The sequence below is a fragment of the Acomys minous genome (assembly GCF_964271855.1).
Source record: "Acomys minous genome assembly, chromosome: 6".
Classification (NCBI taxonomy): domain Eukaryota; kingdom Metazoa; phylum Chordata; class Mammalia; order Rodentia; family Muridae; genus Acomys; species Acomys minous.
The window spans coordinates 50,990,758-51,277,571 of NC_140487.1; the positions used below are offsets into that span (position 1 = coordinate 50,990,758).

At 39.5% G+C, this 286,814-nt stretch overlaps 7 protein-coding genes and 1 pseudogene across 12 annotated transcripts; 3 read left to right on the forward strand and 5 right to left on the reverse strand.

Moving 5' to 3' along the window:
• The first annotated feature begins 3,101 nt into the window (after positions 1–3,101).
• HERC6 (HECT and RLD domain containing E3 ubiquitin protein ligase family member 6) lies at positions 3,102–76,706 on the forward strand. Of its 3 annotated transcripts, none has more exons than XM_084784989.1 (23): positions 3,102–3,593; positions 6,097–6,256; positions 7,452–7,528; positions 11,816–12,043; positions 14,372–14,469; positions 16,943–17,070; positions 19,416–19,552; positions 19,976–20,061; positions 23,979–24,097; positions 24,966–25,025; positions 30,868–30,961; positions 33,897–34,086; positions 36,597–36,751; positions 50,378–50,482; positions 51,341–51,445; positions 57,027–57,161; positions 59,183–59,326; positions 61,169–61,335; positions 63,285–63,348; positions 63,994–64,064; positions 65,852–66,035; positions 66,130–66,232; positions 67,762–76,706. In XM_084784989.1, exons 1-23 carry the CDS (start codon positions 3,401–3,403, stop codon positions 67,974–67,976), a joined length of 3,018 nt encoding a protein of 1,005 aa, XP_084641115.1. In that variant the 5' UTR covers positions 3,102–3,400; the 3' UTR covers positions 67,977–76,706. The 3 variants fall into 3 exon arrangements, with proteins under 3 accessions (XP_084641115.1, XP_084641117.1, XP_084641116.1); XM_084784991.1 differs by having other exon boundaries at positions 14,375–14,469; XM_084784990.1 differs by having other exon boundaries at positions 3,103–3,593; positions 23,982–24,097.
• A 1,579-nt stretch (positions 76,707–78,285) lies between these two features.
• Positions 78,286–83,404, reverse strand: PYURF (PIGY upstream open reading frame). The gene is made up of 2 exons (XM_084784992.1): positions 83,110–83,404; positions 78,286–81,575 (listed from the first exon to the last, which is right to left on the reverse strand). The coding sequence occupies exons 1-2, from the start codon at positions 83,304–83,306 to the stop codon at positions 81,437–81,439; spliced, it is 336 nt and encodes a 111-aa protein (XP_084641118.1). The 5' UTR covers positions 83,307–83,404; the 3' UTR covers positions 78,286–81,436.
• A 17,920-nt stretch (positions 83,405–101,324) lies between these two features.
• Positions 101,325–139,317, forward strand: LANCL2 (LanC like glutathione S-transferase 2). Its single transcript, XM_084784993.1, has 9 exons — positions 101,325–103,242; positions 112,313–112,430; positions 118,777–118,984; positions 119,753–119,900; positions 121,491–121,637; positions 125,823–126,005; positions 132,273–132,449; positions 135,213–135,285; positions 137,029–139,317. The coding sequence occupies exons 1-9, from the start codon at positions 103,039–103,041 to the stop codon at positions 137,121–137,123; spliced, it is 1,353 nt and encodes a 450-aa protein (XP_084641119.1). The 5' UTR covers positions 101,325–103,038; the 3' UTR covers positions 137,124–139,317.
• LOC311599446 (PRELI domain containing protein 3B-like) lies at positions 123,995–125,477 on the forward strand (annotated as a pseudogene). The gene has a single exon. The product of its transcript is annotated as a PRELI domain containing protein 3B-like (transcript).
• Positions 139,318–146,496: 7,179 nt separating the features above from the next.
• On the reverse strand, positions 146,497–210,309 carry VOPP1 (VOPP1 WW domain binding protein). Of its 2 annotated transcripts, XM_084787324.1 has the most exons (6): positions 210,085–210,309; positions 199,267–199,423; positions 181,726–181,784; positions 171,171–171,248; positions 155,772–155,908; positions 146,497–148,900 (listed from the first exon to the last, which is right to left on the reverse strand). In XM_084787324.1, the coding sequence occupies exons 5-6, from the start codon at positions 155,896–155,898 to the stop codon at positions 148,710–148,712; spliced, it is 318 nt and encodes a 105-aa protein (XP_084643450.1). In that variant the 5' UTR covers positions 155,899–155,908; positions 171,171–171,248; positions 181,726–181,784; positions 199,267–199,423; positions 210,085–210,309; the 3' UTR covers positions 146,497–148,709. The 2 variants fall into 2 exon arrangements, with proteins under 2 accessions (XP_084643450.1, XP_084643449.1); XM_084787323.1 differs by lacking the exon at positions 199,267–199,423.
• A 9,648-nt stretch (positions 210,310–219,957) lies between these two features.
• LOC311600535 (putative vomeronasal receptor-like protein 4) lies at positions 219,958–237,248 on the reverse strand (the record flags this gene model as incomplete). 2 transcript variants are annotated; one of them, XM_084787316.1, is made up of 2 exons in its annotated part: positions 219,958–220,888; positions 237,042–237,248. In XM_084787316.1, 2 exons carry the CDS (start codon positions 237,246–237,248, stop codon positions 220,187–220,189), a joined length of 909 nt encoding a protein of 302 aa, XP_084643442.1. The 2 variants fall into 2 exon arrangements, with proteins under 2 accessions (XP_084643442.1, XP_084643441.1); XM_084787315.1 differs by lacking the exon at positions 219,958–220,888 and having other exon boundaries at positions 236,349–237,248.
• Positions 237,249–254,344: 17,096 nt separating this feature from the next.
• Positions 254,345–255,244, reverse strand: LOC311600538 (vomeronasal type-1 receptor 100-like; the record flags this gene model as incomplete). The annotated part of the gene is made up of 1 exon (XM_084787320.1): positions 254,345–255,244. The coding sequence occupies one exon, from the start codon at positions 255,242–255,244 to the stop codon at positions 254,345–254,347; it is 900 nt and encodes a 299-aa protein (XP_084643446.1).
• A 19,876-nt stretch (positions 255,245–275,120) lies between these two features.
• LOC311600539 (vomeronasal type-1 receptor 90-like) lies at positions 275,121–276,005 on the reverse strand (the record flags this gene model as incomplete). The annotated part of the gene is made up of 1 exon (XM_084787321.1): positions 275,121–276,005. The coding sequence occupies one exon, from the start codon at positions 276,003–276,005 to the stop codon at positions 275,121–275,123; it is 885 nt and encodes a 294-aa protein (XP_084643447.1).
• Between the last annotated feature and the right edge of the window lie 10,809 nt (positions 276,006–286,814).

Genomic DNA, 286,814 nt, shown 5'->3' on the forward strand with positions numbered 1-286,814 from the left:
ATAGACTTATAACCCTTAGTAAAATAGAAGCAGTCATTAAAAGTCTCCCAACTAAAAGAATCCCAGAGCCAGACGGTCTTAGCACAGAAGTCTACCAGACTTTCAAAGAAGAATTACCATCAGTACTCCTCAAATTATTCTACAGACTAGAAACAGAAGGAATATTGTCCAATTCATTTTATGAGTCCATAGTCACCCTGCCACCAAAACAGAATAAAGACCCAACGAAGAAAGAGAATTACAGACAAATTTCCCTTATGTACATAGATGTAAAAATAATCAAGAAAGTACTTGCAAACAGATTCTAAAAATAAATTTTTAAAAATCTACCATGATACCATGATCAAGTAGATTTCATCCTAGAGATGCAGGATGGTTCAATATATGAAAATAAATAAGCCATATAAACAAATAGAAAAACCACATGATGATCATCTCATTAGTTGTAGAAAAGGCTTTTGACAAAATCCAACACCCTTTCTTGATGAAAGTCCTGAAGAGATTGTGGGTACAAGGAACATACCTCAATATAATAAAGGCAGTATACAGCAAGCTTATAATAAATACAAAATTAAATGAAGAGAAATTAAAAGCATATCCACTAGAATCAAGAACAAGACAAGGTTGTCCTCTCTCTTCATATCTAGTCAATAATAGCACTGGAAGTCTTAGCTAAAGCAATATGACCACTGAAAGCAATCAAAGGAATACAAATTAGAAAGGAAGTATCAAAGTATTGATATTTGCAGATGATATGATAGTATATATAAGTGACTCTAAATATTCCACAATGAAACTTCTACAGCTGATAATTTCAGCAAAGTAGCTGGATACAAAATTAACTCACTAAAAATCAGTAGCTCCCTATATTTAAATGAGAGACTAAGAAAGAAATCCAGGAAATAACACACTTCACAATAGCCTCAAATAATACAAACTATCTTGGGGTGACTCTAACCAAGTAAGTGAAAGACTTGTATGGCAAAACTTCACGTATTTGAAGAAAGAAATTTAAGAAGATATCAGAAGGTGGAAAGCTCTGTTATGGATCTGCAGGATTAACATAGTAAAAATGGCCATCCTACAAAAGCAATCTACAGATTCAGTGCAATCCTCACCAAAATTCCAAACACAATTCTTCACAGAGGTTGAAATGACAATTCTCAACTTCATATGCAAACATAAAAAACCCATGATAGCTAAAACAATCTTAAACAATTAAAAAAATGTGTGAGGTCTCTATTTATACCACAAAACTATGGTAATAGTTTTGGACTGGAAGAGGGGAAAGGATGGGAATGGGAGGATCTGGTGGGAAGGAGGAAGGAAGATGGAATTTAGAGAAGAAATGTGGGGAGGGACAGATAGAATTGAAGAGCATTTAAGGAGCGGTATGGAAACCTAATACAACGGAAACTTCCTAAAATATATAAAGACAATCCTAATGAAGTCTCTAAATAATGAGGGAGATGCAACCTCAACTAGCCACCTCTTGTCCCCAAAGGAAGCTTCCGGTCTGGCACTGAGTTTCATCTAATTGAGTTGTTGCCTGAAAAGGGTCCCTATGAAATTCCCAAGCAACCCAGTCTTTGCCAAGAAAATAGGTTGCTCTCAACAAACTGACATCGAGTCCCCATTGCTGAAGACAACACCAATACAACACCGTGAACATGGAGAGGTGGAGCTGGTGCCTACATAGGACCTTTACCCCATATTCTAATGTCTACAACAGGCAATGGCACTCTGCAGGCCACCAAAAGAAAAGGTAAACCAACCCAATCACAAAACCCGTTGATAGTCTGTCCTGCTTGCAGAATATGCTAGGGGAATGACAGTACAAAGCATGTGGGAGTAACCATCTGATCTCTGATTTGACTTAAGGCCTGCTCCTTGAGATGGAACCCATACCTCAAACTTCTTAGGTGTCCAAGAATCAGAATTTAGATAGCCCAGAGAGCCTAGGGCAAAACCAAATACTACTGGTCTTTAAAAAAAGGAAACAAAAAAATGAGTCTGTGATACTCTGCTGTATTCGTAGGTCAGTGTCTTATTCAGCCATAATCACAGAGGCTTCATTCTGCAGTAGATGGGAACAAATACAGAGGCCCACAGCCATACTTTATGCAGAGGGAGAGAGAGAGGGGAGGAGAGGAGAGGGAGAGGAAGAGAGAGAGAGAGAGAGAGAGAGAGAGAGAGAGAGAGAGAGAGAGAGAGAACACAAACCTTGAAACACACAGCTCTAAAGAAAATGTCTCCATCAAATCCCTCCCTTCAGAGCTCAGCAAATACTGCAGAAGAGATTAGGAGTGGTTGAGTCAGAGGGGATGGAGGACACACACACACACACACACACACACACACACACACACACACGCGCGCGCGCACGCGCACACACACACACACACACACACACACACCCAAGGCCCTCTAAGTCAACTGAGCAAAACTCCTCTGAACTCACAGAGACTGAAGCAGCATATCACAGGGCCTTCTCAGGTCCTGTGCATCTGGACTATAGCTTTCAGTTTCATATTTTTATGGGACTTCTGATTGTGTAAGTGAGTGGGTCTCTGATTCTTATGCCTTCACTTTGGGCTTTTTCATTTTTCTCTTGGCGTACCTTATCCAACTTTCATCTGAAGGTATTTACTTCTCTGCAGCTGGACCTTGCCCTCCGCCTCTGCAGTGGGGCTCGGTTGAATAACAGCTTCTTCCTTGCAGCTTAGTTGGGGTCCATTACTGCATCTCTACAGGGTTTCCAGCTTAGGCTTTCCAGGCCTCTTTGAAACTCCTTTAACACTCTGTACACATTCCATAATCTATATATTATACAATTAGCTATAGATAGATAGATAAATAGCTGATAGACAGATAGATGATAGATAGATAATTAGATAGATAGATAGATAGATAGATAGATAGATTCACTATGTGATGATTAATGTGGGATATGAAATTAATAATCAAGACTAGAACAAAAGAACCTCAGCCAAAGTTGCCAAGGAAAGCAGATTCCCTGGTAACTGTCTGCCACTGAAACTGCTATGCCCTGTGAATTTATTGCCACTTAATAAATATTTCACAAACCTAGCAATTTGCCCAGAGCAGCAGGACTCACAAGCGGCTTACTTATGATGGAGATAGTTTCTTCTTCCCTGTGTCCTTTGTTATTCAGCACTTGAAACTCAAACAGCTAGGTTAAGATGACATGCATGGGAAGCCCGTGGGAAAGCTATTAGTGACACCAGACAAGTGAGCACTTCCACGAAAGAAAAGGACCATGACGTAAGAGACAGCGCAGTGCCTCTGGGAGGAGTTAGGAAGCTTAGGTCACTTGCATTTGGGAACCCATCTGACCAAGCTGCCACACCAGAGCCCCAGGTGAGTGAGCTCCGCAAAGATGTACTTTTGCTGGGTTGCGGGGAGCCCTCAGCCTCGGCGCCTAGAGGCCGGAGCTGGCTTTGAGCTCCTGCAGGCGGCTAGTGGGGAGCGCCACTCGCTGCTACTGTTCAGCAACCACCGAGTACACTCCTGCGGGGACAACAGCTGGGGCCAGCTGGGCCAGAGGAGAGAGCATTGTACCGAACTGCCAGGTAAGTACCCAGCCCAAAAGCAGGTGCTCCGGGCGGGATGGGATGTGGGCGCCTTGGATCGCTGGAACAGGTGATCAGAGATAAAGGGCGGCTGGAACAGGGATACATAAAAGCCGGTAACCCTGCTTTACGATGCGTGTGTCAATGGTTTCGTTTCCCAGAGCTCTAGAGTTTGCGTTTGTTTCGGTTTCCAGTTTCTTTTCATTGAGAAACTGAGAACCGCGTTCCTAAGGACAGAAATAAGGCCCCTCCCCCTTGACTTTCCGGCTCAAGCTAAGCCTGAGCCAACTTTCTGAGGGAGTTCTTTCTCCCAAACCGACTGGGTTGTGCACCTCTAACTACTTAGCAATACCTTGGGGCATCTTTTATCCTAAGTTAAAAAAAAAGTTTAATAGCAGTTTTGGGCATTACGGTTGTTGTAGGAACATAGAAAAGAAGCCATCTGTAAAGTCTAAAGAGATGGCTCATGTAGATAAGAGTTCGGTTCCTAGCATCTGTATGCCGTTTACAATCATCTGTAATTTCAGGTCCAGGGGATCTGATGCTTCTGTGGGCAACAGCACACACATATGCACACAGTCACTCTCTCATACACACATAAATAAAAGTATCAAAATATTTTTCAGAAAAGCCACTTGTAATCACACCAACAGGCAGCTCTAACAACAAAGCAGAGCTCTTGTCTTATTTTCTGTGTACGTATTTAATCCTTATAGAAATTGTGTCATACATCATTGTATTTGTTTTAAACAAGTTGTTTTTACCAAAACATATTAATCTACGGGTTTTTATATGTGATACTGACTCACATTCTTATGGATTTAACTAATATTCTAGTTTGTTTTTCTTTTTGTCTTTTCTTTCTTTCTTTCTTTCTTTCTTTCTTCTTTCTTTTTCTTCCCATTTTATATACAAGCAAGCACTCTATCACTGGCTATATTACATTCCTAGCCCTTGCCTGTATGTGATTATGTGCTTAGAATAATTTGTAGAACTGTGTTGAAAATGAAAACTATTCCTGTGTCCTTTTAGATTGAGTTCCTAGAAGCCGCAAAGTTAACAGAAAAAAAAATTAACAGGCAAAAAACAGTATGCAAATTTATTAATCTCTCTCTTAGAGAGTAATTTTTGTGTATACCAATTCACAGAAAGTAAATGAAAAGAGATGCTTAGATTCAGGAACTTGTGTACTGTATTTAGCAAAAGAAAAGAAGTTGGGACTTTAATGGATAATAAATTGTGGGGAGCCATCTTAGAAAAAATGGTAAAGCACTTGCCAGACACGAATGAGGCCCCGGAGTCAGGCCCTAGTATTGTAAAAACAAAAGAGAACAAAAAATAAGCAGAAGGAAATAAAAAAGATTTAGTGGCCTAAATCGCTAATTGCAGCATTTAGTCACTTGAGGATAAACTAACACTAGAGTTCAAGGGCTCAGGCCAGACTGAGGGGTATCAGCAGATTCTAGGTGAAAACTGTCACAAATTGTACAGACCAAGACAAAGTAATTCTCTCGGTTAAAGTGGTCAGGCCTTAGTTAAAGTTAGTGAGAAGTTTGTATTCTCTGTGTGGAGATAAGCTGGGCACATTTCAGTTTCGTTTCTCTAGGCTGTGACCATCATTTTGATCTGGGGTTCAGTTTGCTTCTGTAGGAACTCAAGGTGCTCAAACCTTGTGAGCCAAGTTGTGTCCAGGTAGTCAATATAACAGAAATGTGTTTTCACACATGTAGTATGAACATATTGGATTTGTTTCCTACCAATGTTTAGTAAGGACTTTAGATTTGATTTAACAGACACTGAAGGAGACAAAAAAAATCTAGATAACTTTATTTTTTTGAGGTTATTATTGTCTTAAATTTAGAAGTGTATACTCCTTTTTTTCTTCTGAAATCTTTATTGTCTTAGGCTTATATTTGCATTTACTTCCCTTTGACATTTACTTTTGGATGTGCTGCCAGATAAGTTTGGCTACTTTCTTCCCTAAGTTAATGTTGCAATTCATTTACTTCTTTCTTTCTTTCTTTCTCTCTTTCTTCTTTGTTTCTTTGTTTCTTTGTTTCTTTCTTTCCTTCACATCCTGATTGTGTCCCCCTCCCTCCTCTTCTCCAAGTCCCACCCTCCCTTCCTCTTCCCCCATCTCCCTTCCTTACTCCTCAGGAGAGGAGCGCTCCCTCCCTACTAGCCCACCCTGACACATTAAGTCACATCCTCTTCCACTGAAGCGAGGCAAGGCAGCCCCACCAGAGAGAAGTCACAGAAAAGCGGGCAACTGAGTCCATGTCAGAGACAGGCCTTGCTCCCCTTAGTAGGGGACCCATATGAAGCCTGAGCTGCCCATCTACTACATAAGTGTAGGGTGCCCATGTCTAGTCCATGCATGGTCCTTGCTTGGCTCTTGGCTTCAGTGTCCGTACCCTTCCCCACCACCCCACCCCCAACCCTGGGCCAAGGTTGGTTGACGACTCTGTATGGGACAATTTTTTCTTCTTCTTTGTTTCCAAAGAACCAATTCAGGCATTGAATAACCTCCACATTGACCACGTGAGCTGTGGGAAGGAGCACTCTCTGGCTGTCTGCCACAAAGGAAAGGTCTTTGCTTGGGGAGCCGGTTCTCATGGGCAGCTGGGAATTGGAGAATTTAAGGAAATAAACATTATGCCTACGTAAGTGTTTTAATTCACTACTTTTTCACTATTTTTGAATGGTAGGGACTCAAATGCCAGGATACAGTGATGGCTATGACCATGAAGCTATCCCTAGCCTCAAGGGTTAAAAGACGGTGAGAGAAATGGTCAGGAAATTGTATGTACAGCTAGTTGATTAGCTAGAGAACCCCTGAAGAAAAAAGTGAGAATGAAATGATATGCTGTAGTCCTAATTTTATTTATTATAGTATATTCATGGGAACCCACTCGGATTCCTACAGTAAATTAAACAACAACAACAACAACAACAAAAACGTATCTTAAGTACAAACTATCAAGGTACCAAGGATTCAAAAACAAATCTTACTTGATGATCTTGTATCCAAGTAAAGTAGAGCGTCTCACATTAAGTGCACCCCAAATATTCAAGCTCCTATATCATAGACTACACAATACTATTTATTATGATGAAAAGGCCCAAGAGGACCTGCCATACTCTCCTCTTGAAGCTCTAAAGTACATAGACCGTCACAGAGGCAGAGACAGGAGAATCAGAAGTTTAAGGTCCTTCTCAGTTGCATAGGGAGTCAGAGACCAGCCAGACCTACCTGAGACCTTTTCTCACCCTAAAATACAAACACACACACACACACACACACACACACACACACACACACACACAACCAAAACCAAACAAAACCAAAGGATGCAATGCAATTCTGGCCCTTTCTAACTAAAGGGATTGAATTAAAGAGGAATGTGAGGAGAGGCCTGTGGTCCTGGTCAGGCAGTCAGACGCCTTGTGTCTTAGTGACACACTTGGTTAGATGAGTGTGCTTCCTACTGTCTCCCTACACTGTCCAGTGAAACTACAGCCATGGTGGTGCCATTAGCAGGGTCAGTGTGGGAAAGAAAACGCTGGCCTGATAAAGAGATATGAGATGTGCGGAATAAACAGAAAAACCTCCGTGCTACTCTGTCTTCAGTTCTCGGAGGCTGGGAGCACACCCCTTCCTCTAAGTAGCTAAAATCATAAAAAGAAGGAAAGAAGCAGATTGACAGTTTGGGATAATGGTATTACAGATTCATATGAGAATAAAATTGTCCCCTGACATCTAATGTATTATCTAAAATACTTTTAAAGGTCTGTAATTTCTTTAATAACTCATCCTAAACAAAGTTAACAGATTTTTGTGACTTTTTTTAATTATAGGAAAATAAAAGCTCTGGGTGGCATAAAAATAATCCAAGTTTCCTGTGGACACTACCACTCTTTGGCATTATCAGAAGGTAAAGAACACTTTGGGGACCTCTGTCCTTAAGAAATATTTTTAAATAATGTTGTGGAGATTTTTGATTAGGATTGCACCAAACTGGAAATTGTATGATGATCATTTTCACAATATTATTTCTACCTGTTCATGAGCATAGGAGTTTTTGTTTTTGTTTTTCATTTTCTAATTTCTCCAATCTCTTCAGAGATTTCAAGTTTTTATTATTGAGGTGATTTACCTCGTTGGTTAGGTTTATTCCTAGATATTTATTTTCTTTGAGGCTATTGTGAATGGGCATGTATCTTATTATTTCTTTCTCCGATTTTTTATTGTGAGTTTTCAGAAAGGCTATTGATTTTCATAAATTGATTTTTGTATAAATGTCACTTTGCTCAAATTATTGATTCTTTCTAGAAGTTTTCTGATGGAATATTTAGAGTCTATTATGTCTAATATGTCATCTGAAAATAAAGATTATTTTAATTATTTTTTATTTGGGACTCTTTAATTTCCTTTTATTGCCTTTTACTCTAGATAGTGCTTTGAGCACTATATTGGAAAAGAGTGAGGATAGTAGACAGTACTGCCTCAACCCTGATTTTAGTGTGAGTGATTCAAGTTTTTCTCCATTTAGGATAATGTGTGTCATATATTAATTTTTAAAATTTTAAATTAATTTTATTAATTATTAACTTGAGTTTTTTTTCCCTCCAGTCCTACTCTCTCTAGGACTTTATTATGAAAGTATGTTGGATTTTTTCAAGGACATTTGCATTTATTGAGATATTCATCTTATATTTAAGTCTATATTAGCTAGAAGATTTTTTATTATTTTATAGATTATGAATTTACAGAATTGAATATAATACATATTCAAATATTAGAGATTATGTTTTGTTCCCTATTTTGTTAGTATGATTATGGTGCTAATTTCTTCTTGATATGACTTTACTGGTTTGGATGCACTAGAAACTTATACATTTCTTTTAGATTTTCCAACTTAATGGAGTATGAGTTTTCTTTTAAAACATCAATTCCTCTTTAATGTTCTGATTTTTTTTTTGGCATGTATTGTAATGATTCAATGTTAACTTCTCATTCTGTTTATTTCAGACATGTCTTTCTTTCTTTTGATTAATTGGCCTAAAGGTCTGTGAATTTTGTTTATCTTGCAAAGAGCCAGTAGATGAGTTAATTCTATTGTTCATTTACTTCAGGATTGCTTTGGCTTTCCAGGGTCTTCTGTAGTTCCAAAATGAATGTTAGAATGCTTTGGGTTTTTCTGTTTCTGTGAAGAATGCTGTGGAGATTCTGATTGAAGTTTTGTTGAGTCCATAAGTATTTTTTGATAAAACATTTCTTTTCACAATGATAATTCTGCCCATCCATGACCATGAACAGGCTTTCTATTTTGTGTCTTCCTCAATCTTTTTCTTCAGTGATTTAAAATTTTCATCATAGACACATTTAATTTCCTTGGATAGGCTTATTCATAGATATTTTATTTTCATTGAGGCAGTTGTGAATGGAATTGTATCAATGACCTCTTTCTCAGAAAATTTGTTGTTGTTATATAGAAAGGCTGATGAGTTTTGCAAGTTGATTTTGTTTCCCCCCATTTTTCTGAAATTGTTGATCATTTCTAAAAGCTTTCTGGCACAAATTTTGTGATCTCATATGTCTAATATCCTAGCTTCTGCAAATAGAAATAACTTGATTTTTTTTCTACTTGCATCCCTTTCATTTTTTTCTTGTCTTATTGCTGTAGCTAGTGCTAGAGCACTAAGACTATATTGAAAAAGAAAGGGGATAGTGAATATCCCTTTCTCTTTCCTGATTTTAATGATTGCTTCAAGTTTTTCTTCATTTAGAATAATGTTAGCCATGAGTTTGTCATATTTAGCATTTATCATGTTGAGGTATGTTCCTTCCAGTCCTCCTGACTCTAGATTTTCTACTGTGAGAGCATATTGGATTTTGTCAAAGTCTTTTTATTTAATCTATTGAGATAATCATGTGAATTTTCCCTTAAGCTTATTTATATTCTTACTTATTGAGTTACATATTTTGATTGATCCTTCCATCTTTGGAATATAGCCAACTTCAATGACCTTTTTGACATATTCCTGCATAGTTTGAAAGTATTTCACTGAACATTTTAAATCTGTGTTCATAAGGGATATTTGCCTGTACTTCAGGTTTATTGATTGTGCCCTTATTGAGTTTTGGTATAGAGTGACCCTAGTTTCATAAAGGAGTTTGGAAGTGTTTTTTCTGTTTCTTTTGAATGATTTAAGGAGTATTGTGTAGTGGAAGTTTTGGCTTCTTTAAAAACTCAGTTATGCTATGTAAATATGTTTTTGTTTAATCCCAAGTGTGGAATATGGAATTGCTTTTAGTCTATCCACAGCTAATAATTGCCTCATGTGAGATGTGCTCTATGCCACCTGGTAACAGCGTTGTGTGGCTTTGAGAGGGGCATGGCCTTTACCAACTGTAGTTAGTGGGATTCCAAGGACTTTGGGAGAGTATAAATATCAGAGCCCAGAGAGGGAGGAGAAAGCTTCGAGGAGACAGATAGAGGAGGAAGAAGGATGCCTGTTCTTCCTTCTGCTGTTGCCATTTGCAGGTTCTGCTGGACTGCTGGATATCCTCCCAGCTGAGTTTGATATTTCTCCAAGGAATCCAACAACCCTAACAAGCTGGAACTAAGTCGAAAGAGGTCTAAGTCTAACTTTCTAACCTTTCTAACTTTCTTTCTTGCCTACCTAGGGGTGGAGGGTTGTAAGAGAAGTAGAGGCATTAAGAAAGCCCAAACAAAATGGAGTTAAAACATAGAGTCTACAGTATTGGCTGTAAATCTTTGAAAGTCTGGCAAAACTTTGCTGTGAATTCATCTGGCCTGGGATTGCTTTAGTTGGTAGGGTTCTTATTATAATTTCCATCTCCTTTATTTCTCATGTGTTTATTCAGATTGTTTTTCACTTCTTGAATTAACTTTGGTGGTTTGGATGAGTCATGAAATTTATCCACTTCTTTTAGATTTTTCTAACTTAGTGCAGTATAGATCGTTTAAGTATCCCCTTATAATATTCTAAATTTCTTTTATATCTATTGCACTGTTTCTATGTTCCTTTCTGATTCTGTTAATTTAGAATATGTCTTTTTTCTTTTTATTTGTTGGGTAAATGCTGTGTCTTATTTATCTTCTCAAAAAGCCAGCTCTAAGGTTAGTTGATACTTTGGATTTTATTTTGTTTGTTTCCATTTCACCTATTTTTGCACTGATTTTTGTTGTATCTTGTCATCTACTAGATTTTGGTATTGGTTTGCTCTTGTTTCTGCAAGTTCTTCAGTTGCTATCGTGAAGTCATTGATTTGCAATGTTTCTAGTTTTTAATGTAAGAGCTTATAGCTATACATTTTCTCTAAGAATTGGTTTTTAGTGATTACCAAGAGGTTTGTATGGGTTGTTTTTATTTTAATTTTTTTCCAGAAATTTTACAATTGTTTTCTTGGTTTATTATTTGACTATTCATCACCAAGTAATGAGTTGTTTAATGTCATTGAGTTTGTACACCGATAGAGATTTGTTTGCAGATATTTTGTTTTATTTCATTATGATCAGATAGGATTCTGAGTTGCCTGAATTTTTATGAACTTGTTAAGAATTGTTTGGTGTGCCTTAGAGGAATTCCTATGGGCTGCTGAGTATTCTTTGGAGTTTGAGTGAATATTCTTTTAGGTTCATTTGAAGTATGATATTCTTATACATCATATACATAAACAACAAATCCTGTTGTTTCTCTGCATAGTTTTTCTTTAGGCAGCAATTCTATTGAAGAAAATGAGGTATCAACACTTTCTGCTATTATTAAGTTGGCATTAGTCTATGTCTTGAATTCTTATCCTAGAGTTGCTATGAAGTTGTGTGTGCTAGAGTTTGGTCACTATATGTTTAGAAATCTAATGTTTATTGATTAGCTATTCTCATGATGATAATGAAGAAAACACTTCTACTTTTGAATCTTGATAATCTCTACTGATTAGTTTCAGTTCAAAGTCAGTTTGGTCAAATATTAGAATAACAATGCTTGCTTGTTTGCTTCTTCCCATTTGTTTGGAATATTTTTTTCTATCTTCTCATTTTGGAGTGATTCTTTTTTTTTTAAAGCTAAGATTATTTTCTTATAGATAACAGAAATATGGAGTTTTTTTTTAATCCAGCCTCTCTGACTTTTAATTAAATAGTTAAGGCAATTAATACTTAAAGTTACTATTTAAATGTTCTTTATTTTTATAGATGGACAAGTGTTTTCATGGGGGAATAACAGTCAAGGTCAGCTGGGCCTTGGGTCGAAGTTCTGTTCCCAAGCCAGCCCACAGAGGGTGAAGTCCCTGGAGGGGATCCCATTGGCTCAGGTTGCTGCCGGTGGCAATCACAGCTTTGCTCTGTCTCTCAAGGGGACTTCATATGGCTGGGGAAGCAATAGTGCTGGGCAGCTGGCCCTCAGTGGGGAAAATATTGAAGGTAAGAAAATAATTTTGTCCCTGCACCAAGTTTTATTCCTTGTTTCTGCAAAGCCTGTGGTGGCAGAGTGAATCTTTCTCACTATTTTAATGTCAGCTGGTCATCATCTTTAATTCTATTGGCTTCCTCCTTGCCTCTTTGCCAGGTAAGCTATCATTTTCAAGCTCCGGCATTGGGGTATAAATTATTTGTCTACCACGAGATGTCTTTAAAGCTGTTGATGTCCAGGTTGTGCTCCATGAGAATGAGATCAGAATGTCTATGAGCAACAGTTGGGTTTCAGCCATTGTTATGCATTCCCATGTTGTTCTCCTTTGCCAGCTTTGGGAATCACTTATTAGATTGATAGTGTCAGAGGAGATGACTAGTTGGGCTGTTAAAAAGAAGTGTCTGGGCAACTGTCCCTCTTTGTCCCTCTAAAATATAATACATTAAGAAGTCTTCTGCAAGAACTCCATCCTCCTCTGTTCATGTCTTTGCATTTGGCTGATATATATCAGCATCTAGTATGCCAGTACTGTGGAGAGCACAGCCCATCCAACCCTCTTAAGGTTGGTTCTCTTATTCTCATTCTGGTACTTAGTGTGCATCTGAAATGAATACAGACTATGAAAATGGGTTGGGAGACTGATACTGGAGCTTAATACTGAAGCTTAGTACTCCAGGCCAGATGTTTCAGATGTTCTAGAAAGTTAAAGGTTTCCAGGAATAAGTATTAGAGTGCATATTTTTCCCCTCAGAGCATAGTTTTTCATACTTCTGAATGTTCACTTTTAAAATTATGTAGAGTCATACGACAGAAATATAGAAGCTAAAAAGGTATGAAATTCTAAGACTGTCTCCCCCACACACTCTAAAGTCTCACTTTGTAGCCTATGCTGCTCTCAAAGATACAACCCTGTCCCTGAGTCTTTTTCTTTCTTTTTTTTTTTTTGTCTTATTTTTACTAAATATTTTTTTTAATTTTTACATATGCATTTATATTATTACACCTATATACAATAAACTACCTATAGCAAAGAGAACCATGACACAATCAGGAATTATATAAATGTTACATTCTTAGTGTTTTGGCTATTTGTATTTGACAGCCTCGAAGAAGACATCTTTCCTATCTTGGCTTGGCTAAATTCTGAATGTAAATCAATATCTATCATATCTTGTCATTATCAACATAAAACATCTATCTAGACCTAAGGACATCCTAATCCCTAAACAGTTAAGCCTCATTGTAAAGCTAAGCTACCTGGTCTTCAGCTCCATCAGAGACTTGAGAAGGAAATAAATTGATTACTTGAGTATGCTGGGAGTGCAGGTTAGTAGCTTTCCAAATGAGAAGAGGGCAGAGACAGCTTTCTATCTGAATTGTCACCTGAAACTCTCTATAGTGTTGGGGCATCATCTTCAGCCTTCTGGCCCAGTATATCTGACAGACATATTTGTGAGGCAGGAACTATTGAGGACTTGCCTACCCTGTCTTGGCAGAGTTTGGCCGTTGACTCTGTCTGCATCAGAATTTACCCTGTTTTAGGCAGAATTCTGTCTGTGGTAGAAATGAGGACATTTTGTCCAGTGGCTTGTTTGTCACATTTCAAGCCATCTCCATAAGGATTTTCTTTCATCCTCTTTGAGGTAGGTTGGATGTTGCCAGGAGTTAGCCTGTCTCATTGCTAGTGAATCTTTAAAATAATAAAAACATGCCTTTAATCCCAGCACTCTGCAGGCAGAGGCAGGTGGATCTCTGTGCATTCGAGGCCAGCCTGGTCTACAAAGTGAGTCTAGGACAGCCAAGGCTACACAGAGAGACCTGACTTTCACATGTACTCTGGTGCCTCGTATTTGTCCATGTCCCCTGGAGGGGGAGACCTGGTGGCACTCAGAGGAAGGATAGCAGGTTACCAAGAAGATACTTGATACCCTATGAGCATATACAGGGGGAGGTAATCCCCCCCAGGAACAGTCATAGGGGAGAGGAATAAGGGGAAAATGGGAAGGAGGGAAGAATGGGAGGATACAAGGGATGGGATAACCATTGAGATGTAACAAGAATAAATTTTTAAAAAAATTAAAATGCCATATTCTGTATGTCTCTGTTTTTGAAGACTTTATCTATTTTACCTTATCTTTCTATAGAATGATTATGTATCTGGTGTACCCAGGATGTATATTCTTGTAATAAAAATAGACTAGTAATTGATATGACCATGGTTTGATCAACTAACAATTAACCTGTATAACTTATTTGTCCTAAATAGCCTGCAAAAGCACTTTCAAAGTATTGGAAGTAAGCCCTCTGTTACATAGTCTAGAATGTCTGCTTTCTTTCAACAGTGCAGAAGTACAAGCCTTGTTCAATTGGCACCCTAAAGAATCTGGGTGTGGTTTATATTAGCTGTGGTTATGAGCACACTGCAGTACTTACCCAGGTAATTTAAACATGCTTCTCCCTTTTAAATGTTGCAGAAATATATATATATATATATATATATATATATATATATATATATATATATATATATATATGCTGTTTATTGTTGAAAGCAAGCAATCTTACTCTGCCCAGGTTACTGTAACAAAATCCCAGGAATTGTGCAGCTTAGAGACACCAGAAGTATACTTCTCATAGCTCCAGAAACTGGCACATCTCAGCACACACACACACACACACACACACACACACACACACACACACTGTTCATGGAGGCTAGAAGAGAGACCAGATCCCCTGGAACTGACATTACAGAGCTGTTAGGCCCTTTATGGGTGCCATGAAAAACCTAAGGCTCTCTGCAGAAACAACAGTGTTCTTAACTGTTCAGCCGTCTTTCCAGACCCCAGAAGTTAGGATTTCTATAAACAAATTTTAAAACAGTACAATTGTTCAGATAAGAAATAATATGACTTTCAATATCTAAACATACCTATTTAATGTAAAAATATCTAAAGTGGAAAACTGAACTACATATAAATCAGGAGATGTTTGAAGATAGTATAATAAAAGCTAATCTTTTAGACAAGTATTTATTGGCAATGTATGTAGGTCCACAGTTTTATCAATTTCAAGAACCCACTCCACAGACAAGAACACACTTTGTTACATTCCTGACTTAGTACAAAGGTAAGCCAGTGTTATCAGTGTTTTCTTTTGCCTCTTATCTTGGCTGTCCAATGTATTCCAGTAGGATGGATTCTTCCATTATCATAAGGAGTGGGCTTGAAAATGATTTCTATTATTTAAATGTTTGTTTAAAAATTGCATTCTGAAGGACCAGGTAATGTATCAGTGCTAGAATGCTTGCCTGGGTGTTGGAGTTGATTCTCAGACCTCAAAAAATATTATACCTCAAAAGCTTTTTATATATATTTTTATTATTATTATTATTATTATTATTATTATTATTATTATTATTTACTACTATTATTTTCAGTAAACAAAATGCAAGACCTTAGGAATACTAGATAACTGCTATACCACTGAACTACATTCCTAGTCCATCAAATTATTTTTATTTTCTTATTTTTATTATTTATGACCATGACTTCAATTAGGAACCCTCAATTGTTTTTATTATTTTAATCTTAGTTGTCAAGAGAAATTTAGAAGTGTGTGTGTGTGTGCACGTGCACGCGCTTGCTTGTGGATGTCAGAGGTTAACATTTTGGCATTGCACCTCAGGAGCTATCTACCTTGTTTTTTTTGAGGCAGGGTTTCTCTCATTTGCCTGGGCTCACTGATTCCATGAATCCAACAGACAAGGAAACCCAATCCTTTATTCCATCGTTCTGGCACTAGAATTACAAGCACACAGCACAATGACTTGCTTTTTATGTGAATGCAGGGGATTGAATTCAGCTCCCATGCTTATGTGACCAACACTTTATCAACTAAGTTATTCCCACTCCCCTAGAGTTGTTTTTTAAAAAAGAATCATCTTTTGAAGAAAGACTATTTTCAGGAAATACTGAAATAAATAAAGCAGGCCAGCCAATACGTAAATGTTGGTGTTAGAGGGGCTGGAGAGATGGCTCAGTGGCTAAGAGACGGTGAGCTCTTTCATAGGTCCTGAGTTCAATTCCTCTAACCTCTATGGTGGCTTATGACCATCTATAATGTGATCTGATTCCCTCTTCTGGCATGCAGTTGTACATGCAGATAGAGCCCTCATATACATAAAATAAATAAAGCCTTTAAAAATGTTGGTGTTAGTGTTTAAGGAGTTAAATTACCATTGGTTTATTCAACAAACATCCATTAAGTATATAGGTCTTTTTTCCTAGTCATATTGGAACAAAATTCACAAAATTATAGATATACCTGGTGTATATAGTATATGTGTGGAAAAGGTAGCTTTCTCTTCCTTAAATAATGGAGAGAGGAGAGGAGAGAAGAGGAGAGAGAGAGGAGAGAGAGAGAGAGAGAGAGAGAGAGAGAGAGAGAGAGAAGAGAAGAGAGAAAGAAGAGAAGAGAAGAGAGAGAGAGAGAGAGAGAGAGAGAGAGAGAGAGAGAGAGAGAGAGAGAGAGACAGCACTCAGTCTGACATGCGTGGTGGAATCAAACCTGGTCCTCTCCAAAGCAGTGAGTGTGCTCAGTACTGATCCGTCTTTCCAGCCCACTCTCTTAGCAATTTTAAGTGCGTAATACATTCTTAACATCTTTAAAGTACATAGTTTTAAAGGAAAGTGCGCAAATAAGTTTACAAACAAGTTTTGGAATAATAATAAACAATTTTGAAATAAGTTTCTGAAAATTTATAAATAAATAGAAATAATTTTGGAATACATTTATAAAATTTATAAATCAATTTATAAAAGGTACACATTTCACATATTGATTTCATACTAACACCTTCTGGTAGTTACTTTTTAAAATTAACCTAATTTCTTTTTTTTTTAAAACAGGATGGACAAGTTTTTATATTTGGAGGCAATAGCTCTGGACAGCTTCAGCACAGTCCTGGGAGTGAGAGAAGAGGCCCGCAACTCGTAGAAGGAATTGGTGGCTGTGTTTCACAGATAGAATGTGGAAGGTATCAGGTCTTTTAAAAAGTTTGGATAGAAAGTGTTATGCTTATTACTTAGAAATTCCAAAAAATATGGCTACACTTTCTTTTCTTGAAAATTTACTTCTTTAAAATACATTTTCATGAAAATTTTATTTCTATTACTAATTATATAACAAATAATTATTAGAAATTTACTATATATAGACCACCTTACTTTGACTACAGGGTGGGAGAGAATTAAATAGCAAAGGTGGTAGTGTTTGCCTGCTAAGTTGATAAGACAAATTAATCTCATGCATGCAGAACATAATGACTATTAGCATATATCCAGGGTTTTAGAAAACCTGATTATGAGAGCATTTTGAATATTTGCGTATCTAACCTATGTTAAAAAAAATCTCGCATTTAGAACACACAGACTAGAATATGGGAACCAGAAATAAATATACATAGAGAGGGCTACCTAGTATTTGATTGGGAAATGAAACAAAAAACAAAACAATCTGTTTATTCAACAAATGGTGGTAGTAAAGATGAATATTCACCTGTATAAAAATGAAATTAGATCCATATCTCTCACCCTGCACAAAAATTAATCCAGAGTTAGTCTGGAAGATGGTTCTGTGATTAAAGTGCTCTCCACATAAGCATGAGTGGAGACCAGAGATTCTATGCCAAGAAACCATGTAAATGGTGGGTACATGAAAAAAAAAAACAATTTGAACAGATTAAAGAATCTGAAAGTGCTAGAGGGAGACACAAGGAAAAGCCTTCAATACACAGGCATGATAGAACTTTCCAAACAGGACTCCAATAGGACAGGAACAGCTCCAAGAGTTAACAAATTGAATTGCATGAGTTTAAAAGCTCATACAAAGCAAGAAAATCTACTGACAGAGTGAACAGACAGCCTACAGTGGGAGAAAGTCCTTACCAGCTACTTCACACAGAAGGCTAAGATCTAGAACATACAAGAACCCCAAACTGTTAATAAATGGGGCACGAAATGAGCAGGTGGTCCTCACAATGAGCAGCACATGTGACCCATGAACATTTTTAGACATGTTTAATACCCATAGCATTCAGGGAAATTAATACTGAAACTAATCTGTGATTCCACCTCACCTGTGTCAGAACAGCTGTCACCAAGGAAAAAAGCACTAGGAATCCTGGTGAAGGTGAGAAAAAGCCAGTGCTGGTGGGAGTGTAAATCAGTGCAGTCACCATGGAAATCAGGACATAGATTTCTCAAACAATTAAAAGTAGAACTACCATTTAAAAAAAAAAGTAGAGCTATCATTTGATGCAGCTGTACCACTCCTGGACACCCAAAGGACTCCAATATCTTACCAGAGAGATTTGCACTCTAGTCACAAAAGCCAGGAAATGGAATCAGCCTAGGTATTTCTTGATAGATGAGTAGGTAATGAAAATGTGATATACAAATACAATGGACTTTTCTCCAGCTATCAAGAAAAATGGAATATGAAAATTTCAGGAAAATGAGTAGCTCTGTAAATTACTATATTAAGAGAGGTGACTCAGACTTAGAAAGATAAATGCATGCTCTGTCTCGTGCAGATCTTTGCTATTACTGTTTGTCTCTATGTACACATGTGGGTGATAGCGTGATAGTTCATAAAACTCTAAAGGGGACCAAAAAGAGAGGAAAGTCATATTGAAGAAGGCAGGGAATGGAACACACGTGACATGAATGCAGAGAGGAGGCTACCAGGGTGGAACCATAAGGGAGGAGGGCACAGAGAGACATGAGCAAACATGGCAAAGAGGATCCAGAAAAACAGACATTGACAGCATCATGATAAAGCCTGTTATTTTTGTATGCTACATTTAAAAATTAACAATAAATACATAAAATACATGATACGTAGTGCAACTGCTAGAGTGCTTACCTAGCACTCACAAAGTTCTAGAGCAGATCCTTAGAACTGCATACACTGTGGCAGTGGTCCCACGTGTGGTGATGGTGGTAAACTATGCCTCCTACCTACCCCAGCACTAGGAAGGTAAAGGCAAAAGGATCAAAAAGTCAACACTAATCTTTGCCATACAGAGAGATAGTGGCAAGCCTGGTCTGTATGATACTCTGTCACAAAACAAAAACAAAAACAAGAAATACCGCATGATAGGAACCATAGCATCATCTCCATCACTAAAACTATCTTTAGTATTACTAGTAAGTTAATACCACTTCTTCAGGGTTATCACCTAGCACTCTGCAACACTAATACTGTAATGAGACAACTGGATGCATGGTGAAGGTAAACCTGTCATTTGTCTTTTTGAAATCATGAGTGCCTGGTTCTTTGAAATATCATATTATCATTGCATTGTATTTTATGTTGTAGTTATCACACCATTGCGTATGTCTACACCACTGGTCAGGTGGTATCTTTAGGCCGTGGACCAAATCACACAAGCAACCTGACTCTTCAAGAGGCTCCAGCAGAAAACTCTGACATTACCTGCCTGCTATCTGCAGAGGGTATGAGTGCTTACACTAGCTCATCGCTGATTTTGCAGGATCCCAATGAACCCTGATTACGGTTCTTAGTACTTTTATTTTAAAGTGTTAATTTTTTTCTGGAGTAATGGGTAATCATTTCTAAGGATTTAAGCAATACAAAAGGAGACATCAAATTAATTACTTAATTATATTAACAATACAATTTGATATATTTTAGCAAATACCTAAGCATGCCAAATCTGATTCACTATGCAAGTGCCTAGACAACTAAAACATTTATTGAGTGAATAAATAATATTTGATCTGGTCAAAATTATTTTTATGCTATTTGTAGTCAAATTTTAGGAGAGCATAAAATTCCAACAAATGGATAGATTTGACTGAATTTATGTTTAGATTTATTTTTTTCCCGGTAAAACTCAGGACGTCTTGCCTTTTTAGAACTTGTGGATAATGAAGTCAAACACATTTTTGCTGGAGCACATGGCAACTTTGTGACAACTCGTCGTCGTTGTCATCGGGTATCGGTAGGTGTTATTTCTTTTAAAACTTATTTTTCAGGAATTATTCCTTTTTCTGGTCCTGGGGGACCAAAGCCAGGTCCTTATACATGCTAAGCAAGCATTCTTTCCTGAGCTAGACCCTCCTTTCCTTAAATTTCAGACTGGCATTTGAGACAATATGTTATTATTTATGCTTTTAGATTTCATACTAAAGTAATGCATTCCTTTTTAAAATGATGGATAATTTAATGAGACCTTGTCTCAAAAAAAAAAAATGAATAGAAGGCTGGGGATGTGGTTATGTGGGAGACTACTTGCCAAGCATACAAAAGCCCTGGGTTTGATCCCAGAGTGAGGAGGGTAGGAGAAGGGTGGGGGTAATGAGAGGAGCTCTTTTTTAAAAAACTTTTTAATTTATTATAATGTATTCAGATTACATCCCAATTGTTACTCCTTATTCCCCCTTGTTCCCTCCTTGTTCCACCCTATTCCCCTCCCCTAGACCTCTGACTGAAGGGGACCTCCTTCCCCTACCATATGGCCACAGCCTATGTCAGATCTCATCCGGATAGCCTGCTTCCCTTTCCTCTGTGTGCCTCCCTACTCTGCCTCCCCACCAAGGAGAAGTGATCAAGTCAGGGGCACCAGAGTTCATGTCAGGGGCAGTCTCTGCTCCCCCCTTGGACAATGAGCTGTCCACTGACTGTATCTGAACAGGGCATCTAGGTTTACTGTATACATTGTCCATGGTCGGTGAAACAGTTTGTGCAGGGTGATAAATATGGAGAGGAGCTCTTAAGATGAGAGAGAGAGAGAGAGAGAGAGAGAGAGAGAGAGAGAGAGAGAGAGAGAGAGAAGATGGGACAGGGGAGATGCCTGAGATGGGGGGGGGGGCGGTGGAGGGAGAGGTACAAAATCAGGCTGTGGGGTAAAGTTTAGCCAGCAGAGAAGGAACCAATAAGAAGATAAGAGAGAGTGGATTGTGACATGGAAACTATGAGGTGGCTTTCCCAGAGAGGCAACAGTGCAGGAACGTCAAGTCAAACAGGCACAGAGTAGTTTACTTTTGGGAGGGTCAATTGTGTGGTTTTCGTAGACAACGATGAACTTGCCTGGGGGTGGGGTCAGCACAAGGGGAGGAAAGGAATTGAAACAAGGTTTTTGTTTTGTTTTGTTTTGACAACTGAGACATTTTGACAAGAATATAAATTAGAATATCCTGGGAGGGTTTCTCATTGGGTGAGAGAAGAAGGTACCAGAGCAGGAGAGAGAAAACAGAATCCAGTGCTCTATGAGTTTGTGTCTCTGTGGCTGTGATGAAACACTGTGACCAAGAGCAAATTGGAGATGAAAGGGTGGTACTCAAGACAGGAACCCGGAGGCAGGAACTGAAGTAGAGACCATGGAGGAACACTGCTTACTGTCCTGCTCTGTCTTGTTCTGCTACTTTTCTTACGTACCCCCAGACTGGGTCCTCACGTGTCAATCATTTAGCAGGACAAAACCCACAGGCCAATCTGAAAGGGTCCACTCAGCTGAGATTCCCTAAGTTTTATGTCAAGTTGACAAAAGGCTATGATAAATGTAGACCTGAGATGCCTAAGCAAAGATCTAGCACACAGGAACTACAGATGAGGGTGGGTGGTGGTTAGCTATTGCGTGATGACCAAGGCTAACATGAGAGTGAGAGAAGCAGAGGAATGTGAGTAAAGGCAAAAAGAGATGTGCAACAGTGTGTGTGTGTGTGTGTGTGAGAGAGAGAGAGAGAGAGAGAGAGAGAGAGAGAGAGAGGGAGGGAGGGAGGGAGGGAGGGAGGGAGGGAGAGAGAGAGAGAGAGAGAGAGAGAGAGAGAGAGAGAGAGAGAGAGAGAAGTAACTGCCTTTGGAAATGCTCATCTGAAATTTTTGATCAGAGACTGAGTAGAGTTGCTCAGTGCTCAGCACGCTGGACAGTTGTCTTCAGTGATGAGAGGCATTTGGAGTCAACGGAGTGATCCAGACTTGAACATAATGAAAGATGGAATTTCACAGTCCAGGGAGGCAAAAAGGAGCTGTGGAAGTGACTAGAGTAGCGAATCACAGGAGCCAAGCCAGTTGAAGAGTAAGCTGATGATCACAGAGCATGAGACCTGAGTACACCAAAGAATTCTGCCCTGGGGCTGCACTCGAAAGAAAATGGCATGTGATGGTCAGAGAGACTGTTCCTAGCTGATGCTTAAAAATGGAGCAACTGTTAATGATAAAAACCCAGTTTGTGCCCTAGACATAAGGTGATGCTGTTCAAATAAGGGTGATTTTGCATTCTAACAATCATTTGATGGTGACTCTGGACAATTTAGGTTAGGAAACTGACAGTGACTACCGCTGGCATCTCGTGACTAGGAGCGAGGAACAGTGAGTACTATGTGCAGGATCCTTCACAACAAAGAATTAGCTAATCCCAGGGATCAATTGTTTCAGTTTAGAAACCTTATCCATGTCTTGAATAGCTAAAACAAGGAGAGAAGAAAGTCGAGGTAAGTTTAGGAACTAAGACATTGGAGTGGAAGATAAACGGCTGTCCTCAACTTTGACGTTTCCAAGAATGAGGACTGGAAGCCCGATGACAGGAGCAGTCGTATGCACAGAAGTGACACAGTGCTTAGTAAGTTTTCACAGAGAAGTTAGGGACTTCGGGGAAGAAAACAAACGATACGTAAGTGCCAGTAGGATGCAAGGGAAAATAAACCTTGTTATGAGTAGACTGCAAAGTCACTGGGATTCAGATCAAAGAGCTCAGGTAGGGGTTGGAGGTGTGGTTCAGGGGAGCCTCTGTTCTCTGTGAGCAAGGCCCTGGCACAGAGCCTCATCACCAGCAAAGTGGGTGGGGGGACACTTGAAACATTGTGTTTACACATAGTTTTCAAGAGGATTTTATTTTTGAGTCTTGTTTGTTTGTTTGTCTTTTGAGACAGGGTTTCTCTGTGTAGCCTTGGCTGTCCTAGACCCACGTTTTCATAGACTAGGATGGCTTCGAACTCACAGCTATCTGCTTGCCTCTGCCTCACTTAGTGCTGAGATAAAGCCTGAGTGCTGAGACACAGCTGTGTGCCACCATGCCTGGCTTTATTTGATTTTTTAAGAAAAGTGCTGAAATGATAAACATGTGCCACTATGTCTAGCCCATTTTCACTTTTACTGTTTTAAATATATATATATATATATAAAAGACACCACACACCCAGTATTAGGGAACCTGGGGCAGGAAGATCTCAAGTTTCAGGGCAGTCTGGTCTATATAGTGAGACCCTATCTCAAATTACATATAAATTCTGTGTATGAGGTGTGTGTTAACATTTAAAACATATTGCCTACAGTGTTCTGTGGCATTAATTGCATCCATAATGCCATCAACTATTGTCACTGTCTTGTATACCTTTTTAACTACTCCAAACAGACACCTGGCATCTATGAAACAATAATTCCTCATTCTCCCACTTCCTCATTCCTGGACATGTTATATAAGTGAAATCATATAATGACTTCTATTTTTTATTTATTTCACTTAGCATGCTTTTGGAATGCACCTATCTTTTATTAGAGTATCATTTTTAATGCTAAATAATATTTCACTGTATATTATGTGTATCACATTATAAATACATTCATCTGTTGATTGACAATCTAGTTCTATCTTATGGCCATGTGAACAATGGTAAGATAAATATTGATTTATAAGCACCCATTTCAGTCTCTATTTTTAACGTTTAAAAAATGAAGACCAAGCAAAATGGCCCCGAGTTAGGAATCAGAATGTTTAGGCCATCTCTGATGCCAAAGCTCAACCCACCAAACACCTTCCTAAGAGGGCAGGACTGGCAAGTCCCAGGTGCTCTGTTGATTGTTACTCAGTGTGTGTGTGCATTTCCTTGGTCATTTTTGCCTTCCTTTTATTCCTTAAAGCAGACTGCGTCCACAAGCAGTTCAGTGAAAATCCTGCCAGAAATAATCCGAATCAATCAGCGACTGGTAAAGAAATGGACAGCAGCAAAAAATGGGAAAGAGCGTGAAGAGGCCAAAAGGTGACCCAGATTGATGACTTAGAGCCACTTCTGTGTTTGAAATGCTGATCCATTTGCTCTAGCTGTAAGAAAGAACATTTGGCCTGGTTGTAATAGAATTTACATTTTGGATGTGGTTCTCTTTTACGACCTTTTGGTTGTATCAGTCACTGAGGTGCACAGTAATTAATCTTCTATTTAACATAAGAGCTACAGGGAGAATGTATATGCCATGTACTTTTCTAAGTAGGGGAGATCTATGAATGAATCTTAACAGGAGGTTGTACTGCTCTCAGATCTTCATAGTTGACTCACCAGCATTTCGGAATTTTGGCCTTCAGAATGAAGGGTTCTATTTGAATGCAAATGCATGGAAAATCGGCCATAAAAAGTTGGTGAGACTATGTAGTAACATCTAAAAGCAGTATACTCATACTCTGGATACTAATAAAGACTCTAGGGCTTTATTATTTATTTATATATAAGATAAAGGAAGCTATCGGTATAACTAGCCTACAGTCTACAGGTTACATGATCCTAGGCTACCTGTAAGTACTGCTCAATACTTTTGTATTATATATGACAGTGGCTCCCAAACTTCTTAACCTGCAATTCTTTAATACAATTTCTCATGTTGTGGTGATCTACAGCCATAACATTATTTTTACTGGTACTGCATAACTTATTTTGCCACTATTGTGAATCATAAGGTAAATATCTGGTGTTTTCAATGGTCTTCAATCACCCTTATAAAAGGATCATTTGACCCACTAAGGGTTTGCAGCCCACAGATTGAGAAGCACTGTTATATGACAATACCACCTCCCAATGTCAAAAGGTTGTCCACTGCTGCACAGTTATGACTTTGTGCTTGTTATTATGTTTGCAGAGAAATCAGCTTGATATTTTCATCTTCTGCTTGTTTGACTGCAAGCTTTTTGAAGACAAGGTAAAACATCAATGAAAATTACTTTTATTTAAAATACTGGGGGCTATCTAAAATGAAAATTATAGAACCAGGTTAAGTGTGAATTTTGTCAGCACACACATTTCAAAATAGAGAACTCTAGTTGATAAAGAATTCCTTCATTCTATAAACTACCTTCCTCTATTGTTTTATATATTCAGCCTCTTTATACCTACAACTAAACAGATATGCCTAATATTGCTTTACTAGTTAAAAACCAGGAATTTGTTTTACAGTTTCTACTGAGTCAGTAAAGGTGGTTCCTGGGTGTATGGAGGACAAGAAATGTCGAGGGTCTTAGGCTCTTCTCTGTCTCTTCTGGAAACTGCCACACTACTGATCTGTCTGTTGTTGCTGTATAATTTTTTCTGACACTTCTTCATGTAGATACATCTTCTGCTGCTCTTTTGAACTTGCTTACAGTTGGCTCATGAGTTTAGAAGATGGTAATGTGCATGCTGTGTCATCCCCCTTCTGCCCCTGAGTTTCTAGGTGACATTTGCTCATTGATTCTACTCATACTGCAGCAACTCCAATAATGCTTTTTTTCTTTCTTTGGATGTATCTTACTTAGGGTTACTATTGATATAATGAAACAACAGGGCCAAAAGCAACTTGGAGATAAAAGGGTTTGTGTGTATGCTTCCAAATCACTGTTTATCATCAAAGCAAGTCAGGGCAGGAACTCAAGCAAGGAAGGAATCTGGAGGTGTAACCTGATGCAGAGACCATGGATGAGTGCTACTTTTTGGCTTGTTCCCCCATGACTTTCTCAGCCTTCTTTCTTATAGAATTTGGGATCACAAACCCAGGGATGGCCCAAACCATCAACCACTAATGAAGAAAATGCCCTACAGGCTTTCCTATAGCCTGATCGTATGGAAACATTTTGTCAATTGAAGCTCCTTCCTCTCTGATGACTCTAGCTTGTGTCAAGTTGATGTAAAACTAGCCTTCTCTCTCTCTCTCTCTCTCTCTCTCTCTCTCTCTCTCTCTCTCTCTCTCTCTCTCTCTCTGTGTGTGTGTGTGTGTGTGTGTGTGTGTGTGTGTGTGATGCTTGTGTATATACAGATGAAAGCTAGCAAAGGATGTCGGGTGTCTCTGAGTGCTATAAAGCTTATATTTCATTTTATTTTTTAATAAGAGAAAGCCATCACTAGAACTAGATGATAAAACTCAGTTGTTGAAGACCACATGCCTTCGTTGCATGATATTGAGAAATCAGGTTGAAACAGACATATGATCCCAGATGGCTAGTTTCAGAGTGCCACAGGGGCAATGTAGGCATCTAGGAAGAAAAGAAACATCTGTGTACCCTACAGGCTATAATGCCTTGCAAGGTATTCCCATTTGTGTAGTAGTGCACTATTGTTAATGGCATAACCAACTGCTCTCATGACTGGATTTGAGACCCACTCCATAGAAGCAAAGTCATGCCTACTACTGTAAAGCAGGTCAAAATACTGGGGGATGTCATAGAGCCTATAGAGGAATGGAAACTGTTGTTTAGCAAAAGTGGAATATTATCAAACTGCTTTTTGAATATTTACAATTATATTCAGAAACAAATGCTATTATCAGCCTTAACAAAGGAATGTTTTGTTTTGTTCTGTTTTCCACTGTGATTGGTTGTAAGTGTAGAGACTCATGGGTGCACAAGGCCCCTAAAATAAGGGATAGATGAGTGTTCAGTTTTAAAGAAGTCATGTCATTCCATGTAAACTCAGGAAACATTGCACAAGATGGAGCAGAAAAAAAAATGTACACGGGTAAAAGGTCTTCAAAATGCTGTTCTGAGCAGACACAGCTATTACAACCACAAACTCCACACAGCTGTGGATATCTGAATTGGGTCTAGATGAGAATGGGTCCATCAATACTCAGGCACAAAAGGAGGTTAGAGTCCAGAAGTTCTATCCATGATCGATGAAATATTTGCTGCAGATTGATTCAGGAAGAGTGAGCATCAGTGTCTTCAGCTGCAATCCATGGATGGCTCCGCAAGGATAGTTATAATGAATAGTTGTAAACCCATGGTGGGCCCACAAGGATACTTGTAATGGATAATTGTAATCCCATACTCATCTGGACATCTCAGGTTAGAGTGGGTCACAAAGCAAAACTAAAAGTCATGAGTCTGGGAAAGGTATTGATAGGGGTGAAATGGGTATTGATGAAAGGAGATAATAGAAGACAATGGGGCAAGATTAACTGGCGTACATCAAATAGTTGTATCAAACTGTCAATGAACAAAACTAAGAAGTAAAAATGTAGAAATAAAGGCAAACAGATAAGGTTTGTTGAGAGGTGGCAAGATCGTTCCCTACAGCAGCGAAGGGATTCGCAGTTTCCATCTGCCTTAGTTTTTGAGACAAAGCTTCTCACTTAACCTGAGACTCCTGTGACTGTGACTAGGCTTGATGGCCAGCAAGGTCCCTGGATATCATCCTCCACCTCCCAACTCGGGTTACAGGCACCCAGGCACCACTGTTGCACAGCTTTTCATGTGGGTGCTGGGGATTTTAAGCCATATCCTCCTGCTTTACAAAATTCATGCTCTCCTCCTGAACCATCTCCCCGGCCCTATTTTTCTTTTTCTTTTTTTTAATGTATTTTATTAGCACATATTAGTTATACCTAATAATGAATTTTGATATGCTATCTCACACATTGTATGTTTTAATCATTTTCCCTCCCCTCATTACCATCTCTTGTCTCCTCATTCTCTAATTGATCCTCTTCCTCTTCATGTGCATTGTGATGTTTTGCCGGCATGTATGTCTTTGTGAGCGCGTTGGGCAACCTGGGACTAGAGTTATAGACAGTTGTGAGCTGTCCGTTTGGGTGCTGGAATTGAACCTTGGTCCTCTGGAACAGGAGCCAGTGCTCTTTACTGCTGAACTATCTCTCCAGGTCTGACAAATGAGTTTCATTAGGATTGTTTACTGGGGCCTAGAGCACATTAGCAGTGGCTACAACACTGAAGAAAACATCTCTCCTGTCTCCAGCAACCACCACCAACTTACAAATCTTTAGGAAGGGTTGGGGTCCCATGAGCTCACTGCTCCACGACAGGGTCTAGTCTTGTGCAAATCTTCAGCAGGAAATGGTGGCTGCTATGAGTTCAAGAGCATAACAAATGTATTGCACTTATTAGCCAGAGTTTCACACCACTACCACATCCTTTCCCTGGCACTTACAATTTGTCCATTCTCTTCCACAATATTCCCTAAACCTTGGACAGAGGCAGTCCACTTATGGGTGAGCATTCAGCAGACACTTATTCTCAGTATTTTGAGTCTTTGTAGTTACCGCTGAGCACTGGAACAAGAAAGTTCTCTGATCAAAGCTGACACCTGCACCATTCTCTGGGTATAAACATAATAATTCAGAAGGAAAACCAGTGGGTACATCATATCCATTTAACAAAACAAGACTAGTAGTTTTACTACTAGGGCTTGTAAGCTAGTTAGCTATAGGCTTTTGACCAGGTCTGTAGTATCAGGTGTGAATTCCCTCCTGTGCAGGAAGCCTCAAGTCCAATCAGAAAGTGGTTGATGACCCCTACAGAGGATTTGCCACTATTGCACCAGTGAGCTCATCTTTCCTGGCTGGTGAGCACTGTTGTATGGAGGATCCATGGTTGAGTAAGACTGTTATGGAAAATTCTCCCAAAGCAGCTTTCCTAGCACTTTCTGTCAATGTGAGGACTATCCGGAGCAAAGAAGATTCTATCCCAGTCCCAGATTTTCTCTATGTCCTGGGAACAAAGTGTGAGTCTCACTGATTCGTATTATCCAGCCTCATTCTAAGTCATCTTGGGATACAAGACACTGTTGAACTTCAAAGAATTCTCTAGGAACTAGAGAAGCTTAGGAAAGATAAATGTCATGACTTCTGGTTGACAGTTCATTAGGCATCATCTTTTGAGATTCTGTAAAATATCTGTGTATCTCTATTTACCCAGCCAAAGGCAGCCAAGAAATCTGGATGTTGTTTGCATTGCCCTCTGGCATTTTTCCCAATTTCTCTTTCCAGTTTGGAAGGGAAAAACTATCCAGGACATGGTATCCCATTTCTTCTTTATGCTAGCCAGAGACTCATGCTTATTGCATGTAGAGGAATCTTCTATATTAATATTTCAGGAGTTAAAGTCATACCAGTTCAAAATATGCCAACTAGGTATATTGATTATTTTCAGCTGAAAGCACCTAAGGCATGACATTATGGGAACAGATTATCTGGCTTGATTTTTTTTTCTACATGCATCAATCAATAAAAAAGCTAAGCACTGAGGGAAAGGTGTCACCCTAGATCAAAGTGAGAAAGTATAATTAGTAAGTGAAGTTATGAGGAACCCATGTGAATACTCATTGGAGTAACCCTTTTAGCTACACACACACACACACACACACACACACACACACACACACACACCTCCTACTCTTAGCATTAAGAGTTACTATCTTAGGCTACTCACCCATTTTCTTATTATTCCTTTATGAATGTGTTATTTGTCTAAAAAGTATAAAGCATCATGCTTTTGACATTTCTTTGTCCTTATCTTGTTTCTATATACCATATAATTTTAATAAAGCTTATAAAACTTTCTCACATATGTGTGTCTTTCTTATGCTTATTGCATATAGGAGAATATTCTATGCTTACTGAGTTTTTAGGCTCACCAAAAGATTCCAGAGGGCCAGCAGCAAGGCAGAAGTGATCTGTTCCTCTCCTATAATACTGCCTTTTAAAGAAAAAAATATTCATGACCACTTTTTGCAAGTTTTAAGCTTTCAGGAGAAGTTTGCAAAGGAGAAAGACATTTGGAAACATATTTACAGTTATAAATTGTATAAGTTCGAGTTCTAATATCAATATTGATACTTAATTCAGCAAGCACAAATATTTATTGATTATTTTTTTTAAAGTTCTTAGACTTGTGGATGCTGGTCACCAAATCAACCTTCTAAGTAGACAGTAGGGCAGTATTTCAATGTGGGGTCAGGTTGAGAAGAGTTGGGTAAACATGCAAGGATCTAGGACTGGTGCAAATAGCTAGGACAGGATTTTCAGGTAAGAGATTCAAAGACTCTCACCACACAAATTGTGTGTTAATTAGTTAATATGTCTTTCAAAAAGTTTCTAAATTGAACAATCAAACTTCTGTGCTGACAAAGTCTCTGGGGATAGGAAAACCACTGTTAATCACTCCGTCTAATATAACTGTGGAAATATAACACTTAAATAGAAATGGTGGCTGTACATAGTGGTGAGCATACCTGTAATCATAGCACTTGGAATCTGAGGCAGGAAGATCACAAATTCAAGACCAGCTTGGGAATAGGAAGAATTTGTTTTATAAATAAAAAAAATGAACAAAACAAACAGAAATGGCACCATATGTGGAGAGCAGGCAACTCCAGTCTGTTGACTAGACTGTCAGAATTGATAGTTCCTTAGAGTTTATAAACTCTTGGTAGGGATCAACTTGTAACTTTGTGGTAGAGTATGGTTTACCTTATGTGAGGCCCTAGGTCAGAGGCCATGGACTCAATCTTAGTACCATAAAATAAATAAAATAAGGTAAAGTGGAATAAAATAAAATCATGCTAAAATTGCAGCCCATGCTTGATGTTACTGATTTTGAGAGCAAACTGTGGTTTATTCCTTTTTAACAAGAACACATCTATACTTTTCTGTTTTGTTCTACTCTTATTTTGAAAAGAGACATGCTTCAAATGAAGTTAATAGTTTGTGTGTGGTAATGTTATTTTCCCACTGTTTATGATATATATATCATATATATATATTCTATTTGTAGAGATACTGGAGAGAATAATTTCATTGAAGTGGACTTAGAACTGGCAAGGAGTGTCTTCAAGAAGTTAACATCAAAGAAATGGATTTCCTCCTTGGTAAGAGCCACTATATATTTGACTTACTTGAGATTCAGCACAATCACACTGTGTTATAGGAATAAATAGAAGAATATCTTAGTTTTCAAGGGAGGTGGGTGACAAGGATCTGTGACTGGGGCTGAGCAGATGGCTAGTCTCCATTATAAAGGTACTATAGTCTGTACTGTGATAGGTAGTAAGATTTAATTTTTTATTAAACCATTAAATGCACAGTATATATAGTATTTGTTTTCAATATGAAGAGAATAATACTGAGATATAAAGCTTCTATCTAACAATGTACAAGAAAGAGCAGTGGTTTGGGAAGTAGGGTGCCCTCTGTGGTGAATGGTTAAAAAGCTCAATATCTGTTTTGAGATAAATCATGGGTGTATTTTGGATGAATCTCTGCTAATGATTTATTCCTTCTCTTCTTTGGGTTTACTATTTTCTTTACCTATGACTTCCATTTGTTCTTAAGGTTTATTATTCTGGACAGCATAGAAAGGAAGCTACAAATTTTGGTTGTGACTACACGAAGCTGTATTAATAATAGACAGATATCAAGATGTCTTAGTTGCTTGGGGCTACCAAACATAGTGTAACATGGTGGTCTTATAAACAGAGGAAAGAGACTTTTTATAGTTTTGGAGCTGGAATATATGGAAGTTCTAATATTAAGGCATTAACATAGCGAGTATCTGTTAAAGCTGAACTTTCTGAAGACTATGTCTTCATTGTGTCTTCATGTAGTAGAAAGCGCTAGAAGTCTTGTGTATAAGGCCACCAATCCCCTTGTTGAGGGTTATATTTTTATGACCTAATCATCAACAACATTCTTCTTAATACCATTGCACTGAAGGGTAGGATTTCAACATATGAATTTTGGGGAGACAACAGACAATCTGTAGCACAGAAGAAAGGAAGACAAGATGCATTCACCTGCACTAAAAACTAGAGGCAGGGTTTATGTACTAATTTGCCAGTGTAAGGAAAGTGAAAGAAGGGGCATCTATGGATGGAACAAATGGGCTTCCACAGAGATAGATGCAATGAATGTCTATCTGTGATATTTTTGTGAAAGCAACGTTTATTTGCCTGTTTCAATTGTTGTCTCAAAGGCTTACTGCCTCCTTCTGCTAACCTAGGCCTAGTTCTGGAAGCTTCTAGCCTCCATACAATCTAACCTACACCTAGAATGCTTTCAGCCTCTGAGACTTGCTGCTCAATAAGCTCACTCTTTATTGTCTTACTGAACTCTGGGCTGGTTCAACACAGCTGTTCTGGCTCAAACTCCTCTCCCAGTGGACATATTCAGTCTTGCTTCTCTCTCTGTCCTTGAAATGCTCTGCTTGGCCTCAAACCAACTCCAACAACCTTTTCTAATCTTCTGGATCCTTCTAATTCTGTGGCTCATTTGGTCTTCACCTGAGTTTGGTTTGTTCTTTTTCTGCAACCTGTGTCTCTATAACTGTCCCAGTAAAACCTCTCTCTCTCTCTCTCTCTCTCTCTCTCTCTCTCTCTCTCTCTCTCTCTCTCTCTCTCTCTCTCTCTCTCTCTCTCTTTCCCATTAAGTAGCTTCCCTTTCCTCTTCATTCTCATGAGAGTTCGACATATCCTATTCTGTCAAATCTTTCTGTTTGTCACTTTCTTTTTCTGCCACTCAATTAAACAACACTTTCAAACATGGGTGCTTCCTTCTACACACTAACTTTACTTTCATTGTTTTGGATTAAAGGCATGTACCACCACACCTGTACCTAAGATTTTCTTTACCTGGTCTTGAACTCAGATATACTTGCCCCTGTCTCCTGGATTAAAAGCATGTTTGTATTCCAGCTGGATCATACAGACCTAGAAAGTCTTTGGATATGATCTCTTGCCAGATCATCCATGTTCTGAATTAAAATACCTTTACATATTCCTTTATACAGTTCCTCGTTTACGTACTTGTGGTCTGAGTGCTCAGTCTCCTTCTTGGTAATGATGCTACCCAAAAGTAGTTTATGACAGTTCTACCTTGATCAGACTTAAGAAAAGCTCCGATATTTCTGCTTTCTGCATAGCTATACCTCAATTGACCTCAGTTTAAAGTAATATTTGTAGCTGATGTAACCAGCCTGTGGTTCATGCAAAGATATGTTTTGTTTTGTTCTGTCTTCCAAAATAAAAAACAATCTACCATCACCATACCACAAATTAGTTATACTATAATTTTTCATATATGTTGTATGTTAAAGGTCTGTTTTGAATTAAATAAGTATTCAGTAATTTTGGCTCTGAAGAAAATAAGGACAAAAGCAGATTGTGTGTGTATGTGTGTGTGTATGTGTGTGTATGAGAGAGGTTAATAGCTTTTCTTCTTTTCATTTTACCTCTTTTTACTTTTCTTGCCATGGTCTTTGTAACACAGACTGGCCAGCATCTCTTTAGGGTGACATTGAATTTCTGATCCTGTTTGCCTAGTTCTTGACTGTTGCATAGCTATACTTGATTTATGCAGTGCTTATGGGGCAAAGACAGGACTCTGTGCAGTCAAGGGAGGCTTTTACCAATCAAGCTACTTTTCAGGCTTTCCTTTCTTTTCTGAGTCACCCAAACTGGTTTTGAAGTTACAAATCAGTTGCAGTCTCTGAGTAATGAACTCCACATGTGTGCCACTGTGACTATCTTACAGAATTGTTTCTGGAGAACGTCACATTAGTTTCAAACCATCTCTTTACCATGCACATCCATTTACTTCATCTCCTTGATATGCCATAATATAAAATAGGCAGGTGGCTCACACAAAGGGGAGCCTAAAGAGTGCGTGGACTATAAATGTTGACAACACTTCATCAACAGCCTCCAGAAGGACTTTCTAATCGAAAGATCATGGAATGAAACCTGTAGTCATTCACAACACCATGTCTTTTGTAACTCAGCTTTGTTCTTTGCCCTCTTTTGACCACAGATAACTACATGCCTTGAGGAGAATCTCCTCAGGGGCCTCCCATACAGTTCTCCACACCAAGAAGCTCTGTTGGTTTTTCTTTTGCTCCCAGAATGCCCAATGATGCAGGAGCCTAAGAACTGGAAAAGCCTGACGGTGGAATTTTTAAAGGCCCTTTATAAAGTGAATCCGAAATCATTAGCATTTCTGAGTAAGTTTTATATCATTTTACAAATATATCCAGTAGGATCACTTTTGAAGTAAAAATTGTAGCAAACATTGGATACATTTCATACTTCATACTTGAGTAGATGGTATACGAAGCTTTGCAAAGATCGGCCCCAATCATTATGACCACTGCTCTTGTCACACAAAGCCAGTGTTCTCAGCCTCAGCTAGGCCTCTGGCATGAGACTTCGCTAACCATATAGTGCCCAGTCAAGATAAATCATAGTTTTTGTTCACATTTTGGAAACTTCAAACATTTGATCAGGAGTGATAAAAAGCAAGGTTAAACTTATCATTGTTATTTTATTCAAATTATGGAATTTTTCATAGTTTTAAGTGAATGTGGAAGGTCTGATGCTTAAGCAACACAAAGGTACATACAAGTGAATTACACCCCGTGCCATCTTAGGAGGAGTTATGGACTCGATTTTTTTTTGTGTAAACATCTCAGGCTTCTTTTATGGATGTTTCAATGATGGCTAAGTGGGTAAGTGCCCTTGTTCCAAACTCAGCACCCTCATGAAAAGCTGGCACAGCTGTGTAATCTATAACCCCAGTACTGCAAGGAACAAAGAGAGAAAGGCTGAGGCGTGCTGCCTATCAGACTAGCTCCGGGTTCAGTGAAAAAACCCTCTGTCAAAGGAGCAAGGCATGGGATGATAAGACACTGGACATCCTGCTGTGTCCTGCACATGCACATATGTATAACACACACACACACACACACACACACACACACACACACACACACACACACACACACTTTTATAACAGCCCTCTCTCAAGAACTACCAAATGTTGCTTAAGAACTGTGTTAAGCCGTCACTTAAAGTCCCCACCACTTGAGCAGCTGATCCAGAACACAGAATGTGCTATGGACAGTTGCTTCCAATCTTCTGCTGCTATAATATTAGTGACATGTATTTCTTCAATGTATTAAGGATACACATGCAAGAAAAATGCAAGGAAGTATAGTTACGGGATTAAAGTATTAAATTGTATGTCCATTTTATTGGTTGAACTATCAGTGTGTGCCAGAGCAGGTGAAGCCCAGAAGAGAATATCAGATGCCCTGGAACTGGAGTTATAGACAATTGTGAACTATCATGTGGGTGCTGGGAACTGAACCTGGGTTCTCTGCAAGAGCAGATCAAAGATACTAAGATATATGTCATCTCAAGAATTTATTATTTATTTATAATAAGAACATTCAAAAGTCTCTTTACTGGCTGTTTTTAAACAATAAGTTGCTGTTGTTTAAAAAAGTTAACTTCTTTACAGTGTTGGGGTGTTAGAAGTTTCTCCAGCTTCACACTTGGACCAGCTAACCACCTCCTTCCATGGCTGCTGCCCCTTCCCCTGCCTTTATGAGATTAATATTTTTAGTTTACACATAAGAAAACATCTCATGTTACTGGCTTATTTAACAAGTTATTGAGTTCCATATATCTTTGTAAAAATGTCAGATTTCATTTTTATTATAATTTCTATGTGTAAATCTTTGATCCATAAGGTTGATCTAGGAGAGATTTCATTTTTTTCTACTGAGTTTTCATTTATCCTTGCACCATTGCTGAATGATATGTTTTCTTTTCAGAAGATGCAATATACTAAAATGTCTTGTATACTTCAGCCCATGGTCTGCACAGCATGCATCTGCACAGTATTTAATTTCATTATGTTGATAATTTATTTTAACCTTTATGGTTGTTGTTTTTTGAGATGGAGTTTCTTGGAACACAAAATGGCCTTTGATGCTTCATCTTCCTGCCTCTGGCTTCTGAGCACTGGGATTTTAATATTTACTAAGGTTATTTACTGAGAACTCCTTTTTAAATGTACCAAAATCCAATGCAATCTCAGAAATGTTAAAAATGTGTTGTTGGTATTTAAAATAACTGTATGTCTATAGGTGACAGCTATTTATGGAATCGGAAAAGAAGATTACTTAGATTTTTTAGGTAAAAATGTCAAGACTGTTGCAACTATATTCATCTGTATATTTTTAGACTTTTGTAGCTATTTGACAAAATTGCTGGTTTGAAAGTAATGAAGTCAGCACATGATTTTAACCTCATCATCCAGATGATGAGGCAGGAAGCTTGGCAGAAGTTCAGGGCCACCCTGGGCTACATATTAAAGACTATATAAGAAAACAATATGACCAGAAACATCAAATCAAATAAAGAGAACAAAACCAATGAAAACCATGGCCAATCAGTTAATCACAAGTAAGAGCCATTAGTAAGTTTCTTCAAATCCTGAATTTGAGATTTTTTAATTTTAATGATATTTTTCAGAATAAAGCTTTCCCCTGCATCTGTTAATTAGTATGCTGCTGTGATAATATCCATAGAAGTGTTGTTTTATGGTAATGATGGTAGATGTGGAAAGTATTGTCTATTTCTTGTCTTAAATATCCCAGCAGAAACTGTGGGGGTTAAGGGATGAGAAGAGAAATATATTGATCATATTTGATTTTCACACCCTCAGGGAAGTGTTGGACTTCTTTGGAAGTTTCTTCTCTGAACATACTAGTGCAGATGCTAAAGAATGCCATCATCCCTCAGCTGCATGATATAGTTACAGAGAAGCAGTATGTCTCTAATATTACACCTTTATTTAAAATAATGAAAGAAGTGCATAAGGTAAGGTTTCCTCTAAAGGAATTTCCTCTAAACCAATTTATTTTTTAAATTTATTTATTTATTATTATTTTATTAATTTATTCAGATTACAACTCAATGGTTTTCCCCTCACTTGTATCCTCCCGTCTTTCCCTCCCTCTTTCACCTTATTGCAATTTATTTTATTTTTTAAAATTTATTATAATTTATTCAGATTACATCCTGAATGTTATCCCCTCACTTATATCTTCCCATTCCCACCCTTCCTCCCTCTTCCATACTTTTCCCTTCCCTTAGACCTCTGACAGTAGGGGACCTCCTCCTCACCATGTGGCCACAGCATATCAGGTCTCAATCTGATAGGCTGCTTCCCCCTCCTCTGTGTGCCCTCCAGGCCTTCCCACAGAGGGATGGTGATCAAATCTCAGGCAATAGAGTTCATGTAAGAGACAGTGCCCACTTTCTCCACAACCATGGAAAATGAGCTGTCCATTGCCTATATCTGAACAGGGAGTCCAGGTTTATTTCGTGCATTGTCCTTGGTTGGTGCAACAGCTGGTTCCACCCTCTCCATATCCTCCAGCCTTGATGGTCTCCTTGTGGGGCTCCTGAACCCTCTGTGTCCTTCTGTCCCCCTATTCTTCAACTTTCTCCACCTGAGGTCCAGCAGGTAGTCCTAGCATCTGTCCCTATCCTCTGCTGGATCAAGTCTCCCAGAGGACATCTATGTGGGCTAAAATCCACTTATAAGTGAGTCTATACCATGGGTCTGGGTTACCTCACTCAGGATGATCATTTCTAGTTCCATCCAATTGCCTGCCTTTTTCAAGATTTCCTTGTTTCTAACAGTAGAATAGTATTACATTGTACAAACGTACGACATTAAAAAAAAAAACCCATTCTTCAGTTGAGGTTGTTTCCAGCCTACTACAAATAAGGCTGCTATGAACACAGTTGACAAAATGTCCTTGTTGCATGTGGAGCAGCTTTCTGGTATATGCTCAGGAGTGGTATGGCTGGCTCTTGAAGTGGAACTCTTCCCAATTTTCTGAGAAAGCACCAGATTGATTTCCAAATTATTGTACAAGTTTGCACTCCCACCAACAATGGAGGAGTGCTCCCCTTTCTCCACATCCTCACCAACATGTGCTGTCACTTGAGTTTTTGACCTTAGCCACTCTGACAGGTGTAATATGGAATCTCAGAGTTAATTTGATTTGTATTTCTCTGCTGACTGTCTTTGAGCATTTCTTTAAGTGTTTCTCAGCGATTCGGTGGTCCTCTATTGAAAATTCTCTGTTTAGCTCTGTACCCCATTTTTCAATTGGGTTATTTGGTTTGGTGCTGTTTAGCTTCTTGAGTTCTTTATATGTTTTGGATATTAGCCCTTTATCAGCTCTAGGGTTGGTGAAGATCCTTTCCCAGTCGGTAGGCTGATGTTTTGTTCTGTTGACAGTGTCTGTTGCCTTACAGAAGCTTTTCAGCTTCATGAGGTCCCATTTATTAATTGACCTTGGAGCCTGAGCTATTGGTGTTCTATTCAGGAAGTTGTCTCTTACGCCAATGAGTTTTAGGCTCTTTTGCACTTTCTCTTCTAACAGATTTAGTGTCTCTGGCTTTATTTGAGGTCTTTAATCCACTTGAACTTTAGTTTTATGCAGTTTGATAATATATAGATCTATTTGCATTTTTCTACATGTAGACATCCAGTTAGTCCAGCACCATTTGTTGAAGATGCTATCTTTTTTCCATTGTATTGATTTGGCATCTTTGTCAAAAATCAAGTCTCCATAGGTGTGTGGATCTATTTCTGGGTCTTCATGGTTCCATTGATAAGCCAGCCTATCTCTGTGGCAGTACTATGGTGTTCTTATTACTGTTGCTTTATAGTACAGCTTGAGATCAGGGATGAGCATTCCTCCAGAAGATCTTTTATTGTGCAGGATTGTTTTAGCTATTCTGGTTTTTTTTTTCTGTGTGTGTGTTTTTCTTTCTTCCTTTCTTTCTTTGTTTTTCCATCTGGAGTTGAGAATTGATCTTTCTAGGTTTGTAAAGAATTTAGTAGGTATTTTGATAGGGATTGCATTGACCTGTAGATTTCTTTTGGTAAGATGCCCACCTTTACAATGTTTATCCTCCTGAACCATGCACATGGAGATCTTTCCATCTTGTGATATCTTCTTCAGTTTCTTTCTTTAGAAACTTGAAATTTTTTTCATACATGTCTTTTACTTGCTTGATTAGAGTTAGAATGAGATATTTTATATTATTTTTGGCTATTGTGAAGGGTGTAGTTTTCCTAATTAATTTCTCTGACTTTTTGATATTTGTATGCAGGAAGGCTACTGTCTTTTTAATTAATCCCATATCCAGCCATATTAATAAATGTATTTTTCAGCTGTAGGAGATTTTATGGGTGGAATTTTTATGGGTCATTTATGTATACCATTATATCATTTGCAAATAATGATACTTTGACTTGCTCCCTTCTGATATGGATTCCTTTTTTCTCCTTTTGTTCTCTTATTGCTCTCACTAGAACTTTAATCACTATATTTAAGAGATATGTGGAGAGTGGGCAGCCTTGTCTAGTCCCTGATTTTAGTGGAATTTCCTTGAGTTTCTCTCCATTTAGTTTGATGTTCACTATCAGCTTACTGTATATAGCCTTTATTATGTTTGGGTATGTGCCGTGTATCCCTGATCTCTACAAAACTTTAAACATGAATGGATGTTGGAATTAGGCAAGTTCTTTTTCATGTGTTTTTTTTTCCCTTCAGCTTATTTATATGATGAATTACATTGATGGATTTCTGTATGTTGAACCATCCCTACATGCCTGGGATGAAGCCTACTTGGTCATAGTGAATGATATTTTTGATATGTTCTTATATTCAGTTTGTGAGTATTTTATTTATTTTTTCATCAATGTTCACAAGAGAAATCGGTCTGAATTTCTCTTTCTTTGCTGAGTCTTTTTGAGGTTTAGGTATCAAAGTGACTGTGGCTTCACAGATGAATTTGGTAATATTCCTTTGGTATCTATTTTGTGGAATAGTTTGAAGAGTATTGGTATTAGCTCTTCTTTGAAGATCTGGTAGAATTCTGTGTTGAAACCATCTGGCTCTGGGCTTTTCTTTGGTTGGGAGACTTTTAATGATTGTTCTATTTCCTCAGGAGACATTGGACTATTTAATTTATTTACTGATCTTTGGCAAATGTGGCAAGTGGAATCTATCAAGAAAAACCATCCATTTCATTTGATTTTCAAATTTTGTGGCATATGAGCTTTTGAAGTAAGACCTAAAGATTCTTTGGATTTCTTCATTGACTGTTGTTATGTTTCCCTTTTCATTTCTTATTTTGTTGATTTGGACAGTGTCTCTCTGCCTTTTAGTTAGTTTGGCTAAGGGTTTGTCTATCTTGTTGATTTTCTTGGAGACTCAACTCGTGGTTTCATTGATTCTTTGAATTGCACTCTTTGTCTCTGTTTTACTGATTTCAGCCCTGAGTTTGTTTATTTCCATCCATCTACTCCTCTTGGGTATGTCTCCTTTTTTTCTAGGGCTTCCAGATGTATCGTTAAGTTGTGTGTATGAGATGTTTACAATCTCTTTATGAAAGCACTTAGTGATGTGAACTTTCCTCTTATCCCTGCTTTCAATGTGTCCCATGAATTTGGGTATGTTGTTCCTTAATTTTAACTGAATTTTAGGAAGTCTCTAATTATTTCTTTATTTCTTTCTTGACCCAGTGGTCATTAAGTAAAGAGTTGTTCAGTTTCCATGTATGTATCCTTTTTGTCATTTCTGTTTCTGTTGAGTTCCAGCTTTAATCCATAGTGGTCTGGTAGGATATAAGGTACTACTTCAATCTTCTTGTATTTGTTCAGGCTTGCTTTGTGACCTAATGTATGGTTATTTTTGAAGAAGGTTACATGAGGTGCTAAGAAGAAGGTATAATCTTTTGTGTTTGGGTAAAACATTCTGTAGATATCTGTTAGGTCCATTTGATTCATGATGTTGGTTAATGATGTTATTTCTCAGCTTAATTTCTGTTTCAATGACCTATTCTTCAGTGAAAGTGGGGTGTTGAAGTCTCCCACTATTAATGTGTGGGGATCAATGTGGTGTTTAAGCTTTACTAATGTTTCTTTTACAAATGTGGGTGCTCTTGTATTTGATTCTTAGATGTTAAGAATTCGATGTCATCTTTGTCATGTTTCCCCTTGTTGAGTATGAAGTGTCCTTCCTTGACTCTTTCGATTAATTCTTGTTAAAGTCTATTTTATTAGATATTACAATGACTATTCCAGCTTATTTCTTGTGTCCATTTGCTTGGAAGAGCTTCTTCCCAACCTTTACTCTCAGGTATTGTCTGTTTTTGAGGCTTAGGTGTATATCTTGTATGCAGCAGAATGTTGGGTCCTGTTTATACATTCATTCTGTTAGTCTGTGTCCCTTTACTGGAGAGTTGAGCCCACCGATGTTGAGAGAGATTAATGACCAGTGAGTGTTAGGTCTTTTTATTTTGATGCTGCTATGGTAGTGTGTCTGTGTACTTGTCTAATTCTTGTTTTGCTAAGGTGAAGTTATCTATTTCCTGTGCTTTCCTGAGTGCAGTTAGCATCCTTAGGTTGGCGTTTTCCTTTTAATATCTTCTGTAGGACTCAATTTGTGAATAGGTCATTGAAAGTTATGGTGGATATATTAGTCTGCACTGGCATCTATGATCACTTAGGGGTTGCATGACCTCTGCCCAGGCCCACCTGGCTTTTATTGTCTCTACTGAAAAGTCGGGTGTGATTCTGATAGGTTTCCCACTTTATGTTACTTGTCCTTTTTTCCTTTCTGCTTTTAATATTTTTTTGTTCTGTACATTTTGTGTTTTGATTCATGTGGCAGGAGGATTTTATTTCATGGTCCACTCAATTTGGTATTCTTTAGGCCTCTTATATGTTTTATGCATGTTTTTATGTTATTTTTAATTCAATGGTATTGGATTTTGTATATTGATGAAAATCATGGTCATGTCAAATACTAGTGTAATTTTATCACAAGAATATATATTCTAGGTCTAATAGTTAGATATGATTCTATAGATATATAAGGTTAAATAAGGTCTTCAAAAGCCCCAGGGACCTACAGAATATGGCATTTAAAGAATTTTTTATTAATTTATTCATATTACATCTCAGTTGTTAGCCCATCCCTTGTATCTTCCCATTCCTCCCTTCCTCCCACTTCCCCCCTACTCCCCTCCCCTATGTCTGTGTCTGAGGGAGACCTCCTCCCCCTGTATATGCTCATAGGATATCAAGTCTCTCCTTGGTGACCTATTATCCTTCCTCTGAGTGCCACCAGGAGTCTCCATTCAAGGGACATGGTCAAATATGGGGCACGAGAGTTTCTGTGAAAGTCAGATCTCCTTCTCCACTCAACAGTGGAGAATGCCCTGTCCATCGGCATGTTTTTTTAATTGGGAAATTTTTCTTCCATGATTTTGTTGAAAACATTTTCTGGGCCTTGGAGTGGAGCATCTTCTTTTTCCTCAATTCCTATTATTCTTAAGTTTTGTCTTTTTATAGTGTCCTTGAATTCTTGGATGTTTTGTACCATGAATTCTTTAGATTTAACATTTTCTTGATGGTTGCATCAAATTCTTCCATTGTATCTTCTACACCTAGGATTCTTTCCTCCATGTTTTGAATTCTGTCAGTGATACTTACCTCTGCAGTTCCTGTTTTCTTCTCTAAGTTCTCTCTTTCTAGGTTTTCCTTAATTTCTGTTTTATTATTGTTTCCATTTTCATCTTCAGATCTTGAACGGTTTTATTGATTTCCCTCATCTGATTGCATTTTCCTGAAATTCATTCAGTGATTTCTGTGTTCCTCTGTATAAGCCTCTGTCATGGCCTTTCTAAAGGCCTCAATCTGTTTGGTTGTATCTTCTTGTATTTGCTTACAGATTTTATTCTTTTTTTTTTTACTTTTTTTCTCCTTTATTAATTTATTCTTGTTACATCTCAATGGTTATCCCATCCCTTGTATCCTCCCATTCTTCCCTCCCTCCCATTTTCCCCTTATTCCCCTCCCCTATGACTGTTCCTGAGGGGGATTACCTCCCCCTGTATATGTTCATAGGGTATCAAGTCTCTTCTTGGTAACCTGCTGTCCTTCCTCTGAGTGCCACCAGGTCTCCCCCTCCAGGGGACATGGTCAAAGGTGAGGCACCAGAGTATGTGAGAAAGTCATATCCCACTCTCCACTCTATTGTGGAGAGTGTTCTGTCCATTGGCTAGATCTGAGTACGGGTTTAAGGTTTACCGCCTGTATTGTCCTTGGCTGGTACAGATTTTATTCTTTCCCTCCATTATCATCTTCATTATGAAGGATTTGAGGTTTTTTTCTTGTGTTTCAGTTGTGAGTGAGTTTTGAGGAATAATTGCTTTGGAATAACTGGAAATACCATATTATTTAGGCTTTTGTTGTTTGTGGTTTTACACTGGCCTTTAGTCATGTTATTGTCTATGACACTGGGTGGTACTTTCTGGTGTCCTCCACTGGCTGTTGAGAGCAGCTCATAGGTGAGTGGCTACAAGTTGAGACCCTTCACCTATGGGAATCAGGGAACCCTTCAGTGGATCATGAGAGTGACCTGGGTTCAGATCTGGGAATTTTTGGTCAATTGGTGGGGTGACCTGAAGTCAGATCCACCACTGTTCCACACTGTGGGGCCTCCTCTGAGCTAGGAGGCCCATACCCTGGTGTTTATGGCCCACTACTTGATCCAAGACAAGAGCAAGTGTGTTGCATACCAACTGTCATATGTTATCACACAACACACACTATCTATTTCATTGTAATTTAATTATGTGATCATAGGTTAATATAAAAGAAAATGATTCCTTATGCCTTTTTCAAACATTCTTAATGCAGTTTTCCCTGTTCTTGGGCATTCTTTCATTGTTGATTTCCTGCCCCCTCCCTAATTATAGTCAATCCAGTTTTCTCATTTTCTCTCTCATATCGCTCGTATACTATTATTCTCCTTTCAGGCAGTTCTTCTGTCTCACTCTATCCTCATCCTTTCTTTTACTATCTTGGGTTCTGTGGTTTTCTCTGTGTTGTATACTCACACTTGAAGATTTGGAGGAGCCAGGATATGGGTGAGATACAACATGTGATATGTATGGTCTTTCTGGTTCTGGATTACCTCACTCAGTATAATTTTTTCCAGCTTTATTTATCTGAATTTTTCAAGATTTCATTTTTCCTTAGATCTGAGTAATATTCCTGAGTGCATATGTACCACATTTCATTATTCATTCATCAGTTGAAAGACATTTAGGTCTTTTCCATTTCCTAGCTCATGAGGTTACGGTGGCAATGAAAAGAGCAAAGGAAATATCTGTTTAATAGGATACAGTGATATTTTAAATGAAAATGCTGCCCCCAGGCTTATATGTTTGAATACTTGGCCTCCAGTTGGTGATTATTTGGCAAGGATTATGAAGTATGACCTTGTTGAAAAAGTATGTCGCTTGGATAAATATGCCATTGACATCAAGCTTTGAGGCTTCAAAGATTTGTGCTATTTTGGTTACCTCTCTCTACTTCCTACTTGTGATAGAGATGCATGATCGCAGCTATTCCTGTTGTCATGCTTTTGCTCCGCCACCATAGACTCCAACCATCTGAAACAATAATCACAATTAAACACTTTTATGCTATCTTGGCCATTATAGCAGTATAGGGCTACTGATTTTTTTTTAGTTGATTTTGTATCCAGCCATTTTGCTGAAGGTGTTTATTGGCTGAAAGAGTTCCTTGATAGAATTTTTTTGGGGTCACTTATGTACACTATTATATCATCCATGAATAGTGATAGTTTGACTTCTTCCTTTCCAATTTGTATCCCCATGATCTCCTTTAGTTGCCTTGTTGCTCTAGCTAGGACTTTATGTACTATATTGAAGAGATACAGAAAGAGTGGACATCCTTGTCTTGTCCCTGATGTCATTTTCTCTCTGTTTAGTGTGATGTTGGCTATAGGCTTGTTGAATACTGCTTTTATTATGTATAGGTATGTACTTTGTATCCCTGCTCTGCCCAGGACTTTTGACATGAATGGGTGTTAGATTTTGTCAAATACTTTTTCAGCATCTAAAAAGATGATTATATGGGTTTTTTTCTTTTAGTTAGTGCATATGATGAAGTACATTGATGGATTTCTGTATATTGACCCACCTCTGTATGCCTGGGATGAAGCCTTCTTGGTCATGGAGAATGATATTTTTGATGTGCTCTTGAGTTTGGTTTACAAGTATTTTATTGAGTATTTTTGCATCAATGTTCATAAGAAAAATTGGTCTGAAATTCTTTCATTGTTGAGTCTTTATCAATGTGACTGTGGCCTCATAGAATGAGTTTTGTAATGTTCTTTCTGATTCTATTTTGTGGAATTGTTTGATGAGACTTGGTATAGCTGTCCTCTGAAAGTCTGGTAGAATTCTGTGTTGAATCCATCTGGTTCTGGGCTATTTTTTATTGTTGTTGGGAGAATTTTGATGACTGCCTCTATTTCCTTAGGTGTCATAGAACTATTCAATTTGTTTGCCTGATCTTGTTACAGTTTTATTAATTGATAGCTATCAAGAAAACTGTCCATTTCATGTAGGTTTTCAAATTTTGTGGCATATAGGCTTTTGAAGTAACACTTGATGATTCTTTGGATTTCCTCAGTGTCTGTCATTATGTCGCCCTTTTCATTTCTAATTTTGTTGATTTGAATATTCTCCCTCTGCCTTTTAGTTAGTTTTGCTAAAGGTTTGTCTATCTTGTTGATTTTCTCAAAGAATCATTTCGTGGTTTCATCGATTCTTTGAATTGTTTCCTTTGATTCTAATTTATTGATTTCAGCCTTGAGTTTGATGATTTCTAGCCTCTACTTGTCTTGGGTGTATCTCCTTCTCTTGTAGCTTTCAATATTCTTTCTTTGTTCTATACATTTAGTGTTTTGATTATTATGTATTGGGAAGATTTTCTTTTCTGGTCCAATCTATTTGGAGCTCTATAAGCTTCTTGTATATTTATGGGCATTTCTTCTTTAGATTAGGGAAGCTTTCTTCCATAATTTTTTGAAAATATTTTCTGGGTCTTGCAGTTGGGAGTCTTCATTTTCTTCTATCCCTGATTCTTTGGTTTGGTCTTTTCATAGTGTCCCAGACTTCTTGGATATTCTGTGTCAGGGGCTTCTTAGATTTACCATTTTCTTTGGCTGCTATATCCATTTCTTCAGTCATATCTTCTAGCTCTGATATTCTCTCTTCCATCTCTTGAATTCTGTTGCTAATGCTAGTGTGTGTGTAGATCCGGTTCTCTTCTCTATGTTTCCCTTTTCCAGGATTATCTCTGATTGAGTTTTCTTTATTGCTTCTATTTCAATTTTTAGGTTTTGAAACCTTTTATTCATTTCTTTCTCCTGTTTGGTTGTAGTTTCCTGCCCTTTGCTAAGCTTTTTGTTCAATTCTTTCATCTCTTTCTTTATGTATTCCTGCTCTAGTTTCAGGGGATCTTCCTTCAAGGCCTCTATCATTTCCATACCCTCAGCTCTGAAATCCTACTCTTGTGCCTTGGATGCCATAGTATCTCTTTGGCTTGTTGTAGTAGTGGAACTGCTGGTTTCTGGTGGTATCAGGTAGTCCTGAGGATTGTCGTTTGTGTTTTTAAGCTGACTTTTTTCCATTGTGATGCCTCTGGTTTGAGCATGTGCCTGGTGCCTATTTGGACACCCAGAGCTTTTGGTGGGTTTCCTGAGTGACCAGCGGTCAGATCCACTTGTGTTCCAGACTGTGGTGTCTGTTCAGGGTTGGAACCCACAGATGCTGGTGTTTTTGTGGGTCAAGGCTCACTTGCACCCTGGGAATTCAGAAGCTGCCTGCTACCACTGGGCATAGGTCATGCACCCAGGCGTCCTGTGGCACCAGGATCTTTCTGTGGGTGCATTTTCAGAGTGACCTGAAGTCAGATCCACTTGTGATCCAGACTGTGGTGTCTGGTCAGTGTTAGACACTGATATTTTTGCTAGCCAAGGCTTGCTGTGCATGCCAGGATTTTGGAGGCTGCAAGTCCATTTCAATGGGGACTCAGGACTTTTCTGTATTTTTGCCGGGTGGCCAGAGCCTGGACTGAACTTTTCTCCACACGATTTGTACCCCTCTTACCTGTGGGATACTCATAATGGTTTTTTATGATTCTCCTATTGGTCCTTATGTTGCTGAATAGTCATTGCTGTCCTGCTGACCAAACAAGGCATGTGTTAGGCACTGCCATCTTGGATCCTGTGGTCTTCAGTTTAAACATCTGCCTCCCTGTGCCTTCGAAGTGTTGGAATAAATGGTTTACAACACCACATCACTTTGAAGATACTGCTTATTAAGTCTAACCTTTCTCTTATAGCTTAGCTTTCCTTGTTAATTAACTACCTCCCTCCTTGGTGAGTTTTACAATTCCATTTGTAGAAAGTCAGAAAATCACCCAATCAGACCTGCCTGTTTATCTGTCTTCTACCAATATCAAAGTGTCCCATCCAGGCATAGTGGCATATCCTATAATTCCTGCATTTGGTAGCAGAAGAAGGAGAACCAGAAGTTTAAGCTCATCCTAGGCTATCCATAAATAGGCAGAGATGTGTGCATGTGTGCACATTTCTGTGTGGGTCTGTATAAGTGTGTGTATATGTCTGTGTGTCTGTATGTATGTGTACACACACAGAGAGAGAGATAGAGAGATAGATAACATTTTGAGGCCAATCTGAGCTACCTGAGACTCTTCCACAAACAAAACCAAAAAACTGTTGTAGTTACTTATTTTTATAACAAATATTGCTATGTGGTAGAGAGGTCAAGGTTTTTATTCTTTAGGATTGTTGATTTAATATAATATTTGAATCAACTTTGTTATTTTCCAAAGTCTGTCTATTGGGTTTTTGTTTTGTTTCATTTTTTATTTTTAGTGGAAAAGATATTTTTGTTTCCCAGATGACCACCGCCTCAGTCTCCCAAGTGTGCAGACTATACCATCACACATAGTCTGTTGGGTTGTTAGCCATGTTTCTCACTTGGCATTGATTTCAATGTATAGAATATTTATAAAGAGAATAGATGATATTACAAAATTGATGTCTGCTCATCTGCATCTCTCCATTTACTCAAATCTTCTTTAATTGATTATACTATTACATATTTTATAGATTTCTCATTCATTGTGTAAATATGCTATATTTTTGTCTTTTTAGCATCTGATGGGTATTTGCTTTATTTCCATTTATTGATCATTTACATTTGTATACAAGTTTTTCTGTAAATAAATGTTTTAATTTCTTTGCAACACACAGGTAAGAGTAGTATTGTCGAGCCATAGGAAAGCTATCTCATGGGAGGTACTAGTAGCTTATTTTCCAAAGACCAGCACAATTTTGTTTTCATATTTTAAAAGTCTGAAAATTATGTTTTCATATTCTTCTCAACTACTTATTACCTGATATTTTGATTATTCTCCAGTAATAGGTGATAAATGGTATGTCATTATGATTTTGATTTGCAATTTCCTGGTAACTAATAGTTAATAAAGTTGAACATCTTTTTATATAGTTATTGGCTGATATATCTTATTTAAATAGTTTGGCATATTTTAAAGTTAATTTGTATTTGTTTGTATTACTGAATTATAATTATATGTGTGTGCTTATATGTATATAGTTGTATATGTGCATATTCTTTTTTAAAGATTTATTTCTTTATTATTATGTATATAATGTTCTTCCTGCATGTACACCTGCATGCCAGAAGAGGGGACCAGATCACATTATAGATGGTTGTGAGCCACCACGTCATTGCTAGGAACTGAATTCACGAGCTTTGGAAGAACAGTCAGTGTTCTTAACCTCCGAGCCATCTCTCTAGCCCTGCATATTCTTTTAATCATACGTTTCTTTTACTCTATGGATATATTTTACCTTCTCAGTGGTATCCTTTAAAGCATTGTTGCCTCCATCAATCCACCCATCCTTCCTCCTCTCTGTCTCTCTGTCCCTCTCTTGCTCATCTATCTACCTCTATCTCTATCTCTATCTCTATCTCTATCTCTATCTCTATCTCTATCTCTATCTCTATCTCTATCTCTATCTCTATCTCTCTCCTGGTGCTGGAGATGTAACCTACAGCTTCACAGATATGAGTCAAGCACTCTATCATAAAGCTAAGATGCATCACACATAACACTTTGGTTGTTGCTGCTGTTGTTGTTTGGGGACCAGGGTTTTGCTATCAAGTTAATGCTGGCCCAGAACATTTGGTCTTTTTGCCTTAGCCTCCAAAGTACTAAGGTTATAGGCATTTGCCTTTATACCCATCTCACAATTTTTAGTTTGGGTAAAATATCTCTGTCTTTCTGTGTGTCTTTTCATCTTTTCATCACAGTGTCTGTACTTCTCTGTCAGGGCATCTGGTCCCTTGGCTGCCTAAATTCACAATGTAACTGAAAATAACCTTGCACCTCTCTCTATCTCCCAGTTGCTGAGATTATTGACTGGTTTGTCTGTTGGTTGTATGTGGGGCTGAGAATTGACTCACACAGTGGGCTTCAATCGTGCTAGCAAACATTACTAACTAAGCTACATCTTCCAGTTCTACCTTTTCATCTGAAAGTTAAATTTCTAACTATTTGTTATTAGTTTGTAAACATCTTGCTAAATTTAACCATTAATACTAAACTTTAGTTCTATCTTTTAGTTTTAGTGCATATAATCCTATAATTTAAGAATAATAAAATTTCTGTTAATATATATATATATTTGCATGTAGTACATGTAAGTTGTGCATGCATGCTTACGAAATGATTGATTGTAAGCACTGTGTCTTCTTGGAACCCAGGTCATGCCCCTTACAAACATAGCTAATCAGAAGCCATTTCCTAGATGTGTAGTCACTTTCTGATTGCCTACAAGTGGGCAATCCATACTTGCAGACAACCTCTTGTTTTTTGCAAATAAACTTTTATTTTTAATGTATGTGTATGGGTGTTTTGCTTGCATGTATGTCTGTGCACCACTTGTGTGCAAATATCTGCAGAAGCCAGAAAAGGTTGCTAGATCCCACATAACTGGAATTACAGATGGAACTAGAAAAGACATCTTGGAAAAGCCAGGATTCTTTTCAATGACCACTAGGTACCAGGTGGATGGAAATTTGTTGCTGCTGTTGTTGCTGTTTTCTGGTTTGGATGGTTCTTTTTGTCTCTCAGTTTGTTTTGTTTTGTTTTGTTTTGAGACAGAGTTTCTCTGTGTACCTTGGCTGTCCTGGAAGTGACTCTGTAGACCAGGCTCACTTTTAACTCAAAGATGCACTTGCTACTGTCTCACCAGTGCTGGGATTAAATATGGACCACCACCACCTGACAGATGGAAAATACTTGAGTGACAGATTTTGATTTTTCCACTGAAGGTTATCCCATCCAACTCAACTAGCCTAAAACACACTTACTTCATCACTGACAAATGCATATTCAGATGTGCATATAAATCTAGTTATCACAGGTTATAAAATTTATTAATATAAAATGAAATTCTACGTTATGTTCTCTTTAAGGCTAACTGTCAACTTCCAGAAAGTACTTTCATCTTAAGTGAGCTTTCTGACATCTTCCAATTCACTGACATGGGAAACAAAATATTATTATTTTATAAAAATTGGGTAAGTATAACATAACTCCTTGTAAGGGCATGTTAGTAACTGTGTTATTCTAGATCAGAAAGTATCCTTATTATAATGCTAAATTTGCTAAATTGCATGGCCATTGAAAACTTAAGCATTTAGCTTGTGAAACAATCTTTTTTTCTTATAAATATGCCTCTTAGGGCTAGATATGTAGCTCATTTAGTAGAGTGCCTGTTTAACATGAACAGAGGCCTGAGTTCTTGATCTCCAGTTTGCATAAATCAGGTATGACAGTGTATGCATATAGTCTCTACACTTTGGTAGAGAGGACAGAGGATCAAAAGTGTAAGGTCAGGGCTGGAGAGATGGCTCACTGGTTGAAAGAATTGGATGCTTTTCCAGGGGATCTGGTTCCCATTCCTAGAATGGTTTAGAGTTACAACTGTCTGTAACTCCAGTTCAATGGGATCAGATGTTGTCTTCTGGCATTTTGGATGCTACAGACCCTCTATGTGTATGGTACACAAACGTTCATGCAGTAATAAAACACTTGTACACTTGAAACAATAAATAATTTAACATTTAAAAAATAATTAAAAAAAAAAGAAATGCAAGCTCATCCTCTAGTACATAGTGAGTTTGAGGTCAATCTGGGATATATGACATTTTGTCTCAAAAACAAAGAAGGAAAGACAGATGGAAGGAAGGAAGGAAGGAAGGAAGGAAGGAAGGAAGAAGGAAGGAAGGGGGTTTGTTTGATATAATTAGATGTTTAAAAATAGACTCAAAACATCCTAGCATTAAATAAAGTGATGAAGTTAAGGACAAGAGTAAATGTTTTTTTTTCTTTAATTGTCAAAATTGATGTTTGCTTATTTTTCTTTCTTTTTTTAGTTACCTATAGGATTCTCTGATGTTGCTCTCAGTGATATTATATTTATGTTTGATTTGACACTCAAAATTAACTTAATGAAATGTGACTCGTCTGCAAAACTGGTGGTATGTATGTTCTCTTTATAAAGAGATTTATTTAGCTCAAAGTGTTAGAGGTTCAGCAACACGAAGTAGGAATCGTGAGGAGGCCGTTCCCATTTCTTCACTACCTTATCTCCTACCACCAGGATTAAAACATGAGGAGAACCGAAAAAGAATTTTGCCATGGGCTAAAAAGGCCAACTTTGTGGGATGGCCTCACTTTATAACAACCTGTTCTCACAAGAAATAACCCATTCTGTGAGGCTGATAGTAAGCCCTCCCCCCAAGGATAGTGTCCCATAACCTAATTACCTTCCAGGAGGTCCAATTTAAAAGCTAATTAATAGAAGTCTCACAAAGAGACCATCAAGGCTGGTGGATCTGGACCCGGGTGGAGGGCAGCTGCACAAATTGCTGTACCAACCAAGAACAATGCGTGCAGTGAACTTAGACATCCTGATTAGATCTAGCAAGCTGTTCTTTTTCTCTCCACTTTTTCTCTATTTGATTTCATATACTGCTATATTCTTAGTGTTAGTCTTTAGATTTTTTAGTTTCTCAGAGCTTGACTTACAAGCATAAACACATTTAGTACTATTTTACTAATTCTTTGAGAATATCATAAAGTGTATTTTTATTATATAAAGTACTCATCAAACATCTCCTAGATCCACCTTCACCTCTCTGCCTCGCTAATTTAGTGTTTTTTTTTCTCTCTCCAGCCAACCTCCTGTTTTTAAACCCTAATCCAATTTGTGTTGCTCAAATACTCGTGGGTGTAGAGCCTACGAGGGGTCACGTCTCTCCCAGCAGTCATGACACAGAAATATCTCTTCAGGCAGGGTTGTGATTTAGTACTACATTTCACCCATGACTTCATTCTGGGGTCACGTGTGGACTGAGCTTGCTGTCAGAATCACTGTGAGTTCATGGGTTATTGTATTCAGAAACACTTTCCTTGTAGTCATTCGCTGATTCTGGATCTTACAATATTTCCAACTCCTCTTCTGTGAGGTTCCCTGAGCCCATTGGGAAAGGGTATGATTTCAACCATATCACTGAAAACACTGAACACTTGGCTCATTAGAACATGGAATGAATCAATCAGGTTCTGACTGGGAAGCTTTTTATTCCTACTGGCTAGCTTTTATGGTCCTAGAAAGTGCTGTGCACACTGAGACAAGAGAAAAGTAACCATCAGTCTGGCCTAGCAATACTCCTGCAAGTGGCAGTAATTACATCCCGACAAGACATGCTAGCTGATGCAATATTGGCATGAGTGTTATGGAAATAACCAACCATTTCCTGATTCAGTTTAAAGCTCAGTCTATGAGATTAAACCTGGCACCATTATCAAGGCCAAGAAATTTGTGCCTAGGTAGTCAGAAGTCCCAGAGAACAGCTTACTCTTATTATTCTGCCAAATGGCTATAGTATTAAAACAAATACTAGTGACTTATTGCTATATCCATAGACTATTAGTGAATTCTCAAATTTCATCAAAGAATCTACTTACAATACATGTCAATTAACACATGGATCCATAACTGCTCAACATGCAACTAATAACAGATTATAGAGTACACAGACCTTATATGACATATATATCCTATATATCGAAATATATTTCCTAATTTTTAGATGATGGCTGATTTCATTACAGAACTTACTTGCTTCTCTGATCCTCCTCACAATTGTATTATTATCACACATTATATATAACATATACATATATATATGTATACATATTATATACGGATAAACAATGTGTACATAGTATATAATATATTGACACACAGATATATTTATATGTGTAATTCCCTAGACACTATATTAAGGATTTTTCCAAACATTTTCTAGGTCATTTCTTAGGAAAGGTCATATTGATTTATGACATCTAGATTTTAATAATTTACTGGAATGCAGCATCATATACATTATTGTATATATTGTAAAGTCAAACAGCATTGGCCATATGTATAAAACAAAAATGTCTAGGGCACCATGTCTACAAAAGAAACCATTTCAACAGCAAAATATTCCCTTTTTATGCTTCACTAATTACATATGACTTTTGCAAATGCACTAGGCCATAAATTCCAGGTAATTACAATAAGCAATCAAGAAACAAGGAATATTCTTGCAATAATATTCCAAGGATAAAGAGTCTCCTTCCATTGTTACCAGGCCCTTTTAATCACTGTGTCATCAGTCAGTTTGAACAAGCCATATCTATTTTCATCTGCCAGACATTGTGGCAAAGGGAAAAAAGTGAAGTCTTTTCTTCCCAAGTATAACCTTCTCATAAAATTCCTTTAAACAATTACTTCCATATGTAGTATTTTCCTCTATAGAAAGGTATAGTCTATCATGCTAATGAGTAGATACGTGAACTTTTACAAGTTATACATCATGAAGGACTAGGAGACCATTTCAAATAGTAATTCTCATGGGCACTTGGGAAGCAAACTTCACAGTTCTGTTCTCCAAAGTGTTTGATGTACAAAGTCAAAACTGTATGCTCCAAACTCATCTAACTAATTCAAATTAACCAATTCAAAAGCAATAATGCAGAAATGGAAGACTCATATATAATGAACAGTTGGAGATAATGTAGACAGTAGAATAAGATGGAGATTTTCAAGCTAAGTCTTCACTAAACAAAAGAAATCACAGGTATTTCTGCCTGCTATAATCAGTGGCCACTGTGTGTGGCTCAGAACCATGGGGAAAGTTGTCTAGCAGTCAGTGTTGCTGAAGCATCTGAGAACTACAGATTCCTGAACACAGGAATCAGTAAAGGACAGGCGTGGAAAGGGGGGGAAGAAGCACAAGGAATAAAAGAACAATATCCCAGAATTATATAAATGTTTCAGTATGTGGCAGTAGCAGAGATCTGGAGTAGGGTTCCCAACCCCGAGTCGCATATTACCTTACCTAAGATGGTAGGAAGCTTATATGGGCAAACATACCTGGCTTAGATTATCTATTAATCAAACTGTCATTGTTGTAAGGTAGACAATAAGGAAACTGTCTTAACTCATGATTCCTAAATATTGATTTATTGTCCATGTGATAGACCTGAAGGTTCAGAGCTGTGCTGAAGGGTAAATCAAAGGCAGCCAAGTCTGCTGTATTCTAATCCAAAAGAGTTTAGCAGAAACAAGACCAATGCCTATGGTAGTGAAGGAGTAATGACAATTTAGGAAAACTCAAGACACTCCCATTTAGAATGCTCAGAACAATGCCCCGTTGCGGTGTGACCTACTGAGATGCTGTTTTTGAGACTTCCAAAGTGGATGGCTATAATTTACAGAAACCGTCTTCTCAGAGAATGTCTTCCCTCTTGCCAACAGTTCTTATCTCTTCTACAGCCTTTATGGTTAATTTCTGAACTTTATATGCTCATACTAGGCTTCAAAAGGCTGATGGTAAATTGTGCTCTTACCATGTTTGATCCCAACATTAATGATGAGTACTATAGTAAGGGATCAATTTAAAATTACTTAACAGTTCATTCCAAGTTGCTAATTTTTGCACATGAACGCAAAGTGGCACAGTTTGTCTGATCCTGCAAATGTAAAGATTCCACAACATCTTTCTTAGATTATAAGTATGTAGAAGGATGGCATCAAGATACAAAAGATAATAAATATAAATCAAGCCTGATGCTTTGTACCTATGATTCCAGCATTCAGGAGGTTGACAGGCTGTATTAGGAGTTAGAGGAAATTTATGGTGAGATCTTTTGTAAGAGCAAAACCAAAGAAGTAAATAATAAAGAAGTACTAAAAATCTATAGGATATATTTTTTGTAAAAAAAAAGGGGGGGAGGGGCACCAGGTAGCCTGTGCTGGCCTTGAATTTGAACATGATATATGTCACAGATGGCCTTGAAATTCTTTCTTTAAAAAAAATTATTTATTTAGATTACATCTCAATTGTTATCCGCACACTTGTATCTTCCTGTTACCCCCTCCCTATTTCACCCTATTCCCCTCACCTAGGCCTGTGACAGAACCTTATCCCCCACCATATGATCACAGCCTATCAGTTCTCATCCAGGTAGCCTGCTTACCCTTCTTCTGAGTGCCACCAGGCCTCCCCTCCAAGGGGAACTAGTTAAATAGGGGGCACCAGAGTTCATGTCAGAATGAGCTCCCCCTCTCCACACACATGTGGAGAAATCACTGTCCATAGGCTAAATCTGATTAGGGGGAGGGTCTAGGTTTCCTGTATGCATTGTCATTGCTTGGTACAGTAGTTTGTGCACGTCCCCCTGGATCCAGATCCACCAGCCTTGATGCTCTTCTTGTGGGGTTTCAGTTCCAGGGGGCTTTCCTTCACACCCTGGGCTCACCACTAGGCCAGCAGGTGCTTGTGCTCTACAGCCCAAGATTTGGTCTGAGGTAGTGAAGGTACAGTTGGTTATCCTGCCTTTGGCTGGCTTTGGAAACTCTGCCCTTGGGCACTGGGGCTTTGGGTCCTAGGTTCAGTCTGCCTGAGAGTGTAGGAACCACCCGCTGGTTGGTTGGGGGGTGTTTGGCTAAGTTTCTACCCATCTGCTCAAGTGTTCAAGTCATGGCACCTTAGTTGAGTCCCACCAGAGCACAGGGACCACACCCTGGGTTGTGGCAGTTAGCTAGGTTTCTGCCCAATCTGTTCAGGCTGTTGCGCCATGTTTCAGTCCCTCCAGAGAGTACAGCTACCACACCATAGTCAGAGAATGTGTCCACAGCTGCATCCCTCCCCCTCCCCCACTCTGTGTGGGTCCTGTTTGCCTCTGTGGACTGTAAGGGTGATCTGAAACCAGATCAATCCCAGATCCATACTCTGGGCTTCCCCCTGGTGTTCTGTAACCCACAGTTCCGTGAGATAGTGCCCCCAATAGGCTGCAGGACCGACCATAAGGATTTCTCTGGACTGGTGGGGTGGTCTGAGGTCAGATCCACCCTCTTTTTTTGGGTTCTCTCCAGGCCAGAAGATCCAGATGTTGGTGTTTCACCACCCCTAGTTCAGTCCCAGATACCGAGTCAGTGATATAGAGCGCAGATGCAGCTATCAGATGAGTATGTGGCCAGTGTCTGGTTACTGGGCATCTGTGTTCCATGGGCCAGTTCGATGGCCTGAGACCAGACCCACCTGTGCTCTGCACTGTGTAGACCCCTCTCACCTAGGGCTCTCCAGGTCTTGTAGTCTGTTGCTCCCAGCCAGGTCCCTAGGATCTGTCCTGCAGATCAGATACTGTGCGTGGTCAGTGCCACCATCTTGGATCGCTTGAATTTCTTTCTAAAGCTGTTTTACGTTTATGTTCTGTAATTGTGTAAGCTACCATCTCATCTGCACATGGAGTTCAGAGGACAACCTGTTTCAGTCAATTCTCTCCCTTCAGCATGTATGCTCCAGAGAAGTAATTGAAGTTTGGAGGTTAGGCAGCAAGCTCCTTTGCCTGCCAAGCCATCTCAACAGCCCCAGATCTTGAATTTTCAAACTTCCAGCATTCACCCCCCGGGACTCTAGGCATGCTTCACCACTCTCAGTTTAATCCCTGATATAGTCTTAAGATCCAAAAGAGAACGAACTAAAATTTTTCTTCTTCCAAAAGTCTGAAGCTATGGCATCTCCAGAAATCATGATACCCCCATTCTTTATACTGAAAGTCAGACGAAGTCACCTGATTGAAGACACCATGCGTCAATTAAGACAAGCTGAAGTCTCAAACTTTAGAAAACCACTAACGGTAAAGAAAAATGTCTCACTGGATTTGTGCGTGCATGTGTGCATGTGTGCGTGTGTGCGCGCATGTGTGTGTGTGTGTGTGTGTGTGTGTGTGTGTGTGTGTAAGAGGCAATTGTAACTAAGAAGCTGCATTCATTTTTAAGTTTTCCAGAAATGTCCCCTTTCCCTTGAGAGAATGGAATGAATGTTTAATTACATATTGAATTTCAGGTTAACTCATTTATTGATTATTATAATGACATAAAAACAATTTATTTTATAAATCTTCTAGTCCAGCTGAACCTCTAGGTGTCTTTTTTTTTTTTTAATGAATATGTGTTTGTATGTATGATCGTAGGATTAAGACCAGGGTTTCTGCAGATGCTAAGCAAGTGCTTTGCCACTAAGCTACATTCCCCAGCCATATGTATTTTTGTTTGAGTTTGTTCACATATCTAAAAGCTAGATAGATATTGGCTATGCTATGGTATTACTGGCTGAGGACATTGCGTTATGCTTTATATACCCTTCCTTCTTTTGGGACCAACAAGCATGTTCTGCTCACAGCAGTGCTGGAGATGCAAGCTAGTAATTGTTAAGTATTGTTTGAGCCAAAGAAGGCTCATGAATGAACCCAAGCCAAAGGCTGGGAAAATATACTAACCTCTCAATGGGAGGAATTGCAAAATCACATTCAAAAGAATTCAATCAAGAACCAGTGAAGAACTGGAACTGTTCATGCACTCAGAAGGTAACAAGTGTAGCAGGCACTTTCCCCTGCTGAGGATCTAGACTTTCTACAATGTAGGTTTCAATTCCAGCCACTCCTCATTTAATCCTTTGTGGATGCCTGTAGCGTGTTTACTGTGTGGCACCTCAGGCCATTTGCCATATTGAATACAAACAGAATACTAACTAATGGGGGTAAGAGCTGAATCCTGGAGTCCAAAGGGGAGTGGATTTTCCTGATAACCAGCTGAGAGGGTAAGGTGGTAAACTCCAAAAGAAAACAGATCCTGGAGGATAGTACTCAGACCAGAAAGGACTAGATCTCAGCATGTGATTAAAATAGAAAACAAATAAGTAATTTTATTTTAGAAACCAGACTCACTTTGTATCTAGTTTTCTCATACTTTGTCTGTGAGGTTATCAGTAGAAAATTCTTTCCTCTGGAGGAAATGACTTTCCCTTAAGGAAGATTTTAACTTCAAGACAGATACAAAATAGACTAAGCATGACAAGACTGTCCTTCCTAACACTTGACTTCACCATGAATCCTGACCAGGCCAAAGAATTTTATCAAACATCAGAAGGAATATTTTCTGAGACAGAACAGAAGAGCAAAAACTGGAGAAATAAAACTCAAGGATGTGCATATTGAAAAATACAAGGCCTGGGACTGGTAGAGTGTTTGCTTAGCATGCCCGTGGGCCCAATTCAATCCCCAGCACCAAAAATTAGATATACAAATAAATGAAAGAAATTAAATTATCCAGAAAAGGAATTATCAGACCGGGCAGGGTAAAGTCAAGTCAGCACTAGGCCATCAGATCCAGAGGTATGGAGTACTGTTAAAAAAGAGAAAGACTTTGAGTAGAGGCTGGAGATCCCAGCTCATGAGAGCCAAGTTGCTCAGTCTGAAAGATAAGACAAAGACAGACAACAAGGTGAAATAACAGGAGAATTTCATGGCTCAGGGGTTTGAGGCATATCAAAATTTATATCAAGGTATTGTTTCTTCTTCTGTGGTAAATGATCCAAGCACTCACTATCTTAATGACCTGAGAATAAATAGGCTTCTGGCTTTCACTGCTTGGCAGCAAAAACTGAGGGGAGACAGAGTGTGAGAAGGTAAATCTGTGTGTAGATCTGGCAGTTCTAATGAACTTGCGAGTGTCAGAACAGGCTAACGGCTTTCCCATAAAGAGCAAAAAGCTGAGTTTTAAATAAGAGCCTTAAAGTAAAGTAAATTCTCTCTCTCTCTCTCTCTCTCTCTCTCTCTCTCTCTCTCTCTCTCTCTCTCTCTCTCTCTCTCTCTCGTAGGTTAATTTTGTTAATGAAATTCAACCTGAGAGTGGAGGGGTGAGTTCAGAGTTCTTCCACTGTATATTTGAAGAGATGACAGACCCCAAATATGAAATGTTCATGTATCCTGAAAATGGTTCCAGCATGTGGTTTCCAGTCAATGTAAGTTATATCTTTCTCATAAAACATTATGTTGCTGCAATATGAAAGCCATAGACAATAGTGTAACATCAAGACTATACAATGTGGCTTCTCTGTGCTGAGTATTAACACATCACCCACAGAGCAGCAGCTATGTGTTGACATGATCTGGTAGCATGTAGGAAACCATGTCCTGCTGTGTGTCCATAATTCATGAATTTTTTTTAACTGTGGAAAGATACTATATGTCATGGATATCCTAAAATTTTTTTACATAATCTCTAAGGGATAGTTATTTTGGATATGCCCTTAATTATGAGAGTTATAATACAGAATTATTAGTAGAAACTGTTGGTGAACTACCAGAGAAAGCTGCTAATTCTGAAAATTTGGCTGATTTCTTTGACTATAATATTTTTTTTCATTTTTATACATTATCTTATTCAGTGTTCTACTATGCATTCCAAGCTAGACTTGAACTTACAGTCTTCCTAGCTCCACTTTCTAAGTATTTGGATTAAAGGGGTCTACCACACTCAGCAAAGCCCTCACTTTTAAGCATAGTTCTGCTTAGGAGAACACAGACAGACAGACAGACAGACATGCATGCACACGCATGCACACACATACACAATTGTATTTTAATTTGTATATGGCTTGATAAAACAGCAAAATCAAGTTGAACCAAAGTATATATTACAAAGTATAGGCTAGAAAACTGACTAGGAGAGGCCACTGAAAATTGTACTGTATTTTTAACTCATTTCAGAAGCTTACCTACGGAGTGAGTAAGGCAAGGAGAGCGGGAATAATAAAGAATCTGTGAGTTACTGAACCTCATTAGCCTGCTAACAGCAAGAATGGCACTGGCGTTCCACACTAGGGACACTCCCTACATTGGGTTAAAGTTTAGGCCTGGAAAGTTTTTTTTTTTTATGGTTTTGTTTTGTTTTTCTAACCAGGACAGAAAGATTCAGAGAAGACAAGTAACAGCAGCTGCATTAGTCTGTCTTTGTTGGCATCTCTTTAATGAACCCCCCTGAGTACTTTGTTAAGGAGAGTAAGCCTATTCAGTGCAGAGTTCTAGAAGTCCAGGGGCATGGTGCTGACGTCCATTAGCTCTCATAGTCTCCTGGCACAAGGCATCAAGGCAGGATCTCTGCAGGGGAAGAAGCCACACAGTGAGACCGGATGCCAGAGTGAGAAAGAGGCCCCATGTGGGAGCTACTCCAGTGCTAAGCCCCATGTGGGCTGCACTGCTAAAAGGAGACACCATGGACATCCCACTCATCTGGCATTCATTCTGCTAAATTAATGTGTCAGTACAGAACACTCTTCCTTCCTCAGCCTCACTTTTCTCTATGAATTGGAAGGTCAGGACCTTAAAGTTTCTCATGAAAACTTTGTAATTCCACCTGAGTGTATGTTTCTACATTTCAAATACACTATCAGTAGCCAAAAACTCATTTACTTAATGTTTTGTATTGTTAATAACAATACAATATATTGAAAATTATACAAGAAGCTGAGCAAGGTAGCACATGGCTATAATTCCTCACTTACGAGGTACAAGCAAGAGGAGTCCAAGGTCTCCCTCAGCTGTATAGTGAGTTTTGAGAACATCCTACATGTCTTAAACCAACAAACATAAACAACAGAAATAAGATTATGGAAGAAACTTACATTGTATTATGGCTTATAAAAGAGTAGGAATTTTTTATTCCTTTGAAACCCAATTTGTGCCTAACTCATGATGTTAAGTAGAAAAGGGAGATAAACTTTGTTATTTATTAGTCTAATTGTGCCTTTGTAGATCTGATTACTTATAATAGCTTAGGGATCATTTTCAACTTTGTTTTACAGCCTAAGTTTGAGAAGAAGAACTATTTCTTATTTGGAATCTTATGTGGACTCTCCCTACTCAATTTAAAGGCTATCAACCTTCCTTTTCCACTTGCTTTATACAAAAAACTTCTGAACCAAAAGCCATCTTTGGAAGATTTAAAAAAACTCAATTTTCTCTTGGGAAAGTAAGTACATATAATTTGCTTTTTAAGAACAACATTTAAGCCTCAGCTTTTTTAAATATAAAAAATATGACACACTAAGAGACACAGGAAAGGTCTTCAGTCTTAATATTGTAGGCCCTTTACATGAGCTTCCATTAGTATGACTTGCAATAGAGCAAGCCTTCAGAAATGAGAAAAGTCAGGTGGTCCTCTAATCATAAGAATTAACACAACAAAGACTTTGAACCTGGGCTCCTTTTGTTTGTTTGTTTGTTCGGGTTTTTTGTTTGTTTTGTTTTGTTTTGTTTATTTTTTGAGACAGGGTTTCTCTGTGTATCCTTCGCTTCCCTGGACTCTTTTGTAGACCAGGCTGGCCTCGAACTCACAGAGATCCACCTGCCTCTGCCTCCCAAGTGCTGAGATTAAAGGCGTGCGCCACCACACCTGCCTTGGACCTGGGCTCTTTATCCAGGTGGAACATACTTAGGGGAGTTCTCAGGATATGTGTGGGTCATCTGTCTTGTTCTATAAATACATATACTGCTATAAGTGAATACACACATGTGGCTTACAAACATCTGTAGTGTATGAGTGTATATGTATATTGTTTATAAATAGGTACAGTGCTTTAAGTTCATATATATGTGGTTTAAGTGCATATATGTATAGATAGATGGTTTTTAAATAGACAGTGTTATTACTTCATATATACATAAATATAGTGCAATAAGAGAATATACATAGATGTGGTTTATAAATTGATATGGTGCTATAAGTATTTAGATAGATGATTTATAAATATAATGTGATAGGTACATATATATAGATGGGGTCTATAAATAAATATAGTACATTAGTATGTATATATACAGAGATATAATTTATAAATATAGTATTATAAGTACATTATATTGGTGTGGTTTATAAATAAAGTGCTATGAGTACATATATGTGGCTTATACATTGATTTAATTCCATAAATGTGTATACATATGATTTATAGAGATCTAGTGCTGTAAGTGCATATATATGTATATATGTGTATATATATATATATATATATATATATATATATATATATATATTCACACACACACATATATAGATATCAAAATTTTTATCAAAAATGAAAGCATGCTCAGGTTAACCAGTATGTGAATGGATGTACATGAAATGCCGCTTTTCTGCCAACAAATTTTTCTTAAATTGTTGACAACAAATGGAACAAAATCATTCCTTTTTTTCATGGACCATTAATGGTAACTTTTTATTAGAGCAGAGTTTCTCAACATTAGCAATTTTTACATTTTGGAGTTTTCTGTTTTGAACATTTTGGTTGGAGATCCAACCCTGGGTCTCTCCCTCTTAGACAAGAGCATCCATTGAGCTATCACCTTAGGTATCTGGTTGGGTTTTTGTTGTTTGTTGTTGTTGTTTGTTTTCTGCTTTTTGAGACAGCGTTTCTCTGTGTAGCTTTGGCTGTCCTAGATTTGCTTGGTTGACCAGGCTGGCCTCAAACTCACAGCAATCCACCTGCCTCTGATTCCCGAGTCCTGGGATTAAAGGCGTGCGCCACCACACCTGGCAGGTATCTGGTTGTTTTAATTCTTGTTGTGGGAGGTTATGCTGGACGTGGGACGTGTTTAATAGTGTTTGCAGTCATTACTCACTAGATGAAAACCTATACTTGTGACAACTAAAGACTTTCAAAAATAAATCCCCCCACCTTAGTCATTGAATGCTCCTTTCTATAATCATTTATATAATATACAATGGTCTCAATGAGGTAGAGCAGACTAACAAATCAAATTCTAAATTGAGATTTTCTAGGAAGATGAATGGGAGAGAGTAAGAAAGGAAATTTATACTGAATTTTGTTCATGTCTACATTACTTACTTATTGAATGATTATCACTTTGAAATTTCATAATTTCAAATGTATCATATTTTAAATTGCATCTTTTCAATAGGAATCTGCAAGAGGTTCTAAATTGTGAGGCTGGTGACATTGAAGAACTTAACATGTATTTTTCTGTGAGTAGCAAGAAATTCAGATTACAGGTTGTCTTTAATCTGCTTGTTTTGGGTAGGAAGGGGAAGTTGGTGATGATTGAACCCATGCTAAGAAAATATTATACTGCTAAGATATATCACCAGGCATTATCTATTATTTTAAAAACAATTTTATAGAACCTTTAATATGTAATATCCATATTTTAAAAGATAATTTATGTATTAAGGAAGACATAAATTTTTTATTTGCGAGGTCATCGTAGCTTAAGCCTTGTCAAGGCCAGTGAATTCAAGGCCAGTCTGACGTAGATAGCAAGCTCCAGCTCAGCCAGGACATCATAAAGATACCATGTCTCAAACAGCTCAAAAACAAAAAGCCATAAGAGTGTGTGTGTGTGTGTGTGTGTGTGTGTGTGTGTGTGTGTGTGTGTGTGTGTGTTTGAGGTTTGGAGCTGAATGTGGTGGTACATCATAGGATGTGGAGGCAAGGCAATAGCAAGTTGGAGGCCACCTTGGGCTACATAAATAGACTAACACAGTAAACAAAAGGCTGAACTGAAAAGTGATTATCCATCTCTAGCCATTTTAAGTTGTATGGGGAAGATGTATGGACAGTAATAGCAGACCTATATTTATGATTATCAGTCAATTACATTTTGGTTACAGATATACTGGGATCAAAAAGATGTTCCTTTAATTCCAAATGGGATCTCTGTACCTGTGAAGGAAGCCAACAAGTAAGATTACAGACCCAAATATATATATATTGTTAATAGGCATAAAGTATTTATATTGATACAATTTAAAATATATTTGAGCTTCTTGGATATTTGTTTTAGTTATTTGTCTTTTATATGGATAAATGTCTGTGTCATCTAAGATATCTTTTAGTCCCTATTCTATGCCATACACTATTTAAATATTGGTGGTGGAGCTGTGAAAAAGACAAAATATATAACTTATATCCTAGTACGCAGAAAGCTGATATTCAAATAGACCATCATATAGTGTGTTAAGTAAACCAGCTGGTACCAGCTTATGAGATCTGACTGCAAAATTTTCATCACTATCTACAGGTTATTACTAAAAGTACCAGTAGTTTGAAGTCAGCCATGGCAGGCATATTAGAGCACAAAAATTTGGCAAACATTAAAATGGGATTTTTCTTTCTGTCTTTTCTGGTTTTCTTTCCTCTGTCTTTTTTCCGTTTTTCTTTTCCTTTCTGTCTCCTTACATCCCACCCTTCCTCTCCTTCCTTTTGGAAAACTGGTTACTGAACATTTAGCAGCATATGGTTAGCTATAGGTACAACAGAGAGAGGTGATTTAAATAAGCTGTTTAAAGGGAATTGGGGGAGTTACCATGTTTCTAGTGGCAACCCCACTTAGTCTACTTTCATTACTATAATGAAATATCAAATACTGGGCAACATAATAAAGAAAAGAGTTTTAGTTATCTCACCATCCTGCAAATTCAAGGACCATATCAGTGAGTGGTTCTCTTGTGGCCAGCATCTTGAGTGTGAGAGGGAAGTACCTGACAGTCATAAGGAGTGTGAGCATGTGTCACTTTTGGTCTTTCTCCCTCACCATAAAAGGCTACCAGAGTTTAATTATGGGGTTCTACTGTGATGATTTTGTGTAACTCTAATCACTTTACAAAGGCCTCACCATAACATTATAGTTAGATCAAGTTTTTATTTTCTTACTACCCAACAGTGGAAGAAATAATTTTCAACACATAAATTGCTTGCAGGACAGAGTCAATCCACACTCACACTTTACCAAGTGTCACTGGGAAATCTAGCACACTGTGGAATGTGTGGATTATACTGCAAGGCCATTCTTTATTTCCACAAATGTTCTGATGAAAGAAAGATGTGTGGAGAAAAAGAAGGGCCAGCCCTTCTGTTTCCATTTCATTTCATTTTCATATGAAAATCTGATGATGGGATAGAAATTGCCAGCAAAGAGGAAGCATGATATGCTGGAGAAAAGGATTTCTGCATGGCTCCCAAGAGGAAGGAAGACCAGTGTGAAATATGTCGAGGCAAAGAAGCTTCCTATGATGTGAAGGCACATGACATTCCATAGTCATCACACTCCACAAATTTTGGATTTTATTTTGACCATTCTCTATGTGGCATAGTACTTCCTTATGATGCTGGAAAGCAGCCAGTAAGGGAAATGGCTAAGCTATAGGCTAGATGTATCAAATGCATTTTCCATGTCTAATGAGCTCATTGGGACATATCCCAATTGAAAGTCAAGGAGCACCTTATTCAGATTGGAGTTACAATTCCTCTCGTAGGAAGTTGAGAACACTCTAAAGTCTGAATCCTTCTCTTATATTCTCTAAGGACCTTTGTCCTAGTTGGTCACGTTTCACTTCCCTGTGTTGCATAGACTTGTGGGCTACACAAAAGAAATAATACTTTTCTTTCTCAATAGAGTAAAAAGAGCAGAACAGATAATATTATGTCACTGATGAGGTATATCATTGTTTTTACTTTTCTTCCCTCAAGGAAAGACTATGTTTCTAAGTGTGTTGATTACATTTTTAACATCTCTATAAAGACAATTTATGAGGAATTTCATAGAGGATTTTATAAGGTGTGTAACTGGGATATAATCAAGTATTTCCAGCCTGAAGAACTAATGACAGCAATAATCGGGAATGATAATTATGACTGGAAAAAATTTGAAAATGTAAGTGACAACCTAAGTGCCCTCTAACTTTTCCAAATAATTGATCCACATCACTCCAGAAGTTTCTGTAACTCTTTTGTCTCTTGTTCTCAAGGACTCACAGTATGGCAATGGATATGAAAAATCACATCCAACTATTCTACTGTTTTGGAAGGCTTTCCATGAATTAACTTTGGATGAAAAGAAAAAATTCCTCTGTAAGTACTATAATGGATATTAATTTTTTCATTCATTCATTATTTTTTTAAGATCCCACTAGAATGTTCCCCTCCCTCATCTTCTCCTAGTTCCCCCTTCCCTTTCTTCTCAGAGAATGGAAGACTTCCAATGGGTATCAACCCACCTTGTCATATCAAGTAGGTCTGGGCATATCTTCTTCAACTGAATCTAGGAAAGACTATCCGGTTATAGGAAAGGGATCCAAAGGCAGGCAACAGAGTCAGAGGCAGCCCCTGCTCCTGCTGTTAGAGTTCCACATGAGGACCCAGCTCTGCATCTGTTACATGTGTGGAGGGCCTAGAACTATACCATGGATGCTCTCCGGTTGGTGGTTCCATCTCTGTGTGCCCCTAGGTGTCCATGTTATCTGATTTTGTAGGTTTTCTTGAACCTCTCAAGCTCTTTCAGTCCTTCCCCTGCCTCTTCCATAAGATTCCCTGAACTCCAACTAATGTTTCGCTCTGTGTCTCTATATCTGTTTTCAAAAGCCTCTATGTGAAGCCACTCAAATGACTGTTATGCCAGCTTTCTATCCGCAAGAATAGAAGAATATCATTATTAGGGTCAGTGGTGGGCTCTGTCAGTTGAGTTGGTCATTGATTGGCTAGGTCAAAGGTTTTGTGTGTGGGTTAGTGTCCCCACCCCTCCACTGGAAATTCAACCTGGCTATAGGAGGTGGCAATTTCTTGCTCCATATATCCTGCTGGTAGGCATCCAACCTAGGGTCACAGTCATAGACTCCCTGGAGTTTCTTTCTGTCCCACAGATGCCCTGCTACTGATTTTAGTTCTCTCTCCCGGCCCTCCACCCTGTTCCCCACACCTGAGCCCCACTCCAGTCTCCTCCCTACATCCTCTTTCACCCAGTTCCCTCCTTCCATCTACTTTATGTCTATTTTTATCTCCTGTTCTGAGTGATATTTACTGGGGTGTAGGGGTCTCACCTGTCTGTCCTGGGAGGCAGCAGGCCTCTGTGAATGCAGATTAAGCTGTGGGCAGAGAATGGGGTACATAGAGGACTGGACAGGGCTTTACTGCTCCAGGGTTTGCTGGGAGGACAAGTCAGGCTAGGAATTGTGGGTAGAGTGGTTGTACCTGGTAGTCTCTGATGGCTGCAGACCTCTGAGAATGCAGATAAGGCTATGGTCTTGCCTTTCCTGTGTGGCAACAGGCCTCCAGGGATGCTGGCTGAGATGTTGTCTGGGAATGGGGTGGATAGGGCACATATATATGCTCATTCTTAATGTAAAAGATCATTCTTAAAGGCAAAGCACATATATTCATGGCATGAATTTATAGAGGACAAAACCCAAATGTTATGACTTTTCTAGGCTTTGCCTGCCCTTGTGAAGTTTTCTCTGAACTACAACACAAATGTGAGCTCAATATTTATTAAATGTTATCATTAATATATACATATATATATATATATATATATATATATATATATATATATACCCTGAGTTATCATAGATGAAAAATCTCAACTAAATTGTATTCCTTTATAGTTTTTCTTACAGGACGTGAGAGGCTACATGTGAAAGGCCTGCAGTATGAAGGAATACTATTCCGTTGTCCTCAAATCTTCAGTGAAAAAGATAACCTAAGATCATTGACATGTCACAATATTCTAGACCTGCCTAAATATTCTACAATGAAAAGGATGAAGGAAGCACTTCAAGTTGCAATCAACTCTAACAAGGGATTTATCTCACAGGAGTGATGCTGAAATAATCACCTCTCATCAATTCAAATGGCCTTTGGAATTAGGTCTTTCATTTTTGGAAGGAAAATGTCTTCTGTCTTTCCTTAATCTAATTAATGAAAGAGGTCAAAGGATTTTACTTGCAATTAATTGGACATTTTTTGAGAATAAATAAGTTCTAAATATTTTAGTGAAACAAAATTCTGTAAAATGATTTCTGTATTCCTAAGTTTGCTATTTTAGAATGTTTTGGCTGAAATATTTTCTGAACAACAATTATCATTTAATAGTATATTAGTATTTAAAATATTCAGTATTGGGGACTAAAGAGAAATCTCAGTGCTTAAGATCACTGGCTGCTATTCCAAAGGATCAGAGTGTAATTCCCAGCACCCACATGGCTATTCCCACCTGTAACTCCAGTCCTAGGTGATCCAACACCCTTTTCTGGCCTCTCAGGCACTGCATGAATATAGTACACTGCCACACATGCAGACAAAACACTCATATATGTAAATTAAAAATAAACTGGACAATAAACAAAATGGTAATTATTTAAAATGTTATTGTATAAATATTAAGCTATTAATTTAAAGAATTCACAAGTTTAGACATATAAACAAAAATATACCCAGCTTTCAACATGTTTTTGAAGCATATAGATGTATATTTTGTATTAAGGAATATATTCAGAGTTCTGATTTTAGTAAATGCTAAATAATTTATTTTCAATATCTAAGTTTACAGTCCTTGGAAAATATTTATACTTAGTATAATGTTCCAGAAGTCATTTTAAGTGTAGATGCTGTTATTTTGGTAAAATACTGAGCACAATAAGGGAATCATACCTAGTTGTACTCAGAAAAGTGTGAAGAAATTGATACAGTCTTAGTATGAGGCTATAGGGTAAATTAATGGAGCAACATAACCACTATAGGAAATGACCAATTCACATTGTATACTGGCTCTATTTATTGTTAAAACTTAAATTGCATTATACAGCTTTTAAATGATTTCATAAGGTCATATAATTTGCCCTAAGACTGGAACATACATATGCTGCTATGTCAGGCCCTCATCATCAGGCCCCTTTCCTGTAAGGATGCTGTGTAACATTTTATCAGACTTCACAGGCGAGTTGATTTCTGGACTCAAAGGAAACCACATAAACTATAGATATACATCTTTAAATGTTATAAAGTGATTGTCATCAACAGCGACAACAAAATCCAACAAGTCCTTAGAATAAGGGATACTCTTCAATTAATTCTCTGAGCCCAGCATTGCTCCAGTACCAAAGATGTCACAACAAAACCATAGATATGGTATGTAAACAGACATAAAAATCCTTCACTACCTTTTAATGTACTGATCACATCCAATAAAACGAAGAGATAATACCTTACAATCAAATAGGAAGTAAGACAGAAATGCCCTAGAAATCAACTAAATATACCACATTAATAGGAAAGAATGCCTACATAATACCTCAGAATAGGCAGGAAAAAAAACTGGGCAAAACTTAACACCTAGTCATGTAAAAAGCAAAGCAGGGCTAAAGGAAACTGCCAACTTGATAAATACATACAGAATAATGTAATGTATTCTTAATGGCAACAAACTGAGTGTTTTCCACTGCCCAGGAGACAAGAAGACCTATCATGTCCATGTAACATTGTATTCTGGGTATGAATTTATATGATAAAATAAAATAAGACATTAATGCAAAAACAAAGAACTGTCTGATTTTTATATTATATTAACTATGTAGAAGAGTCTACAAAAAAAGATAGACTAAGAAAATTTAGAAAGAGCTCAGGAAATAAGATCACAAACATACATTGAAAAAAAAAAAGCATCATTTACAATATAAAAAATAGAAAATGCCAGAGGATAATTTTTAAAAGGTTTTTAAAAACATATTTTTACAATAAAAATAATATTGTTGAAAGAAACTAAAAAGTCATAAATTAATATGCACAGAAGAGATCATATTTACTGATAGCAACATGCCATTTTTGTAGGTTTCTTTGATGTGTGTATGGTGTGTGTCTGTGTAATATGGTGTATATTTGTCTGTGTGTGTGTATGTGTGTGTGTGTGTGTGTGTGTGTGTGTGTGTGTGTCTATCTGTGTGTGAGTGCTTGCATGTGCATGCACCTGTGTGTCTGTCTGTCTGTCTGTGTCTGCGTGTGAGACTTGCTGTGTTGCTTACTGTTTTGAATGATTGTTTGGTCTGCAACCCAGAAAAGCTGAGACTACCGACTAGCACATGTGGTCATTTAATTTAATTCCAGCATTTTATCCTGAAAAAAATGATAAACTGATTCTCAGATGTATTATGCAAAGGGCTCAGACTAACCAAGACATAATTTAAAAGAGCAATGTTGAAGGAGATGGTGGTTTTAATGAAAATGGCCCAATGGGGCTTAGGTATTTGAATATTTGGTTCCCAGTTGGTGGCCCTGGTTGGGTAGGCTTGGAAAGTGTCGCCTTGCTGAAGGAAGTACGTCATTTGGGGGTGGATTATGGGGTTTCAAAAGCCATGCACCATTCTCAGTTTGCATGGTCTGCTTTCTGCTTATAAATCAAAGTCCAAGCTTCTAGCTTCAGGCACCACACTTGCCTGCTTGTCTGCTGCCACACTTCCCCATTGTGACTAGGATGGACTCTCATCCCTCTGGAAATATAGCTCCAAATAAATTTATCCTTCTGTATGTTTCCTTGTTCATGACGTTTTATCCTAGCAATAAAAAAGTAACTAATACAGGGGGCTCATATATTCTAATTTTGCGACTCACTTTGAGTATAGAGTGAAAAAGATTGTAAATTGGAGTGCATGGGTGGGGGGTACAGGTCAGTAGATTACATAGAACAGAACTGAAAAGTCAGAAGTAAATCCAACAACATATGGCCAACCAAGAACTTCTTTCCTTCTAGCTGGGAGTAGACTCTAGAACTCCGTACATGCTAGACAAGTATTCTGCCACAGAATTATATAACCTTGTCCTGGATAAGAGCAGAGGCCTGTACCCTTCAGCCAGATCCTACAGCCTAAATCAGGCCATGCCTCATGACAGTGCTTTCCGGGACATGGAGAGTACAAAATAATTAATGCTAGCAGGAAATTATAGCCCTTCTCCATTCGGTTCCCCTAGCTTGCTCTCTGATAGTACAGACAGGTAAGAGAGTAACACTGCTTTCCTTTCTACAGCCTGTACTGTAGCCTAACAGAAACTCTTCATGATGATGCTAACCAGTGCCTGGCTTCTCCACACCTTTTCTCACATACACTATGCTAAACTGAAGTCCTGCTACCCCTAGGAGATTATTTAAAAGTCAGATGTTTCCTTTCTTCTGGTGATTGAGCTGAGATGCCTCAAGAAGATATTTTGGAAAAGGTGCCCCCCAAAGATGATCTGTGAAGAGGTTCCTTTGGCCTTTCCCATGATCACACTCATGTCCCCTGCCTCATCCCATTTTGTTAATAAAGTTCCTCTCCCATCCTTTGAATTTAACTATTTCTTTTTTTCCCTTATGTTGTGTGTGTGTATGTGTGTGTGTGTGTGCATGTGCGTGTGCATGTGTGTGTGTGATGCATGTGGGTATGTGGGTGTATTTGAATGTATATGTCTGTGTAGGCCAGAGGTTGAGCTTTAGTATCTTCCTGTCCTTTCTGAACCTGGACTTCTTTGTTTTGTCTAGACTGGCTGTGCAGTGGACCTCCAGAACCCGCTTCTCCGTGTTTCTCCAGTAGGCTTTAAGGCATGCACCACTGTGCCTGGCTCTTATGTGGGAGGTGGGGATCCAAGCACAAGGTCTCATACTTACACAGCAAACAATGCACCTGAAGCCATCTTCCCAACCCTGACTTTAAGTATTTCTATATATTTACATATAAGGTCTGTCTATTATCAACAGCATATGGCAGATGGGTTGTTTTTGTTTTAGATTATAACAAACTTTATAGAGCATTTACTGGATTTTTTTTCCTTTGAGACAGAGTCCCGTCCCCCCCCCCATACTGTCCCTAGATTTATGGGTTCAAGAGATTCTATTACCTCAGTGCCTGGGTATCTGGCTCTAGATGTGTGTTACCAACAGATCTTGATTCTTTTTAAATAAAATGACTTTATTCTAGGAAACTTTGGAAGTTTTCCCCTTAGTTTTTAATTTTCTGGTAGTTTTACTATAATGAACTTTAATTTTATTTCTTTCTGTCTGTCTTTGTTTATTTGTTTGTTTGTTTTGTTTTCCGAGGCAGGATTTCCTGTGTAAAAGAGTCCTGACTACCCTGGGCTCTCTTTGTAGATCACGCTGGCCTTGAACTCACAGAGATCTGCCTGTCTCCAAGAAACACACTCTATCATCAAGGATAGACATTACTTCAATATAAAAGGAAGGAAAAGATATTCCAAGCAATTAGACACAAGAAGCAAGCAGTTACTGCTATCTTAACTCTGACCAAAAAACAAAAAAACAAAACAAAACAAAAAAAACTTCAAACCAAAACTAATCAAGAAGACAGGGACAGTCACTACACACTACTCTAGGAAGAGTCCACAAGGGCATGTTGCAACCCTAAACATTTATGCACCCAAGTTCGTAAAAGGAAGACTGCTATAACTAAAATTACATATTGATCCTCACACAGTGATAGTAGGTGACCTTATTAATCCACTCTCACCATAGACATGTCATTCAGACAAACTAAACATAGAAGTTCTGGAGTTAAATAACATCATAAAACAAATGCACCTATCAGATACAGTACATTCTAGCTAAACACAAAAGAATATGCTCTCATCAAAGCAGCTCAGGGAACTGTCTTCACAATTGATCACATACTTGGACATGAAACAAGATTCAACAGATATAAAAACTGAATAACATCCCACATCTTACCCCAATCATAATGGATTGGGTGGATATCAACAGCAACAAAAACAACAGAAATCCTACAAATTGATAGACACAGAACAACTCACCATTGAATGGAAAATGAGTCAAGATGAAAAATTAAGGAGAATAGTAAACCTTTTTAGAATTGAGCAAAAATAAAAACACAACAAACCAAAACCTATATGACACAATGAAGGCAGCTCTAAGAGGCAAGTTCATAGCTAAGTACCTATATAAAAATATTACAGAGATTTCATATTAGTAATTTAGCGATGCACCTGAAAGCTGTAGAACTTCAAGAAGAAATAAGGTCCCAAGTAACTAGATGGCAAGAAATAATCAAACTCAGGGCTGAAATCAACAAAAATGATGGCAGGGAGTCAATGAAACAAAGAGTTGGCTCTTTGAGAAAATCAACAAGCTTGATGAATCCAAAGCCAAACTTAGAAATAAAAAGAGGCCATTACAACAGAGACCAAGGAAATCCAGAGAACCAGAAAGGCATACTTTAAAAACCTGTAATCCACCGAACTAGAAAACCTAAAAGAAAATGGATAGCTATATTGATATATGTGATTTACTAAAGTTAAATTAAGATCAGATAAAAATTTCAACAGATCTGTAACCATTAGTGGAATAAAAACAGTCCCTAATCATAAAAAGCACAGGAGAGGATAGATTCCTGGAGAACTCTACCAGGTCTTCAAAGAAAAATTAACACTGATAAACCTCAAATTGTTCTGTAAAATAGAGATTGAAGGGAAATTTCATAGTTCTTTCTTATGAAGCACCAATTACTCTATACCAAAACCACAGAGACTTTAAAAAATGAAACAAAGAAAATTATAGATCAATATCCCTTATGTATTAGTCAGGATTCTCTGGAGAAATGGAAAATCCCTCACAGGCGTGTCTAGTCATTTGGGTTCTAGTTAATCCCAGATGTAGTGAAACTGACAAGTAAGAGTAGCTATTACACTTTATGAATATATATGCAAAACTTCTCAGTGGTCATCTCATTAGATTCAGAAGAGGCCTTTGATGAAATCCAATATCCCTTCATGATAAAAAGTTCCAGAGAGGGAGGAATGGGGACTGCCTTTTACATGAACTCTGGTGCCCATGATTTGATCACTTCCTCTTAGAGGGGCCCTGTGTGCACACAGAGGAAGGGGATGCAGGCTATCCTGATGAGACCTGATAAACTGTGGTCAGATGGTGGGGGAGGAGCATTCCCCCCCCCCATGCCAGAGGGCCAGAGGACCAGAAGAGGGGAATAAGGTGGAAGAGGGAAAGAGGGTAGAAACAGGAAAATATGAGCTATGGGGTAGGTAACAGTCAGGATGTAATGTGAATAAATTATAAAAAATAAATTTAAAAAATATTCTGGAGAGACTAGGGATACAGGAAACGCACCTCAACATACACTCCACGAGATAGAATCCATACTTGACACTGCTAACGTGGCCAAGAACCTAACATGGGCTTAGGGGAAGACCTAATACTATTATTCTGCTAAAGGAACTATTAAATGACTTCTAATGATATGCCGTTATACACATAGATCAGTGCCTCTCTGAGTCCAGATCAGAGAAATTTCTTTCAGAAGATGGGAACTAACACAGAAATTCAAATATGGTCAGCATACAAAAAGTGATATGCTTTGAAGCACTCAATCCTAAACAGAATACCTTCATCAAATTCCTCTCTCAAGGCTCAAGGATATATGCAGAAGATGAGTGGACTGATTATACAATGCAGACATGATGGATGACTTCAAGGAAACAGTGTCTTCCAGACACATCAGGTCTATGCACATATGAACTCACAGGGACTGTGAGCACACATAAAACCTGCACAAATTCAAGACAGTCAGGGTGCCAGCACTGACAGAAGAAAGTAGGCACAGGCTACTTCCACAATCAGAAAGCTATCTGTAAGTCATATCCAGTGGCAAAGGTAAAATCAGTTTTTCCCAAGGGAGTCTCACTGGGCATAATAATTAATCAAATTTTAGGTCAAGCCTCATGCCCAAAACTAATTCAATGATATTTTTCTAGGTTTTCTAAAAAGCAAGTATGTTTATAGAATCAATTAGACTAATTTTATGGTTTCTGATTCTCTTCTGTGTCACTGTGAATTCAAGTGACAATCTGGTATCATTTGTTTGCTCTAATTACAGCTTTGCTCAAATCTACTCCCCCTCCACAGTTAATAACAAGAGTGTTATGTGAAGTTGTAGCTTCTCATTAGAGTTACATCTAGTTTTCTACAATTTCTCTATAATTAGAGAAATATATGTATATACTCTTTAAAAATTATATAATTATTCTGGTGACCTGATCTTCCCAGGAGCTACTTTACCTTTTACCTGAGCACTCTTAGGGAAGGAGCCCTGGGTTGTTAGCTATGTCCTTCTGTAGTGGCCATTGCTCTGAACAGGGAGGGGAAAAGAAAATTGTTGGTGGTCCAGGCACTAGGGTTCACTGTTCTGGCTGAGGTTTTCTTAAATGTTTCCAGTGCATCCTGTCCATGGGACAATTTAGGTTTTATACTTTTAAATGTGTGCACTTGTATCCCTGGAGAACTGGTTTGTGGAGTTCCACACACAATTTTTACATGAGTCAGCAAAATGTATCTGTCTGTCTGTCTGTCTATCTATCTATCTATCTATCTATCTATCTATCTATTATCTATCTAGGAGGCAGAATCTCTCAACATAAGCTTGCCTATCCTGGAACTCACTATGCAGATCAAGCTGGCCTCATACTCACTAGCGTCTGCCTCCCGTGTGCCAGGAATAAAGGCATGTGCCACCATGGTTAGCTCATTTAATTCTTTACAAAGAACTTTCACATGTAAATTTCAGCTTGATCCTCACAGTTTTTAGAACCATTTGTGTATATGTGCGTGTGCCTCGAAGCTGAGATCATTGTATGACCTATTCTTTCATGGCGCTACTCTACTGGGGCAGTCTCCACTGAGTCTGGAGCTAGGATGCCAGGCAATAAGACCTAGGTAACTTTCTGCAGTGCTCTCAAGTGCTGGGGCTACAGAGGTTTGTGTACCAACATCCATTTTTAAAAATGCAGGTTGTAGGCATTTGAAATGAGGCCTTTGTGCTTGAGAAGGTATGCACTACGCCATCTTTACAAGCTTGATTCTCCCAACTTCATGTGAACAAAGATTTTCTGGCTTTCAAGATGAACCTGAGATGTTAACTGGGCTAAAATGAGAAGACTTGCTGGTAGGCTTCCTGTGCTTATTCAGACAGCACTAATTGAATTTACTGGGTTATTAAAATAAAAAAAAAAAAAAGATATGAAGGTGGGAAGGCCATGTGTTGGGGAGAAAACTGGGGGCACATATGATCAAGGTACACTGTGAATATATGTATGCAATTGTCTAAAATTAAATAAAAACACTAAAAATTAGTAAGACTTGTCTGAGTCATGTATTCACTCAAGAAGTAACTGTCTGCTTTGTACTGAGCATTATTTTAGGAATGTCGTGACAGCCAGGCGTGATGGCTCATGAGTGCAATCCCAGCACCCAGGAGGCAGGAGAGTGTACATGAACTTTAGCCTGAGCTTAGAGATCCTGACTCAAACAAACAAAGGGCAGGAAGTAAGAACACTTACTGCTCTATCGGAGGATAAGATTTAGGTTCCAACACCCACAAATACCTGGAACTCCAGATCTAGGGGATCCAATGTGCCTTTTGCGCCTCCATGTCACCTGCACATATATGTGAGCATATACACACAGACATGCATAAAATAAAAATAAAAAGACAAATAAAAACATTGTGATGTAATCTACCACACACAAAGTTCTAGGGCTCAATCAAGCACCCAAAAGAAAGCAAACACACACACACACACACAAAAACAGGTAACTATAATACAGTATAAGATACAAAAGTATGTCTTTTAAATTGACACAAAATTATACATACTCAAGGGGCATGACACATGTATACAATTACTATGATTAAATATGGAAACTAACCACCTCTCCATAAACATTTTGCTGTTGTGGATATTCCTTGTACTTTATAAAATATCATGAAGTTTAGTCACCCTATTTTGCTAAGGAGCATTAAAATGTACTGTTCTTAACTAAAGCATATGGTACTTTAGACAGTAAAAATTCTTACCCTAAGGAATTAGAATCTAATTGAATCTCTGTATTTTGTTTCCTGTTTTATTTGTAAACTGGTATTTGCTCTAAATGAGGAGAAATGTTCTACAGTAGCAAAGAAAACTGACTTAGGCTAACTTTTTGCATTATTGCATTTCAGTCTAATGAATAGATGCTATTTTGATTAAGCCAGGTTTCGGGTTTTGGTTTTTTGCCAATAAGCAAAATTTTTATCTCACACACACACACACACACACACACACACACACACACACACACACACACACAGAGAGAGAGAGAGAGAGAGAGAGAGAGAGAGAGAGAGAGAGAGAGAGAGAGACAGAGACAGAGACAGAGACAGAGACAGAGACAGATAGACAGACAGACAGACAGACAGACAGACAGACAGACAGACAGAGACAGGAAAGAAGGTAGGCAACATTTTTAGACTTCCAGTTTTAGTCACGAAGCCATGCTACTTGAAATCATTTATATTTCCTCCCCTGAGATCAGCTATGACACCCAGAAGCCTGAATTAAGCATCCTTCATGTGATTCTTGTCATAAAATGTAAGAGAAATCCTGAACTTTGTCTGAGCCAGATTTGAAAGCAGAAAGGACACGTTAGAGTTCCCTGTTAATGCTGACACCAAACAGTGTCTATAGCTAAGAACAGTGGTTCTCGACCTTCCTAATGCTGTGATCCTTTAAGACAGTTTATGTTGGTGACCCCCAACCATAAAATTATTTCATTGCTACTTCATAGCTGTAATTTTGATGCCGTTATGAATTGTAATGTAGATCACAACCCATAGGTTGAGAACCACTGGATAAGAATAAACACTTCGTGTATTAGCTTCAGTGTGGCAACCCAGATACTATGTACACATAAGTCTGCTGTCCTGATGACTGTCATTTTGCAAAACTTATTTTCTGAAACTGAATCCCCTGTGGATATATTCAGTATGTTTATGAGAATTTAAATATATCTCTTACATTGAGAATTTTGAAGCAATAAGATTCTCATTAAAGACAAACAAGGATTACCAATAATGAGACAGCAGCCGTATTTCCTGGAGCTAAATTATAGAATATTCTCCCCAGTGCACACAGGTAGAACACCAAGTACTTTTTTTAGCTTGTGAGGGCAGAACTTCTTCTAGCTTGTTTATGAGTTCACCATATCATCTGTTCCAGAGTGGGTGCTCAACATTTGATGGAAAAAAAAAAAAAAACCCTCAAGAATTCCCACAGCTTCCCCAATGCAATGACCAAATGGTATGTGTACTTGCATCATATTTTATTTCTAGCAGCATTTTTGCTTCAGCAAATACTTCCAAAGGACTAATGGTGAAAATAAAAACTTAAATTTAATGACCATCATAGAATAAAATCATATGCTCACACATGGTATACATTACATGGATTCTTCAGCCTTTTAAATTTCTACACCAGGGATCACTGAGGTCGTGTCGAACAATGATCCCTGGTTCCTGACAACTTCAGAGGTCTTTCTATCAAAGATCCTGAATACCAGTGACGAAAGGAGCTAGTTGGCTTTGAGAATAATTGGTAAGGAAGCCCCATATTATTTCCTTGTAGATTCAAAGTATGAAAGAATATTCAGGATTATTAGCTCATGGGATATACTGTGTAACACTGACCACCTCTTAGTCAACATTTACAATAATGAATAAGATATTACAAATAATTTTAAAGAACTTACTACTAGGGCAATAAAACCATTATTTTAAAAAAAACAGTATTATTTAGAAAATTTACTGAAGCCTGATGTAGATTGTATAACACATTTTTATTACTTGAACATGAAGGCAACATGTTACTGCGCTCAGCAATTATCTTAACTAGGCTAGCTTAAATCTTTACTCTTGGGGAAGGGTCATGTTCTGCTAAGAAAACAAAAGATGGGTAGCTACATGTGTCTGGTTAGTTCACCCTTGTGCTGGGTAGTGTTATGTCGACTTGACACAAGCTACAATCATCAGAGTAGGGAGCCTAAACTGAGAAAATGTGTCAGTAAGATTGGGCTGTAGGACAGCAAGCCTATAGGGCATTTTCTTAATTAGTGAATGATGGGGAAAGCCTTGCCCAACCCACTGTGAATGGTTCCTGGGTTCTGTAAGAAAGCAGTCTGAACAAGCCATGGGAACCAAGCCAGGAAGCAGCACCCTTCCATGACCTCTGTACCAACTACCCCCTCCAGGTTCCTGCCCTGTTTGAGTTTCTGTCCTGACTTTCTTTGATGATGAACAGTGATGTGGAAATATAAGCCAAATAAACCCTTTCCTCCCCAACTTAATTTTGGTCATGGTATTTCAAGGCAGCAATAGAAACCCCAACTAGGACACACCTACCAACTATTATTTTCTGAGTAAACTAAGGCATATTAATTATGTGAAAGACTTCATATTTTCATCCATGTATATAATGTATTTTGATCATGTTTATCCCAGTACCCTCTTAACACCCTCTCTGACTGACCCCTGTCTCTCTTCTATTGCTTGTCTTCTTTGTTCACTCAATAAGCTTAATTAGGGTTTTGATAAATGGTTTTCTAGGTCAAGATGTAGTTGACTTACTTCCTGATCTTGTCTGGGTTTCAGAGGAACTCCCTGGCTCAGGTCAATACTGGTACACTCGTTTTCCCATCTCTAAATGGTGCTATTACCTCCTAAGTTTTGAGATTAAAGGCTGTGTTCTATGCCAATACCCACACCTGGGTACTTTGTACAAGTAGATTCTATAACCAGAGAAGAGTTAACCACTGAGTTCCCTCAGAGACAACTTGTCAGCTTCCTAAAATGACTAGTTCAAAAAGCTGCAACTGCCTTATTAACACTAGTTTATCAGCAAAATTGTTCTTTTATATTTTCCAGTTTTCAGTAGGTTAAATGTGAAATGTGGATGATATAAAAAATATAACTTATACTTAATTATATGGACAATATAATAGGAAACATGTATGGCAGGTTTTTAATTTTCTTTTCCACAGGGAGAATCACTGTCAACCTTTTATTAACTACTTTAGGAGGCTGGCTCAGTACGAATCCATTAGGGGGCCAGTGAATGACTTGCATGATGAAAGCCACCACCAAGCCTGACCACCTGAACTGAAGCTCCAGGGCACGGAGAGAATCAATTCCAAACCTTGTCCTGTGACTTCCCCATGAATGCCTCTACCCAAATATTCCTACACAAATAGAAAGTAGGTTAAAAAGTGTAGGATTTCAGTGACTACACACTTGCCTAGAATGCGTAAGACCCTAGCCTAGTGTGTGTATAACCAACTAAATTTATAACCAATTCTTGTTTCTTTGGGGGAAGGATTGGAACATTCATACTATGCTTCTAAGATAGATACTGCGCCATCCTCAGTCAGTCCTGTTACAGTTCTAGAACAGTTCTTGGCTCAAGAGTTTAGGATGTATCAAATTTCCCAGGGCAAGAAAAACCAGAGTGTCCCTTGGAACATGGCTCTAAACTAAAAAAGAAGTAACCAGCTTTCCCTTCTGACCTCACCTACAAAAGGTACCTTTCGATTTCCCGGGAAATTATTCTACTTTGAATATTAAAAACAAATGTAAAAATCTATAAGCAAATGTTACATAAAGCACTTTCACATTTTCTTTTACTATCAGACTCTTGAGACAAAAACATCCCTTCAAAATGGATATCCTCTTGCCCCAGCAAACTGAGTTTGGTGGTACATTGTGAGCATCTTGTTTTATTATTGATATAAACATGGTGCTACAGTAATGAAGGTAATTTTACAAACTCAGAATGTTCTTAGTACTTAAACTCTCTTGACACTGAAGCTAAACAGTGTTTCAAATTACTAACCTTTAAATGAATGGGATGAAAAACAGGCCTTAGTGGACCGGCAGTGTTAATCTCCACAGAGACAGTTCATTGAAATGCTTCTTCTGACATAGGAGTAGTAAGCGAAAATCTTGAAAAATAAGGATAGAACATGTACAAAAAAAGTTTCTGCAGCTTGTTTCCTAGTCCTAAGCCTGAGAGAAACAAGACAGATAAATATTTTTTTTAAACCAAATGGGCTTGTGTACAGTTTTCACATCTGTAGACCTCTTACTTGTGTATCCAGGCTGCAGTTGGATTAACTATGCTTGACGAGTTGAGACCCATCTGGGTGCAAAGGTAGAAGCATACACACACTGGCATGGTAGGTGGCAGAGGCACACTATAAAAGCAAAGCATGGCTGTGCTGGTGCAGCCCACGGGAAACTCCCCTCTGCAAAGGCAGACCAGAACACTCCTGCTTTATAAGAGCAGTGGATCAGTCCAGCAGGCAGTGGAGAAGTCACTGTTCTTCCCCAGCAAAACCCTTCCCCCCTACACTCCATTTTAAAGGCACACAGCGTGAGAGAACTCTGTAGTTATAACCATCAAGGTCTAGTGCTGCTCAGCTTCTTGCTTCTTATCCTGACGTGTTGTCCTTGCTGCCTGTGGTATCATATTAGGGATCCCATCAATGATTGGATACGCTATTCCCAACTCATCATTAATTAATTCATTTGTTGATGCTTCATATCTGAGGGAGAAAAGGAATAAAATGAAGTGTGGAAAATTAAAGATCAGAAGGGCTTGATGCTGACTAAACAGCACAGTCTATGCAGCTTTTGATACAGAGTTACTCCTCCAATGGCCTTATTGTTTTGTTTTGTTTTTTTTTTAACGGCCTGATCCCAGCCCCTCCCCTTTCTCCTCCCAGTCTCATCCTCATGATCCCTCCCCCATCTCTCCCTCCTTCTCAGTGCCCCTGCATATATGTAACAGATGTACAACAGCTTTAGTCTTAAAAGCAGAAGCCAATCCAACCATTTCTCTTAGAAAACCATCTTATAATGGCTTTCAGATTAGATTCTGTATTTCTCATATTATCTTTTTTGACTTTATTTCCAATTTATGCCTTAACTTCTACACAATTAGCTAGACAGTAAAGAAAAGGTGTTTTCAAGAAACCAAATAATCTTTTTATTATAGAGAAACTAATCTAGAAAAGTGAAAATGAGAATAATCTGTAATAAGCAGTAACCTGCTACCCCAAAACAACCACATTTTGGCATTTACTCCTTTAGTAATACTAATGGACCACCATTGCTCTGTGAGTCTGGAACTGTGGTTTGTATTTTCCCCCAAATCAGCTGAAGGTTAAAAATTTAATAAAACCCAGACAGCCCACACAACTGAAAGCAATGGACAATGCAGTCAGATTAACACTGCCAGGCATCAGGTGTACGGGGCTAGCACTTCACAAGACTCTGGAAGCTACAACGTTTTTTATTTTCTCTTAGTAAATTGCTCTGGATTTGAGTGTCTGTGGCTCATACACGTGGCAGTATCCTGGCAACAAGAGACGTTTTAAGAAGGTTGAAGCCAGTAGTGGCATTTTACTCCCTTAATCTCCTGCTCTAAGGAGGCTGAGGCAGGAAAAGTATCACAACTTCGAGGCTAGCCTGGCCTACATAAGAGTTCCAGAGAGGATCAATCCAAACAGGGAAACTTGTCTCAAAACAAAACAAAGACAAAGAGCAGGCCTGGGAAGATTCGTAAGTTAATAAAGTGTTTGCCCTGTAAATGCAAGGACCTGAGTGCTGATCCTCAGTTAAGTAATATAAACTCCCAGCTCTATTTGCTCCAGGTTCTATGATTCCCTTCCCCACCCCCACGCCCAGAAAAAACAAAACAAACAAACAAACAAACAAAAACCGGGAGTGATTGAAGAAGACAGTGCACCGGTGACCGCCTTTGATGTCACGCATGTTCTCTCTCACACACACATACATACAAGCAACAACAACAACAACAAAAAAAACAGAGTAGAAAAAGTACAGATGCTGGCCCTGGGCCAACAGGATCTAGCTACTAGCCACGCTGAGAAAACACACCTTGTTTTAAAGCCTCCAGGATTGACTGTTAAGAGCAGCCAATGGAGAGCCCGAGAAAAGCTCAGCTCCCGTTAAGGGCCGGACTGACCCCAGCAGGGGAGTGTCCTGGTGGGGACCGGTTGGGTATGGCCACTGGCCACCACCCTCCCCCTGGGAAAAGTGGCAGGTGAATCTCACCTAAGCGGCTTCTTGGAGAGAGGACACACCAAAACCCGCAGCAGCGCCGGGTGGAACGTGCGGGGCTCTCCAGCCTTCTCGCTCTGGCCCGCGCAGGACCTGGCCCCGGGCACCAGCAGACACCTCCAGGCGACCCTAGATGGTGCGCGTGGCCTCCGCAGCACCTTGGCGAGCCCGTGGCACGCGGCGCTCAGCATGGCGGCTCAGACAGCGAGGAGGTCCCGCTCCGCACTCTTCGTCTTCAGGGCTCCTACCCGCCGGGTCACCCTGGCCCGGCCCCGCCCCTCAGTGCTCCGTTGAACTCAGCCCCAGCACAGCCCAGGATTCGCGTTGTGGTTCCGGGAGCTGAACCGACGTTCCCGGATCGGGAAACTGTAAACTAAACCAGTCCTCATGCAGGCGTCCAACTTTTCAGCATTGCTAATGACAGATGTGCCAAGAAGTCAGGGACCGGACTCCAGCCACACAATGCGAGGCTTCGACTTGAATCTTCTAAGAGTCTTCAAACACAGGCATTCAGTACTGGTTTCATACACTCAATAGTGTGTTAGAAGCAACAGCTTGTTTAATATTAATCGTACAGTATCACATTCTGTGTCACCCTGTGTGGATTCCACCCCCAATCAAAAATGTAAGAACCTGAAAGAATAGCTTTTTCCTCTTACTCTGTAAACTGTGAAGGCTTTTTACAAGTTAAGGGTTAGAGTTGTGACTGCTATGATAAAGCACAACCAATTCATGCCTGTAAATGAGCTGTTTTCAACCTGTGGGTCACAACCCCTTTGGGGGTGGAATGGCCCTTTCATAGGGGCTGCCTAAGATCATTGAAAAACAGATAGTTATGCTACGATTCATAACAGTATAGAAAGATTAATAACTGTCCCTCCTATAACTGAAGTTACAGTGGGCATGGGAAGGGGAACTTACCTATTTATAATTCTACGACTCATAACAGTATAAATAAGGTAAATAATAATTAATGGTTAATAATTAATAATAAATAAGATTAATAATTGTCCCTATTATAAAGTGAAATTGAAGTGGGTATGGGAACGGAAGCTTATCTAAGAGTTTACAAGGCTAGCCTGGTGTGGTAGTACCCACCTTTAATCCCAGCAGTCTGGAAGCAGAGGCTGGCAGATCTCTTGAGTTTGAGGCTAGCCTGGGCTACAGACTAAGTTCTAGGACACCCAGGGCTACACAAAGAAACCTTGTCTCAAAAGCCCCGCCCCCAATCCACAAGGCTGATTGACAGATTGTACAGAATTGGAATGTGGCAGGGCCAGAGCCAGATTGTCTTCAGCTATCTTTAGGTGCCTTAATAGCCATTCATTGACTACTTCTGTGTCTGACCTAATTTTTTTGTGTGGACTATTGATAATTCTTTTGAGAATGTACTAACAGCCCACTATCAGCTAATGTGAAAGAGAATTCCTGGAAAGAAGCTGTGTCTGCATAGACTGCTTGACTGGCTTGAGCTTGGTGATGTGGAGAAGTTGAAAGGCCTCAACTTTAGCCCTTAATAGCCATGTATTACCCTCCTATGTACATGATCTGGCACCTTTGTGGCCAATAAGTGAGTCCTTTGGAATATGTGAACGGACCCCTAGTTTCCACCAATCATAAGGATGCTATCAGCAGCAAGGCACACCTACCTGATGTGCCTACTAATATATTTTAAGTGATATTTTTTGACCTTCTTAAAAATTATAAAAACTACTGAGGTATAATTAGAGGGACATAGGTAGGCAGGAAATGTGAAAATGGCTCCCTAAGACAGAGACTTCTTGGTGCTAGACAAGCAGGGAAGGCATAAAGACCATGTATCTAAACTGGACCATAAGAAAAAAGGGAAGGATCCAGGGGCCTTATAAAACACCCAACTGAGTGTCTGCTTAGCAAATCCCCAATTTGGGGGGCTTCTCCCATCACAAAGGGAACTGTTTGAAATAAAGCTGTTACTTTGTTTTATCCACAACTCGGTCATTTCTTTCCCTGACAGTCAATTCCTTGTTGCCCAGTGAAATGAACTCATAACTCTTCTCAGTGACTCCCAGCATCCCATTACATCTTCTTGAGGTTCACCTGTGATTTGATAAGATACTCAAGATAGGTAGAACTTACCAATAATCACAAAGGACTCAGAAGTGGCCATGATCTTCTGGCACTCTGAGGGCCGCAGCAGAGTAAGGGGACCCTGTGATTGTGACCAACATAGTTTGAACCCCCAAGTCAGCCTCCACCTCTACTAGAAGTAAGGAGAGTAGGAATGCCGGGCTCTGATAGAAGCAGCATGCTTTGAACTCCTACCGCTAAATGGAAAATTCTTCTTCAAAAACTAGGACAGATGCTACATCACACTTAAGTCAAGTGCCACTGCGAACTCGACCTCCCCTTCCCCCAAACCAAATGTCTCTTCAGAGAGGGAAGGTGGGAGAGGGCCAATTTCTTAGTTGATGGACCTGGAAAGGTCCATGGGGAAAGTCAGTTCTCTGCTTGGTTGATTCACATGTGGACACCTGGGGACAGGGTGGCTATAGGAAGGAAAGACTCAATTTTCTCTGCTTCCTGAGCTGCTCTAGGACATAAGCGAAACCTGAAGTAGTCTTGAAAATTCTTAATGTGGAAGAAGAAGAAGAAGAAGAAGAAGAAGAAGAAGAAGAGGAGGAGGAGGAGGAGGAGGAGGAGGAGGAGGAGGAAGAGGAAGAGGAGGAGGAAGAGAAGGAAGAGGAGGAAGAGGAGGGGGAGGAGGAGGAGGGGAGGAGGAGGAGGAGGAGGAGGGGAAGGAGGAGGTCTCAGTGTAGCCTGAGAGCCAACTGGGCTGGGTTTTTTTCTGGATGAAGCTTACATGGATCCTACAGGTCAATGTGTTTCCTAACTTTTGTCAGTAAGGAAAACAATTTCAGAGCAGCCCCCAGAAGCAATGGGGGATGGGGTACATCAGTTATGACAGGAACCTCTTACTTCTGAGGGTTAAATACTGGCATTAAGCACTTTGAAGTCAAACTGCCGTATTCAGGGTCCCTGGAATGATTCTCTTTCTGTGTTCTCCCCTACCATGGTTAAGTGGGTGAGGGTGGGGTAGGGTGATACATCACCACAACAAAAGCAATTCCTAGGAGGAGAAGTTTATTTGTGCTTATGGTTCTAAGGGAAAAAGAGTTCATCATGGCAGGGAAGGAAGCTAATAAGCAGCTTTGCTATGTGGCTCCTGCTTCTGCTACTGCTTGAGTCCCCGCTCTGATCTCCCTTCTCAGTGGAGTGTGATGGGGCGTGTAGCCAAATGAACCCTTTGCTCTCCATGTTGATTTTGGTCATCGTGTTTATTGCAGAAATGGAAAGCAAACCAATACATATGTGTATTTGGTACTGCACACTCATGCAGCTGTCTGAAAGGGAATACATTTTATTAAGAATCCCTGTGAATGATAAAATATTTTAAGAAAATTAAATATAGGCAGTTCTGCTGCATGTTTCCTAGTCAAAGATTTGGGGCCCCAAGGCTTCTCTGACCAGGAAGCAGTCTATTGTGTGTCAGGATTCTAGCCGATTAGTATCCAAATGCCAGGGCTCTGAAAGTTACAGGAGTGAGCATTTTACACATTTTTGCTTCTTTGTCTTCTATACATGCCTATGAACATCCTCTTTGAATGTTTTAAGGTACTAGGCAGTAATTGCTAGAGTGATGAGGGACAAGCGAGAGGGCTGCAGAAGATAAATGGTCAGTTTACTTAAAGCAACTGGCCAACCTGAACTCACCCAAGGACACTGGCCAGCTTCCACGTCTGTTTCCTGTTTCTTTCTACTTAGTCCTCAGAGGTTTTCTATCCCCCCTACCAATTCCCTCCTTTGATGCTGAAACCCATCTTACTATCAAGGAGCATCATTTTGGATTGTGTTTTAAAATAATCTAGTGGGTGGCTGTCTTCTCCCTCCACCTCCCGCCCCCAAGCCTCTATAAGGCCGGAGAGAAACCTTGTGTCTAGGGAAACTATGTAAGGTAAAATCAAGCATCCTTACAGAATTGAAATTGCAACACGGGGGTTTTAAATCCTTTAAAAGTGTTTCTAAATAAACTGTCTGGGTTTTACACATTTTAGACCTGACCTTGTATGTGGGCAGTTTTTGCTTAGCTTGTGATCTCTTCTATGATCTTTTATCATTTATTTGCAACAGGTAGTTGTTTAGGTGTTATTGATGCCCTTACATCCATCAAAAGACAGTGATTTTGATTGTCCAGGTTAATGATTTGTGTTGAGAGTGTGATCACCCTCCTTTCTGTGGGTCCTCTAGACTCCTTGATATTTTATTTGAGAGGTATTGTGGGTCAAAACATATATATATATATATATATATATATATATATATATATATATATATAGAGAGAGAGAGAGAGAGAGAGAGAGAGAGAGAGAGAGAGAGAGTTATTCTTTGTTGTTGTTGTGGCATGCAGAATACATGATTTTATTAAGTCTGTTTTAGGATCATTTCCTCATAAGAAAACTGAGTATGGTGAATCCGGTCCTAAGAGAGTGATGAATGCATGAAGGATAGGAGGAAGACACTGAAATCACAGAAGGGACATACTCTGTTCATGTGTAAGGCCCTGTTGCTGGACAAATCACTTCTTCCCTTTCCCATCACTCCCACATGCCAGCTCGCAGCCATATGTATACTCACAAGACTAGCTCCTAAGGTCACAGACCCTAGGCTTGTGGCTGCTCTTTTATTGTGAATCAACTTTTCTGGGCAAGTCACTTCTTGCCTTTCCTGTACTCCCTTTCATGTTGCTATCTCTATACCCATAGGCTTATCTCCTGAGCCAAAGCCCAAGTGCCAGGTAAATCATTTTTCCTTCCCCATCCTTTACCTCATTAGTTGGCATCCCCACACCCACAGGCTTAGCTCAAGATTATACTGTACAATCCCATCAAAATAGGTAAGTATTCTCTGTCGGGGGAATGGTATGTCCCATGAGGCTTTGCTATTCTGGAATCCAAAACATTGACTGATTTTTATGACTTCACTCTGTAAGTGGGGGGGCGATACGTTAGATAAGACAGGTGCACCTTGCTTGTTCATTCTGCTTCTGTGCAGTGTCAAGCGGCAATACGACTCAAAGTAAAGGAGACAAACAGAAAATAAAGGCAAATAAGGGCAGAGATACTGGGCTCTCGCTTTTCGTTACCTTGTGGGCAAAAGTGAAGAATCAATATTTTTAGCAAAAGCAGTTTCAAATGTATAATAGCATCTCCATCATTCCTCCCTTAGTTTTTTGTTTGTTTTTATCCACTAATTAATTTATTCACTCACTTTACCTCCTGATCATAGTGCCCCTCCTCTCTGCTCGGTAATCCCCAAACTCTCCCTTATCTTCCCTCCTCCCTTTCTCCTAAAAGAAAAGGGAGGTCCCCCATGGGAACCAACCTGCCTTGTCCCATTAAGTCGCTCCAAGAATAGACACTTCCTCTCCCACTGAGGCCAGACATGGCAGCCCAGTTAGGGGAAGGGGATTCAAAGAGAGGCATCAGAGTCAGAGACAGGCCCTGCTGCAGTTGTTGGGGGATCCACATGAAGACCAAGCTGTGCATCTGCTACATATATGTAGGGGGCCTAGGACCAGCCCATGCATGCTCTTACATTGGTGGTTCAGTCTCTGTGATGCCCCCATGAGCCCAGGTTAGTTGACTTTTAGGTCTTCTTGTTGGAGTCCTTGACCCCTCCAACTCCCTCAATCATTCTCCCAATCTTCCTTAGGACTCCCCGAGATCTACTGTTTGGGTGTGGGTCTCTGCAGCTGTTTCTATCTCTGCATCTCTTTCCATCTCCTGCTGGGCGAATCCTCTCAGAGGAGTTATGCTAGGCTCCTGTCTACAAGCATAGCAGAGTAACATTAATAGTGTCAGAGACTGGTTCTCTTGGGATGGGTCTCATGTAGGGCTCGTCTTTGGTTAGCTTCAATCTTGTTTGTTTGTTTGTTCATTTTGGGGGCTTTTTTCCAAGACAAGATTTTTCTGGGTAGCCTTGGCTGTCATGGAACTTTCTATGTAGACAAGGCTGTCGTTACACTCAACAGTACCTCCATCTTACAATTTGGATCTTAAATATCCCCTAAGGGCTATGTATAGAGGGCTTGGTTGACAGATGAAGGGTTTATTGGGAAGAAGTAGGACCTGAGAGGATATCATTAGGTGATTAGGGGTGTATTTCAACAGCGGTATTGAGATCACATCTCTTCCCTCTCTCTTTGCTTCCTGATTGCCATATTTTGAGCAGTTTTGTATCTGTGTAAACTCACTGTCACAGTATTCTGCCTGCCATGGGCCCAAGGAGATAGGGGCTAGTGGCCATGGAAACAATCTCTGAAAGTGTGAGCCAAAATTATATCTGATTTAAATGCAGGTGTTTTGTCACAGCATTGAAATATTTCTTCATGCATGTGAAATGTATTTGAGGTATAATTTGTATGTTGTGTAATTTAATCATTTAAATCATACCATTTTATATTTTTAAGATAGATTTAAAAATTTATACAAGTGTCACTACAACTAGTTCTAGAACATTTTTTTCACCCTGTACTTCCTAGACATCAGTACTCAACACTTTCTCCCTATAGCTCCAAACAGTGACTAATTCTTCCTATATTGATTAGTCTATTTAAATAGAACATTTCATACAAATGGAATCATACTACTGGGTTCTTCTGTGACTGGCTTCTTTCGAATATCACAACATTTTCAAGGCTCCTTTATATTATAGCACAGGTTAATATTTTATTTCCTTTGGTGTAGTGAAATTAATGTAACATATAATTCATCATCTTCATGATTTTGAAATATTCAAATGCATTTGCATTGAATTCTTTCTTATTTTTTACTATGCAAGTATTGTCTCCATCATCCTAAAGGAAACCCCTTAGCCATTAATCATGTTGTCTGAGATTCTTTTGACTTCTCTTGGGGGGCACTTTTCCTTCTGTTGGTTTGCCTTGTCCAACTTTGATGTGATGGCTTTTGTTTTATTATATTTCGCTGTGTTTTGTTGTTATCCCTCCCTCTCTCCCTCTCTCCCTCCCTCCCTCCCTCTCTCTTTCTTTGGTTTTTTGAGACAGGGTTTCTCTGTGTAGCCTTGGCTGTCCTGGGCTTGCTTTGTAGACCAGGCTGGCCTCAAATTCACAGTGATCCACCCACCTCTGCTTCCCAAGCGCTGGGATTAAAGGTGTGCACCATCATCACCTGGCGTTGAAGCCTGTTCTTTTCTAATGAGACACAGAAAGGGAGTGGATCCAGATAGGAGCGAAAGGTGGGAGGAATTAAGGGGAGTAGAGGTGGAGAAAACTGTAATCGGGATATATATTATGAAAAAAGAATTTTATTTTTGTTTTTGTTTCTTTGTTTTTCAAGACAGGGTTTCTTTATATGTAGCCCTGGCTGTCCTGGAATTTCTCTGAAGACCAGGCTGGTCTTGAATGCACAGAGATCCGCCTGCTTCTGCCTCCTGAATGCTAAGATTAAAGGTGCACAGCACCACTGCTCAGTAAAAAAAAAAATAATTTTATTTATTAAGGGAAAAATTGTGTGCATGTACATGTGAATGTGGGGGATGGGGGTGGGGGTCTGTGCACGTGTGAGTATGGTTGTTCATGGAGTCTGGAAGAGATCATCAGATTACCTGGAAGTGCAGTTATAGGCCCTTGAGTTGATATCAGTGCTGGGAGCTAAACTTGGTCCCCTGGAAGAGCAGTAAGTGCTTTTAACTGCTAATTCATCTCTCTAGCTTCACAGATGATAATTTTTATAATGCTATTTGTCCTCTCTTAGACTGGTCATTGATGATAAAGTGCCAGGGACATTAGGAATTGGTCTCTAGTTGTACATATAAAATATCATGCATCATGTATCATTGTATCACTGATGTGAGCAATTAGGGACTGATTGTTAGGATGGGGGATTTTGCTTTTTTTGTTTGCTTGTTACGTCTCTTGGAAATAAGGCTTTGCTCACAAGCAAGGTGCTTTACCTGTTTTCACAGGGAAAGGGGGAAAATCCTTTTAAATAGGCTGGCTCTGGGTCCGCATACAAGTCACCATACCATCTCAGAACCTCCTGGTTTGGCTAAGCCCTGCTGTAGCACAGATTTCCCATTTGAATGTCTTAACCTCCCTTATGCTTTGGGGCACTAAGATGAAGTGTGTCCTATGAATATGCTGTGTCACCCCTCTCCGGTAGACTCTGTGTGACAAAAATAACACAGGCCTGAGACTAAGACCCCCAGAGGGGAGGGTCTCCTGGACTGGGGTCAATGTTCTCACCAGCAGAAACTGCAGTTTCAAAACTCTCTTTGCTGGGAGCTACCTCCTATTCTCTCTAACTCTAACTGCATTTCACTCCCAAAGTGGGACTCCTCAAGCATAGCAGTGGTTGTTATGAGACCCTGGCCTGGGACTCCAGGCAGGGACTGTCCATGCCTGAAGTAGGTCTGCTTCATTTCCACTCATTAAAAGAGACATGACTAGAAGTTAATCATTAGTTAATAAGTTATACTATGGCCTACAAAGAAACGGAGTGCTTCAAAGATTCCAGGTAGCAGGAACAAGAAGAATAGAATAGGGAAAAAAGTCCTGGCACACAGGTGCTGGGCACAAGTTTCGTTAGGGAGAGGACATTGGCCCAGGACAAAGAGAGCACATACATATTGATACTAAGCCAATAACTTAGAAGTGATGACATCTTTTTACTATGTACTCTGTACCTTGAATTGTTTCAATTCAAAGTTGTAATTCAAATTATAACAAAACTATCTGTGTCTATCTATACATGCTTGATTGCTCATTGACTTTTGCGAATCTGCTCTGTGGGAAAATGTAACCAAAAAAACTCCCTGCTTTCAAGAAATGTATATAATGGTAGACTGTTTGGCTAGAAAAATACACTCAGATGGAAACTCAAACTTGAGTCACCTCTGTTTGTCACTTCGCTTTATCTCTGTTCACCTATGCTCCAAGAACCTCCAATCCCAAGGACTGATCCTCGACTGAGTTAGTGGTCCATGGCAATGCTGCTTTTCCATGTGAACTTCCTAAGTCAGGATTAGGAAGGCAGTGGAGGAACTCAGCCCTCCAGACTCAAAGATAGGAAAGTGGAGGAGAGACACTTAAGTTATCGCACATCATGTGTGATAACATCACATACATATCACATATCATAGCCCACAATGTTGTTATAAAAAAATTCATAGTGTTCAAGTTTTGAAGACTCAGGAGCCAGATGCTGTGGTGAAAACTTACTATCTCAGAGCAGCAGAGAAACACCCAGATGACCTTCCTTCTCAGCTCACATCCTGAAGGAAAAGCCAAAAAGCCCAAGGCCAAAAGCTTGCTGGCTCACCTGACAGCCCAGGAGGAAAAAGCCAAAAGGTCAGATCCAAATAGCTAAAGAGCTTCTTCCTCTTCTCTGTGCTGTATTAAATGCCCTTCTCTCAAAGTCCTTCCTCATAGTGGAATTTTAATTTAGAACATGCCTGCACTGTCAAGAGATCACACCCAAAGACCTGTGTCCGTGTGATTCAGCTGGAAAACAAACAGGCCTTTAATCAAGGAGACAGAGGCAGACACATCTGAGTTCAAGGCCAGCCTGGTATAGAGCAAGTTTCAGGTAAAGAAAAGCTTAGGTCCAGGTGTGGTCATACATACCTTTAATCCCAAACAATAAAGGTAAAGTTTATTTGTAGAAGGATGCACCCATGTTTCGATGAGCTGTTTAATTGGGTGTCAGAAAAAGTTACGAATCAGAGAAAGACTTGACAGAACTCTCATGAGAACAGAGAGGAAAGGGAAGCTAAAGGGAGCAACACAGAGAAGACAGAGAGAGAGAGAGAGAGAGAGAGAGAGAGAGAGAGAGAGAGAGAGACAGAGACAGAGACAGAGAGACAGAGAGAGACAGAGAGACAGAGAGGGAGACAGGAAGCATTTTTATGGAAGAGCAGTAGAGAGACAGGTTACGAAAGAAAGAAAGAAAGAAAGAAAGAAAGAAAGAAAGAAAGAAAGAAAGAAAGAACAAGCCAGACAGAGGTGAAGACAGGAGCCAGAGAATGAGGAACCAGATTAGAGCAGGTTGCTTCAGTTAGTTTGAAGCCAAGATGAACAATTCAGGACCTAAGAGAGAAGCCACATTGAATAAGTCCGGTAGGAGAAGAATTTGAGCCAGAACAGTTGTGCTTAACCTGCCAGCCCAGAGCTGAGTAAGAACAAGAAAAGGTGAGCTGATTAAGCAGTAAGTCTCAGAGGCTGAAAACACTGTAGGCCTAGGTTAGATTGTGCGGAAGCTAGAGGCTTCCAGGACTAGGCTTAAATTAGCAGACAGAGGCAGTAATCCTCCGAGACAATAGATGAATAAACATTCATTTTATGCATCCTATTTACTTAATCCCTGACAAGTGGTTTTTTGCTCCCTCTCTTGACTTAGGTTTAACTTTATTAAATCCCATGTAAAGAAAATTCCTGGATTAAAGGTGTGTATTAGGTCTTCATTCATGCCATAAGAAGAGTGACATCTAAGAATGAACCACAGGGATTCTGAAATCAACAATAAGCATTGTCTATGCATAGACATTCATGTCTCAGCCAGTCTCAGAGCTATTCCCATATGTGGGATTAGCAATATAAGTTACCTGCTTGATCTCCAGTCTGATTGTAGCCCCCTCCCTCACTGCCTCCTGATCCCACCCTCTCTCCCTCATCTCCTCTCCCTCCCTCCCCAAGTCCTCAGAAAGTGGAGCCCTCCTCCCCTAACATTTGACCTCAGCCTATCAAGTCTTATCTGTACTACCTGTATCCTCTTCCTCTCTGGCCTGGCAAGGCCATCCTGTCAGGGGGAAGTGATCAATGTTGGGGGGCCAGATCCATGTCAGAAGTAGTCCCTATTCCCCATATTGTGGGACCCACAAGGAGATGGTTCTGGCTATGTACTACAGCTGAGCAGAGGGTCTAGGTCCACATCATACATGGTGTTTGGTTGATGCATCAGTCTCTGTATTGTAGTGTGGTTATCCTGTACTACATGGTTAATATCCACTTACAAGTAAGTATATACCATGTGTGTCTTTCTGGGTCTGGGTTACCTGACTCAGGATGATCTTTTCTAGTTCTATCCATTTGCCTGAAAATGTCAAGATTTCCTTGTTTTTAATAGCTGAGTAGTATTCCATTGTACCATAGTTTCTTTATCCATTCTTTGGGTGGTTATAAGTTATTATTGGTCTTATTCAGAGAGAAAACAAGGTTGGACTCAGGCATGTCTCTCTTTTCCTTTATCTTTCTTTCTTAGGTTTGGAGATAAGGGTTGAAAAGAAAGAAGGGGGAATATAGAAATATATAAGGATGATAAGACAAAAAGTAGATCATTGAATCTACTCCTTAACTTAAGGCCTTAATTGATATTGACAAGGTTATTTTTAATTCACTGGTATAGAATTTTGTATATTGCTGCAAAATAAGCTTAATTTTGATACATTGGTATAGAATTAAAATTTAAGATTATTCTTCACACAGATTATATATGTTTTTACTCTAATATGAGGTATTGTACCCATACAACTCAATTATAATAGAAGGTTTACTTCCAATACATTGAAAGTGTTATTGCAGGATGTTTAGGATAATTAAGTAACTGAAGTTAATTGTTAGTTGATAAGACTTAACAGATAAGACATGATCATATAGAAAGATAAGGTAAAATAGATAAGGTCTTCAAACGCCTCAGAGACCTACAGAATATGGCATTTAAGGGTTTTTTTTTAATTCTCTTAAAGATTCTTTGAGAATAATACAAGTTAACTCCTGGCAACATCCAGCCTAGCTCCAAGAAGATGATGAGCATCAATGAACCTCCTTATGGAGATGGCTTCAAGTGTGGCAAACCAGCAACTGGGCAAAATGTCCTTGTTTCGGCCACAGACAGAATTCAGCCTAAAAATAGGCAAGTGTGGATGCAGACTGAGTTGACAGCCAAACTCTGCCAAGACAGGGTAAGCAAGTCCTCAATAGTTCCTGCCTCACAAATATGTCTGTCATATATACTGGGCCAGAAGGCTGAAGATGATGCTCCACTGTTATAGAGTGTTGGATGAGTGCTCAGGCAGCAAACTGTCTTTGTCAATTTTCTTTTTCACTTTAAAAGCTTCTAACCTGCACTTCCACTTTACTCAGGTAATTCATTTTCATTCCTTCTCAAGTCTCTGATGGGGTTGAAGGCCAGATAATTTAGTTCTATAATTAAGCTTAGTCATTTAGGGGTTAAGATGTTTTTAGGTCTAGAAAAATGTTTTAAGTTAATGGAGATGAGATATGATATTGATTTACATTCAGAATTTTAGACTCATTAAGACAGGAAAGATGTTTTCTTCAAGACTGCCAAATTCAAATAGCCAAAACACTATGAATGTAACATTTACGTACTTTCCGATTGTGTCATGATTCTTCTTGGTGTATGTAGTTTATTGTATACATGTATAATAATATAAATGTATAGGTAAAAAAAGAAAAAAAAGGGTATGTATTAGGGCTTGCTGAGCCACACCATAATCACCTGTTTACATCAGTCAGAAATTTCTTGGGTTACAGGTGTGTGTTAGGGCTGAACCACACCACACAAGAAACAGGATTTTACAGTTCCTAATCTGAGGGTTCACGATGGGATCAGGTATCACCATGAGGTCAGTTTCTGTATTTACGGAGAGCTTCAAGGAGGGAGAATGGCTCTTGGAGAAAGTTACTGTCAATAGTTAGCATATGAGGCTCCTCACTTTGCAGGCGCCGAAAATTTGAACATTGGGGATATTTCCTTTGCTGAAGGTGAGAGAAAGATGGATCACAGAGATGAAAATAGGGGAAGTACAGTAGGCAGATATGCTTCTGTAATGTCCACCCTGTTAGGACAGTACTGTTTCTTTGGCTCGGTTTGTCAAGTGCTCTGTGCTTTATTTGAGTTGGGGCTTTCTCCTGCACTGTGTGTTGTGATCTGCGTGTGCCCCATTCTAAGTTACTTCACATCATGTAAAAGAATGGCTTGTAAGGCTGTTCTTTATTCTGCAGGACTCCATTTTAAAGGTAGTTTTCACTCCATTTTGAGGGTGAGGGATAACAGTGCTCCTGAGAGGACAAGAAAACAACTCAATCCACCCATCCCACCTGTGCAGCATAGGCCAACAAATGCTGTATTCCTCGGAGTAGAGAAAGTGCTACCCTATGTATTTATGGGGCAAACTGAGACTGTAGGGGAACACGGGTATATTAAAATCATACCAAGGAAACACAGGCCCAAGAATTTGTAAGACATGTGAGACCAAAGAGAAGTCTCTACTGGCACCTACAAAGTGGTGAACACCCATCATTGTGATGGCACTTGCCCCCCCCACCCCCCCACCCCCACCCCCCACCCCACTATCACTAATACTTGGTGTGTGCATCACGGACCAACAGGCAGAGGGCTCCTGACTGTCTCTGGGTCTTCAGATGTCACATGCCTATCCACCTGTTCACCCAGCTTGGCCCTAAACTATTTCCAGTCCCAACTTGGTTCTTTCCTCTTGTCCCTGCAGCTGACTAAATCTCCACTCGCCATCCTGACTTCCTGGCAGCCTGACCTCCAGCTGCAGCTTCTTCATGATGGCTGTTTTGAAGTCTGTTATCTTATCAATAAGACTCATTTGCAGTAAAAGAACAAGCATTTGCTTTTTCATTATTATTACCAAAGTAGTTGGGATCATCTGGCACGTACTGTTATTGGATCCACTAAAACTTGTGAATTTATTGTTTGAAACGCATGAATGTTTTCATTTATCTAATTTTCTGACATAGCAGGCTCACCATTAGTATAGGTGGCAGAATTCCATTCCTTAAAGAAGGAATCCAACGAATAAGCAGCTGACAAAAGAACTGGAAACATACAACTTTTTCAAAGAAATTAAACCATCTGGCGATATTAATAACATATTACAGCCCCAGCAAGGATTCGTGACCGGAGATGAAGCTTACTGTGCTGCAGCATACTGACAAAAATCCTGACTCACAATGCAGCAGGATCTCACAGTTCTCAGTGTAGCACCTGGCTCAGTGCTGAAGGAGGGCACCCTCTGCTCCATGCAAAGGGCCAGAGGTAGGAGAGCTAGAACTCACGAAAACTTGGTTATCAAAACAAAAACAAAAGCAAAAAACCCCCCCAAACAAACAAACAAACAAAACAGAAACAACAAAGCATAGGGAGGAAGAAGAAGAGGAGAAAGAGAGTGAAACGAGCCTCAGATCACACCCCTTTGGTTATTCATATATCAAGTGGACTAGAAAGGAGACAAAGGGTATACTTGTGGAACAGATTGTCCACACTATAGCTTCCACAATGGGATTTTTTTTCCTTTTTCTTTATTTGAGAGGTGGATGCAGGGATGGAGGGTAGCTATGAGGGGATGGAGAGATTAGTGAATGGGGGGGGGCATAATGTGAAATTCACAAAGAGCCAATAAAAAAAAAACCTTAAGTTATATGCCAAATTCCAATGTTCATCATTAGATCTAAAAACGTTATTCACACAGGTGGTGTGAAGCGGGAAAGGAAATAATGGAACAGGAAGAATTAAGTGGGGTGGGGCATAGGAGGGCAGGGTAGAGAACAGTATGAGAAAAACTAACACTAAGGACCTTTTCAATGGAAACATACTACTTCAGAGATTTCCTAATATACATAGTCTTTGTGTAGAAGCAGTTTAAATGGAGTTACCCTATGATTATGGGGTCAATGCTTCCCCTTGTAGAACACTGCTTATCATTTCCCCTTCTCTCCCCCCTCCCGCCCCCCAAAGAGCCCAGTGCCAGGTATGGGTTATCTTTTTTGGACCTGTTGGTCAGTGTGATTCTATACACATGCCTCCTCCAAATAGTACAGCCTGTTGATATTGCTCTTGATTGCCCTCCAGAACTTGATGGTAAGATACCACTGATGAAGACACCACATATTTGAGTCATGATCAAGCTGGTACCTAACTGTTGGATTCATTTGTGCTGGCTAGCTTTTATAATACTCTGCATGTTACTGGGGGAGTAAAACAAAAACAACAACAAAACAAAACAAAAAAACCAAAACCAACAACAAAAACATTAGGATTGCCTAATTGTGAATTCTGGGAACTACGATAAGGACTGGGCTGGCAAGATATATGCACTTGTGCAATAGTATCACCAATGTTATGAGAATAACCTTTCTTATTAGATTTAGTGCCCACTCTCTAAGGTCTAACTCATGTCACACATTGTTTGGTAATGGAGTCCAAACCCAAGATTCGCTAGGTCATAGGCCCTAGGGGGAAACCCAGTATTATTATTCTGCTAAATGGACATAATTATAAGCTGTCTTTATCTTTATATTCATAGATTGCTGCATCTCTCAAGCTATATCAGTAGATGGTGTGGTAATGCCCAGCTGCTGCTCTGAAGAGGTCCAGGGTGGGGTCTCTGGGGCTGGATGAGGATGCCCTTCCAGTTCGTTTCCTCTCTTGGCAACTGATGAGGATTGAAAGAAGAAAGAGAAAAGGGAGGCCAGGGTTTCTTCTCTAGGGACTGGCTATACTGTGGCCGAGGAGGAAAACCTACAGTGACCAAAATTTTCCTAAGGCTGAGGGCTGTAAAAGTGGCTTCTAGCTAGAGACTGCACGGGGGTCTTAAAAGGAGGCTCTTTGATCTGTAGATAGGCCTCTTTGCGGAGATCTCCAGTAAGCTGATTTAAACTTAGGTTTGGGTAAAAAAAAAAAAGGGGGGGCGGGCACTGAATCTGCTAACTATTTTGGGAATCTACAGGGAAATAAGAAATATGAGAGAGATGGAAAATAAATCACTCACACACATGCATTCAAGAGAAAAGGTGGATGAAATTAGACATCTCGACTTCAACTGAAGTCAGGTTTCCCAATCTCAACACCATTTATTTATTTATTTATTTTTTGTTTTTAAAAATTTTTAAAGTTTATTTATTTTTATTTTATTGATTTATTCATATTACATCTCAATGGTTATCTCATCCCTTGTATCCTCCCATTCCACCCTCCCTCCCATTTTCCCCTTACTCCCCTCCCCTATGACTGTGACTGAGGGGCACTTCCACATCCTCTGGATGGGGAGGCCTTGTGGCACTCAGAGGAAAGATAGCAGGCTACCAAGAAGAGACTTGGTACCCTATCAATACCGTTTATTGTTGGTGATGTACTTATACTTCTGAGAAAAGGGAATTACCTCATAGTCAAAAAAGGACAATTACAAAAACAGATGAATTCTAAAATACAACAGGTTACATGGTTTAAAGCTAAACATTTCTTATCTATGTATCCATTACATAAGTTCATAGTGAGTTCAGAATGATGAAGGATAACAGGGTCTAAGGTTAATAGTGTCTGAAATTTACAAGAATATATGACTTAACGATTAGGACAGACCTAACTATACGTTATCCAGTGATCTCTTAGTTCATAATGAGTTCAGGACAATACTTTTATCTGTCTTTCATTCTAAGAAACAGAGTAAATTCAAACATCTCTAGGTAGTTTTATTCCAACTTGGGATCATGGGAAGTTTAAACCAACTTGCCTATATTTATGGTGAAATACCAGCATTCCTGGTGCTATCTGGAGTGGAGGCTTATCTGAAGCCACAATTCTGCTACAAGGCTATCCTTAGTGAGGCATATGGAGGTACACAAAGATATTTATTGCAGCCATAAGCTCTTTAAAATTGTTTTAGAAGACCTAAAACAATTTAACTTTTAAAACTATTTGAATCAAATAAGAGATTCTATAATTAGGGATTAATTCATCTGAATAACAAACAGTGCATCTTCAACAAGATCTTATTGGAAGTTTGTTCAATTAGAACTGGTCAATACCCAGAAAGTAACAGTTCACACCAATGCCAGATGTTTTTTTCTTTTTAGTTTTTCGAGACAGGGTTTCTCTGTGTTATCTTGGCTATCCTGGACTCGCTTTGTAGACCAAGTTGGCATTAGACTCAGTGAACCTCTGCCTCCCTGGGTGCTGGGATTAAAGGCATGTGCCACTATCCCGGCTCCAATGCCAGGTTTTAGAGAGATGTAACAAAGCACAATTGACATGGTAGTCAGAGGTTGGAAGCAATTCTGGGGTACATCATGATACAGACCTTGCAAAATACCAGATCCCTTCCAGAGATCTCTCATGCCTACTGAACTTCCCGAAATCAATGGCTCCTGATAGTGTGTCAGAGGCTGGAAGCAGTTCTGGGGGTGCATCATGGTTCAGGCCTTGAGAATACTGGATCACCTCCTAGACAGCCCACATGCCCAGTGAGCTCCCTTAACAGGGTGGCTTTCAGCAATGGTGATTAATATATAGATCTACAATTAAGCAGTGTGCAGAGAATAGACTCTGATTATCTCTAAATGGGACACTTACGTCACACCCCTCTCCATAAGGCTCAAGGGAGAGGGGGTGAAAGAGAGAAAGGGCCACAGGTATTGGATGTCTGCAACAGAGTAGTTTTTGCCATATATGACAGCAGCATCGCACACACAAACTCACAGAAGTTGGACTGTAAGTATAAGACCTGCACAAGATCCATCCAGGTAAAACTCTAGCATGGAAGGGGATTACAAAATCCCATCTCTCAGCAATGTTGGAAACTGATGGGTCCTGAAGAAGGAAAGTATCATTTTCTTCAGGGATGGGGTCTGGATCCTGCTCCAATAGACAGTCCTATACCCATGCACATAGGGGCAGCACTAAAATGAACTCAGTGGATTTAAAACAACAACAACAACAACAACTCCACATGAACTTGAAAGGGAAAAGTGCAGGAGGGTTTGGAGCAAAGGGAGGATATGCCACCTTCATGTTGAAGGACAAATTATCCATTTGTAAGATCCCCACAGGGATATTTAAATAGTCTAATGATAATATATTCAATCTTGTTCTCCCAAATTAATCAAACAAATTGTGATTCTTTAATCATATCCTATAGAAATAATATAAGTAATGATAAAAATTAAATTAAAGACAACAGACATTCATGAAAACTGAAAACATACAATAATGAGGAAGAAAACCTCACTCACTACCTGTAAGCCCTGGGGCTGTGCCATGATTAGATGGGAGATACCCAGACAGTGATAAACTAAGTGATGACAACTAGGGGTACTTACATCTAAACGGCAACTACAAAAGAGGATAGGGTCTTCTTAATATTGGAGCAAACACATGCTTTATTTAAATATTATTCTGAGAATAAACAGTATAAGCTACATGCAATGTGAGGACTCTCCCCATGAGTCACATAACTGAAGGAGTTGTGAGGACTTGTCAGATCACCTTGCAGAAGATAAAGAAGCAGACATTATGATGGGCCAGGCCACACCTGAACCTAGGCTGCTTAACAAGGCATACAAATCCCTGGCTTACCTAATCCTTGGGTCAGGATCTGAAGATAAGTTCGGTAGGGATTAGGGGTGTGTGTGTCTGCTTGTTTGTGTTTGTCACTGGTTCTTTGTCTCACTTCCCAATGTAAGTACATTGAATAGGAATCTTTTTTCTGTTTTTCACTGTTGTCTCTTAATTGTTTATGAAGACTAGTGTCAGAGTTAGGGCTTCCAAGAAATAGTGTCTTAACTCTTAAAACCCTGATCTACACTTGCACCATCATGCTCTGGGGCTTGGGGGTTGTATATACAACAAAGAACAGACATGAAAACGTCATCTTTCTCCATTTACTCCATTCTGAGGTTAAAGGTGAGAATAACTGAAGTCATGGCTGTTTGATAGTGTTCCATCACGTCACCTTTGGCATTATATTAACAAGTACTTTCCTTGGGCTCAGGAAATCACATACATTATGCTGTTCTGTGATTCTTGGCTTTCTTGCCTACTAATCTGGTACCCCCAGGAGGCAGAAACATTTTGTCACCAAGTACTAATGTTTATTAAATGAAAGAAAACTGAAATATGATATTACACAGATTTGGTTCTAGGTAAGCAGTGAAAAAACACAGAGCCAATGAAGTCTGTGAAGTTATATATTGTGACTACATAAATTTAAAGATCTATTTGTTTCTGTTGTCTTTGCCATCCATGTTAGTATGCTGGCCAGTTTGGTTAATCTCGTCATCATGGGATTCTCTGGACTATAAAATACTTAGATTAATAATAAGCATTCTTCCATACTATTTCTCTTTACCAAAGATGTGCTCTTACTCAAAACAAAGAGAATGAAAATAAAACATTAACAACACAAAACAAAACAAAGGCCTGTGGCTCCTCCTCCAAGCAATCCCCCTCCCAGTGGTGATGACTGGGAGGGACTGCATGCCCCCCTCCCGAGGGAGGCTATCTTTTCACTGTTTTAGGCCGTTTTGAAATTCTTTTCTTTAGAAGAGATATTTTTAATCAAACAAAGCAGCTGCTGTTTCTGTGATTGGCGCAGGACCAGGGGCCGAAGAACACGGACGGGCGGCAGGGCTGGGCTGGGCTGGTGAAAAGGCAGTCGACTTGATGATGGAGCGCCTGAAGATGCGCTTTTTCCCTGGTCTGCGAACTGCTCACCCTTGAATGAACCCATCTTTATAGGTTTTCCCTACCGCAACGTGAGCTTCGCGTGCCTGCGGTTTTCCCTAGACCCTCTCGGAAGAACACGGCCACGGGAGAGGCGAAGGTAGGAGACTGGGAGACTCTGCGTTCCCGCGGGCCGGGCCGGCAGCCGCTGCTGGGAGGGCGTGACTGGCTTCTTCGCGCCAGCTGCATCCAGATGTGCCAGCCACCGTCCTCCAAGAAAGCTTCGCCGCGCAGCCCCGGCCTAAACGCCTTCCAGGAGGTTTGTCCCTGCCTGCGCGCCGTGCTCTGAGCTCTCAGGCAGGGAAAGCGCGCGGACATGGGCGAGACCATGTCAAAGAGACTCAAGTTGCACCTAGGAGAGGCGGAGATGGAGGAGCGGTCGTTCCCCAATCCCTTCCCGGACTATGAGGCCGCCGCCTCCGCCGCGGGGTTGGCCGCTGGAGCCGCGGAGGAGACGGGCCGTGTTTGCCCTCTCCCCACCACAGAGGACCCAGGCCTCCCTTTCCTCCCCAGCGGGAAGGTGAGTTGGCTGCCAGGGCCCGGAACAGCGGTTGGGTGGGTGAGGCCACCTCCGCTAATGGTAGCGTCCGGCGGTCACGCCCTGGGGTGCGCTGACGTCATCGGCGTGCGTCCCGCCCAGTGTAGGTCCTGCCCGAGCAGCTGGAAAAAAGCAGCAGGGCTGTGCGTTACCTGTGTGATAAGACACTGAAACACTCCGATGGAGCGTTTTTTAATGTTTCTTGGTACTAAAAAGTGAATTTGCTGTTAGCTAGGCAGATTTTATCACACCTGTCTAGGGGCACACCCTTGCTTGGAGAATAGGCTAAAGTCACAGCCTATTAATTTTTTTTTTCTTTTTCACTTATTTTGTTCTTTAACAACGTTATACAAGTATTTAATGTATTCTGGTTGCTCCCACCCCACTGTCTTTCATCTTCCCAGGGCTTGACCAGGATCGACTCTTTGAATTAACTGTTGGACCCCTAGGGTACCCAACTGAAGACAATGGCTACCCTTCTTCCAGAGTCAGTCTGTAGCTAATAGTTAAGCATTAAGGGATAGGGTCGCATAAGCCCTTCCTCATCCGTGACTGACTAGTGGGAGGCCTGTCTGGTGAATATCCAGTCCAGACAATTACAGCAATTCTAAGCTCATGGTTACATTAGCTGTGTCGTATTTTAAGAGTCTAGAACATTTCTGTTCTTATTCGTTATCTTTTGGCTCTTACTGCCCCCCCACCAACTCTTCTTCAGTGCTCTCAGATCTTAGAGGGTATAGAACAAAGCCTCATTGAGGGCCAAGTCGTCATGTTATCATCCAAATTAGCTGCACCAGATTACACTCTCACCAACAGTGTAAAAAGATACCCCTTTCCCTACAACCGTAAAAGTATTTGTTATTTTTATTCTTGATGATGGCCATTCTGACTGGGGTGAAATAGAATTTTAAGGTAATTTTAGTCTGCATCTCACTCACTGCTCAGGATGTTGAACATTTTTTAAAATGTTTACTGTTTGTAGTACCTCTTTTGAGAGCGATTTTAGCAGTTGAATAGCCCCCTCCACCATAAAAAAAATCATTTTATAGGAGTGTTTTTCCTGCCTGTGTATAACATGTACATGCCTAGCACTTGGGGAGGTCAGAAGATGGTGCTAGATCCTCTGTAAATGTAGTTGTGGACGGTTGTGAGCAACTGTGTGGGGCTAGGTACCAAACCTTGATCCTCTGCAAGAGCATCAAATGCTCTTAATTGGTGAACTCTCATGCCAGTCTTACTTAGCCCATTTAAAAACAGACAAACAAACAAACAAAACCCAAAAAACTGTTGTGTTTTCTTGGTGCTTACAGTGGTTTTTCTGTGTGTGGGTCTTTGTTGTTGTTGTTGTTGTTTGTTTGTTTGTTTTTTAAGTCTTTGTCTACTCCAGACATTAAACAATAATCTTCTGTTCAATGTGTAGCTTTAAAAGATTTTCTCCTATTTTGTGGGCTTTGAGATTCACCCCACTTGTTGACTGTTGGTCATATTGCCTGTGCTTTGCCTCTGCTACTGGAATCCTACTTAAAAAGTACGTATTTAAACATACCCCCTACTTTTTCCTCTAGTAGTTTTAGAGTATCATCTTATGTTGAAGTCCTCCATTATTTTGGACTTGAGTTTTGTGCAGGATGACAGTTTGAAGAAATGTCTTCTTTATGTCGTTACCTGATGTTTCCAGCACTGCCATGACCTGCACAGCTTTTGGGATTGACCTGATGGGGCAGTGGGGCAAAGAAGAAACAGATATGCTCCCAGAAAAGCTGGTGTTTGGTGAGCTCTCCTCGGCAGCCCAAACTCGGTGCATCAATCACAGAGTTGAGTGAGGAGCTTGTTATATAGAGCTGAGTGAGGAGGTGGGTTGGTTAGTTTTTGTAGGGAGTCTCTGCAAGGGAGCAAGGGCTGCAGTCATTCAGGGAGGAATGTGTGATTGATGCCTTGCAAACACCGTCAGCATCCATATTCGGAACAGGGATGGCTTTGCTGTTCCCTGATCCTGACCCGGCGGGGAAGGCTGTGCAGTTTGCATGGTCTGAGGCATTGGGATCCTTGATATGGCCACGTTCATGTCAATGATACACATTCGATCAAGACTTCATCCTCTCTCTCACATGTTGTAAAAAAAATAAAGAGCGTTAATATTTACTATTAATCCATGTAATTATCAGAGCACTTATTATTTAACCCACTACGATATCAACAAAAGATACAGATACTTGTTAAATTTTTAATAAGCCTGATTTCACTTGGGGCTGGGCAGATATTAACCCCCTAAACTACTTTGTTATCGCCCAGTCCACATCCCATGCAGTTGCTCTAATCATTGCTATCGGGGCTACTCCCCATCCAGAATAGGATAATTAGTTGCACATGCTTTCCATCTGGGCTGCTTCTCTCCATGTAGATCCGCAGAGCTAGTCCTCCTGGCCGCCTGGTTCTTCTTCAGGCTAACCCATGGTGGCTTTGCCTTCTCCTCTCCTCTCTCCCCTTCCTGTGATCCTTCTGTCCTCTCTACCAGTGAACCTAAGCCCTGCCAACCTTGCTTCTGCTTTGTCAAGTAAGGCATTTTATTCAGCCAATCCAGGGCACTTTTGGAGGCAAGGTTCACAAATGTCATATTACAACTGATAGTCTGCCTCGTAAAAGACGACAGGCAGACCTCAGGGAGCAAAATAATTAACGTTCAGATACGAAGCACCACAACATGCTGTAGCGCACACACACCACCACCTCTTAAACACATTTAAAAAGCCCTCTTTTCTCCAGTGAGGTTTTTGGAATTTTTTTTCAAAAATCAAACAAAACCACATAGCTATAGCGGCACGGACTTATACCCGAGTCTCTGTTATATTCCATTGATCTAAATGTCTGTTTTTGTTCCAACACCATGGTGTCTTTTATTAATCATGCATGGTGTTCTCTCCAACAGTCCTTGTTTTATTCAGGATTGGGTTTGGCTGTCCTGGGTATGTTTCTATATTAATTTTTACATTACATTTTCCATTTCTGTAAAGTGTTGCTTGAAGTTTTGGTGAGGATGGCATTGAATCTGTAGGTTGCTTTTGATAGGATGGTTATATTTACAATGTTTATTTACTTTCCAAGTCTATGGGCATGAGAGCTATTCCCATTTTCTAGTTAGCATCTTTTTCGGTTTCTCTGGGGTCTTAAAGTTTTCACTGTAGACATCTTTAGTGGCCTTAGCTAGATTTATTCCTGGGTATTTTATGTGTGCATTCTTCGTGTGTGTGTGTGTGTGTGTGTGTGTGTGTGTGTGTGTGTGTGTGTATTGGTATATAGAAAGGCTACTGATTTTTGTGTGTTAAGTTAGTATACTGCCATATTGTGGGAAGTGCTCATCAGCTCCAAAAGGTTTCTTTCTTTCTTTCTTTCTTTTTTCTTTCTTTTTCTTTCTTCCTTTCTTTCTTTTTTTTTTTTTTTTGTGAAGTCTCTAGGGTCATTGATCATTGATCATTTTGACTTTTCTCATTGATATCCCTTTGTTTCCTTCTTTGTCTTATTCCCCTAGCTAAGAACTCAAGCACCCTGTTGAAAAGGAGTGTATAACACGGAAACCTTTGTCATACTCATAATTTTTGCTGAATTGTCTTGAATTTTTCCCATTTGGTTTGATATTGGCTGTAGGGTTATCATGTGTAGCTTTACTGTGATGAGTATACTCTCTGCATTCTTTAGCCTATGATTTTTATCGTGAGAGGGTGTTAGATTTTGTTAAAAGATAGACCATCCTTTGATTTCCATCTTCATATGATGAATTACATTTATTTATGTATGATGAGCAACTGTATATCTGTGGAATGAAACCAACTTGACCATGGTGACTGTCTTTTTTTTTTAAATCAGAACTTTAGTTTACAAATATTTTATTGAGACTTCACATCTATGTTCATCAGAGAGTTGGGTCTGTAATTTTCTCTTTCTTGTGTACTTTTATTCATGACTTAATGTTGAAATTTGTTTTACAACTAAAGTCTATGATGAAGTTAAAAATCTATTGTTCATATTTAATAATCACTGTTCTTTTAATATATCTCTGGGGAAAGATGGCTGCTACAAAGTGAAGTACACTGTCAGCTGATTGGTGGAGTTACTGTATCCATGAGAATAGTAAATACTGCCTTGATATGGAGAGCAGGTAACTTTCATTTTCAGCATCACGCAAAGGAGAACTGGTCCAATTCAAAGAAAAGGACTAAAATTGAGTATTTTTCTTTTTGTCTTTTATCTCCAAGTAAATGTGATTTTTATATGAAAATCTATCAAATAACTTGTTTTTAAGAGAAAAATCCACAAATCGATAATGAGGTGTGTGATATCTCTAAACAGTTAAGTGGTAAATTGGTTAGTATCTGTGGTGGTTTGAAAGATAATCACCCCTATAGGCTCATATATTTGAATGTTTGCTTGTTTAGAATGCTTGAATGTTTAGGATGGATTGGAAGGTATGGCCTTGTTGGAGGAGTTATATCACTGGGTGTGCTTTGAGGTTTCAAAAATCCAGACCAGGCCCAGTTTCACTCTCTCTGACTCCTGCCTACGGATTAAGGTATAAGCTCTGGGCGACTGCTGTAGTACCATGCCTGCCTGCCATGCTCTCTGCCTTAATAGCAAATGGACTGACCCTCTGAAACTGTAAACAAACCCTCAGTTAAAAGCTTTTCTAAGTGGCCTTAGTCATGCTGTCTCTGCACAGCAACAGAACAGCAATAAAGACAGCATCATTCCAATGTTGTGGTTATGAGCTAAAGGTGAAATGGATAGTGTCGTCCTTGAAACGGACATGAGACCATTAAAAGAAAAAGTATAACAGATACTCTTATTACTGATTTTCACAGCCCTTTATTGTGAATTGCTTGTGTCCAGTATTGAGTTCAGAGTGAAGTGTATATATACTTTTTGTTTAGTTTGTTTTTGTATTTGTTTTTGTTTTTTAACTAGCAGCATCTGTTTTATGTGGTAGTTTTTGAGGATTCATTCAGGCACAGAAAACTGCACCGAATTTGATAGAGGAAAATTAATGTAAGGAATTGTTATTAACTAAAACGAGATTGGTGTACTGACAAATGTCTCATAAGAAGTTAAGAGAACTCTAGAGAATATAGGAATATTCAGCTGCACGGAACAGCCTGTTCGGTGAGGACTGAGAGAGCACATAAGGACAAGGCTCTGGGTAGTAGCTGTCTGACACTGCCCTGAATCTAGCAATCTTTAAACACATACCTCACACAGTGTCTGAGGGTAAGGAATCCAGATTGTCAGACTATTGTAGTTTGCTGTGTGGGTCTGACTCAGGGTTCACCGTGAAGATGCAGGCAAGCTAAAGCTCCATAAGGTAAAGGTAATCTCACGTCTTTGTCCTGGTGGTTGGCAGGCCCAACTAGCTATTGGCTGGTAGATTTAGTTAACAATATTTTACACACACACACACACACACACACACACACACACACACACACTGTGCATGTGTGCATATGTGCATGCGTTGTGTGTGTGTGCATCTCTATGTAATTCTTATGTTTGTTTGCTTTTTTTCTTGTTAGGTCATTTTGTCCTACTCTGATTTATTTTTGTTTTATTCTATTCTATTCCAGTACTGCTCCTTAGATGCCTGTTTATTTTCTAACAAGAGATAGAAAACCACTGGCTCCAAGTAGGAGGGGAAATGGGACAAAACTGAGAGGAGTTAGGGGAGGAGAAGCTAATCAGAATATATTAAATAAAGAAAAAAATCCGTTTTCAATAAAATACACAAAGAGAAAAGAGTGACCCAATTAAGAATGAGGTACAGATACAAACAGTAGTCCCAAAAGAAGAAACATATGGCTGAGAAACACTTAATGAAATGTTCAACATCCTTAGTCATCAGGGAAATGCAAATCAAAAGTACATTGCGATTTCAACTTATACCAGTCAGAATAGACAAGATCAGTTTTAAAAAATGACAGCTCATGATGGGAAGGAAGTAGAGCAAGGGAAACACTCATCCATCACTGTTAGGAATGGAAACCTGTGCAACCAGCACGGAATCAACATGGCAGTTCTTTCAAGAAGTTGAGAATACATCTACCTCAAGATCCAGTTGTGCCACTCCTGGGCCTATACCCAAAGGACTGTGTTTTCTGCTACAGAGACACTTGCTCAACCATGTTCATTGCTGTTATATCCATAATAGCTAGAAATTGGAAACAGAAGGGTGGATAAAGAAACTGTGGTATACTTACACAATGCAGTATTACTCAGGTGTTAAAAAATGGAATTATGAAATTTACATGTAAATGGGTGCAGGTAGACAAAAACATCTGAGCAAAGTAATTCATATCATGAAAGATGAAGATGGTATGTATTCAGTTGTGTGTTGATGTGAGCTGTTAAGTCTTTGATAAACAGGGTATAATCCATGTACCCACAGAGGACTTAGGGGAAAACTTAATACTAAAATTTTGCTAAAGGAATCTAGCAACAAGATGAACTCTGGTGCCCCATATTTGACCACATCCCCTTGATGGGAAGGCCTGGTGACACTCAGAGGAAGGATAGCAGGCTGCCAAGAAGAGACTTGATATCCTATGAGCATATACATGGGGAGGAGGTCCCTCTCAGTCACAGTCATAGGGGAGGGGAGTGGGGGAAAGTGGGAGGGAGGGAGGGAGGAATGCGAGGATAGAAGGAATGGGATAACAATTTAGATGTAATATGAATAAATTAATAAATATATATTTTAAAAAAGAGTACATAAATAAATACACTTAAACTTCAAAAAAAAAAAAAAGAAACTAATGTCTGTATATAACTGGTCTATCAAAGGTTACCTATCAAAGGTAACCAAGAAAATATTGATAATTTAAATGGATGTAAAATAAAAATTAAAGTGTTAATAAACATTTTACTGCTAAAGAACAAAAGATCCTTAACAACATGATCCTACACTCATAAATCAATGTCATCAAAACCATTATCAGAGAAGCTTCCTTCTTCAGTAGATGGGAATAAATACAAAGACTCACAGCCAGACAATGTGTAGAGAGTGAGAGACCTTAGAACACTTGGTCTTAAATGAATGTTGCCATCCATTTCCTTCCCTCAGAGCTTAGGGGACTCTGCAGAAGAGGAAGCAGAAAGCATGTAAGAGCCAGAAGGTGAGAGGCCATCAAGAAAACAAAGCTTTTGTTCCTGTGTTGCTTGCCTTCCTCTCATTCCTTGGAATATACCCAGAAGATGCTCCAGCACACAACAAGAACATTTGCTCAATCATGTTCATAGCAGCCTTATTCATAATAGCCAGAACATGGAAACAGCCTAAGTGTCCCTCAGTAGAAGAATGGATAAAGAAACTGTGGTACATTTACACTATGGAATACTACTCAGCTATTAAAAACAAGGAATTCCCAAAATTTGTGGACAAATGGATTGAACTAGAAATTATCATAATGAGTGAGTTAACCCAGAAGCAGAGTCAAATGGTATATACTCACTTATATCTGGACACTAGCCCAAGGGTCATGTCCCATGAAAGTCTTCACTTACCAGGAAAGTGGGACGGAGGGGAGGACATCCTTTTGGGAGTCTAGGTGAGAGAAGCATGGGAGAATGGGAAAATAGAAGGATCCAGAAGGTCCTAGAAACTTACAAGTAGAACATTATGATGGGCAGATCTGGGCCCAGAAGTCCTGCTCAAATTATGGCACCAGCCAAGGACAATACATACAGTAAACTCCAAACCCCTACCCAGATCTAGCCAATGGGTAGGACATTCTCCACAGTTGAGTGGAGAGTGAGGTCTGACTTTCACACGAACTCTGGTGCCCCATATTTGACCATGTCCCCTGGATGGGGAGGCCTGGTGGCACTCAGAGGAAGGATAGCAGGCTACCAAGAAGAGACTTGATACCCTATGAACATATACAGGGGGAGGAGGGCCCCTCAGTCACAGTCATAGGGGAGGGGAATAAGGGGAAAATGGGAAGGAGGGAGGAATGGGAGGATAGAAGGGATGGGATAACAATTGAGATGTATTATGAATAAATTAATAAGCTATATTAAAAAGAAAAGAAAAGGCAGAGTGCACCCAGGCCACACTCCTTGAACTTGGATCCATGCAAACACCTGGCCAAGTACAATCAATTTGGGAAACCCCTCCTTCCTTCACCAATTACAGATGCTCAGATGCTGTGGCCTAAGTAACTCAGAAGTCATAGGTAAATAAAAATAAGTTCATTCCTGTGGCTTTTTCAAGCATCCTTTGTGTTGTTTCTCTTTAAATCCTCTTCTTCTGTATTGGCCTTCTCAAATTCACTGCCCACCCCCCAATCCCCTTTCATGTCACTGTAGCCTACAGTTCCCTTCTGTGCTCCTCCCACCCGACTCCATGCTACATGTTTTGCATTTCTGGTGTCTGTCTTTACTCCAGACTATATACTTGACACAAGCTAGAGTCATTTGGGAAAAAGGATTATTAACTGAAAAACTTCTCCGTGGGAGAATGAGAGTTTGAGATGGCTTGTCACATGGAGTCTTCAGTCACAGAGAAGCATGCCGACACTCAGTTGGCGCCTCTTATCCCTTTTTAACTTAGTCATGGAACCTGGTTCATGAGTTGATGCCACCACACTTAGGCTAAGTTTCTTTTCAGTTAAACCTATTTAGGATTGTCCTCACAGACATACTCATTGGCATCTCTTCTAGGTGATTCTAAATCAAGTCAGGTTGACAATCTAAAGTAACTACCACCCAAGTTTTCCTATGTTCCTTATAAGGATGAAAAATGTTTGTATAATCAAATAATCTTTTGTTTCTTCACTTTTCTTTTGTTCCTTGTTCTTGATTTCTGCAAATTACTCTTTGTGATACTACTTATGAATTGTAATCCATGTAAGGCGTTGTTTCATTAAAACATTAGCTCTAAAAAGCCAGCATAGGCCATAGCTACCTGAGCTGTGACAAATAAGGTCACTCTCTGTGTGGTCAGCGTGCTTTCCATTGCTTCCATGCTGTTCTCTTCTTGTGCAATTTAAGTATTTCTTCCTTTGGCGTTTAGATTGTCCCTAACTTCACAAAGCGCATCCAGACCAAAATCAAAGATCTTCTGCAGCAAATGGAAGAAGGACTGAAGACAGCTGATCCTCATGACTGCTCTGCGTATACTGGTTGGACAGGTGGAGTAGTAACTTGTGTATTCCATTCCTACTATATAAGCTCAGATTTTGACATTTTCTCCTATTTTAAAATGGTGACATTTATATCCCTGAAGCATTAGACAGTTTTATTATGAGGTGTTTTATAGTTTTTTCCTGAAGAAATACTGTCTGAAGGTTTGATCTTTAATATATAAATTTTTATGACATTATTTATTTAACCTAATATGTAGCAGTGCAAATGTGTGGTTAAAAAAAAAAAGACCTACTTTATGATTTATTTTGTTGGTTTTGGTTTTGCTGTTATATTTTCTTGCTTCTTACTTACACTTGCTTTTAAGAACAGAGGTCCAGTCTCTTTAAAACAGAGTGAAAGCAGACCAGACCTGCACGTCTTTTTCCATCCTTTTACCAACTAGGTAGTGTCTGTCATCAAAAGTGAGATATTTTTAATGGAGGCCAGAAAACTGGAACATCATAATCTAGTAAACCAATCTCTTTTCTTTTGGGAGTGGAATGAGCATAGAAGTTATACTTGAAGAATGAGTATTAATTCCTGCCATTTTGTTGATTTTATACTTTTTTTTCCCTTTTTTACTCCTCCTTAGATTTACTGTTCTGGTACTGTTTATCCCCTGAGGCTCTTGAGTATACTTATCTCATCAGACCAAACCAATCCTTCCATGATGTATTGTAGAGCTGGGTCAAGAGTGATAAATTCCTTTACTCTATTTTTTTTTAATCATGGAAAGTTTTTATTTCTCCTAAATTTTTGAGGGACCAGTTTTTATTTCAAAACAACACCTGTCAACATTTAGTATCAAAACACTTGCACTGCAGGGTTCTCTTTCCCTTAACTGGCCCTAAAGAGCCCACAGCAAAGGAGAGTACTAATGAGCCTGGGAACTGCCACGTGTCCACCTATGGGACCTCAAAGAAACTACCCAAAGGGGCCAAATGGATGGGGGCCTTGAAAGAGCAGCACACACCAGCGCACAGACTGCAAAGAATTCCCACAACCATTGGTGTGACTAAAGTAACTTAGCCTCCCAAAAGCAAAATTTCAAAGTCATAAAATTTAAAAATTTTGTAATAATCTATTCAAGATTTCTTTAGCACTGACTGACACAAAGGACAGTAAGATGGAACGTTAGAGATGGCAGTTTCAGGAAAGGGCGGTGAGAGGAACTATGAAACTCATAACTTCTCTTTCTCCCTGGGGTTAGGGGCGGGGCAGGTGAACACTAAGAAGCCACCTCAACACTAAGGGCTTACACCATCCATTTTGTGAGCCATCGGTACTGGGGTAGAGGTGAGATCAGTCTGGTCTCAGGGCTGGGGCTGAATAGTACAAGCTTCAGTAACATGCACAGGGCCCTGGGAAGCGGGAGTGTCTCAGACATCTCACTGCCTTAATCTGGTGACATTGATGAAAAAAGCACAAAACACACATAAGGACAAAGTTTTTCAAAGTTACCAAAGCTGGAAATCTCCAGGGCCGGGAACACTTCTCTGTTTTTGGCCTACTTCTTAGAATCTGGTGGTGTTTGGGTAGGACTTGGTGCAGAGCACTAAGGATTTCCAGACTGGAGCTTTTGCCTGGTCGCTGCTGGCTCTCAGTAAAGCGGCTCATTCCTGTGTCCGCCTCTGTGCCAAGAGTAGAACCCATTCTGCTGCAAGGTCACCTTCAACCGTGAGAAAGAACGGGACTGCTGCTTCCAGCCTGTGGAAGAGCTTGCAATGTTACAACGAAAGAGTAATCTACTCCCTCAGCATGTTAGCCAAAGTGCTGAGCAAGCACCTCCCAGCTGGAGCTCTAGGAAGATTCATGGAAAAGACCTGAGGAGGGGAGAGGGTGGAATAAGCAGCCTTCACTTGATCAGCCTCAGGTGGAGTCAGGGTCAGAGGGAGGAGAGGCAGGGACTGCGGAGCTGTGGGTCTCCTTCAGGCCCGACATTCTTGGCATACAGAGATGCACCGTGGTCTTCTAAGACATCAGCACGGGTCTCTGCCTTCTTGAGTTTATCACTAGGAATCCTTATTTCTTCTTCATGCTTGTCTCCTTTTTGAGAGAGGGTTTCTTCAGCAGCACTGGACACCTGGGGTTCTGCTCCATCGGTCTGAGCTGCTCATCCAGCTCTCAAAACAGGCCTCTGCCAGCCCCGCTCCTTCCTCTGTGTGCCCAAGTCTCCTTCAGTGATCTGCAGCTTACGTTGCCTCCTCACGCTTCCTGCCTGCGTCGTCTTCAGCGTGCTTAGCTTCCTCTAGCTGGATTTCCTGGAGGTCCCCCTTCATCTTTTTAAGCCTGGTTTTCAATCACCTACACAAAGCTCTCACATCTGCAGCTTTTCCTGCACTCTCTGGCTTCTGCAGAGCAGTGGCCAGGCACAGCTGAGCATGCTCCAGCTCTCCTTCTAGTGGCAGGATCCTAGGTTAAAGGAGGCTACCTTAGTTTCAGCCCGCTCCCGGGTCCACCTTTCTCCCTCTGTGCGCTAGAAGAGCTTGGCCCTGTCTTCTCCACCATCAGCTTACTGCTGCCGAGGCTGATCTCATGTTCACCATCTCACTGGCAATGATTCTGGCCATGATACCCTCCCGTCAGCCTCTCTGCTTGGTATTGCAGCGCTGCTCCTCCTGCAAATTTTATAGATAGTTTTGTTGAGTAGTCTGTGCTATAGTTCTGGTGTTTCAGTATTAAGAATAGCCATTTCTTACACCTAGGATATATATATTATTGTGATAAAAATAGACTAGTAATTGACATGACCATGATTTGATCAACCAACATTGTTGTTAGTTGTATAACTTGTATAATTTACTATCCTAAGCAGCCTGCAATAGCACTTTCAAAGTATTGGAGGGAAGCCTTATATTCTATTTGAGTTGTATGAGTACAATATATCCTATTAGGGTAGAAATATACATATACATATACATATACACACACACACACACACACACACACACATATATATATATATATACTGTGTGTGAAGAATAATCTTAAATTTGAATTCTATACCAATGTATCAAAATTAAACTTATTTTGTACCAATATACAAAATTCTATACCAAGGAATTAAAAATAACCTTGTGAGCAACAGTTAAGCCCTTAAATTGAAGAGTAGACTCAATAGTCTACTTTTTGTCCTATCAACCCTATATATTTCTATTTTCTCCCCTTTTTTCTTTTCAGCAAATATCTATACACCTAAGGAAGAAAAGATAAAGGAAAAGAGAGACTCAGGAAATTAATTTTATTCCTTCTCAAGTCTCTGATGGGGTTGAAGACCAGATAGTTTAGTTTTACAATTAAGCTTAGTTGTTTTGGGGTTAAGATGTTTTTAGGTCTAGATAGATGTTTTAAGTTGATAGAGATGAGATATGATAGATATTAATTTACTTTCAGAATTTTGATCTCACCAAGATAGGAAAAATGTTTTCTTCAAGGTTGCCAAATACAAATAGCCAAAACATTATGAATGTAACATTAATATAATTCCTGATTGTTTTGTGGTTCTTCTTGCTGTATATAGTTTATTTTATTTTTGTGTAATAATATAAATGTATGTGTAAAAAAAAAACTAAAAAACTAAAAGAATACATCATCCCAGGCCCTTCTGGCTTTAACTTTTTTTTAAACTTAAACTTTTCTGACCAATAATCAGGTATTACTTTATGGGTCACCTATATAAAAGCACCTTGACCTTGCCCTCATCCAGTTTTCAATGCCCTTTCTTTGTGTTTTAAATGTTTAAAATAATGAGTCATGAGGAAGTTTGTCTTGTTTTGTTTTCTGGTCCTGTCTATTTGGTGTTCTATGTGTATGTTGTGTCGGAATAGACATATTTTTATATTTTTGGGGGCATTTTCTTCTCTTATTTTATCAAAATTAATTTCTAGGGCTTTGGTATGTATACTCCTTCTGTGCTCATAATTCTGAACATTCAATGGTGTCCCAAAGTTCTCCTATATCCATTCACATATTAAAAAAAAAAGATTGACCTTTACTGAGTAATCCAGTTTCTCTACCTAGTCTTCCAGCACCAATACCGTATTTTCCACATGATCTGTCCTTTTAGTGGAACTTTCCACTGCGCTTTTTAATTATTGTATTTTTAATTTCCTACTCATTTCAATTTGATTTTTCTCCAACCATTCTATTTCCTTATTGAACTCTGTTTTCATATCATGGAGTGACTTCCCCATTTTATTGGCTTTGTTTTTGTTCTCCTGGAGTGTGTTCCCATCCTTTGTGAGTTGTTCAAGCATAGCAGTGCTCATTCTTTTGAATTCTTTGTTAGAACGTCTTCCAGTTCAATCTCACTGGGACTCATTACTGTCTGCTTAGTATGTTTTTAAGGTAACGTGTTGTCTCAGTCTTTCTTGTCAGGTTTGTTTTGGTCTTGGAGTTGGAGTCATTTCTTGTTACAGGTTTTCTTTTCCTTTCTTCCTCTCCCTTCCTTCCTCCCTCCCTCCCCCTCCTTCCTTCCTCCCTTCATCCCTTCCTCTGCTCTTTCTTTAAAATCACCCTCTTTCTATGGAGGCTTCTACAATGTTCAGAAACTGGGTTATGTTGTATATGAGTTGGGATATTTACTTCTGCACCTAACACTCCCCTCCCAAGAAAGGAGTTATTCCTGGAAGGAATGGTATCCCCTGAGAAGGGCCTTTTATGAGTGAAAAGCTGGCGAAATAATGCTAGGAGAGGCAGAGAAGAAAAGGCAAGAAAGTGTGTGAAGAGCAGCATATAGACCTCTTTAAAAGGCATTACTAAACGGGGGAGGTTGACCAATGAGGAGAAGTGGTATTGTAAGCCAACCACCTCAGATTCCCTGCTTTCCATAGGAATGAATTAACTCACAGAAACTGGTAAAACAAAATGGAGTATTTTACTGCTTGAGCAAGGTTGGTGGTCAATTGTTTTCTCCACTCCCCATATCTGTGGCCACCTTACATTTATAGAAAGCAATGAGACAAGGGTTAGAACTATGTCTCTTCGTCTTTAACTGGTTCTTTCTTAGACGTAATGGGACGTGGACACCCACACTGCCCTTGTCTCCATCTTGTTATAGAGTTAGCTCTTCTGTGAAGCCTGGGTGAAGAAAATGGAGGTCTTACGGATCCCCTAGGTTTTAAAGTGGCATACATTCATTGTAATTTTAAAGTATGTTGAAGATTAACTTGAAGATGTGAAATGCCCCGAGTTTACTACTTAGAGAAATAAGCAGCCGGATATTTAGAGACATTAAAATAAAGAATAAAAATCAGATTATTAGGTATACTAGATGAAGTCTAGACTGTTGAAGAGCCTCAATTTTACATTAAATGGATGTTTTATTTGACCCAGTGCTGTCATAATGCTTATTTCAGTACTATCTTGTGCAGTGTGCTTCAATTACATGGATTCCTTTTTACTAACTGTCATGCTGACTTCTTTTCTTATTAACACATATTAATTGTCCATATTAATGGGGTTCATGTGATCCAGAGCATGTGTTGGTAAAACCTAAGTACCGTTCTCCCACAATCTCATAACTCAGGAGTTAGAGTATTCTTTCAAAGGAAGAGTTTCTGCGAAGCAGTAGAACTCCTGGTTCTCGTCCTTGGTGAGGGAAGACTTTGAAGGACAGTCTCAGTGTGGCCCATTCTGGCTGCAGAGTGACTGTCGTGTAGCTGAGAGTGTCTTTGAACTCCTGATGCTGCTGTGTCCATCTGCTAGCTGCTGAGGTTGCACGCCTGAGCCTCCACACCTCACTTTGCATCTCTATTTCTGTATTTAAAAAGAGATTCGTGACAGGCTGCTCCCTCTGTCCCAGTTTTGTCGCATCATATGGTGTTTCCTAAGTGGGGATCTGACTCACTGGTTAGATGCTCTGTTGCTTGATGAGGGGGGGGAAAAACAATGAAGAATTGTAGAAATTTAGAAAGGAGGCATAAAATCCAGAAAAGTAATCACTTACTGTGGGATCACATAGAAGGAAATGCTTTGAGGAGAAGCATAAGAACAGGGCTTCCATTAGCTTGAGGTACAGAGAGGGTAGACTGGGTGTGATCGGGAACCAGGAGCAACTGCAGCAGTAGTGTGTCTTGTGCCTTTCAATGTAACTCACTGTGTCAGGACAGTTAACACAATGATAAATTTCAATCCGTTTTATGGATTTTTCCACCTTAATTTTTGTGTCTTTTTGTTTTCAGCAGTTTCAATTTTCTGAAATAAATTATATTTTTTCATTGTTATTGTTTCTGTTGTCCATTTCAAAATTCAGGGTCTTTGTAGAAGAAGATGCTATGTATAATTACAAATAACTCCCTGAAGGTAAAAAGGAGGATAGTAATGCTTTTCTCTGGTTGGGAATCATTGCAGGAATAGCACTTTTGTACCTGCAGCTGTACCGGGTCACTGGTGACCAGACCTACCTGCTCCGATCCCTGGATTATGTGAAGAGAACACTCCGAAATTTGAGTGGTCGCAGAGTCACTTTCCTTTGTGGAGATGCTGGGCCCCTTGCTGTGGGTGCTGTGATATACCATAAACTCAAAAGTGACTGCGAGTCCCAAGAATGTATCACAAAGTGAGTTTTAGAAATTGGAAATGTCTCCAAATGTTTTGTTGAAGAATTACTGTGTAAAGATGTCCCACTATTAAGCTATTTTCCAATCTGCAATTGCAAACAGGTCTCTCTGAAAAGTGAAGCATGTTAGTCTTCTTTGTGGGATCCTGTGTTTCTTTTGTATATGTGCACGGGTGTGTCTTAATTCCAGGGGGACTTTAATAATCACTTCTAAATATTTCTAAAGTGAGTTCACATCTGTGAGAATAGCTTGGAATAGTAATCATGAGATCACTCTTTAGCTCTCAGTTATGATGATGAGGGAATGATGAAGGGCTGCGAAGGTTTTGCAGTGGTTTAGTTGATGTTCTCCTTGAACAAGCAGAAAGCAAGGAAGGTCCTTTCCTTCACCTGGTGGAGTATCTGGCATGTGTGGACATGTGATTTAGCCTTGCCTAAGCAGTAACCACAGCCCAGCTTATCTTTACTTAGATTTTACATTACTTTGTTCTAACACTAGATTTTAAAGTGTGAACTCTGTTTTCACTGCATGGCTTAGAATAATAGAAAGGTGGAAATTTGGGGCTGAAAGAATTTTTTTCAGAGCTCGATATTGAGTTCATGACCTCATACACCTAATTTTGTTCTTAAATATTTTTTCTTAATTTGTTATTTGAAACAGGAATTAGTAGAGAGGTAATTGTTTCATGAACTTGGGGTTATTTTTCTAAGTCATAACTGAGAGATTTTCAGACGTTTTCTGGGATAATCCTTTGTCCTGTTGCTTAGGCTTCTACAGATGCACAGAACCATTGTCTGTCAAGAATCTGAGCTTCCTGATGAGCTGCTGTATGGACGGGCAGGCTACCTCTATGCCTTACTGTACCTGAACACAGAAATTGGCCCCGGCACTGTTGGTGAGGCAGCTATTAAAGAGGTATTGTGGGCCAGCTGGACCGACCAATACTAAAAACTATCTGTTAGCATACAGTTATGAAGCTTCTGCTTCTAGGTGGGACTAATTTTTATTTTATTTTACCTATTTATTTTGGTTTTTCAAGACTGGGTTTTTCTGGGTAGCCCTGGGTATCCTGGCAGTCACCCTGTAGACCAGGCTGGCCTCGAACTCACAGAGATCCACTTGCCTCTGCCTCCGGAGTGCTAAGATTAAAGGTGTATGGCACCACCACCCGGGGGGATTAATATTTTTTAAAGGTATCTCATAAATTTTTTTTTTTTTGAAAGAGCTACATTTCTTCTCAAACATCATTTTAAAAGTCTGTGATCTTTGTTGGTTAGGTTGGGTTTCATTGGAACTATACAATTCAACTTCAGAAAAGTAAAATGAGGTGACCATGATTGGGCGCCGTGCTCATACTATCTTTTGTTATCCTGTTCTTCACAGACACCCTTAGGTACATGACCAAATATAGCCGGCACTCTTAGTCGCTTGGAAAGGGAAAAGAATCAGCTTCCTCTGTCAGGGTTCCCTTTACAGGGCCCCCACCTTATGTCTGCTCCCATCTCATTCCAACAACTTAGAGGTCTGGCTAGAAGGCCAGATGCGCATCTGAAACCTGCAGCACTTTACTAAAGTGAGTCTTTAATTGCAGACAGTAGACCATAACACAGACCACATTTCTCTAGCCCCTCCCTCATCAGTGAAGCTAATGTGTGTACCCTGTCTTGAAAATGTATTTGCTGTATTTTAGGGAAAATGTTACATCTATGAAGTGAAGGAGAGATAAACATGTTTTTTGTTTAGATCACAAGTGTGGGATGGGAAAAGACTTGTGAGAGAGCAGGTGATGTTTATCCCATTAGAAGACAAACCACCATGTGGGGGAGATTGGTTATTAACCAGCTGCAAAACATCCTTAGACAAATTCTGAGAGGAGATATAAATGTGAGCCAAAAAACAAGAGAGGAGGCCCTTGGAGAATTGGGATAGTTCATAGCTCCACTTCTAGATGCTCCTAGAGAGAACCGCTTGAGGGAAGGCTTAGGAGCTCCAGGCTCTGGCTGAGGTTCTGGGTTCTGGTTGCTCCAGGTTCCAGCAGAAGATATCCAGCTGATTACGCCAGGAGAATCATTCCTTGGAAATGATATCCTTACGGTTTCATTATTGTATTCTTTAATCTTCTTTTCCTATTGTTTAGGTTAGTCGGGTTATAACTGAGGTACTCTCAGTTAATAAGTTTGTAATAAAATATATTTGTTAAGAAAATTGAGCCTACAATGAAGCAAATAACAAGTTTATTGTAGTTCTTAATAGGAAGGCTCAATAAAATTTAGTCAACTTTTCATACTAGAACTTCAGTTCCATAGGTAAATTTTTTAAAAATGTTTTTCTCAAATATTATTTCCTGATTTCTCTTTCTGATTTTATTAAATAAAAATAATTGTTAAATAATGGCTGCTTAAAATATTTTTAATATTCTGTGCTCTCCTACACATTAATGTTAATTAGAGTAGATGACGGTGCTTCTAAGATGTTCTGATTTCTGATGTCTCCTTGTCTTGGTAGGTAGTCACTGCTATTATTGAGTCAGGAAAGACTCTGTCAAGGGAAGAAAGGAAAACCGAGCGCTGCCCCCTGTTATATCAGTGGCACAGGAAGCAATATGTTGGAGCAGCCCATGGGATGGCTGGAATCTACTACATGTTAATGCAGGTACCTGACAATTCTCTGGGATAATAAATAAATAACCATAGAACAAAATATTAGACTAATATGAATGAGGGATTAAATTCTTCATAGAAAACAAATAGGCTGAATTAAAGGTTCCTACTTTGACTCACAGATAATTAACTTGGCTTTATAGCAGTGACTTTCTAAAAGTACATTCTGTATATAATTATCACCCAAAGCCTCCCTCTGTTCTTGTCCTGTTGATTGAAGTAGGGACTCCTTAATGGAGATTATGTGCTTTAGATGCAGATGCTTAGGGTGGTTTTGTTCTTTAAGAAAAATACAAATTATGAAAACTTTACTTCTTTGCTTTTATGATGAAGTACACATAGCATTGTTTAGTAATTGCTATATTTAGAAACATGCCAGCTTTTACAGACTAAGTAAGAGTGATGTAGCCGGCTAGCCCCCTCTGCAGAGGAGGCAAAGTGGTGTGCTGAAGCCTGTGTTGGGAGATGTGTGTAAATATTCTCTGTCCTATGCTGCATGCCCTGTGGCCTCTGTACCCTGCCACATGTCCTGTGGTCATGCTGTCTCTTGGTTATCATTTAGAAGGCTGTCAATATAGTCTATATGAAAATTTTTCCAATTCTACTTGAAAAATGGAAGTCCAGTTTTGCAATGGCAGGAAAAAGACAAAGTTCTCTTACAAATCCTTTCAAAATAACAAGAAAAACAAAAACCAGAAGTTTTAATTCTTTGAATTAAACTGGGAAGACATATAGAAACCCAAGATAAAAAGATGTAAACTGGAAATAAGTTTTAAAAAATGGCAAATGACCTAACAGGACAGAAAATCACACAGAAATGCCTGAGAGAGCTGTCAACAAGAAAGCAGCCTGTTTCCCGGCAGAACCATAGAGCTGGGGGAAGTTAAGTGACATCTACCATAGAAGCTGCATCAGACATATATCTGGGTTGAGATGAAGGCAGGGTAGTGGATAAAGGATCTTCTTCAAATATTTCTAAAGAGCCTTTGGATATGTTAAGCTTTTCCTTCCAGTAATTCCTAGGAGAAACAAAAGGAATTGGGGCTTGACAAAAAGAAAGCATCTCTTGATGAGAAAAGGCCAGGCATAGAGGAGAGCAAAGGGAGCTGAATTCCACATGTCACAGTGGATCACTATGCTACACTGTTGGCCTCAGACACTTCCACCTCTGTCACAACAATGGGCAGTACAGCCTCCACCCCAGAAAAGAGACTGTCACCTGCTTTTGGAGACACTGATTTAATAATTTGTTGTTGTTGCTTGTCACTGACCTCTCACTTGGGTCTTTCCTCCCTTCTGAAAGTCTTTGTGATCTATTGAAAACCTTGAGATCAGACACATTCAGAATGTAGTATGGATACATTGTTTCAGAGATAAGGATGCACTCAAGTTGTAAAGTGGTAACAGGCAGAGGGGCCAACTTCATTTTAGGACCTTCCTGTATAATTGATAATAGCCTTGTACCCCTGATCTTTCTGCCTCCATCTCTGTACCCCTGATCTTTCTGCCTCTACCTCTGAGTGTTAGAATTAAATGCATGCATACTTCAGATAAGAATTTATATAAATAATTTTCTAAGCATAATTTACTATTCTGAATATATATTTCATGAACTATAGTTAAAAAAACCCTAGCCTATTAGTATATCTCAGGAAATCATCTAAAGGCTTTCTATTATGTATTTTTAAATATTAAGCTAACTTTACTTCATCAAGTTTAGAAGCAAGTGTATTCCTTAAGTTGTCTTTTACTCCATGCTAAACAGTCTTTTTGTTGGGAGAGAGAAGGTTTTATTGTATTTAAGAGTTATATTGTTGTTTTAGTATGATAATATACATTTTAAAGGAGTATTGTTCTTTAATTATGAGTAATACTTATACCTCATTTGGAATCTTGTTCTCTGAATCAAATGGAAATTAACTCACTGGACAGAGAGTGAGCCTTTACCCCAGATTTTACCAATAATCTAGATTTGTGAGGGCTTGCTAACATATCACAATAGAAGAAATTTAATTAGCCTAACTTGCAATTTGTTATCACCAATTTTTTCTTGAGAATCTGCAGAGTATCTTGAAATCCTTAGAATGTTTTATATTTCAGTACTTAAAAAACAAAACAAAACAAAACCCCATCAAACAGTCCCTCAAAAGAGTAAATATTTCCCAGTTGTTTGTATTCTTAACACTTGAGTAAAACTTTAAAGCAAATTTGGTTCATTCTAGGAGGAAACAGCTAGTGAATGTTTTCAGTAAGTAATGCCTATTATTATACAAATCACTGCATGCCAGAGACAAACATATATTGTTCAATTGGAGCTAATTATTCTGATTACCTTAAAGAAAGGGAAGTTAAATAATTTGCCTGGCAGGTGTCCTCTGCGCCAGGCCCTCACTGCAATGTCAGCCGGCAGGGACATGGAGGGGCCAGTGAAGTTGTGTGCCTCATCGTCCCCCGATGCTGAGGGACACCCAGAGGCTGGCACCATGAAGATCTGGTCTTTGGAGCACATCTTGGACCCCCCCTCCCCCCTCATGGGAAACAGTTAGGACTGTTGCAATGCAGAAATACCCAAACCCCATGAACCCGAGCATGGTTGGTATTGATGTGCTGGACAGACATGTCGATCCCTCAGGAAAGGGGCACAGCCTCAGACACAGTACAGAGTGGGGCCTGCCTTCCATTGTGAAGTCTCTTATTGGTGCAGCAAGAAAGAAAACATACATGCAGCAACATTGTGTAATTGACCCGGTGAAGAGGACTGTGGAGCTCCAGTCTGCTAACACCTCATTACACATATGGTCTCAGTAGACAGAGGCTCACATACAAGCCGCACTCCCAGGACCCAGAGAGACTGTCCTGACCCAGGAAGCCATCGTCACTGTGAAAGGGGTCAGCCTCAGCAGCTACCGTAGGAGACTCATGGCAAGCACCGTCTCTTCCATTGTGAACAAAGGCTGAGAAGCCATAGAATGGGTGATACATAAACTGAACCCCGAGACTGAAGACTTGACAGCATCAGGAAGAGGAAGCCCAAGGACACCAATGGCAGCAGCGGTGGAGAAACGGCAGTGGAAATCGGTGTGCAGCACCAGGGCCCCAGGGCTCAAGCTGACAGCATACTCAGTTGCTCTTTAAAAGATACAACTATTTTAGGTAGATTTTATTTATTTTTTAATGAGCTGAGGAAAGCTGTGACTTGATCAAAACAAAAGGTCAGAGCTTCTAAATCAAAGGGATTCTCTGACGTTGAAGGGCTTGAAAAGACTGACAGGAAAGTCTTGTGTTGATGTGAACAATTAATGGCTTTGTTGTTATTTAAGTACTTGGAAGAAACTGATGTTGACTTGGAGTCTTCTTAGGTAGACTCTTAATGCTTCAGACACTGGAATATTCCAGGCTGTGGACCAACCCACACAGCCCAGCTGCCCGTGTGTCCACACAGGAGCCGCCACTGTGAACCAGAACCGCCTGCATGAGGAACTCACTTTACAAAGAGAAATTGTACGATTTCAAATGACATTGATTTGTATAAAATAACCTGTGCTGCTGGAAACCAGTGTTTGGATTTGGTACTTAAATGATATTTTTTGGAGTAAAAATTAGCACTAAGGTAATATATGACTCCAGAAGAAATAATATTTTATTGTGTTAACGGTACTGTATTGATTTATCAAATTTGTGACTTAGTAAAGCCATTCCCTTCCTTGAAAAAAAATTGCCTGAAGTAAAAAAGTAAGTTGATTTGAGAGGTGAGTTGTACTTGACCTTTAGGAGGAGGAAGAGCCACATAGGAAGAAAGAAAAGAATTCTTTTTAGACAACACACACACACACACACACACACACACACACACACACACACATCTTTCGTCGTTCAGGGTTCCTTACAGAGCCCCTCAGCTCACTACTCTGTAGGATGGTTTTATTTCAATTGTTAGTCTCAATTCATCAGTCAGTTCAACACATTGGAACACAAATCCATTCAGGATTTCAAAGAATCGAACCAAACAAAAAAAGCTTAAGTGTAGGGGGTAAAAAAAAAAAACCTCACATGATTGAATTCTAATTTTGTATCTTTCTTGGTGTTATAAATAATAAGAGTTATAAGACTAGCCATGCTACAGTAGTTAAAAAAAAAAAAAACTTTAGAAAAAAATTTTCTTTTTGTGCCTTTAAAGCCGGAAGCAAAAGTGGACCAAGAAACCTTAACAGAAATGGTGAAGCCCAGCATCGATTATGTGCGCCACAAAAAATTCCGATCTGGAAATTACCCATCTTCATTAAGCAATGAAACAGACCGATTGGTCCACTGGTGCCATGGTGCTCCAGGCGTCATCCACATGCTCTTACATGCCTACCAGGTTAGTGCTTCTCTAGTATTCTAAATGTTTGGGCACAGTTTTTACCACCCAGCTTCCAGGTTGCTTCTGGAAAGCCCATTCAACTGTACACTGAAACTGGTTTTAAATTTTACTCTTTCTAGCCACGCTTGGTGGCACATGCCTTTGATCCTAGTGCTTGGGAGGCAGAGGCAGGTGGACCTCTGTGAGTTCAAGGATAGCCTGGTCTACAAAGTGAGTTCCAGGAAGGCAAGGTTACACACAGAGTAACCTTGTTTTGAAAAAAAAAAAATCTTTGTGTTAGTGTGACTACACATGCCATATGGATGGAGCTCAGGGGACAATCTTTGGTGTTGGTCTTTGCCTTCCATCATGTTTGAACAGGATTATAAGTACATGCCAGCAAATCTGACTTACTTTTAAAAATCACACACACACACACACACACACACACACACACACACACACACACACATATATTGAGATTATAAAATAACGATATTATTTTCCCCTTCATTTTCCTCCCTCTAACTGCTCCCATGTATCCCCAAACTTTCTTTTAAATATATGACTTCTTTTTTAAAATTGTTGATATTTGTGTATATATTCCCAAATATATAAATAACAATGTGTTCAGTTTATATAATACTGCTTATATACATGATATTGGGGCTGGCTATTTTGTTTTGGATAACCAACAGCTCTGCTCTTCCCTGAGGAAGACAAGTTTTCCCAGTCTCAGCATTCCTTAGTTTAAAGTCAGGAACAAAGCTGGCATGGTAGTATACTCTTTGAATCCTAGTACTTGGGAGGCAGAGGTCAACAGATCTCTATGAATTTAAGGTCTACATACTAAGTTTCAGGCCAGCCAGGGCTACATAGAGATTCTCACAAACAAAACTAACTAACTAACAAACTAACTACTAACTAACTAATCAAATCAAATCAAATCAAATCAGTACTGAGACAGAGCTGTCCACTATTCCCAGTTATTTCCAATTTAGTGTTCAAGTCACTATAAAGCAGTAAGACAAGAAAAAGAAAGTAAAGAGACAGAGGTCCAAAAAGAATAATTCAAACTATCCATATTTGCAGAGGACATGATCTTATACATAAGCTATCCCAAATATTCTACTAGAAAGCTTCCAGAAAAGATCAACCCTTTGAGCAAATTGGCAGGACACAAAATTACCTTGCAAAAATTAATAGCTTCTCAAAACAGAAACAACAGATACACCTAGGAAGAGATCATGGAAATGATACTATTCTCAATAGCCTGAAAAAACAAAACAAAACAAAACAAACCTAATTAAGGATGTAAACGACCTCTACAGTAAAAACTTACCTCTGAAGAAAGAGAGTAAGAAAGATATTAGAAGATGGAAAAACCTCTTATACTCACAGATTGGTAGAATAAGAATAAATAACGTGAAAATGACCATCCTATCAAAACCAACATATGAGGAAACAAGTGTATACAGATGAATGCATGAGTGGGTATAAAAATAAAATTATTTTTTTCTACTTCCACTCTAGCTGACAAATAATGACATGAAACCTATTATATTTATTAATAATCTTTAAAGCCCTATAGTTGGACAGAACTCATCTATTCTAAGCCTTCTACACTGGTCTGGACTATTTCTAAGCCATGTGCCCTATTACTTACCATCTAGTCTTGACCTGCCCACTCTTGCTCTGTATGTGTCCTCATGGCGACTCCCCCATGGTGACCTCTTCATGGCCACCTTCTCCTCTACCTTCTTCCACCAAGGACCATCCTCCTGGGATTCCAAGTCCTGGCACAACTCTCTTACCCAGTTATTGTCTGTTCAGCTCTTTATTAACCAATCACAGATGTTGGAGACTAATTTTTATACAACATTGAGACAGGAGATTCTTCAATAATAATGACATTGCCCATGTTTGGACTACAACCAGATTTCTGGGCACAAAAATCAGCGTCTGAATTCACAGGGCACAAAATCATTCCCCAACATCTCCCCCCTTAAGTCCAATAAAAGGCTCTTTGTCTTATAATAATAAACTACATACAATAAGAATAATTGTGAAAACTATCAGGTAGGAATTACATTCACGATGTCTAGTCCATTTGTATTTGGCAATCATGGAAAAAGTATTCTACTATCTGTCCTATCTTGGTGAGTTCACAGTTCTGTACTTTCTACCATAACTTTCATTTATCCACCTAAAATATCTTCTTAGACCTTAAAACAAATTTTTAATGCTAAACACCCTAGTTTATATGGGAGACTATAGTTATCTAGTCTTCAATCCCATCAGAGACCTGAGAAGGATGACTAGACATGACGTATAGAGCAAGAAGCTTCCAAAACTACAGAAATGACAGACATTTGGCTGTTTGCACAGTCACCCAAGGTTCCTCTGAAACATTGGGGAATCAACTTTGGCCTTCTGGCCCAGTATATGACAGACTTTTTTCTGTAATTATGAAGAACTGTTTACTTTGTCTTGGCAAAGCTCACCAGTTGACTTGCTTGCATCCAGTTTGTCCAATTTGGACAGCATACTGTCTGCAGTTGAGGATAGGACAGTTTCTTGCCCAGTGGCTAGCCTGCCATTTAGTTTACTGCTAATAAACAAACTCCATATGGAGGTTCTTCAATGGTCATCTTGTTCTTTGAGGTAGAATGGAGGTGCTACCAAGGTCTGACATTTCTTGCTGTCAAGAAGGCCTTTTATTAAGAAAACATTTTTGAAAGCCATATTTTGTACATCTCTATGGTTTTTGAAGACCAGCTATCTATCTACAGTATATCTGAATAGGCAGACATTGCCTGTTTCTAGCTATTTACTATCTGATTAACTTTGAAAACATCTATTGGAGACTAAATAAAGCTCATTTCTGTCAAAAACTAAACTAGTACCTAATATGAATATAAGTTTGATTGACTTTTAACTTGCATTTCTTAATTATCCTAAACAGTTTGTAATAGCAGCTTAAGAAGGACTAGAACTTTATATTGCACTAAAATGAGTTGCATAGGTACAATACCTTAAACAAGAGTTGAAACATACACAATATGTTGTATCAAAAATAACCTTGTATTTTTCAATGTACAAAGATCCATAGCAATGTAAAAATTTTCATTTGTTAATGCTTTCTAGTTTAAAAGTAGATTCAATAATCTATCCTTTTATATGATCATTTCTATATCTTCCCTTTTTTTTTCATCCCTTTTCCCTTTGTTAGCCCCCAAACAGTAGATAGGCGAGAAAGACAAGAGGAAAGAAAAAGAAAGAGAGAAAGAAATCCCTGTATATAACCTTCTTTACTTTGTTTTCTCCCTGACTAAGACCATTAACAACTTGTAACCAGTCCCCCTTAAATGATGACAAACATCCATCACCCACTAAATGGCCAAAAACCACCCATCCCTCTTTTTGGCAATGGGGCGTCATTCTCTTAAAATTGCTTTCTGCTGTCTTGGGGTGACATTTTTGGATACTGGCCATATTCTAAGAGAACTAGCTGTGTCATTTGTTGTCCAGTCTCTGTATGATGGGAAAGTGCAGGCTTAACTGAATTTTTGCCTGGAACAATGTATGATGCTGGACAATCTTAACGAACTGTTTAGAAGTTTTCTGGATGCAGATTTTTGAGGAAACAGCTATTGAGGCAATCTATGAGGCTGAATCACCTGGACTTCTTGTCTTTGATGTCTGGTCCTTTTGCTCTGTAAACATATAAACTTTTAAAGTTAATATACATTTTTGCATTAACACATGTATGGAATGTATAGAATGTACAATTCACCTAAAGATGATTCTCTGCTCTTTGAGCAGGAAACATATCTGTCTTTCTTTATTAGTCAGCGTGTACCGTATAAACAAATTAATATAAATTTTCGTCCACTCCATATGAAAGGATGGCATGATGAGTCCTGAAGACTCTGTACCCAGCACGATTTATTGGCTATGCAGAGACATGTTCACATGTTTCAGCCAGTCTTGGAGCCTTTCCCAAGTAGAAGGATCAGCAATTTATGTTATGTGTTTTCTTGTTTTTCTCAGTTTCTTTCTTCATGTCTGCAGTCAGGTCTTTAGGAGGTCTCTCCTGGTCAGATCTAATCTATTAATTTTTTATGGAATCAGCAGCTTTTCTTCCTCTCCTTTGAATGGATGGATGGATGGATAGATGATAGCTATGTAGACAGATAGATAGAGCATTATACTAGTATGTAGATAGATAGTATATATCTTAGGGGCTCTTGCCCTCTCATGGCGTTCACACAGGGACTCCCTGTCACACATTGTCTGGTCTTAGTGGCTCTGAAACTGTGGAGGAAGATTCAGAAACTTCTTAATAATCCTTCACTGCAACATTGTTTCCTCATGCTCTTTTGATCATGAAACAACATTTGTATTGCTTGTTGCCCCACTTACTCTTGTTTACTGTAGAGCTGCATAATAGAACATACCACATGCCGTAATGATCATACCACAGGGTTAGTATTATGCTGGCTTTAAACTGCCTCTGTCACAGAAATGGTTTACTACTTATAGATTTAGCCTCAGGTAAGTTGTTGAGAAAAGGGCAAAAAGTAGCCAGCTTCTTTACCAAATTGTCATATGAATGGGCAATTAACTAGGAACCAAACAAGTGTATACATATTTCCTAGTGTATATATAGATGGATGGGTAGACAGAGAGGTAGAAAGACAGATGATAGATACATGGATGATAGGTTATAGATAGATGGATGCTAGGTGATAAGCAGATGGATGTTAGATGATAGATAGATAGATAGACAGACAGACAGATAGTTAAATCAATGATAATTAGACAGACAGATAGGTGATACTAGATATACTTGTATGTATCTGGCCCAGTTGCTGTTAAAGTTCTTCTTTCCTCTTGAGACTTGAACTTTACTGCTACAATCTGTGTTTCTCTCCACAGTCTTTCAGTCTCCTAGTAGGACAGCCTATTAAGCCCTGCTTACAGAATTCAACCACTTTTCTAGTTCAGATTACAAGTTGATTCTGTCTCCTGCCATACTGCTGAATTGTATTGTTTCTAGTAAGGACCTTGGACTCTCTAATGTATTTGTCCTGGCAGGTGGAATAGTTTGACTTGGTTTTGTACTTGATTCCCTCTAATTTCACTCTCATGTGTTTCAGCTAGTTGCATGGAGCACGGTATTGAAAGGGAACTGGGATAGTGAACATCCCTGTCTTGTTTCTGGCTTCACTAGGATAGGATTGCTTCAAGTTTTTCTCTATTTAGGATGATGTTGGCTGTGAGTTTCTCATATATAGCTTTTATTATGTTGAGGTATGTTCCCTATATTCCTGTGTTATCTAGGACTTTTATCATGGAGTCATGTTGAATTTTGTCAGAGGTCTTTCCTAAATAAATTGAGAAGATCATGTGATTTTTCTACTTAAGTCAGTTTATGTTGTCTGCTACATTGATTGACTTATGAATGCTGAACTGTCCTGGATTTCAAGGACCAAGCCAACTTGGTCATGCTGGATAATCTTTTCGATATATGTCTATCTGTATTGCAAGTATTTTGTTTCTATTCTTGTGTCTTCTTTAAGATCATTTAATTCTTTGAAAAAAATCTATGATTGTTCCTTTAAATTCTGTGTCTTGTGGTTCAACTAGGTATTTCTTTAGCAAACATATCTACAGGGCTGGTAGGTTTTGGAGAGAGAATGCTGAGTGACCTTTCATATTGTTTGTATTTTTGCAATGAGATCTGGGCGTGGGGACCTCTTTTGTTAGTTCTGTGTCTGGTATGGGTAGAGCAGGTTGGAACAGAGGAGATAATGTGGGAGTGAGTTTAAGCCTGAAGGTTGGAAATAACTCCGGTGGAATGAAGTCAGTTGAACAGGGTAGCCTGGGTTGGTGTGCAGGGTATGTGCCCTGATCCAAGTCTCTAGTGTAGGGTAGATCTGGCTGGGTAGAGAGGTTGCATGTGTTGTTCCAGGGTCTTGTGGGTTCCAGGCAGGCAGGGCCAGGTCCTGATGGAAGCTTAGAGGTTGGTTGCCACATAGGCACAGATGGCCAGACAAGGCCTGGACACTGGATCTTAGATCTGGCAGATTTAGGATGATGTGGTAAGATTCTGGAGAAGGGCATACAGATCTGCCTGCCTTGGTGAAGAGGCTCTTGTGCTTGTTAAAACCTAATGCTGTATCAGTTTTCATAGTGTACATTTTTCTAATCAGTGAGGAAGCGTTTTTCTGACTCTTACTCAAAACATTTTGCTAATTGTTTTGCTTTCTTACTCTCCAGGTTTTTAAGGAGGAAAAATACTTGAAAGAGGCCATGGAGTGCAGTGATGTGATTTGGCAGCGAGGTCTGCTCCGGAAAGGCTATGGAATCTGCCATGGGACCTCTGGAAATGGTTATTCCTTTTTGTCCCTTTACCATCTGACCCAGGATAAGAAGTACCTCTATCGAGCTTGCAAGGTGAGGGCACCTCTACCCACACAGCTCTGAACTTCCCAGAACAGAGCCTAAAAGCACAACTCCTCTTCTGTCTTAGAACCTACTCCTCCCAATCTGTGGTTTAATCTATTTCTTCTGGCACAGCCTTGTCCTTGGCCCTCTGTGTCTCAGTCTATGAGATAAAGCTCGCAAACATCAGTGTTACTCCAAAGAGCACAAGTTCTGGAATCATGGTGCTATATATTGACATTATTTTTTGTTTTTTTTTTGTTGTTGTTGTTTTTTTTTTTTTTTTTTTTGAGAAAAGGTCTCAACTTGCACAGATAGGCCTTGGTTTTGCTGTTGCCAAGCATGACCATGAACTCTGACCTTCCTGCTCCACCCCCGAAGTTCTAGAGTCACAGATCTTTGACATCATACTTGGCTTATAAAAATGTTTTATTGTCTTAAAGTATATTTATTCTTCAAGCCTTTATTTCTTCATTTGAAAAAATGGGGTGAAGATGACTATGTACCCAGGATGTTTCAAGAGTTAATTGATACAACACTGAGACTATTTACAGTTGTTTCTAGTTAAGTCCTTCATTGGTTCCCATTAAACCGCTTGTCAAACCTTCCCCCTTTCTCTGAGAGACTGTAGTGCTGCAGGCCTTGACCCTTCCTAGTCCACTAATTCTTCTTCTCATCTTATGCCATTTTTAGGCACACCACACTAGAGAGCAACAGTGTCTAAACTGTTGTTAACTATTTCCTTCACCAAAAATGCACTTCCCCTTGTGATTTGCATAGCACCTCTTTGCCATTTCAGTGTTAAGTTTAACTATGACATTCCTCAGAGTCTTTAAGACTGCCCATGGAAGGATCACCCAGTCATTTATTCAATGTTTTGTTTATTGCTTGGCTCAAACTGGTGAAACATAAGATCCATGTTAGTCCTTATCTAGGGTACTTCCTTATAATATGTACATCAATAGCACAAGGCCCCAAATATACTTTGAGTGCATTTTCATGAATAGCATGAAGCCAAACATGGTAAATGGTTGCTTGTATGTTTATTACCCTGCATGTTTCACATGGTGTAATTACATATATACTCTAAAATGATTAACGATTGATGAATACACCAAAATGTTTGCAGTAGCCCTTGACAGATGAAACATTATGGTTACCGTATTTTTAATACCATTTGGACAGTGAACCCTACTACCATTATGATTTTTTTTTGTCAACCCAAATAGAACAGGCCTCCCCATTTTGGAATCCCTCAGAATGCATTTATCTGTATGGTGCCCACACTCATAGAATGATTACTGGGTGCTATAGAAGAACAAGAGAGCAGTGCTCAGTTTAGTCCTGGGAGGTCAGAAAATGGTGGGTAGGCCAAAACTAGAAGGATTCATGAAAGTTATTCAAAGGAGGATGAGGAAAGTTGTAAAGAGAGGACATTGCCTGCCTAATGGCCTGGAGGTTGAAGGATCTAAGAGAATGATGTAAAGTTCCTGGTCAGTAGATCATGGGGTCAGGACAGGCAGGAGCTAGAGGCAAAGGTAAGTATAATGCTGGATGGTTAAATAAGTAGGGAGATCTTTTTCTTAAAGATGGTACTTTGTAGGTCAGTTAGGAAGGGAGTAGCCTGGGTAAGTGGCATACTTTCCTTTTATAATAGCTAATACAAAGCTACAGAGTCAGGAAACACCTCAGTGTATATGGAGAGAGAGCACGCCAGAGCTGTGGGATGCCACGGGAGGGGAGATGTTAGGACCTGAAGTCAGAGATGCACAGAGCAGTTCTCAACCTTGATTTACACCTGAGATTCATTGTGACCCACTCCTGACTATTTAAATAAAGAATCTCTCTTACTAGTGATTTTCAGGACCTAAGGGTTAATTTTAATAACCAGCCAGACTGAACACTGATTTGGAAAATGGATGGCCCATGTTAAGACTCTTCTTTAGAAAAATCACTGTGAATCTGGTGGGGAAGAACCAAGATGACCTTGGGTTTCCACATTGGTGTTTGTCGAATCATTAGTGGAGAAGTGATGAGTTACACACCAAGGCAAAGTCGTGATGTAAGAAGGAAGGCACTAACTTACTTAGGATGCAAAACCCGTAGAGTAGAGAGCTAAGGCTAGGTATTTCCACAGTGAAGAATTGTTCCAGCAACAGCTTAGAGGTGAGGACAGCAAGGTCGGGAAGCATCCCAAGCATGTTCTCTTGGAGCATGGCTGCAGGCCACGGAGAGCCAGTAACCAAGTCTGAGAGCAGGTTCATAGCCAGGGATTTTATTCAGATGAAGCTGGTGCTTGGAAGGAACAGGGTGCTGCTGAGTTAGTGCGCATTTCTTCTCCAGGTGTCCCTACAGTGCTTTAAGGTAGCTGTAATCTACAGAAGAGACACAGGCAATGAAAGGTCCCTCATTCTCATCCTGTAGGGTTTTTGGCCATACATTCCAGTCCAGAGCCCTGGAACCACTACTGACCAAACTGGACTCTTTAATTATTTTTTCAACATTTGTTTTTTTAAATTTTAAGTTATATATCTCTGTGTGTCTGTAGGAATGAGCATGGAAATGCAGGTGCCCCAAGAGGTCAAAGACGTCGGTTCCTATGAAGGCTGGAATTTCAGATGTTTGTGAGCCACCTGCTGTGTGTGGGTGCTTAGAACTGAACTATATGCTCTTAACCACTGAGCCCACTCTTTAGTTCTTATAAATTCATTAAAGTGTCCCATTCATTGCCTCTGACAAAATTCTATTCTTAAAAAGAACTGTCTTTCTTTTTAGTTTGCAGAATGGTGTCTAGATTACGGAGCACACGGGTGCCGCATTCCTGACAGACCCTATTCCCTCTTTGAAGGTATGAGTATAAAAAAATAAAATAAATCTATATATTTAAATATTTGGGCTAGTGAAATTGTTCTCTCTGTTCTGAGGACTAGCACTAGTACATTTGCTATTGCTTCAGGAAAACTTCAGAATTTTTGCGCTTGCAAGCACTCCAAAACGTTTAGAATTTCTGTGAAATAAGCACAAGGACATACCCTGGAAGGCTTACTGGATGGGGGGAGATGTTAAGTTTACTCTTCTGAATTTGCTTTGTAGTATTTTTTTTCTAGAGTCCTCTCAAAGGTATTTAGGGCTACTATTTGTTTCTGTTGGATTCTAATAGGTTCCTGATTTTTCTCTATTCTTTAAAATAAGCTTCTAGAACCCTTTCATCAAATAAAAACTTGTAGAGAAAGCTTGGACCAACACAAATATTCTTCAGTAGCAAAACAAAGAAACAGCCTCTGATATAGTACTCAGTAGACTACTAGCAGCCACCAACCAGACATGAACTGCAGGAACCTAAGAGAAGAATCTGGTCCCCGGAGGCTGTGTACAGATTCCATCCAGGTCAAGTTCTGAAACAGACAAAACTCAAGTGTGGCAGTCACCTCTAATGATGGAATGTAGAATGCAGGGACACATGGAACCACTCTAGGGTGATAAATCCTGATTGTGATGAAGGTTTGTTTGATACAGGTTGTACAGTTTGTCCAAAGGAAAAAAAGAACACTGAGGATTTATGTATTTGTTTGTGGGTGAATTTTATGGCAGAAGAAAACTAACTAAGCAAACTGAAGTTGTGAGGGGAGACACAGGAGGACAAGAAGCCCCCACCCAACTCCCAGTTCCTGTCAGTCAATTTCAAAAGCTGTTGTTTAATCAGCCCCCTGCTTAGGGGGAGGGATTTTGACATAAACAAAACACACTTCTTTGAAATTTACTTTCTCAGAAGCTAAAGAAGAGATAAAGTTGGATGGAGACTGTAAAATTTCTGAGAGGAAAGTTTCCTTTATTGACAAACACTTGGCAACATTCTTAAATTCCTCAGAGGCTTTTGTTTGCTTTTTAAAACCATACATGCTGATGATGGTGCTCAAGCCTTTACACCAATTAGATAAGCATCGTAGCACTGAGCTGCATCCGAGATCTGCATCCAGAGATGCTGCAGTATCATCTTACTTACTGCTGAGCCATCTCTCCAGCCCCACAGGGTCATCTTAACATCTCAAATGCAAGATAAGAACCCAAAAGCCACTTCAGACACTGAGGAGAGCTCAGTAGGAAAATGTGCTCATCACACAAGTGTAAGAATATGAGTTTCGGCTCCCAGAACCCAGATGTACAGAGGCAAAGCTCAAGTGTATAATCTCAGCATCTTAGAGAGGACCTGGGAAGCGAGACAGGGGGACTTCAGGAACTTGCCAGCCAGCCACACTGGTGTGCATGCAGTCGAAGACAATGGAGACCCTGTCTCAGCCAAAGTGGAAGGCAAGGACTGACACCTGAAGTTGTCTGCTAAAGTCTATACTCACACTGTGGCATGCACATGCCTGAATTCACACACACACACACATACACATGTATGCTCAATAGTAAAGAAAAGATGGTCTACTTTTCTGTTGGGTGCTGTTGGTAATAATGTCATTTTTAATTTATGATGGTACTTTCTCTTACGTCCTTAACAGCCCCTGGTAGAGGAAGGGATTAAATGTCACTTTGTCTTATCCACTAACCTGTGTGGTTCTTAAATGCTGCACATTTTCATTTGCAGGTATGGCTGGTGCTGTTCACTTTCTCTCTGACATGTTGGTACCAGAGACATCACGCTTTCCGGCATTTGAACTTGGGGTTTTGCAGAAGGATTAAAAAGGTGCAAAAAGACCACTAACATACCTGTTGGACCAAAAACCACTGACTGATTAGTGCCTGACACAGAACCTACTGGAAATCCTAAAAGAGGAAGAAAGAAGGGCAGAAACCTTCACAAGCCCCTTTTGTTGCAAAGACCCCCAAATTAGAGCATGAGTGATAGAAACCATGTCATCAGCACTCTGTGACAGCGTTTCCCTTAAAGGTGTGAAATATGAATTCTTCATCTCTAGGCCCCTTGTAGTGTGCATGTCTCTTGGTGCTTGTCTATAGGTGTAAACTGACTAACTAGAAAAGCCTCACTCATCACATGAACTCTCAGCTGAGCATGTGTGAGTGCTTAAGGCCGACAGCCACACATTTTTGTATATAGTATCTAAAATTAGGGTGTCATACAGCCGTGTGATGTCTGTCTTAAACATCAGCTAGCAAATCTAGATATCCTGTGAGAATACTATGTTAGCATTTTCCATGGGCACTTTTCCCAACGGCATGAGTGAGAGACAGCTTCCCAAACCAGAGGAAAGTAGGCAAGTCAGTGTGCATTTCAGAGCTCAGGAAGACACAGTTGACACTGCTCCCCTCTTTGTATGTTGTGGTCAACACAATTAATGACTAAACATTAAGAATTCTCGGACATTTACCCAAATACATATTATTAAAACAGACTCCACCTTACTGTTACTGAAATGGCTTACTAATATAAAACAGAGTAGCTATAATGCCAAATGGTTCCATCCATATCCCTTCCAATGATTAATTCACATTTTGGTAAATTATTAAAAGTATGAATTTTAAACTGATACATTCTTTATTTTTCATCCAGTTTGGGATGATAAATTCTAGGCTGAATTTATACATATAAAGATCAAAATAATCTAACCACGACAGTTATTTCTGGGTGATTTTAAAAATTATTTCTAAGGGCATTAAGTTCAATTCTTGTGCAGTTAGTAGTCAGTCCTTCACATGTTTCAGAGTTTGGTTGCTGTTTGTGGTGCAAGTGGGCTAGATTTCCTAAGTATGTTTTGTTTTGGAGGTAAAATGTTATTAAAAAAAAAAAACAAGTGGGACTGTGTAATAATCTGGACCTTAACACTTCCTAAGTGTCAGCCCTAGTTTCTACTTCTTTTATAAAGTAGGAAGAATGGTGACAATGTGAAAGAGAAGGCTTCTTCATGCACATACCATGGTGAGTGTGGAATCTTGCTGGTGGGGCTGGTACCCTGAACAACTGGCCTTCAGTGTCCTGATGGTGCCTCCTAGGTCTCTTCAGTGCAGGTCCTCCTGGCTCTGTGTCATGACCCTTCTCTTTCACCTTGGGTTGATGACATCTGTGTGTATAAATCCTGAAGGTCATCCTTCAGCTCACCTGCCGAGCTGGATAATGGGCTTCTCAGGGCCATCTAAGACCACTTCCTGAAGGCAGGGCAAACCATCACAAATAGGCTAAGGGGAAGCTGTTCTTTAGACCCCACGTACTGTCTATTCTCATTGAAACAACACATGGTTCATCCTTTTACCCATTTCATAAAAAACAATACAAGGCGGAGCTTATGTTTGGGATTCTTCTTGTTTAGTTTCTTGAAAGAAGCTTCTGGGGCTATCTCATAAGCCATTTTCTGCATCATGGTGTAGCTTGTGGGGCCTGGATATTGCCCAAGGGCCTTAAGAGCAGCAGTAGCAGGGTGACTCTCCCCAGTTTGACAGATACTAATATCTTTCTGACCAATATGCTGAGGGAAAAATAAAATACCCATAGAATAAATGATGAACATTTGGGTTACATATTTCCCTTTTAAGACAGGTGGGTTGGTACCTCCACTGTGTACCAACAGATGTGTATCTCAAGTGACAACATAGATGTTTTTCCTCATATCTGCTACACATGCTGCCCTGCTACAAAGGCTGTAGCATCATCCCATAAAGCAAAGGAGAAGTAACTTGTTAACCAGGACCGAGGGTTCACATGTGGCCATTTAAGAGTTGTTCGAAATCAAAATAAAGACCATCTCACTTTTGTTTCATAGGCTTGTTTATGTCAACAACTATATTCTAAATTGTTGAAAAAAATCTTAAAATATGTACACACAGAATACCATTTTGAAATCTGGAGGGGAAAAGTTAATGTCCACAAAAAGTGTTTGGGGTTCTTTGGTATTATTAATAAAAGACAGTTTTGTGGTGATGACTTATGGAGTCTTCATAATTCTCTCTTTTCTGTCTCAGTGGGTAGTTCTGTGATTCTCTTGGTCTTTATCTCTTGGCCACAGTCTAGTTTATACACTTATAATGGTCAAAAACAATGTGAATAGGCATGTGGCAGTACCAGCAATTTCAGTGCTACTTATGAGAAAGACAAATCTTTCTGAAAGCCCCTAGAGTAGTGTTCTACGAATCTTTCATTAGCCAGAATTTGTCATATTGCTTACTCTCACCTTAAGGAAGACTGAGTAAATTAAAATATGCAACTTACTCTGATTATGTAAAAGGCAAGACAGGGGTTAGATATATCAAGTAACCAAAGAGTTCAAATAAGTGAGCATTTAAGAATGGTAGTATATAGCAGGTGGCAGCACTGCTTAACTGAGTTGTTTTTTAGTGTCTTGGTTACTTTTCTATTGCTGTGACAAATCAGGCAAGGATAAAAGAAAACATTTAATTTGGGGGCTCTTAGCACAAGGAAGAGAGAGTTAACTTGTGAGCTTTTGAAACTTCAAAGCCTATTTCCAGTTACATCTCTAACAAGGCTATACCTCCCAACCCTTCCCAAACAGTTCTACCAGCTGGATACCAAACGTTCCACTATATGAGCCTATAGGGGCCGTTCTCATTCAAAGCACCACAGTGATAAAGGCTTGAAGAACTATGGTGCAGTCTGTGATATTGCTTGAGTCTGAGGTTGGCTTTAACACTTGAAGATCTTACGGCATCTGCACATCCTCAAAAACAAGGGGTGGGTGCTGTGGGGCTGGTCCTGGACTTTCTAGGCTTCTTCCACCTGAAATGAAGTGACAGCAATTCAAGAGGAGATTTGTGTGGAGCTATGTTTGGAAGTGGATGCTCTGGAGAACTACTTACTTATAATGTGTGTACTTAATGCTATATGTCATGTACGTATGTTTTTCATACAGTTCATGCTATATTTTATATTCTGTGTAACACTTATATTAGTCATTTTTCCATCACAATACAAAATACTCAAAAAGTTTAAGAAAGTTTATTAACTTTGGAAGTTTCAGTGTGGTCCCATTGCTGTCGGCCTATGGTGAGGAAGAACATCGTGGATCAGGAACATGTTACAAAGCAAAGTTGGCAGCCAGGAAGTACAAATGGGGAATGGCAAGATACTTTATCTCACTAGGTGCTACCATCTACATAGTTTTTTTTTCAACCATTCAGTTGTCGTTAATGAGAAACCTATCAAGAGGCAATCCATTGATGCGGTTGGAGCCCCCAGGATCTAATCACTCCATGAAAGGCCATAGCATATAGCTTCTGGAGAACATTTTAGATCCAAAACATGATACCTTTCCTATAACAGCTTCATCTTGCCAATCTTGGGTTGCCAAGCCTTTGCAAGAAGATGGTATCCATAAGCATTAAGAGATTTATGTAATGAACAAAAAAGGGGCTTTATCTCTTTCATTGGCAATCATCTGTAGTCTCTAATTCATTCAAAATTATTATCCATCAATGCTACATTATTATGGCTACAATGGTTTCCGCACGTAATTGTGTATAACACACAGTTTGTGCTGGCAAAGACTGATGGAAAAGATCAGTTCCATTTTTATGAATGTGACAAACGTCCAAAATTGAGGACTTATACTTTGATATAGCAACTTTTTTTCATATTTTATTCCAAAATATAGATGTTCATAAAAAGAATGAGAATGACAAATCACAGTAGCAGTCACAATAGACAAAAAGAATAACAAGGTGAGCAAAAGAGGTTGGAAAACTGTATTGTGACCATAAAGTCTGAAATGAAAAATGGGACTTAGCAGAGCTTAGTAAAAATCATAAGCAAGACGAAAGAATTTTATAATCAGAAAATTTGAGATAACGGTGGGCTACAGGAGGAAGAGGTACATTTATTCATGGGATAAGGCAATACTCTGTTCATGTTACTGTATTTGGTTGCCATCACCCACAGTAATGCCAGCAATCTGGGACAGCACGATGAAGGCTAATGGCTTACTAAACCTGTGAGTTGGCAAGAGATCACTGCTTCACAGACAACAGGCATTCTGTGCCTGGGAATGCTCACCTGTATCCTCTGTTACCAGACCACAGGGAGGGAAGGAGAATTCTTTTTTTAAACTTTTAATTGATTCTTTGTGAGTTTCACATCATGCACGCCAGGCACTTTCATCCCCCTGTGCCTGTCCTCTTATATCCATCTTGGCCCTTGCAACCCCCACCTCCAAATAAAGCACACAAGCAAAGAACAAAAACAAATAAAAAAAAAAAACCAAAGCATAGAAAACATCTCATTGCGGAAGCCCTAGTATGTCACAAGGAGTCCCATAGTGTATCTCTCTGCCCACATATCTTCACTTGTAAACATTCATTGCATTGACATCTCTGGCTACTGTGACAGCATTAATATTGGGTCCTAAGTAGGACTCCTCCTGGTTTGTCTTAAGAGTTTCTATTACTGCAACACAACACTATGACCAAAAAGCAAGTTGTGGAAGAAAGAGTTTATTTGGCTTGCACTTTCAGATCATAATCCATCAGTGGAGGAAGTCAGGACAGGAACTCAGGCAGGATTGGAACCTGGAGGCAGGAGCTGATGTTGAGGCAATGGAAGAGTGCTGCTTCCTGGCTTTCTTCCTTTGGCTTGCTCAGATTGCTTTCCTATAGAACCCAGGACTACCAGCCCATGGATGGCACCACTCACAATGGGTCTGGGCCACCCCCCCTCCCATTGATCACTAATTGAGAAAATGCCTTACTGATGGATCTATCATCTCTCCTAACACTTATTCTTTTCTTAGGCTGTTGGTTTAAGGGCATCAGAAGCCCAATGTGATCAGGGGAAGGTCTGAGCTTCCAGTTTATTGTTGGCTCCTGGCAGGAGCACTCCCCCCTCTGGAACCAAAACTTCTGGTCCAGCAGAAATTAGGGTTGCAGGAACAGGAAGCAAAAACTATCCTAGTGGGTCACTGGGAATGACTTCCATTTTCTATCCCTTGATTCCTGGCCCTGTGGATCCTGCTGGCTATAGGAGAAACTGTACCATACATCGGATGCTGAGTCAAAGCATAAACTGCGTTCTGAAGAACCTTGTCCCAGCCCTCCATGTTGCTACCACATAATCGGTGCTGTAACTGTTGCTTCAAAAGGCCACTCCATCGTTCTGTGAGGCCAGCTGCTTCAGGGTGGTGGGGAGCATGGTAAAACCAGTGGATTCCATGATTGTGGCAGTGAAATGAGTTCCTTGGTCAGAAGCAGTACTGTGTGGAATACCATGATGGTGGGTAAGGCATTCTGTAAGTCCACAGGTGGCAGTTTTGGCAGGAGCATTATGAGCAGGAAGGCAAATCCATAACTGGAATAAGTTGACACACAAAACCAGAAAATGGTCTACAAAGATTTCCATTAACTCCGAGTGTCTCTAGAGAGAGGGGAAGGCAGCACAAACACCCAAAATGCCAGTGCCTTTTATGTCTCTTCCGAATAAAAGATAAAGCAAGTTTTGTCTGGGACTTGTGGACTTTTTGATTCATACTCCAGGGACCACCTTCAGCAGCTCTCATTGGCCTGCAGCCCTCTGGCCTCTCTGTCCACGAGCCCTCTGTGATGCTCTGGGCCATGGTGGACTATGCATGAGGCAGCCTTTGTCCTCTAGCTCCTCATGTCAGTTTCTTCTCCCAGATCATAGCCTGTCTCACAGTCTTCTCCGCTACCACTTCCACCACACTGTGGTGATGGTGGATTTGACGTCTTCTTCAATGCTCTTCATATCTATGTCCCTACTCAGGCCACTTCTATCAGAGGAAGTAGAGGTACCAGTAGGCCGAGTGACCTGAGCCTACCACGTTGCCAAATAGTCTAGCTGCCCTCCCCCACCCCCAGTATTTTAGGAGTCTCTGGACCTTTCGACTCACCATCCAGTGGCCACCCTCAGCAGCTTTCGCCATTGTCAGCTGTACTCTTTTGGCCCCTCTGTCCACATGGTTGCCAACACTTGGAGAGGCCAGCTGTAAAGCCTCCTGTGTGCTTTTCTCAGTGCTCCTGACTTCACTGTGTTTAACCACGACACTATTGTAAAACCGTGGTTCCCCCCACTCTCTGGCACAATGGGCTGGATCTCTGGCGCCTTAATTTCAGCATTTTGCTGTTCTTGATTCAAGCTTCTAGAACCCTGGGGGAATTTTTCTGTTGTTTCTAAGCTGAATGGGCTAAGGTAAGAATTCAAAATACTAAGGATAAGTTTTGCAGAGAAATGCCTCCACAATTAGATAGGGGAGCTGATGTAATACAGGAGGGCACTTTAGGGTCAGAATGGAGGGATCTCTTCTCTCTAGGTGACAGAAAGGATAGAATAAAGAGATCACTAGGTGGATCTCTGTGAGTTTAAGACCAGCCTGGTTTATAAAGTGAGTTTCAGGAGAGCCAGGGCTGTTACCCAGAGAATCACTGACTCAAACTTAAATAAATAAATAAGTAAATAAATAAAACCCAAAACACCCCCAACCAAAAAAACCAAAACAAAACCAACACCCCAAACAAACAAACACCCTACAAAAGACCAAAAAAGATTCAGGGCCATAATTATGTAGACAGAGGGGAGGGAGGAACATAGCTGTATCTTCTCTGGTGCCAAGAAAAGCATCTGCAGGATGGTGATAAAGGAAATAATCTATGGGCCAGAGAGATGGCTCAGCTGTTACAGGCTATGCTCACAACAAAAAATATGAGGGGCTGGGATTACTCTCTTCAGGTCCATGAGGTTCTACTTTGTACAGCATCTCTCCATTCATTTGGATGGCAATTTCGCTACCCAGCATTGTGTCACTATAACAAATAGCAAAGAAAACCAAAGGTTATTTTGGCTCAATTTTCCAGGTTTCATCTCATGATCATGGGTTGGTCTTGTTTCTCTGGGCCTGTGATGAGGCAATCATACAAAGGCACATGATGGAGCAGAGCCACTTATTGTATAGCCAAAGAGAAACACAAATTTCAACTTTGGGAGATGAATTGAAAGGTCCCAATATCCACCTCAGAGATGTACCCTTAAAAATCAGAACATCTCTCATGAGGTCCTCCCTCTTCACGTTTCTACCACCTTATAATTCAAACCAGGTGTGGACCAAGCCTTTAACACATGGGCCTTGGAGGCGGGGGGGGGCATGTATTTTAGATTCAAAGTAGAGAGGAGATGTACAGATTGTGGGAAAGCTCGAAGAGGCTTAAGCTGCAAACACTTTTAACAGAAACACTGAGTAGCCTAAAGTCACTTCTTTAAATCAGGTAACAATTTGAGTAGCCTGCTTCCCAGAACCATGCAAAAGTCTTGGTAAGAGGTAAGCTTCTGGTCCATGCCTATACCTGGGCATCTCCTTCCTTCCTTCCTTCCTTCCTTCCTTCCTTCCTTCCTTCCTTCCTTCCTTCCTTCCTTCCTTTTTTCCTTTGTTCCTTCACTTCCCTGGTTGTGCTCCCTTCCAGTCTCACCTGTTTTCTTATCAGCCAATCACACCAGCCTTCTTTTATTTCAGAGATTACTCCATATTTTTGTTCTTGGCATCTTTTGTTGTTTTGACAGCTGCTTCTGATATGCTCATTGGAATTTGGAAAGCACAGATGAAGGTGTGTGAAGATTTTCCGTCTTAAGTCATGACCTTTGATTTGGAAACAACTATTTTTTCTGGGGGAAGTTGGCCAGGAGGGGTGTCTTCCCTGCCTAACATAGATGTGATGCAAGCAAGTGATGATCTTTTTGTTTGTTTGTTTCCTGTCTACCTAAGGGGTTTGAATGACATCAGCATTTGCCAAACCTATCCTTGAAATACCCCTAACCAAATAAATTGTTTTAACCAGTGTTCTGTTGCTGTGAAGAGAAACCATAACCACCATAACTCTTATGAAAAAAAAAACATTTAATTAGGGCTTGCTTACAGTTTCAGAGGTTTAAGCTATTATGGTCATGGCGGGAAACATGGCTGCGTGTCGGCAGACATGGTGTTGGAGAGGTAGTTGCCAATTGTACATCCAGGTCATCAGGCAGCAGGAAGAAAGCAAGCCTCGAGGCCTGACTTGAGCTTCTGAAACCTCAAAGCCCACCCCTTGTGTCACACTTCCTCCAACAAGGCCACACCTCCTAATCCTTGTCAAGCCCTGCCATTCCCTAATGACTACTAAGCATTCAAATATATGAGCCTGAGGGGCATTCTTATACAAATTACCATACAAATTAAAGGGCCGGCAAGATGGCTCAGCAGGTATGACATCTGTCACATAAGCCTGACAATCCAAGTTCTATCCCCAGACCCCAATGTAAAGGGGTAAGAGAAGAACTAACTCCACAAAGTTGTCCGCTGATCTCCATCTGTGCGTGGGAGACACACACAAACTCACACTCAAATTCACCCATCCTTAGATTTGGTCTTGGGCAGAAGGGCTGTGATACATCCAACTCTTCCCTTCCTACTTCCCCGAGAGGAGTATATAATTTGTAAGTTTGTAAAGTAGAAGATAATACAGAATTATGGTGCTTCTTAGACTATTCAGTTAACATAACACAGTCTGGCAATAACCTTGAAATAAATACTCCAAATGTGGGTCTACAAACAGAGAAGGGACCAGGCTTCTAAGGCAAGTATTTGAAGAAGTCAGAAGATAAAACTTAACGTCATTTACTAATTTAACCAAATGCAGTGTAGCTGTGGTGGCTAAATCAACAGTCACATCCAAGCAGCACAATGTCCTGAGAGCAGGACATTTGTTGTCTTGAGATGGGAGCTGCTCTCTTTTCTAGCCTGTCTTGCAGGACTGTCATGCAGTCCTTTGGCCTCAGATCGCAGAACAGCAGAGACCACACCCTGCATAACACCGTGCCCAGCTATACAGTGGAACTTTAAAGTGAGGGCCAGCTTACCATAGAAGGACAGAGCCACATGCCTGCTCCAACCCTGTTAGGTAAATAATTCTGCTTTTCAACTTGCTTCGGACAACTTTTTCCTATCTTGATTTTTCAAAACACGTATTCCTAGTAACACTTGGCTTCCAAGCATGTAGACAGAGCACATGATCTGCCCCCCATGTTAATTCATGATCCACTGTGCATGATTTCTCATGAGGAAGTCCACCTCCACCCCCTTTCCACTCCCCAGAGGGGGGAAAAAATCAAAGCACATGACCAAATTTGCTTTTATTTTTTTATACATAGGAAACAGGACCCTATCAAAAGAGAACAAAGAAGAAATAGGAGCCAATTGTTGCCAAGGAAGAGCATGCACAAGTCTGCTTCAGGTCTGTCCCCACGCAGTGGCTCTATAGGACCTCAGCACACATCAATGGAGCTGCTGAAAGGGTGAGCGTTACCCACCAAACACAAGGAAACAAGAATGCTGGGAAACACCCCAGAAAGTGCAATTTCCGTAGGTGTTGCCATTGTTTACAGCTGTAGGAATTCCAACGCAGGCTCAGTGGCAAACAAAATTTATCTTACACAGACGCTGGAGTATAAAATTGCTGAGCCCTATCAGTCATTCAGCTTCTCAAAAGGATTTGCTATCAAAAAAGATAAGACTTAGTCAGGGGCACTGAGTGAGTGCCTGGATTCAGCTGTTCCTGGATGCAATCCCAGGGGCAGCTCTGACTGTGCTTCTCCATTTGAAAAGGAACAGAGGAAATTGAAGTTAAAACCACAAGTGATAGAAGAGAGAGGAAATGTTTGGACCATATAGTCATCTTGATTGTAAACAGCAGACATTGTGCTTTGTTGTCTTATTTAAAACAAGGACCCAAGCAGGGAGAGGTACTGGGTCCAGTGACCAGAGACACAAAGGTGGTCAATGACTTGGGCGGCAGCATCTGTACCTATCTATCAAGTCCCCATGCGTTCTGTCCTTACACTAAGGCCATGCAGCTACTGTCCTGATCCCTGAACCCCTGCCTCATAAATACCCCAACGGAGAATGACACCATGCCTCCTGGTCTTGTAAAGAACACTCCATGTCCACTCGAGAGAGAGAGAGAGAGAGATGTTTGGATGCCCGATTCAACAAGTAACGATTTACCACAAGGCTCTGATTAGTTTGTTTAAAATGCCACTCCCTTTACTTGCAGCCCCAGTTCCCACCATGCTACACATAAATACTCTAGACATCTTACCTACACCACCTTGCCCTTACTACACAAGGTCTCACTCTGGGTTTAAATACATATCAACATGACTAACTACGCAAGGGAACATGACTCCTCACTGTTCACAACCCCCTCCACTACTTGTAAAGCTATGGGTGAGCTCTGACTCTCACCTGGGAAACGGAAGCTCTAACTACACCTTCTTTCTCTACTTCTGACTATGTGGTCTGTGCAACTAAGAAGGCTTCCACTGTTCTACTCACAAATGTCCCCTCTTCTGAGCCCAGCACATCTCTGCCAGGACCACATACCCGCCAGATCTTACTCAGAAGAGCGGCTCTTTCTTTGCTGGGCTTCTTTGGCTGCTCTTGCCCTCTCCAAGGGTCAATGTCACTACCCAGCCTAATGTGTCCCTCTGTTCGGAAGTGTCCATGAGACCCATCACCAGAACTACCTAAGGGAAGGGGGTTGGGACTCTCTGAGCAGTGACCCCAAGAGTTCACACTCTCCACTTGATCTCAAGGGACAGGACTCTTACTTCCATAAATGCACTAAAAGAAAAAAGAAACATGTTTTTCCATCTGGAGCCAGATCATGATTCATAAAATTCCATGTCTCCATTTAGAGCAGGGAGCTGTTTCCCCTGGCTTAAAGACATTCCCCTCTTCAACGGTCTTTAGTTAACTGCAGATTATGTCCAGCTGGGGCTTGAATCTTGACCCTCATTTTGCAGTGGAAGTAGCATGCACCTGGGTCTTTCCTTTTCCTGCAGAGGAAAGCCTGTTTTCCGAATGTGAGTGGAGACCAAACAGCGTCAACAGGCCTCCCTAGCACATCCACAGTTTGTATTAGGAGAATGGGCTGGGACAGTGGCCCTTGGAATTTCTTTGCCAACTACTGCATCATGGGAGATTTATCTCAGCCTGACTGTTTTTATCTGCCCCCTGACACATAGGCTATGCCTTCCTTTCCTCTTAGCCTCTCTCCCTGAGGATCTACCTTGGTCCCCTCCCAAGGAATGTCAACCCTCAGGGACTGCTGCCAGACTCTCTCAGAGAGCACAGACTACATCAGAAACAGAAGCAACAGAGGAGACAGTGTGGATTCAAATGTCCTCCACAAAAAACTTGAAGGAGAACTGGGCTTGCCTTGAAAATAGCAGAGCGATTTCCTCTTGGACCATCCTATAGCAAGAATCAGTGAGGACGGGGAGGACACACAGAAGGGCGTGTCCAGCCTCTGCCTTGATGTAGCATCTTGCTACTTGTCCTTCACCACCTGTTCATAGGGTGGAGGGGGTGTGTTGCAGTAGGAAGGAGGGGGTGGGTAAGTTGTGCCTCCGTGGGGTGAACCGGGCTGGACCTGGAAAGCCATTGCCATGGTATTGCCAACAGGATTCATCCCGGGTCCTCCTGGGTCAGTGTAATATGGCGGCCCCATTTGCTGTGGTCCTGAAAAACAGATAGCCATACATGAGTGCAAAAGAGAACAACCCGACATCTGGCACATCTCAATACTGCCAGGCCCCTTCTGCCCACCTCATTCACTGCACTACTCTCTACTGGGAACAGAACACTTCTCAGTACAGAAAATACCTATATTTGGTAACAAGCCAGAGGAGCATGCATAGTCTTGTAGTCAGGGGACACACTCCCTCTGGAGAGAGATAGTGTTGAAATAGCCATCTGTCTTCAGAGTGCACTAAAGCTCAGGAGAATGAAAGGATGACGGATTCTCCTACGGAGGCACAGGTCTCTAGCACAGACTCCAAGAGCTGAAAGCGAGCCAGCTGGCTTTGAGAAAGCTGGTGAAACATGTGCTGGAAATATATGCCTAAGTCATGGTGAGGAAGCCACAGCGTAGGCAGCTGTCACAGCGCCCTGGCTGTGAGAAGATCCCCGAAATAACTTGTTCTCCTGACTCTTGGCCTAGATGTATCATAGTCCCGTTGGCATACTTCGAACACAACTTGCTGGAAATTCCATGTACATAAGTTAAGGTGTCCATTCCTGTACCATTTTATGAGGGCAAAAAAAATATCTGTCATCCAGGTGGGTTAAAGGCCTCAGGCAGGTAGGGAACTCCTACAGGTCCATGCTGAGGACACTTGGCAGTTTCCTGAGATATGTCTGCTTCTTCTGTAACAGAAGGAAGGGGCTATTATATACACTTACTTAGCCTTCTGCTCCTGAGGACCAGAGGAGGAGGAAGGGGGGGGGGGCGGCAATTTTCTGTACTAGAGATATAGCTTGGGCTGTGTTTGCAATGTCCCAAGAGTGGGGCTACTCAAAGTAACACTGGCGTGTCAGCTCATAGATTTTGTAGGAATTAGCTGGATTTATCTTAATATTTTATAAAATATTTGAACTTGGAGATGCATTTAGAATATTAAAAAAATTTAAACAGAATAGACAAGAGGTAGGCATATATCGTTTAACTGAGAAACTTGACAACTACCAGACCTGAAATATGCTGGAAAACTGGGTTTTCCACACTCAGGAGTGTGGTTGAAGCTACAGGGGCAGCAGTGGCAGATGGTGCCTAGTGGTTAGCAGCTGAAGGCTCCCACTAGACAGACAACACGGCAGGAATTGGGACAGCTTAGCCAGAGACAGAGGTGCTCAGAGGAAGTCCACAATCCAGACCTCTCCAGAGTTCTGTTGAGTTAGCTGGAAGATTCAGTGCCTAGGCCCTGACGAAACAGTCACTCAGGCTCCCAAGAAGGTGAAAGCAGATGGCTACAGCTTTGGTTCAGGCAGAGATGCATGCCCAGGAGCGTGAGAGCAGAGAGATGTCACTACATGTATGAAAGCCAGCAAGTTAGGCACATGTCTCCAGACTTGAGAGAGAACATTTCAAAGACCCAAATGTATACCTGATTCTATGGAAATCAAAAGAACCTCAGAAGTATAGGCAACCGCATCACGCATAATATGAAGATAACAAATGTTCCCAAAGAAACACACACACACACATCCCCTGTAAAGGACAAGTCTGCAAGGCGGGATTAAAAACACAGATTGAAACTGGGAAAAACAAAGGTTCAGGGAGATGAAACACAGAGCATGACTGGGCAAAGACTTCCTGGTGCGTAGAGGCGTTGACACAAAACCCACCACTCTCTCTCTCTTTTTAATTAATTTATTCATATTACATCTCAGTTGTTAGCCCATCCCTTGTATCCTCCCATTCCTCCCTTCCTCCCACTTCCCCCCTACTCCCCTCCCCTATGTCTGTGTCTGAGGGGGACCTCCTCCCCCTGTATACGCTCATAGGCTATCAAGTCTCTCCTTGGTGACCTATTATCCTTCCTCTGAGTGCCACCAGGTGTCCCCATCCAAGGGACATGGTCAAATATGGGGCACCAGAGTTTGTGTGAAAGTTAGATCTCCTTCTCTGCTCAACAGTGGAGAATGTTCTGTCCACTGGCTATTCTGGGTAGGGGTTCAAGGTTTACTGCCTATTTTTTCCTTGGCTCTTGCCATAGTTTGCGGAGGACCCCAGGGCCCAGACTCGCCTGTAGTTTTCCAGGACCCGCTGGATCCTTCTATTTCCTCATTCTCCCAGGCTTCTCACACCTAAAGTCTCAATAGGATGTCCTCCCCTCTTACCCATGTTCCTGGTAGATACAGTTTTTCATGGGGACATACAACTTGGACTAGTGTCTCGATATAAGTGAGTATATACCATTTAGCTCTTTTTGCTTCTGTGTGAACTCACTCATTATGACAATTTCTAGTTCAATCCATTTGTCCACAAATTTTGGAAATTCCTTGTTTTTAATAGCTGAGTAGTATTCCATAGTGTAGATGTGCCACAGTTTCTTTATCCATTCTTCTACTGAGGGACACGTAGGTTGTTTCCAATTTCTGGCTATTATGAATAAGGCAGCTATGAGCATGGTTGAGCATATGTCCCTGTTGTGTGGTAGTGCATCCTCTGGGTATATTCCAAGGAGTGGAATAGCTGGGTCTTGAGGAAGCCCTATTCCCATTTTTCTGGGAAAGCGCCAGATAGCTTTCCAAAGTGGTTGTACTAGTTTGCATTCCCACCAGCAATGAAGGAGTGTTCCTCTTTCTCCACACCCTCGCCAGCATGAGGTGTCAGTTGAGTTATTGATCTTAGCCATTCCGATGGGTGTAAGATGGAATCTCAGTGTCGTTTTGATTTGCATTTCTCTGATGACTAGGGAGGTCGAGCATTTCTTTAAGTGTTTCTCAGCCATTTGATATTCCTCTATTGAGAATTTTCTGTTTAGTTCTGTGCCCCATTTCTCTATTGGGTTATTTGGTTTGGTGGTGTTTAATTTCTTGAGTTCTTTATATATTTTGGATATTAGACCTTTGTCAGATGAAGAGTTGGTGAAGATCTTTTCCCAGTCTGTAGGCTGTCGCTTTGTTCTCTTGACAGTGTAACCTGCCTTACAGAAGTTTCTCAGCTTCATGAGGTCCCATTTATTGTTGATGTTAAGGCCTGGGCTGTTGGTGTTCTGTTCAGGAAGTTGTCTCCTGTGCCTTTGAGTTCCAGACTCTTCCCCACTTTTTCCGCTAACTGGGTTAATGTCTGTGGTTTTATGTTGAGGTCTTTAATCCACTTGGACTTGAGTTTTGTGCATGGTGACAAATAGGAAACCCAGCACTCTCATCTCAAGAGGAGTAAGAGGTAGTTTATCCTGGAGCCTATCTGGGTGACCATGGCTCAGGAATACAGAACGCAAAAGGGACAGTGAGTCACCCTAGGTCTCACAGACTTCTGGCTTTCCATATCTCAACCAACATCACTTTCTCAGCTACTCAACTCTCTTCACTTGTCATCATTTATTGTGTATTCCCAATAAACCCCAAGCTTTCAATAAAAAAAAAAACACTTAGACTCCCCAGTTTCACAAGGAGCTTGACCTCTGACCCATACCTTCCCATTAGCTCAAAGCCCTACTCAGCCCATGGCTTCCCATGGCCAAGCAGCAGCCCCTTCGAGTGTTGCCTTATCCACGACACTGGACATAGACACTGATCCTAACAGCACTGGAAGTTCCTTCACACTCCAGAATAGAAATTGGGGCTATCTCCTGCCCTCCAGCGAATGAGTATTCACTTTTAAAAACCTTCGGTCTTTTTTTCTTCATTAGTAAGAATAGCGTGCAAGGCGTGCCAGTCCAAGTACTGGGCAGGCTGTGGCAAGAAGACCAGAAGCTGTAAGATAGCCTGGACTCCACACTATGGTTAAAAGTCAGCCTTAGCTACACTGAGAGACCCTGTTTCTAAAAGTCAAGGGCTGAGGCTGGAGCTCAGTGGGAGAGTAGTGCCTGTCAAACATGCTGAACATACGTATGGTTAACTAAAATCAAGTTTCTGCCCTTCAAATTACCACTGGAGTCCCATTACAAATGCACAAAGTCGATGCATATTGTCTCAGCATTGACTTGACATATATACTCTGTGTGCTACAATGCACAACTCAGTCTATATCCTTAAAAAAAAAAAAAGGAATTTGGGCCAAATAGAAACTTCCAGTACAAAGCTAGGGATCTAAATCCATGTATCCTGCAAATGGGGGATCCTTTAAATCCAATGGGTTCTATAACACTGGTGGTTTCTGAATGCCTCTAGGTACCACTAGAACATGCATGGAATGGTGTCAAATCTAGCATCCCTCACTCTACCTCTTAACCCCATGAAAACAACTCAAGTCTAAGATGTAGAACTTTGAGCACTCCTTAGTCCATGACATCTTCCTATTGGCAGTATTAACCAACATCCTTTGCTGTTTTCATAGGCACATTTTCTTTTAAGTTTGATGTCCCTCCTGATGCAGACTCTTACACCCATTGGGATTAATAGTAGATATTTGAAAACTCATGAAGCTCATGAGTTTCTATGGCCATTTTACAGAAGCTGACTAGATGTCACTTCCACATGGTCTTGACCACTGTGTGGAACCCCTCCTCCAGCTGAGTTTCAATACACGTTCCTACTTAATCTAAGCAAGCATCCAACAAAGTTTTCAATTTACTTGGTTAACAAGCACCCCAACTTTATCCCTATTATGGTTAGTAACTATCTTAGGGTCACTATTGCAATGATGAAACACCATTACCAAAGCAATTTGGGGAGGAAAGGGCTTATTTGGCTTATGACATCACAGGTCATCATCAAAGACAGTCAGGACAGGAACTCAAACAGGCAGGAACCAGGAGGCAGGAGCTGATGCAGAGGCCATGGAGGAGTGCTGCTTATTGGCGTGTTCCTCATGGCTTGCACAGACTGCTTTCTTACATGATCCAGGACCACAAGCCTAGGAATGGTACCACCCACAATGGGCTTGTCCCTCCCCCTAAATCACTAATTAAGAAAATGGCCTACAGGCTTGCCTACAGCCTGATCTTATGGAGGCATTTTCTCCCTCTTCTCTAGTTTATGTGAAGTTGATGTAAAACTAGCCAGTACAGTAACTATACAAAATCAGCTTTGGGGTCCAGAACCCTTTATAGGTAGCCAAATCTACACATATTCAAGCTCCTTGTATCAAACGGCACAGTATATACCTATAAACATCTTTCTATATATATTAAATCAATTCTAGACTATTCATGATTCTAAAGCAATAGAAATATTATACAGATGTTTATCAATACTAAATTGTTAATGAAATGTCAAGACAAAAGTCTTTGCATGTACAGAATGAACACATTTCTTTATATTCTTCTAACTTATGGTTGATTAAATATGCAAACATGGAACCCTGTGATGTGGAGGGCTGACTAAGATGATTTGTGTGACTGCTCACTAGGGTGTAAGCCAGGCCATGAGCATGGAGTGCTTGGGGAACTCAGTATTTGTATTCAGTATGAAAGACAAAATAGGTTAATCCCAATCAACAGTGAGAAGTATCTAGATAATTAGGTGTCTGCTCTCAAAGCTGGAATCAGAGCACTAGGAAGTTTTAATTTTTAGCTCCAACTACGTTCCTTTCATTTCTTAACTTTCTAGTAAATAGAAGACAGAAGACAGTGAGACTATTCACTATGAAAATAGGCAGCAAATCTTTCCCTGGAAAAAATAAAGGTTGGAAATAAACTTTAGTAAGATCTTCTGATTTACTGGTGGTAGCCAAAGTGAGACCAAAGATTCCACTGACAGGAGTTCACTGCTGTTAAAGAAGAGAACGGGGAGTGACTGTAATACATTCTTCTTTGTCAGTACTCTGGTACCTCAGGGCAAGGTGAACTGCACAGATAAAAGTGTGGGTCTAATTTTATCACCTCCCCACCACATTGGTTCCAGTTTGGGTGATTAGGGGAGCATCAGTGCTGACTAAGGGCCGGCATTAGGCAGGAAGGACATGTGTCCTGCATGTCCTCACTCCATCCAAGAGTGATGAACCCACATGAAATCCAATGATTAATGGTTTTCAATGTTCTGTTTTAAGTGACACTTTATTTTTTTACTTTCTGATAGAACACAAATTTCAAAGTTAAAAGAATAAGATCCATACATGAATATGAGATGATGCCAAACAAGGGAAAGTATAAGATGTGGGTTGCAGTGAACCAGTATAGAAAATGAACATTCACATCTGTCTTGGTAATAATCTCAAGTTCTTTTGGAGAGGAAAACCCTGCCAAGCGTCAAGTAGAAGACAAGTGTGGAAGAACAACACTCTTTGTATCTTGAATATCATGTGCCAGAAAAGAGAGGATGGGTTACATATCCCTTTATATTCAACCCTCCAACTTCTCTATTCTATTTTAGTCCATGACGGATGCATTAAGCACTGTATACAATCCGATGGGTCTGAAGATGACATCCATGACATCATCATGACCCCTACTACAATGTATATTATAGCTCTCTGCCATCCAACTTATTACTATGAGTTTTCAGAACAGGTACACAGTGCATACTTACTGAGTAATTTTTTAAAAGGCAAAACAAACTCACCAGCAATCATATAATACCAAACAAATTACCATCTAATAACAATATTTACTCCAGATAGATTAAGAATGGTAGGGTCATTACTGTCCATGTAAAAAAACTTATACATGAAATAGCTTCTTAATGAAAAAGGAAAAATACATATGCATATATGAGCCACGTATCCTTCAACACAGGGTACATCAATAACAATATAAGACCATGAGATGACACACCCACAAGAGATTGCATTGCTACCAGCAGCAAACAACAATAAAGCTGGTCATCAGAACTTAAATAACCAAATAGCCTGATTTGTCTCTTCTAGCACACTCTATGGTACTATAAATGTCTGAAGAGGTCACAGAAATTATAAGGAGGACAGACAGGGATGAGGCTGGCTGACCTGGAGCAGGATTTGGTGGCTGCCTGGTGTAGGACACATTGAATGTGGGCTCCTCAATGAGTGGTGGTGGGTACATGCGCCGGCGGATGAAGAAGCCAGCTCCACAGCAGAACAGCACACCCATCATCAGCAGGAACCTGCAAGGAACACAAGCAGGAGGCCAGAGTTCAAGCCACAGGCTGAGGCCAGAACTGTGACAAAAATGCCTGAGGATTCTCTGGGGCCCTGGAATATCACTCCCTACCGGCTCCAGCAAGCTGTGAGAAACCTCCAGCCAGGAGGACATGCGATGAGCCCTGGTTCTCTTCACTTTGGGACATTACTCCTGTGGATGACACCAATGAGATTCTCACTCTGAAAACATCTGGGCTGTCTCCTGGATAGAAGCCACTAACAGTGACATACTTGCTAAAAAGAAAAATCTGTATCACAGTGATTAAAAGTGATTGGTTTCAAAGGATTTTTTAAAAACCAAAACCAGTATTTTAGTCTAAACAGAAGACACTGTCAAATCCAGTCTCTGCTATTGTTTCCACATTTCCATTTCTTCCCTTCAAAACCACAAAAAATTGTATATTTCTCCTTCCTACTACTTTTCTACATTATTTATGAAGTGACCATTTAATAATTTTAAAAAACCATCTAGAACACTTGTTAATTACTAGGGAAATAAAAGAAGAGAGAAGGAATACAGTCAGCAAAATAAAAGCATATTCAGAAAACTCCAGGCTGTAAACGTTAGTGATTACTGTGCATATCTTGATCCTTATGTCTAATAGGCAAGGAAAGTGGGTGCTTTCCAGAGAAGACACTGTTCCAAACCATCTAAGATTCTCATTGACTAGTAGATCATCAGTAAATGGCAACACCAAGCAAAACTGATAAATTCTTGCTCATCTCTGGCCCGTGGAACATTCTAGAGCTTAATACAGTATGCCTGTACTCCAGTCTTATATGAGATAAGCACACAATAGCGTTGGTCACAGCCAATTACACCAGAAAATGTGTGTGTGTGTGTGTGTGTGTGTGTGTGTGTGTGTGTGTGTGTGTGTATAAATAAAACAGTTTAAGGGGCTGGAGAGATGGCTTAAGGGTTAAGAGCACTGACTGCTCTTCCAGAGGTCCTGAGTTCAATTCCCAGCAACCACATTGTGGCTCTAGAATGAGATCTGGTGCCCCCGTCTGGCCTGTGAGTGTACATGCAGACAGAGCACTGTATATATAATAATAAAGAAATCTATAAAAAAGAGTTTAAGGTAAGAGTGTGTGATAAGACCCTTGAGAATAGTAATATGACCAAGTGCAAGGCCATCAGTCAACAGGAACTTTCCAGATCATCTTGGAATGTTGAACAAGAATTTAAAACAGACACAGGCAAAAATGACTCAGGAAAAGGCTGAAATTATAGTCTGTGTTCTTTCTTTTAATTTTTTTATTTATTCAACAAGTCAGTGTTCTGCACCTTTGATGTCCACAACTCCACAGGGAGGTGTGCCTGTTGGTTTTTGCCAATTTGATATAAACCCAAACATATCCTAGAAGAGGGACTATTGAGAAAATATGTTCATTAGATTGCCTGTGGGTAAGTCTATGAGGGCATTATCTTGACTGATTGGTGTGGGAGGCTAAGCGCACTGTGGACAGTGCCACCCCTGGACAGCTGGACCTGGGTTATATAAGGATAAGAATATGGCTGAGAAAACCATGAGGAGCAAGCTAGTAATCAGTGTTCCTTCATGGTTTCTGTTTCAATTCCTGCCCCGACTTCCCTCAGTGATGGAGATTGGCCTGAGAGTTTAAGATGAAATAATTCCCTTCCTTCTACCCCATGATGCTTTTAGTCATGGTGTTTTTATCACAGCAGTAGAAACCCTAACTAAGCCGGGTGTGGTGGCACACACCTTTAATCCCAGTACAAGGGAGGCAGAGGCAGGTGAATCTCTGTGAGTTCGAGGCTAGCCTAGTCTACAAAGCGAGTCTAGAACAGCCAAAGGTACATAGGTTTTGTTTCGAAAAACCAAAAGAAAAAAGAAAAGAAAAGAAACCCTAACTAAGACAGCAGCTGGGGCCATTCCCCACACCTCAGTGAACTTCATTATTAATAGAAGAGGGGAAAACTGAATATCAAATGTATACAACTATTTATTCATAACAAGTGACAAGAAAGAAAAATGAAGATTGGAAGAATAGATCTGTGTGATACATTATCTGTATCAAAATTCGTCATTTTACTTTAAGTGTATAAGTCAGTGCACTGGGAGGTTTGCACAAAGATATCTGTTAAACATAAGAATGGACAAATACTCTCTTCCAGCCATATTTGAGGTAGATTGTAAAGGATGAGAACAGTGAGGTACACGGAGAAGGAGGAACAGGAAGTCTCGTGAGAATGACACAGGAAGAGACCTAGTGCAGGGAAAGGTCAGCGGAGAGACGCAGAGATGGCTCTGGCTGGACTCCAGAAGTGGGTTCAGAAGTAGGAAAAGTAAAGGAACTCATTAGCAAGAATGCTGGAATCACAAAGAGAACAGTCTCTCTCTCTCTTTCCCCCTCTCTCCCTCCCTCCCCTTTCTTCTCTCTCTCTCTCTCCTCCTCCTCCTCCTCCTCCTCCTCCTCCTCCTCCTTCTTCTTCTTCTTTCTCTCTCTCTCTCTCTCTCTCTCTCTCTCTCTCTCTCTCTCTCTCTCTCTCTCTCTCTCTCTCTCTCTCCCACTCTTTCCCCATCTTTACAAGCATAGTCTTATATCCCCAGCTTTTTTTTTTTTTAACAAAGTTTACTTTCAGGTAGGGTCTTATTAACTTGCTCAAGCTGGCTTGAATTCACTCTGTACTCCATGAAGGTTTTGAACATGTAAGTCTCATGCCTTAGCCTCCTAGGTAGCTGAGATTACAGGCAGGTGCCACTAGGCCCAGCTGGACTTGCTTCTTACAACTACTTGTCTTACCTTCAATGTTAAATCCCACAGTACATACATCTCTGAGTAAGGTTACCTAAAGCTTAGAGAGGTTTGTTGGTCTGATATATTTTGATGCTAATTAATAAAAGGCAGTCACCCTGGGCAGGGCAAATGGGATAGGCATGGCTAAAGTTCCCAGGCTGGGGGAAACAGAGAAAATTTTGGGAAGAAGAGAGAGCTGAGAAGAAGAGAGAGAGGAGAAGGAGGCTGCGCCATCATGGGTTAAGAGAAGAAGCACATGGCCAGCGTGGATGGCGCATTTGGCCCAGATGAAGAACATTAGCAAGTATATGGGATTATGGATGGGAGGTAGCTTGATAGAAATTATTAAAAGCAAATGGCATGGGATCATTGCCCCACTATGGGAAGACGTTTAGGAAATTAATATCTGCCTTGCCTCAGGTTAACTAAGGCTATTTTAAAATATAACAGGTGTCTGTGTCTTGATTGATTGCTAGCGGGCTAGGGAATACTGCGGTAATAGTAAGTATAGGCCTGGCAATAAACATGATTAGGTCATACTGGTAAATTAACAGCAACAGAGGTGGGATGTGCACAGTGATTTACTTCCTCAAATGATACTGCTGGTCACTCTAACAGAACTAGTTCTTTGGTTTGCAAATAAGTCATCTGAGATGGTTTTCAACCACGAGAAGAGGTCAAGATGTTAGTCATCCCGTCAAATGGAACTTTTTTCTCCTAGATGAAAAATGACACCATACTTCACACTTCAGAAGCAAGGAAAGCCGAGTCACTTGACGGGAGACCAACTGTGGCTCTGATATCACACAGTAGCCGATCTGTTCCTGATTGAAACATTAGCCTTGAGGACTTACTCCTGAAAGGGAAGCTGAAGTGGGGCCAGGAAAATGAACTTCAGGCTGCCTGGCGAGAGTCACCGCAGTTAATGAGGAAGACCATTTCCACAGCACTGTGACCCATGGGCAGGCTGCCCACTGTAGTCTCTTCTGTTGGACAACAGAGTTGGGAAGCTGCCCAAGGACTGACTGGGAGAAGCTGTTTTCATTTTATAAGGTTAGACGTAATCCAGTTCCTTTCATTACTTTGCTATTTCAATTCCTCTTTTAACGGAGGCAGTTCTCCGTTCTGCAAGGTGCTAGTGACTGGCAGCCTTAACATAAGGGATAGTGCAGAGTTTTAGTGCAACTTGTTATGCCATGTTTGGTTGAGGCCTGCTCTTATCTGAAGGGAAACAGAGGCGTAGACCTGGGGCAGAGGAGAGGTGGAGGGAAGAGACTGGGAGGAGAGGAAGGAGGTGAGACTGTGGTTGGGGTGCAGTATATGAAAGAACTTAAAATGAATTACTTTTTAAAACGAAGAAGAAACAGTCCACTGAATTTTTCTTTCACTCAGTCCCAGACTTCTTCATGAAATACACCATCATGCTAGGCACAACCTCACTGAAAGAGCTACCACAAAGCTTTGCAGCTTTGTCTGTTAGCCTCAATCTAACAGTTAGCATCTATTCAGAAGCTCTCTTTCAGGAATGTGGTCGCTACAGAAGCCTCTCTATAGGAGGCCCGGAATCTTAGCCACTGAAGGTTTACTGAGAGAAGGAATGTATGGCTCAGGCCCCAGGAGCATCATCTGTATTTTCACTAGGGTGCTTCAGATGCCACTTCCAGACACTCCGGCTATACCTTCAGTTAGCTGTAACTTGTGTCACAACTGAAACTCTAACAACCCATCAACGCTTCTGGCAGCTGGCACTCCGACCTCATAAGAGCAAGGGTGCAGAACTCACAAACATTTCAGTCAATATCTCAATACTACCAAACCACTGTGTGTCACACCACTGTTACCTCACCAGCAGAAGATGCCCCAGCCCAGAAATCAAAAGAGCCCTGTAGGATTTCTTTCTCATCTCTCAATAGCCAATTTTGACAAGTTTAACCATTTTCCAACTCATCCCTATACCCCAACATACTGCGTATAAGGCTCCAGACCAACCCGGCATCCCCAGGACTCCTTCCAGGTTTAGGGTTTTATGCACTGCGCTCCTGCCTCCTGCCAAAAGGCCCCACTAAAAAGACTGCTGCATGAGCACATGCCTTGCATCCAGGCCATGTTCTGAGGTGTCATTTCCCGTGTTTTCTGTTTGTTTTGAGAGGAACAAATTCTTACTTTTGGGTGTTTGGGCAGAAAAGTTCATCTTCTCTCACAAAGCTCTACTTATTTAATTTTAAATTGATGTGTTCTCAGTACACAGTGCTGGGTTTCATAAAGACGGTCTCTTTTCAATGATCTCCTGTGTGCTGAACATAACTCACACCTCCATCCCTTCCTCTTCTCCGTCCTCCCACTCCTTAATCCCACCAGTCCCTTTCCTGTAATCTCCCTTCTGTTTTTCACACTGCATACAGAAATGGTTTTATGTATCTATAAATAAATCTAGGAAACGACTGAAAGAAGACATGCAATGCTTGCCTCGCTCTGGCTTATTTTGCTTAATGTCTTGATCTTACCTATGAGATTTCCTGTAAAGAAGCTGTGTCCACAAGAGCGACTTATTAGAACTGCAATGATGTGGCGAGGTTGGGATGCTGTAGCTGCAGAGGGTAATGACTTTATCTTGGGCTGGCTCTAGTGCTTTTCCTACCTGTCTGTCAAGAATAACACCCTATGACTAAAGGAGTAAAACCTTTTGGAGTCTACTAACTTATCAGACTCCTCGCTTCCACCAACTCAAACGCTAAGAATGCCATCAGACAGCACCTGACGCCTGCAGAAACGCTGCCCCTATGTTGCTGTAACTGTCTCTCTGATGGACCTACCACTGTATTTTAAGACTGTCAGGCTTTGTGACTCTCTTTATTCTGTAAAACTATAAACCTACATGAAACTGTGGCCCTTCCCCCTCATAGAACAGGGGAGACTCTAGAGTTCATTCCAGAACGCTCAGCCCAGACTGCTAGGCAGCCCCGCCTCCACCCTCCGCTTTAAATGATCTCTTATTGAAAGTAGAGCACAGATTTTTCTAAGGCTCTTTGTCTTAAGCTGTGTTCTAAGTCCTCTGAAATTGTGCTTGCACCACAAGAACATTTCCTGGTGGAGGCTGGGCCTTCTGGAATGTACCCTAGGTTCTCTCATGTTCTGTTCTGCTAAGTTTTCTTTTTCCCTTTTACTTCTGAAACTAATATTTTTGTGTCATCACCCACTTCACGGTATAGTTGTTCTTTAATAATCCTCAGTTAATACTCCACAGATTTTAGCAGCCCATGCATGGTATTGTGAAATAGGTTAAGAAAGGTCAGGCTGTCTCTTGGGAGCCACAGTTGTCTGTAAATAAATGTCGTTTCGCTCCTCTTGATAAAGTGCTTTACAACACCAAAATGGCCTTCCTTCCCTGGTGAGAAAGGATCCTGATACAGAAAACCAGTTTGGTTCCGACCTGCGGGTCATGACCCCTTTGCACAAATGACCCCCTTCCCAGGAGTTACATATTAGATAACCTGCATATCTGACATTTGCATTATGATTAATAACAGTAGAAAAATTACAGTTAGGAAGTAACAACAAAAATAATTTTATGTTTGGGGTGGAGATCACTATAATATGAGGAACTGTATTAAAGGATCACAGCATTAAGGAGGTTGATAACCACAGCTTTAGAGGAATGGCCTTGTGTGATATTTTACAAAATCAACGGCCACACTGTGAAGACCTAGCCCACACCAGGTGTGATATGATTGCAGCCTTTTGACTGCAAACCAACAACAACAACAACAAAAACTACCTTCCTCAGTTTTTGCACCAAGAGTGTCAGGCATGAGCTTCCTCTTGGTCAGTGACTAGAGGGCCCACTATGCTCAACTGGCTTAATACAGCATGGCGATATATAACTGACTCACATGGATTATTTCATTGGAGGCCCCAGCAAGACCTCCCACACCAGCCTTGCTAAGGAGAGGTTTCAGATGAGGAGCGTCCTGACAAACAAGGCCAGGTGTTGGCCTTCTTGCTTGGATGGAGAGGTGTCATGGGACTCGGGAGCCCAGGAATCACACAGCTCTGAGGGAAAGCCTCCTCAGCTGAGGTGTTGCAGCTCCCAGGGGAGGGTATTTCCAGCTGAGCTGAGGGAATCAGGAATCTTATCCCCGCTCCACTTCTTGGCTTCTTCTCTTCCTTGCTTCTTGGCTTCTTCAGAAGACAGAGTCACACCAGGTAGCAAATCTCATAAAAGAGATTTTCTGGGAGGGTCCACGGTGTGGAGGGACAAATCCATGGTGTGGCTGCTCCCAAGAGATAACAACAGGGAACTCAGAAGACACAGCATTATATAGGATTTCTTAGTGGGTGGAACTTTCTAGGGCAGAGCTTTCCAGGGTCAGGATTGGTGAGATTTCATGTCCTGAGCTTGGGGGACTCAGGGGGTTGGTGGGTTTCTGTGGGAAGGTCAGGGATTGGTGAGTTTTTCTGCTCAGGGATGGGTGGCTTTTTGTTCAGACTTTTCACCTAAAAGTAGCATAATCTCTGGAGGGTCCTATTGAGGGGCTGATCTTTGTGACAGTAACAGAGGTTGCAAACACTGTTATGATGGTGAGGGAGGTCTGGGGCAGGGGCCTGGCTGCTGGAGCTCCTCAGGCAGGGGCCTGGGCCACTTTCCTGTCTTGAAGGTTTACAGTTTACAAAGTATAAAAAGGTTACAAAGAGAGTTCAAGGTAGGGAAGCCTTTCCCTGGCCATTGAGTTGCCAGGAATAGTCAACATCAGGACCACTGAAACCAGAAAGAACTGGGATGACTGCTGTGTTCCCAGACAAAACGGATGAGTCCTTCTGACACCCCTAGGAGATAAGACTGTGTACTGAACTCAGTTCTGGTTAGAAAGTTTGGGCCTCTTATAGGCCTCTTAAAGGAGCCCTGCTTATGGAGGAGGACAGGGCTTTGAGGATCCTTTTTGGGGGAAGATGGGTGAACCTCTCGGGGCACCCCTTAGGGTTGAAGAAGATATGCTCCTTTGAGGAGTCTTCTTAAGGTTTGTAAAGACAACTCACAAGATCCCTGCCTTGTCTTCCTGTGCTAAGTCAGGATACCAACAGGGGAGGGCTTGGTTTCCTGATTCCATCAGTCTCACATGAGAAATCTGGTTTTGATTTTGGTATTAGTTCAGATGAAGTACCAGGCATCAGTATGACTGTGACACACTGGACAAGCTCTTCTGGGAGAATTATTTTGTTATTGATGGTTTTGTCTTGTTTTGTCCCCTATGTTGCTTCTGAGAGAGAGTTGGACTGCTTCCTCGCACTCATTTTGGCATAGGGATGGCTTCTCGTGATCTCTTAGCATTCTGCAGCTTGGCTGCTGAGCACACTGCACTCTTGCTCTGAGTCACAGCCCACATTCTCTGCCCTCACCATTCTCGTTATTTGTTATTTGTTCTATGTGTCCCATCTTGTTTCTATGGGTTTCCCCTTTCCTCCAGGATGGGAAATTTCCAGTCATATTAAATTGCTCCTGGAGTCACAGAATCCGACGTGGACCCATCCTTGCTCCTCTGAGACCTCTTCTTTTCAACAGAGTTGCTTCTGAGCTTGTCCTACTAATCTCTTTCAACAAGTCACTTAAACTTCCTTCTAACATGAAGGCCATCCAATCGAAGATTTCATGCCTTCAATGCACACTGAAGGAGTCTGGGGAAGACTATGGTATTTCACACTTCAAGGGAAAGCCGCACACTTTTGTGAAGTCGACTAGCCCTCTATGAAGTAGGATGGACACCAAACCTACGAGGCTTTTGGCCTTGACCACAGGCATAGATGCTGTGAGACTATGTGACTTTGAGAAAGCCTTCTTGTCCAAATGGCCTGATTGGGACCCCAATACTTCCCCAATTTTCACCAGTGCTTGTGCTTGGGATCCAAAGTATAGCTCAAAAGCCCACTAGTTTGTCTAAAACTAGTGATGTATTTAGGGGCTGGAGGAGTCTTTCCATGTGCTCCTCCAGTGATCACATGAAGCCTTCTAAATTTACACCAATTTTGAACCACTAGCTTCAGAAAATGCTTGGCTATTAAATTTGCCTTTTGTCATTAAGTCTGCTCATATATTCACAAACAAACAAGGAAACCTCTAGAAACTAGATGGTTTTGCTGTAGTAAATACCTCCCAGCATACTGAGGTGGCTCGAAATGTCTTCACTAACCAAGATACTGAAAAACAAAAACCTGGGGAGAATAGGGAAGTCAGCACAGTAAAGGGAGTAAATGAACAACCAAACTGTCCCAAATCCAAGGAGGCACTGGCCCTCCTTACCATGAGGGACATGGCCAGGGAATAAGAGTGAAGGGGCTGACTTGTCCTGTCCTAAGCTTCCAAGGGCCCTTGGTTACTCCATCATTAGGAGGCCACACAATTAACTTCCTGGTAGACACTGGGTCAGAAGTTTCTGTTAAAAACAAAACAAAACAAAACAAACAAGCAAAAAACCAACCGCCCCCCCCCCAAACTCAATGGGGCCAGTTACAAACACAAAAGATGCCAGCGCAGGGAGCCACTATCACAGTCAAGGATGGTCAGCATTGTTTTCCCCTTCTAGGCAGAGATCTCCTTTGAAAATTAGGTGTCACAATCATCTTACTCCCCCGAAAACTAAAATGTCCTTTGTGCCTTCCCACTAGCCTAACTTAACTGCTCTTCTGTCTGAAGCATATCTCCCCACTTGGTCCTTCTTTCCCACACAACTCACCTCACCTCTTTTCATCTGTCACTATGCTCCCACTTACAATCTTGCCCACAGCCTGAACTTAGTCAGCTTCCAACATACTCCTCTCAAAGGGCTTCCTGGGTCCGTAGGGAATGAGCCATAAAGTCTTGATGTCCTAGCCCTGTAAGACAAGGCCCTAGCTGGGAAAAGACAGCCTATGGTACAGGGCAAGCAGTGGCTGCAAGAGCAATTGAGATAGGCACAAAGCAGATCCCCCTACTTCTTTGCTTCAGCCAAGCCCCCAGGCATCCGGGTAGCCTCCCCAGCCCGGAAACATAGGACCCCACCTCAGAGTGACCACAAGCTACAAGGCAGGAGAGATACTGGAGGTAGAGTCTATACTGGGTCCTAATGCTTGCCATTTCTACTGGGTCTCTAAGCATGCTTCTCCTAAGGGAGATCAGACATTCTTCCTGTTCTGGGGACTCTTTTGCCTTATGCCTATGGTTTGCCTTTGTGTCTGTCCCACAGAGCCCACTCTTGCTTTTATTTTTACTTTTCAGTTTTACAGACATAGACAACTAAGGAGGGGTGGGGGCAGCATGACGCCAACATTTCCTGAGTTCTAATGTCTGTTTTTTTTTTCAATAGTTTTCTGTTTAATGATCCCTAGTTTACCATACTTGCATTATTCTGGAACTTAACATCTTTATAAGGACAAGAAAAAAGACTTAGGCTTTTCAGGTTGTTTGCCTCCCTAGCTAGCAGACACACACCAATCGGTTAAGGATTTGGGTTAATCCATGATTATCACAAGAAGCAAACATGCACAGCCAGTATGTGAGAGCTTTACATTCAGATCCACAGGCTGCAAGCACAAGCACAGTAACTCTGGACCTGGCCTGTGCTGCTTTTGAAATCTCAAAGCTCATCCCTCCAGTGACACACTTCCACCAACAAGGCCACACCTCATAATCCTTTCCAAACAATTCCACCAATTGGGGACCCAGCATTTTAATACATGAGCCTATTGGGCCTGTTCTCATTCAAACCATTACATAATCCTTCCATCTAAAACCTCTCAACAATAACTCCAGCTATGCCTCCTTAACTAGAGGTGGGCTTGTAAAATGTTAGCATTCCTTTAAGAGAGGAGGAGATAACCAAGTTCACTGGCCCCTCATCTGAGTATCCAGCCACTCCTCCCAGCTGTTGTATTCAGTCAGGACTTAACTGAATGAGATCTCAAGGTTTTCTGAAGAAACTAGGGTACTTAGGGTAAAACCTAAGCATGAGATGGTGGTCCACCTATGCAGCAATGAAAAGGCTGCTATACATACTATGTAAAGATTGCAATAAAAATAGATATCGCCTAATACCCCCTTAGGAAAAAAAATATTACAACAAATGGTAGATTCATTTGTTACTGTTATATCTTGTAGTATTTTATTGTTTTTAATCAGAAGGGTTTATTGGTTAAGGCAGCTAAACGTAATTTTAGATGGTTCGCCCTTTCAATACTTGCCCTCTATTTGGTTCTTGTTTACAAAAATCATTCAAAGTAATGTGCATCTCCATCTTTAAAGCTCTTGCTGAAATGTAACTCTTCTTCCTCTCAATATCTGTAAGACTACTGGAGGACAGAAGGGGAGAATCAAAAATAATCTGTAAAATTCTAATTGGAAAAATTACTCAAAACTTACAAGAAAAAAGGGTAATAGTTAATAGTCAGTGTACAGACAATCTTAATTTGCTGCAGTCTGCCATGTATATAACTTGAATTCAACTTCTGAGAGAAATAAAATAAAAAATAAATAGATATAAAAAGTCTTATAAAATATGAGCCTATAATTTTAGTAAAAAAGAAAGATTAAAAGATATCTTAGATAAGGATGAATTTTTTTATGATAAGATAAAATTTTGTCCAAAAAAGAAATGGGACTTAAGGATAATGTATGTTTGGTGATTAAGATTTATAAATTCCTAAGTTTATAGCAGTCTATTCATGTTAACAAAAAATTACTTCAAGATGTATGTCTAACCACTTTGATAAGCTTGTTAAGTTTTAGCTATTTGAAGAAACTGAACATATAAGAAACTACAGCAAAAATTCATTATACACTTTTAACTTTTATAACTATCTCATGAGATGCAATCTCTGTTCTTTCCTGTAATAATGATAAAATGAGCTACTCAATATGGAATATCTTTTAAATTACACTATAGAAGGATCAAGAAAATGAGGTTCCTAGTTTCTTCATGGACTGAACTTATGGATTAAAATATATTTTGGTACTAAAAGAAATTCAATTCAAAAGTGTAATTTTAAGTGTTAAAATCTTGGCAGATAAAATTATAAAATCCTAATTTTAAGAGTTGCTAGTTTATTATAAACTGTTACAACAAAGATAATTAAGACATAAATGTAACTATCAGCCACCTTATTACTGATTAAATATCTTTAATGTGCCCAAAATTATTTTGTAGTTATGTTAAGCACAAATATAACTCATATACCAAGACAAAATTAGAGGGAGAGTCCAGTTTATATTTCCCATTATATAGTCTTCTATATATGTTGTCAAAGTTAAGCCTAAAGCAAGTTACTCAAAACATGAAGCTTGTTTAATGAAATAATATTCAAAATTAGGTGGATTAAAAACTGATCATAGGGGCTGGAGAGATGGCTCCGTGGTTAAGAGCCCTGTCTGCTCTTCCAAAGGTCCTGCGTTCAATTCCCAGCAACCACATCGTGGCTCACAACCACCTATACTGGTGCCCTCTACTGGTGTGCAAGCTAACATGCAGGCAGAACACTGTATAAATAATAAATAAATCTTAAATAAATAAATAAATAAAAACTGGACATAGAAAATTGAATGGTTGAATATAATCTATTAAATTTACAATACATTTACATAACAAGATATCCCCAGGCTCAACTAGTATCCTTTTCCTGGTATGAACACAGACCCCTTCAGAATAAAGTTCATCATTACAGGAACGCATTAGAAAACAAGAATGTCAGAATCTCGAGGTATCTATTGGCTGCCAGGTTCTCCCTACATCCTTAAGACCCAACCTCTTACAAGGTATGGCTGTCATACCCAGCCCCCACACGAAACATCTCCAGGCTATAGCCTGGTCTGTTCTTTCCCCCAGCTGCTTGTCCCTATATAAATCAACTATTTTGGATTATGTAAATGTTCTGGCCCTTTAGTCTATTTCCTAGGGCTCCCGGCCACTGCACCTGGTTCCTTCCACTCTCACACGGCCCAGCTCAACCTGGTCATGCCCACTCTAGACTCTCCCAGATGTCCCTGCCTCTGGCTATGCTCTCTGACATGCCTATAATAAACTTCCCCATTCACCACACCTAGGAGCAGTCATGTGCCTTTCATTTCTCTCTCTCTCTCTTCTTTCTGTCTCTCTTTCTGTCTTTCTGTCTTTGTTTCTTTTCCATTCACTAGTGTGCCGAACTGACCAGCTTCACCAGCAGTGTCAGCCAGAACAAGGGAAACCTCATCTACAGGGAAGATGACAGGGAGTGGGAGTCTCTCGCCCAGTGGAAGATCTAAGCGTATACACCCACATCCTAAATATTTCAAGTAACAGAGGCAAACAGCAATTACTCTGCACTCAACATCTCCTCAACTGACATACCTTGGCTTTCAGTTATCTTGTCAAAAACTAATGCTCAGGGCTAAAGGGTAAATTACATGATTCTGTAGGATGCTCTCAAGAAAGTTTTAAATAGTATAAGACAGAGTCTCTGCCCTAGGGCATGGCAACACGGCAGCTGAGCTATGGGAAGCTCATTTAAACACGAAGTTGCAGGTGCCAATACTGGGTGAGGAGGAAAGACCTAGACTGTGAAAGTCCCCCCAGACGGCCTCTCTGGGTCACAGCTTCTTCAGCACTGCTGTCACTGGAAGTGAACAGGGAACACTTGGAGATAAGGAGCAGTATGGCCTCTCCTCCCTTTGGACTCACGGCAGTATTAGTCATAGTTCTTCCTCTAGGACTAGCTACAGTGGCTTCCTAGGACTGGAGTCTGACACAACTTACCAACTGCTGTATCTGATCCAACGGCCAGACTGTGTAACTAACTGGTTGTTAAGCTTTGTCAAACAACGAGTAACTTGACTTAAAATAATGATTCTAAGGAACCAGTATCTACCCATTTATAAAATTCAAGGATCTGAAAGTAGCTAGGAGAATGAAAGAGATTACAAAAAGCCAGGTTGCAACGACCAATGCCTCCCTTTCCTTGGAAGCCACATTTGCCTGTAAACAGATGTTTTCTCTATCCTCTTGGTAAAGTGCTTTTCAATATCGGAAGGGCCCTCCTTCCCTGATGAGGAAGGGTTCTGATATGTAAAAAACCAGATTGGTTGCTTTGGAGGGAAGGCCTTGTATGAATATTACAAGATCCAAGGTCATGCTGTAAAGACCCTCCAGCCTACGCCAGGAATGATGTGATTGCAGCCTTCTGAATGTAAAACTCCTCCCATCCTCTGTCTCTGCACCAGGAGTCTTTCCCAGGCATGACCTTCCTCTATGTCAGCTGGGTAGAGGATGCACTCAGCTCTCCACTGGCTTAATAAAGTGTGGTAACTTCTCCACCTGGATTGTTTCAGGTTGCACGCCATCTTCTGTCAGTTACAGGTTATGACTCCAGCAGCCATAAGGAAATGGGGAAACGGAACACCAACACCCTTTGCTTGGGGTAGGGGGATGCAGCTACCTAGGCATGGCTACCTGTGTCAAAGGAAGGCTTGGCCAGGACCCAAGAAAACAGATGATGCCCAGACCCCAAACGCCCAAGCCTGATCAAGAAGAGGCTGGTGATGAAAGGAGCTATGCTATAAAGAAAAAAAAAATCTCTGTTGTGCAACACTTGCAGTCCCTGCCGATTTCCTTACTCAAGCAGTTGTCACAAGAAAAAGGGAAACCTTCAGAGAACGATTCAAGTGGCTGCTGGTTGTTAATAAGGTTATAAGTGTTAAAACATCAGTAAAGCCAGTATTTTAAAGTTATACAAAGAGTATGTGATGATTTAACCCGTCCTGCATTTCCTGCAGGACATGGTTGCTACAAGCAAGCCGAATAGATGAGTATAAGAAATGCTCAGTGCGTTTTTACAGAAATTCCCTTTCCGGTGCTGTGCCATCCCTCTATGCCATCCTCAGCATGGGAAATGCCTCTTAGCTATAGACTACAACTTATCCCCAAGGACTTTCAGGGGCTTCTCTGAGACCTAAGACTTGCACAAGGCTACCCTCTAAATGACAGTCTGCTTCCTACCCTTCTCCCGAGTTGTGATGTGATAGCTTTTGTGTACGCTCTCCAGACCTCCGTGAGGAGCCTGGGGAAGGGTGAGGATGCAGGGTGCCTGTCTTGAAAGCTAACATGCAGTAGACACAGATGTGGGAAGACTTTCAGGCAGCAGAAACTTTGTTACAGTTCTCAGTCCACTGACTCCGCTTCCTCAAGACCATTTCAAAACCTGGCTAAGAAGCTGCTCAAGGCTGAGGTTGTATGTCTCCAAGCTCTTCTTACCCAGACACTGCCTACGGAGACAGGAGGGAGACAGTTCTGGAAACTCCTACCACCCACAGGCCCAGAGGAAGTGAAGCCAGATGTTCTTTATCTTAGCCCAGTCTTCCCCAAAGACCAGGACCTAAAGGATGGCATTGGAAATGAGGTGGTGACTAGACTTACAGTGGGCACACCTCTGGGGGACTGGTACTCAGAACAAGAAAGAATTGCAACCTACCAAAAATACCACAGCCTCTGTATGGAGAGGGCCCGCACACAGCACCTGGAGCCACAGCAGTCTTCATAGGAACGGCATCTGTAGGAGAGAGGACACAATTATGGGTTAAAAAAAGGGGCGGCTGTTCCTCATTGCATAGTTTCATCCAATTCGCTGTAAGCATAAGTGTTCTTAGAAAAATCTAAATGGATTCCTTCTGGAGAATCTTCAGGACCAGAAAAGGATATTAAACCTACCAGACTCATGTTCCAAAGAAGTCCATGCATCAGAACTAACAACGACTTGTCCTGTACTGTCTTTAACCTCTGGCCATGAGAAAGGTGGGACCGTTTCCTTATGCCCTTACAAGTTAAAAGCAAAGGTTACAGAGTCAAGTTAAGGAAGGAAGCTTAGTTCTGGTCTGGGCACTAACTAGCTATGTGATTTCTGATCTATCAGCCTTAGTTTCTTTAATAGCAAAGGAATGATGGGGACACTTCAAATGCTAATTTAAGGACCTCATCGTTATATAAGAACTAGGTCTGCTCAGACTCTCTTCCCACAGACCTCTCTCTACATACTTTTGGCCTCTGGCAAAATCCAGCCACATGAGACATGCCCAGCGGCTGTTCTAACCCAAGAAAGCCCCTGGGATGCGATCTATTGTAGGCCTGAGATGGCTCATTAAGTGTAAGATTATCTATATGGGAGGAGAGAGCAACACTTACGGGAGATGTTGAACTCTTACTCTTAGGGTGGGTGGAAATCAGACAACTATAAACTAAAGAGATGGGTCTGTTTCCTATCATGGATTTGTGAACATGAACATTCTTAGCACTTGCATTACATTCATAATATGTGTTCTAAGTGTGGTAGGTAGAACTCAAGATAGACAGAAGATCTCCCTCTCTGTATTTGTGTCTAAATACTTCTCTCTCCAGTGCAAAAGGGTCCAAAAAACAAAATGGGATGTCCACTCACAAGACTATAAACTTAAGATTGTATGCAATATAAGACTTTGCCAGAGCAGACTGGATACTCTCCTACTGACTTGGAAGAAGCAATGCAAGTATAGGAAAGGCAAGTGGAGTGGATGTGAGTTCTGGACACTATGAACAAGTCCCTGAAGGACTCCAAGTGCTAGAGGAGTGTTAAGCTGAACCAGTCTCTTAATTTCAGCCCTGTGAGGCATGAACAGAGAAACTACTTTGGCTATGCTCACAGTTAGGATCTGTAGAAACTGAGATTTATGTATCAGCATGTAAGGTGTTTCAACCAGGGATGAGTGTAGCAATTTGTCACAAAATCACAGAATAAATAAGGGCAAAAGTTATAGGATATAAGCACTGCTTAGAAATACCTATTTAAATGGTTTGTCAAAGTCTAGTAACCATATGCAAGATGCAAATGACAACAAAATAAAACTCAAGGGCTATTGCAGCACCTCTTTGCTCTGGAGACTGTCCGCTGATAGCAAGAGTAAACCTAATGGGTCTTGTAGGCAAACACCTGGGGTTGCCTGGTTTTGAGGACATTTCCAAAGAGGTTTACCTGAATCAGGGAAACCTACCCAGAACATGAGCGGTCCACTTTATGGACTGTGATCTCATATCCCCCCCCCAAAAAAGTGAAAGTGAGTGTAGCACCTGCATCTCGGTCCCCTGCTTCCTGAATGCAAATGCAATGTGAATGGCTGCCTCATGTTCCTATGGTCAGAGCTCCAGCCACACTTACTTCTATGACTTCTCATCATGATGGATCACCGTGAGGGCCAAGCAAATCCTTCCTTACTTAAGTACTTCTGCCAGGTATTTCCTTTCACAACAACAGGAAAAGTAAGCCAGGGTGTTGGTAGTGTTCTGGAACCCTAGTGCTTTGAACCCAACACTAATAATGGGCTGCCTTCTCTGTTCCCACTTGATTTCCCTCTTCATTCTTAGCCCTTCTGCTTGGAAACTGAAAAGATGACATGAAGGTAGCACAAAATGGGAAGAGACCCCTGCCCTGAGCCCACAGACAGGAATCAGCATACATATTATGTTCCGATACCAAGTGTAGGAGTTCTCAATCCAACTTGGAACTTTACATTGGCTAGAAAGCGTCTCAGAGAACACTGCGGCAATATATTAAGAGTGTGCTATGGTTTGCAGGTAAAAATCATTAAAGGGCTGACGTAATATGATGACTGACAGGTGACACAAGGTACAGGCATGGTGTTGACTTGGGATGAACTGGCAATGCACTTACAGTGAGTCTTTCCCAGCTGCTACAATCCCTAGGGGTGATTATAACCAGTGCTATGAAGGTGAAAATTGAATTGAAATGGTCAAATGGCCTCTTTTATGAGAACTATTTCTGCAACAGACCTCTGCTGTATACAAAAGTATGTATACAATAGGCTGTAACATCAAGCATATTTTCATAGTTACAGTTAGAAAGTCTGAAACAAATAAAAAGAAAACCTGGGTATGCTGAAAGAATTAGTAGAGTGCTTTATAAGAAATAGCCACTCAACCTGACATCATACAGAGGGAGCAGGAAGACAGACTATCTTACACACATAGTTAGAGCTCCTTGCCTAGAATTTTGGGTGTCCATATGTATTTAATATTTAAATATAGAAAATTATTACATGTATTTGTTAGTATTCATGCACCACTCAGTCTGAAAACACAAAGTGTTGCTTGGCGGTGGTGGTGTACGCCTTTAATCCCAGCACTCAGGAGGCAGAGGCAGGTGGATCTCTGTGAGTTCAAGGCCAGCTTGGTCTACAAAGGGAGTACAGGACAGCCAAGGCCACACAGAGAAACCTTGTCTCAAAAAACCAAAAACCGAAAATCAAAACCAAAACAAACACACACACAACAAAACACCAAAAAAAAAAAAAAAAAAATCCAAAAAACCTACAACACAAAGCATTCACTAGGCCCCTTCAGCTAGACAACCATTCATTCCTCAGCATCCTTGAAGCCCGTCTGTGCTCTGGCCTGACTCTCAGTGTCAGATGCTGGCAAGTGCCAGCCACTGAAAGAACACACTCCTTCAGGGGTTAATACTCCCATCCCTTTTCCTTCGCTGCTTTCTGCTTTCTTCCAATTAAGGCTGAAGGTGTACTCTGGAGCTAGGCACTCCCTGCTATTATTTCAAATAGTGGTAATGATAAACAAACATGTTAACTACAACTCTGTGCTTAATTAAAAGTAGAAAGTATTACTGGGTGGATTGGACAATAAATAAGCCCATCACCTAATACACTCCAAGCACTCACTGCCTAGAAAAAGCATGTATGTTCCAAAGGAAGTCATTAATACTAAACCGGGTACAGAGCAGATGGTGACAACAGAATGGATTTTCCGTCTCATTCTACTGTGTGTGCAGATTCTCAGACTGGCAGCACAAAAGAGCATCATTCTTACCCAAACTCACCTGTCAGCACTTATAATTTCATGGGCCTGGAACTTCTGCTTGGCAGAAACAGGCAACTGAAATTGCTTTGTTACCCAAGTGCTTCTCAATGCATTCTGGGAGCCAAATATAGACATCCAATAAGGACAGAGAATGGGACAAAGCAAGCTAAGCAGGTGTTAATTTGTAATTCAGGATATTCTAAACATAACACTGGAGTCTATCTCTGTCTGCCTGTCTGTCTCTGTCTCTCTGTCCCCCTCCTTCTCCACCCCACCCCACCCCTGCCCTCAATGATAAGTGATGTAGTCCTTAGGGTGCAAAATGCGAAAGGAAGAATAAGTCTGGTTGCTTGTGGGCCATAAGTTATGAGTTTGCAGTGTGTGCCAGTAGCAGTTTAATATAAAAATGAGATGGTGCCTCTGCCAAATTTTTAAAGGTGAGAAATAAGCATGTGTCATTATTAGCACTGCTCAGGAGTGAAGAGGGTCTATCTGGCCTTTAGACACATTTATTCTACAAACATCAAGAATAGAATATAAGGATGAATTACGGCAGGCAATATTCAATGCCAATAAAATAAAGATATCTCTATTTTGAAAAAAGCAAATTATTGACATGTAAAGATTTCCTTCTGGGCTTAGTGTGGTGGCACAAGCCTTTAGTTCTAGTACTAAGGAGGGAGCAGCAGGGAGAACCCTGTGGTTTCTTAAATAGCCTGGTCTACACAGGGAGTTCTAGACCATCCAACACTACGGCACAGCGAGAGCATCACAGGAATAAACATTCCCTTTTCCTTTTGGTTACTGTGACGGGCTGGATATTATTGTCCTCTGCCCTGCATCTTCTGCAGAAGGACCACATCAGAAATGGGAATGGCATAAGCCTTGACAAGCATCAGATCATGAAGGCAAAGCCCTGAGGGAAACAATGAGTGTCTTTAGAAGGCCAGGCAGGAGACAGCTTGCTTGTTCTCTGAGCTCCCTGCATGGAAGGTGACTGTCTACAAACCACACTGGGTCAGCTCCCACCACCATGGGCTTCCAGCCTCAGGAATAACAAAGATATCAATATTTGCTGTTTTAAACCAACCCTTGAAATTGTTAGAGTAATGTAAGCCCAGGCAGATGTTAAATAGTTATTCGTTAAAATGTTACATAATAAATTAACTCTGAATGTGGTAAAGCAACTATAATATGAGTTCAGGGTACAAAGTATAGAGAGAAGAGATCTTGACAGTTGTAAACTGGTGTCATCATAGGATACTGTTAAATAACAGGGTATGGTAATAATTAAACTTTATAATTGTATCTTTCAATACTATTTGACTTAATATCTAATACTCAGCCAAGGACACTAGCATATCTGTGGTGCCAACCACTTAGCAGCACAAGGCAGAAGAATGATTTAGTGCACTGAGTTCCAGTTCAGTCTTGGTAACATAGTGGCATTCCAACTTATTGGAGAAGAACATGCAATCCTTTCCCTGACTTCAGTATTAAGTCTCCACAGCCCATTTTCTTCATTTATGTGTTTGGCAGAATAGTAAGGTTGGGTTTTGTTGTTGCTTTTGTTTCTATATTGTTTTGTTCTGTTTTGTTTTGTTTTGTAGGTCAGAACCCTCCTTCCTGGTCTGTCTTGGTTTCCCCACAAGGAGTGTGCTTGTCTCTTCAGACATACAGTCATAGTATAAAGGCCAATTAACTTCCATCTGATCAACATATCCAAGGTCAATGCCAAACAGGGTGGTTTCAGAGAGAGACAATTGCCTGCCAGCCCTTTCTTTGGAGACCTATTTATCACTGGAAGAGATCTTCTCAAACTTGCATAAGCCCACATTGCGTATTTAAGGTGGTTGGTGGCATTTACTTGAAGAAAAAAATTTTTTATTTATATCCCGGGTGGGGAATTATTATAAATGCTGTAAAGCCTATAATTAACTATCCAGATGGACTAGAAAGTGCTCATCTTCTCCCAACTGGTAACTGCTGAGGAACCCAGCTACAACAGGGAAAAGGTGAGCTGACGTAGGATGGACCACACTGCTGATGAGTTTCACTCACTCTACAGAGACTTTCAAAGTCTACACTGTGTTCCTAGGATCCAACTGTTTCTTCCTTTTCCTATTTTAGTAAATTGCTGTTCATCTGAAATCAGCTCAAGTCAGGTCTGTCTTGGGAAGCAGCCCTTCTGGTTTTGGAGTCAGTGAGATTCAGAATAAGATATGGTAAGATAAGGAAATATGCCCTGCCAGAACAGCAGAGTCATGTGGGAAATGAGAAAGTAGACATCCTCCCAGAACCTTGCAGTGTTTTAATTTGATGCCAAGTCTATAACCATTGAAATCACACAGCACAATAAGTACAAACGGGGTGATATGAAATTGGCAATGAGATGTGAAAGGGAGACTGACTCTATTATTCCCCACCCCCACCCCCGCCCGCCCTGGGCTGGGAACTGGAGTTTACATTGATGACTGACTTATTTTCTCAGCGTAATCTTTACTTGCACTGCTGTCTCAGTCCATGAAGGCCGTCGGGGAATTTATACACATTCTCTCTCCACAGCAGACTCCCTAGGCCTCTTTAGGCTGGTAACCAAAGCTGTGTTCAGCTGTTGGATCAACCACCGAGAAAAACAGGATTTTAGAAAGCAAGGGGTACTAGGAGCTGGGGATCACAATGGAAGAAGGGCTTTTCCCCAACACCCGTCACCTCCTCGCACATCTCCAGAGTGAGGAGAAGCACAACTTAAAGAAGGAAGGGCACTTAGGCTGTTTCCATGTTCTGGCTATTATGAATAAGGCTGCTATGAACATGGTTGAGCAAATTTTCTTGCTGTGTGCTGGAGCATCTTCTGGGTATATTGCAAGGAGTGGAATAGCTGGGTCTTGAGGAAGCCCTATTCCCATTTTTCTGAGATAGCACCAGATAGGTTTCCAAAGTGGTTGTACTAGTTTGCATTCCCACCAGCAATGAAGGAGTGTTCCTCTCTCCCCACATCCTCACCAACATGTGGTGTCGCTGGAATTTTTGATCTTAGCCATTCTGATGGGTGTAAGATGGAATCTCAGAGTTGTTTTGATTTGCATTTCCCTGATGATTAAGGAGGTTGAGCATTTCTTTAAGTGTTTCTCAGCCATTTGATATTCCTCTGTTGAGAATTCTCTGTTTAGTTCCAAGCCCCATTTCTCAATTGGGTTATTTGGTTTGGTGGTGTTTAATTTCTTGAGCTCTTTATATATTTTGGATATTAGACCTTTGTCAGATGTGGGGTTGGTGAAGATCTTTTCCCAGTTTGTAGGCTGTCGCTTTGTTCTCTTGACAGTGTCTCCTGCCTTACAGAAGCTTCTCAGCCTCATGAGGTCCCATTTATTAATTGTTGACATTAATGTCCATCAGTAGAAGAATGGATAAAGAAACTGTGGTACATATACACTATGGAATACTATTCAGCTATTAAAAACAAGGAATTCCCGAAATTTGTGGATAAATGGATTGAGCTAGAAATGATCATAATGAGTGAGTTAACCCAGAAGCAGAAAGACTCAAATGGTATATACTCACTTATATCTGCACATTAGCCCAAGGGGCATGTCCCACGAAAGCCTTCACTTATCAGGAAACTGAGACAGAGGGGAGGACATTCTAGTGGGACTCTAGATGAGAGAAGCATGGGAGAATGGCAAAGTAGAAGGATCCAGAGGGTCCTAGAAGCCTACAAGTAGAACATTATGATAGGCAAATTTGGGCCCAGGGGTCCCGCTCAAACTAAGGCACCAGCCAAGGACAATACAGGCGGTAAACCTTAACCCCTACCCAGATCTAGACAATGGACAGAACACTCTCCACAGTAGAGTGGAGAGTGGGATATTACTTTCTCACATACTCTGGTGCCTCACCTTTGACCATGTCCCCTGGAGGGGGAGACCTGGTGGCACTCAGAGGAAGGACAGCAGGTTACCAAGAAGAGGCTTGATACCCTATGAACATATACAGGGGAAGGTAATCCCCCTCAGGAACAGTCATTGGGGAGGGGAATAAGGGGAAAATGGGAGGGAGGGAAGAATGGGAGGATACAAGGGATGGGATAACCATTGAGATGTAACAAGAATAAATTAATAAAGTAAAAAAAAAAAAAAGAAGGAAGGGCTTGCTTAGTTTTTTGTTCCAGCAGTATGAGTCCATCATGTTAGAGAAGCCATGGCAACAGGCAGCGAAGGCTCAGAGACAGAGGCATGAGCTGGCTGACCACATTTTCATCCACTCACAGGTAGCAGAGCGAACAGGGAGGAGCGCAAGGCTATGAACCCTCAAAGCCTACCCCCAACAGCAGACTTTCTCCAGTAACGTTATATCTCCTAAGATTCCATAACCTCCTCACACAGGCCACCCGAGTGTTCAAATACATGAGCCTGTGAGGAATATTTCTCCTTCAGATGCCCACAGACCCAAATGTATCAGGTCCAGTGTCACACTAGAGCCATGGGGGCCTGTATCTGGCTCTCACACCTACCACTCGTGAAGGCGGCTAAGGTGACTCTACTGGGCACTGGCTCACAAAGCCTGTGGCTGGGCTCTCAGTCAGCTGTGTTGCAGCTTGCTAACTGACACACTCCCCTCTTATAGGGAGGAGAGAGGCTAGAAGGACTCAAAAGGTAAACAAAACTTTCAAGTTTCTGAAGTCTAGAGCCTACAATATTATACCTCAGTAAACAGTTGCTGGGGGAAAGATGCTTGTACTGGCCAAGATGGCATTGAGTCACTTAAGGAGTCCGAGACATACGATTCATCCCCCATTTTGGGGGTCCATGGCACCACTGTCTGGGAGTGACTCGTGTTCCTGTAAGTAGCCCAAAGGCTCATTGGCTCACTGAACTACACTTGAGCAAAATGGTTTCTTAGGTTGGTCATTAGCATCCCATCTGGGGTAAATTCATGCGTCCCTAGGGAAATCTCAATGCAATGCGACACCCAAGAGTGCAATTTACTTATTCAGCATTCTTCATAACACAGGGCAACTACTATGTTCTTGAAAAGCATTTTCACTGTCCCACAGCAGGCATAAGAATTGGGGCTCTCAAATGGCTAACAGACAGAGAAGAACAGTACTAGGAAGAATGGTTCTGTTAGGTGCAACATAAGCCAGAGACAAATCCATCTTCCTTTTATCTTTGACACAATGCTGTCCATCCTATATTTCCTTTCATCCTCTTCCTTCAGTCATTAAGTGTATGGCTTCCCTTCCAGTATTAAGACCTTGTTTACAAAGAAGCATCTTCAAATGCCTTCCTTTAAGTATGTTTACATCTGATCCAGAACCAAGAGCCCTTCTTTTACTCTGCCCCATCAATATGGCAGCCAGATATGTGATTCAAACATGCAGAAGGCCTCTGAAGATGCTTCAGGTCCAGGGTAATGGCTGAACACCTAGTGTTCTGTTACTGCATTGATCTTAACATTTCCTCGGCATTCTAAGAGAACAGAGGTAAATCAAGAGCCATCTTTGGGGTGAAACCTTTCCCACCTGCCAGCACTTACAGGACTATTGGGTCACTTACTAGTTTACATTTGTGGTTGATTAAGAAGACTTAATCACTAGCCAGGCAGGGGACAAACTTGTAAGAGGAGCACCCTGAAAGGCTTCTTGGGTACTGGGCAGTACATAAACAGTGCACGATCATTTCCCTGCCTGGGTCAGGGAGACAGGCATAAGTCATGAGGTGATCCATTAGCTTAGCTCATGATGCCCTGGAGAATTAATCAACTTCAACAGAGATTACATCAGCCTTTCTCCACTTTCTCCCAGGGCCATAAAAAGTCCTTAGACAATGGTACTATGGCTTCTTTCCTCCTTGGGAACCTCTCTCATCCTCAGACATTTCTCTCACTTTTCTTAAATTACCACTTTTCCTCAACTGTGGCAATGCAAAATTACGAAAATACTTCTTACATTCTAAGAGACTGAAATTTTTGCTGGACCTTGCAGTGAAATTAATAAGGCATCTTGAAATCACGTAAGATTTAAGACCAATCTGTTGTGTACTCAAATTTAATTTTATTTAAACAATAAATGTATATATGCAAATGCATTGGTAAACACGCAGTTTTATGCAAACATGAAATAATAGGATCCCTGGATTTTAAAGAAATGCTTAGTGCTCTCTCTCATTATTGCCCTCTCCCAAACCTCCAGTTAAAGTCCTTCCGGATTCTTCCAATTTCTCACTTGATGGTACCTATGTTCTGCTATTTACTTTCCTATAGCTCCCACAAATAGCTCCTTTTTACTTCCCCAGTTTCTACAGCTACTATGGATTATATACTCACATCTGAAGAATCTGAGCTAAGAGCAACAAATAATAGAGAATATTTGTTTTTCTGGGCCTTCGTTACCATACCATGCTCACTCACAGAGACCTCCTACCAAAGCCGGCAAGCCTCTCCCCTTGCACTGTACATAATAAATGCACTAAGGTTATGAGCTGCAGAGTTCATATAGCCCACTGACCTTGGCTTTGCCGTACATGAGTCTGTCCTTTCCTCACTCCCTCGCCAGCCTACTTTAGGCTACCAGATTCAAGCCTCATGGGTGGCAGAAATAGCTCACTTTTCAATTATGTAATTTCTTTAATTGATTCTTCATGCTTGGGGTTCTTTACCACATACTCTGACTGTTAACTCACTGTCAGCTACATGACTGGCAAAGGTTCAATCCCACTCTCGCCTTCTTCTTCACTCAACTGACGTTTCCTTTGCTGTACCATTTGCTTCACCGAAGCGCTTTAGTTTCCATGAGGCTCTGCTTGTCATTTGTTAGCGTTACATCCTCGACAAATGGAGTCCTAGTCAGAAAATCCTTTACTCCATGTAAATCCTGTAGTATACTGCCTGTGTTTTCTTCCAGCACTTGCAGAGTTTCAGGATCAGCACTGGGGTCTTTGATCCACTTGGAGTTGATGTCTGTGTAAGGTTGACAGTCATTGGTCTAATTTGTCCACATGTGGCCATCCAGTTTCCCCAGCATCGTTTCTTGAAGACGTCAACCTGAGCTTTCCCTATGCAATAATGCAGTCCTACTAAAAACAAAAACAAAAACAAAACAAAAAACCAAACTACTCCCTGAGAAACGACTGACCACAGCCAAGGCAGCGGGGAAGCACAGTACTTACATATAGTATGTGGGGTAGAGTCCTTCAAAATACCAGCAGTGTTTTTTGGCCTCTGTGCACTGGAAATAAAAGCAGAAAAAAATTATTAAAAAAAACCTTTGTCAGTGAGTAACTTGCACACTATTGAAAAGGGGTCAAGCAGTTAACAAGAAAAGCGAAGCAATGGAGGAAAAGCTCAAAACCTAGCAGACGAAGAGAGCAACAAGTGACGGGGCGGATTCCAGCTCCTCCCTTTCTCATAGCTGTTTTGTATCTTCAAAACAATTTAAAGGGAGGAAAACAAAAGCAACTATTTCCCTAGTTTTCTTTACCTCTAAATGCTCTATGTACAAACATTTTCTTAAAAGAGTAAATGAAAGGCCATTCTTGGGGAGAGGCATCAAACCTAGGGCCCTGTGCATGTTAGGAAAGTATTACAGATACTGTGCTACACCCCAAACTCATCTTTAAAATGGATGATACTTCAGAATAGTAAATAATGGATAAAACAAAACACTAGGAACTCTATTTCCCCAATGCGTTTGTTTTCAATAAAAACTGCCCCACAGCATCACTATTTCTAGATCTTTACGTTTCACAATGTCACAAGAGCCACATTCAAACTACTCTCTCCACAGTGGCGGACCCTGGTTTACTGGACAGTGCAAGTGAGGTTTTCTTGGCAGCAGACAGGAGTTTGAGACCAAGTGTTCTCGTAGATGCAAGAAAGGAGAGGGTTGCCACCACTGCCTGCATCAGCCCTTCCTGATACCCAATTCCATATCCTTGAGGCTGCACCACCGAATGGTACCAACACAGAGTCTCCCTAGTTCTTCCTTGGTGCTCTGCTCAGCCATTCCTCCCAAGCCATCTGCATTCCTTTGTGACGCCCCGCCCCCCAACGACCTTACAGGGACTCCACAAGCACCATGCCACATTTAGCTGGGAACCAGGTAGGCTCTCCGTGCCTTCCCTCCCCTTCTCCATTCTAGTCTTTCCTGGGTACACCTAATGTGAGCATGCCTGAACACCCCAGCCCACTCTCCCAGCCATTTCCCATTCCCTTGGGAATCACCCCCATCTGTGGCCAGACCCAGGGTACCTCTAGTTGTGTCTCTGCTGCCCTCCATTGAGTGAGACCCTGTGTACTACTTGAAAGGCCTCCAGACTCAGCGTTCTTTCTCCTATCTTGCGTGCTAGACAGTGCTACATCTCTAATCATTGCTAACAGTTTTTTTTCCATAACACGGTGAAGGATTCTAAGCATCATACTTTCTTTTTTCCTCATTTAAAAAAAAATCACTTGTAAGAACCCTCATTCTCTAACCTTTAAAAATATCGAAGAGGTGCTACTGAAAAGGAGAGCATCCTTAAAACCAAGACTGAGTAGTGAGCACTTAGGGAATTGATGGAAAGTCTAAGGGGAGTTTAAGCATGCTGTTTCCCATCACTAATTGCACTTCAGAGACCTGGATGACTTCTTACAAGAAGTATGTCTTAAAGTCAACCACTCTCTTAAAGACTTTGGGAAAGTACATATTGTAAGGTCCAAGTTAGTCCCAACTACATATCCCTGGAAAAGTTCTGTGAATGCTCATAACTTTATGAGTACAGTTTCTTTGCCAGGTTTTGGGTTCTAATTAAAGAGATGGACAACAGAAAATGTTGTAACCTGTACTCAATTAAATAAAAGTCCTTATGTCCTGCACAGAATGTATTCAATAACCAAAATTAAAAGTAAAAAAAAAAAGAAAAGAAAAGAAAACATCTATATAGGAAAGAAAGAGTAATACCCTTAAACAGTTGGAAGACTGGCAGAAGAAAAGACAAGGAAACAAGCAATTTCTACAACAGAACAGGTTCAGAGAAAACCTAGGAAATAGAGGACTTGAGATCTGGAAATGAGAGCAACCGCTGCCGCTGGCTAGCCTACAGATAGTTGTGGGGGGAAGGAGAAGGGTTACAAACCAAAAAAGCGTCCCTTGCTGGCCCAAGAATGCCCATTGCTATGAGTAACTGAAGAGTGGTGAGAGGCAACCCACAGATGCCCCTTACGTCCAGTCATTATTAGGGGTCTGCAGAGGCACCATCAGGCAGCCAGGAAAACAAACCGCTCCAGTCCTGCAATGCTGATTCCTGTGATCTGGTGAAGGTATCACCATTTAGGAAATTTTCAAAATGGCTTGGCTACGATTAAGAATAATGAAGGGCTTATACAACTCATTAAGAAAAGATAAGCACTTTAATTAAAAAAAAAAACAAACAGAAAAGTCAGTCCTGATATACCCTGTGAAAAAGAGTATAAAGACAAAGATAAGACACACATTACTTCTAGGAGAGTTGATGTGTCTAAGGACTGTAATTTTTCAAGACATATCAATAATTTTAATTATTTTAAAATATATTTCTTTATTTTTCTGTGGTAGAATTGAACCTTAAGCACTGTCTGTGCTATGTGTGTGCCTCAGCTGCACATCCCATCCCAGCCTCTCCCATGTTTTATTTTGTTTTCATTCTGAGAAAGATCATCAAGTTGCCTACATGGGCCCTGAATACACTCTGTGCCCCGTTCAGGCAATCAAACTGCTATCCTCCTGCCTCAGCATCATATAAAAAATGATGAGTTTAAGTGGAATTACCCAATAATGGGGCAATAATGTTTTTACTAGAGACATCACAGGCTATTAAATATAAAGCCCACTGACAGGAAAGGAGTTGTAAGCCAGCGGGACCCCATGTTTACCCCAAGATTACAGTCGATTCTCACTACTCTTAGCTTTCCTTCTGAATGTGATGGTAAGACCTGGTTGCTGAAGACTCTACATACTTGAGTGATGGAACATGGAGAGATCAAGGTGTAGATCTGGAAGCATCATCCTTACTGGCTAACTTTCACAGTGCCAGAAGGTGCTACCCATGCCTACCACCCAGCTATAAACTCTGAGAAGTCCAGTAGAGCAAGACATGCCCACTGGTACAACAGTAGTATGTATGAAGGTCATGACAGTGCCCAACCCCTTTCTGACTGGATAATGGCCCACTCCACATCTTGAAGCCCCTATCTGGCATCACTATCAGGGCAAAAAACCTGTGGTAAGACAAGTCATAGGCCCTAAGGGAGAATCTGTTAGGTAGCGGTGGTAAACCACTCCTAATGACTTACTGCTATGCCCATAGATCAGTGCCTCTCTTAACTCTCATTTTGGTGACTAAAATAGAAACCCACAATGGCCAATGTGCAGATAATAAGAGTCTGAAGAGTACTCAGTGCTAAAGGGAGCATCTTTATCTCAGCCCCTTCTTCCCTCAGGGATCACTACAAAAAAAGGAGCTAGAAAGATTGTAAGAGTCATAAGCAAAATAGATAGATACATAGATAGACAGGCAGAGAGACCAGCATGGTGACACATGCCTTTAACCCCACTACTCTGGAAGGCAAAGGCAGGCAAATCTCTGAGTTCGAGGCCAGCCTGGTCTAAAGAGAAAGTTTCAGGACAGCAAATGCTACACAGAGAAACAACAGAAGGATCCAGATGCAATAAATAACTAACTATAAGGAAATAGTATCCTACAGACACAGCAGAGCAGTTTTACAAATGAACTCACAGAAGAGAGGGCACAAAGTGCCAACTGTAGCTAAGAATCTACCGGCAACTGATAGTTCCTCTCCTGGGAGAATGAAAATTACTCTTCTTAAAGGTGTAGGCCCACCTGCTCCAGTGGTAGGCTATGTATCCAAGAGTATATAGGCAATATAAATTATACTTGATGGGCTTTACAAAAATGAGTTCTCCAGTCAGGTATGGCAGTGCATGCCTTTCAATCCCAGCACTCAGGGAGGCAGAGGCAGGTGATCTCTGTGGGTTCAAGGCCAGTCTGATCTACAAAGAAAATCCAGGATAGCTAGGGCTACACAGAGAAACCCTGTCTCTAAAAAAAAAAAAAAAAAAAAAAAAAAGAAAAGTTCTCAAACTTAGAAAAAAATAGGAGGATTTGGGGAAGGGGTGAATATGATAAAACTCCATTGCACAAATTATCAAAGAACTAACAACATTTTTTAAAAACAAGAAACCAAAATTTCCAAAATAAATTGCATAAAATTATAACTTAAGACATAAAATTTCATATTATATTTCCAATATAATTTAGCTAACAAAGTTATCATAACCTCAAAAGAAAATAGTAGTAGCCATTCACTATCTTCAAAAACAGAATAACATAGGAATATTCTGCTGAGAAAGCCAACAAAATACTATCTCTAGAACTGCATACTTTTCTTACACATTAAAAAAAGAAACAAATCAGAACATGGATTTAGATTACCACAAATTCTAAGTTTCATTTAGTAAAGGGTTCATGAACTTTTTATGAACACGGAGACAAGAGAGTCGTAAGTCAAGATTTTAAAAAGGCCATCTCAACTACTGAACTCAGAAGCTATTTGACTGCATTCTTCACCCTGGGGTTGCTGGGAGCTAGTGGTCTACTAATGCATTTCAAGGGCTTTACCTGCTAGTCCTGAGGATGGTGGGTCAGACACACAAGTAAATAGAGGATGCCTACGGAAGGGCTAAAGACAACCCAAGATAAACGGATTGGAGGATGGACCTGCCACAAAATGAAGATGGGCAAAGATTTGGGAAAGAATACACAACAGTGGAAGGCTGCCCTGAAACAACAATACTCATACTGAGCAACTGAGGCTGCACTAAGAAAAAGGTTAACATGGAAAAGGTCACTAGTCAACTTAAAATATTGCATGTTTCCTTCAATTAAATAAAAAATAAACATTCATACATGTGGAGAGTTTAGGGTTACTAGGAAAAAAAACCTCTTGGGAACTGGGGTTTGGGGTGGGATAAAGAGTCTACAAGGGTGGCTGACTGGTTTGCAGCCATGCTCTTACTTTACACTAAGTCCCTTTAACACTAGCAGACGTTCCTGAAAGACAAGAGGAGCCGAAGAAAGTGAGTCGGCAGCGCAAAGGGCAGGAGCCACTGAGGAGCCCAAACTACACTGTGACCCTGGGAAGAACTGCTCGCGCCTTGTGGGCAGAGCTCGCAAAATCTCTTAACAATGTTTAAAACACAGTTTTAAGACAACATTCAGGAGAGAGTAGGGTGGACTCAGTTCCACCTCAGTTTGCTGAGGTTTGGCTCACACACCTTACACACCTGCCGTGCCACACACTTCTAACGTAGTTTGGTGAACTTCGGGGAATGGGTGCAGCTGTTGTCTGTTCTTCTAGCTGTCTGTCCCCAGAGCTCTACAATCACCGCCATCTCCTATCTCAGGTTCTTTCTATTCTACAGTTTTGTTTTTTTTTTTTCTTACAAGATTCAATAACATAAAATCTTTTTTCCTTTTTTCTTTCTTTCTTTTGAGACAGGGACTCTCTACATCTGTCCTGGAACTCACTATGTAGACCAGGCTGGCCTCTAACTCACAAAGCGCAGCCTATTCCCCCCTTTTTTTTAAGTTATATTTTCTGTCTGGATCCTGTATGTGTTACTGTACTCTATTCATTTTTGTGTGTGCTTGTGTCTCACTGAATGGAAACACCAATCACTAGCTGTTAGACACTTGTGTTGTCCTATGTTTAGGCTAATATGTATGCTGCTGCTACCAGTGGGGCGGGCAGTTGGGAGACAGAGCACTAATTCTTTTCTTTTCCATTTATTATTATTATTTTTCTTTTTTTACATATACATTTATACTATTACACATATGTATATATTACATATGTGTATATACTACATATGTATATACATATACACATATGTATACACTACCTACAGCAAGAAGAACCATGAACCAATCAGGAATTATATAAATGTTACACTCATAGTGTTTAGGCTATTTGTATTTGACATACTTGAAGAAAATATCTTTCCTATCTTGGTGAGCACTGATTTTTGTCCTTCGACAGGAATGGGAAAAGTCACAGGTTGACACTGCCAGGAGGCCAGAAATGCCAAAAGTGCTTTGGGGCTCTACTCCTTCCTAAATGGCTTTAGGGTTACTTCTCCAGAAGAGGGAATATTACAGCAGCTTGGCCCCTGAGTCCCATTTCCCTGGTAGCAGTACAAAAGTAAACACCAGATTTGCTAATCCATAGAAGTTAAATTACCATGTAAAAAAGTGGCTTTTTCAGTAGGGCAAAGTCAAAAGAATAGAATCCAAGTTAGGCCTCCTGCCCTTGGTGTAGAACAAAACTCACGTACTGCTGTCTCCTTTTAACCAATCCAATGGCTAGAGAGATGGTTCAGTGGTTAAGAGTACTAACCACTCTTCCAGAGGACAAGGTTTAGTTCCCAGCACCCACATGGCAGCTCACAACTGTTAGCTCTGTTCCTAGGGAGTTAGCGCCCTCTCCTGGCCTCCTTGGGCACCACTCACATGTGGTGCATACATATAAGGAAGCCAAGGCACCCATACATATGTGTGGTGGCCCATGTCTTTAATCTCAGGCACAGGCAGATCTCTGGGAGTTTGAGGGTCAGCCTGTTCTACATAGTGAGTTCCAGGACTGCAGGGCTATGTAGAGAACCCTTCGCACGCACACACGCACAGTAATCCAACTTGGCCTGTCATTCACATAGTTAAGAATGTACCCACCCCAGCACCCTAGCCTTCAGGACATCTGAGTCAACTGAAGATATGCTCAGGAGAGGAAATGATCAACTACCCTCACAGGTGAGAACGTACTTGTCCTTTCCAGAAGACCCCTCCTGATGTGGCTGTGTACAGAGTTTCCACCATATCATCCTGTGGAGGCTCTGCCATGTGGCCCACCCACTTTCCTGCGTCCTGACTTAGAGAAGTGTAACTTTTCCTTCTTTTATTTTTTTTAAATCTCTTTTTGGATACTGATCAAAGGCTGAGTATGTTTTCCGTGACATTTCCTGGGCTATCTCACTCATTCCATGAAGCTCTGAACCTCACTCCCTATCTCCCCTCCCCTCCACAATGGTGTGCCAAGCTGCACTACAAAAGTCATGGCCTCCTCCCTCCCTCTGCCCCCGTCTGCCTATTCTAAAGGAGCCATCAAGGTTTGCAGCTCACCTTCTCTGTTGTTTGCTCTCAGATTCAAATAAAACTGTCCTTGAGCCGCCTCCTGAGTCCATTTTTAAATTATTTTCTTATTAAGACTAAGAACCCAAAAAAAGAAACCTCAAGTTTCCCTGGTAACTCGACAGTCATTTGCATGCATGTCCTTATATCTTGGGTTGATGCCTAGGAATAGATTCCTAGGCAACAGAACACACCATATGTAACTTTTTCAGTTATTTATTTATTTTTCTAAAGAAACAAGGTCTTCAGCTTTCTGGGCCGAGGTGACCCTACCACTCCACGGCCTCCTGGATATTTGAGAAAACAAGAACTCATGATTGCACACGGCTTTCTGGGAAGCTGTCGCTGCTTTACGACACACTTACAGCACTTTATATTCATACTAAAAATATAAAGGCGCTCACGTTTCTCCATGTCCAACTCTTATCTTTCCTTTTAGTATTAACCATCTTGCACTATGGTGGTATCTCAGGGTGTGTTAACTGCCATTCTCATAATGCCTAATAATGTATGTATGCTCCTTACTCCAGCTAAATTAAATGGGGGGAAAATAGTAATATTATGTATGAAAATGTGTGTGTGCGCGTGTGTTTTATCTGCAGATGATTATCGTATGAAACTTCATTTAACATCATGGCCACTGTGAGAATTAGGTAGGATATCCATTTATATATAAGCAAAGGCCAGATAAGGGTGAATTACAAATGTAATGCAAAAAGCAACTACAAAATTGGAACAACTCATGCTAGTTTCAAATGTCTGTATGCTCTCTCTAAACACTGTATGGATGTTATAATTTCTTGTGCTAGCAACAACCAATCATCCTGCCTTTTAGAATACCTGTCACACATCCTGCATAGGAACTGGTATGAAATTTATTGGAGATATTATTTCACTAACAAAAGATGAAACTGATATCTGAATCCAAATGAAAGAGCCTCAACTCCAATGACCTTTGTGACTCATTAGGGGTGATCTTTCAGCACCCCTGTGGTGGTCTGAATGGAGAACAGCCCCCTTAGGTTCATATATTTGAACACTTGGTTCAAAGTTGGTAGAACTGTTTAGGAAGGACTGGGGGTGTGGCTTTCTTGGAGGAGGTGTGTAACTGGAGGTGGTGGGGGCAGTCTTTGAGGTCTCCAAATCCCAGGCCATTCCCAGTCAGTTCTCTGTGCCTCACACTTGTGGATCAAGATAAAGTTCTCAGCTACTACTGCTCCAGCACCATGCCTGCCTGACTGCTGCCATCCTTGCTGCTCTGACTGCCATATAGACGCTAGCACTCTAGAACCATGAGCCCCAAATCAAACTCTTTTATAAGTTGCCTTGGTCAAAGGGATTTATCACAGCAATTGAATAGTAACTAGACAGAACTTTGTACCAGGAGGTGGGTGTTGTTGTGACAGGTCTGATCACGCTGATTTGGGGACAAATGTGGAAAACTACACACTAGAAAAATAGCTGAATGCTGTGAACAGGGCTAAACAGGGAATCCTAGTAGAGCTCGGAAAAAAACAGTTCTGAGAATAAGGTGGACTATGGAGACCCAGTTGAAGAGGTTCCAGGAGGGAACAATATCAGCAGCTGGTCTAGAGACCGTTTCTATTATATTTTGGCAAAGAATGTGGCTGCCTTCTGCCCTTGTTATAAAGTTTTGATGGAGGAAAAACTGAAAAGCTTTGGACTAATTTCATTAGCAGAAGGGATTTCAAGAGAGCATAATATTATCTCAATAGTATGATTAGTAATTACTCTTATGCATGCCTACAACAACAACAACAACAACAACAACAACAAAAAACAAGCAGGGCAAAAAGTAATACAAAATAAACAAATTGAAGCAAAAAAAGAGCATTCAGCACTTTAACACTGGAATCAAGATTTGTGCCGAAAAAGATAAGGGGAGGCATCTGGAAGAAAGGGCCTGATGCCCACAGGGCAAGGCCACACCCTACAAAGCTTCCAACTTGTTAAAAGGAAATGCCTAAGGAATTTTCTGCTGCTCTGATAAAGTAAATCTTATGGAACAAAGAAAAGTTTATGAAAATGTAATTCAAGAAGGGAGCCACGCTCTATCCTGAGCAGGCAGCTGAACCTGGCAACATCAGCCATGTGTTCTGACTTTAGAATTATAAGGCAATATAGGAGTAAGGGTCTGTGGAATCTTCCTCCAGGGCTAAGGGAATCTGCTGAAACCATTGCATGAAGCTGCGAAAGTCAAGCCTGGATTGAATTAGAAACACCAGGATATTGGAAGCACCAGAGCAGCAGGATATCTGCCAGAGAAAAGTGTACAGGAAGTGGAACCAGGTTCAAGAGAGCAAAGCGTGCTGCAGTCAACAAAGCAAAAGGGGTAGAGGTGGCTAAGCCCTTTGACGTCAGACATGGAGTTGCGGGGTGTGGAGTTTGCACTGCTGAGTTTCAGCATTGCTTTTGTTCAGTGTGTCCTCACTATGCCCCTCTCCTCCCTATTGGGATAGTAATGTATATTCTGTGCCACTGTGTGTCTGAAATGTGTGATTTCCTTTTTGCTTTTACAGCAGGTTACAATTAAGATACTGCTTTGAATTTCAAAAAAAGGAAAAAAAACATGTTGGAAGTGTGAAGGGTTGGGGACTTTTAAAAGTAGTATAAATACATTTGGCACTGTCATAGAGCCACAACCTTAGGGGAATCATGGAGCGGAATATTGTGGTTTGACTGATAATATACCACACAGGCTCATATGTTTGAATTCTAGGTCCACAGTGGAACTGTTTGGGAAGGATTGGGAACTGCAGCCTTGATAGAGGAGATGTGATGACAGTTAGTTCTCACTGCCTCATGCTTTTGAATCAAGATGTAAGCTCGGGGCTGGAGAGATGGCTCAGTGGTTAAGCGCACCGCCTGCTCTTCCAAAAGGTCCTGAGTTCAATTCCCAGCAACCACATGGTGGGTCACAACCATCTATAATGTAACCTGATGCCCTCTTCTGGCCTATAAGCAGACAACACTGTATACATAATAAATAAATCTTTTTTAAAAAAATCTTTAAAAAAAAAAAAAAAAAGAATGTAAGCTCCAGCTAGCTACTGCTACAATGCCTGCCTGTGTATTAAACTCTTTCTTTTATAAGTTGCAAAGTCATGTGCTTTGTCATAGCAATTGAAAAGTCACTATGACATCATTATTCTAATACCAAACACAACAAAAAACAAAAACTACAGGTCAAAATCCCTGATGAACAACTGCAAAAATCCTCAATAAAATACATGTAAACTCAATACAGGCATATATCAAAAGACAATCCACTATAATCAAGTTAGCTTTATCCCGAAATTTTTGAAATGATTCACTCTACATTAAGTCACTAAATAAGTAATATAAATAGACTTAAAGAAAATAATCACATGATCATTTCAATAGATTCAGAAAGTCTTTCACAGAAATCCAACATGTTGTCACTATAAAAGTCCTAAAGAGAATAGGACTGGGGAAAACATGCCTCTGCATAATAAAGGCTATAAATGGCAAGCCCGCCGCTAACATTACCCTAAATGGAATAAAACTTGAAGCAATCCCTTTAAAATCAGGAACAGGACAGGGCTGCCCACTATCCACAACTGTTTTCAGAACAGTGCTACTGGAAGCTCTATCTGGAGCAATAAGACAAGAGATGGAAATTAAAAGTTATAAATAGGAAAAGAATAAATCAAATTATCCCTATTTGCAAACATATGATATAATAAACAAGAGAAAACAAAGACTCAACCGGAAAACATATATAAATGATCAATAATTTCACCGAAGACACAAGATACAAAATAACTACAAAAACCAATAGCTTTCCTACCCAACACCAAAACAGACATTCTCATTCACAAAAAGCCTCAAAGGAAATATAATATCTAGGAAGAAATCTAAACAAACAGGTGAAAGACTCTACAATGAAAACTTTAAATCTCTGAAAAAAGACACTGAAGAAGGCGCTAGAATGTGGAAAGACTCCCATACCCATGAATTTGTGGAATTGGTGCTGTGAAAATTATCATTCTATCCAAAGCAATTCACAGACTCAAAACACCACCAAGCAAAAGCCCCACAACAGTCTTCGCAGAAATAGAGAGGAGCATTCTAAAATTCATATGGGACTACAAAGGACCCCAGGTGGAAAAAGTAATCATAAGCAAACAAACAAACAAAAAACAAAAACAAAAACCAAACGACCACAACAAACAATGCTGAAGCAATTACCAGACCTACAGAACTACAGTAAAAAAAACAGTGCAGTACTGGGACAGAAACACATTTATCGACCAATATAACAACGCAGAAGACCCAAACAGAAGTACACACAACTACAACCATCTGAGATCTGACAACGCTGAGGAAGGGGGGGGGAGGAAACATTTTGCCCAAGGCATTCCATGGGCAGGCAAAAGCATTCCACCGAAGGGAGTAAATGAAGCTCTGCACCAACATGGTACACACAGCAGGAAAATAAAGAAAAGTCTATTATATACAGGCTACAAACAAATGACCCTTGGGAAACTGGGTATCCACATGTAGAAGAAAGAAATCCGGTCCATACAGAGCACCCTGAAGAAAAATGAACTCCAAATGGATCAAAGACAGCAATTTTAAACCTGAAATGTTGAAACTTCTAGGGGGAAAAAAAGCGTAGGCAGAACCATACAAAATAACTTCCGGATTGGAACTCCCACGTGCCCAGGAATTAGGCCACCAAGTGACAAGTGGGCCCTCAGAAAACTAAAAAGCTGTGCACAGCAAAGGAAACTGTCTAGAGATAAAGGCGAAAGATGGGGGCAAAATCCCTGCCAGATATCTATACATCTGACAGAGGGTTAATATACAAAGTATATAAGCAACTCAAAAATGGGCAAGAAAACAAATAATTGGGTTTTATTTTTCTTTTCTTTTCTTTTCCTTCCTTCCTTTCTTCCTTTCTTTCTTTCTTTTCCCCCAAGACAGGGTTTCTCTGTGTTATCTTGGCAGGCCTAGGCTCACTTTGTAGACTAGGCTGGCCTCGAACTCACAGCAATCCAACTGCCTCTGCCTCCCAAGATAATTGGGTTTTAAAATGGGCTAGGGATCTGAACAAAGTTCTGAAAAGAAAAAAATGGCTGGGAAATATTTCAAAAACTGATCATCATGCTTAGCAATTAGGGAAATGCAAATTGAAACTTAGCAATTTCATCTCACCCCCGTCAGAATGGCTAAGAAAAGGATTCTTTGAGGCACAGCTTGGGAAATACTGAGGCCAAAAAGTGTCTTTTATTCACAATAGGGTACACTTAGGAACGGCCGGCAGCTGTGACACCTACATAACACCTGCACAAGATCAAGCCGGTCAAAAACGCTTAGAGGGTAGGAAGCGATTCATGAACCTCACCTCCAAGTTCTCTAAAGTAGGGGCTATGGACAATGGTGCCTGGGGGCGGGGGGGGGGGGGAAGAGTCAGCTTTCTTTAACAGTGGACACTGCTAGGCCACCTATAGCCAATGGATGGTACCACACCCAGGACTATGTGGGTAGCGCAAACTGGACTTGATTTTTGTTGTTGTTTTTTGTTGTAAGACTGAGAGAACAAAGAAGCTGAGAGAGAATGTAGAAAGGTGGATGCAGACCTTGAGTGGGGGAAGACTGAGACGTGAACATGACGAAAGTACATTAAAGAAATTTTAAGTGAAATTCTGGCATTCTACAAAGCTCAAGAGTTAAAAAATGTAAAAACACAAAACTCAGAATAATATGGATTTAATAAAATATTGACATATGTACATAAAATACTACATAGATATACAGACATACAAATATAATATGTACTAGAGTACATACAGTATTTTATTGTATTTGTATTGAAAGGCATAACAAAATATACTGAGAGGGTAGACAAAGACAGTCTAAATAATGCAAACATTGCTAAATCAAGACTTGTAAATACACACATGTATACTATTTTAAAATGTGCATGTAAGCATTTTAAGAACCAATTAAAAGAAGTGAAAGTATTTTCCTCTAAAAAGTGGATCCCAACAGCAAGGCACGAAAGTTCCTAGCACCAATGTGATGGCTCACAGCAGGCTGTATCTATAGCTCCAGGAGATCCAATGGCCTTTTCCGGCATACATATGGTTCGTAGACCTACATGCAGGCAAAGCACCTCAGCTAACTACTCGGTGCTACTTAAACCAGGGTGATTGGAGGAGAAAGTGCAACCACTAATTTACTATGGCAGCATAGTCTCTTACAATAATCTATAAACATTTCCCTTACGCTCACAGATAAGTACAGTCTTTGCCCTCCATCAAAAAACAAACAACAAACCAACCAATCAATCAAAACAAACAAAAAACCCCTCTTTTTGCCACAGATGGAAACCACTACAGAAAACCACAACCAATCAAACTACAGAGTTGTGGAGCCCAGTCCCAATTACACAGCATCCACACAACACTCCCCGTACCTAAGGCTCGGGAAACACTGCAGAAGAGGGGTTGAAAAGACAGTAAAGATCGGGGAGTTTGCCTTGAGATATTGTGTCTCCTACTACAATCAGAAACTACACACATAAACTCTCACCAACATGGCTGTCCACCCATGAGCTGAACAAGGATGACACCAACGTGAACAGGGGAAACCCCACAAGGTCTCAACCCTAACAAAGAACTATAAATGAGATATGTAAATGAGATATGTAAATGAGAAACGTTGGAAGCAGGAGGCATGTCTCCTCTGGGGAGGGCACACCAGTGGCTGCCCAGTGCCAAATACTCAGCCCTAAAAATATCCATACAAGTAACTATATGGACTGAACAGGTTATATTTAGGAATACACATGCACATACATCTATAAATGCATATATGCATGCAATAGCAATCAGTGGAAAACGAAGCCATAAGTTTGAAGGAGAGCAGGCAGGGTTTCGATCCATAAGTGAATCCTGAAATAGAATATGGGCTATTAGTGTAGGGGGGTATGACCAGGGCGGGGCGGGGCAGGAGTAAAACAAAACAAAAACTACAACTCATTCACGGTACCACACACCAATGTTGAGTTTTATTGTTGTTGTTCAGACAAACAACACCATAGCAGTACAAAATGTTCACAGACAGGAAATTAGGTACTAGCCGCACAGGAACTCTGAATTCTGAGTAAGTTTTACAACTTTTTCAAATCTAAAAGTTATTCTACAATTAAAAATTAATGTGAAAAACATGCAAGTACTTCGTATATCTCTGTGTACAGCCAAAACCCAAAAGCTAAAAAAAAAAAAACTAAATAAAGGCCTCTTGCTTGGAAATGGAATAACAGAGCTGAGAGTAAAAAGGCTGAGGCGTGAGGCCATTGGCAGCTCCTCCGGGACTACAGGATTCCTCACACTGCCTGTGGGACACAGGAGAAGGGCAGTCTTTGACTTACAAATGAATGAAGCAGCATCACACTTGACCCACATCTCGCTAACTGTCCTACCTGGCAGAAGGCCAGACCTAGCATACTTGAGCTGACCTGGATTTTAGCAGCCCCAGGTGAGCTGTAAAACCTCAGCAGAGTCGAAAGCTCTCAGGGAAGTGATAGAGAATTGAGTTTTGATTCCACTGTTCTCACCTGCTCACATCCGGTCTTAACCCTGCCTTGGCATCCACTGAGTCTGAGGAACTAAGATAGAGACTTGAGGGATGCCACATACATACAGGACCTTGGCGAGACTAAGGCTGCCTCTCCTCACAAAACAGGATGGCCATGAGAAGCATGAAGCTGGCTCCAGGGACCTCTGAGGCTTTCTAACAACACACAGCAAGGCGCAGAAGTACCTAGCCTTCTTAGGTTTCCTCCATCACACTTTGTAATGAAACCACACACTTCTCTAACATTAAAGTATAGTACTCTTCAAGTTTAACCTTTTATGAACCAATATATCTTCCCAACTTCCTGAAAATTACAGAATCTCAAATGTCTTAGTTAGGATTTCTATTACTACTATGAAACACCATGACCAAAAAGCAAGTTAGGGGAAAAGGGGTTTATTTGGCTCACACTTCCATATTGAAGGAAGTCAGGACAGAAACGCAAACGGGGCAGGAACCTGGAGACAGGAGCTGATGCAGAAGCCCTGCAAGAGTGCTCTTTACTGGCCTGCTTCACCTGGCTTGCTGAGCCTGTCTTAAAGAACCCTGGACCACAAGCCGGGGGTAGGGGGTGGGGGGGGGGAGCAGCCACAATGGGCTGAGCCCGTTCCATCAATCACTAATTAATAAAGTGTCTTACAGTTCATCTCATGGAAGGATTTCTTCAACTGAGGCTCCTTCCTCTCTTGACAACTCTAGCTTGTGCCAAGCTGACACAGAGACTCAGCCAGGACATCACAAAAACAGCAGGAAAACACCTTTCTGGAGACCTCTGCACACACAGAACTAAGCATAGACATTATTCAATCCATATGGCATTCACAGTCCTTACTGGAAACTGAGTTGGAATGCTGGCCTCCAACTACCCACCTGTGCATGTGTTTTGTTTACCCCGCAGTAGTTTTAAGATATAGAAACTTAACATTAAAAAATTATATATACAATTCTATCTGAAAAACCACTTACTGAAAATCCGCCAACCGGAGTGATGGCCAAGTACCTGACACGTGTCTCCCAGAGCCACTCACTCCTCAGAATACACAGTGAGCTCGCCCTTCTACACACAGAGGCCACGGCCTGCTCCATGCTTTCCTTATCATAGTTCAGAATCCCCTGCCACATGTTCTTTACCCAACAGACTCTGCCTTCCTTGTTTTCATCAACCTTGTACTTAGGTTTACAATATTCCTCTCGGCACAAGATTACATCTCAAAACTTGGGAAATACGGTCCATAATTACCAGCATCTCTGGCTATAACACATTAGAAGTAAGATAAAAGCAACCAGCATATACTGTTGGTTCTGTAGTTGGACTTGAGGATAATGAAACCCTACAGTTCTGGCAGTACAGATGTTTCATCCCCACCTAGAAGGAACCTAGAGCGGCTCCCGTGGGGTAAGGTGCATGGAGACATAGGTACCTAGGAGCCTGGTGGCCTATGGGGCGTTGAAGTTGAAAAGTTTTGACTCTGGGGGAGGTACAAGTATTGTCCCAGCCTGTCTATTAAGGATATTCATTTGCAAAAGGTATGTCACCAAACAAGGAATAGTCCTGGCACACGGAGGCCTGATATTCCAAGTCATCCCCAAATGATCTGAAGTCTGACAAACCACAAAGGGCTAGTTTGTCATGGATGACACTTCATATTTACATATATCCAAGCTCATGAATCAAAGCTAAACTTACTCTTTTTACATATCAAAGCTAAGCTTACTATACACAGACATGAGGGGGGGGAAAGGTAGCAAAGGTTCTAACATTCACCCCACTCTCAGGGCAGGGTAGGTGATCTAGAAAAGAGATCTACCCCAAGGTGTCTGACAGGAGCATGATGGGTACACCAGTTAACACACAGCAGCGCAACCATGCACCTGGTACACACACACACACACACACACACACACACACACACTGAAGCTCATTCCTTTATAGTCAACACAGAATGAGAATATTCAATAAGAAATCTCCATTTTAAGAAAAGCCCCACATATTACCCTGCAGTTACAGCAGTTTGCTAGACCACACAAACCATCTATGGGCCGCCCACATCCAGAGCACAGTCACTGTGGATGACAGGGCAGGGTTACTACATGACCCAGGGCAGGGGGACCAACCAGGAAGCCATGCCCCAGGCCTTATTTCCCAGAAAAAGACAGGCCACAAAAAATGCCTATGCTTGTGGAAGAACCCAGGCACTCCTTTACTACATAATAAGGACAAGAGCTTCTGGAAGAAATCACTCCCTGACATAACACAACTGAGTCACAGAACCAAAGATACCAGAGCAGCTCAAGAGAGCCAGTCTCCTAAACTGCAGTTTGGTAACATGTGAGTGGGGTCAAATCACTGATCATGGCGTGAAAATCCCACTGTTGTAAAAAATTCCAGAAGGTGCAATAACCAAAAAAAAAAAAAAAAAAAATCAATTCAAAATGAGTTACATGGAGAATGCCAGGTATTTCTAGAAGCATTCCTCCTTGTATCACATTACTCCATTACAGCCTTAGCTCTGATCACACAACATGCCCAGTTTACACAGTGCTCACCCTCAAAATGCCAAGAAAAGAAACCACACACACCCTACTCAAATTCAAAAGTATGTTCTAAACTGCAACAAACTTACTGTATATGCAAACATTTCTGTTCTTATAAAAACAACTGCATTTAAAAAAAAAAACAAAGGTCTTTAAATTATTTTCCTATTGTCATTCCTCAGCATACAAAGATAGCTTTAGCTGATAATGTGTTAGCATGCTTGATTTTTTTTTAAACTACGTAGAGTTGCTATCTTAGGTTTCTATTGTTAAGAGACCATGACCAAGGCAACTTAGAGAAGATAGAGTTTATTTGGGGCTTACAGCTGCAGAGGTTTAGAGTCCATGACCATCATGGCAGGGAGCAGGCAGCAGGCAGGCAGGCATGGAGCCAGAGCAGCTTTCACAGGCTCAACACACTTTAAAAGTCCAAAGTCGAAGTCTTTCCTGAGACCCAAGGCAATCTCTTAGTTGTAACCCCCTGTGAAATCAGAATCAAAAGCAAATTACATACTTCCAACATACGCAGCACACGGAACCAAACATTTACCATTCCAGAAGAGAGGAATGGGGACATCCTGAGCAAATACCAGACCATAAAGCAAGACTGAAAGTCAGCAAGGCAACCTCTAAATCCTGTCGATCCAAGTCGGGTGCCAGGGGGCTTAGATGGCTCCGCCCTTCCAGCTTTGCTGACTGCATCAAAATTCTCTCTCTCTTGGGATGCTTCCACTCCAAGTAAGTAGTTAATTCTCTGTAGCAGATGTCTCAAAGCTCTGGGGTTTCCAATGCAACGTAGGCTTCATTTTCACACAATGGTACCTCAGGGCCTCCATCCAGGTAATGCCTGCAAGCATCTGGCCTGGATGGCTCTCCTTAACCACAGAGAAGGATTCCACCACTCACTAACGACTCTAAAGCTAGAACCACTCGGCAGACATTGCCAAGTTCAGCTGCCTGCTAGGGATGCAGTCTGGCCCCTTCTTGGATTATATGTGCATAAACTTTCTCTTATTGCTTTCTTTTGTTGTAGAACAGAAAATTCTTCAGGTATTTCCTTTTTTTTTTATAAATGGGAGGCTTTGCCCCAGTGGGGTTTTGCCCTGAGGGCACCATTCCCTTAATTCCATCGCACATCTGTCCTCTCGTTTCTCTTTCACCACAAGCCTTGGCTCAAGTATTACATTTTCTAGTGTTGTTTTGCACTCCAAATTGTATGTTTTGTATTTATTTTTGCCCTGCTTGCTCTTTGTCATTATACAGCAACATAAGAGTGACTGCTAGTAACTACAGAACTGAGTCAACATTAGGCTGTCTTGAAACCTCCTCTGTCAACAGAATTAGTCCAAAACTGTTCAACTTAGTTCAGGCAGACTTGTAGGACAGGGGTAAAAAGCAACCACATTATTTGCTAAGATATCACAAGTATGGTCTCCGGCTTAGTTGCTATTATTTTCTCCCCTCTGAAACATCTGGAGCTGGGCCTCCGTAGTCCACATTGCTCTCAGCATTACTGTCTTTCAAGCTCCAATTAAGATGGCCCTAGAACCGCTTTCCCAATCCAAAATCCGAAAGTATCCTATGTTCTTTCAAAGGAAAATAAGAAAACAAAACAGAATGTTCAAGGCTGTCAACACACTAGTCTCCTATAACGAACTTCTTTCTGTCTTAGTTACTTTTCTAATTTCTGTAATGAGGCACCATGTCAAGGTAACATAAGGAAAAGCATTTATTTGGGGTTTATTTAGAGTGTGAGTCCATGATTATCATGGAAGGTGGCACAGCCTTATCTAATGGAAACAGTGAAAGTCATAAAGTTAGCACAGCTCTTGACAAAGATCTAGCAAAGCTGAGCCGTATAACGCAGGCGCCATTGTGTTGTGCTTCACTTTTGGTCTTGATCTCCATGTGTTGCTTACTTGGGGGCTTTTAATATTTGTACCAACTCCAGGATACTGAATTGATGGAAAATTTCTTAGGAATTATTCATGCTTCCTCCCAGGAATACTGATTCTACGCTTCTAGAGGAAAGTCCTTAACATAACACCCCTCCTGCTTTTAGGGGAGAGACAGCCTTATCTGGTCCTACCTGAGGTCTTCCTTACACCCTGGAGATTGTGACTTAAATAAAGATGCCAGAGACCTCCATATGAGGCTCTGACTCCAAGATAATCTTGGCACATCTGCCCCTGCACGTACTCAGGACCAAGATAATCAGAACAGAGTAAACTTAAAAAAGGTAAACAAGATTGATGAGTGGGCTAGAGCAGATCAGGTTAAAAGCCTCTTCCTACTAAACACTCAGGTGATTACATGCCATTTTGGGGGCCACTGGGGGCCGCATATGGTATGCTCTGCTATGAAAAGATACAGCAACAAAGTTAGATTGGCTGGAGTTATTTCGGCCCTACACTGGGACTTACACTGATGAACGAAGAATGATGTGAATAAATGATAAAAGAATGAAGTATTACACCCTCCCTTTCTTCGAAAAGTTAGCTTGTGCAGAACCACTCTATTGTATGATCAAGGAACAAAAGAACACCAAGATTAGACATATAAATAAATCCTACAAAGACATAAACATTATATTATGACAGAAATTGAATAGTAAGTATGGCAGCTTTGGCCTGAAGATTTTTCTTGGGACTAGTAACAATTAACGCTTTGACCGTTAAGAGTTAATAACATGGGGCTGGAGAGGTGGCCCTGTGGTTGAGAGCACTGGCTGCTCTTCTAGAAGACCAGACTTCAATTCCCAGCACCCACACGGTGGCTCACAATTGTTTGTAACTCCAGTTCCAGGGGGCACAAACACAGACATACCTACAGGCAAAACACCAATGTAGATAAAGAAAAAATTAGTTCTTTTTTTAAAAAAAAGTTAGTAATATACTGCTCAAAACATGACAATCTCCTTGAGCTGGAGATTTTCTTTCTAGTGCCCCTGAAACCAAAGAACCACCAGGCTGAGAGAGGGCTGCCATGCTTTGGCAAAATATGCCTCTAGATGCTCAAAAGTTGGGTTGTGGGGTTGATGAGGAAAATGACTGTAAAAGATACCTCTGTTCTGTCATGGTTTATCAGTGATGACTAAACTTCTGACCAAGAGGAAGTTAAAACGCATATACGGGGACAATAACGATATGCTCTATGTTTTGGAACATCATGCATCTACCCACTGCCTACTGAGTTCTGTATAAATAAAGAAGTGCTCTGAGTGCCAGGCAGTCAGGATGCAAGAGTCCCCAACCCCCATGCCTGACTCACTTCTCCCCTGCTGACCTCTTATCTCCTCTGCAGGACCTGGCTATTACCAGGGCTGGTAGGTGTGTCCTTACTGGAAAGTATGTCTCTGGTGCTGAGCTTTGAGGCTTCAAAACCCCACGCTAGGCCCAACAGCTCTCTGCCTGACACATGTAGATCAGGCTGTGGCTCTCAGATACTGCTCCAGCACCATGCCTACCTGAGGCCACTCTTCCCATCATGATGACCATGAACTAACCCTCTGAAATATAAGTCAGCCCCCTTCAAGATGCTTTATTTTAAGAGTTTCCTTGGTCAAGGCCTCACTTCACAGCAACAAATAATAATCAAGATAGGAAGAAAGCAAAGCAGGCAAGCCATTGGGTACAAGACAGGAAGCAGCACTCCTCCATGGCTTCTGCTTTAGTGCCTGCCTCCAGGCTTCTGCCTTGAGATCCTGTCTTGACTTTCCTAGGTGAAGGAAGTAAAGGAAATAAACCCCTGGTTAGTTCACAGGCAATTCCACTAGACAGACTTTCCACTAGACTTTCCGGGACCTAGCAACCTGTGACATCACCTTCTGCAGCCACCGCCAGGTGTGTGCTGGATAAAAAGGAGCCTATCCACTCAGTTTCCCCCCACCCCTCTCCATTTCTCTCCCCCTGTCTGTCTGTCTATCTGTCTGTCTCTCTGTCTCTGTCTGTGTCTGTCTGTCTGTCTGTCTGTCTGTCTGTCTGTCTGTCTGTCTCTCTCTCTCTCTCTCTCTCTCTCTCTCTCTCTCTCTCTCTCTCTCTCTCTCTCTCCCCCTCCCTCCCTCCATTTCTCTCCCTCTGTCTGCCTCTCTCTCGCTCTGTCATGAGTGCCCTCCCTTTTCTACTCTCTTTCCCCTTCCCCACAATAAATCTCCTTTCAAACCATATCTGTTGCTTGGCACATTTATCATAAATTATAACACCCTTCTCTCCCCCCCCCCTCTCCAAGTTGCTTTTGACTGTGGTCTTTATCACAACAATAAAAACCCTAAGACATTCAAAGAGCAAAACGAATGGCCATAAAAATAATATATACGTTTCATAGTTGCTGCAATTTTCAAGTATAAATAGATATTTGTTACAATAAAATTCTTTAGGAAATGTAGCCCAAAGACTTAAGGGGATGTGATTAGATTTCCATCTAGTATAAAAGATATTTATGTATGCTCAAAGGAATAATAATCAGTATCAAATTACTTATAGTAGTTAGACTCCACTGAATATATTAGAAGATTAATGTTATAATTTTACTTCATATTTTATGATACTTGAGAAATAAAAACCACTGTAATTCTTTAAAACCAACAATAAAAGGTTGCATATTCATTCTAAAACAATGTTAAAGTAGTACAGATTTTGGAAAATTCATAAGAGAATATAACAAATGTGGATACCTTCTATGTCAAAGAAGAGGGTTCCAGAGAAAATGGAAACATAAGGAGAGAGAGAATAGAAAGGAAATTAGGGCTGTTTGCATGGGCATGGATGTGGAGTTACTCTTTTGGATCATGGGCAACTTACCAGAAGCACAACTTTTAAATAAAGAATTACCTGGAGCATTCTTTTGTAGGTAGACAGCTGATCTTGGTAAGGACAGGGGCATAACACCCTTGCTTGGGAATTGCTGTAACATTCACAATCTCACTTTTTTACATTTTATTTTTATCTTTAATCATGTGTATATAGGGGGGATCACATGAAAATAGCAGATTCCCTGGAGCTGGAGCTAAAAGCAACCATTATCCACCCAGGTGGGTACTGGGAATCAAACTCTCTGGTTGGCTGCCTTAACTGAGCTGTGTCTCTCTGGCTCCCTTTCAGAATCTCTTAATCCAACCTGTGAAACCAGCTAAATTCCAGGTGGGGATGTTCCAAAGAACTCTGTCAAAGCCAAGCACTTCTCTTTTTACAGATGAATCAACTGAGTTAGTGAGTGAGTGTGAACTTAAATCCACAACTTATCCATACATTCTCAGCTAGCCCACGAAGAGCCAACAGCCTATATAACATAATCACAATGCCATCCAGACATGGGAGGCAAACACCAAACAGACATTTCCTGTGTGACAGGTAAGTAATTTCAATTACAAAATAATAGCCCACTTCTCACTAACATTTAGTTTCATAACCAAACTGACCACAGGGTCCCAAGAAATGAACAGAAAAGTAAGCTTACGGATATCCTAAGATGCAACACTACATTGTAGTTAGTGAAGAGACAAGAAGAATCTGGTAGCTAAGTTCTGCCTGCAAGGGTCCAATAGGTACCCATGGAGCGTGATATTTAAATAAAGACTAAAGAAGTTGAAAGGGGGATGGGATTGATGACTAGAACAAATAATTGGGGAGAAGATGGGGGGACACTCACTATGAATATTTTGCACGTTCAGCAAATGCTTCAGGAATTGCAGGCAGATTGCACAGGCACCCCCTCTTCAGAGCCTTCTTACTTGCCTCCCTCCTATCATAGCCTTGCCCACCTCCTGTCCCAGGATTACTTAGACATTTATCTATTCTCTCATTCAAATATTTGCTAAGTCTCTATTATGTGCCAAGTACTGTATGTATATATATATATATATATATATATATATATATATTTTTTTTTTTTTTTTTGATGGCACTGAGAATAAACCTCTAGGCTGTACCTCTAGGCTACATCCCCAGTCTCCTAAGATAGTTCAGCCAATAAAAGGCTTATATGGTGGAAAATAAATTCCAACATATTTTGAAGCTGATATGTACCAGGAAGGAAAGGAGTTGATTGAAAAGACAATGGTAGCTGGGAGGCCAACTGGGATGGAGGTTTTTTTGGGTGGTAAAGACAGCCACACTGACAAGGGGACATTTGAGAGACTTCCCAGAGAGAACACAATTAAAGTGCTAGGAATTATATGCACCATGAATCTAATTAAGTGGCTAGCCATGACTGTAACCCTCTTTTTGCTGTGTATGTCACGCTCATCTATACTCCCAGGTAGCCTTCATCACCTGTACAAACTAAAGGAAATCAAAGGCCAACTAGACGACCCACCCCCGACCCCCGACCCCCAACCCCCGACCCCTGACCCTAACCCCACTCCCTGCTCTGGCCAATGTTCCTGATTCCCAGGCCACAGTCCTTTTGTATTTCAAAGCAATGCCTTTACTACATGTGTCATCGGCTCATCCATCTTTGCCATGTGTTTTCTCACCTATGGCCACCCAGCCTTCCCAGGAGCTTCCAGAGATAAACCTGGTGGCTTTTCCCTTTGGATAGGCTTGTTGCTAGGATTTTAAATATTTGTTGAAGTAGGACACTTGAAAATGTTATTTTTAGGAAATTCACAGGTTCCAATTCCAGGGCATGAAACACTTGACGAACAACAACAAAAATGACTCACTCAGAAACAACTAGGTTCTTATTTTGAGATTTCCAAGCAGGAAAATAGATAGAACTACAGAAAAGCACTCAATAATCTTTCATTTTCTTAACTTCAAAAGACAACACTCACTTCCTCACCCCCTTTTCTCTCAGGGATGACCACCCTTTCTTCCTGGCCAAGAACAGCTGTTCTGGGAGGAAAGAATCAGAAAGATGGTGAAGCTGGTCCCACCTAAGAAGTGAGTTCATGGTGCTGTCAACAAACATGGATGGACTTACAGGCTTGCACTGGTGAATCATATTAAACCATATACTATTGGACTGGGAGTGTACAGCGCAGAGATACAGCATATGCCAGGCATGCACAAGGCCATTCCCAAGGCAAAATACTGGGAAAAATAAATAGACACATAAATAAAAGTTAAAAAGTATATATTTCAGGGAGGACAGAATCCTTCTAGCAAAGACTAAATGCATTCGTAGAGTGTCACCAACTTAACTCCTATAAAGAGAATGCAGTGAAACAATGTACCAGGAGGAAAAGTCCCAGGGAGGTGCAATCAGCTTTTTAGTTTGTTTCTGCTGTTTACTGTGGCCCAGAGAAGGCCACTGGAAATTGTCCCACCAGCACTAGCAGGTGCTTGAATCTGGTTCTCTTCTCCTACAAGGAGGTCTTGGGAGCCAGACAGGAAAACTAAAGCCTTAGTATCTGAGGATTCAAAAGGGACTTTTAGCTTCTTCCATTCGCAGGAATCAGCATGTGACGGACATATAGAGCATGCTACCTCTCTGATACACATTTTTCCTTGTAATTAACCAGGTGGTAGCCGGTGACTGTGAGGTCTGGGGAGCATAAGATAAGGACTCCCACTAGCTGATGACATTAATTCACAGGAAACTAAACTAGGGGGAAGAGTGGTTCCAGGAAATGACCTTCAAGGTGCATCCGTGAGGTAGGGCAGTGTTGTCAGCTGACTCTTCCTGCTTTAAGTTCTGAAATCCAGCTTTCCTGAGATGTTCCTGCTGATGCCTGCTATCCAGTCCACAACCAGCTTTCCTCTCTGAAATGTCACACTGCAGTGCTAAATTGGATTATCCTTCTAAGGAGGGCTGACTTAGTTTTTCTGGAGTTCTGGTGGTTTGCCTGCATGTTGGAAATGCACACCTCTACAACGCTCTCTGGGCTAACGCAAGGGGTATGCTGCCTCCATGTTCCCACGCAAGCTGACTTCAGAAGCAGTGGAAGACCGTGGCAGTGGAACAAAGAACCAGGTGCCTGACTTTATACCTCGACTCCCGCTCACTTAACAACAGACAGGCCTGAGACAAATTACACAATATCTCGCACTTGAAATAACCATGAGCTCGAGGATAATTGCTAAGATGAATCACGAGTTAGCATTTGTAAAGTGCTCAGAGCAGGACTTGGTGATAGAGTAAATTATTCTATAAAAAGAAGTCAGAGCAGGACAGAAAAGCCCTCTTCAAGCTGTCAGGATTCGCTCTCTCTATTCAAGGATATTTCACTAATAAAACTCCTAAGCATGATCTTCGACAGCACTCATTGATGAAAGGTGGCCAGCAGGCAGAAATGGGACATCCATGGCCACACAGGTCATTACAGATGTTCAAGGCCAATTAGAAAACAAACTCTCACACTGAAACCATCTCAAGTAACACAAAGAAACAGAAGCAGATGCCCCAAGTGTCAGTCATCAGAAACTGGAGCCATGAGAGGCCTCCCCCAGCTGTTTTCACGGCCTCAGAAGGGACCCTGTGCCCCCACATATGCTCTGTAACTGTAACTGCACATTTAAGCACTTGACAAGGACCATCAAAAGCATCACAGTACAAGTATGCACAAAGCAGACAGTTAAAGATGAAACGGCCTCATAAAACCTCACATTAAACCTCACATTAAACTTGCATATGATAAATTGTTAAGAAATTCTTTTGTTGTTGTTTTTGTTTTGTTGTTGTTGTTTTTGAGAGAGGGGGGCAGGGGTGGCTTCTCTTTATAGCCCTAGCTATCCAGGAACTCTCTGGATCACAACTCTCTACCAGAAGTCAGGACGAAGACGGTTGGCATGTATAAATGGGCTACCTAGAAATCAAATGTTAGCAGTCTCCACATAGGGAAATTTGTGAAAGCATAAGAGCTCTGCCTTTGAGGGCCTTTCAACCCTTTCAAAGAAGTTTTCACTTTCCTGTTAAGGTAAAATATCCCAACCAGACATGGTGACCCTCGCTGTAATCACAGCATGTGGGAAACTGAGGCCTGGGCTACATAGGAAGATGCTGTCTTAAAAACGCAATCAGGAACTAGATAGAGTACCTGCCTAGCATGTGTAAGAAGCCCTAGGTTCAAATGCCAGCAGCTAAAAAAAATAAAATTAATTACATGAACAAATGCAGCAATGCAGCTCAAGGTCCAGTGCCTTGTTTGATATGATGTTCAAGACACTGGGGTCCTGAGTTCCATTCCTGACCCTCGAGAAAAGTTCCTATGCAAAGAAACAGATTACAAGATAGAACAAAGCCTTCTACAGACAGATCCCTAGCAGGCTGGCAGACAAGGAAAAGAGGATTAATAAGTATTTTGACTTGAACATGTGACTTCCTGGTCCTTCTCCCTCACCAAGACTAGTGAACTTTTTCCTCCCACAAAGGGGTGGATAGGTGGGAGGGGGGATGTTTCCTATAGTAAGGACCAATCAGCTTCCCTTTCTTTGTCTGTATTGTCCAATCTCCTGTAGGAGCCAAATCAGCCAATTAAGAGGGAAAGTGGGAAGTTATCCCATTCCCCAAACGTAAAAGTTTTAGCCTGCCCCCCCTCCCTCTCTCCCTCTCTCTCCCTCCCTCCCTTCCTCTCCTCTCTCTCTCCCTCCCTCCAGTCTTCTCTTCCCCTCTCCTTTCCCTGTGTGTATTTTTGCTTGCAATAACACCAGGACGGTGCTGAGACCTTGTTTTTGCTAACTCCTTATTCTTTAAATCAGCAGAGAAAAAGCGTCTGTTCCCACAACTCTAGACAACCTCACCATGACGGCATCAAACCAACAAAGCAGTAAATTAGAAGTTGAAAATAAATACAAACTGACAGCAAGCAACAATCATAGCTTATCATATTTGAGGTTACTTTTGGTTCTTCCCCGCGTGCCCCCCCCCAAAAAAAAGCTTATTCAGTTGACTCAGTTTGAAGGCTTGTCCACTTCCAGCCCTAGAGTGTTGGCATGTCTGGCAAGTCTCTCCTGTTCACTTCCTCGATAAAAATCATTGGAATAAAAAAAAAAAAAAGATAGAAGAGAAAAACAGCAAAACAACACCGTTTTAAAAGTGCTTTGAATCAGCCTTGAAGGATACACACAAAGCTAGGTAGAAGACAGGCACAAACATAGAAACAAGAGAACACTAGATAGTCTTATCAAGTGCTACACACACACACACACACACACACACACACACACACACACACACACACGAGATGATCAGATTACAAAAAATTGGCAGAGATATGTTAAAGTAAACGCACGTTTGTTTTTGTAAACAGTGGTCCCTGGTCCCCTTTTCCCACAGCACTCAATGTAGAATCATGACCCACAGGGTCTGGGTCCTAAGCTTTTGAAAATCTTAACAAGTGGGAAGAAAGCCAGATATGGCACTTCCTCAAAAAACCCTCAATGTTCAATAAATGAGAAATTTCGAAGAAAGGCCAGTAATCTTTGCTCCGTTTCTGAACTTGGAGCGTGGAGAAACTGGTCCACTAACCTTCCTTTCAAAAGACTTTGCCTCCAGCATCTCTGAGTATATGTCCTTCCCAGCACTGCTACCACCCCAAGCAAGGAAGTTTACAGGTCTCTAAGGCAGGGAGGTGATAGTCAGGGGGTACCATCACCCACGAACACTGACTTTATTAACGCAAAATTCTTTCAAAATTCTGAGACTGTGGGAGTGTGAACAAACCCTCAAACCCGAATCCAGATCTTACACACCAATAGCCCACTATTTTGTCTTTGAATGAACCCTCTCGAGCAGAAAAGGGCGGCTCGCGTCACAGGATGTCGCAGTTCAGTATACCACAGCCCAGGTCTAACCCTGGCTGTGCATTGGCGGCACCTCCACCCACCCTCAAGTTCCCGCGGCTTCACCGCAGCCCACCCACTACTCAAGCTCCCCGTATAATTTTTCTCCTCCCCTCCAAAAGCCTGCTCTTCGCCTCTAAAAGCAGAACCATCCCTCTCCCTCCTACCAGCTGCGGGAGGCGCCGCCCCAGGCCCTGTGCGGCGGGGAGCGCGTGTGGACACGCACAAAGGTCCCTCCCCAGAGCGGCAAAGCCCACACACACACAAAAAGCGGGGCGCAGACAGGAGAGGGCGGCGCGCCAGCAGTGCTGGGGGTCCCTGCACTAGGCCCCTCCGCCGCCCCCCACCGCAGATTCGCGAGCGCCACCACTGCCCTTCCTGCGTCCCGGCTCCTGGAGGCGCGGGGAGCCGGCGGCCCTACCTCCACCAGCAGCCCGAGCAGGAGCGCCGCCACCCTGCCGAGACAGCGGCTCATGGTTCCCGCGGGGCCCGTCCGAAGCCCAGCTGTAGGGCGGGCTCAGGGTCGTTCCACCCCGGGGCGAGCGTGCGGACCCCGGGGAAGGCAACGGACGCCCGCGGAAGGGCGCTTGGCGAGCTAGCAGAGCTGGAGGACGTGCCGGGCCGCCCTCGCCGCGCGCCCCCGACCCAGCGCACGGGCGCGCGCTCGCGGGCGGTCTGTGGAGCGCGCTGCGGGACGCGGAGACAACAGGCTGGCTTGAGGAGACTGCTAGGTGTCTCTTCTCCCTGAGGAGACCATCTTGTCTCGTCTCCATCGTTCTGGGAAGGTTTTTAAAGGTCACTGGGTTTGCGGGGCGGGGGTGATGGATAAGGATGAGCCCAGGGATGGGCCTTCCCGAAGTTTCTACTCTTCAAGAGACATTCTCACTATGGTGCTTGCAGGTAGGTGGGTGGTGCACCCAGTCCCAGCATGATGAGATGGACGGTTAAACCGCAAGGAAAGGACAGCTGGCTGCAAAAGGTTGCTGTAGGTTTATGCCAACCCACATCTTTCTGCCAGGCTCTGCTAGGACCACACCTTTGAAGTAGGCGCTTTAACCATAGAGAACTGATGCTGACTGTAGTGTCCACTCTTACTTCCTCTCAGACACTGTGTAGACCTCCACCCCACACCCGTCCTCCCCCTCCTCTTCCGCCTTCCACAACAAGGTTCAGATGCCACCTTATTCATGAAATGACTGAAACATTGGTTGAAATTGTAAGATATGGCAGACCTGAGCCGGAGGCCAGATGTGTAAAAGTGGACAAGAAAACATCTCATAAAGAGTCTTGAGAACGATCTAATTTAAACAACTATGGTACAGGATGCTAAGTGTCGATATTAGAAAATAGAATTGCTTAAGTTCAGGGAGATCTCTAAGCAGGCAGCAGTGCTTGCCAGGTAAGCCTACAGTTGAGAGTTCCTCTCTGGGAAGTGAACACGGAAACAGAATCATCTCGTTGTACCACATGGCCACATGACATACAATGCGTGCCTTCACACAAACACACCTCACACACACATACACTCACAATAGTGAATTAAATACTTTTTAATAACTACGGTTGGGTAAATGACAGAACCACCTCTAACTGGACATGGAAAGAAGTTTAGGAAAACAGATCTTTCACTAGGCAAGTCTTAAATACTTGGCCAACTTTAAGTCCATGGACTTATTTGATTAATATAGAGCAGGCACCATGAACCCCCAGTTGTTACAACTGGCAAGCAAAGCAGGGAAAAATGGAATCATGGTTACCCTAAATTCCATGTTCCAACACAACAATAGTTTCATAAAGTTATATAAGTAACAGAATAAAGTTTAAAAAAGCAAGATCTTTGGTGGATTCATTAAAAAGGTAGGTTACAGGAAAGCACTGAAATCTCTGCTTTGGCCCCGATGATGTTCTTAGCTTTTCTGTCACTCGAAGTAGTTTCTTTTTGGAGAATTTTTGTGTGGACACAGGACTGACTCAAAGCCTGCAAAGGACCGTTGGGCTGTGGTAACTTTGACTTCTTTGCAATTTTTTTTGGCTAATTAATTAAAATATTTTAATCCCCCTCCAATTGCCCCCCTACTCCCTCTCAAATATATAATCTCTTTTTCACTCAGTATTGTTATAGTTTATGCATACACCCATCTTTAGTGCGATATGTTATATAGCATATTGAGTCCATTTAGTGTTGCTCATATGAACACATTTAGAGGTCACTCACTGCCCGGGACTGGATAACCTAAACAGGGCTTGTTCCCGGAGAAAACTCATACTCTCTCTCTTAGCAACCATTAATTGCCTGTAGCTCTTTATCTAAGAGAGCTGCCTTATGACACACCTCCTTCCAGTTGTCATGGCTTCTGGTTCTTATTTTGGGCAACCTACTGTTGGTTGCCCATAGGTACATCAATGCCCCTTATTTCCCATGTCACCATTCAGATCACGTATACCCTCCATTTGCCTCCCTATTGCTTTCCCATCCCCACCTTAGCAATGGCCCCTTTCAACTAACCTAGTTTCTGCCGTTACTCCAGGTTACATGCTCACATCTGAAGAATTGGAGCTAGAGTCTCAAATGAGAGAGAAATTGCAATGTTTGTACTACTTGGTCTAGGTAACCTTATTCAATGTGACCTTTTCTAGGCCTATATTATTTTTTAGTTCATTCTTTTTTGTTGAAATATTTTCTTTTTTACATGTACATTTATATTATTACACATATATACAATAAGCTACCTACAGCAAGAAGAGCCATGAAATAATCAGGAATTATATTAATGTTGCATTCATAGTGTTTTTGGCTATTTGTATTTGGCAACCTTGAAGAAAACATCTGTACCATCTTGGTGGATCTAAATTCCTGAATGTAAATCAATATCTATTATAACTCATCTCTATCAATTTAAATGTATCTAGACCTAAAAACATCTTAACCCCTAAACAACTAAGTTTAGTTGTAAAACCAAACTATTTGGTCTTCAACCCCATCAGAGATTTGAGAAGGAATAAAACTATTCACCTGAATAAACAAGAAGTGATTTATTTTCCTCATAGGCATCTATTATTTTTATCATCTGAGATTTAAAGTCTTCTTCTTACACTTTGTGGTGGTTCGTATCTCCAGGACTCACTGGTTTCCAGCTCTGCGTTTTGTTGCATGTCATCTTGTGCTGGCCTCTAGGCATTTGGTTGTTTCTGGTGTTAGTTAGCAGGCCTAGAGGTTCCTCCAATGGGGTCGCTGTCTCTGTCCCATGTGGGCCAGGCATATTGGAAGCAAGCAACGAGAGATCCAAGACAAAGGTTCTTTGCTGGGGCTCCCCAGAGCCCTCCTCAGGATGGTGTAGAGTGGGTGTTGTAGCCTGCACCCAGATCAGCTCTGCTGCGTTCCCTGTCTATACCCCAGTTATGTCAGGCAGGAGAGGAGGAGGCTGATAGAGTTACAAGCCCAAAGCTGCTCGGGTACCTACAGTCCTTTTCAAGATGGCAGGGCTCTGCCTATCCGCTTTGTGTATCAGATGGGCCAGGCCACTAAGCCACTGGGGGAGCTTCAGGAGATCTGAGCCCAAAGCTGCTTGGGTGTCCCACAGACCTTCTTGAGATGGCAGCAAGCATGAATTTTGGCCCACACCCAACTCAACTCTGCCTATCTGCTCTGTGTCCCAGATGGGCCAGGCTGGTAAACAGCTGGGGGTGTCAGAGAGATTGGAGCTCAAAGCAGCTCAGGTGCTCCACAGTCTTTCTCCAAAGGGCATCTAATGTGGATTGTTGCCCACACAGGACTCAGTTCTGCCTATCTGCTCTGTGTCTTAGATGTGCCAGGTTGGTAAGCTGCAGGCAGGGAGAGAGAGATCTGAGCCTAAAGCTGCTCTTGGGGTGGCAGCTAATGTGGATTGCGGCTGGCACCAGGATTCAGCCCTGACTGTCTGCCGTGTGTCCCAGATCAGGTAAGCAGCTGGGGGCGGGGGTGCTGAAAGAGATCGGAGCCTAAAGCTGCTTAGGTGCTCCAAAGGCCTTCTCGAGATGGCAGGGTTCTGTCTGTCTGATTTGTGACCCAGATGGACTAGGGAGGTACGCAGCTGGTGGGTAGAGAGAGATTGGAACCCAAAGCTGCGTGAGTTGTCTCATCGCTCTCATGATGGCAGCTAAAGTGAGTTTTTCCCCCAGTACTTTTCTGGGAGTTGGCGGGGTGGCCAAGCATCAGACCCACCCGTGCTCCCCCCAGTATCGACCTCTCACTTGGGAATCAGCAGCACTGGTGTTTTGTGGCTCTCAATTTGGTCTTTTTTTTTCTTTCTTTCTTTTTCTCCTTTATTAATTTATTCTTGTTACATCTCAATGGTTATCCCATCCCTTGTATCCTCCCATTCTTCCCTCCCTCCCATTTTCCCCTTATTCCCCTCCCCTATGACTGTTCCTGAGGGGGATTACCTCCCCCTGTATATGTTCATAGGGTATCAAGTCTCTTCTAGAACATTATGATAGGCAGATTTGGGCTCAGGGGTCCCGCTCAAACTAAGGCACCAGCCAAGGACAATACAGGTAGTAAACCTTAAACCCCTACCCAGATCTAGACAATGGACAGAACACTCTCCACAGTAGAGTGGAGAGTGGGATATTACTTTCTCACATACTCTGGTGCCTCACCTTTGACCATGTCCCCTGGAGGGGGAGGCCTGGTGGCACTCAGAGGAAGGACAGCAGGTTACCAAGAAGAGACTTGATATCTCAGTTTGGTCTTTAGGTCGCTGCATAGTCGTGACTGTCCTGCTGATCAGAGCGGTATGTGATGGGTGCCTCCATCTTGGATCTGTCCCCTATTCTTTTACCTACAAAATTTATGATTTATTTATTTATTTATGTGTGTGTGGTTTTTTTTTTTTAACAGTTGAGTAGCACACCTTCAGTTGAAGGAAATTTAGATTGCTTTCATTTCTTAGCTATTGGGAATAGAGTAGCAGTGACTGTGCTTGGGCAAGCATCTGTACAGTAGTATGTCAAGTCCTTGCAGCATATGCAAAAAAAGTGGTAACTCTGGGTTCTATGTCAGATGTATTTTTAGCATTTTGAGAATTCACAGCAGTTTATATTGTAGCTGCTCTATTTTTGAAATGCCACCAAGTGAAAGAGGGTTCTATTTTCCCTCTCTGGCATTTTTTTGTCCGTTGTTTTTTTGATCTTTGCTGTTACTTATGCATGAAGAAACCTCATTTGGCTTTCAGTTCCCTAGTTGCTAGAGATGATGATGTTTTTTTGAGATATTTCTTAGCTACTGTTTGTCTTCCTTTGAGAACTCTCTGTTCAATTCCCCAGCTTGTTTTTTGGAATAGGTTGTTTTTGTTTATTGGGTTTTTTGTTTTGGAGTGTTTTTTGTTTGTTTTATTTTCTATTTTGTTCTGTTGGCTTTTTGCTTTGTTTGCTTCTTTGTTTTTGGGTTTTTTTTGTTTGTTTGTTTTTGTTTTAGCTTAGAGGCTATTAATCCTTTATCACAGATATAGCTGGCAAAGATTCTCTCCCATTCTGTGTGTTTCCTCATCTTGAGGCTGATTGTTTTATTAGTGGTATAGAAGCTTTTTAGTTTTATAAAGTCCCAGCTGGTGCTTATGGGCCCTAATTCTTGGGGAAATGGAGCCCTATTCATAAAGCCTGTTCTTACAGTAACATCGTATAAGCTAATACCTGTTCTCTTCTAGCATTTTCAGATTTAGGTCTTTGATCATGCATTTGGGTTTGGTTCATGTGCAAGGTGATAGATACGTTCATTCTTTTGTGTGTGAGCATCAAGCTTTCCCAACAGCATTAGTTGAAGATATTTTTTTTCTGCTACACATGTTTTTGTCATACTAGTCAAATATTAAATGGCTGAATGTGTGTAGTCATGTTTGGGTTTTTTACTTTGCTCTTTTGGTCTACATGTGTTTTTGCATTGGTGCCACATTGTTTTTATTACGTTGTCTCAGAAATGGTAATCCACCAGCAAGAACATTCTTGCTCAGGGGTGTTTGTAGCTCCATATGAATTTAAGGATGGTTTTGTCTATGTAAACACTGAGATGAGGATATTGACAGGGATAACACTGACTCTGCAAAACCTTTAGAAAAATGTTTATTTTCATATTAATTCTACCAATTTATGAACATGGGATGCTTTTCCATTCTCTGGTGTTTTTCTCTATCTTATTCCTCGGAATTTTAAAGTTTTGATTATAGAGGTTACTTACTTCCTTGGTTAGGTTTTTAAATCATCTCCTAGGTCGAGTTTATTTCTCCTGATGTTTCCTGGTCTCTTCATGGCTCCATCTTTCTTTTACTTCTCTTTCTTCCCCCCTCACTGGATCAGGATGTCCCACCCTATTCTTTGTTATTGCTCTGCATTTTTATTGACAACTCACAGAACAAATGGTGACATGGTTACAGAAACTTGAAACTGGAGATACTTAGAATAAACATCACAGTGGGACTGGTCCAGAGAGTTGGGTGGAGAAATCAACATTTGAATGAACAAGGGTAAATTGTACACAATCCACAAGAACAGTACGCCAAAACAACAACAAATGATAAAATCTACAATGGTAACCTGCCTCCAAGATAGACTAGTGCAATAGTTGTACAAATCTTGTGAGAGTAACCAGCCAATGATTGACTTAATTTACAGCATGTGCTTTAGGAGATGGAACCCATACCCAATAATGGTTAGATAGTCAAGAAGCTGGGATTAGACAGGCCAGGGACCAAGGGGGAAATCCAAATACCATCGTTCTGCTAAAGGAGATTAGCAATAAAATGGCTCCAAATGACATTTGCTATCATCATCGATCTGTGTCTTGCTTAGCTGTCATCAGAGAAGCTTCCTCCAGCAGCAGATGGGAACAGATAAAGAGGACCACAGCTAGAAAATATGCAGAGAGTAAGATATCTTGAAACAATCAGCCCTATATAGGATGTCTCCATCAAATCCCTCCCCTCAGGATTCAGGGGACTCTATGGAAGAGGAGATGGAAAGAGTGTAAAAACCAGAGTGGATGGAGGACACCAAGGAAATAAGGCCTCTACATACAGAACTACAAAGACATAAGAACTCATAGTGAAGCAGGATGCACAGAAACTACAGGGGTCTGTACAAGACAGTATCCTAGAGCAGAAAGAAGTAGATACACAACCCATCTCTAACCCAGACGCTGTCTCCAACTGATAGCCACTTGCAAATGAAAACTTAGTTTTCTCCAAGGCAGTCTCACTAGGTAAACAAACCACTTTTAAGGATAGGTCCCATGCCCTGCAGAATATGGCCAATAAAAAAGCAATGCAATGGCATCTTTGGAAGTTCTTTGTTTCTCTAGCCCCCTATCCCTTTCTCTCCCTCCTCTCCCTTCCCCTCTACAGACCTTACAAGTACTTTGCATATATTATGGCTTCTGGTTTGGGGCTTTCTTGAGATGCCTATGTGTGAGAACTTATATATCTCTCTGTCTGTGTGTTTCTGGTGTTTTTTCTTTAGCTCTTTTTGTTTGTTTCTTTTTTCCTATTCTGATTGATTTGATTTTGTTTTGTTTTATTCTTGTTTATTTTATGATTATCACTTAGATGCTTATTTGTTTCCCAAGATATGACAAAAAAAAAAAAAAGAGTGTGGATCCAGGTGAGAGAGGAGGTGGAGAGAAACTGGGAGCAATTTTAATTGAGGTATAGTGATACAAATTATAATTTCATTGCTGGAGAGGCAGAGACAGAGGAATGTTTGGCAAGCTCCAGGCCACAATGAGGAATGCTCACTCAAAATACAGCATAATAGCATATGGAGACAAGCCAAGGTTGTCTCCAGGCCTCCATGTGCACATGCACATACATCCTTTATCTCTACACACACACACACACACACACACACACACACACACACACACACACACAAAACACCTGATGCAATGTGTATGCATATATGAACAAATTTTATTTACCAATAGTATTTCAATAACTGTAGATGAAATGAAGTGAAAATAAATAGGTACATGATATTTTGATATAAGACTCATTAAGTAAATCATTAAATTAAAAAAGCAAATGTACATACATATTATTTTTATGATCTAGAGAAATTATGATTAGGACACAGAATTAAAGCAACATTTTGATACTTAAACTATCTTGCAGCTTCTTAGGGTAGTGATTTGTATTATGGTTATCTTATACCATATGACTAATATCCACTTATAAGTGAGTGCATGCCATATGTGTCTTTCTGGGTCTGGGTTACCTTGCTCAGGATGGTCCTCTCTAGTTCCATTCATTTGCCTGCAAATTTCAAAATTTCCTTGTTTTTAATAGCTGAGTGGTATTCTATTGTATAAATATACCATATTTTCTTTATTCATTCTTCAATTGAGGGACATGTAGGTTGTTTTCACTGTCTAGCTATTATGAATAAGGCTCTTATAAATATAAACATAAACATATCCTCATTGTATGATAGAGCATCTTTTGAGTATATACCTAGGAATGGTATAGCTGGGCCTTGAGCTAGTATTATTTCCAATTTTCTTTTTTTTTTTAAACCACTAACAGGGACTTTATTCGCTTATTTAGTGAAATTTAACAATACAGTACCTAGTGTCAAACAAAACTCAGTTTATGCTTACTGAAAAGATATTGAATTTTTGACAATATTTTAAAATTTTTATTAATTTATTCATATTACATCTCAATGGTTATCTCCTCCCTTATATCCTCATATTCCTCCCTCCCTCCCATTTTCCCCTTACTCCCCTCCCCTATGACTGTGACTGAGGGGGATTACCTCCCCCTGTATATGCTCATAGGGTATCAAGTCTCTTCTTGGTAGCCTGCTATCCTTCCTCTGAGTGCCACCAGGTCTCTCCATTCAGGGGACTTGGTCAAATATGAGGCACCAGAGTACGTATGAAAGTCAGACCCCACTCTCCACTCAACTGGGGAGAATGTCCTGTCCCTTTCCAATTTTCTGAGAAAGCATCAAATTGAGTTCCAAAGTGGTTGTACAAGTTTGCACTTCCACCAGTAATGGAGGAGTGTTCTTTTTGCAGACATCCAGTTGACCAGCACCAATCTTTTTCCATTGTATGTTTTTTATTCCTTTGTTATAAATCAAGTGTTGATAGGTGTGTGGAGTTATTTCTGGGTCTTCAACTCAATTCCACTGATCAGCTAGTCTGTAACAAGGAGGGCCCATGGGAGGAGACAGGGAAGACAGAAGGATGTCTCTAGTTGAGGTTTTAGCAGCGGGGGGACACAAAACTAAGGAGACAAGGTAGCACCTCTATGGTCAGAGGGGAACACCAATCCACCTACAAAACCTTTGAACCAAAATTTACCCTGCCTACAAGATATGCAGAGATAGAGACTGACATAACGACCAAGCAGTTCCTAACCCAGCCTGAGACCCTCCTCATGGGAGAGAGCTAACATCTGACACCATTAACAATACTTTGCAATGTTTATGTACAGGAGCCTAACTTAACCATTTTCTGTGAGGCCCAACCCTGCAGCTGATTGAATCAGATGTTGAAACTCAAAGCCAAGCATTAAGCAATGCTAGGGGTTTCCTGTGGAAGAGTGGGAGGGAAGAATATAAGCACCCAGAGAGGACATGAACTTTGCAAGTATACCAACAGAGTCAACTAACATAAACCAATGGTGGCTTGTAGAGGTGGAAGCACCAACCAAAGAACGTACATGGACTGAACCTATGCCTCATACATATATGTAACTGATGGGCAGTTTGATCTTCATGTTGGTCTCCTAGAAACTTGAGAGAATGCTGTCTATGACAAGGACTCTGTTGCCTGCTTTCAATCACTTTGCCCTAACCAGGCTGCCTTGCCTGGCCTCAGTTGATGAGGAACAGCTCAGTCCTTATGAGACTTGATGTGTTGTGGTGGGTTTGTCTTCGGTGGAGGTTTTCTGAGGACAATGGGTGGAGGGATAGGGTGGTGAGGGTGGGAGGGAGGGACCAGGAGGAGAGGACAACGAGGGCTACAATCAGGATGCAAAGTGAATATATAAATTAAAAATACTTCTAAAAACTGTTATTGAAGAGTTAGAGTAAATTAAAATATTAAAAAATGATTAAAACGTTACTAGCAGCAAGGACCTTCTTTTGAGTAGCCTTAATATCAAGAAAACATGTATGATATGAAGCAAAAAGGAGAGTTAAGAGAATTCCTGTGGAAATATCAATTTATTGTGTAGAGTGAACTTAAAGAACTCTATACTCCTTAGCAGCAGAAATGTCAAAGCTATGTATATGTGTGATACCACAAATTTTACTTAAATAATATGAAGAATCTTTCTTTGCTACTTGAACAATTAAAGTTTAAGACTAATCTTTTAAAGCATGGAGACTTACAGCCACCTATACCTCCAGTTCTAGGGGATTCCATGACATCTTCTGACTTCTCTGGACACCAGGAATGCACACATATATACATGATGGCCCAAAAACTCTTATGTATAAATGAAAACAAATAAATGTCTTTTTAAAAAGAAGAGAAAATTGCCCTTTTAAAAAAATCTCATGCATTTTGACCTCAAGTTTTTCATCACATTGATTATTCTCTTATCAGAACTGATTTGTACCAAAGGAGTAATTGTGGGATAGGTGTTCATCACAATCTTCTGAACAGTCAGGATAACTGGGTCATACATCCATAAAAAGACTGAGGTACATGAGATGATGAAGTCCACCCAGTACAGGGCCACAAAGAAAACCACCAGGAACAAGATGGTCTGGGTGGCCCTTTTCTCAGGAGACACTCTTAGGTGGCTGATGCTATGAAGATGCTTGCATTGCCTCTGATGTCTGAACAAGATAATCACCATGTATGTGCTTGTGGTCAGCATGACTCCTACAAGAAACACATCTCTAGAGATTGTCACTGTTAAAGTCAATCCTCTGATGATGTAGTTCATGGGGAAGAGTGAGCAGGATTTAGTGACCTTTATCTGGTTGGTCACACTCACGTTGGTAAAACCACCAGCATAGAAGATCCACCTACTGCTGAAGGACAAATTGAAAGACCAAATAGAGAAGAGAGCATTGATCATGTATTTTTTAAGTTTATGTTTAAATTTTGCCAACAAAGAGGTACTGGGACTGATAGTGACAGCCTGGAACACACTCAGGAGGCAGGTGGTGCAGATGGAGAGGCCTCTCATCACCCTGTTTATGTAAAATGTTGTTTTACATTTGAAGTCATTTTTAATGTTCAGTGATGCAAATATGTCTGCAAGCCAAATGTCCCCTCCAGTGAGGACCATCATTATGTGGATGAGGGTCAGTTGACAAGACATCAGGTCCATGGGCTTAGGTCTATGACCTAGGATTATGGAAGTGTAGAAAAGAAGAAGAAATATATTGGCTAAGACTCCAAGTCCAGCTTGTAAATAAAGGAAATTATTTAATGATGACATAAGTGAAAAGAGTATTTATCTTAATAGCAGAGAGGGAACATATTTCATATATCTGGAAAAAATAATAGATTACTCGTTTAGCTTATGATTTGCTAGTTAGTAAATATATCCTCATTCAATATCCCCTACTAAGTTTTGGTTAATCTGTCTTTATAACTTTTGATGTTCCAGACTGTACATCATAGCTTACATTTCTATGTACCTCTTCACGTTTCTACCTGTATACACAGCATATTATAGATAATGAACACATTCACAGTTGTAGTCTATACACAATGCACACTTTGTGTGCCTGTATTGCACCTGAGTCTCATGTTTTAGAAATCCAATCCTCTTGACTTAAAAAAAATTGCCTCACTTTATAGTTAACACCCAAATCAGTAGTGATGAATACAGAAAATTAATTACATTTATATAACTGAATAAAAATTGTGTCAATCTGGGATTCAATCTCATGCTCCATAATTTTGCAACTATCCATGTTTTTACTCATAATTCTAATAGAATCACAGTGATAATTCATGGAAATTCTGCTTTTTAATCAGCAAATTGTCTATCTCAATTCATCTGTTCTTAATTTTTCTTTTCTATAAAATCTTGTACCCTTGGAATTTAGAATTGAAGACATAAAATACTTGGAGACCATTAGTGTACTTTTCTACTAATTGTACACCCATTAATTAGGGTTATACATGGTCCTATGTGGATCCCAGTTCAGTTCCTGTCCCACTTAAATCTTTTGTGATCTCTACTTTAGGTTTAAAGAAATAACTCCCATATATCAAGATAAAAGCTATTTTTTCTTTCCTTTTTGTGAGGAAGAGAAATATTAATAGTATGACTCCTTACAGCTTTTTCAGCCATACATTTTATTTTATCTACCTATCATTTTATTCTGCATTTATCTCCTTTCCTTTATCCTAAGGAAACCCCCCCATCTATTTTTCCTATTTTCTCATCAGATCAATTATATTTTGTGATTCTCCTTTGCTGTCCTCCTACCTTCTTTTGAGTTTACCTCTCTCCCCCTCCCTAAAGAACATCCCGCTGCTGGTTTCCCATATACCTGATGAGGTCACTGTATCCTGCTATTCTCCTCTCTATTGCTCCCCACCCCCAGCCCTATCCTGGCAAAGGTCCTGTTTTGCTTTCTTGGTTTTTGTAGTCAGTACAGGCTACATAGTTACATCAAAAATGTGTTGCTAAGAGCGTCCAATAAGAAAAAACATGTGACAACAAGACAAACACTATTTCAACACATTAGGACCATCATGAACTTGCCGAAGATGACCGTATAGTAATTCGGCCTTAAAATTTCTGTTTTAAAGATATTTCTTCCATGCAGTGAAAAGTCAAGGTCCCCAGTGTTATTACATATCACCACCACCCGGACATTTTACAGTTTCACTCAACAGTCTTACTTTTGCTACTTATGTAAGTTGTTTGTCCAGTTACCAGGATCAATTTATTATTGAATCAATTTGATTCCGTACCTTAAAATCAGCTCTGTGACTCAATTCTTTCACTCATATATTTCACATATATAGGTGCATGCATGCATATATGCAGAAGTTAGTGGAAGAAACCATTCTTCAACATTCCTGTTAATATGACATCATAAATCACACATTTTATATCTACATGACTTTTGGGCCTAAAAAGCTTAATCTAGTAAAGGAATGTATTCATCCCAATTATGAGAGCCAAACATCTGATTCTCTCACCAACATACATTTTGGTAGCTGCACAGGGAGGTTCTGTTTTTTGAAAGCTCCAGGATATGGGTTTCTGGTTAAGAGCACTTTAAACTCTTGTAGATGACATAGATTAGATTCCCAGCAATGACATGGTGGCTCATAACACAGCTATAACCCTAGTGTCACAGGATACACTGCCCTATCTAACTAAAGCATGTAATTAATTGGCAGACAGTCAACATGCAGCAAACACACAAATTTACAAAAGAAAATAAATATTATAAACAAGTAAATAAATACATACATAAATATTCCAAGGTAATACTTAATTCAAGCCTTAGTCTCCAAACTGAAAGAACCATAGCACAATTCTAATTTTAAAATTACAAATTAATAAATCATATAAATCATATATGTAGAATCATTTTTTTATTAAGTATGCATCAACAGCTTACTACAGTTATAGTATAGCACATATTTTATAAGTTATACATAAATGCTAATGTAAGGTAAAAGATAAGATTTTTTCTTTTTCCAAAAGTATGCATGTCAACCTTTCTACTTCATATCCATTGTTTGTTTATCTTTATCACATACAGAAAATGACATCTTTTAATTGAGCAAGTGGCATCTTTCTCTGAGGTTCATTAAAGCTGAAATTGGACCAGAAAAGACCATAGCTTTAACAGGTACAGAGTTGTTAACATATGCATACACTGAGAAAAGTCATTTGTTTTATGTGACAATTTTTTTGTTGTTGCAATTCTGGGGTTAGTCTAAATGTTCTCTATATTCTAGGAAAGCACTCTAAAACTAAGACATACATGCTCCCCAAGCTCTGTGTTTTTGTTGTTTGTGTTTGTTTGTTTCTAATGTTTGCTTTTAAGATAGGACTTCATGATGCAGGTGAGCTGGCCTTGACCATGATATGTAGCCCAGGATGTTCTCAAACTTATGTTTCTGCTGCTTCTGCCTCCTAAGTGCTGGAGTGCACATCGATCTGAGATGTTTATCTTAATTTAAAATTTAAGTATGTCAAGAAATGTAGGGATAAAGATGGAGCAAAGGTGGAGGGAATGGCAAGCCAATGACTGGCACAACTTAAGACCGACTCCATGGGAGAAAGCCAACCCCTGATACTATTAATGATACTCTGCTATGACTGCAGACAGGAGCCTAGGATAACTGTCTCCTGAGAGGCTTCATCCTGCAGCTGATGGAAACAGATGCGGAGACCCACAGCCGAACAGTAGGCAGAGCTCGGGAATTTTTATGGAGGAGTGGGAGGAAGGATTGAGGGAGGTGGAAGGGTCAAGGACACCACAGGAAGACCTACAGAGTCAACTAACCTGGGCCCGTGGGAGCTCACAGAGACTGAACCACCAAGCACAGAGTATGCATGCATGGGTTGCAACACATATGTTGCAGATATGCAGCTTAGTCATCACTTGGGTCCACTAACAACAGGAGTAGGGGCTGTCTCTGACCTTGGTGCCTGCCTTTGGATCCCTTTCCCCTAGCTGGGTTGCCTTGTCTGGCACTCAGTCCTGCAGCAACTCAGTCTGCCACGGGGAGCCTCGGGAGAACGGGGTGGGGGTATGAACGTGGGACTGGGAGAGAGGAGCAAGGGAGCTGCGATCAGGCTGTGAAGTAATTAAATAAAAAACGGCCATGAGAGCTTTGAGCAATTTAAGAAATGGCCCTTAACGTACTTGTTCCATCTTACACTATGTATTTATGCAAAGTGATAGTGTTCAGAATTATGAAAGCCAAAATACCACTTACTTCTAAAAGGTGTTGAAGATGCACTTTGTCCTGCAGTATAAATTATTTAACCAAGATTTAGTACTTTATGTAACATTAAAAGAAAACACCTATGTCACTAATATTCATAAATATACAAATATATTCGATTGGAGGTATAATTTTCATTTTAAGATTTCCCGTATTTATTGAGTAATGACCTGTAAGTAGTATGACTGCTCAGAGACAACACAGAGTATGTGACTTTCATGTGACTTATGGTGTTGCCTGTTGTGCTGTCCATGGTCAGCAACATTAATAAGTCTTCAGAAATCTCAGGAAATAAAGCCTGTGGTCACCCAAGTCAGTTCCATGGAACCTTTATGACATAGATAATGACAATAGGACTAAATATTTACCACTTATTAATAAGATTTTGTTCATACCTTATACTCTTAAATAATTTAAATTCATGGATTGTTCATTGGGAGTTGAGTTTAGTGCAGCTGTACCTGGAAGCAAACAAATGCTGACTAGAATATTACAATCTCAATATCCCGAGTCCCCCTAAGATGAAGCAGCAGGCACGTCACTGTGAGACGTTGGGGGAGCAATTACACCCAGAGATTCATCACAAGACGCATGGTGTGAGTTAGTGAGAAATATAAAAATGTTCACTGGAAAAGTGTGTGTGTGTGTGTGTGTGTGTGTGTGTGTGTGTGTGTGTGTGTGTGCGCGCGCGCATGTGTGTCTGCATATGTGCATGCATTCGAATGTGAAATTATTAGACTGTTGGGTCTAAGAATAGATCAACAGTATCATGTATGTTAGGGCTAAAATCATGAATATCTGTGCATCACCTAAGTGAAAACTGAGTTACATAATTATATGTTCATGAAATAAAATGAACTTTAAAGAAAATGCAGAATGTTTTCTCTGTTTTTAGCTTGACTTGCTCAGATCCATGGGCCCTGCCTAGTGTACCAGTGAAGAATTTTTTATATGAATTATAAAAAACAAAAAACTGAAATTTAGTAATTCTTGCAAATATAAACTCATGATTCTATCATTTTTTTTCTGGGATAATTACTTTATGGCCAGTTATTTAATGACATTACATTTGTTACATATTTTATAATTTGTTACCTTTTTTACACAATTATTTCATAATTATACAATATCCATTTCTATTTTAATTTTGCTGTATATTTGAATATGTGTGTGCATGTTAGGTAGAGTCTCACTCTGGAGTTCAGACTGACTTCAATCACACAATGCTCCTGCCTTAGCCTCAAAAATTCTGGGATCATAGGTGTGTGCTGCCACACCTGCCTTCACTTTAATCCTATATACATTAGTAAATGATATTATAGCAAATAAAAATAGATTTGTGACATGCAGCAGCTAAATTTAAATTGATTTGACATTTCCTTTGGGGGAAAGTGTATTTTAGTAAGCAAGTGTATTTTGTAACTACTAGAGGAAAACTTGGAAATTGTGATATTGAATAATTTTATGTTTTTGGAGAACTGAAAATATTTTTCTCACTGCTGATAAAGAGCTTATTCATTGTTACATCAAATAAATGTTACCATGTTTAATTTAGAAAACTTGAAGTATTAAAAATGAATGTATTTTATTTAAAACACTCAAACACCTACTGAAAATTTCCAGTTTATATTTTTGTAAGGATAAATTTACAAAGATTTTATAAATACATGAGCTGAAGTATCCAGATCCTTCTGAAGTCTCCAGAAAAGATCAATTTTATTAAAAATAAATGCAATTGAAGAAACAAGTCTGTGGAAAAAAATTTAACTTACTATACAATGTTAAAAACATCTTATATTTTTACTAGACTATGAGTTGAAACTTTTCTAAGAATTCATTAATATAATGCATACTTAGCAGATTTGAAATTACTGAAAACACTAAATAAGTTAATATTTGTTGTATATTCCTAGCTAAAATTTCATATAAATAAATGGTCAGTTATCTTGAGAAAAGTAGTAAAATGAGAAAATACAAATACAATTCAAATGTATCTTAATGTTATGAATGTACTCCTGCAAAGGAATAAATGTGTGCTCTCTACTTTTCACCCTCTAAGTTATTAAGGTGTTTTATGACAGGGATGGAAAACAAATACAGTTGCCATTACCTAGGTGAACCATGAGTTATTAGAATGCACACTCAGGAATACCCATAGTCTGATATACTAGTTAAAATAGTCCGTTTGGGGTTGCTTTTTTGCATAACAATTATTGCACATCCATTGTAAAAATGATGAGTTTCATGACATTATTATTCAATATATAACACTCACTGATCATCTTCACCTTACAGCCTTTTCTGTCTCTATCCAACCCCATGCTAGGCTCTGTCCTCTTCCCAGTACCTCCCTTCTACTGTCTCATATATTGTAATCAGAGATAATATTTATTGAACTCTATGCTCTTTTATTAATCATGACACTGATATTTCTATGTCTAGAAGCATCTCTTGTGTTTGTGTACGATACAGTATGGCTCAAATGTAAAATTCTAAGCAGAGAATTCTTTATTAATTTATTACAGATAATCCCACTTCATTCTATCACCTACTTACAGCTCTCTTATTAATGAAGAGAAAAAGAAATACTCACCTGACTGGGACTTTGACACACATTCATGTAAAATGAGGACCTACAAAGCACTTATAAAGAAGAAATGTCATCAGCTCATCTCCCTCTGGACCCACAATTATGTCATCTGGAGAAGGCAGTTCTGACTTTGAGATTGTTACAAAGTGGTAGCATCAAATGGAAAAGTGAACTTCCCTAATTCCAGGAAAACAGTGTAGTAGGAACAGCTGAGTCTGGGTTATCCATCTGTGAGCTCTTCTCCCCAGGCCATAACTGTCTGTGTGAAGTAACTGATCCTTGTGAACACAACAAAAGTAGCAATAACAATATCACATTTAAAAGAAGTTAAAAAACATTTCAGATTCCTCTGTCCCCTTTCTGCTCTTAAACCATTTTTGGCGGCCTCCGTCCTCAGTTGACAGTGGCTTCAAGGTTTCACCTAGAAATTAACTGCACTTTTGCTAAAACTTAGAAAATGTCACCTTCTCCAAACATACTTAGGAGATCCTTATGAGGACACAGTCATGAGCTACTGTAACTGTATTATCAGCAGAAATCTGACTGTGTTGCTGGAATGTATCTCAGTTCATAGCCTGAATTCCTAGGAAGTGTTCTGTATGTGAGACACCATGAAAACTATCAGACATTCAAATTACAGGCACAGGTTAAGGGAGAAGAATAACAAGTCAACGTCAAAGACCAACTCTTCAATAAAAAAGACATACACATAGAAATATAGGAATTATGCTGAAAAACCAACCAAACAAACAAAAAACAGAAAAAAATTTCCATGGCTTTTCAAGATTAAACTAAGTGTACAGAACAGCGACAGCAGCAACAACAACAACAACAACAAAAGTTGTTGAAAGATGCAAGAGACAATCAACAAGTCATAAATAGAGGAAAACCCAACAAAAGAACAGCTGATTTTACTGAGGGAAATTTCAAAGCTAGAAGATCCTTGAACAATAAATCCCAAGTCCTAAATGACAGCCAATCTAAAATAATATACATAGCAACAATAATGCTGTGACGGAAGAACAAAGAAAAATTTCCTACAGCATTAACTGGCTAAAATACTTAAATTCAACAAATCAAATATAAGGAAAATATAAGAAGCATATTTTGGGCTTAAAGAAAGGTATAATAAAAGCAGAGAGACTGTAGTAAAATATGAAGCCATAATTATTAAAACACATAGTACCACTGAGAAAACAACACCAAAAAACCCCCACGATAAACAGAAATAAAATCCACATTTCAATAATAACTTAAACATGAATTGCTTCAATTTTCCTCTCAAAATTAACAGGCTGACTGAATGGATCAAGAAACAACACTTATTTGCTGCCTATGAGAAACACATCTTAGTTTTAAATATAGGCACCACCTTAGAGTAAAAGGATGGGCCAAGTATTTCAATCAAATGGAACCAGGAAGAAATTAGAAATCACTATCCAAACATTTGACAAGATAGATTTAGAACTAAAATTAATTAGATGAGATAAATAGGGACACTCCATTCTAATCAAGGGAATAGTTAAGCAAAAAAAGAAATTGCTACCCTAAACATATATACAGCAAATTCAGGGACATCCAATTTTATATAAAAAAAAATCCCTGGATTAGAAGACACAGATTAACATCAGTCCATTAAGCAGTGATTTCAACTCCCAACATTCTCCAATACACAGGTCATCAGGACAAATATAACCAGAAACATCAGATAAACAGATAACATCATACATCAAATGGACTTAAGAGATACCTAGAAAATATTCTAATCAAACACCAAATAATACACAGTTTATGCTGCAGCATATAGAAACATTTCTAAAATAGACCATAACCTGAAATACAAAACAAATTATTACAAATCAAAAAGTTTGAAATCACTCCTTGTATCCAATTTGACTGCACACTGTAATAAAACCTAAAATTGACACCCTCCCCCAATTTCCAGTAAATAAAAAAAAATCATGGAGATTGAACAGGTCATTACAGAATGATGATGGGGACAAAGCAGAAACCAATAGACAAATAAAAACTTCCTGCAACTATTTGAAAATGAAAATAATAAGTCAAAACCTCTAGGATAAATGGAGGGAAATTTATGGTTTTAAGTGCCTACATTACAAAATCAGAAACAACAGAGATAAATGATAGTTTTTTAAAACTTTTTTAAATTTAATTTTATTAATTTATTCATATTACATCTCAATGGTTATCCCATCCCTTGTATCCTCCCATTCCTCCCTTCCTCCCATTTTCCCCTTACTCCCCTCCCCTCTGACTGTGATTGAAGGGGACTTCCTCCCCCTTTATATGCTCATAGGGTATCAAGTCTCTTCTTGGTCGCCTGCTATCCTTCTTCTGAGAACCACCAGGCCTCCCCATTCAGGGGACATGGTCAAATATGGGGCACCAGAGTTCGTGTGAAAGTCATACCCCACTCTCCATTCAACTGTGGAGAATGTCCTGTCCATTGGCTATGACATAATTTTATAACTCAAAAAGTTGTTACAAATTAAATACAACCAAGTTGATCAGAAGAAATAACAAAAAGCACAAATCAACAAAAGAAAAAGAAAAAACAATACAAAGAATCAACAAACGTAGTTGATAGGCATTTAGCTCAGCTAACCAAAATAAATAAAGAGGAGACATAAATGAACATAATCACATATACCAGGGAAATATGACAAGAGACATCAGACAAATTCAGAATATTATAAAAGGACATTTAAAAAAACATGTGCTCCAATAAGTAGGAAAATCTAAAAGACCTCTAAGATTTTGTAGATTCTGCCAAATCACAAAATTAAGCCAAGAAGTCAACAACCTAATCAGACCAATAACAAATGAAGAGACTGAAATAAAAAGAAAGGGCCTTCCAGTCAAGAAAAGTCTATAACCTGATGGATTTACATCAGAATTCTACCAGACATTCAAAGAAAGTCTAGAGCCCCATGCCTTGCAGAAGAGGCTCACACAAAAGGAACTCAGTGCAGTCTTAACAGGCCATCTGTGTACATGTATTGACTTCTGGTTTTGTGTTTTTATGAGATCCCTGTGTTGAACTTGTGTGTTTCCTCTGTCTGTATGTGTTTATGGTTCTTTTTCTTTGACTCTTTCTCTTGTTTCTTTACTATTCCGATTTGATTATGTTTGTTTTATCTTATTGTTATTTATTTTATTATTATTGCTGGTAGGCCTGTGTGTTTCCTAAGGAGAGATAGAAAGGGTGTGGGCCTGGACGGGAGAGGAGACGAGGATGAACTGGGAGGACTAGAAGAATATACTGTATAAAAAGTCTTTTTCAGTACTAGAAAACCATAATTTGTAAATGGTGGGGTATGGTGGTGAACACTTGTAATCCCAAATCTAGAGAGGTGGAGACAAGAGAATCCATGGGGTGACCATCTTGGCTCAGTTGTCAAGCCCCAGGTCCAATGAGAGAGACTCTGTCAAAGCATGAGGCAAAGGGCTTCTGAAAAACCACAGCCAAGGGTGTATCCTGCCCTCCACACATACATGAACACATGTCCTTCATGTATACACATACATACATGCATACACACACTCACAATAAACACATTGCACATCATGTATGTGATATGAGCAATTTTATTTACCAATAATATTTCAATAAATGTAGATGAAGTAAAATGCAGATAAATAAGCATGCAAATTTTTCATATAAAATTCATTAAGTAAGATAGCTCAGTTTAAGAGCCCTTTCAGACTGCACTTCCAGAGGTCATGAGTTCAATTCCTAACAACCACATGGTGGCTCACAACCATCTATATAATGTGATCTGATGGCCCTCTTCTGGCCTCAAGGTGTACATGCAGGTAGAATACTGTATAATAAATAAATAAATAAATCTTTAAATGTCAAAAATGGAAATTTTTGGTAGATACAATATGGCAGAGTCAAACACTCATCTTGTTTGTTCCTCAGGACAGTAGCGACTGTCTTGTTTTGTTTTTATAATAAACTGACACATGTTAAATGCCATATTCAGCAGATCTCTGACAAGCTTGAGGGCGAGCATCTCTGAGTTAAGCAACCTTTGCCTGTATCTAGTTATCTGTTCTAAACTACATCTTACAAACATAAAACAGAGTGTTATGCTCTTATCTTATGCTTGACCTTGAAAATATGTCACATTGGTTCTTACCATAACTAAATATATATATTTTTTAACATGTTAGAGGATTTGATAATTTATAAGATCTTAATAATGAATGACTGGACTTTAGGTTTTATCCCTGTTAAGTTGAAGTCTTGAGACTCATAACCATAGCCCATAAACAGAGAACATAACAGTTTCTTGTATGATTTAGTTGATAAAAATTCCATAGCTTATAAAAGTCTAAAGCTATATTATAGATTAGAAAAAAAACAAGGGTGAGCATATTTATAAGGCAGTGATTTGGTAGAGCATAATAATAAAGTTTTAACATTGTAAGCAAATGAATGTTTCTAGAATTAATATATTTCAAAGTAGTAATATGGTAGAACATTAAAGGACAATTTAAAATCCATATTGAAAAAAATCCATATTGAATTTACTATATCAAACCCACTAACCAGGAAGTCAGTACCTTTTGAATAGTCTAACCAAGCACCAAAGAATATACATTTTCCAATGTGGCATAGAGATTTTTTTTTCCAAAATAGACCATACTCTGAAATGCAAAACAAATCAAAATAATCATTCACTGTATCCAGTTTGACCACAATTCAATAAAACCTGGACCAGACAAGAAACAAATCTCTAGTAAAACAAAAACTCATGGAGAATAAACAGCTCATTACAGAATGACAGAATGATGATGGGGTCAAAGAAGAAACCAATAAACAAGTAAAAACTTCCTGGAGCGATTTGAAAATAAAAGTAATAAGACAAAACCTCTGGGATACATTGAAAACAAACCTATGTAGAATATTTATAGCTCTAAGCTCCTACATTAAATATCAGAAATGAATAGCACAAATAATTGTCATAATCATACAACTCAAAGAGTTGGAACAAAATACAACGCAGTTGACAGTTTGAAATAATAATAAAAGGAGAAATCAACAGAACAAAAACGAAGACAATAAGAGGAAGAATCATCAAAGTTAACTGACAAGCACTTGGCCCAATGAACCAAAAGAAATAAAGAGAAGATCCAAATGAACAGAATCAGAAATGAACAAGGAAACACAACAATAGACACTACATGAATTGAAAATATTATGAGGATATTTTAAAAACAGGTACTCCGTTAAGCAGGTAAATCTAAGGACCTGTATGATGTTCCAGGTGATAGCCACTTGCAAGTGAAAAATTGATTTTCTCCCAGGGAGTCTCACTGGAGAGATAAACCACTTTTAAGGGAAGATCCCCACACAAAACTAACTTAGTGGAATGTATGAAGGTTATTTGACTGCTAATGTTGATTCAGTGCATTCTGTTTTGAGTTGTTTTGCTTTGTTGTTGAGTTGTTTGTCTTACAGGTCCTTTGTGTATATATTTTGGCTTTCACTTTTGTGTTTTATGAGATTCCTTTGTATGTGAACTCGTGCGTCTCTACAGATTTGTTTCTTGTGCTGGTGGGAGAAGGACTTCTTCGAAAGGTTTTTCAGTGACACAGTCCTTTCAGTGACACAGCTCTTCTTTATTGTGGGATATAAGGGTTGTATAAACCTTGGGCAAGTGGGAAGGAATATTTTCGTTTGAGTGTACATCATTGACTGAGACTGAGGTGCTGGAAATGCTTCATTTACATGGAGAGGAATTCCAGATGCTAACTGGACATGTCCTTATGAGAATACCTGAATCCTGGTCACCAGACTACATGACTTCCTCAAAGGTGGTGGAGGTGGGGGCTGCAAGGCTATTTGCACTAGGATATGTAGGCCCAGAAAGGGAGGGAGCAAATTTTACTCCTGTCAGTCTTAAGATGAGATTTTTCAGGTTTTGGATATGTTTAGACCCCACTCTTGCTCCAGGCCAGTTCCGCTGGTTGCACTATTCATATGCCTCACATGGGTTGGTAGGATTAACAGTAAAAATGGCCATTTTACCAAAAGTAATTTATACATTCAACATAATACCTATCAAAATTGAAACACAATTCTCCACAGACCTTGAAAGAACAATACTTAACTTCATATAGAAAAAGAAAAACAATCCTGTTTAACAAAAGAGCTTCTGCACATATCACCATTCCTGATTTTAAGCTATGCTACAGATATATAATGATAAAAATCACATCATAGTGGCATAAAAACAGACAAGTAGATGAGTGGAACTGAACTGAAGACCCAGATATAAATCAACACACATGGACACTGATTTTTGATAAAGAAACTGGAAATCTACAATGAAAAAAAAGGCACCTTTAAAAAAATAGTAGTGGTATAATTGGGGATGTTGGCATGTAGAAGAATGCCAATAGATCCATATCTAGCATCTAGCATAAAATTAAGTCCACATGGATCAAAGCCCTTAACATAAAATGAAATACATTGTACCTCACAGAAGAGAAAGTGAGGAATAGCCTTAAACATATTGGAACAAGGGACAACTTCATGAACAAAACACCAATAGCACAGGCTCTATGGGCAACAATAAAGAATAGAGACCTCATGAAACTGGAAAGGTTCTTAAATGCATAGGAAACCTTCAGTAGGATAAGATGACAGCCTAAAATTAAAATATATTTTTGCTAATTCACATTTGACAGATGGCTAATGTCCAAAATATATAAAGAACCCAAGAAACTAGACACCAACAAACTAAATTATCCACCTAAAAGTGGGGTACATATTTAAACAAAGGGTTCTCAAAAGACGAATCTCTGATAGCTGAGAAACATGAAAAATAGTTCAGTGCTTTACCCCTCAGAGAAATGCAAATCAACATGATTCTGAGACTCCATCTTACGCCCCTCAGAATGGCTAAGATCAATAACGAAAGTGACAGCTCATGCTGGTGAGGATGTAGAGCAAGGGGAACACACTGCTGGTGGGAGTGCAAACTTGTACAGTCACCTTGAAAATCAATTTGGAGGTTTCTCAGATAATTGGGGATAGTTCTACCTCAAGACCCAGCTATACCAGTCCTGGGCATATACCCAAAGGAAGCTTCATCATACCACAAGGACACTTTCTCACCTTTGTTTATAGAAGCTTTATTCATAACAACAAGAAGGTGGAAGCAATTTAAATGTTTCTCAGTTCTTGAATGGATAAAGAATATGTGGGATGTATATACAACAGAGAATTACTCAGCTGTTAAAAACAACGAAATCATGAAATTTGTAGGAAAGTGGATAGAACTTGAAAAAAAAATGATAGGTAACCCAGACCCAGAAAGGAAAACATCATATGTAATCACTTATAAGTGGATATTAGCCATAAAATAAAAGATAATGGTGCTATAATCCACATCCTCAGAGAGGCTAAGTAACAAGGATGGCTCAAGAGGAGACACTTAGATATCCTTGGGAATGGGAAATAGAATAACATTTGCAAGTAGATTGGTGGCAGGTATGGATAGGAGCAGGAGGAATCTGGCAAGATGTGAGAGGAACAAAGGAAAAGAGTACTAAGAGATGATTAAAATGGGGGGGGGCATAGCTAGTGGGGTGATGTAAAAACCTAATGAAGTAGAAACTCCCTGGGAAGTAGAGTCAGAGTGACCTTAGTGAAGCTTCTTCATAATGGATGATTTGGAGTCCGAACTGGCCATCTTCTGTTACCAGGCAAGGTATCCAGCAGTGGGACTGGGACATCAACCCAGCCACAAAGCCTTCTATCTACAATCTGTCCTGTTTTCAAGATGTGCTGGGGGTAACAGGGACAGGGAATTAGTGGGGGTGGGCAACCAATGTCTGGCCAACTTTAGACCCAATCCACTAGAGACAACGCATGTTTCACACTACTTGGATTGCCGCCAAGAATTAGAGGCAGAAAAGTTTACACACCCAGAATAGAACCAAACACAATTGGAAAAAAAGGCAATGAAATTATTCCTAATCATGTTCTGCTATACTCATCGGGTGGCCTCTATCCCACTTGTTACCAGAAAAGACTTAATACAGCAACTCAAGGGAGCAGATGAAGAGATTCACAGTCAAAGACTAGGTGAAGACAGGGAACCCAGAGTAGAGCAGAAGGAAGTATTTTAGAGCTAGAGAGGTTGGGGACACCAGGATAACAGGGCCCACAGAATTAAATAAGCAAGCATCATACCCTCACAGAAACTGAAGCACAAACATGGGCCCCGTGTTGGTCTGAGCTAGGTCCTCTGCATATACATTATAGTTGTTCAGCTTGGTGTGCTTGTGTGAGTTTTAATGGTGGCGGTGGGGTTGTCGCTGACTCTTTTGTATGTTCTTGGGACCTTTTCCTCCTCCCGTGTTTCCTTATCCAGTCTATGAGTGTTTATCCTTAGTCTTATTGTAACTTCTTAGTCCATATTCAGTTGATATCCCTGGGAGGCCTGCTCTGTTTCTTCTAAGGGAAACAAAGGGAGAGTGGATTTGGAGGAGAGAGAAGTTGGTGGTGAGAGGTTGGAAGTGGTGGTGGGAGGGGGAACAGCAGTCATGAGATTTCATATGAGAGAATAAAAGATAATAATTAGGAATCAGAATTAAAGGTACAGTAAGATATGGAAACTATTCTTGATTATTTAGTGTAAACTAAAATATTTTCAAAAGAAAGGCTTAAGAGCCACTGTCGACAAGGATCTTCATTTGAATGACATCAGCATTAAGGGAACATTTATGCTACGAACTAAAAAGGAGAAAGAGAATTCATGTGGAAATATCAACCCATGGTGGACAATGAGCTTAAAGGACTCTATACTTCTTGGCAGCAGAATTGTCAAAAGAATGTATATATGTGATACCACTGATTTTATTTAAATCATATAGAGATCTTGCCTTGCTACTTGAACGATCAAACTCTTTAAGAGTAATCTGTTCTTTTTAAAAGAAATAATTAGGGAAGCACCAGAATGGCTCCTCACATCCATCTGTAAGTCCAGCTCCAAGGGACCCCGTAGTTCTTCTGGGGAGTGTGAGCACCAAGAATGCACACATGCACACATGCTGGCACAACACTCATAAACATAAAATAAACAAGTAAAATTCTTTTTAAAAACCGAGAAAAATCATCTTAAAAAAAAAACTAGTGGAATTTTGACTGCAAGACTTTTAGCACATTGATTAGTCTCTTATCAGAACTGATTTGTACCAAAGGAGTAATTGTGGGATAGGCATTCATCACAAACTTCTGAACAGTCAGGGTGACTGGGTCATATATCCATAACAGGACTGAGGTAGATGAGATAATGAAATCCACCCAGTACATGACCACAAAGAAAACCACCAGCAGCAAGATGGTCTGGGTGGCCCTTTTCTCGGGGGATGCTCTCAGGTGGCTGATGCTATGAAGATGCTTGCATTGCCTCTGATGTCTGAACAAGAGAATCACCATGTATGTGCTTGTGGTCAGCATGACGCCTACAAGAAACACATCTCTGGATGTTGTCAGTATTAAAATCAATCCTCTGATGATGTAGTTCATGGGGAAGAGTGAACAATATTCAGTGACCTTCATCTGATTGGTTGTACTCATATTGGTATAAGCACCAACATAGAAGATCCGGTTACTACTGAATGACAAATTGAAAGACCAAATATAGAAGAAAGCATTGATCATGTATTTTTTTAGTTTATGTTTAAATTTTGCCAACAATGATGTACTGGGACTGATAGTGACAGCCTGGAACACACTCAGGAGGCAGGTGATGCAGATGGAGAGGCCTCTCATCACCCTGTTTATGTAAAACGTTGCCTTACATTTGAAGTCATTCTCAACATTCAGTGATTCAAATATGTCTGTAAGCCAAATGTCCCCTCCAGTGAGGATCAACAGAATGTGAACAAAGGACAGTTGACAGGAGATCAGGTCCATGGGCTTAGGTCTGTGACCTAGGATTATAAAGGTATAGAAAAAAAGGAGAAACATATTGGCCAGGATTCCAAGACCAGCTTGGAAATAAAGGACATTCTTGAATGAAGACATAAGAAGAATGTGTGTTCATATTAAGAGCGTAATGGAAGTCTATTTCTTACATCTGAAAAAAATAATAGAGTGTACAGCAAACTTGTGACTTACTTGTTTATATGTCTATACCTTCATTCTATTTTCCTAATAATTATTGATTAAACAGTCTCTTTAAATTTGACATTCCATACTGGACATGCCTATATTTCTATATGCCATATATGTATCATATATATATAGATATATATATATATATACATATATATATGTAGTAAATGCATCCACAGCTTTATATCCACAGTATTCACACTTTGTGTGCTTGTATTGTATCTGACTCTCTTGCCTTATAAATCAAATCCCATTGATTTAAATAGCCTCATTTTATACTTAACATGTGAAACAGTGGTGATGAGCATAGACTATTAATCACATTTGTGCAACCGTATATAAATTATGTCAATCTGGGAAAAATCACAAAAGAAATCCAAAATATGAGATGAGTCAGTCTCATATTCCATATTTTTACTATGCTGTATTTGCACCTATCTATATTTAAGCTCATACTCATAATGGAATTACAGGGAGAATTCATGAGAAGCCCACTTTTTAATCATTAAATTGTCTATATCAAATATCATCAGGTTTTATATTCTTATTTTCATGAAGTATTCCTATTTCTAAATTGCTTGGAATTTAAATTTGAAGATGTAGACACAGTTGGAGACCATTAGGGTATTTTCCACAGCCTGTTAATTGCATACCATTAGTTATGTTTATAAATAGTCCTAGATGGATCCCTGTTAAATTTCCATCCCATGTAAATCTTTTGTGAATTTCACTTCAGGTTTAAATGACTACTCCCAGCTATCAAGACAAACACTATTTTCCTTTTCTTTTTGGTGGGAGGGTAGATGGGTGAATCATTAGCAGTATGATTCCTTATGGCTTTTTCAGTCATCTCTCTTGTTATTTTCGCAACCCACCTCTTTTTTCTGTATTTATCTCCCTGTCCCTTATCTAAGAACTCACCCATTTCTCCATTTTTTCATAAATAACCAATTGTATACTGCTACTCACCTTTACCCTTCCTACTACAGCCCCAAGAAGGCCCGTCCTCCCATTTCTCTGATGATATTATTTGTACTCTGACATTTTTCATTCTGTTGCTTTCCACCCACACCTCTATCCTGGGAGTGGTCCCATTTTGCTTTCCTGGTTTCCATGGTTCCTATAGGCTACACACATACCTCTGAATATGTGGAGCTAGGAGCCTCCATCTAGAGAGGAAAAAGTGACACTAAAAATAAAATGCCCATTTATATTTTCAACTTTACTTGTATATTCCACATATAGTGGTGCACACATGCATGTGTGTATAGAAATGATGCAGAATTTAATGGATGAGACCATCTTATAACATCCCTATGAATATGACATGATAAATCAGACATTTTATATTTACTTGATTTTTGAGCCTGAAGATCTTAGTCTAGTAAAGGAATGCATTCTTCCCCATTGCAAGGGCTAAACATCTGCTTCTATTGCCATTATACATGTAGGTAGCGGCATAGTGATGTTCTGCTTTTTACACCTCCAGGTTATGAGTGGAGAGATCAGTCAGTGTTAAGAACACTTTTAAGTTGTGCAATGGACCTGGATTGATTCCCAGACGTGACATGGCAGCTCATAACCATCTGTAACTCTAGTTCTGAGGGAGGAATTGCTCTCTCTTACATAAATGCTACTGGCACATAGACATAACTGCAGGAAAAACATTCATATATGTAAAATAAATAAGTATTAAATAAATAAAGTTCCAGGATAATACTTAATTCAAGCCTTCGTCTCAATCCTGAAAGAATTTAAAAATTGCAAACGTACAAACCATACATTATAATAATTTTTATTAATGATATATACAATTGGTTAAGATAGCACATGTAATATAAATAATGTAAGAGATAACAATATGAAGAAAAAGATAGTAATCTAATTTTTTATCTTAAATGTATGTTCTTCAACCTCTCTCCTTCATATCCATTGCTTTGTAAATGTTTATCACCCATAGAAAATGACACATCTTCTAATTGATCAAGTGACATCTTTCTCAGGAGTTCACTGAAGCTGAGTCTGGACCAAAAAAGACCATAGCTACCATGGTTATAGAGTTGTTAACATTGTATGCCCTGAGAAAACCAAATTGTTTTATTTGAAAAAAGAAAAGTCAGTCTTGGGGACTTCACATTAATTTAAGTTATAATTTTAATTTATGTACTAAACCCCAAAGTGCATCCATAAACATTAATAATAATGAAGAAGTCATCATAATTAAATTGACTCAGACAAAAGGGCTAAGCAGTGTACAGGCAGCTGTTAGAAGAGACTTGCAACAAAAGGGACCAAGAGCTGCCTTGTGCATAGCTCTACATTCTCTCAAGAAAAACCACTTTACCCCTTTATTATCATGGTACTTGACTTCAGAACAGTCTTGTTTCATGAACTTATGGACATCTTTGCCTTCTCCTTTGTGGAGACTTAGTAATCTAAGGAACATACAAATATACTAGCCAAAAGAATCATTTTCATTTTATGTTTTAGCATATTTAGTGAGGAATGACCTAAAAGTAGTATGACTGCTCAGACAGAACATAGGTGAGTATGTGACTTTCAGGTGACAAAATACATGATATTGCCTGACTTACTGTCCATTCCCAGCAACATTAATGAGTCAAGCAGCAGCAGCAGGAGTGTCACTGTGAGACTGTGGAGAAGTGACCATACCCAGAGCTTTGTCACAGGTTGCATGGTGTGAGTTTGTGAAAGATTTAAAAATGTTCACTGGAAGTGTTTGTGTGTGTGTGTGTGTGTGTGTGTGTGTGTGTGTGTGTGTGTATGCATGTATATGAAATTATTGGATGACTGAGCATCATAAGAGATCAATAGCATATGTGTGCCAGAGCTGCTAACATGAATACCTTTAAATAACTTGAATGAAAAACTAAGAGTTATATAAAATATTTTTGAATAGTAAAATGAACTTTAAGAAAAATGGAGAATGTGTCTACTGTTTTCTGGTTGACATGATCAGATACATGGGCCCTGCCTAGTGAACTATTATAGTTATTTAATGTGAATTATACAAGACAAACTAACAATGGTTTGCAAACCACTGTTTGCAGTGTAATAGTTGTAAACATAAACTCATGTTTCTATCTGTTGGTTTTTGTGTTGCTGATATTCTGTGGCCAGTGACTTATTGACATTAACTGGCATATCATTTTGTCCTATTTTTAAACACCTATTTCATAATCTCACATTACTTTATATACAGTGTTAGCCTTGAAATTGCTGTGATAGGTGTGTGACAATACACCTGCCTTCATTGTCCATTATACATATATATATATATACATATATGTACATATATATACATATATAAACACACATATACCAAGCAAAATGAAAATCTACTTCTGATAGTCATCACTTAAACTTAAATTTACAGTATTTAGAAACGCATTTCTGTGTCAATGCATATTTTAATGAGCAATTGTATTTTGTGACAATTGGAGGAAACCTTGTCGAGTTTGGCTTTAAACAATTTTATACTATTTGAGAAATGAAAATATTTTCCCACTGCTAATAGAATGCTTCCTCAATATTATATCAGTAGCAATTTTACAAGGTTAAATATAGAAAACTTGAAATATTAAACCTGAATATATTTTAATTTAAACATTCAATACCTACTGAAAATTATCCAGATTAAATAAATAAGTAAGCTGAGATTTATATATACTTTTAAAATACCCATAACATATGTATTTTATTAGAAGACATTGCAATAGATTAAACAAATACATCTAAACTTTTTTTTACAAAAAATTTAAATTTTAAAAACTTATTATGTAATATTAACAATGTGTTGTGTTATACTAGGCCATGAGCTGAAACTTTCCTAAGAACCTAAATATATGCAGACTTAGAAGAATAGAAAACAACTGACAAACACTAAGTTAGTTAATATTTGTTGTATTTTCCTATCTTCAGTTTCACTTAATTAAATGCATATAGTCCGTTAACTTGAGAAAAGAAATAAAATGAGAAAATGCAAAATAAAATAAAAATGTACCTTAAAATTATAAATGTACTCCTGCACACCAATACATGTCTGTTTTTTTTTCACCCTCTAAGTTATTTCAGATATTTTGTTACAAGGATGGGAAAGTAATGCAGTTAGCAATACCTAGGTGGAATCATATTTTTAGAATTATTAGAGTACACACTTAGAAGAATGTTATTTTGGATATTCTCTTAGTATATTGGATCTCAGCCTACATTTCACATATGTATGAAGGTACATTCATTGTAAAAAGTGATGTATTTCGTGACACTTTCGTTCAATATACAATGCCCATTGATCATCTTTATGCTATTAGCCTTTCCTATCCATCTGACTTTCTGCTATGTCTTGTAATCTTCCCAGTGGTCACCCTTCTACTGTCACATATATCATTTTGTAAAGTATTACACTGATATCCTTATGTCTACAAGCATCTGTTGTGTTTGCTTATTATACAGGATTGCATAAAAGTAATATTCTAAGCAAAAGTTCTCTAGTCATTCATTACAGAAAATCCTGCTTCATCCTAACACCTACATTGAGCTCCTGCTATCAATGAAGGGGAAAAACACCCACTCACCTGGCCAGCCCTTCAATAAACATCCACGTGGAATGAGGACCTAAGAGCAGTTATAAGGAAGAAATGTCATCAGCTCATCTCCCACTAGACACATAATTGCCATGTCATCTGGAGAAGGAAGTTCTATCTTCAAGGTTGTTAGAAAGTTTGTATCATCAAACAGAGAAGTGAACTGCCCTAATACCAGTGGAGTAGGAACAGGTGAGCTCTGGATTTCCCATGTGTGAGCTCTTCTCCCCAGGCCATACCTGTCTATGTGAACTAACTGATCCTAATCCTTGTGAACAAAACAAAAGTTACAATAATAATACCCCGTTTAAAAGAAGTAGAAAGTATTTAATATTCCCCAACTTACCATTCCCATTTCCTATATATTTGCATTGGCTTCCATACTTACGTGACAGGGTGTTCAGGGTCTCACCTAGAAAGTAACAGCTTTTTTGCTAAAGCTAAGAAAATGTCACCTCCAAAAAACATACTTGGGGAAATTAATCTTTCTTTCAGAGCACACAGAAGTGAGGTGATGTAACTTTATTATCAATAGAAATCACAATGTGGGGCTGCGGATGTAGCTCAGTTGGTAGAGTACATGCCTAGAAAGCATTCTGTACGTGGGACACTATAAAAAAAAAACCCAAACTTTCAATTATAGGTACAGAGAATAATCCCAATTCAATGGCAAATACAGCACTTTCAATAAGACCAGAAGAGAAAGCTGTCTCAAACTGAGGAAAGACACAACTACACAAATACAAGAAGCACACAGCACACAAAAAGGACAAGAGCAGAAACAAAAATTCCATGCATCTTCTAGTTAAAACACTAAATATACAGAAGAGAAAAAATGGCTTTAAAGTTTTAAGAGAAAAACTGCAAGTCACAAATAAAGAAAACACCTTAAACGGAAAGGTAAACTTCCACAACTTCAAGAAAACAGTGGACCAATGTAGCCTCAATTTTCTTAACAAATATATTTTATTATGAACTTATTAACCTAGAGTACCTCACTTATAACCCGACTAACTCAAACAATAGGAAAAGAAGATTAAAGAATACAATAATGGAACCATAAGGATATCAGTTCTGAGGAATGATTATCCTGGGGTAATCAGCAAGATTTCTTCTGCTGTAACCTGGAGCCACCAGAATCTGGAACCTCAGCCGGAGCCCAGAGCCCCGAAGCCTTCCCTCAAGCGGTTCTCTCTAGGAGCATCTTGAAGTGCAGCAATGAACAGCCAAAACTATCCCAAGTCTCACAGGCCCCCTCTCTTGTTTTTGGCTCACATTTATACCTCTTCTCAGAATTTGTTCAAGGATGTTTTTCAGCTGGTTAACAACCAATCTTCCCCACGTAGTGGTTTGACTTCTAAGGGGATAAACATCACCTACTCTCTCACAAGTCTTTTTCTTATCCCCAACTTGTGATGTAAACAAAAATCATGTATATCTCTCCTTCATTTCCTTCTTGCTATTAAATAAAATAAGCTACAGACAACAAAATACGAATTATCCATTAAGTCACATTGACAAGGACCAGTCCATTTGTAGTTAACAATTATTCCACTATCTATCCTATGCTACTGATTCTTATCTTAATGTATAAAATTTTTGTTTGTTTGTTTGTTTTTACTAAACTTATATTAATACTGTGTGTGTGTGTTTGTGTGTGTATGTATAATGTATATGTATGTGTGTGACTGCGTTTTGTTGATTCTACAAGAATCTGCCTGACAGAGAAAAGCAGTTATATCAGAGCATAGGTAATGAAGATATTTTATGCCATATAATGCCATTTTTCATCCATCTATCCATCCATCCATACATACATACATACATACATACATGTGTGTTGTGTAGAATCTTGCAGAATCAATATGAGGATTATTTTATAATTCCTGATGATTCCTAATTTAATTCAAGCGGTGTTTTAGCTCCTCCTGCACAGCAACAAAATGTGCTAGGAATTCTATGATTTTTTTTTGCTTGTCACAAACACAAACTTCACTAGGAAGAAAAACAGACTTGAGACAGATTTATTTTCAGATGTGATTTCACTCTAGCTCTAGAGATAAAGCCATGGTCTCTGTGTACTCAGATATTAGAAAGTTAACTAATTGTGCAGTGAAGTACAGATAGGTATATCACCCTGAACTTACTACACACTAAGAGATGGCTGGAAAATGTGTAGCCTGGTCAGTCTTAATGTAAAGTACATAAAACTACTACCTTGCTGTAACCCCTAGCACCCTGTTAACCTTTAGATTTGTCAACCTTTGTCATTCTGAACTCACAATGAGCCTGTGTAATAGAGACATAGATGAGAAATGTTTAGTTTTAATGAAACAACCTGTAACGTATTATCGTGATGTATTTTTGAATTCATCTGTTTTTTGTGATTAAATTCCTTTATAGATATGAGATAATTCTTTTTCTGACAAAGACACCTTTCTTTCAGAAGTATAAAAACCCATGACCAGGAATAAATAAGGTTGAAGTCATTAATTTCATCCACTTTCCTCTTGAGTGTCTGTGAGTGGTCCTTAATTCCTTTCTCTCTTTTTTATTTTCTCTGATTGACCTATGCATAAGTTAGTAAACTCAGAGCTTTTCCTTCATCCTCCCAATATAAGTGGCCCAGAGTGCACTTTAGCTTGCAAACCTTTCCACAGTACTGAAATTCCAATCTGTCCACAAGTGTCTGTAAACACAGACTTCTTCCAAGGAGTTTTTGTTCACAGTCAGACACAGCCTCATTCAAGGAATTGTAATTCACAATTCCTCATCATCCCCACATTTGTTCCCTCACTTGTTGTGTGAGGGCTACTATGGTTGGAAAGAACAAATGGAAGCCATTTGAGTAGCTCTTACCAGGAAAAATAACAGGCCATAAACAACATCACATTTCTATAAGGATTACAGAAATCAATGCCATGATCAAGGGTTAAAAAGATGCATAGCTAATGGTTCCCACCACATCCCACAATAAATTATTCAAACTGTAGAAACAACAGATAAAGATTTCCATGATAGAACATTCCTTCATGAAGTATGACTGTTAAGGTAGTGACTCCAATTTTGCTTGTTCTACAAGATTTGGTTTCTTTACTTGAGCAGATTAGAGTACCTCCTGATATGTGTAAGTACACAGGATTTCATAAATGCTTTAAAAATATATATTAATAAAACCATCAATCTTCTTTCATCTGACAATGCCAGCTGTACAATTTTATATTTATTATATAACATATGTACATATTACATCTTTATATTTCTACATCAAAGCATATTAATTCTCCAGCCCTTTGTCATAAATTAGTTTGAAAAGATCTTGGTCTCCTGCCTTTTTCTCAAGAAATCATGCTGGTCCACTATATTGATGACATGATGACACTTGGACCAAGTTACCAGGAAGCAGCAGCCTTTTGCAACTTGCTTATAAAACACATGCACACTAAAAAATGAAAAAAAAATCAACCAAAATTCAAGGACATTCTCCCTCACTAAAATTTCTAGGAGTCCAGTGGTGTTGGACATGTATAAATATTCTTTCTAAGGTGGAAGGTAAGTTGTTGCACCTGGTCCTTCCCACTTACAAGAAAGAAACAGAATACTCAGTGTGCCGATATAGATTCTGGGGTAGCACATTCCTTACTTGGATGCTTAACTCAGCCTATATACAAAGGCACTTGGACAAATGCCAAATTTGAATAGTGTTGTAATATCACAAGACTCGTCAACAGGGTCATAGTATGGTGCAGGTTGCTTTGCCACTTGGGCCAAAAAATTTAACAGACCCAATTTGCCTGAGGTTTCAGTAGCAGAGAGGGATCCTGTTTGGTGCTTTAGTAGGCCCTTATATGTGAATCACAATGGAAACCCTTAGGATTAAGGACTAAGGCTCTACCATCATCTGCAGACAGACAGTCCCCCTTAGAGAGACAGGTCTTGGTCTATAGTTGAACTGTAGAAAAAAATCAAACATTTGTTAGTGGGCCACCAAGTCACCATTTGATTCTAAGTGGCCATTTTATTTTGGTGAAATCTGACTCACCCAGTTATGAAGTTAGACTTGCATAGTAGCCATCCATCATCAAAGTAAGCAGTATACATGTGATAAGGCCTTAGCAGTTTCTGAGGGCACAGCATGTAATGAAGGATGGCTATAGTTCTACTCCTATTGCAATGTCTTCTGTCACCACTGGTGACGTCTGTCCACTGGTGACACTATGATGTGTATCCTATGGTCAGATGACTGAAAACCTTGAAGCTGGGGCCTTGCTTAATGAGGATTCTGGGTATTATGCAGACATAACCCAGAAGTAGACAGCTGCAGTATTACAACCTCTTTCTGTGACAACCATGGAAGATGTAAGTGAAAGCATTTATATAGAACTTCAGACATTGCATATGGCTGTATTATTAGCATGAATGAGAAATGGCCAGATGTGCAATTGTTTACTGGTTCATGGGCTGTAGCCAGTTGATTGCCTGGAAACTGCAATTAGAACATGTTGAAACTATTATTCTTGTACACTCTTCTTTTCTAGTGACTAGCACTCTTACTGACACAGGTCAGGTGTTCATGGAGGTTCCAATTGGTAGATTATTTCTTCAGTACATAGCATATAGATGATTTGACACATTGGAATGAGTATGTTTTATAGCCTACTTTTCTAGAATTCACAAATGACCACAGAATACACCACATAATTATTCAACTAAAATATAGTATCATAGATCTATGATAATGGTATAGACAGAGTCTTGTAGATTTAAACAAATGGTAAGATCTACATATTAGATTTCTTCAAATGGGCAGTAGCATCACTATTGTATTAAATAATGAGAGAATGTACTGTCCCTTGGTTAGATCTGGGTAGGGGTTTGATGATGACTGCATGTATTGTCCTTTGTTGGTGCCATAGATTGAGCAGAACCCCTAGGCCCAGATCCACCCATCATAGTGTTCTTCTTGTAGGTTTCTAGGACCCTCTGGATCCATTATTTCGCTATCTCCTATATTTCTCTGACTTTAGGATGTCCTCACCTCTATCCCACTTTCCTGGTAAGTGAAGACTTTCATTAGACATGCCCTTTGGGCTAGTGTCCAGTTATAAGTGAGTATAAACTATTTGAGTCTCTCTGCTTCTGGGTTAGCTCACTCATTATGATCATTTCTAGTTCAATCCATTTGTCCACAAATTATGGAATTCCTTGTTTTTAATAGCTGAGTAGTATTCCATAGTGTAAAAGTACCGCAGTTTCTTTATCCATTCTTCTACTGAGGGACACTTAGGCTGTTTCCATGTTCTGGCTATTATGAATTCTTATTAGGAGAGAAGTGGAAAGTGGTACAGATTGAGTCTGTATAATATTCAAATTACTTAAACCAGTTCTATATTGCTAAAAATATAATAAATAAACTTAGAATGTAGCATATACATATCCTGAAACATAATACCAAACAACTGTGCCTAGATAATAACAATTTTATAAATATATGAATTTGTGAAATTAAATAATTACATGTTGGAATAACCATTGTCCTAGAGATTTTTAATAGTTATTACTGGCAGGTGGCTTATTTCACAATATAGTTAGTTTGACTTCAATTTTGTGGAAAGAATTTTGAGACTTTATAGTACAAAGGACTGATAGTCTGGATCTGTTTCTGCCCTTGGAGTATGTACATAGATGTAGCGGATGGGCATCTCAGGCTTCGTGTGGATCCGCTAGTAGGGAAAACAGGGACTATCTCTGACCTGAACTCTGTTGCCTGCTTTTCTATCACTTTCTCATGACAGGATTGCACTGCCTGGCTATAGAGGAAGAGGAAGAACTCAGTCCTGATGTGACTTGATTAGCCAGGGAGGGTGGGTAGTGGGGATACCTTTTCTGAGGAATAAGGGATGAGGATAGGTGGGGGAAACTGGGAGGAGTGAGGGGGCTACCACTGGGATATAAAGTGAATAATAAATAAATAATTAATTAAAATATCTGCAAACTTAAACCAGGAACACATCTAAGAAATCATCCACCATTATTAAGTCTGCTTCATCCAGGAGATGCGGGAGTACTTCATAATGCACAAACTGATATTATAACACACAATATGATAGACTAAAATACCAAAAACATATGATCATTTCATTGGATGCAGAAAAAGCCTTTGTCAAAATAAAAAGCCTCTTTATAAGGAAAGTCTTAGAAAGATTAGGGATACATGGGACACAGCTAAACACAATAAATGCAATTTAGAGCAGGCCCATAGCCAAGGTCAACTTAATTGAAAAGAAACATAATAATCCCACTAAAATAAAAAAGAAGACAAGGATGTCCACTCTCTCTCTACCTATCTATATACTACTTGAAGCTTAATAGAGCAATAACAGAGGAGAGCGAGAAGATATAAATTCAGATCAAAGTATCTGTATTTGCAGATGCTGGGATAGTGTGATAACTCTTCTTGGTTGTCAACCTGACTACATCTGGAATGAACCAAATCTCAAATGGCTAGACACACATGTGCAAGACTTTTCCTCAATCAAATCATTTGGAATAGGAAGTCCCACTTGTAATCTGGATCTTTGACATAGGAAGATTCACCTTTATTTTGTCTGGACCATAACTTCTACTGGCAGCTTATTTAAAGAACATGGAAAAAAGAGGGAAGCTCGCTCTCTTTTTGCCTTCTTGCTCTTGTTCTTGCTGGCAGCTTCATTCTTTCACTGGCATTAGAGCCTTATTCTTCAGAAACCCAGCATACACTGAAGGCTAGCTGAGACATTTAGCCTCATTAGCTGAATAACTCCTGGACTCTTGGACTTTCGGTTAGTAAACAGCCATCGTTGGTTTAGGCTATCACATGAGACACTGCATCATAGTCTTCATGTTCCAGGCACAGGCTTGGAAACAGGCAATGCTGGGTCAAAACTTGATCCTCAGTCACTGGTCGGTAACATATTATGAATTTTTTCCACATTGGGTCTGCCTCAAGATTTTGAATACTAAACACATTTGTTCTGTGGCCTGGGTTCAATAACTAGCCTAAATGGCCACCATATGGCTCCTTAACGCTTTTCTACTATTTTATTTTATATTTTTTACATATACATTTATATTATTACACACATACATAATAAACTACATACAGCCAAAGAACCATGAAACCACCAGGAATTATATAAATGTTACATTCATAATGTTTTGGCTCTTTGTATTTGGCAACCTTGAAGAAAACTTCTTTCCTATCTTGGTGAGTCTAAAATTCTGGATGTAAATCAATATTTATGTACTATTAAGCGTAGTTGTTTAGAGGTTAAAATGTTTTCAGGCCTAGATGGATCTTGTAGGTTGATAGAGATGAGATATGATAGACATTGATTTACATTCAGAATTTTTGTCTCTTAACTTTAATGTCTTCAATGGTCTTAATTTTTTTCTGTTGGCATATGGTCAAAAGGTCCGAATTTCCTTCTGTCCAAAATTTTTGGAACCCCGCTCAGGTCTGACTAGCGAGAGTGGTCACTCTAACAGACCCTCTTGCCTCCAAGGACCACAATCCTGAGTCTCCTCTGTTGACTGAGCCCTTACTTCCCCTCCCCCCTCTTCACCACAACAGACTTAACCACTGCAGCTACAATGGCTGCTCTGAAACAAGCTGCTTCTCTCACCCTCCTGAGGTATGAATGCAGGATTTTTTTTTCAGCAAATTAGATTCCATATCCATCTTGCTATGCCCTGCATAAGACTCTGGCTATTGCAATCACCCTCCTTTTCAGTAACCCCTCTGTGTCTTCACTCATCAAGCAAGGTCTCACTCACTCCCATATCATCCCTGCCCACTCTGAACCATCTACCCTGGCCTGGTAGAGGACCACAATGTTCAGGTACAGAGCATATCAACCTCTACAGCAATCCTTAATACCAAGCCACTCCATCCTTCCAGGAACAACAGTTTCCTTAGGTCCATGCCTGGGACACAGTGACCATTTTTTCTTAGACCCATGTAGGGCTACTGAGACTACCCCCCATGCTCCTACAAATCCCCACCTACCTATGTATACAGCCATGGATCCTGAACCTTGTTCTAGCTGCATCACTCCAAGTCTCCTGCCTTGTGCTCACTGCTATGGCACACAAAAGCTCCCTCCTTTCATCCCAACTTGCTGCTCCCCACTCCCTTCCTAAAGCTAAATTCTCCACTGTGATTAATCAAATAAGCTACAATATAATTTATGAGCTTGTGATAACCAAGGTCCTTGCCATTTTTTCCATTATTAATCCTTTCCTATACTGACACTTCCTTCAGCTGAAACAGAATTATACAAACCCTTAATATAAACTGTTAAACATAATTAAAACATACAAGATAGTAATCATGTTTATTAATATGTATAAAACTATAATTATAGTCATGATTAATTTGTGAAAAAACTGTATTTAACTTTGTATATAAGTTTTCAAAGGTAAACAAAAAGTAAATAGCCTAAAAAATACTAGTTTATTTATATATACTTTGTATTGATAGGGGGTCCTGAAACACTTCAGAGATCAACAGAATGTGGCACTTAAAATATGCAATAGAAAAGCTTTTCATAGCCTTCACTTACCAGGAAACTGGGACAGAGGGAAGGACATCCTATTGGGACTCTAGATGAGACAAGCATGGGAGAATAGCAAAGTAGAAAGATCCAGAGGGTCCTAGAAACCTACAAGTAGAACATTATGACAGACAGATTTGGGCCCAGGGGTCCCACTCAAACTAAGGCACCAGCCAAGGACAATACAGGCGGTAAACTTTAAACCCCTACCCAGATCTAGCCAATGAACAGAACGTTCTCCACAGTTGAGTGGAGAGTGGGGTATGACTTTCACACGAACTCTGGTGCCTCATATTTGACCCTGGAGGGGGAGACCTGGTGGCACTCAGAGGAAGGATAGTGGGTTACCAAGAAGAGACTTGATACCCAATGAGCATATACAGGGGGAGGAAATCTCCCTCAGGAACAGTCATAGGGGAGGGGAATAAGGGGAAAATGGGAGGGAGGGAAGAATGGGAGCATACATAATTGAGATGTAAATTAATAAAAAATTTTAAAAAATAAATAAATAAAATTAACCACCAGGGAGTGTGGGGGGAAACAGAAAAAAAAGGGGGGGGGGAAAGAAAGAAAGAAAGAAAGAAAGAAAGAAAGAAGGAAAGAAAGAAAGAAAGAAGGAAAGAAAGAAAGAAAAGCTTTTCATGATAGAGAGGCAAACCAGCTTCTGGCTGCACTCCTGATCTCCTCCAAGGTCTATGATGTACACAGAAAAATCTCTATTTGGAACTTGCTTTCAATGTGACAAAGATGGCCACTGGGCAAAAAAACTGCTTTTGCCTCAACTGCTACCAGCACATGCTCCAAACTGTGGATAGGCAGAGCACTGCAAAATTAACTGACTCACTTTGCCTAGACACAGGTAGGCCAGTCCGTCCAAGGTCCTGCTTCACAAGAGAGACTGTCAGATCTTCTGGGCCTGATAGCCAAAAATGGATGCCCCATTGGCCAAAGAAGAAACTTGGATGACGGACTATCTAGGTAGTTAGTAAGCGTCTGTCATTTTAATAGATTTGGAGGCTGCTTGCTCTGAACTTCCTGCTTACTCAGGTTAAATGTATACTTCTCAGGTTTCTGGTGGGTTTGAAGAATAGATTAATAAAATATTTATCAGTTTAACAGCATAAACCAAGATATTAGATGCCTTATCGGTTATCTTCATATGTAAAAGTCAGACCTGAAGCTTCACTCTTCTAAAACTTCTACCACTAGGTGAAGACATAATTTACCCAATTACCAGGCTCAGAAAAGAAATCAATGTAACTTTTTTACTATTCCTTCATTTAAAGGAAATTGAGTTACCAACAATGACTCTCAGTAATCAACCACCTGTGACTCATGGTAAATAATTATATTTTAAAAACCCTAATTATTTTTAAAAACACATATAAGGTTTATATAATGTCTGCAGTTATAGAAGGTTAAGTTGTAAGGATCTAAGAAAATGTTTTAGAGTCTAAACTGGTGTTTAAGTTTGGTAAAAGCAAAATATAAAGTTGCAGGATGTGAAAGCTAAAATGGTGATAAGAAAATTACTTAAGGTATATAAAAGAAATTTTAAAATGCTTTCGATTTCTTCCCCTATGCTGGTGTTTTATTAAGACTTCACGGCTTTAACATTAACCAATGGAAATCTGATAATTTATTAGTCTAACTCAGGTAAAGCCTTCCCCTATATGATCCACTTTTACCATAGTCACAAAGTCAAGATTTTAACACTTCCTTGGTTGTTTTTTAACTATACACTTATAAATACTTCTCATTGTGTTGCATTTATATAAACCCAGCAAAGCTAATTGCAATAACACAATAAGTGGGAGTCTTCAGAGATTCCTTCCTCAGGCTTGTGTGCTAACTCCCCGCCTGGGTTCACATACAACAGGATAATCTTGTACTGACATGACGCACAGATACAAAGACAAAAGGGCACACAGTCACCCTTAACATAAAAGTCTTAAATCCTTTACTATGCCTACAATGCAGCACTTATACTGCCTTTTGTTTGTTCCCAGAGTAAATTTCCACTTAATAAAACCCCACTCTTTCCACATGGAGACCTAAGGACCACAAAACAAACAAACAAACAAACAAACAAACAAAGCTCCCCAAAGCAACAAAACCAAACAAAACAACCCTCCAAACAAAAACATTTCTTATGACCAATACAAAAATGAAACATTTTCATTCCACTGCTTTGAAATCTTGAAATTGTATGTCTAAAAGCCCACCGAAAAAGGCAGGACCTCACCATGACATCCTCCCAAAAACCACTGCTTTCCTAGATGCTCCTTAAATAATAGCCTAGCTCACAGGTCATCTGAAGCCATGGGAGGGAAAGATGGGCCAGATGACTACGTGGGGAGGAAAAGAATAGAAACAAGTCCCAGGAAGAAGTTTTTGGCCATCTCAATGTTGTTGTGAGTACTGACCTAAGCTTTCTGAATGTAACAGTTTGAATACCCTGTCTCATAAGGTGACCAGTCTCAATTGAGAATTGTGATGAGGGGGCAATGGCAGCAGGGTCATCAATGGCACCTCTACCTTGCTGATAATTTTTTTTTTCACTCAGAGTTGATTCTTTGAAGATGTGGTTTCTATTTTTTTTCTTGGACTCCATTTCTTCTGTTTGTTTTGTCCTATGTTGATTTGATTATTTTTGTTTTATGTTATTGTTGTTTATTTTATTATTATTGCTTAGAGGCCAGTGTGTTTCCTAAGGAGAGATATAAAGGGTGTGGATCTGGATGGGAGAAGAGATGAGGGTGAACTGAGAGGACCAGGGGAAGGGTAAACTCAAATCAAAATATATTGTATGAGAAAAATTGTTTTCGATTAAAAAATACAACATAATTTGTAAATGGTGGGGCATGGTGGTGAACACTGTACTCCCAAATCTGGAGAGGCAGAGACAAGGAAGCCTATGGAGTGACCATCTTGGCCTATTTGCAAAGTCCTAGGAACAGTGAGAAATACTGTATCAAAGCACGAGGTGAGTGGCTTCTAAAGAACAACAGCCAAGGGTGTCTCCTGCCCTCCATGTGTACATGAATACACATCCTTCATGTATGCACATACATACATGCATACATACACGCACATAAAACACATGCCATATCATGAATGTGTACAGATATCATTTTTATTTATCAAATATTTCAATAAATATAAATAAAATGAAGTGCAAATAAGTAGGCATACGAAGTTTACATATGAGTCATGTTGTAAAAATGGAAATTTTAAATTCACATTATTTTTATGATACAGAGAAGTTTTAATTAGTAAACAGAAGTAAAGCTACAATTTAAATTATGATGACTGAAAGTAGGTTAAAATGTTTTCAAAAGAAAGCCTTAAAAAGTGACTATCAGCAATGAGCTTTTTTTTTTTTTTGAGTTATCTCAACATCAGGAACACTTTTATGATATAAAATAGAAAGGAGAGAGGAATTAATGTGGAAATAGAAGCTTACAGTGTACAATGAAATTAAGAACTTTATAGGACTTGGCAGCAGAAATGTCAAAAGGATGAATATATGTAATAGAAAACTTTAAAAAATCATGTGATGCATTTTGCCTTGCTATTTGAACAATTGAAATTTAAGAAAAATATTTAATTTAGGGAAAAAGACCCAATGACTAGGGCTACACCAGCATGGCATTTACACTCATCTCAAACTTTGGTGCCAGGGAATTCCATGGCATTTCTAACTGCTGTGAGCACCAGCAATGCACACATCCATACACGTGGCACAACACTTGTACATGTAATGAATAATTTTTTTAATGGAGAGGAAATTAATCTTTAAAAAAACCTAGTAGCATTTTGACTGCAAGATTTTCAGCACATTGATTATTCTCTTGTCAGAACTGATCTGTACCAAAGGAGTAATTGTGGGATAGGCATTCATCACAAACTTCTGAACCATCAGGAGGACTGGGTTGTACATCCATAGCAGGACTGAGGTAGTTGAGATGATGAAGTCCACCCAGTACAGGGCCACAAAGAGAAGCACAAGCAGCAAGATGGTCTGGGTGGCCCTTTTCTCAGGAGATGCTCTAAGGTGGCTGATGGTATGAAGATGCTTGCATTGTCTCTGATGTCTGAACAAGATAATCACCATGTATGTGCTGGTGGTCAGCATGACTCCTACAAGAAACACATCTCTGGATGTTGTCACTGCTAAAATCAATCCCCTGGTGATGTAGTTCATGGGAAAGAGTGAGCAGGATTTAGTGACCTTCATCTGGTTGGTATCACTCACGTTGGTAAAACCACCAACATAGAAGATCAGGTTACTACTGAATGACAAGTTGAAAGACCAAATATAGAAAAAAGCACTGGATATATATTTTTTAAGTTTATGTTTAAATTTTGCCAACAAAGAGGTACTGGGACTGATAGTGACAGCCTGGAACACACTCAGGAGGCAGGTGATGCAGATGGAGAGGCCTCTCATCACCCTGTTTATGTAACACGTTGCCTTACATTTGAAGTCATTCTCAACATTCAGTGACTCAAATATGTCTGCAAGCCAAATGTCCCCTCCAGTGAGGACCATCATTATGTGAACAAAGGACAGCTGACAAGAGATCAGGTCCAGGGGCTTAGGTCTGTGACCTAGGATTATGAAGGTATAGGAAAAAAGGAGAAACATATTGGCTAAGAGTCCAAGTCCAGCTTGGAAATAAAGGACATTCTCAAATGAGAACATATGTGGAAAATGTATTCATCTTAAGAGCACAGTGGAAGCGTATTTCTCATATCTGAAAAAAAATAGATTATATATCAAACTTGTCATTTACTGGACAGTGTCCCTGCATCATCATTCTATTGCCTCTACTAATTGTTGATTAACCTGTCTCTTGGACTTTTGATATTTCAGACTGTAGGTCATAGATTACATTTCTATATACCATCCATATATCTTCTGTATATGTAAGGCATATTATAGATGATAAATGCATTCACAATCATCTGTATACAGAATGCATACTTTGTGTGCCTGTATTGCACTTGAGTCTCATGCCTTAGAAATTCAATCCTATGGATTTAAGCACCCTTATTTTAACTTAACACCTAAAACACTGATAAGGAACACAAAATATTTATCACATTTGTACAACCGAACAAAACTATGTCAGTCTGGGAAAAATCACAAAAGAAAAAAAAACTCAGGTAAGTCAACTTCATATTTCATAATTTTACTGTGCTCTATTTTGCAACCCCTCTGTGTTTTGACTCACGATTCTAAAGGAATCATAGTGGTAATTCATGATAATCTCACTCAACAATTTGTCTACCTCAGTGCATCTTTTTTAAAGTTTCCTTTCCCATGAAATCTTACACACTCAGAATCCAGAATTGAAAAAAATGGATACAGTTGGAGACCGTTAGTTTGCGCACCGCATCCTAAGTTGAATACCCACTATGGTTATAAGTTGACCTAGATGGCTTCCAGTTCAGTTCTTATCCCATGAAATCCTTTGTTAACTCCTAGCTGTCAAGAAAAACCCACCCTCACTTTCTTTCTTTCTTTCTTTCTTTCTTTCTTTCTTTCTTTCCTTCTTTCTTTCTTTCTTTCTTTCTTTTTTTGTGAAGGCAGGAAGTAAATCATTAACAGTATGATTCCTTAACACTTTTCCAGCCATCCACACTTTTATTTCAGCTAGCCACATCCTTCCTCTGTATTTATCTCTCTCAATCTTACCTAAGAACTCACCAGCTTTTCCGTTTCCCTTATCTGATCAATTGTATCCTGCTACTCACCTTTGTTTTCCTCCCACCTTCTTCTGTTTTTACCTCCCTCCTCCCCTCCTGATGAGCCCTGTCTTCTCCATTTACCTGATCAGATACTTATACTATGCTATTCTGCCCTCTACTGATCCCACCACTATCCCTGTCTGACAATGCCCCCATTTTGCTTTCCTGATTTCCACAGTTACTATGGCTACATAATCATATCTGAAGATGTGGAGCTAGGAGCCTCAAACAAGAGAGAACATGAAACCTTAAGACAAATACTATTTTCCACATATTATGACAAACACAAACTTGCTGAATTGACCACATAGTTATGGTGACTGGGAATTTCTGTTTAAAAGAGATTCTGTCCCATGCAGTGGAAAACAAGGTTCCCAGTGTTATATCACACATCACAGGAACCCAAGCACCTTTGCAGTTTCACTCAATGGTCATACCTTTAGTGATTAATTAAGGTATTTGGCCAAGTTACCAAGATAAGTTTATTATTGAATTAATTTAATTCAGTGCTTTAAAATCAGCATATGATAAAGAAATAGAAAATGACTATACTGACTCAGATTAGTGTGAGAAAGAGAATACCAAATTATATTTTCTAGTTCACTTGTATATTGCAGATATATAGATGCATGCATGCATGTGTGTATAGAAATAATGCAGATATTAGTAGAAGAGACCATCCTATAACATCTCCATGAATATGATTTGAAAAATCACATATTTCATATTTACATGATTTTTGTTCCTTAAAAGCTTAATGTAGTAAAGTAATGGATTAATCCCAATTTCAAGAGCCAAACATCTGGTTTCCTTACCAACATACATTTATGTAGCTGCACAATGATGTTCTGGTTTTTCAAAGTTCCAGGATATGGGCTGGAGAGATAGATTTTTGTCTTTCTAATTCATCTGTCCTGAAAGAGAACATTTTTACCTTTTGTGAAGGACCTGGGCTAGATCCAGCAATGACATGGTGGCTCCTAACCATCTGAAACTATAGTTCTGGGGAATCCATTGCCATCTCTGATACGGCACTGTCGTGGTACATAGGCATACATGCAAGCAAAATGCTCATATATGGAAAATAGAATAAATAAAACAGAAAAAAGCTTCCCAATAATATTGAATTCAAGCATTATTCTCCTAATTAAAAGAACAGTAGCCTATTTCAATTTTAAAATTGCAAATGTACAAATGGTATATGTATAATAATTTTAATTAATTGTACACCTACAATTTATTAATACAGGACATAGAAGTATATATAAAAATGATAAGATAAACTATATTAATGTATTTGTCTCTTTCAAAAGTATGCTCTTCAACCTCTCTACTTCATATCCATTGCTTTGTAAATGTTTATCTCATACAGAAAATGATAGGTATTCTCATTGATCAAATGGAATCTTTCTCTGGGATTCCCTGAAGCTGAGGCTGGACCAGAAAAGACAATAGCTGACATGGATACAGAGTTGTTAACATATGCATGCACTGAGAAAAGCCATTTGTTTTATTTGAAAAAATTGCAGTGCTGGGGGTGTTTTACATTAGTTTAAATTATAATTTTAGTTGAAAGTATTAAAACTCAAAGTACATCCATAAACATAAATAATAGTGAAGAAGCCATCAATATTGAATTGACCCAGAACAAAAGACTAAGCAGTGTGCAGACAGCTGTCTGAAGAGAGCTGCAGCACAAAAGACCGAGAGCTGTTTTGTGCAGAGTTCTACAATCTTCTAAGAAAATGAATTTGCCTCTTTATTATCTCAGCTTTTGATTTTAGATCAGTTTTGATTTATGATTTATGGTGACCTCTGCCTTCTGCTTTGTGGGGATTTAGTAACCTAAGGAACATACAAATATACTAGATCAAAAGTATCATTTCCATTATAAGATTTACCATATTTAGTGAGCAATGACCTAAAAGCAGTATTACGGCTCAGAGAACATAAAGTATTTAAGTGGATTTCAGGTGACAAGTTACACAGTGCTGGCTGATATACTGTCCACTGTCAGCAACTTTAATAAGGTTTCAAGAAGACATGACTCAGAGGTTAAGAGCACTGCCTTCTCTTCCAAAGGACCCGGGTTCAATTCCCAGCACCCACATGGCAGCTCACAACTGTCTGTAACTCCAAGATCTGACACCCTCACACCAACGCACATAAATTAAAATTAAATTAAAAATACTAAAAAAAAAAAGAATTTCAGGAGATGAAGACCTTAGCCTCCCAAGATAGATATATAGAACCTTTATGATATAGATAATGACAGCAGGAATAAATACTAATAAGTTATTAATAAGGTATCATTCTGTAGTTATTACCTGACACCCTTAAATAATTTAAATCTTTGATTAATATTAGGAAATTGAGTTTAGTGCAGATGCAATTGGAAGCACACATGTCACGGACATGAGGATAAGTTGTAGAGGCTTTGCTAGACAAAGTTCCAGAGACCTCTGACTGTCCAGAATAGTCTTTAGACACCCAGAACAGCTGTTGAGGTTTTGTTGGACAAACATCCAAACACCTCTGGTTGATCACCACTGCCCTTAAATATGTGTGGTCCAGGAGTAATTTTGTCTAAAAATCTGCCCTTTTCTTCTAAAAGTGTCCTTTTCTCTTCATTTCTCAGCCATAACAAAATTCGTACAGAGAAAATTGTTTTTCACATGGAGAATGTTGAAAGAGGGAATGTGGCCGAGGGCTTGAGACATTGATAGAGTTGTTGTATATTGTTTTTTATCTGACTGTGAGCACTCAAACAGAAAAATCTGCATGAAAGTTAAGACCTGTAGAAAAGTTTCTTTAGAATCTTCTTTGAGAACAACATGAAGTGGGCTTGGAATGCCATGGTTTACAGAAACTTTACAATAAAGGGACCCTTGGCAGTTAGACTAGGTTTGGATTGCGCACCCGTCGGTTTAGGACTGGTAGTAAGACAAAGTTTTTCTTTAATAGAGAACATTTTAGCTCAAGCTATGTTGCTATGACAACCTTGTAAACACAACGGCTTTAGACCAGGGAAATTTATGATTAACCTTTCCCAAGTATTGTTTAAGACATAATAATCAGGTTATGCTGACCATTGCTTAGCAATTGGTTGATTTTTGCCGTATGCTTTACTGTAGGTTATACAGAACTTTTTCTATCTCCTTGTTATACTGTTCTCTTGCTTGGTTGATTTTTTGAATGCCCTATTGATTGCAAAAGATGAGAAAAATCACGATGTAATCTGTAATGTAAAAACTAAATTTCTTTTTAAATAAAATACTGAGGTTTGCCCAAGGAGAACAGCAAGGAGTCAGACAGACAGCAAGCTAGGCAGACACAGAGACAGAAAGACAGAAAATAAAGTTCTCTTGGGCTTTAAGACCTTCAGTTTTGTACTGCATATGGCTGGGTCTCCAAATATTTCTTATTCCTCCATTCCTTGAGCACTATAACTAGCTATTCTCCAATGGTTGGTTTCCCTTAACCAGTTGTTCATTGCCTGCTCAATTCTCCCTACAGCGGATCCACCTTTCTTCTCTCCTCTTCACTATTCCTGGAGCTGGTCTGTGGGAGCTGCACACACAGACACTGACTAGAATATTCCAATCTCACAGGAGCCAGCTTCCCTGAGATGAAGCAGCAGCAGCAGGAGTGTCACTGCGAGACTGTGAGGAAGAGACCAAACCCATGGATCCATGAAGCTCCTGCCTTACATAGGGTTGAAACTGCTAGTCTCAGAAATGTGTGACACCACCCCTGGCATTCTTTCTCATTTGATTCTTTATACATTATTAAATGATAATCCAGGAAAAATGTATTTCTGATATTTTATCACCTACCTTTAAATTTACTTGGCATTTCTTTGTCAATGCATATTTTAATGAGAAATTGCATTTTTTTTAACTCTTGAAGGAAACCTTTGGGACTTTGACTTTAAATAATTTCATACTACTTGAGAATTGAAAATATTTTTAATCACTGCTAATGAGAAGCTTCCTTAATATTATATTGGTGGAAATGTTATAAGGTTCAATTTAGAAAGCTTGAAATATTGAAAATTGAATTAATTTAATTGAAACATTCAAATACCTATTGAAATTATCCAGCTTACATTTTTTGTAAAGATAAATTTACATGAATTTATTAAGTATGTGAGGTGAGATTTCCAGATACTTCTAAAATATCCAGAAATGTTCTACTTTATTAGAAATCATTGCAGTAGAATAAACAAATCTATCTACAAATTTAAAACTTATTATATAATGTTAACAAAGTCTTATGTTTACCTATGCCATGATTTGAAACTTTCCTAAGAATTTCTAAGTACATGCAAACTTAACAGACTAGAAAATTACTTATAAACACTAATTTGGTTAATATTATTTGTATAAAGTTTCATATGGTTAAACACATACAGCCAGTTAACCTGAGAAAAGTAGTAAAAAGATAACATACAAAATGCAATTTAAATGTACCTTAATACTAAAAATGTACTCCTGCAACCAATAAGTGTCTGTTCTTTGTTTTTCACCCTCTAAGGTATTTTAGGTGTTTTGTTACAGAGATGCAAAAGTAAAACAGTTGACAATATGTAGCTGGAACCATGTCCTTAGAATTATAAGAGTATATGATCACGAGAATCCTATTTCAGATGTCTTTTTTAAAATATTCCATCTGCAGCTACTTTACATATATATGAATGTTCATTCATTGTAAAAAGCAGTGGATTTCGTGACACTTTCGTTCAATAGATAATACCATTGATCATCCTTATCCTATTAATCAGCCCTGTTTCTATTTACCCTTCCTCTTGGTCCTGTCTACCTCTCAATAGCCCCTTTCTATTTTACTTATATAATCAGAGATAACATTAAATGAAATCTATGTTGGTTTATAAATTGTTGCACTGAGATCTTCATATGGAGAAGCATCTGTTGTGCTTGCTTATTATATAGTTAGGTTCAAAAGTAAAAATTCTAAGCAGATAATTTTCTAATAACTTATTATAGAAAATCTTGATTCATTCTAACACCTACTTTCAGTTTTCACTATTAGTTAAGAGAAAATGAAACACTCACCAGAATGGGCCTGTTACAAATATCCATGTAAAATGAGGTCCTAAAATGTAGCTATAAGGAAGAAATGTCATCAGCTCATCTCTCTCTAGACCGATAATTATCATGTCATCTGGAGCAGGCAGTTCCATCGTTGATGTTGTTACAAAGTGGTACCATCAAATGGAAAAGTGAACTTCCCTAATAAAAGGAGAACAGTGGAGTAGGAACAGCTGAGGTCTGTGTTTCCTGTGTATGAGATTGCCTCCCCTGGCCATATCTGTCTGTGTGGATTAATGTGTCTGAATCCTTGTGTACAAAACAAAATAAATAATAATAATATCCCACTTAAAAGGGTAGAAAAACATTTTATATTCCCCAGGGTAACCTTCTGGCGTTCAAAACATTTGTGGTGGCCTCTATACTTACTTGACAGTGGATTCAGGGTTTCAACCTAGAAATTACCAGCTCTTTTGCTAAAATTAAGAAACTGTCATCTCCTCTAAACACACTTTAGGAAGTGATCTTTCTTACAGAGCATATTAGAAGTAGGGTCATATCAATGTATTAGCAGAAATCATGCTGTGGTTTTGGGAATGTTCTCAGTTGTTAGAGTACATATCTAGAAAGTATTATATATGTGGGACACCATGAAAAGAATCATATTTTCAAATTATAGGCACAAATTAGGGAGATGAATTAAGTCAATGAAAGCACAAGACCTTCAAACACTTCAAACCATAGAAGGAAACAGCCTCAAAGACATATCCGTATAACACACAAATTTTGCGAGAATTTTTTAGTTAAAACACTAAGGATATTGAATGAAAAAGTGGATTTAATAGCATTTGTGGTCCAGTTTCTAAATGTTGAGTAATTCCAGGCTTAATAGAAGTTCTGCTATTCCTAGCTTATTTAACCATTTTCTCTAATTTTATTTGGGCCTCTACAAAAGTATAATTTATCCAAAAACAGCCAGAAGGAACCTTAAGAGAATGATGCCCCATTTCCCTTAAGGAGGGTTGGGTAGATTTTTGGTTGCTTTCTTGGTGTATAGGTATTTATTTTCATTGGTAGTTTGTTACAAGTTACTATTGGTCTTATTCAGAGAACGAACTAGGGGACTCAGTGATGTTTCTCTTCTCCTTATCTTTCTTTCTTAGCTTTTGAGATAGTGTTTGATATATATATATGGTTTTTACAATTAAGCTTATTTGTTTTGGAGTTAAGATGTTTTTAGGTCTAGATAGATGTTTTAAGTTGATAGAGATGAGATATAATAGATAACAATTTATATTCAGAATTATAGACTCACTGAAATAGGAAAGATATTTTCTTCAAGGTTGTCAGATTCAAATAGCCAAAACACTGTGATTGTAACCTTTGTATAATTCCTGATTGTTTTGTGGTTCTTCTTACTATATAAATTTATTTTGTTTATGTATAATAATATAAGTGATAGGATAACAATTGTAATCTGAGTTGTAATCTGAAAAAATAATTAATAAAAATAATAAATGTATATGTAAAAAACTTTAAATTAAAATAAAAAAATGGATTGAAAACTCTAAGAGAAAAACTACAAGTCTTAGGCTGCACTCCAACAACAACAAAAATAACAAAAAGACTATACACACATGGAAACTAAACAACTCTCTACATAATGATACCCAGGTCAGGGAAATAACAAAGAAAGAAATTGAAGACTTCCTGAAATTCAGTGAAAATGAAGGAACTACATACCTGGATTTGTGGGATACATTGAAAGCAGTGCTAAGAGGAAAATTCATAGCACTAAGTGCCTTTATAAAGAAATTGAAAACATCCCACATAAACAATTTAACAACACAGCTAGAAGCCCTAGAAAAAAAAAGTAGCAGAAACACCCAAGAGGAATAGACGTCTGGAAATAATCAAACTCAGGCCTGGAATTAATAAATTAGAAACAAAGAGAACAGTCCAAAGAATCAACAAAACCAAGAGCTAGTTCTTTGAGAAAATCAACAAGAAAGACAAACCATTACCCAAACTAACTAAAAGGCAGAGAGACAGTATCCAAATCAACAAAATCAGAAATGAAAAGGGAGACATAACAACAGACACTGAAGAAATACAAAGAATCATAAGATCCTACTTCAAAGGTATATATGCCACAAAATTAGAAAATCTAATGGAAATGGATGATTTTCTTGATCAATTCCACTTGCCAAAATTGAGTGAAGAACAGATAAACAAGCTAAATAGTCCCATTTCCCCTACAGAAATATAAGCAATCATTGATAGTCTCCAAACCAAAAAAAGCCCAGGGCCAGATGGTTTCAGTGGAGAATTCTACCAGACCTTCAAGAATGAGCTAATACTGATACTATTCAAGCTACTTCAAAGATAGAAATGGATGGAACACTACCAAGTTAATTCTACGAGGCCACAATCACATTGATACCTAAACCTCACAAAGACCCAACAAAGAAAGAGAATTTCAGACCAATTTCTCTTATGAACATTGATGCAAAAGCATTCAATAAAATACTCACAAAAGGAATACAAGAACCCACCAAAGATATCATTCACCATGACCAGGTAGGCTTCATTCCAGGCATGCAGGGATGGTTTAACATATAGAAATCCATCAATGTAATTCACCATATAAACAAACTGAAAATAAAAATCCCACATGATCATCTCCTTAGATGCAGAGGAAGCATTTGATAAAATCCAACACCCATTCATGTTTAAAGTTTTGGAGAGATCAAGGATAAAAGGCACATACTTCAACTTGATAAATGCTATATACAGCAAGCCAATAGCCAAAATCAAATTAAATGGAGAGATATTCAAGAAAATTTCTCTAAAATTGGGAATAAGGGAAGGCTGCCCACTCTCCCCATATCTTTTCAATATAGTACTGGAAGTTCTAGCCAGAGCAAGAAGACAACAAAAAGATATCAAAGGGATCCAAATGGGAAAGAAGGAAACATTTTATAGTTAAAACACTAAGTAAACACAACAAAAAGTAACAGAAAGCTGTAAGAGAAAAATCTGCAAATAACATCAAATCCCCATAAACGGGAAGTATGAACATCCAGAATTTCAGGAAAACAGTAAACTAAAAATAGCTATGTACGCTTTGACCTTTTCAAATCTATTTATTTAGGGTTCTTTAATGCTTATAACTCCATTTCTATCCACCTACTCTATGTAAGAGAGAAAAGAGGCTAATGGTAACAGGAGAAGTAGAATTTTTAGACTCAGTTGCTTGGTGCAATCATAGTCAGGATTCCATCAGACCCATCCATTAAAAAGCAAACCAGCAATTCAGCAAAGGTGGTTGTAACCACCACACCTGGAATCTGAAGCAGCAGTTGAAACAAGGAAACTCAAAGCATTCTCTAGAGCATTTCCCTCTAGGAGAACCTTAAAGCAAACTGATGAACAGCCAAGCAATAGGGAATGGTGACAAGACCAAAAATCTAAGCCTCCTGTTTTGGTGATCATATATACATATACACACACATACACACATAACTCTCAAAGTCTATACAAATATGTTTACCATTTGGCAAAGACCATGCCCCCACAAAAAGCAGTACATCTTCTAGTGGACAAACATCACATGTTCTCTCACAAATCTGTTTCCAGTGGACAAACACTGCACACACTCACACAAGTCTGTTTCATATCTTACACTTGGGATCAAAACAAAAAGATGTTTATATCCATTACATAGTTATTACTCAAAGTAAACTTTCAAATCCAGAAGAAACTGAAGCAGTACATCTCAAATCCGAAAGGATATCCAATCCAAAATAATATACCTAGCAAAACCACTGCCATGCTTGAAGGAAGAGGAACAATTTTCCACATCATAGTCATCCTCAAAAATTATATTCAGCAAACCAAACCTAAGATAATAAAAAACAATTATTTTTTTGTCTGTGAAAGGAATGAGTATAGCAGAGAGACTGTGGAAAAATATGAAGTCATAATTATTAAAACACTAGGAAACTCAACACCCAAAATCAATAACATCATGTCCAGAACTAAAATACACATTTCAATAATACTTTAAAGATGAATGCCTTATTTCTACATCAAATGTCACAGACTGACTGAGTGGATCAAGAAACAAATCATTTTCTGCTGCCTTCAAAAGCCACATTTAATTTTAAAGGTAGTGACTACCTTAGACTACAAGGCTAGACAAAAGTACTACAATCATATGGAACCAGGAAAAAGCTGCTCATTATTCTGACTTCTGACAAAACAGATTTGAATTAAAATTAATCAGAAGGAACAAAAGGATAAAAAGATAAAGAAAGGAGCTTCTAATCAGGGTATCAGTTGACCATGAAGACATTATCATCTTAAACAACTATGTGCCAAACTCAAGGGTGCCCAGTTTATTAAAAAATAAAGTTTAGTTCCGAATTAAAGGATACAAATTAACGTCAAGCCACTAACAATAGACTATTTTAATACACAACATGTGGTATGTCCTAGGCATGTAGACTTGGGAAGGAAGTGAGAATTAGAATACTTGTCTTTCTCCTGAAACCTGAGTTCTTGGAAATTCTTGGAAGAGTCTCCCTCTCTCCCTCCCTCCCTCCCTCTCTCTCTCTCTCTCCTTTTCTCTCTTCTTCTATTCCTTTCTCTTTTCTATCTTTTCTTCTGTCTCTCCTTCTATCTCTTTCTTTTTACAGCAGTGATGCCATATTCAACTGTAAGTATGGAAATAAACAGTGCTATAGATGGGAGTAAAAGAAAGCATCTGGTCTTGGCTCTGACATTTATTTTCTGGAGTCTAGATAACTGGAGAGCATCTTAAATATTTTCAGAGTCATAGAAATGCTCTCAGTAGATGACTTCCCATTTCATTTACAGTAAACATGGAAAAGAGAAAGCAACAAGTAAGGTGTGACTTAATGAGCCCCTATCTCCCAAACTAATATAGATTATCTACTCAAACCATGAAACTAGATAATACAAGGTTTACTTCCACTACTTTGGAAGTACTATTGCAGGCTGTTTAGGATAAATAAGTTATACCAGTTAATTGTTAGTTGATCAAATCATGACGATGTCAATCACTAGTCTGCTTTTATGACAAGAATACACATCTTAGGTGTGGCATATAGACATGATTATATAGAAAGATAAGGTAGGATAGTTAGATAAGGTCTTCAAAAACCCCAGAAACATATAGAATACGGCATTTAAAATATTTTTATTATTTTAAAGATTCACTGACAATGAGACAGGTTAACTTCTGGCACATGCAGCTTACATCAAAGAAGATGATGAGGATCAAAGAACCTCTTTGTTGAGATAGCTTCAAATGTGGCAGACAAGCCACTGGGAAAATGCCCTCATTTCTACCACAGACAGAATTCTGCCCCCCAAAATGGGCAAGCTAGGAGGCAGGCAGAGTCGATGGCCAAACTCTGCCAAGACAGGGTAAGCAAGTCCTTTATAGTTACTTGCTTACAAATATATCTGTCAGACATTTTGGGCCAGAAGGCTGAAGAATATGCTCCAACATAATAGATAGTATCGGGTGACTCTTCAGATAGCAAACTGTGTCTGTCATTTTCTCATTCAGAAAGCTACTAACCTGAACACCAGGCATACTCAGGTAATCAAGTTTATTACTTCTCAAGTCTCTGATGGAATTGAAGATCAAGTAGCTTAGTTTTCAATGAAAGCTTAGTTGTTTAGGGGTTAAGATGTTCTTAGGTCTAGATAGATGTTTTAAGTTGATAATGACAAGATGTGATGGAGATAGATTTATATTTAGAATTTTAGAAGTACCAAGAGAGGAAAGATGTTTTCAAGGCTGTCAAATACAAATAACCAAAACACTAAGCATATATCATTTATATAATTCCTGATTGTGTCATGATTCTTCTTGCTATAGATAGTTTATTGTATATATGAGTAATAATATAAATGTATATGTAAATAAATAAACAAATACATAAAAAATTGGACCTCATGAAACTGAAAAGCTTCTTTAAGGCAAATGATACTATCAAAAGAAAAAATCAACAGCCTATAGACTAGGAGATCTTCACCAACCTTGCATTTGCCAAAGGGCTAATATCCAAAATATATAAAGAACTCTAGCAATTACACTAACTTGTATTATAAACTAAAAACAAATTCTTAGACCTAAAAGAATCTTCTTTAATTGTAAACAAGTTAAGCTTAATTGTGAGACTATGTAGTCTTCATCCCCAGCAGTGACCTCAATTTGTAAGAACTACAAAGTAAGCAGCTTCCAAATATATAGAAATGACAGAGGGAACTGGCTACCTAGACAGTTAGTCATCTAAGTGTAGGCATAAGATTATTGTGAAATTCAAATTTTGAATACTGTACCCCATATCTAGTGACAATCCTTGTTCTGAGAATATCCTGTTTCAGTGTTGTGTAAACATTGCTGTCCAATTGTACCCTGACATGCCCATAAAGCTGCTTCCAGCCAATCACTGAGCAGAGGAGAGAATAGGGCTGGACTTTCTCCCAGCCCTGGTAGAAGAAGTAAGAAGAAGAAATAAGGAATTCATCCAGGAGACATCAGGAGAGAAGAGCTGGAGCAGGACAGCAATAAAATGCAAGTAATCACAGGTATTTACTCTAGGGTAAGCCAGATTTCCATATGGGTTAAGAACAGAATAATAACTGCTCAGTTGATGTGATAGGAAGATTGTTAAAATAATGTAATAGAGTCTTAATTATTGGTGTGAGAAACTGATAAGCAAACAGAATTATATAACAATAACTTTAACATTTTGACATACCAAGTGGGGTCAGACTTAAATAGAAAGTAAAACTATAGAGCAGTTTTTTTGTTGTTCTGTTCATTAAGAGAGCAACAATAGTTTTTGAGGCAGGAGCTCACAGCTCCCTGATTAGACAGATGATACATGCTCCCCCTACCCCTCGTTCCACCAGAGCAGCAAAACTTCCAGTCAGTTACAGAAAAACAAAAACTGATAGAACTCCAGAAAGGCAAACAGAAGTACTGCTTTAAGAAGCCCTTGCTGAGGAAAAAAACAGTTGCCCTTTAACACAAGAAAGCTTCTAAAAGCCATATTTTCATAGCCAAGCCAAGAAGATAAATTCCTTGGACAAGGGGCTCTTGCTGGGCTAGAAGGAAACACTTGTGGACCCCATAACTTTCCAGAATGAGAGAATGTTCAGGATCAATAAAAGGAGGCAAAAAAACCCTCTCACTGGAAATCAGATCTAGAGACTTATGGAGAAGTCTCAAACATCCAAACTTGCTAGATCTAGAAAGGAAGCTGGATCTAAGAAAGTAAAGTATGTAAGGAGAGGTTTTGCTACTAAAAAATGTTATTTTGTATGTTGAAAAAGATGGAAGACACAGTGACACAATTAATCTAGATTCCATTTGAGTTTGTTTCACTTAGCATAGAAATAATGTTTTCAGTGGTGATTACAGCTTTGTGTATCCTCTTTGAGTGAGATCAGAATAAGACAGACTTAGAAAAAGAAAAACCTAAGAAATTAGATGCTATATTAAAGGTCATAGAATAAAGGTTGGATAAATTTCTGAATAAAATTATGGAACCTTTAGAGTTCAAACTTGAACTTATGATAACAGCAAAAAGTTAATTTCAAAAGAAATGTCTGAATATAGCACATTTAGACTCTGGGTAGAAAGGCTTCAGTGGTAGACCAACATGAATATTGTATGTATATTGTCAAGGTTAAGTTACTGATTGAAGGTCTATATGCTAAATTAGAAACACAGATCCTATTTGGTGTTGCCTTAAAACAAGATCATATGGTTGATTCTGTGCTCCATTTTGCAGAGTTGGAGAAATGAAATATGAGCACCATGCCATAGGTTCATATCCAGAATTCCAGTGGGCTTTGTCTTCAATTCTGGACAGCATGGTTCTAAGGCTACACATTTGTTAGGGATGGTAACTATCCTAGAGATGCCTTTGCAAATTGGGGTTGATAGTGCTTCAGCATGTATTTCAATTGGAATACAATCTTTTGTTAGACATTATGACATAAACCATGTTAGAGATATAATATAACCCTTTAGGTTGCAATCCTTGGTCTGAGAATTTCCTGTCTCAATATTGTGTAAGCATTGCTCCTTAATTGTCCACTGACCCTTATTGCCAATAAAGCAGCATATAGCTAATTACCAAGCAGGGGATAGAATAGGTCTTGACTTCCTGCCAACCAGGGCTGGAGAATTAAGAAGAGGAATCAGGGGTTCATTCACTGGCAGAGATTAAGGAGACATCAGGAGAGAAGAGCTGGAGCAAGAAATTAATAAAGTGCAAATAATCTGGAGGAAGCCTGGTTAGCTTAGGGGTTAAAAAAAAGTAATAGCTGCTCAGTTAATATGTTGTGAAGCTTGTTAAAACAATATAAGAGTCTTAATTATGTGTGTGATAGAGGATTAAGAGAGCAGCAACTGTTGGCACATCATCTTAATCCTTCTGGCCCAAAATATCTGACAGATGCTTTGTGAAGCAGGAATTGTGAAGTATTGCCTACTGTGCCTTGGAAAAGTTCAGCAGTGATTTCTTTATGTTTAGTTTTTCCATTTTAGACAACACACTGTTGGCGTTTGAAGCAAGGGCAGTTTTTTTCTTGCCCATTGGCTATCTTGCCACATTTGAAGCCAACTCCATAATGAGATTCTTTGATGTTCAAAATCTTCTTTGAAGTAGAAAGGAGGTGCTTCCAGCAGCAGACCTGTCTCATTGTAAAAAAACAAACAAACAGGCAAAACTCAAATATGACAACACAAAACAAAAACTAAAAATGCTTTAAGGTAAGAAAATATCTTTAAATGTCATGTTTGGTAGGTCTCTGAGGTTTTAGAAGAGAATCTATCTGTCTATGTTATATCTGAATAGGCAAGTGTTGCTTGTTTTCTATCTTCTTACTGTCTTTTCAACCTAGGGAGCATATCTCTGTAATAAACTAGACTAGAATCTGACAGGGACAATAGTTTGATTGACTAACATTAATTTGAACTTCTTAATTATCCTAAATAGTTTGTAATAGTCTTTTCAAGGGAGTAGAACTTAAGAATCACCTAGGCACAATACCTGAGTTAATGAATGGTATGTTGTAATAGAAATATAACCTTAATTTTGTATCTGTATACAAAGATCTATCTATACAAATGTTATCAAATATAAATATAACCTTATTTCAGTATCAATATACAAAGATTTATACTAATGTAAGATTTTTTTCTTTTTTTTCCTTTATTAATTTATTCTTGTTACACCTCAATGGTTATCCCATCCCTTGTATCCTCCCATTCTTCCCTCCCTCCTCTTTTCCCCTTATTCTCCTCCCCTATGACCGTTCCTGAGGGGGATTACCTCCCCCTGTATATGCTCATAGGGTATCAAGTCTCATTATGATAGGCAGATTTGGGCCCAGGGGTCCCGCTCAAACTAAGGCACCAGCCAAGGACAATACAGGCGGTAAACCTTAAACCCCTACCCAGATCTAGCCAATGGACAGAACACTCTCCACAGTAGAGTGGAGAGTGGGATATTACTTTCTCACATACTCTGGTGCCTCACCTTTGACCATGTCCCCTGGAGGGGGAGACCTGGTGGCACTCAGAGGAAGGACAGCAGGTTACTAATGTAAGATTTTTGGCTTATTAATGCCTTGAGTTTAAAAGACGATTCAATAATCTATCCCTTTGTCTTATTATTCATATATTATTTCTATATCCCCATTGTTTCTTTTCAACCCTTCTCAGCCTACATAAGAAATAAAGAAGGACAGAAAAATGATGAAGAAAGAGAGAAATCCCTGAGTTTAACTTCCTATACCCTGTTTCCTCCCTGATCAGGACTATTTAACAACTTTCAACTAACTACCAAAAATGACAACAAATATCCATAGCCCACCAACTGACCAAAAACCTGACCAACCCACCAAAGTTCCTCTGCCTATATCTTACCATCCTGATCTACCTGGAGGACAGCAAGCAAAGGTGAGCTGTGTGTGTATGGTCCCCAACTGTCATCTCCTGCAATTCAGAAGACGCCTGTGGGAGTCCTCAGAAACACTCACTGCAGAGCACCCTCTGCATCTTTCCTACATGTCTGATCCCCCTGAGATCCAGGCAGCAGAACATAGGCCTCAGGATCCCAAGAACATGCAGGAGGCCCTGCGCCAAAGGTAACAGAGGTGAGATGGGGGTTCTTCCCTAATCTCCATTTTCAGGCCCAAGTCACTGACTGACTGCCTGAGGTGTCCTGCATTGGGAAATTTAGCCAACACCAAGGACCTACATATGTATAAAGGGCAGCATAATAGCACAGTCAGCATGAGCAAGGACAATATGGCACCATCAGAGCCCAGCTGTCCTTCTACAGCAAGCCCTTGATATCCCAACACAACCAAAGCACAAGAAGATGAGCTTAAACCAAACTTTATAAAGGTGGTAGAGGAATTTAAAGAGAAAATCTAAAGAAGTATGAGAAAATATACTCAAAAGGATAGAGGCCTTTAAAGAGGAAATGAACAATCTCCTTAATGAACAAGAAGAAAACAAAATTAAACAGTTGAAGGAAATGAATAAAACCATTTGAGACTTGAAAATGGAAATAGAAAACAAACTGAGAAAGTACTGGAAATGGAAAACATAGGGAAGAGAACAGGAACAGCAGACACAAGCATAACTAACAGAATTTAAGAGAGGGATGTGAGAATCTCAGGCATAGAAGATACAATCGAAGAAATCAATACAAGTCAAAGAAAATGTTAAATCTCAAAAATTCCTGACTCAAAGATTCCAAGAAATCTGGTATACTGTGAAAAATACCCAATCTATGAATAATAGGAATAGAAGAAAGTAAAGAGCCTCAAGTCCAAGGACCAGAAAATATTTTGATCAAAATCATAGAAAAAAAAATCCTCAACATAAAGAAAGAGATGCCTATAAACATACAAGAAGCGTGCAGAACAGCAAATAGGTTGGACTAGAAAAGAAAATCCTCCAGGCACATAGTCATCAAAACCGTAACTACATTGAACAAAGAAATAATAATAAAAAGTTGCAAGGGAAAATGGCCAAGTAACTTACAAAGGAAGACCTATCAGAATTACACCTGACTTCTCAACAGAGACTCTGAAAGCTAGAAGGGCCTGGAAAGATGTCTTGAAGCCTTTAAGAGACCATAGATGGAAACCTAGCAAAAATCTCAATCACCATAGATTGAAAAACAATATATCCAAGGGGAAAAAACACATTTAAGCAACATCTATCGACAAAGTCAGCCCTACAGAAAATACAGGAAGGAGAACTCTAATCCAAGGAGGTCTACTATACCCAAGAAAACACAGAAAAGAAATAATTCTACACGAGGGAAAAAGGAAACAACAGAAACACTAACACCACCAACATAAAAACAACAGGAACTAACCATCATTGGTCATTAATATCTCTTAACATCAATGGACTCACTTTCCCAATAAAAAGACACAGGCAAACAGAATGGATGTGAAATGGGATCTATCATTCTCTTGCTTACAGGAAACACACCTTGGGAACAGAGATAGACATTTCATCAGAATAGAGAGCTATAAAAAGGGTTTCCAAGCAAAGCCAAGAAGAAAGCTGGAGTAGCCATTATAACATCTAATAAAATAGACTTTCGACTGAAATAATTCAAAAGAGATAAGGAAGAACATTTCATATTCATCAAAGAAAATTTCGACCAAGATGAGGTCTTAATTCTGAACAGCTATCTTCCAAAAGCTAGGGCACCCACATTCATAAATAAAACATTACTAAAACTCAAATTACACAACAACCGCCTTGCATTAATAGAAGAAGACTTACCAATGGACAGGTCATGGAGACATAAACTAAACTTCACATAACAAAATTAACCAACAATATGAATCAAATGGACCTACAAATATCTACAGAACATTCCATCCAAACACAAAATATTATACTTTTTTCTTATCACCTCATGACAAATTTTCCAAAGTTGACCACATATTCAGTCAGAGCGGAGATGAGAATGAACTCAGAGGACTAGGATAAGTGGAAATTCTAATCAGAATATGTTGTATGAAAAACTATTTAAATAAAAGAACAACATATTTTATTTTTTCTTCATTTGTTTTTTATTAATTTATTCATATTAAACCTTAATGGTTATCCCATCCCTTGTATCCTCCTATTCCTCCCTCCCTCCCATTTTCCCCTTACTCCCCTACCCTATGACTGTAACTGAGGGGGACTTCCTCCCCCTCAGGGTATCAAGTCTTTTCTTGGTAACCCTAACAACATATTTTTTATTTTTTATTTTTAAAAATTTTTTATTATTAATTGATTCTTGTTACATCTCAATGGTTATCCCATCCCTTGTATCCTCCCATTCTTCCCTTCCTCCCATTTTCCCCTTATTCCCCTCCCCTATGACTGTTCCTGAGGGAGATTTCCTCCCCCTGTATATGCTCATAGGGTATCAAGTCTCTTCTTGGTAACCTGCTGTCCTTCCTCTGAGTGCCACCAGGTCTCCCCCTCCAGGGGACATGGTCAAAGGTGAGGCACCAGAGTATGTGAGAAAGTCATATCTCACTCTCCACTCAACTATGGAGAATGTTCTAACCATTGTCTAGATCTGGGTAGGGGTTTAAAGTTTACTGTCTGTATTGTCCTTGGCTGGTGCCATAGTTTGAGCGGGACCCCTGGGCCCAAATCTGCCTATCCTAATGTTCTACTTGTAGGTTTCTAGGACCCTCTGGATCCTTCTACTTTGCTATTCTCCCATACTTCTCTCATTTAGAGTCTCAATAGGATGTGACAACATATTTTTTAAATGGAGGGGTATACTGGCAAACACTTTTAATCCCAGAGCTGTAGAGGCAGAGACAAAAGAATCCATGAAGCAACCATCTTGGCCTACTTGGCAAGCCCTAGGTACAGTGAGAAAAACTCTATTGAAGCACAAGGTGAATGGCCTCGGAAGAACAACAGCCAAGGTTCTCTCCTGGTCTCCACATGTGCTTGAACATACATCCTTCATGTGTGCACAAACATACATACATACACACATTCACATAAAACACACTGCACATCATGTATGTGTATATAAACAAGTTTTATTTACAAATAATATTTTAATAAATGTAGGTTAATTAAATTGCAAATAAACCAGCATAATGAATTTTTGTCAAAAACCCATTGAGTAACTGGTTAAAAAAAGGGAAGTTTCAATTCACAATACTTTTATGATCTAGAGAAATTTTAGTTACTAAACAGAATTAAAGCTACCAAATCTTTTCAAAAGAAAAGCTTAAAAAGTCACTATCTACAAGGAGCTTCATATTAGTAACCAGCATGGACAATACATTTATGATAGAAAGTAAAAAGAAGAAAGAAAACTCAAATTATGATGTAAACTGAAGTTAAGAACTATATAGTATTAGACACCAGAAATATCAAAAGAATATATACCAAAGACATAAAGAATCTTTCTTTGCTACTTGAAGTATTAAACTTTAAGAAAAATCTGTATTTTAGAAAAAATAATTCTGGTTACACCAGAATGACGCCTTACGACCATCTGTAACTCCAGTTCCAGGGGATCCCATGACCTCTTCTGACCTCTGTGAGCACCATGAATGCATGCATGCATAATGTACCCATCCATATAAATAAAAAATGAATTGACATTTTTGAAGAAGATGAAAAAAATTATCTCTTTTTCAAAAAGTAATGTGGTGGTGCTTTGACTACATGTTTTTCAGCATAATGATTATTCTGCTATCAGAACTGATTTGTACCAAAGGAGTTATTGTGGGATAAACATTCAACACAAACTTCTGAACAGTCATGAAGACTGGGTTGTACATCCATAACAGGGCTGTGGTGGATGAGATGGTGAAGTCCACCCAGTACATGGCCACAAAGAAAACCACCAGCAGCAAGATGGTCTGGGTGGCCCTTTTCTCAGGGGATGCTCTCAGGTGGCTGATGCTATGAAGATGCTTGCATTGCCTCTGATGTCTGAACAAGACAATCACCATGTATGTGCTGGTGGTCAGCATGACTCCTACAAGAAACACGTCTGTGATGGTTGTCACTGTTAAAAGCAATCCTCTGATGATGTAGTTCATGGGGAAGAACGCACAGGTTTTAGTGATCTTCATCTGGGTAGTCCCACTCATGTTAATATAAGCACCAACATAGAAGATCGTCCTACTACTAAGGGACAAATTAAAACACCAAATACACAATAAAGCACTGATCATGTATTTTTTTAGTTTCTGTCTAAATTTGGTCAACAAAGAGGTACTGGGACTGATAGTGACAGCCTGGAACACACTCAGAAGGCAGGTGATGCAGATGGAGAGGCCTCTCATCATCCTGTGTATGTAGAAAGTTGTCTTACATTTGAAGTCATTCTCAATGTTCAGTGACTCAAATATGTCTGTAAGCGAAATAACCCACCCAGTGAGGACCATCATTATATGAATGAAGGTCAGTTGACAGAAGATCAGATCGGTGGGCTTATGTCTGTGACCTAGGATTATGGTAATGTAGAAAAAAAGGAGGAACATATTGGCTATGACTCCAAGGCCAGTTTGGAAATAAAGGACATTCTTTAATGAAGACATGTGAGGAAAGTGAATTCTTCTTAGGAGCAGAGAGGAATGATATTTCATATATCTGAAAAAAATAATAGAGTGCACAAGAAAATTGTGATCCACTATTTATTATGTCTATATCAGTATAACAATTTACCTGTTTACTTATGATTAAACAGTCTCTTTAACTTTTGATGTTCCATACTAGACTTCATAGCCTACAGTTTTAAATATACTCCATGTATCTAATTGAAAAAACAGCATGCTATGCATAATAAGTGCTTTCACAGTCACATCTATACAGATTGCACACTTGTGCTTTTCTTGCAACTGATTCTCATGACTTAGAAATTCAACCATGTTGATATAAATTGTTTTAAATAGTAGTGATGAGTACAGAATATTAATCATATTTATACCACTAAATAAAACATACATTGATCTGGAAAATATTCACAAAAGAAACATTTTAAATGTTGTGTCTCATATTTTCTATTTTTCTATGTTCTATCTTTCAACTATTCATGTTTTTTACTCACAATTATAATGGAGCCATAGTGTGAATAATTTAATCACCAAAAGGTCTATTTCAACTCTTCTGTTTCTACGTTCCTTTTCCCATGAATCTTACAGCCCCAGGACCTGGAATTAAAGACATAGACTTATTTGGAAACCGTTAGTGTACTTTCCACATCCTATTAATTGTAATAGTTATAAATGGTCCTAGATATCTCCCAGTTTATTTTGCATACAATAGCCTTTGTGATGCGCTACCTCAGGTTAAGAATTAACTCCCATCTATAAGACAAACATTATTTTGCTTTTCTTTTTGGAGTACTAATGTAAATTTTTAATAATATTAGTATAATAATTACTAATAATGTTTAGTTATGTTTTTCAACTATGTTGGTATTTTATCTCCACACTTTTTTCTTTATGTCTCTAGTATACTCTAAGAAGTTCCACTATTCTTATTTCCCCGATTAGATAATTTTACTCTGTTATTCTGCTCTCTGATGCTCCCAGCATCACCCCTATCTTGGCCACAGTCTTGTCTTTCTTTCCTAGAGTCCATAGTTACTACAGGTTGCATAATCGTAGTTAAAGACGTGGAGCTAGGATCTGCCCATAAGAGAACAAATGGCACTAAGACAAACACGATTTTCAACAGGCTTTAACAAACATGAACTTGCTGAAAATGAACATATAGTGAACTCATTTGGGAATTTCTGTTTCAAATGAGACGCCTTCCCACGCAGTGAAAATCAAGGTCACCAATGTTAAGTATCATCAGCACCCATACAATTTTTATAGTTTCATTCAAGAATCTTTTGTGCCTATGGCAGTTATATGTCCAGGTACTGGTGTCATTTTTCTATCAAATTAATTTAACTCAGTACTTTAAAATCAGACATGTAATAGAGAAATAGAAAACAACTACCCTGACTCAAATTCTTGTATGAAAACGTGTTCCAGATTATGTTTTTATGCTCATTCACATATTCTACAAATACAGGTGCAATCCTGCATGTCTGTACAGAAATGATGCAGAGGTTAGAGGCTGAGGCCACTCTAAAATCTTGCTATGAATGTGAGACACAAACCACATATTTTATATTTTCATGATTTTTGTCCCTAAAAAGCTCAAATTAATAGAAGAATGGATTCATTTCAATTTCTATAGCCAAACATCTTATTTCATCATCAACATACATTTACAGTAGCTTCACAATGTTCTTTTGTTTAAAAAGTTTCAGAATATGGGCTGCAGATACACCTCTGTGGTTTAGAATATTTTTGCTCTTTTAAAGACCAGGGTTTGATTTTCAGTAATGACATGGCGGTTCATGACCATCTATAACTCTAGCTCAAGGGAGTCCATTACTCTCTTTGATGAGGCATACAAGTGGCACTTACATAATATATGTAGACAAAGCATACATATATGTAAAATAAAATGAATAAATCTTAAAATAAATAAATAAATAAATAAATAAATTTTCAGGATAATAGTTAATTAAAGAGTCAGTCTCCAAAGTGTAAGAACTATAGCCCAATCCTAATTTGAAACTTGGAAATGTATAAATTATATATGTAGAATCATTTATTAGTAATTATACATTGACAGCTTATTAATATAGTACATGTGTCATGAAAGTCATGAAAGATGACAATAAGGTAAAAGATAATAATCTAAAATGTTTTCTTCTTTTCACAAGAATATGAACTTCAACCATTCTACTTCATGTTGATTGCTTTGTAAATATTTATCTCATACAGAAAATGACTCATTTTCTGATTCATCAACTGATACCTTTCTCCCTTCCAGGGTCACCAAAGCTGACACTGAACTAGAAAAGTCCATAGCTACCATGGCTTTAGAAGTGTTACCACATATATGCACTGTAATGAATCATGTTGTATTTGAAAAGAATATTGCAGTGTTGGAGGATTTAACACTAATTCATAGACGTTCATAATAGTGCAGAGGCCATCACTATTACATTGACAGAGACAAAGAAACTAAGCAGAGCTCAGGCAGCTGTCTGAGGAGATCCACAACAAAAGAAACCATAAGCTGCTTTGTGCAAAGCTCTAGGTTATCTGAAAAAAAAAATCACTTTATCCTTCATTATCACAGTATTTGATTTTAGACCAGTTTGGTTTTATGAAATTAATGGTGATTGTTGCCTTCTGTTTTGTGGAGATTTTATAATATAAGGAACAAGCAAATGCATTTGATTGGAATTATCTTACCACATTTAGAGACTTATGACGTAAAGGCAGTATGACTGCTCAGAGAGAACATATAGTGATTATGTGACATTCAGGTGACAAGATACATTGTTTTGCCTGATAGTCTGTCCACTATCACCAATGTGAATAAGTCTTCGGGAATCCAGAATTATCAAGAACTTAGTCACTCAACTTAGTTTCATGCAACACCCAGCCTACCTCAAAGAGGATGATGAGTATCAAATAACCTCCTTATGGAGATGGCTTCAAACATCACAAACAAACCACTGGGCAAAATGTCCTTGCTTCTACCACAGACAGAATTCTGCCCAAAAAAGGGCTAATGTGGATGCAGACAGAGTTGAAAGCCAATCTCTGCCAAGACAGGGTAAACAGGTTCTCAATAGTTCTTGCCTCACAAATATGTCTTTTGGATATATTGGACCAGAAAGCTGAAGATGATGCCTCAACATTATAGAGAGTTTTGAGTGACTGCTCAGGTAGGAAACTGTCTCTGTCATCTTCCTACTTGTGATGCAGCTAACCTTCCCCTCCTGTATACTTGGGTAATTAATTTTATTCCTTCTCACATCCCTGATGGGGTTTAAGAAAAGATTTTTTAGTTTTATACTTAAACTTAGTTGTTTATGGGTTAAGATGTGTTTTGGTCTAGATAGATGTTTTAAGTTGATAGTGTTGAGATATAATAGATATTGATTTACATTCAGAATTTTAGATGCACTAAGATAGGAAAGATGTTTTTATCAACTGTTAAATACAAATAGACAAAACACTAAGAATATAACATTTATGTAATTCCTGATTGTTTTGTGGTTCTTCTTGCTGTAGATAGTTTATTGTATATATGTGTAATAATATAAATTTATATGTAAAATAAAAATAAATATTTATGAAATAAATAATGGTAACAGGAATAAATAGTCACTGCTTTTTAATAAGGCATTAATTTATAGCTATTACATGATATTCCTAAATAGTTTAAATGAATAGATTGTTGTTTGGAAATTGAGTTTAATACAGGTGTAACTGAAAGCACACAGACTCTAACTAGAATATTCCAGTCCCACACTTGTTATTCAGCTCCCCTGAGATGAAGCAGCAGCTAGAGTATCACTGTGAGACTGTGGGGAAGCAACCATACCCAGAACTTCATGAACAGTTCCATGAGTTTGGAAAGATATGAAGAGGTTTGATAAAAGTGTGTGTGTGTGTGTGTGTGTGTGTGTGTGTGTGTGTGTGTGTGTGTGTGTAAGAGAGGGAGAGTGAGGGGGAGGAGAAAGTCAGAGACACAGAGAAAGATAGACAAACAGAGAAAACAGAGAGATAGGAGTCAGGAGAGTTAGGAAGGGAAGGAGGGACAGCAGGAGAGAGAGAGAGAGAGAGAGAGAGAGAGAGAGAGAGAGAGAGAGAGAGAGAGAGAAAGGAGGTGTCAACATATAGTTCAGACTGTCTTCAATATAACTCACACCTCTCCTGCTTTAGCCCTGAAAGTGTCATAGGTGTGTGCCAGCACACCTGTTTCATTGTCTATTTTAATCCCATATATACACAAATAATCAGCATTCTAGAAAAATAAACAAGGATATGTTATACTCATCACACAAAGTTAAATGTACTTGTCTTTGCATGTGTGTGTGTGTGTGCATGCACGTGCGTGTGTGTCTGTGTGTAAGAAATTGTATTTTAGCAAGTAATTGTATTTTGTAACTATTAGAGGAAACCTTGGGGATTTTGACTTCAAAAATAATTCTATCATACTCAATAATGGCAAATATTTTTGCTCACTGCTAATAAAAAGCTTACTCAATCCTACATCAGTATAACAAGATTCAATTTAGAAAAATTGAAATTAAAAAATGAATTCATTTAAGTTAAAACACTAAAACCCATACTGAAAATTATCCACGTTACATTTTTGTAAGGATAACTTTATAAGCACTTAATAAGTGAGGTGAGATTTCCAAATGTCTTAAAGTACCCATAAAATATACTTTACTAGAAATCATTACAATATATTAAGCATATCCATATAAAAAAGATAAAACCTATATGACGTTAAGAATATCTTATGCTTTACTAGAGCATGAATTGGAACTTTCCTAAGAATTTCTAGGTATATGTAAACTAGATAATTTCTGATAAACACTAAATTAGGTAATGTTATTTTGTATATTCTTATCATAAATTTCATATTTATGCATATAAATATATACAGGAAATCAACTTGAAAAAAGTAGTAAATGAGAAGATATAAAATACAATTTAAATGACTTAATATTATAAATTTACTTCTGCAAACAATATATGTGTGTTCTTTATTTTTAATTCTCTGAACTATTTAAGGTGTTTTATGACAGGAATAGAAAACTAATACAGTTGGAAATTCATAGATGGACTCATATGCTTAGAATTATTAGAGTACACATTCAGAGGAATCCTATGCAGGCATGGTTTTTAAAATATTGCAACTAACGTACACACACACACACACAGAGAGAGAGAGAAAGAGAGAGAGAGGTAGATACACACACAAACACAGACACAAATGTACATTAATGTAAAGGAATGATGAGTTTCATGGCATTTTTATTCATTAAATAATACTCCTGGATGACTAGTGTCACCCTAATAGCTCTTCTGTTCTCTGTAGCCACTCTTCTGCTAGGCCACATCCTCTTTCTGGTGGTCCCTCTTATACTATCAGATATATTATAATCAAAGATCACATTAAGTGAAACCTAGGCTCTTTTCTTAATTTCTACCCTGGTATATTTATGTTTACCAGCATCTGTTGTATGCTTTTATACAGTACAGCCCAAAAGTAATACTCTAAGCAGAGAATTCTCTAAACATTTATTACATAAAACCCTGCTCCTCTTTACCAGCTACCTATGGCTCTCACTATGAATTAAAAAAAAAAGAAAGAAAGAAAGAAAAGAAACACTCACCAGGGCGTTTGACAAACATTCATGTAGAGTGAGGCCCAAAGAAGTTCTTATAAGGAAGAAATGTAATCAGCTTACTGCCCTCTAGACACATAATTACCATGTCATGTGGAGCGGAGCAGGCACTTCTGATCTGGAGGTTGTTACAAAGTGGCACCATCAAATGGAAAAGTGAACTTCCCTAATTCCAGGAGAACAGTGTTGTAGGAACAGCTGAAGTCTGGCTTTCCCATGTGTGCTATTTTCCCCCAAGCCATATCTTTCTGTGTAGATTAATTGATCACAATCCTTGTGAACAAAACAGAAGCAAGAATAATAATATCCAATTTTTTAAAAAAGTGTAAAAACACTTTGGATTCTCCCCAAATCCTTCCTTTTTTTCCTCAAGCATTGCTTGTGGTGTCCATGCTGACTTGACAGTAGCTTCAGGGTTTCTAGAAATTAACAACTATTTTGCCAAAAATAAGAAAACATCACCTCTTGCAAACACAGTAGGGAATTAAACTTTCTTACAGACTACACAGAAGCTAATTGTATTATAAGCCGGATTTGGGCTACGGAGCTGGGAATGTAGTGGGCAGAGTACATGCCTAGATGGTACTGTGCATATGGAACACTGAGAAAGAAATAGAACCCTCAAATCATAGGCACAAGTGAGGGAGAAGAATCACATGTCAATCGCAAGTACAAAACCTTCAATATAATTGTAGGAAAAACTTACTCAAACACACATCCCTATAATCAAGAAATACTCAAAACCAAAAATGGCAAGAGCAAAAAAAAAAAAAAAAGTTCATGCATGTTATAGTAAAAGAAAAAAAACTAGGTATACAAAACAACAACAACAACAAAAAATGAAAAAGTGGAATGAACACTCTAAGAGAAAAACTGCAAGTCATAAATGAAGAAAACCCTTCAAATGGAAAAGTGGACTTTTCTGATTCCAGGGAGAGCAGTGGAATAGGAATAGTTGATTTCTCAAGGTAAGCTTCCAAAGCCAGACGAGATTATGGTAATACATCCCAAGTCTTAAGTGACAGCCAATCTAAAATAATTTACGCAGCAATACTACTGCTATGATTAATGGAAGATGAAATTTTTTTCACAATGTAGCCTAAAAGTTTTTATAATCAACAAATTAAATCTAACATCATACAGGAAGAATTATTTTGGGATGAAGATAGGAATGAGCAAAGCAGAGCAATTGTGGGAAAATATGAAGCCATAAGTATTAAAAAATTAAGTACCACTGAAAATGCCATACCAAAAAGTAACAACATGATGGCCACAATTAAACCACATATTTCAATAATAATAATTTAAGCATGAATGGCTTCAATTCTCCATTCAAAAACAAAAAACAAAACGTGTATGAATGGGTCAAGAAACAAAAAACATCTTTATGCTGCCTACAAGAAGCATATTTCAGTTGTAAAGGATAGATAAAAGTACTTTAATCAAATGGAATTAGGAAGAAAGATGAATCCAAATATCTGACAAAAACTTTGAATTAAAATTAATTAATGAGATAAAAAGGGATACCTCATTCTCATCAAAGGAACAGTTAACCAAGAAAACATTGTTACCCTAAACTTGTATACACCAAACTCTAGGACACGTAATTTCATAAAATATCCACTTCTCCTTTAAAGACATGCATGATATTGTCCATAGTTAGTAGTTGATTTCAATACCCAGCATTCTCCAACAGACAGGTCATCTTGACAAAAATAAACAGAAACATCAGATGAACAAATGACATCATACATCAAGTGGGGTTAACAGATATCTAAAGAATACACATTTTACTCTACACTACACAGAAATTTTTGAAAAATAGACCATCTCATAAAATGCAAAATAAATCATTACAAATCAAAAAGTTTGAAATTACTCCTTGTATCCAATTTGACCACAATGCAAGAAAACATGAAACTGAAAACAAACAAAACAAAAATCTTTAGTAAGTACAAAAAGTCATGGAGATTAAATCCCTCATTACATAATGATTTCAGAATCACAAAATAAGCCAACAGAGAAATAAAAACTTCCTGGAACTAAATAAATATAATAAGTCAAACATTGGGATATATTGAATGCAATTTTATAAGGAATATTCACAGCATCTACACTTAAAAATCAGCAGGAAAAAAACCCAGCACAAATAAATGTCAAACATATACAACTTGAAATTTTGGAACAAATGGAATACAACCATTTGTCAAGAAGAAATAATAATGAAAGCAGAAATCAACAAAACAGAGACAAAGAAAACAATACAAAGAATCAAGAGAAAATATATTCTTTTTTTCCATAGACTTTATATTTTATTAATCACAGAAGCTACATAATTTGAAAAGAGAAGTACATGAATCTTGACATATTTATTATTTAGTCTACTTTTTGACTCGCTCCTTCAGTGCGAACCATGAGATTAAAACAGCAGCCAGCCTAACTGATATCTATGTAGTCCAGCCCTGAGACATCATCATCCGGACAGAGATGGGTTTGGCATCACGGAGCTTCTCATGCACTGTGGGAGTGAGCCATAAACACACGATTATTTTTGTTTTGTTTTGTTTTTATAGTTTTATTTTATTACACATGTATAAAACAAACTACATACAGCAGGGAGAACCATGTGACAATCATGAGAATAATGAGTTCTATACATGTTACATTCATAGTGACTTGGCCATCTGCATTCGTCTCGTTTGAAGTAAGTGCTTTTCCTGTCTTGTTGGGTCTAAATCTCCGAATGAGATTCAATATCTATCCTATCTCAACTCTAATAGCTTAACTTCTTTATCTTGATCTAAAACGATCTTGTCCTCTAACCAGCTAAACTTGGTTATAGAACTACATTATCTTGTCTTCAATGCCCCTCAGAGACTTGAGAAGGAATAAAACTTAAAATATATTCTTACATAAAATGTGTATATGAGAAACCCACAACAAACTATATCTAAAATGCATTTCCTCTGGAGGGATGAATGATGTAATGATGCCCACTCCTTTTCAACACTGTGTTCAATGGAGTATATGGAACAGTAAGGCAAAAGCAGGAAATTAAATGGATACATGTATGGAAAAAGGTCAAAATATCCCTATTTGCAGATAACATGAGCTAATAATTTAAAGATCCCTAAATTCTCAGCACATTTCTATAAATAATAACCCAATTCACCCTGTGGCAGCATACAGAATCAACTTGTAAAAATCAATACAGAGGAGCTCATGGACACACTATCATTCACAGTCTCTTCACAGAAAAGAAAATTTTTACGAATAAACATAAGCAAAAAACCTACAGGCTTCATTTGCTTTCAGTCACCATAGACTCAAGAAATCCACTAGGCCTAGTGCCATATTGGCCCTACTGACAATTAACCAGTTTACATTTTGTAAACTGATTTAATTTAATCTGATTTAAACTGTAACATGATTTAATAAATGATAAGGACTTCCAAATGTTCTTTGAAGCCCTCAATCTACTTTATTAAAAAACTGTTAAAAATCTCAAATATTTTACATTTTATGCATTTATATTGATTTATATTGATATCCTATGACCATAGTGGGGGCGGAGGTCCCCCTCAGTCATAGACCTTGGGAGGGGAATAGTGTGGAAGTGGGAGGGAGGGAGGGTACAAATGATGGGATAACAATTGAGATGTAAGCTGAATACATTAATTAAATTTAAATATCACTGCAATAGAAAAACCAAATCTATCTAAATTTTTTAAAACTCACAATACATAGTAACAAAATACAGTTGTATTTTCATCAGAAATTAGGGGCATTAGGATGTATCTCAGTGGCAGAGTTATTGCCTAGAAAGTATTTTATATGTAGGACTCCATGAAAGAAAAACAACCAAATCATCAAATTATAGACACAGATCAGGGAGAAGAATCCCAAATCAATGACAAACATTACACTTTCAATAAGCTCATAGAAGAAAATTGCCCCAAATTGGAGTATTCTGTAGGAGCTTAGAAGCTAAAAATGTTGAAACTAATGCAGATAATGCATGGTTCTAAGAGTTTGTTGAACGGTTTGTGAAAAGATGGCCTATCGAGAAAGAGATTGGGATACCTGAGATCCCTTGCTTAGTGTTGATGAAAAGCTCTTTAATGTCAGGGTAATTTGATATTTCAGTGAATTCACTGTTTAAAATCTAATTTTTGTGTTCCAAGATGGTGGCACCAAGTGTGCACCATATCTCAACAGCAGGAGAACATTGACAACAAAGCAACTGACAGGCCTGAGGTGGGCCCCCAAATCCAAAATGTATAATCTTCCCCAGGAGAAAAAAAACATCCACAGTGTGGGAAATTAGCAGGTCTAATCCCAGATCACCAAGCTAAACCCTGGAAAAACTTCCAGGTTCACAATTGGGTGGCTTCAGCTTCAGGCTTTCTGGTACCTGAACAGGACAGCTACATGAACAGCCACTCACTCTCACTGAGTCTTACTTACCCAATACTGTAGCTTGGGGCCCCAACCTTTCCATGGAGTGGATACCTTCTGATACCCCTGCAGGCAGCTCCAACCTTGGGCTCCCTAATCTAGTGAGCACAGTGTCTGAGCACAGGTACTGAGCACAGTGACCGTGCAGTGAGACCTCATTAACCTTGGAGGAAGCAAGCCAGAATCAGGACAGTCAACTCATGCATGTCCCTTCATGAAAGGAGGGTACCTGGACTCCTGATGATCCCACTTGGTCCCCAGCATGATACAGGTAAGAAGAGCCCCATGAAAGTCCCTGAGAACCACCCTGTAGTCCAATACCATTCCCAGCAATCTGAGGGGGGCACCTACAGGGGCATCCAAGTTCTTGCCCAAGGCTCTTCCTTCATTGCTCCCCAACTCCAGTGGACAACAGGGTATACCAACCAAAACAACAGACACGCAGATGGCTAAAGGCCAGCTTACAAGAACAACCAACAAAATGAGAGTATTATGGTCTCCTCAGAACCCAGTTATCATACGGCAAGCATCCCTACATCCCTTAACATAACCGAAACTCAAGAAAATGACATTAACTCTATATTTATGAATATGATAGTGGAAGAAACAAAGAGAATCCTTAAAGAAATTCAAGAAGGTAAAAGCAAAAAGTTTGAGGCAATTA

Bases quoted from the DNA above. Each gene is read 5' to 3' on its own strand.
- PYURF (XM_084784992.1), bottom strand. From the start codon at position 83,306: ATGCTGAGCGCCGCGTGCCACGGGCTCGCCAAGGTGCTGCGGAGGCCA. The intron at 81,576-83,109 runs GTGAGATTCACC...TTTCTCCCTCAG, and splicing joins CTCTCCAAGAAGCCGCTTAG to ATATGAAGCATCAACAAATG.
- VOPP1 (XM_084787323.1), bottom strand. From the start codon at position 210,138: ATGAGCCGCTGTCTCGGCAGGGTGGCGGCGCTCCTGCTCGGGCTGCTG. The intron at 181,785-210,084 runs GTAGGGCCGCCG...TTTTATTTCCAG, and splicing joins TGCTCGGGCTGCTGGTGGAG to TGCACAGAGGCCAAAAAACA. The intron at 155,909-171,170 runs GTAGGTTGCAAT...TGTTCCTTGCAG, and splicing joins CAGAGGCTGTGGTATTTTTG to GTTCCTGCTGATGATGGGTG.
- HERC6 (XM_084784989.1), top strand. From the start codon at position 3,401: ATGTACTTTTGCTGGGTTGCGGGGAGCCCTCAGCCTCGGCGCCTAGAG. The intron at 3,594-6,096 runs GTAAGTACCCAG...TTGTTTCCAAAG, and splicing joins GCATTGTACCGAACTGCCAG to AACCAATTCAGGCATTGAAT. The intron at 63,349-63,993 runs GTGAGTAGCAAG...TTTTGGTTACAG, and splicing joins AACTTAACATGTATTTTTCT to ATATACTGGGATCAAAAAGA.
- LANCL2 (XM_084784993.1), top strand. From the start codon at position 103,039: ATGGGCGAGACCATGTCAAAGAGACTCAAGTTGCACCTAGGAGAGGCG. The intron at 118,985-119,752 runs GTGAGTTTTAGA...CCTGTTGCTTAG, and splicing joins TCCCAAGAATGTATCACAAA to GCTTCTACAGATGCACAGAA. The intron at 132,450-135,212 runs GTGAGGGCACCT...CTTTCTTTTTAG, and splicing joins ACCTCTATCGAGCTTGCAAG to TTTGCAGAATGGTGTCTAGA.